The sequence below is a fragment of the Diadema antillarum genome, unplaced genomic scaffold (assembly GCF_040938485.1).
Source record: "Diadema antillarum isolate AM-2024a unplaced genomic scaffold, OU_Dant_1.0 seq00000569_RagTag, whole genome shotgun sequence".
Classification (NCBI taxonomy): Eukaryota; Metazoa; Echinodermata; class Echinoidea; order Diadematoida; family Diadematidae; genus Diadema; species Diadema antillarum.
Window position 1 is genome coordinate 1223928 of NW_027271507.1, and position 225923 is coordinate 1449850.

At 38.4% G+C, this 225923-nt stretch overlaps 5 protein-coding genes and 3 non-coding genes across 9 annotated transcripts; 5 read left to right on the forward strand and 3 right to left on the reverse strand.

The window, feature by feature from the left end:
- Window positions 1–479: 479 nt before the first annotated feature.
- On the forward strand, window positions 480–555 carry Trnaa-agc (transfer RNA alanine (anticodon AGC)). Its single transcript has one exon. It is a non-coding gene; the product is annotated as a tRNA-Ala (tRNA).
- An 8612-nt stretch (window positions 556–9167) lies between these two features.
- Window positions 9168–32957, forward strand: LOC139735268 (alpha-2,8-sialyltransferase 8B-like). Its single transcript, XM_071646023.1, has 4 exons — window positions 9168–9533; window positions 11101–11167; window positions 25398–25952; window positions 31932–32957. Exons 1-4 carry the CDS (start codon window positions 9365–9367, stop codon window positions 32218–32220), a joined length of 1080 nt encoding a protein of 359 aa, XP_071502124.1. The 5' UTR covers window positions 9168–9364; the 3' UTR covers window positions 32221–32957.
- Window positions 32958–53460: 20503 nt separating this feature from the next.
- Window positions 53461–67215, forward strand: LOC139735270 (alpha-2,8-sialyltransferase 8B-like). Its single transcript, XM_071646024.1, has 4 exons — window positions 53461–53567; window positions 54197–54263; window positions 60023–60577; window positions 66491–67215. Exons 1-4 carry the CDS (start codon window positions 53504–53506, stop codon window positions 66777–66779), a joined length of 975 nt encoding a protein of 324 aa, XP_071502125.1. The 5' UTR covers window positions 53461–53503; the 3' UTR covers window positions 66780–67215.
- Window positions 67216–74067: 6852 nt separating this feature from the next.
- Window positions 74068–184934, reverse strand: LOC139735288 (potassium channel subfamily K member 18-like). 2 transcript variants are annotated; one of them, XM_071646045.1, is made up of 3 exons: window positions 184470–184934; window positions 180484–180657; window positions 74068–79506 (listed from the first exon to the last, which is right to left on the reverse strand). In XM_071646045.1, the coding sequence occupies exons 1-3, from the start codon at window positions 184771–184773 to the stop codon at window positions 78782–78784; spliced, it is 1203 nt and encodes a 400-aa protein (XP_071502146.1). In that variant the 5' UTR covers window positions 184774–184934; the 3' UTR covers window positions 74068–78781. The 2 variants fall into 2 exon arrangements, with proteins under 2 accessions (XP_071502146.1, XP_071502145.1); XM_071646044.1 differs by lacking the exons at window positions 180484–180657; window positions 184470–184934 and adding an exon at window positions 115189–116355.
- Trnat-ggu (transfer RNA threonine (anticodon GGU)) lies at window positions 80904–80976 on the reverse strand. Its single transcript has one exon. It is a non-coding gene; the product is annotated as a tRNA-Thr (tRNA).
- On the forward strand, window positions 81018–81090 carry Trnat-ggu (transfer RNA threonine (anticodon GGU)). Its single transcript has one exon. It is a non-coding gene; the product is annotated as a tRNA-Thr (tRNA).
- On the forward strand, window positions 103654–104727 carry LOC139735293 (paraneoplastic antigen Ma3-like). Its single transcript, XM_071646049.1, has one exon. The coding sequence runs from the start codon at window positions 103654–103656 to the stop codon at window positions 104725–104727; it is 1074 nt and encodes a 357-aa protein (XP_071502150.1).
- LOC139735289 (uncharacterized) lies at window positions 142758–150810 on the reverse strand. Its single transcript, XM_071646046.1, has 5 exons — window positions 150356–150810; window positions 148412–148564; window positions 147261–147353; window positions 144454–144584; window positions 142758–143248 (listed from the first exon to the last, which is right to left on the reverse strand). Exons 1-5 carry the CDS (start codon window positions 150501–150503, stop codon window positions 142925–142927), a joined length of 849 nt encoding a protein of 282 aa, XP_071502147.1. The 5' UTR covers window positions 150504–150810; the 3' UTR covers window positions 142758–142924.
- Window positions 184935–225923: the final 40989 nt, after the last annotated feature.

Genomic DNA, 225923 nt, shown 5'->3' on the forward strand with positions numbered 1-225923 from the left:
ATGCTCTTTAACATTTCATAAAGTGGTTTCTTAGTAGAAACGCAGAAAGATAAGCAAAGTTGCGTAAAATGTGAAATTCAGAAATTTTTGCCTCCGGGTTGGGTATTTCATTATTTCCAGCTTTACCTTGCACAATGCATAATGCATGTTGCGTGTGACTGATAATGCCTTACCATGCAAACAGTTTATGGAGGTACGGAGGTCCCGGGTTCGAATCCCGATGGAATCCCATTTTCTTTGCTCACTTTTCCACTAATAATTTATATTCTTTCTGGTCAGTTTATTCTGTCTTTATTTGTTACAAACTCAAAAAGCTGCATCACTTCGGTGATCCCTCGCATCTATCCCCAAGTTGAATCATCCTTCGGGTTTATGCCAGGTTCAAGTGTGTGCGTGTGTGTCACACACAAAGACACTGCTATAGCTTCTGACCACCCGAGCATTGAGAATTAAGGGTTTCTGGGACGAACACTGCACTAGGGCTTTCTATAGCTCAGTCGGTAGAGCACCGGTCTAGCAATCCGGAGGTCTCGGGTTCGAATCCCGATGGATCCCATTTTCTTTGCTCACTTTTCCACAAAAAGAGTTTGTATGTATGGAATCATGGATGGCTGATAACAATTTAAAAATCAATTTTGATAAAACTGTTTGTATGTTACTTGGTACAAATAATATGTTAAAAAAGCAAGAGTATTTGCATGTTAAACTTAGGGGTAATCAATTACTTCAGGTGAATAGTTTTAAATATCTGGGAATTTTTGTAGATAACAAGTTATTATGGGATGTTCACATTGAACAACTATGCAACAAGTTAAGTAAAATGATTAGTTATATGGGTCGTTTGAGACAGTTTGTTAATATGACTGAATTGAAACTGATATATAATTCTATTGTGTTACCTCATTTTGATTATGGTGATGTAGTGTGGCAATCCGCCAACGGTAACTCTCTTTCCCAACTTCAGAAGATGCAAAATAGAGCCGGGAGATTAATTTTAAAAGTTAACCCTTATTCCCATATTATTATCAGTGATGTACATTATAGCTTAGGGTGGAATACAGTAATCAATAGACAAAAAATTCATCTGCTTTCATTTATGTATAAGATTATGAATAACATGGCCCCCGAATATATGAAAGATATTTTTAAGTACAAGACATCACCATACTCTCTCCGTAATCAAAACGATTCACAGCTACCTCGGCCAAAAACTAATTATTGTAAGAGATCTTTTTCATACAGAGGTGCATCAGCGTATAACAACTTACCCAATGATTTGCGTCAAATTTCCTTTTTACCCGTTTTTAAGTTCAATTTAGTTTAAACTATTTTCGCTCCTATTATTTCAATGATCGTGAACCTAAGTATTGATCAGTGTTACTTCCCCTCATGTTTGAAATGTGCATATATAACACCTCTTTTGAAAAAAACCTTCCTTAGACCCAGACTCACTCCAAAATTACCGCCCCGTGTGTAACCTTCCATTTTTGTTTAAAATTTTTGAAAGGATTGTTTTCTTCAGACTTACAGATTATCTCTTGGTTAATAATTTATTCGATCCTTTTCAATCCGCATATCGTCCTTACCATAGCGTAGAAACCCTTCTCCTCAATGTGTCTAACTTTATCCTACAGGAAATGGATCGTGGAAATGTTACTGCTTTGATTTTACTTGATTTGTCCTCCGCCTTCGATACTGTTAATCATGCAATTTTGTTAAACACCCTCCAATCTCTTGGTGTAAAAGGTCAGGCATACGAATGGTTTAAATCTTACCTTTCATGCCATTCACAGGCAGTGTGTGTCAACAGTTGTAAATCAAATGCTATGCCTCTCAAATGCGGTGTTCCACAGGGCTCTGCGGGCGGGCCCACCTTGTTTTCCATCTATCTTATTAGCCTGGGACACATATTGCGTCAGCACAAAATTAATTATCACATATACGCTGATGACATTCAATTGTATTTGTCTTTCAAACCTAACCAGGCCGATGCCTTACATGCATTGAGTCAGCTTGAGAATGCAATGAACGATGTTTATTCATGGCTGAACTCACATTCTTTGAAATTGAATACGGATAAATCTGAGTTTTTAATGTTTGGTTCGAAGACACAATTAGGTAAACTTGACATTAATTTCATCTCCTTTTCCGGCATGTCAATTAGTGTGTCCCAAACCTGTCGCAACCTGGGTGTAATGCTAGATTGTAATATGACTATGTCTCATCAAGTTTCTAGCATTTGTAGATCTGTAAGACACCACCTTCGCAATATCGGCTTCATTAGAAAATATTTGAACCGCTCTTCCACCGAAAAATTAGTCCATGCCTTGATATCCTCTAGGCTCGATTTTGGAAACTCTGTCTTATTTAACTTACCACAAACTCAGCTCTCCATGTTACAGAGGCTTCAAAATGCGGCAGCACGCATCATCACACTATCCAAGAAGCACACTCACATCACCCCTATTTTGAGATCACTTCATTGGTTACCAGTCAAAGATCGCATTATTTTTAAGATTTTACTTCTGACTTTTCATTGCATTCAGGGCGCTGCTCCTCAGTATAACATTGACTTACTCCATAATTACATCCCTGCTAGATCTCTACGCTCATCCAACTCCGGTTCTCTGATAATTCCAAGATTCACTACAATATGGGGCACACGTGCCTTTGGCCATGCTGCTCCCACCTTATGGAATAACTTACCTTCAGCCGTAAAAAATTGTTCTTCATCAGACTCCTTTAAAAGCAGTCTAAAAACTCACTTGTTTAAAGCCTCAATTTGACTATTCATTACATGTATTTGATATTTGTATGTCCTTTATCTCCTTCACTTTCTCTTCCTTCCGCGCCTAGAGCACTCTGCAGAGTGGATTTGGCGCTATATAAATCATATCAATTATTATTATCATAAGAGAGAGAGAGAGGGAGAGAGAGAGGAATACACAATCCCATCATGTCCATGCCATGTTGTAGACAGAGAGCACTGTCTACCCTACTGTTGCAAGAAAACAAAAACCCGCTACACAAAGTATTATACGCCATTACACAAATCGCGAGCACGCAACAGAGCCGATCTGAGCTGTGAGATCCTGAAAATCAAATCTTTTTGATATTGTATATTTACGTTTGTTGCTCTATCTACAATATGAAGACGGTTAAGACGATGTGTACATCATTAATCATTATCCTTACATCCTCATAATTATACGCGTATAGAACGAATCACAAAAAGGGAAAATCACCACCGATCCTTAAAACAAACTCATGTCAGATTTAGGTCAAATCTGCATAATTCAGAAAATATCATTGTTCCTCACCTGCATAATTCATAATTGTAAGAAGATTACATAATTTTGGCATTTCTAAATCTAAAGACTTCACGAAAACACTTCCGGTGTACTTATGTTCCATGGCGTTTCTTTGAAATTTAATGTTGACAACCGATATCTGATCAAAACTCACGATCATGCGAAGGGTTTTCGAATCTACAAAAACCCTTGGAAAACGAAAACAAAACAAGAAACAACCCAACTGATTGGTTTTCCATAATATATTATCTAGATATCATGACATTCGGAGTGAGGCCAAATATGCTTCCGGAAATGTCATGCTGAAATCTTGAGATCTTGATTTTCTCCATGAAACAAATTATCATGTTTTACCAATTTTTTTCTTAAAGTCTTCTTATACAGATATCGAAGAGACAGTTGCTTCTTAGTGCGGACAAAACAAAGCGCACAGTTTGCATTTCCTTTCACTTAAATTTCTGAAAATTTACCGGAACAGACTTTATGCTGAATATATTATTTTCCACGAGGTTAGTTAATACGTTTATGGCTTATCCACAAAACAACCAACAATATTTGCATTTACTCTGGGAAACATGTCAATGTCTCCTTTCACTTAATTTCCAACCATTAATCAGTACAAACTCAGTGTTACTTTTCACTAGGCTATCTAATAATGATAATTATGTTTTATTTGCCCACGTAAAGAAGAGAAAATAACAACTAGACTTAGAATTTGTCAACACTGACAAATTAGGTGATCCGATCTGTTTGGAAATCAATGATGTGAGTCCTGATCCAAATAGGCATGACCATACATGTTTTATCGGTGTTGAGGGGACATTGGCTGTGTGATGTTTGGATTCTCATTTAGAAAAGGGAGTCAGACCTGCCATCTTTGGTACCGAATTTCGTATACAGTAACGAAGATACAGAATGAAGTACAGTATACAATATGACCTTTGACCCCACTTTGCACACCCAAGATGACATCTGAGCAAAAAGTGGTTATTTTGTGAAATGATTCTTGTAACATGGTCTTTGCGTGTGCAAAATGTGGAAAAAGATAGGACATGTATTCACCAAGATACAGGATGAAACATTTTTTATCTTTGACCCTAATTTACATAACCAAGATGGTGTCCGATAAAGTAGCTGTTATTTTTTTGAAATAATGTATGTGACATGAACTAAACATGTGCAAAATATGGGGGTAATAGGGAATGTCTTTCTTGAGTTATTGCAAAGAAAGTTGCAAAAAGAAAGAAATATGAAAAAAATACATCGAAGCTAAGCTTTAATTTTAGCAAAGTGTTATGACGTGATTTCGATGTCGTATGAGTAAACGAAGGGCACATAACGATAGCGCAAAGTCTCAGCTACAACATATTAAAATCTAGGAGAAACTCACCGAAGGGTCAGTGAGCTAGTGCTCAATAAAGACAATCATGTCAATTTTCACATCTAGAAAAATTCCCTCCCATAGAGATAACACGTCATTACGAAGATACAGAAAGAAGTACATATGACCTTTGACCCCACTTTGCACAGACAAGATGGCATCTGAGCAATAAGTGGTTATTTTGTAAAATTCAATACATCAAAGATAAGCTTATTTCAACCACGTTTTTTGACATGATTTCGTCTTCGTATGAAGAACAAAAGGCACACTAGCAATAGCGCAAAGTCTCAGCTACAACATATTAAAATCTGGGAGGAATTCACAGAAGGGTAAGTGAGCTAGTGCTCGATAAAGACAATCATGTCAATTTTCGCATCTAGAAAAATTCCCTTCCATAGAGATAACACGTCATATAGAGAAAAAGGTACATATGACCTTTGACCCCAATTTACACAGACAAGATGACATCTGAACAAAAAGTGGTTATTTTGTGAACTGATCCTTGTAACATGGTCTTTGCGCGTGCAAAATATTGGAAAGATAGGATATGTATTCGCCAAGATACTGGATGAAACATTTATGACCTTTGACCCTAATTTACATACCCAAGATGGTGTCCGATCAAGTAGTTGTTATTTTATGAAATAATGTACGTGACATGAACTAAACATGTGCTAAGTATGGGGCTGATAGTCATTGTTGTTGTTCATCTATTGCACAGAAAGTAGTAGAAAGAAAGAAAAATAAAGAAAAAATTATATTATTTTATAGAAATTTAAAGGAGAAGCATAAAAAAATCAGAGAAAGATGAAGCTAGGAAAGGAGATTCAGACGAACTAAAGAAAAAGAAGAAAAAAGTGTTTAAAAAATATAAAAAAAAAATATTGGCAGGAGTGAGCTTCGAACCAGGGACCTTAGGATTACGAGTCGGATGCGCTATGCAATGACCTATTTCATGCTCCATAGGCCCTGTGTATTAAGCAAAATGACGCTGCATCGAAACTACGTGCCATTTTCAACCAAGTTTTTCGACGTGATGCCGACGTCATATGAAAAAATGAAGGGCACATTAACGATAGCCCAAAGTCTCAGCTATAACATACTAAAATCTGGGGAAAATTCACCGAAGCATAAGTGAGCTAGTGCTCGAAAAAGATAGTAATGTCAATTTTCACTGCCAGAAAAACTGCTCTCCCATAGAGATAACACGTAAACTGGTCAAATTTTACAAGGATACTTTCAATCCATTTTTACGAGGTGATGACGTTATCCAATCAAAATGTTTTTATTACATTAATGAAAGAACATTTCGTAAGCTACAACATACTGAAATCTGGGTGAAAATTGGCGAAATTTAAGTGAGATACGCTCGAGTGAATTTGAAATTTGATGACGTCATTTTGAAAATTTACTTTTTTTACTTTATTAAGAAATTTGATATCTTTTCATCATTTTTTCAGTATCGCCAACCCATGAAATGACATGTACAACTCACCAGCTTTTAAAATATGTAAAGAAAATGGGGGGTCACCGTTCATCCTGACGAGTAAAATCAGATTTAAATTTGGCGGTTTTTTGGCATAGTTGCACTGTATATCGCCATTGACGCGCGCGCGGAATTTCAACTTTGACGGGCCCGTATGACGTCATATTGAGTCGGATTGACTTGAAATTTGATAGAAATATACCTTGGCATTTCAGACATGCGATGCGTGTGAAAAAACGGGAAATTTCTGTTGCATTTGAGCTGTGCGTGCGTATATATGCGCGCGCGTACGCGTCCGTCCGATTTTTTCAATTTTTCAAAAAATGCTCCAAATGGTCTGAAACGTGTGCAAAAAAAATTTGAGCTCGATTTGAGCATACAAATATTTCAACGCGCGCGTACGCGCACGTTTTAAGGCATAGATGAATTTTGAGAATATGAGTAGAATGCGCTTGACTTGAAATATATGTGACGTAAATTTCATTGAAAAACTCCATTCCATTAATGAGATATGATTGAAAATGTGTTTTCATATAATGACGTCATAGTGACGTCACGGTTGACTGATCACTATGATTTTACTTGCGCTGCCGTCTTTGCGATATGATACATATATGGTATAAGTTTGACATTGATAGGCAATGCACTTTCTGAGCTAACCTCTGCACAACTTTTGTCCAGAAATAAAGAAAGAAAGAAAGAAAGAAAGAAAGAAAGAAAGAATCCGTACAGATACAATAGGTGATCCGAGAGGATACTCGGATCACCTAATTACGACACTTACTTGTGCTGTAAAAGTCTGCATCTCCATATAGAGGAAATTAGATAGCATAAATCATTATAGGGAACACCAGCGTGGTCGCCCGCGGGCTCCGTGAACATACAGACACTACAAAAGTAGGCCCTACTCATATTCAGTGGCACTTTCACCAAATATCAAACAAGTTTTCGACTGAACATTGCAGTCACTTTCATTTCCCTTGCAAATGTCAGGATTTGCTAGGATACAAAACACGATTCCATCTTAACTTTTGTTTACTTCACACTCTAGATGAGTCAGATGGTATCGAATCTTCTTTTATTTTCCCCTAAGATTCCTCTAACGGCAAAAATGCAAAAGTCATGAAAGCACTAAGCCGAATGAGCCCTTAAAAGTTTTCCTCAACATTCTGAATGAACACGATTGTTCAGGGTAAAAGCTACGCAGCAAAATACAAATAAATGTCTGTATCGATCAGTATCATCAGAATACTGGCTTTTTTGTGTGTGATACCAATGTCTTTTTTTTTCTAATTGGAACAAACTTTGATGATTATCTTGATCAGGTACTGACAAAACAGTTCACTTTCGTAACAGCAACAATCCAACAACAAGAGACCTTTTTTTCTTTTCCTCTCTGAGAAATACATCAAATCATTCTAATTTTAACTATAGCCAGGTATAAACGGGTAACTTCACTGACCATGAGAAAGTCTAATGATCAGAGCTTCACCTTATCTCACGAAAGAAAAAACAAAACAAAAAAAACCTCATATGTCTACAAAAACTTCATTATTCGGCTTTTAGCAGGACATTTTCATTTTCATTTCATTTCATTTCATTTATTGTCCATAAAATGGAAACTCTTCATGAATTAAATGGCATACATAATTACACATACATAGAGCACACATTTCAAAATGAAACACAGAAGATAATGTAACAACACACATGTCATTAATTCATATATAAATATCACAAAAATCTTAATACTCAATAACAAAAAATACATCCACAACATGAAATATTGCACCTGCTTTATTCTAAATAAAACCCACATGTATAAGCCCATTGAATATGGAACAATGTATCCAACAGTTTGCCGTATACTGATCTTGTATGTGTGTTTATGTTTACAACCTTTCCTTATTAAATCAACATGGTAAGCTAGAATGCGATATTTTAAAAATGGAACTTTCGTGTTTACATGACACGTAAATGAAGAGAAAGTCATTATTCACATGAGTAATGAAACTTGTGCTACCGTTATTTACAAATGATAGACCATGCGTAATTCATATGTAGCTAATGAACGTATTATAAAGTGTATTTATTATAGGTAATGGAACATGTTTTATTCATGATATGGATGATACAACTTGTGATATTATCTATAAATAATAGAACACACTTAATTCATAATAATTATGTCAATGAAATTTACAATGTCATCATCAATATTTACACTGGAACATATTTAGTTATTAATTATTGTAATGTACTGTATAAGCCATGTACGTGTATGTACGTGTATGTGCGTGAAATTCTTATCTGAGGAACTACTCCCACTAAGCATCTGCTTTTCTCTAAGTTCCCCTACAAATTTGATTTTCAAATGTAGATATCCTACACCCTAGACTGACAAGTGTATTCTGCAATTTTAATCAGCATGTAAAGTTCATTCTTATACAAGGAATGTTCATATCATTGTTACTATTGTTTGATACTGTACATGAATATTACAAACACGTAATTTGTGGAAAACTTAAATTACGTGGAAAATTTGCAATAAGTATGTAAAGTTCATTCTTATACAAGGAATGTTCATATCATTCTTACTATTGTTTGATATGTAGATGAATATTACAAACACGTAATTTGTGGAAAACATGAAAATAGATGAAGTTTTCACAGTATGATGTTAGATATTTCGGTCAAGTGGTACTTATACGAAACAAAGGTTTGTGAGAATGTCTCGAGAAGTACGAGAACAGTTCGCGGACTGGTCGAAAATGATCGGACGAACTTCTCTGCTTTCGCTAGACATATCCGAGGCATTTTCCAAATTGTCGGGATCTGTTTAGAGCTTCACGAAAATTTTGAGAACATCACGCACGTCTGGAGTAGATCGAACACATTGCAACGAATCTTTAGATACATTTTCTAGAACAAATCACGAGCAAAGTTAATCACTTCCCGGAATGCCTGTAACGTGCTCAAGAAATTTCGATTGAAAAAAAAATCGACAAAGATAAAAACGACGCCTGCAAACAATTGACGACGTCTCATGACCCGCCCACTGTAGTTTGGCGATCTCTTGCAGCCTAGAATACACAAATGTTGGGCTTTGCCATTTTTACATTCCTATCCTTCGCAAATCTATCGCGTACCCCGTGAAAACACCACCGAAGGTCGACAACGTGTCACATGCACCCGATCTCTACAAACAACTATAGTGTGAGATATAAAATGGCTGCACTGTTGCTGGACATCAGATATCTGAAATCTGTTTTCACCTTACTTGTATTCCTAGTGATCGTGTTCATGGCTGTCTTCACTGGAACTGACAATAATCTTACTCAGCTGCCGTTTAAACGTAAGTTCTCATGCTATGATAATACGTGAACTGTGTATGTGTGTACCCGAGTATAATACGTTTATTTACTTGGAGTGCAGCTACTATGAAAATGACACAACCCGTCCTTGCGAAGACCTGATAAATTCATCAAAAACCATTATCAATGCAATCGTGACATTTCTATCATGTATATCAATGCAATCGTGACATTTCTATCATGTAGTTTGCAAAACTAAAAGCTATCCAATGATAGGTTTTATGTAACAATTTTCTCTTTGTTTCCAATCTTCATGGGAAAATGTATAACAGCCCGCAACCAGAGGAGTGCAGTTTTTGAGAAATCGGCTGCGAAGTATACGCTGTGCATTCAAATGCACAGAGGATACGCAAAAAGTAAATTCGGGGGAAAATGAAGGTTTCCTTTTTTAAGAGATTGAAGAAAATACTTGTACAAAAAAGCACGTTATGTTACGTTGTAAAGACACTTTCTAGAATTTTGAGTTACATTAAATGCAGTACTCTAAATGTAACAATCATGTCACCTTTTTTCTTTTTGGACTTTCTGCAACGATATCTTTAAAAGTGACGAATTGATCAAAATGCAATTTAAGGGTATGAGACTATGACTCATTACGTACATCCTGTGAAAAATTTCGTTCGATTTGCTTCGGTGGTCACTTAGAAATGGAGATCTTTGTTAATCATATCAAAAGTCCCTTCCCTCCGCGTTGGAGACGCGTTGTCCATGAATTGTGTTCGAGCTTTACAAATACCAAGATGTTTATTGTGTTCTCTCACAAAAATCCTTTTTGAAAAAGAGACTGCTTGTTCCCTTTCATTTTCAACCAAAGAAATGAAAGAATGAATGACATAAAAGAGAATGCAGATTTTTTTTTTTTTTTTAGTTTTGAAAGCATTATTAAAGTGTGAAAACAAATGATTAAAGGAAGATATGAAATCATTAACTCATTGAAGATTGCATTGAAGTTTTCCACTTTTGCTTTCTGTTTTCTCCTTTCTTTTTCTTTTTTTCTATCAAGATGATTATTACAGCATTATTTGCATATTCACAAATGTGTATGCTCACATATTGGTTTAATGCTGTGCACAAAATTCGAATTTATTTGCTGGCTTTATGTCAGTTGTGAGCAAAATATTTTTATTCATATGGATGCCAAGAGCATCCAAGTGCTAAACTTGGGAGAATTGGACCCATGACATGCGATTACGAAAATCCAGATTTTTCCATGACTACTGAACCATATTGAATGGAGTTCTCTGCAATTTGTAGGTAACAATTTTATTTTCATACCCTGAAAAAGCAATTAGATTGCTTGTTTTGAAAGTTATCAATGTAAAAAGTCTTGTTGTCTTTTTTTTTTGGGGGGGGGGGGACACATCACTGTTTGCAAAGTTATGTAGGAGTAAAGAAATGTATTGATCGTCGCATTTCCGAATCTTGCAATAATGTTCATATACTGATATTCTCTACGTCAGAAGGTCATCTGGAATATTCAACGATGACAGAGAAAAACATTACTGCTTCACAACAGAAACGATACTCTCTTCATTTCATTTTTTTTAGAACCACTGAAAAACATCACATACGACATCTGGACTCGATTAAACGAGAACGCATCGCTTACAATGAGGTAAATATTGTCGGAAGACATTGTCTTAATTGTTTAAGTTTGTGGCATTATCATGCTACGATGGAGCCGCTGAGCAAGGAGGGTTGAGGCTGACGCTTTGTTAGACAGATAAAAGGACATAGAAAAAAGAAGAGAGAGAGAGGGAAAACTTAGTGTAATTTGCGGAGCATATGAATATAAGATGTTATCTACATCTTACTTTATACCTGTCAAACCAGATAGTTAGATGCGTTAAACTTGTCAGAATAAAGGATTTGAAATAAAAGCGACATATAAGCAAACACAGACAGATTGACGGAAGAGGTTGACTCTGTGAATTCAGTAAGACGCAAGTATTAACCTGAAAGGTGTGCCCGGGCGTATATATATATATATATATATATATATATATCATCTTGAATAACTCTGCCTTTATTCAGATTCCTTTGAAATGGTGACAACACAAAGAGGCAGTGGTGATTCTCTTTGAAACGTTTATACTTCCTCTTAGACTGAAATATAAGACTGAAATCTAAGAGAATATAATATGGTGTGGCTAACGCACTTATTCGGTTTTTGTCTATCTTTTTTATTAATGGTATCTTTATTCAACAAAGGCTGAAAAAGCGGAGGCTGAATTACAAGTGATTTTACAAAAGTGAAAAAATACACATACACAGTATACATAAATATACAAATGTAAAATTACAAAATTACAAAATCTACGTTTCTTTTTCATTTTTTAGAAATCAGCTCATAATAATCTCCTCCATGTTTTAGAGAATGAATAGCAGTCCTCAACCTTTTCTTTATTTTGAATGATCTATTCCTTCCAAACATGCATCATTTTCATCTGAATACAAGCTGTAATGAGAAGAGCATTAAGACTTCTCATTCCCGATTGGACTTCGTTCAGGTTGTACACAATAGCCCATTGAAAATGACAACAAGAATGTCTGAAAGGTCAAATTGACATAATAGTCCATGGGCCAAGACCCGAAAAATGGGTTGTTGGTACCATCTGAGGTGGCACAACCTTTTTGGTGTCATTTTGTTTGTCGGGCATAGATATGCTTATCAAGCTATGATAGCATTTCCAAATGAGTAGCTTAGTCATAATAAATGAATTTTTAACCAATTTGGTCTCGTATTTATATCCCTATACTTCTGAATCGAAACTAAACCGCTATACAAAGAAGAGCACTGCCTTCTGTATGTCCACAGGTGTTCTGTTGTAAACGCGGTGCGCTTAGTCTTTATTCAAGGCAGCGAAGGGAATATCCAAAGAGTTATGATGTCCACAGCTGTCACGCGGTGCGCTTAGTTCTTTATCTAGACCAATGTACCGTTATCATATCTAAAGTTCCTCATAAAAGGGATTATCTATACTGTTTTTATACTACCCTATCAACAAATACATCCGTTTTAAACAAAAATCACTCTGTTCATTTACGATATCATTCATTATAATGTATCGTAGTGTACTGGTACATTGTTTTTGCATTATCTTATATTGTTGGAGGGAAATAACGCGACATTGGCGTGGTATCAGCGTTTTCACCGTAGCGTTTTCACCGGAAAATGATAAATTATTTAAAAATACGGTAAAATTCACTAGGAATTGCTTTTGTTGTTGTTGTTGTTGTTGTTTTTAGATAAAAGGATATACACTGTATCATACGCTTTGGATATTCCCTTCGCTGTCTAGAATAAAGACTAAGCGCTGTGGACATCATAACCTTTGGATATTCCCTTCGCTGCCTTGAGTAAAGAATAAGCGCACCGCGTTTACAACAGAACACCTGTGAACATACCATAGAGCTGCATTTTACAGCTCTGTGGAACATACAGAAGGCAGTGCTCTTCTTTGTATGGCGGTTAGTTTCGATTCAGAAGTATAGGGATATAACAACGAGACCAAATTGGTTAAAAATTCATTTACTATGACTAAGCTACTCATTTGGGAATGCTATCATAGCTTGATAAGCATATCTATGCCCGACAAACAAACTGACACCAAAAAGGTTTTGCCACCTCAGATGGTACCAATATCTGGCCTGGCCCATGGACTATAAGAATTGTACACGCACATGACATAACGACGAACACGATATACATCGCGAGAGACGATTTGACTATTATTTGGACATATCTGGCGAGGAGATCAGATTAGACTGCTGCTCTTGGTCGTCGCGCTTATTATCAACCTTATCGAGCCTCTGTTGAAGTTTCCTCATCTCATGGAATGTGAGCGCACCGACAAGTGGCTTATTTCTCTTTCCTTGCTTTCTATATTGAGCCATATAGGGATTCGTAAACTTTTTGAGTGATGTCTTCAAGCTAGCCTCTTTGACAGCTTTCACGAGGATGGCCATGACAGTCCGTGAAAGATGATTTAGATGCAGCTCATGGTCGTCATTGTCTGACACTTCACTGTCGTATGCGACAATTGATTGCCCATGAACTCGGCAATGTACTCCACAACTCGATCTAGTCGATCTGGATGATTTTGATCAGGGATATCGGCGATTAATTACCGAAGGATATCACTTTTAACCTCAGTCTCGAAAATTTTGGAAAGGCTTGTTTTATAACCGGACTTTTAAATTTTAGATTTTTTGGTTAATTTCCAATTTGGATTCAGGAAACGGCATAGCACGACTCACGCTTTATTGACCAAGAGTGACAATCTAGATGCTTTTAATAAAAAAAAAGTTCTTCCCACACTATCGATGTTTTTCTCGATTTTTCGAAGGCGTTTGATACTTTTGACTATTATATTTGCTTTATAAGTTAAGCCATTATGGCATCCGTGGGAGGGCTTTATAGTGGTTTAAAGGCTACCTTGCAAACAGAAAACTTTTTTTTTTTTACATAAATGGCTGTGAGCCAAGTATGAAGTATATTTCTTGTTGTGTCCCCAGGGTTCTCTTCTTACCCACTTTTATTCATCTTGTACATCAACGATCTCCAAAATTCGTCACAGATTCTTTCCTTTATTTGTTTCGCTTATGATACAAATTTATTTCTGTCGCACCGCGCACAGCAATCCTACAACGCTTACTAGTATGTTGACTAACGAATTGAAATTTGTTCATCCTGGATTTATGCTAACAAGTCATCATTAAAATTCAGTGATGACTTATATCATCAAGTCAGGAATTACAAAGGAAAAACATGTTTTACTATGGGCGATTTCAATGTTAATCTTTTGCATTGTGAAGATAATTCTGTTCATGATTTTCCAGATTTGATGTCCTCTCCTTCTTTCCTCCCATTTATTACTAAACCGACTAGACATACCACTCATTCCTTCACTTTCATTGATGATATATTTTCTAACTGTTTATCACCTTGTGAAACTGGTATTATAATATCTGATATCAGTGATCATTTTCCCATTTATCTAGAATGTTCTGACTCTTTTGGTCGATTTTTCAAATAAGTGTTTGAATAAGAATCATTTTAAAAGTTTAGATATTTTTTTTGTTTAAAGCCAAACTAGCGTCTGCAGATTGGAGTGACGTTTCTAATGAAGATGCAGTGAATAATTCTTTTCATAATTTTTTAGATTTGTTCAATACTTTATATGATGATTCAGTTATTTTGAAGAAAAAGAATGATTATACAAAAGTCCCTAAGCAGCCACGGTTAAAATTTAAGTCCTTGTTGAAATGTGTGAATTTAAGAAAAAAAAAAAGGTTGTTTTATGAGTATAAAAAGAATCCTAGTGATTCTAATAAGAGTTCTTATGTTGAATATAAGAATATTTTGTTAAGTGTTTTACGTTTTAAAAAAAGAGAATGTTTCATCAAGCAATTTGATAAATGTTATAAGAATATTAAAGCAACATGGAGAGTGATTAATAATGTTTTTAATAAGGGGAATTCCCAGATTATTAAGGAAATGAAAATAGGTGATGAAATTGAAAAAAAATAATCAAATTCTAGCTGAGGAATTTAATAATTATTTTGTAAATATAGGTTCTGATTTGGCGAAAGAAATTGATCCCCCTCCAAAGCCATTTCATACTTTTCTCCATAATTCCATTTCTGATTCGTTATTCTTGACCCCCACAAATGACCAGGAAGTTTTGAATATAATAAACAATTAAAAAATAAAGGTAGTTTTGGTTTTGATATTTCGAATAATATATTAAAAGATGTTGCTTTGGAAATAATTCACCCTTTGGTATATATTTTTAATTTGTCAATTGACAGTGATTATATATATAAATATTTTTAAAAAGGGGATCCTTAGATTTTCTCAAATTATAGGCGAATATGTTTACTTAGATCTTTTTCCACAATACTTGAAAAAATCATTTATAAAAGAACAGTTAATTTCATCAAAAAACAAAATATATTTCTTAAAACTCAATTTGGTTTTCGTGAAAAACACTCAACTTCACATGCTATGTTATATTTCATTAAAAAAAAATGCTTCTGCAATGGATAATCATGAACATACTGTGGGTGTGCTTCTGGACCTCTCCAAGGCCTTAGACACGATTGACCACGAAATTCATCTCTTCAACTTGAATCATTATGGTATACGTGGGAAGGCCTTGGAGTGGTTCAAAAGTTATCTGTCTGGTAGGTAGCAATATGTTTATTTCAATAATAATGAGTCGTATTCAAAAAGTATCTCATGCGGTGTTCCTCAAGGATCTTTATTAGGGCCCCTTCTTTTCCTTTGTTATATCAATGACAAAACATATTCTTCTAAACTTTTGACTTTTATTTTATTTGCTAATGATTCGACTGTTTTGTTTTCTCATAAAGACCCCAAAATACTTTTTGAAACTGTTAATAAAGAATTGTGTTTTTTAAACAATTGGATTCAAGCGAACAAATTATCATTGAATATACAAAAAACTCATTACATGTTATTTATTAACTCTTCAGAAACTTTTTCTGGACAAATCGTTTTTAATAAAACACTTACACGTCGTGTACATTCAACAAAAGTTTGGGGGCTTTTTATTGTGGATCATTTGAATTGGAACACTCATCTTATTTATTTGAATTAATTGATTTCAAGAAATGAAGCTTTTATTTATAGATTAAAGCAATTAAGATATTATTGATGTTATATTCAACTATGATTTTGTCATATTTAAATTATGGAATATTAGCGAATATTGATAAGTTATTGTTTGCTCAAAAAAAAATTTAAGATGTATTTATGAATGTAATTTATACACACATACTGATCCGTTTTTCTTAGATGGTAAAATCTTAAAAATAGATGATCTGTGTTTAATGAACTTGGGAATTTTGATGTATAATTTGAATAATTGTGTTTTTCCTGAAGTTTTGGAGTTTCTATTTAAGAAAAATAAAGAAATACATAGATATCCAACACGACAGAGTGATATGTTTCACATACCGCAAACTAGATTACGAATATTACAGAATACTTTTAATTACAATGGCCCCAAATTCTGGAATTCTTCAGATAGTGAAATACGACGAACTCCCGGCTGGTATTCATTCAAACGTAAGCTTAAAGATAAACTTCTTTTGCAATACTCTGGTGATAATATGAATTAATATGATTTAGCAGATAATTTGGAATGATTGATACTGATATAGATTATTCGGCATGATCTTTTCTTCATTATTCTTTCCTCTTGCAGCTGCAGGTACCGTCATTTATACTGTCTCTATGACGATCTAGTTGCTGATTTCTCCTCTTGCTCTTTCTCATTCTCTTCTCCTTGTTACGTGTGTGCGAGTGAGTGCACGCACGCTTGTCCAGGTGTACTTGGGTGCGTGTAGAGTGTGTGTGTGAGTGTAACAGCCTGTGTTGATTATTTTTTTTTTTTCGGGGAACCTACTACTACAAGCATCTGCTTCTTTGTAGGTTCCCTAAACACACAGTTCTATTTATTCGTCATGAATGTACCCTTGAGAATAATTTCAATTGATTTTGGGCTATGTAAATGCTTTTTGTATATATACTGAACATATAACTTATAATTCATGTGTCACTGTACATTGTCATTGATTGATGTTGTAAACACAACACTGTATGATATATGTGGAAACCTAATAAATGAAATGATATGAAAGTATTGTTAAATTTACAAAATGTGGACAATAGTTATAATAACAATGTTTCTAGACTTAATTTGTCTACAGTTATGGTTTATCATAAGAAAAACTGTGATAATTATGTCCTAATATTTAAGGCTTTATTGCGAAATATTTACAGGGTAGGATGTTTTGTGATACAACTGACCTACACATATGCATCAAATGTGATACTTGAACATTCTTTAAATCACTGCTCCCAATGATAAACTGTACCTTTAAGCGGAGTGGTTTTTCAAATATCGTTGATATGACACGTCTAAGAAAGCTTGTTATTAACACAAACACCTAAAATCTTCATGGAAGAAACTTCCTCTAACCCATAGGCGCGCAAAGCAATGTTGCCTGGAAGTCTAAAAAATTGCTGAAAAGCATTGATTTTGGTCTCCAATGCCTTTTTTTTGCCAAATCCTTAATTCCTTATCTACTGTTCTTATCAAGATAGTAGGATCATAATAGAAAAATTTGGAGTTATCCGCAAATAATTATAAATGGGAGTTTGTCTGAGGACTGCAAAAATCATTGATATTGATCATGAATAGCAATGGGCCGAGCAAACGTCCTCTTGAAACACCGCAGTTATTGTCATTGGGAATCAAAGCCGCCGACGTGTTAATATTGGGATCTGATATAGATAGTAATGGTAAGTATTAAACTCGAGAACCCCTGCAAGGCTTTTCCACGTTTGCCGTAATGGGATGATTTGGAGAGATCAAAATGTATTGTGGTGAATCATGGCAAATCCTTGGAGTCCATGGATATGCCTATTATTTGTGAACATGTATCGAGTGCATGTGTATAACTTTCTCAACAAAGGTAGCGCGTGCGTTGTGTTGTGATTTTCTCTTAATCCAAATCGGAAATTTGAAAATATATCGCTAAAAAAATGAGAATCGCAGTTCGGGTATGTATTATTGATCAGAAACATTGCCAAAAATTTTATCCGTCAGAGTAGCTGATCGGTCGACAGCACGGGTAGGCTTGAAAATTAGCGGGAAAAAAATAAAGAGGCATTGTAGTGTTTCTACTAATTCTTGTAAGGTATGTTAAGAATCACATTTCAAATTAAACGTATCCATTTATAATACATCTTTAGATGATAGGGTTTTGCACTACTGAAATTATGTATACTCCTAAAACTAATTTGAATTCGATCGAGGGCGTCTGTAAATCAAATCCAATTATTTCATTTTGGATTTACCATTTCAACAAAAAAGAGTTTGAATACATCAGTCATGACATTCAGCTCATCGTGAAGACATTTCTGTTTCTGTACATTAACTCAAAGCTGGGTGCACACAGAAAAATAAGTGACTAATATAGGATTTTACCATGTTTCTACGGATTTCTCATGTCAAACGCAACATTGACTACGTACGTTCAGGTGGGCTAACAGAAAAGTTTCATCGATACTATTCATTCAAGTTGCCGCATGATGGGCTCGTCACATGATCATTTCGAGTCAAGATTGTATTCAAAACCTTTTGCCGCGATATCATATCTTTCAATGTAATGTTATATCATTCATAGGGACTTAAGATTTTGCTTGCCTCATCGGATTCAGAAGAGTGTCTGACTGTATTATCAAACAAGAGACCCGCGGGTCTAGCGCTCACCTGAGTATCGCAAGTTCGCCTTTCACGCAGTCACTAATCTAAATTATTCACAGCTCTACCGAAATTTGACGAGGCATTCTCAAGTGGAAGATGAAAATGTACAATAAGGGCCCAATTTTTTCAAGATTCCTTAATTTGGGGGAATTGGGGCCCCCTGGGGCCCTCTGGGTGGGGCATGGTGCCCAGTTTGATAAATTGAGATCCTGACCACCTAGGGATGCTACCTGCCAAGTTTGACAAAAATCCATCATGAGGTTTTCAGGAAGAAGATGAAAATGTACAATTCAGGCCCCCATTTGGACCCTTCCAACCACCCCCCCCCCCTACCCCCAAGAGGGGCACCCCTGGATCTCCTATGAACAAACTTGAAACTACAGTCATTAATGTACTCACTCATAGTATTATCTCAGCTCTATAACTTCTGATTCTAGAGAAGATTTTTAAAGATTCCTTCATTTGGGGGGTTTGGGCCCCCTGGGGGCCCCCTGGGCGGGGCATGGTGCCCATTTTAACAAATTGAGATCCTAACCCCCTAGGGATGCTACCTGCCAAGTTTGGTGAAAATGGGTCATGGGGTTCTCAAGAAGAAGATAAAAATGTACAATTTAGGCCCCATTAGGACCCCTCCTCACCCCCCCCCCCCCCCCTGGGTCCCAAAGGGGGCACCCCTGATTCTGCCATGAACAAACTTGAAACTACAGTCATCAATGTGCTAACTCATAGTATTAACCTCGCTCTATCACTTCTGGTTCTAGAGAAGAAGATTTTTGCGGATTCCTTAATTTTGGGGGGTTTGGGCCCCCTGGGGGCCCCCTGGGTGGGTCATGGTGCCCATTTTAACAAATGGAGTTCCTAACCCCCTAGGGATGCTACCTGCCAAGTTTGGTGAAAATGGGTCATGGAGTTCTCAAGAAGAAGATGAAAATGTACAATTTAGGCCCCATTAGAACCCTTCCCCACCCCCCTCCCCTGGGTCCCAAGGGGGGCACCCCTGATTCTGCCATGAACAAACTTGAAACTACAGTCATCAATGTACTAACTCATAGTATTAACTTAGCTCTATCACTTCTGGTTCTAGAGAAGAAGATTTTTACAGATTCCTTAATTTTGGGGGGTTTGGGCCCCCCTGGGGGCCCCCTGGGTGGGGCATGGTGCCCATTTTAACAAATTGAGTTCCTAACCCCCTAGGGATGCTACCTGCCAAGTTTGATGAAAATCGGTCATGGGGTTTTCAAGAAGAAGATGAAAATGTAAAAAGTTTACGCACGACGCACGACGGACGACGGACGACGGACGACGGACGACGGACGACGGACGACGGACGACGCACGACGCACGACGCACGACGGACGCCGGACGAAGGGCGATCGCAATAGCTCACTTGAGCCTTTGGCTCAGGTGAGCTAAAAATGCATCACTATTCAAAGAGTTAAAAGCAAATATCACATTAGCCGTGGCCGGATTGATATTAACAAACACGGGAGTAGGATGTACTTCCCGCGAACAGGGGACAGCAGGAATGTGGGAACGTGTCGACCTTGAAGAGGGGAAAACGAAATGCGCATTGCACGCAAACGTGAAATAGACACCAAACACGGGAGCTATAATTTTATGCACGCAGGTGAGTCGGAATCAAAGACGATACGGTTTGTGCACAGGGCCATGACCATCGTCTGCGCTGAAAGCAATGCAAAACATGATAATATACGTGTGGTAACAGCGTGAAAAATCAAACAGACTGCATTTGGGTGAGCTCCCTGATTTCCATCAACATTATAAAGTACCAAGATATAGCAATAGGCATGCAAGTTCAAATCAACCAAGTCATGGTATAAATAGGGTTACGGTCAGAAATGGGAGAGAAAAAATGCATTCAGACGGAGAAAAAAGAAGGTGAAGTTAAGTTGAAATCGAAGTTTTATTTTTCCCTCTCTCTTTCCCTCTCTTTAAGTGTATTCTATCGTACATAAAATTTCAAGTGGGAGCCCAGCCGTAGAGAGACAATTGGCCTCTGCTGGCTCTTCCAATTTCTCTCTAAGAAGTTTCTTTGCTAACTTTTTTTTTCTCACTCTAACACATCATTGTGTTGGTTTTTTTGTGCATGTATACTGTTATCTAATGTAATGTTATCATTGTCACTTTGTTCTTTGCTTTATAATGGTAATTTGGAAATAAACGACTTTTTAAAATGATTTTCATGAGCTAGTCAACATGCTACACACGATTGAATGGGATATAGATGCTTGCTTAATTCGATTTTAATATGCGTGTTGTACAATCTTACGGTGAAAAGATAAACAACTACTTACATCAGTTTGACACAAGTAAGCGTGTAGTGGAACATAATTATGTTGAGATATTGATATTGAGATATTGATATTGAGATATCATTAAATAAGCCTATGTTAGTATTATTCAGGATATATCGATGTATGGATGGTCCATCGGTTAGATATATCAATGCACTGAAAATATCAAACACTATCAGAGAAAGAAACAAGAAAAACGAAATCTCATGAAGTTTACATTCACAATGAGCGTTCTACTGGTTGATGACTATTATTATTGTCCCTTCCCAAATTTCAGAAAATGGATATAGAAGTTAATACTCCAACCCCATACTCACCATAACAACTCTTGATATTGAAATTAAAGTTTCGTATACTGTTTCAAGATTCAGAAGAAGTATGGACAAGGTAAATAGGAAACTTGTAAGTCCATCCAATTCGTTTGAAAAAAAGGATGTGGCGGAATATCCTCTATTTACATCAAGTTTGACAGCAGTGTAAGGATGAGGTTAGTTAATGAAGCAACAATTTCACCTTATTTTGTAGAATTAATAAACGAATGATTGATGCACATGCAAGATCTGCTGCTCATTCGAATGTATTGAGGAGTAACAAGGAGATTCAGATTCAGTGACTACTGATTGAGCACCTATGAAATAGAGCACACAATGAATGTCTGTCATACTGAGGTTCATAACTAAACTACTGAATGTCGAGGCGGTAGTAATGAAATAATTAGCCTCTCCCTTTTCCCTCCGAGCGCAATAGCGCTCGGTTGGCATGGTTCAGTTCATTTCTCTCGCTCTCATTTGCTCGCCCACAAACAGCAAGATGGCTTTAATTGTCAATGGCTTGGGGAAAGAATAGTACTGAAAATTTTAAGATTGACATTACAAAGTTGAACATGGCGCCCACAAGGGAATGGGCAAGACGCGGAGCGCAAAATCCATGATTCCTCATTCATTCGGCAACCTCTCCACTATGTTTTGATGATGAACAAAAGAATGCTATATTTTATCCGGGCCCACGGACGTGACGGACGAGGACAAAGCCGGAGAACGTGATGGAATTCAGCACGCATATACATGTATAATGTTGTTGTCACGTTGGGCGCACAAGGCACTAATTGCCATGAAAAACCTCTCCAATAGAGGTATGCATTTATATATAAATCAGAATAGTCGGTTTTTTGAAACAGGTCCTTTAAGCACCATATCTATTTGCGTGGGATTGACCCTGAAAAGGTAGCAGCCCGACATTTACTGTACGTTCATATGGCTCAGTAATGTCATCCCGTAGATGATATCGGGATATAAATACATCAAATTTAAATGATAAAGTATAGGTCAATAGGGCTATGTTTTGAACCTATGTATAGCGCGATACGCAGTTACTATCGATAAAATGCAATTCGAAATATCCCTTTACAAAAATTTACTCAGTCATTATAGAGAAAGCTTAGAAGTGTATACACATGAGGCTATTATTGACTTTTTACTAAAGAATTCAAGAATGCGCCGGACGTTTTCTTAGTGATAAGTACTACCGTTTGGAGAATTACACTTTTGCTGGAATGTAACAAAGAAGAAAGTCTGGCGATGCTATTACTTGTTACAATGTATGTGTGCTAAGAAAAATGTTACCGAGATAAACTCATCAATCCCATTAAACTACTCAAATGATGATAATCAATTGCTATTTATGGTGATAGAACAATGATAATGATAATAATACAAAGGGTAGCAAATTAAAAGTAATTACCCGTTCACCAAGTAGCAAAACTCGATCGTCGATTTATCCATATTATTTGCTCATAACAATGAATGTGTTGAACTATCGGACAATCAAGTACAATCTTTATGGCACATAAAGTTTAAAAGAAAGGCAATGGTGTATACATTACATGATTGGATGAAGGGTGGGCTGTTCCGTTCATTCTGTTAGTTATATGCCGTTTTTACTCCAATAATCACAATATTTCCTTTTTTTATATAAAACATGTGGGATGGATATGAAATGTCTCCGCTGACAAATGGCAAAACAAACCCTTCGGAAGTCAATAGCCGTTGGCGGCAGTTGTTGGCATTAATGATGGGCAGGGTCCAAGGGCGTTGGCTACTAGGACTAGTATCGGTTTCTCGCGATGAAGACCTGCAGATCAACTTTTGAAAGGAAATGTTTACAGCACTTATCTCATATATATATATATATATATATATATATATATATATATATATGTATAATATTCTTCAAAATTGGATGCTACAATGTACTATCTCTTAACTCTTTCTATGCCGCGTTCGCCCACCGGACTCCTGTCGACGGCTTTCCAAGTTCGCATATTCTACTCAAACGCACAAACTTGCCGAAACAGATCGATAAATCGCAAAATGGAATAGTAAAGTGAATGCATTTCTTGCGATTCCATTCCGATCATATTTTGCTGAATCTTTTAATGTGACTGACTATTAAGCACTGTTCCCTTGTACTAGATTTAAGAGTAAATAAAAAGTTTCTGCCAGTGTTTTGTATGTAAACGCCATGCCTCTATAGCTACTGGTCATTTGAATGAAAAACAACCATAGATTTGTCACACAACAATATTTACATCAAAACAAAGCTTGGCATTTTCTCTACAACTTTGCTCATTACGTGTCCAGTTTAACAAACATCTATAAAAAGATACAAAGATTTGAAAAAACAGAATGTTTTCCCAAATCATGACTATGTTGCTGTCTCAGAATAATGTGGCACAGCATACCTTGGTAAAATTAAGCACTTGAATAGACCCTAAACTTCAAAGCCTCGTTTCTTATCAAACACTTGATTAATCGAAACGTGGCAGACTCATATGGCATAATCCACCAATCACCTTATGATATCACTGGTAAAAATCCATTCATTCGGTTGTATTTCTTGCCTGCATGGCCGCTGAAAATGAAAATGAAATAAAATTAGCACAAGCCAGAGTAATAGAATGTGTAAAGCGATAGTCAGTGACATTAACTGCAACAATGGCGTGCAATGTCATGCCATGTCGCTTAGCTCTCAACAGAACAATTATAATCAAATTCAGTTGAAAACATCACCTAATAATTGTCAAAGTAATCAACACTGCAGCGAGGGGCTGATATCAACAATATTGCTCATTTCAAGAAAAACTGTGAGGCTGTTTGATTCCAATTAAAGATTTCGTGTTTAAACTTGCAAGAGGAGAGAAGGGTAAAATCTTTTATTTCCAGGTATTGAAGGTTTAACAAAAACATTCTAATAACTAGGTTTGAAAAGGATAATTCATTTTTACTTGTTTTTAAAAAGTAAAGATCCATTTCAACTTTTACTTGTTTCTCACCTTTTTCATATCAAGTAACTTTGTAATTCCTTCACTTCAAGATGCCAAAGACTATGTAAGATATAAAGGAGATGACTTCCACCTTGGAAGATACTCGTTTGATTTTCATTTGATTTGATTTGATTTGATTTGATATGATTTGACTATGTTTAAAAAGAGGTAACACATTTGTGACCCTGCACCTCAAAACAAACAAAAAGTCGCCAGACATGAATTTTTAGTTAAGACCATATTCTGAAAGAGCAGACTTTAAGCTTTAAAATGATGTATAACTCAAATCAAATGGACTCTCCTAACTTATCTAAATATTGGAAAGAAAGCACAAACCCAGGAAAAGTGTGAACTGAGAAAAGAGGCTCTGAAGTACAATGTCTATTCAAGCGCTTAATCTTTACAAAACCGTGCTGGATGTGCGATGAATGGGAGAAAAAATTAGGAAGTAAACCACCAGAGTAACAACAATGAAGGGATTATAAGATTAAATTGAAATTGAGCATGCCTCATTAACACATTCTGTCCATAATCAATGCCAACTTTCAAAGCAGTAGCATATCCTTTCAAAAGTTATTAGAGTTGAAAGTGAAGAGTGTGGACAAGGTTTTTCAGAAAAGAAAAAGGGATTCTAAAGACACACCTATAATCACACTATTCTAACAAAAATGTTCGAGATAAACTGCTAAAAAAAACACACTTTCCTGTCCGTTTTATGATACCAAATATTTTTTTTCATTTTTTTTCTTTCAGAAAATATGAAAAATTCAAGTTCGGCTAGGTTGACCCATTTCACTTATTTTCAGTCCTCACGCAAAATCAGTGTGTGCGACTTTATGTTCGTTTTGAGGTGCACGGTCACATTTAAATCATCACGTTGATTTATCTCTTGCTCATTGAATACAGACATCAAGTATCCCGAGCACGATTGTCTAGGCAGTCCGTTGTTCAAATTTTCCGACACGACATCCCGTTCGCAGAGATGCGACCGTCAGGTACTCAAGCGCGTATCCGGAAATATAACCAAACAGTAAGTGTGCCGGAAGTACAGTCCTGCTCTGTCGTCGGGAATGCTGGGGTGCTTCTGGGAAGCGCGTGTGGTGACGTCATTGACAGGGCGGATATCATTGTGCGTATGAATCTTGCCTACTTCGGTGGTGTCTACGCACGTGATGTGGGTTCAAAGGTTAACTTGATGACCTTTAACTCCGAACAATCCCGCGAACTTGCTGCATGTGTTAAAATGAATCATAACGTAACTGCCCAAAACTTCACTCCTGATTGTGAAAGACTCTTCCATAGAATTGCCCATCTAAATGGAAGCGTCCTGTGGTACATTAAACTGTTAACCAAGTCAAAAATCATGAATATCCGAGAGTCACTGTCGTTTCTTCGAGAATCCCTCAACATTCATCTGACATTTGCCTACAGCCCCAGAATAGCTGTGTTTCCCGCGAAAAGGTATGTATCTCATCTGTTTTCCATAAGAGGATTGGTTCAGTGACAACACCACGCATGCTAAACGGCGAACAAGAACTTGTGGGTCCATGTATTTTGCCCCAAAGGCCCAATGACACCTTTCCGGGTAAGCTACGCGGGCTTTATGCGAGGAGGGATTTTCCAGCACGCAGGAAAATTTTCTACGGGCGGACAAGGATATTGGCGTATTCCGTATTTGTGTCTTACCTGCTAGACGCACGCTACTTACCTGCTACTTGCGTGTATTCCGTGTGACCTGCGTGAGAGCTTCGAAACCAATCCGTTTTAAGTTATGAACGGCCTAGGGGCTGCGAAGTACCTGCGTTACAGCTGCGAAGTACCCTCGTATGGGTTGCCTGCGAGGTGCTGCCGCTAATTAAGGGCCTCCTACTGGCGTTCTTCGTGTACCTCTGCGGGCAAACCCCCGCAACTCACCTGGAACGAGTTTTGAGCATACTCAAGGCCTTGTCACACCGTGTCTGGGAAAGCATTAAAGGCCGTGTCACACCAGCCTTGCGTGCGACTTGCAAAGAACAATTTTGACTACCCGGAGGTCCCCGTAGATGATCCGCACATGACAGTACCTAGCATGTATCTCAAAAGTAGTCGCCAGGAGGTGCGCACGCATATTTCTTTACCCGCAACCGTGTTTAGGCCCTGTCACACCTTTCCGGGCAAGCTACTCGGGCTTGTTACGTGTAGGGATTTTCTAGCATACCGGACATTCCTGAGGGCGGAAAAGGATTTGTGCGAGTGAGCGCATGTGTCTTACTTGCTGGACGCGTTATACTTGCGAGTATACTGTGTGACCTTTGAACCAGTCGTGTGGGGGCTGACAACTCAGTGAAGGAATTCCTCTAATGGAATGGCTGAAATCTCACAGAATTTCATAATCTTGGCTGCATACGGGACTGCGAAGTACCTGCGTGGGAATTGCCTGGGAAGTACTGCCGCTAAGGGTCTCCTACTGGCGTTCTGCGTGGACCTCTACGGGTCATGCTCAAAAACTTGGTGCGGTTAAATCGGACTTACGTGAGCACCTCCGGGCAACTACGCGCTAGATACTGTCAGGTGCGGACCGACTGCGGAGAGCTCCGGGGAGTAAATTTGTTTCCCCGCAAGTCAACCCGCAGAAGTTCCCCCGTACGGTATGACAAGGCATGAATGAAAATTGCAAACATTCTTGTCCGGACCTCCCAGCAGTTGGCCCGCACCTGACAAAACATAGCGCGTATCTCGCACGCAGTTGCCCTGAGGTGCGCACGCAAGTCCGATTTACCCGCAGCTAAGTTTTGAGCAGAACACCTGTAGGAGGCCCGTACCTGCCGCAAGTCATAGGCAGTCGACGGCGCTTGAAGTACGGAAGTTGCCTGTAGATATATGTTTTGCGCCGGAAGCGCGTGTCTTCTGCATGACATTCTGTGGGACATCTACACTCATCATCGACACTAAGTGAACAAAGCCCACGAATTTGACATCAAGTGAAGTAGGCCCACGAGTTATACTGCCCATGAGTTCGATACTGGGCAAATAAAGCCCATGAGTTCGACACTACGCAAAAAATGCTCACGAGACCGGCACTGAGCAAACAAAGCCAAGCGTGGACTTGCTTTGCGTAGTGTCGGTCTCGTGGGTCTGGGTCTTATTTGACACAGTTCATAAGGACTCACCCCAAGTAAAATGCAAATATCACATCTGCCATATCAATTTCCTTCAGAGGAATTCCTTCACCGAGTTGTCAGCCCTCACTCGCCACTCATGCGCCTACAAGCAGGTCAAACGAAATGAACGTAAGTAGAATGTAAGTAGCAGCAGGTAAGATCGGCGCATGCGAAACTCGCCCAAATCATTGTCCGCCTGCAAAAATTGTCCTGTGTGTTCGAAAATCCCCACGTATCTTGCCCGGAAAGACGTGACAGGGCCAAAACTTGGTTGCGGGTAAAGAGGACTTGCGTGTCCAACTCAGGGTAACTACGGGTGAGATAAGTGCCAAGTACTGTCACGTGCGGAACATCTGCGGGGACCTCCGGGCAGCAAAAATTGTTCTTCTGAAAGGTGTCTGAAAGGCGTGACACGGAATTTAAAATATCACTAAAGGCTGTGTCACACCTTTCCGAGCAAGCCTTGCGAGCAACTTTCGAAGAACATTTTTTACTACCCGGAGGTCCCCGCACATGACACTACCTAGCACGTATCTCACCCGTAGTCGCCCGGAGGTGCGCACGCAAATCTTTTTACCCGCAACCATATTTAGGCCCTGTCACACCTTTCCGGGCAAGCTACGCGGGCTTGTTGCGTGTAGGGATTTTCCAGCATACCGGACTTTGGCGAGTCAGTGCATGTGCCAGGCGCGTGGGGGCGGACAACTCAGTGAAGGAAACCCTCTGAAGGAATGGCAGAAGTTCCACAGAATGTCATTTTCTTGGCTGCATACGGGGAATGCGAAGTACCTGCCTGGGAGTTGCCTGCGAGATGCTGCCGCTAAAATTGGGTGCTGTTAAATCGGACTTGCGTGCGCACTTCCGGGCGAGATATGCGCTAGGTACTGTCAGGTGCGGACCAACTACGGAGAGCTCCGGGTAGCAAATTTGTTTCCCGCAAGTCAAGTCGCAAAACTTCCCCAGATACGGTATGCCAAGACCTTGAGCATGTTCAAAACTTGTTCCGAGTGAGTCGTGGGGGTTCGCTCGCAGAGGTACACGCAGCACACCAGTAGGAGACCCGTACCGGCAGCACCTCGCAGGCAACTCCAACGCAGGTTCTTCTCGGTACCCGTAAGTTGCTCGTAACAGAAAACGGACCGGTTTCAAAGCTATCACGCAGGTCACACGGAAGACATGCAAGTAGAAGGTAAGTAGCACGCGTGTAGTAGGTAAGAAACAAGTGCGAAACTCGCAAAAACCAGCTGAAAATTCTTCTGCGTATGGGAAAATCCCTCCTCGTAACAAGACATCGGATTCATCGGAATAGTATTTTGTAGAATTATATACATCAATGAAACTTTCCTCAGCGGCCACCTGTGTTGCGACAAGGATTGTCGCCCCCGGCTCGGGGGCGACAATCTTTGACGGAGTTGGCATCAAAGATTGTCGCCCCGTCAAAGATTGTCGTCTGGCGACAATCTTTGATAAGGGCTGGCAGCAAAGATTGTCGCCCGCCCTCGAAGCACATTTTGCTGGGTAATATCGTTCTTGACATAGTCATTGAAATACCAACACATAACCTACATGGCTACATCCATGCAAACATGCCATGTAAAAAGTCATGGTGAGGTTTCAAGGAAGAATGTGTTTATTATGTCAGCGTATGTGTTTTGGCTGCGCGTGGAGAGGGATAAGTTGTTGCTGGCATAAACGTTATATTGATTTTATCATCAGCTTTGAGTTTGATGAGTTTGTTTGACGGATTTGTATATGCCATTCGGAGTGGTGCTTGCGTGCGGGCGGATGCTGCTTTTTTGCATACGGTCCATTATGTCTTATGTATCAACATTGGGAAGTCGTTTCATCAGGAAGGAAGGTGGTATCGGTTCGGGTGTGTGTGTGGGGGGGGGGGGGTTACATTTCGTTATTGCGAAGGTTCGTTATTCAAAAGGCTCTTTAGTTCGAAGGTTTGTTATTCCGAATTTCATTTTCGGATCAACGAATCTTCGGAATAACGCCACAAATCTTCGGATTAACGAACCCTTTTTCTTTTTCGGATTAACGAACCTCTAGGTATAGGGAACTGTGTGTTTGGGATAAATGAACCGTCGAAAAATGAACCTTCGGAATAACGAACCTTTGAAATATTGAACGAACAGCACCCGTGTGTGTGTATGTGTGTGGGTTTGTGTATGTATGTGGGTTGGTGAATGTGGGTGTGGGATGATTTAGGTTTTGGTTAATCGGGGGTTGGTGGGTTGGGGATTGGATTGAAGAAGGATAGTTATAATGGTATGACAGATTTTGCTAGGATTTAATATTTAGGATATATGTAGATTTGTTTCGGTTGGGGGGAGTTGATCGGGTTTTTTTAATGACTGATTTCATTCTAGATTTGTACAATGTATTTGTGTGTGTGTTTTTTGTATGTACTTGTATATGCCTCTGTAAGTAAGAAGGTGTTACATGATCCAAACCAATATATTCAAGGGATATAGGTTTGGTACATGTCAAAACTTTCTCGTGAAGAAATTGTTAGTAGGGTTGATTTATTATCGAGTTATCTATGTTGAAGTGAGATTATTTGTAGTATAAATTGACAAACGGATTTGTTTGTGTTTTGAATCGCATTTGTAAGGTTTTTGTTCATGTGACACACAGAATGGGTTGATTTATGAATGATTTGAATGAAATCAATTAATATCAAGGAAAAAACAAAAAAAAAGTGTTGAGGTGGTTTATTTGCATTATGAGGATTTGTTTGAGTGTTTGTTGGTGTTTGTTTACAATACGTATGTATTGGCGGTGTGCATTTAGGGAGGGTACCTCCCTCGTATGCCTTTTCTCTTGGTCTCTCTCTCCTAGCCCGCCTCACCGCTGAAATTGACACACCCATACTATTTTGAAATCAAAGCTGCTGTGAACGCTATAGATACAATGTGCGTGCTCATACACGTTGAAGGCATTTTCATTGCCACAGTAGTGCCTGCTGCTCAAAAAAGTTTGTTCGCACAAACATCAAAACACAAACACAAACAGACACATGTACGCATACAGGCACATGTATACACACAGACAAACAAACCACTACATATACAAGCACCACACATGAACAGTTTCTACATTATTGTATTATTATACTCAAAACACACACACACACACACACACAAACACACACACACACACGCACAGCTATACGCAAACGCATACACAAGTCACTTATTGTACGCACCTACAAATCATACACAGCACATACCATGCAGCCCCAACACACACACACACACACACACACACACACACACACACACACCCATACATACGCATAACTTACCAGTCATACCCATCCCACCAAAGCATAACACCGGAGCAACCACCCCTAGCCGGCCGGGGGCGACAATCTTTGACGGGCAATTTTTGTCGCAACATTTTTTTTGCTATCATAAATTGTCGCCATCGAGGCCAAAAATTGGGGACTGCACAAGCGTCAAAGATTGTCGCCAGACGACAATCTTTGACGCGGCGACAATCTTTGACGCCAACTTCGTCAAAGATTGTCGCCCCGAGCCGGGGGCGACAATCCTTGACGGGGGCGACAACCCTTGTCGCAACACACCTGTCTATAAAGGCTAACTGCTGTATACGGCCCATAGAACAATTTCCCTCGAAAGAAAAGCCATGATAAAGACCCTGTATATTGCGGCCGGCTGTCTATAACGGCCACCTTCTAGCCGTCTCCTTTGAGTGGCCGCATCAGATAGTTGTGACTGTATATACACATAGTAAATATACACATAGTGTATTAAACAATAATATTTGGACACCTTCAATAACGATGAATATTGAAAATGAATCACAGTGTATTGGGAAGTAAGTGCAAGACTCTCTCTGAATTGTATACTAAAAAACAATCGTTTTTTTTTCTTTTGGCAAAACAATACTGTGAAATATTGCAGCTGATTGACAAATTACACTTCATCGACGTATTAAAGTGCTCACCGTTCCATCGATATTTGGAGTAATATCTATCATAAAAATCATTGGCATACGTACTCGCTGGTGGGATTCGAAACCAAGACTTCCTGATCGGTAAGACGGGAGCCATATCCACACAATTACCAGGCTCATGGCCGATAGCCAGTGATGTTACTGATCCCTTCTAGCAGCGGGTACTTCATATTTATATAACCTAATTATTCTTGCGTCGAGTTCATCTTTTTTTTTTTCTGTCGTACCTGTATATCAACAGATTGGTTCTTGCCTATTGTTGAAAGTGGCAATCTGGTGACAAATCTACATGTTCTCCTTTTCTTATCACCAGGGCATTTGGTATTAAACGGCCATCTTCTGGTCTGGCTATGTACGCAGCAACGACACAGTTCTGTTCACGAATCACACTGTTCGGATTTTACCCTTTTAACGTCGATCCGACCAACCGAACATTGCAACACCACTATTACGATCCAGAGATAATGGATTATGTGAAAAATAGGCACGCAATGCCCGAAGAATACAAAAGACTGCTCCAACTTCAAGACGCAGGCGCTGTCCGCATTGTGAATGATTGCGCGGGGAGATGGGATCACCGCGTTTTAAGACCATGGACATGAAAGCCAGCATAATTGTTGTTTATAGTGTATACTATAGTCTTCTATTTGATGTTGATTTGGTGTTAAGGGTCAATAGTTCACCTCCCCGCTTTGACAGGAAGAATCTCCGGACGGACCCTTCCGGAAGTTATGGGTTTTGTTGCTCAGTTTTTTCAAGAGCCATAAGTGTAGGAGCCAGGGGGAAGGGGGCTCCAGATTCATCGTGAACTTCGTCAAAAACGTCACGAGAGTGTGAATGTACGATACCCGGTTCGATCATGGAAAGAAAGACTCAGGAGATGCACATATCTCCATCAACAAAGACCTCACGAAATCTAGAGCTCACTGCTTTGAAGGGCAAGGAAACGACATAGGTACATTTCGCACAAATCCGGGACATAAAACGGCAAAGTTTGTGTAAAAAGTGCGACTGGCGAGTAATTCACGATTGCCTAAGGGACTTCGATATCAAGAAGATCAACGGAAAAACTACCCGAACTTGCGTTAAGTTTTTGACGATTTTTACTTTTCTTCCTCAAAGAAATGTCATGGAAATAGAGATTTTGTCAGTATGGCAAAATCACTTGTATTTGTAGTCGGTCAAAATTCCAAACATTTAGGAATCAATTTCCAACAAAGTCTTACACGGACTCATCACATAAATTTACGTTGGATTCGCTCATTATACTGACGAAGAAAATGTCGAAACAATGAAGTTATGTACAACTTGATATCACCTGATATTGATTACATAATTATTGTATCATATAATACTTACACTGTGTTGCTGACTTAAAATATTTTCAAGCGGGAATTCGCGAACGCAATATTCAATGTATGCTTTTCTCTTTAAAGACGGTATTTACTTGTATTGTGTATTTTATCTTATTCTGTACCTCGCTTTACCAGAGAAAGTATACTGTTAGCTTTAGATAAGTAGTGTGCAGTATTAATGCTATAATTTTCGCGTTTGGTGTGCAGCTTTGTACCAGGTGTTACAAAAAAAAAATCCCACTTTTAGTCCTTAATAGTTCAAAAACTATATATCAGATAACACTGTCGTTGATATGAGTAATAGCTGAATAGTGTACAATTTAGTTGGAGGTGATTTGAATATGAGAGCATGAATCAGTTTCGTTAAATCCATAATTAATTCTGAAGTTAAGTTCCAAATTTTGGTCAAATTTGAACCCTCTGTATGAAATTGAACTTTACACAAGAACCAATGATGTGTGTGTGTGAGTATGTGCTTAAAATGACCCTGAACATTAGACATGAATACCACAAATACCACCTTTCCAGAGCTCTGCTGACCAGGGTTTTGGACTCTTGTTCCAAGGCACATGAATGTTTATTAATAATTCATGATGGATTGACCTGGGCACTCCTAGTCTGAATTCATGGTAATGGGTAAAATGCATGCACACAAAAAAGATATGCACATGTTGCCATGTGCTCGCATACACTACATTTCAGGATGAATAAAGACTAGCTATGATAGTGGAATTTCTCATGAATATGTTATAGATCACTCCAAACCTGGCCATTGTTCGGGGCCATTGTCAGGATGTTAATCACACACTCCCATACTCATCAATTGACCTCTGTGCAAAATCAAAATTTTGTACAGAGGGTTGAAAACAGAGCAAATTTTGAAACCTGACTTAGAAATAAATCTTGAATTTAATGAAACTGATTTATGCTATCATTTTTAAAATTACCTCCAACAAAATTGTACACTATTCAGCTATTGCTCTTATCAATGTCAGTTTTATCTGATATATAGTTTTTGAACTAATAAGGATCAAAAGTGGGAATTTTTTTAACACCTATACGTTTGTTTAAGCATGGCCCTTTGTATCTTTGTCTCACTTTGATCCCTATTCTGTTCATTACAGGCCTTCTCATTTTTATCTCAAAGGATATATAGTTTATGTTTGCAATACTTTTATCGCAATTCTTTATTCTTTTTGACTCAATGATTTTATGCCTATAAAACACTTTTACTAAGTTCTAAGTTCAATTATGTCTTATTTATGGTTGCTGCAATACTTGACATGATTCAATGTTTCCATTCGTGTTAGTGTTTGATGTGTTACTCATTGTCAATGATGCTAACACATTGTGTAATGTATTTGAATGTCCCAGGGCGCTGTTCTAGAGCAGGCCCCTTGCCTCTGAAGCAGAAAACATTATGCATTTTTTTAAAGAATACTGAATAAATATATGAATGCATAAATAGATAAATAAATCCTACACTGAAAAAAGCTGACATACATGTGCGATATTCGATTGTATTTTGAGTCATGTGGTCATCTAATACAACGTACTTAATATTAATCGCTTACTATTTGGGGAGTGGGCACATGTCACAACAGCGTTGACAACACTCCGCTACACCCACATTATTCATACAGATCTTACATTTAAGATTTTTTGCATCTCATGAAAGCCACATAATAGGGTGCACATCACGAGAACAACACCGCAGTCATACAGCTCACATACAGCCCACGAGTTATACAGCCCACAAGTCATACAGCCCACGAGTCATAGAGCCCACAAGTCATAGAGCACATTAGTTACACAGCCCATCAGTTCGACACTGAAGTGAACAAAGCTCACGAATTTGACATCAAGTGAAGTAGGCCCACGAGTTATACTGCCCATGAGTTCGATACTGGGCATTAATAAAGCCCATGAGTTCGACACGCGCAAAAAAAAAAAAAAAAATGCTCACGAGACCGACACTGCGCAAACAAAGCCAAACATGGACTTGCTTTGCGTAGTGTCGGTCCCGTGGGTCTGGGTCTTATTTGACCCAGTTCATAAGGGCTCACCCCAAGTAAAATACAAATAGCTCGCTTTTGCAATTTTTAAAGGAGTAACATACTTAGCAGCTGCCGTTGTGTTTGTCTCCATAATCAAGATTTGGGAGTATTATTGCGATATGTCATGCCTATACTATTTTCAAATGAGAAAATTTGAGTGAGTACCTTAAACGGGATAAAAGTCACACCAACTTACTAATTCGAGTAATTACATTTTCTATAATTATGTAAATCTACCTTAAGCTAGGATCCAAAATTATACCAAGGTATTTTGAGAATGATACTTGTCGAATATCTTTTCCATTAACATCGATGATAATCCATTACAATTTTTCAACTTCCCTTGAGAATTGAATAACACAAATATCACAATGTACATTGAGACTCACTTTTAGAAATACCCAACTATGCAAAAACACTTTGCAATTCTAGATTCAAAACAGACTCAATAGCATGTTTGTATCTGTGTGAAACATAGCTAACCGTATCGTAGGGATAAAAATGAACAGAACATTGATCCAAATGACTATGTCTTCAATGTAGAAAATGAATAAAAGAGGACCTAAATTTTACCATTGGGAACACCATAATCTTTTTGTGATTCGGTTGAGGTCGTTGAATTGAACGTTGATGCGACGTCCAGTTTAGTAACCTCTGAATCATGACAAACAATCAGCTGATACATCGATACCAGAAAGCTCGTCAAAGAGAACAATTGGATCTACGGTATCAAATGATTTTCGTATAGGTCCGCGAAAACAGGACCAATGACGGCGAAGGGAATATCCAAAGCTTATGATACAGTGTATACCCCTTTATTTAAAAAAAACCAACAACAACAAAAAAGCAATTCCTCGTGAATTTTACCGTATTTTTCAATTATTTATTATTTTCCGGTGAAAACTCTATGGTAAAAACGCCAATAAAACGACCGCGATCTATTGCTGTCCAACAATGAAAGATAATGCAAAAACAATGTACCGGTACACTACAATACATTATAATTAATAATATTGTAAATGAACAGAGTGATTTTTGTTTAAAACTGATGTATTTGTTGAGAGGGTAGTAAAAAAAACAAGATAGATAACCCCTTTTATTAGGAACTTTAGATATGATAACGGTACATTGTTCTAGATAAAGACTAAGCGCACCGCGTGACAGCTGTGGACATCATAACCTTTTCGATAATCCCTTCGTTGCCTTGAATAAAGACTTAGCGCACAGCGTTTACAACAGAACACCTGTGGACATACAGAAGACAGTTAACCAATCGTCAGTGACTTTATGGAAGACAGAAATTGTAGAGTGTTATTTTTTCTGAAGCCTGATTGAGCTTCAGACAGGATGTTGCTACATTTTAAATAATTTGACAGCTGAATTTGAACAAGCGTTTCTATAACCTTAGATACAGGTGGTATAGTATAGAAATGGGTCTATAATAATAGATGTTTTGTTACCCGATTTATAAATTGGAATTATCTTAGGTGTGTAATGATCATTGCAAAATATCAGACCAAAGGAATAATTATCCATCCCTCGTCAAGCAAATCGGGAAATATTATCAACACCTAAGTTATCTTCGAATTAACAATCCTCGTTTCATTTTCAGATGAACGAACCCTTGAAATATTGCCACACTGTCCGGTTTAACAGGCCCTTTTTCTCTTTCAGATTAACGAACATCTATGTACAGGAAAGCTTTGTGTCTGGGAATAAGGAGCCTTAAGTATTTCAGTTTCAGTTTCACGAACTTTCGGAATAACGAACATCACCCGCTGCCTGAGAAACTTCACCGGCGGTCATTCGATAGCCTAAGATTCCCTCACGAGTGATTCAATGTTTGCAGGATCAGAGCAGAATTGAACATTTCCTTTATCGTGTACCATCTTTGTTCAATGTAGGGACGTCGGAGTGTCGCCTGCATGAATGAACGCAACCAAGTATATCATGCTCATTCAAGTCAACACAAAAAGTTCAACATGAAGGAGAAATTCCTCACCGATACAGCAGCAGACACACATGCATGCACGGATCGTCTATGCTGCATTAACCTTTGCTTATATAGTTTATATAGCATGATATCGGCAACAACACGCATATTGATCAAAATCGTGGGTTAATGATTTTGTTAAGCCCTCGTCCCTCTTATTTCAATTATATTTCAGTATTGTACCTTCCACATGTCTGTTGAAAACACCTTGGTAATGTTTGTTTGTTTGTTTGTTTGTTTGTTTGTTTGTTTAAAGGGATGATCTGATAGCCAGTTTTTTTAGATGGTCTAGCTCTTATAGAATTTCACTTTAGAACCGGGCTGGTACGATTTCAGCAAACTTAAATCATACTGAAAGTTCTGTTAGCGACTTTCATTTTAAAATGCCTATGACATTCACATTTTGCAAAATTCCCGGTAGAGTTAATGTACACATAAACATTTGCACTTTTTGCCGGCCTTCCTTTGTTTTTTTAATCACATGGATCGTTCACGGCCTCCGCAGAAAGATTCTGGAGTTGCGATGATCAATGTGGAATTCAGATGTTCTGGCATCTGGGATAGAGATTTCATGATTCCCAACCTTAATGACACCTCGTAAGACATGTTTGGTGTGACAGATAACGCCTGACTGAGCAAATAATGTTCTTTTATCCGCCTTCTGTCAAAGATAATCAGTGGCGGATCCAGAGGGGGGGGGGGGGGGGGGGGCGAACCCCCGGGTGCGTGCCCCCTCTTTATTTTTTGTTAAAACAAAAGAAATAAAAAGAAAAATGGGGGGGGGGCATGTGCGCCTTCCTTTGATTTTGTAAAGGCTCTTTCCCTTTACGGAATTCCTGCATCCGCCCCTGATAATGCCTGACTGTGCAAATATCAATACATTTTGTACAGTGGCGTAACTGTAACAACAAAAAAAAAACTACAGGGGGGGGGGGGGGCAGGGACACGTATATCTTCCTCATATGCCCCCCCTCCATCCGCTGGTATAAAAAAAACTTACGAAAATGGTACAAATATGCAAGTGTGGTTAATAACTCCATTTAAGAATCGTGTATATTACATTTGAGACCATGTTGTTTACAATGTTTGGTTAAAGTCTTATCAAAACCCCTGCTCTCTCTCTCTCTCTCTCTCTCTCTCTCTCTTTCCTAATCCTATGTTATCTAAAGTAACGTTCATTCAGTTTTGATCAATCTTTTGGAAAAAAAAAAAAGCATAGTGAGGTAGGAGCATCACCAATATGATTATGTGCATGCGTTTAGACTAGTATGACAAGGAGGTTTGATGGGTCGTAAATGGTCACCTATTGATGTACAAAAGAATATGCATCTGTGCCTTTGGTGATTATGTTATAAGCCCAAGATGTGTTTTGAAACCTGTGCAGAAATATCGTTTTTTGTTCATTGTATAATAAAGCTTCTTTGCGAGCACTGTACTAAAAAATGGCGAAAAGTAATCTGCCTTCGTTTGAGACATGATTGTCCTATTCTCAATTTATACTTTCGAGTGTATATCAAAGGAAATAGTTTGACTCCATGAACCTCCTTGGTTTTGAAGATTTATAATGTATATCGTATTTTGGAAGATTATATGTTATCTTTGCCGTAACTTTAGACGTTTAATCACGCAGAAAACCATCATTTCGAGGATGGCTTCACTTTTTAAATGGAATTATTTTTATACAAAGATTTTTTGAATAAGTCACTGGTGTGGGAGGTCCATACCACAACATTTGATCACACACACACACACACACACACACACCAACAAACAATTAGGGGATGCTCTATACAAAGTGCAGATTTTGGACATCCTTCCCCCGCTTGGTCACTTGGTCACACCCCCTCGCTGGTCATACCTCCCCCAATCATGAACATGAACCGACACCCTTGACTACCAGTGGCGGATCGGGGATGGGGGCCCTTTAATTTCAAAAGCGAAAAAATATAGCTACAAAGGGCAGTTTTTGGACTGTAAAATGTCAAAATTTTCAAGCTCGCTCGTTCCGCTCGATCGCATTTAATTGTTAAGCAATTCTCCTGATGTTGCTGCCAGTAATTTGGCGTTTCACACCGTCATTCAATAATCAATGTATGGAAAACTGTTAACATGTAACAAGCATTGCGCCGACAAGAAAGATAAGAGTTTTTGCACCTGGAACTTATATTTTTCGAGGAGATATTTATTTTGAAAAAATGATAACACATGAATTCAATACACATGAAAAGAGCATGTTTTTTTTCAGGCGCTGGCTCGCTTTCGCTCGCTCGCACACACAAATTCGTATTTAAGATATGGCTGAAATTAATCTATGTACACATAAAAATGTCCAATGTCGGTATTATTTACCTGACTAGTTCAATTCAGAATTTTCTAGTAATGAACATTTTTTCAGCATATTACACGTTAATGCTCGCAGTCTTCAAAGAAATTATGAAAATATGTGATTATTGTTGTCTGCGATAAATATGAAGTTTTCAGTTATTGGTGTTACAGAAACATGGCTTAACAACAAATCTCCCCCTTTATATAACATTGATGGGTATTCTGTTGTCCGTTCTGATAGAAAATGCGGACGAGGGGGCGGAGTTGCCCTGTTCCTATCACACTCGTTATCGTTTAAAGTAAGACCTGATTTGATATATAATGGAAATGAAGTTGATTGTACGTGTGTTGAAATCAATATGTATAATAGAAGAAATATAATACTTTGTTTTGTATACAGGCCTCCTCATACAGATAGTAATTCATTTTTTGAAAATTTGTATGTTTTATTAGAGCTGATTAATCAAGAAAACAAAGATGTTTACTTGATGGGCGATTTCAATATTGATCTTTTGAATCATGAAAATAATGTTAAGAATAAGCTTTGCAATATTTTGCAAGCAATTTTTTGTAATATCACTATTGATAAGCCCTCGAGAATTACAGTTAACTCATCAACATTGATTGATAATATTTTTGCTAATATTGATACTGATTATTCGAAATCTGGTCTTTTGTATAGTGATATATCTGATCATTTACCTATATTTGTCATCTGTGACGACAAGCAATATTCCCATGTCAAGCAAACAGAAAGTAAGAAGAAGCGCAAATTAACATCAGAAAATATATCATTACTTAACGACGATTTAATCACGGAAACATGGGATGATGTATTACTTTGCGCAGACCCAAATATTACTTATGATGCGTTCTGGAATATATTTTTTTTCTTATTTTGACAAACATATCCCCACAATTAAAAGGAAAAGTAATAGAAAGATTAAAAATTCATGGATAACAAAAGGAATTTTCCGATCAATCAAGAAAAGAAATATGTTATATAAATAGAATCTACGGTATCTTAATAATGATAATGTTAATCGATATAAATTATATAGAAATGAATTAACATAAATTATAAGGCTTTTAGGATGTTTTATACAGAAGCCTTTCAAAATGCTACTGGAAAAATGTCAGTCACTTGGAAAGTTATTAACGATGTTATTGGTAAGCAAAAGAATGTGTCAACATTTCAAATTGTGTGTGACGGACAAACACCCTAGGGATGTAGCATGTTGTTTTAATGAATATTTTGTTAATATAGGTCCTAGTCAAGCTTCAAAAATAGATCCCACACAAACTGATTTCTCGCAGTATTTAGGTGCGTCAAATGATCATTCATTATTTTTTAAACCAACAGATTATAGTGAGATTCTTGACGTTGCGCACTCATTAAAATCAAATTATACAATTGGTCATGATGAAATGAGCACGTATCCTTTGAAACAGATTGTTGGTGGTATAATGACACCTTTAGTACATAATATTGTAACTTTTCACTCTCAACTGGTATATTTCCGCGTGCATGTAAAATTGCAAAAGTTATTCCAATACACAAAAAAGATGACTCCTCTCTTGTATCAAATTACCGTCCTATCTCTATCCTACCTAGTATTTCTAAGGTAATAAAAAGGCTTGTTAATACCAGACTGTGTGATTTTTTGACACAACATAGGCCTAATATACTTAACCAAGACCAGCATTGTTTCAGGAAATTTCATTCTACAGATATGGCACTAGCCCAATTATACGATAGAGTGTCGACTGCCTTAGCTGAACAAAAACATGTCATCGGTGTTTTCATGGACCTAAGCAAGGCATTCGACACTCTTGACCACACTATCCTCATACGTAAATTGCAGTGCTATGGAGTTCGTGGCATTCCACTTGAATGGTTCAAAGATTACTTGTCGAATGGAAAGCAATATGTATTATGAATCTGTTAACTCTGAAGTATTATACCTATACAATGTGGAGTCCCACAAGGATCCATATTGGGACCGCTATTATTTCTCGTATATGTAAATGATATTTCAAACTCATCTAAGTCACTGCAATATATTATGTTCGCCGATGACACCAATGTATTCTGTTCCAATCCTGATTTTCATTCGCTCCTAAGACCTCTCAATACTGAATTACCGAAATTATCTATACATGGTTTAAGAGTAATAGATTATCACTCAATTTGAAAAAGACAAATGTTATGTATTTTCATAATAAGAAGCATAAAAATGAAATGCAACATTTAAATATTATGGTGGATGGTATATTATTGAAACAAAAAGAAAGTATCAAATTCCTCGAAATTTATATAAATGAAAATATGAAATGGAACGTTCATGTGCAATATATCTTTGATTGTTGGTATACTTCATAAGTTAAGGTAGTATGTCCGTCAGAATACTTTATTTATGCTATATAATTCGTTAATATTATCGCACATTTCATATTGCAACATTGTAAGGGCAACTTCAAAAAGCCACATTGATAGTATATTACTTCTACAAAAGAAAGCTATACGTATATGCACCAACTCAGGTTATTCGCAGAATTAAAAACACTTAAGGTAAATGACATTAATTTTTTTTTTTGCAAAACTCACTCTTTATGTTTCACTTACATAATGGTCAGTTGCCATCTTCTTTTTTCTCACTATTTCAATTAAACAAGGACATACATTCTTATCCCACAAGACAATCTGATAAGTTTCATTTATATAATCCTAAAACAGTGATGGCTCTGAAATCTGTCAGACACATCGGACCCAATGTTTGGAATTCTCTACCTTCTGAAATCCGAAGTTTAAAGTCCATGTACTCTTTAAGGAAAGCTGTAAAAACAATGTTGTTTTCTGGAAAGCAGTAATTCCATTGTCATTGTTAATGTATTATACACGAAATTCTTTCGCAGAATTAATATCGACGCATTTAATTTATTACGTAATCATGTAACCAACCATGAACTGTATTAACTGTTCACCTGTACCTCGGTAAGAAAATATTTTGTCATGCCTTGCTAGTCAGTGATACAGGTGAACTTATATTACTTTTTATAAACCTTTAGTGAAAGCAGGCAGACCTCTCCTTTCCCTTTCTCCTTTCAACTATCCTATCTCTATGCAAGTCATCCCTCCCTCCTATTCTCCTTCCGATGTATATTATAATATTATGTTACGCTACGGGGGCTGCACGCAAATCAAGCCACGCTTATGCTGTAGCCCCACTGTATTATGCATTGTTGTATGTTTGTTGTACGTTTTGCTGTACATTGTTCAAAGGCAATGAAGAAAACAAATTCTGTGAATAACTTATATTTATGTATGTACATGAATGCGCACGTACAATGATGATACAGAAACCAATAAATCAAATCAAGTGAAGTAAATGATGATTCTGGATATATGGAATGACTTTAGAGGGTATTGTGACGGTAGCAATAAATTATCAGCAATGCCAGCAGTTATAGCCTGCAAGAAGAGATTAGAGCTATATTACACATCCTGGGTTATCAGAAAGATAACTTTCTCTTACATTATAAATATGTGTATTCTATAGAGCGCTTGATACGCTCTCTCGCGCATATAATCAAATTTCGTAGTAAAGAACATGATCATAATTAATAATTTATAATTAATGATATACTGGGAAATATATGTAGGTACATTTTAATGATAATAGTAATCATCATTATTATCAATCAATCAATCAGTCATTTATTTAATGAGCGCAGAAACTATGTTTATATAATTCTACTGCATTCCTATTCAACATTCCCTGAGTAAAACAATATTTCCATTCCATTTTCAAGAATTATTCAGAGTTACAAAATTATTTAAAAATCTACCAAAAGTATGCATGAAATCGCACGATGACCAACATAAATATAAAAAATCTCCCTACCGTGGGAGGGGGGAAACCCCCTCCCACACCCCCCCCCCCCCCCACCCGCTCGCTCCGTTCGCTCGGGCTCGGAATTCCTGGATACGCCCCTGACTATACGTACAGGAAAAGGAAGAATCCTATTCTTGGCAATGTTGCTCAATGACTGCGCTGTGGAATGGATCACATTCCGTTATGTATTGTGGTCCCCATTAAGTTTGCAGACTGACAGCGCACGCACAGTATACACACCCTCAAAATTACTTTCCACGAGGTGCCCCCCCCCCCCCAAATGTCTTGACCCACGGTACGCCACTGCACGCGGATCGTCTATATGTGGCATGCGTGGCAACCTATTGGCAACATTTTGAATAATCTTATTCATTATCGTTAGCTTATAATTTGCTAACCCCATGTCTGTAACCTCAATTTTCAAATTGTAGGGCATTATTATTGTAATTTTGGCGTGTCGGTTGAGAACACCTTGGAAGAGTTAGGGGAAAAGTGATGATCTGATACACCATTTTTTTTTTTAAATTCAAATCAGATGGTCTAAGTACTAGAATCATGTTATGGAATAGTATTTGTATGATTTTATCATATGGTTATGGTTGTTGTTGTTCATTTTCCATCTGTGAAGATGGCTGGATAGCCCATATTCAGCTACACTAAGCTGGTCTTCCATGGGGTCCAGTTAGATGTGGGGTGGGACCACTTCACCGGGTTAGACACCCTGCTCTTTGCGATGAATGAATGAAGCGGGATCTTTCACGTGCATGAGCTGTGACTCTCTCATACACGGGACCTCCATTTTATGTCCTATCCGAGGGACAGAGTGTTTTGCCTCTTGCTAGAGGGGACGGTATGTTTACACACAACATTGCTCAGTCCAGACTCGGGTTCGAACCCGGGCCGCGTGATCGTGAGGCAGACGCGCTACCGACTGAGCCAACTCACCGCCCGGTTGAACTGTACTGAAAGTTATTTTCAAACTTCTATTTTTAAAAACCCTTTTGCATTCACATTAAATGTTTTCCAAAATCCCTAAGTGGGCACGCGACTACCATGTACCACTATATACATTTGCCTATTTTTGCCAGTTTTCGTTTCCCTTCAACATCAATGATTCGCTAAATTCTTTCCGCAAAAAGGCAGGCAAAGATGAAAAATCAATGTAGAATTAAAAAATTATCCCCTGGATTATTGATTAGATTATTTCTAACGTCGCCACAAGGCATAATGTACATAAGAATGAAACCCAAATATGAATGTGGATTGAGTGAATGCTGTAATGTTAGTAAAACATATCAGTGAAAGTGTGAGGAAAGTCCGACAATCTGTCCAAACGTTATGAATTGTTACAGTTTTGATGCAGCTATCACTGGATGAGAAGACTACAACACTTTTTGACATCACGCATGGAAAACAATATAAAGAAAATATAAAGAAAATTAAACATATTTTACTATTCTAGCAAAATGAAAGCGCACTTGCGTAATCTCTCTAAGAAAGCAAGGAAAATATTGCCCTTTATATCAGTAACATGTCAAGGAAATGCGCGCCTTTAATGAAAACTTTTGTACACTTCTCCTAATATTTCGTCATATCATTTTCCATACGTGACATCACGGACTATAGTAGTCTTCTCATCCATCGTTGGATGGCTAGAAACTTTTAATGTTCGTAAATTTTACACGGATTGTCCGATTTCGTCATGCTCACTTCGGTCATGCAATGTTATGCATATTTACGTTTCATTCCCCTTTAACGATTATATAGGTATACAGAAATGTGTGTTTCGGAATAACGAACCTTAAGAAGAACGAACAACACCCTTTTGTCTTTTTTTCGTTTTTGCGATCCCATTAACTGTTAACATCCTCCGCGAAAATAGAAAGGCACAGTTTCTATGATCATAGTGAAATTTAGAAATGTCTACTTCGGGTTAGGTCTTTCATTATTTTCAACTTTACCACAATGCATAATGCTTGTTTCGTGTGACTGATAATGCCTGACTATGCAGACAATATAAATTGTTGTTCACAATAAAGCAAGCATAGTCATGATAGTCGTAATGACCAATATGAAATTCAGAAATTGCTGCCCTCGCGTCAGGGAGTTCATTATTTCCAACTTTACCACAATGCATAATGTATGTTGCGTGTGACTGATAATACCTGACTATGCAAATTACACCAAGAGAAAAACGATGGGAAATAAGGAGATGCGCAAAAAGAATGTTGAACAATCAAACCAAATCTAGCAAGCATGAAATAACTGAATGGATGCTATATGCCAACTTTACTTACTCATTCAAGTCAAGGCTGACGTTCTAAACCAACGGAGCAGCAAACACACACACACACACACACACACATGCACACACACACACACACACAGACGCACACACACAGACACACATGAACGAATCATACTATTCTTGTCAAGTTTGTGCAATTTTTTGCCATAATTAAGACAGATGTCATATTTTCAGAATGACACTACTTTTCATATAATTTATAAAACATACATTTTGAAATAGACAGTCACATATAAAATATTTCGATATGTCACTGTCAACAGAGTTTTGCAAAACTTATAAGCACAAAAGGTCTTAGAGTTTGCTCTAGAGCATTTAAGAATGATTATTATTTCCACATAACTTTGTTGAAATTTTTACAGCAAAATTTAGCTGAAAGGAAAGACTTGCAGCTGGTATATACACCTGATATATACAAGATACAGTATTGATGGTCTGGAAAAAAAAAATGATGACATTGCAGGAAAGCTTGGTCTGTCAAAGTCAAATTCATGATCAAAGAGGAATGAAAATGAGCAAACTAGATCCATGACCGCCAGTGCCTGTGATTTCGCTGAAATTGCAGCAAAATTTGATATAGAGCTGTATGGCGATGCTAGTGGAGATGTTGATTGTATGTGACAAAGTGAAATTTATCTCTTGTTTTGCTGTAATTACAACAATTTTCATCTCTGGGGCAAAGTCTGACTGACTAAAGGCTTGTTGCAACTTCTAAGAGGATGATTTATGTGCTTTAAGCCCTTTTGAAATCTTGAAATTGTATTTTTGCTAGAATGTAGGCTTTTTTTCTTTACTTGGGTGTGGTAATCTGTTGTAAGATCTTGAATGTTGAAAACAAAACATTGAAAATTGAAAACATTTATTTTTGAAATGTGCGGCGAGTATGCGACTCTAGAGGTTTTATCACTTGCATGCAGTACTATAACAAAAAAATAATAATTCTCGACTCTTACTCAACTGAAGAAAAATTCCCCTGTATAGTATCTTAATAACTACAAATTTGCTCTTACTGGCCTCCTTCAATGTCACTCTCTCACGAAAGTCTGAGCCCAACACGCTCAAACACTGGCTTCCCATATCATTGCATAACATTTTAAGTGTTTTAATGACTTACCAAATTATTCACAGATTAGCTCCTAGATTCTTCCATGATCTTATTTTTCTGTGTTCTATTGTTTGAAAAAGATACTCTTATCATCAATATCCTCGCGGTTTCATATAACGGGTCTCGAACTATACCACAAGAAATGGTGATCGAGCTCTTTCTTTAATTGTCCCGATTATATGGAATAAGTAGGTATATTATTGTAAAGTCCATGCATGGTTGGACAGTGGACTTACTACACATATGGACTATAAACACAGGTCTTTCTTTGATCCTGTCATCGCCGCCGCCATCTGATTGCATACACCCTAATGAGTACATTCAGATGTTTGGACAACGACGATTGTGTAATCATGCATCGTCACAGACAAAAGAACCGTTTCCCTCATCTTGGTCATAATGTAGGCTTGGGTGCCTTGTCTAGACTCAACTGCATTTGAATACACACCAGTGATCACTGGAAAGCTGCAAACCTCCGAACATGACAAATTCTGCGTAACAAAGTTGGTAGGCCTAATTGCTAAAATGGACACAAATGTATTGCTGCTTACTGGTGAGACAAACATGTCGTCTATATACCTTTACTGTCCATGTTTACTCTCATATAATGTGCGAAAACGAGGGAAAAAATCAGATTATAAATCACAACCAAAATGCCCTGCGTGTATTTCGCAAACGAAAGTGCAAGGAGCAATGATTTCCCAAGATACAGTACAACTGCACATGCCTTGTTTTTGATATAAGAGAGTTATTACCTTCTGTGCATGTAGTTTTTAGATTTCTCAAAGCGTCTTGTTTTTATCGAGGATTCAGGCTGGCTGTCGGTGGTGATGATGAGATCAAAGCACGAAATCATGTATAAAATGTTATTGTGACACTTTTGACAGAAATAGGTGCATGAATCAATGAACGAGCGATGAATGTCCATGCGTAGTTGATCCATCGTTGGACTTTGCCAACTTTACACTGGACATTCGTAAAGCCTTCGCGAATCGTTCGCGCGCTCAGTGAAGCGGCATCGACTATTATTATAAAATGGGTTCAAGAATGTAGCCAATAGGAAGCGCTGAAATGAGACACACCTCCTTCCTTTACTTCAGTACAATTGCACTGCCTGTAATCCTATGGTAGATTGCCGATCGTCTGTGCGTATGGCAAGCCATATTACTTTTTAAAAAGATTTTCTGATATCACGAATTCCCTTTCGTGATATCAAAAATTCGAATTTCTGATATCACAAATTCAATTTTTGATATCACAAATACCCATTGGTTTATCACGTAAAACCAATTTTTGATATCACGAAATCGAATTAGTGATATCACAAATTCAATTCGTGATATCACGAATTCAATTCGAGATATCACGAATTCACATTCTTGATATCAAGAAATACATTTTGTGATATCACTAATTCCAATTTGTGATATCATTAATTTACATGGAATTTCAGCATATATCTTTCGCAAAGAAATAATTTGATTTCGAGCATTAGTTTTGCGCTGAAATTCAACCGTAAATTCTAGCGTTTGTTGAGCGCAGAAATACACAGGGAATTCGAGCTTTAGTTCAGTGCAGAAAACCAACGGGAATTTGAGCGTTAGTTGAGCGCAGAAATACATACGGAATTCGAGCATTCATTTTGCGCTGAAATGCAGCTGTGAATTCGAGCATTAGTTTTGCGCTGAAATTCAACTGTCAATTCGAGCGTTAGTTGAGCGCAGAAATACACAGGGAATTCGAGCATTAGTTTTGCGCTGATATTCAGTTGTGAATTCGAGCGTTAGTTCAGCGCAGAAATACACAGGGAATTCGAGCATTAGTTTTGCGCTGAAATTCAACTGTGAATTCGAGCGTTAGTTGAGCGCAGAAATACACAGGGAATTCGAGCATTAGTTTTGCGCTGAAATCCAAATGTGAATTCGAGCGTTAGTTGAGCGCAGAAATACGCTGTGAATTCGAGCATTAGTTTAGCGCAGATATTCCTATGGAATTTCAGGTGTTATCTTTACATAGTATATAACGATAGTTACAAAAAAACCTAAATGAAGAGTTTTGGCAACTCGTCTTCATTTAAAGTGATTAGGAATTGGTTTTAAAAGAATCGATGAAAATAAATCGTTTAGCAACATATCTAAAATGCCATTATTTATATGTTGTCAATTACTTCAAAGTCATTATTATATTCTTTTTTCCTCCATTTCTCGCCACTGATTTGGCAGAGACTGGTTGACTTACAACTTTTGTTTGCGTTTCTCTTAATACTCTGTCATGTGAAAGATACTCTCTCCCGACCTCCCCCTGTTACTCCTCCGAGTTAATAAGAGAAGTTTCTCATTGCGCAGATTAACAAAATTGAAGTCCTTCGTACCACTGCTTTTTTCTTACTACAAATTCTAACTGTTTGTTTGCCATGCATACTGCTGCATAAACTCCTCATAAGATCTGGATATCTTCACTCTTCTTGATCTGGTCTGAAGACTTTTGGGCTTGTGCGTTCCAGTTTTGTTCTCCCCGGTTTTGGTTCTTGAAATAACTTGCCTAATGATTACACTTTAAATTATTTTACAAAATCATAAACATACTGGGGCAGGCAAACTGTACACCCAACACAATTGGTTTTAATGGATACACCCCTTTGTTCTGGGGGACTGATTTTGAGGAGTGAGAAAATGTCTTTAGGAGAAACACGTTGCTTTATGTGACCGCCAGCCGACACCAGTGGTGGACATTAAATTGGCAAGTTTACGACTCCCTCTCGCACCCCGCATGACTCACAATCTCTCTCTCTCTCTTATTCTCCGCTGCTGACATACACAGACCACAGGGTTGATTGCCCTCGGTCGATCCTCCGCAATACAAACACATGGTATATGCTTTTATAACACACATACACATACAACCACACATAATTATCATCGATTTGGTGGAAGAGTCTACTGTAAAGGGGATTACCACATGAAAAATGTATCATAATTAACAATAATGTAGTAATAGATGACAATTTGAGGACCAAAACGATGAATTAAATGTAAGCCCTAAGTGAACATAGTATCATTGAATTCATGATAACATGTTGCAAAACAATTGATTTGTATCAATAATTCATCGAATATACCTTGACGATCATTTAGGGAATGATGGATGTGTAAATCTCTCATATATAGTTATTGGTATTTTGAACATTGTTCTAAAAAAAAGTTAGCAGTAGTATACCTTCCATCTGAATATCAGCTCAAAAGTAATGTTCCATTTCCCTGTGTATTTCTGCGCTAAAAAAAACAACAACAAACAAAACCGCTCGAATTCACAGTTGAATTCAAGGGCAAAACTAACGCTCGAATTCCCTTTGTATTTCTGCGCTAAACTAATGCTCGAATTCACAGCGATTTTCTGCACTAAACTGACGCTCGAACTCCCTGTGTATTTCAGCGCTCAACTAACGCTCGAATTCACTTTGTATTTCTGCGCTAAACTAATGCTCGAATTCACAGCGATTTTCTGCACTGAACTAACGCTCGAAATCCCTGTGTATTTCTGCGCTCAACGAACGCTCGAATTCACAGTTGAATTTCAGCGCTAAACTAATGTTCGAATTCACTTTGTATTTCTGCGCTCAACTAACGCTCGAATTCACAGGGATTTACTGCACTGAACTAACGCTCGAAATCCCTGTGTATTTCTGCGCTCAACTAACGCTCGAATTCACTTCGTATTTCTGCGCTCAACTAACGCTCGAATTCACAGGGATTTACTGCACTGTACTGACGCTCGAATTCCCTGTGTATTTCTGCGCTCAACTAACGCTCGAATTCAGTTGATTTTCAGCGCAAAACTAACGCTCGAATTAACTTTGTATTTCTGCGCTCAACTAACGCTCGAATTCACAGGGATTTACTGCACTGAACTGATGCTCGAATTCCCCGTGTATTTCTGCGCTCAACTAACGCTCGAATTCACAGCTGAATTTCAGCGCAAAACTAACGCTCGAATTCCCTGTGAATTACTGATATCACAAATTCGATTTTGTGATATCAATAATTCAATTCGTGATAGTCCTATCACAAAATGGAATTTGTGATATCAGAAATTCGCATTTGTGATATCACAAATAAGAATTCTTGATATCACAAATTGAAATTAGTGATATCACAAATTTATTTCGTGATATCACAAATTCGAAATTGTGATATCAAAAAATCATTTTGTGATATCACGAATTACCATTGGTTTTTCACGTGAAACCTATTTTTGATATCAAAAATTCGAATTTCTGATATCACAAATTCATTTAGTGATATCTCAAATTGAATTTTAGATATCACAAATTCGAATTTCTGATATCACAAATTGAATTTGTGATATCAAAAAAGGATTTTGTGATATCACAAATTCGATATCTTGATATCACAAATTAAGTTCATGTGCTACACTTACGGGAATTTGTGATATCACAAATTTAATTCTTGGTATCACAAATTGAATTCTTGATATCAAAAATTTGATTTTTTGATATCACAAAATGGAATTTGTGATATCAGAAATTAACTTTAAATGTAAAAACGGCTTGCCATATGTGCGCGCGGCGGGCGGCTCCTTTGATGAATTGCATGCATACGCGCTGTCAATCCTGTAAACAACTTCTAGTTCGGGCTGCCGGCCGGCCGGCCTGTCTTCCCTTGTGCATAACATGTGTGGCGTACGTACGTATACTCTATACGTACACTTTGTACAGTACAGTAGACCAAGCGTTATGGGACCGGACGCGTACATGGAGTCACTTTGAAGAGCAAATCCAACGATTTAGCAGGTTAATTCTCACGCCGTTTTCAGAGTATGTTGTCTCGTAGGCCTATATGAGGAGTCTATATCAAGTCTTTAAGGAAAAGGGTGCATATTCTATGTAAAATAAGTAAGTTTTCATGCGGGAACTTAAGTGTCCGGAAACCCAACCCCCCATTATACTTATACTGTATGTGCGGGACTTCCGCGAGTGCGACGTGCGTAAATGTTTGGGACGAACATCTTCGGACGTCTTGACCCACAAAGGTACGTGAAAAACGCTGAAAAATGATGTTAGTTTTCGAATTTTCGACCCATTTTATAAAACAAATGATGCACAGGATTATTTCGTGGCGTGCATGTTTCACAATTGTAAATACCCTCGAGTGCACCACGCCTACACTAACACACTCTATCCTGTGCATCATTTGTATATTATAGAATGGGTAGCGAGAATCCTGCGATCTGATTGGTCGAGAGCTATGTGTTGATTTTTACTGGCCGCACGCTACGTACGCTGAGTCACAGTGGTAAACATGTTATCGCGCACTTGTAGCAAGAGTACGCGTACTTGTAACAAAGGTTTGCGCACTAAGCAAGCGTTCGCGCACTCAGGTTGGCCATGCGTCCAGTATACGAATAATTTATGAGTTGTGAGTGCATAGGGCACGAATATCGCACGAGGCGCGAGATAAGCCACTGGTCTATTCAACAAGGCGCGTAGCGCCGCGTTGAATAGACCAGTGGCGAATCTCGCGCCCGAGTGCGGTATTACGTGCCCCAATGCACGAACAAAATCATAAATTATTCGTTTTATACAACACCTTGTCCACAATCACAGTACTAAATTAGTGACCGCCAACTCAGGAAGGCCCAAAAATAAATGTAACAATCAGGCAGAGAATTGTAAACCACCCTGTGTACTGCTTTCAAACACTCGTCATGATTCGACCACACACAGGAATCACAAACTCCGCAGGGTCTATACCCATTATACGCTTACGTTAGATCGAGTTAGGCCTGACTGTTAGGCCGATCTGAGATGTCGGTAGATCTAGTAGTAGGTCTAGCAGTTAGACTTTGTCTATTTCCGAAAATGATTTTGTATAAAAACACAGAAAAATAATGAAATTACGGTTTCTCAACTTGAAATGAAGTCTTGATTTTGGGATCACTGTGGTCCACGTAGCAGATCAGAGTCAAAAGTAAAAACACAGCAGTAGGTGTATTAGGCCGCGATACATGCAACTAGCTAGGTAAAGTAGCTGCGCGTACACGTTAACGTTGCAGTACTCCGCCGCGCCTGGTATGTGAGACTTACGGTACCGGCAGCGCAGCGCAGCCGGCCAGCACGTACAATGTACATGTAGTTTGCTGGCGCTTTGCTACGGGTGGGTGTGAGCCACAGAACTCTGTGAGCGGCCATGCATTAGTAGCCCCCCGCGAAGCCATGCTATAGTACCTTCGAGCCATGCAATAGGCCCATGCCAGGGGCCTATTGAATGGCTGTCACTCTCAATGAGTTTGATAGGTATTTTCTATTGAATGTCATGTGACATGTTCTTGGCCAATCACAATTCGACATCATTCTGAGGTGTTGTATAATAAATACTGATGCATGGCTGGCCGTGCGTCCAGTAAAAACTGATGCATGCTCGTTTACGGCAAGCCAAAAGGAAATGCATCCAGTAATTTTGTCATCGGGTAACACGATAGAAAAATGGGTTTTTGACAAGAAAATTACCCATTCTATAAATCAGATGACGCACATGTCTTTTCGTGCGTCAGTCGGAATATAGTGTGCATGCGGTAACTATGGAATTTAGCCTAAACCCACTCGGCTTCGCCTCGTGGGTTAAGCATTCCATAGTTACCTTATGCACACAATTCCGACTGACGCACTCAGACCTGTGCGTCATTTGTATACTATTATACGTGCGCACACAATTCATGACTTGACTAACCTTCCATAAATCCTTACTGACAATAGTGTGCGATGTCAAAATGGCTGCATCGTTGGATATCAGTTATCTGAAATCTGTTTTCACCTTAGTTGTATTCTTAATGATCGTGTTCATGGCTGTCTTCACTGGAACTTACAAATATCCTACTCAGCTGTCATTTAAACGTGAGTCCTGGTAATATCATGGTGATGCCACGTGTATGTTTGTACCTGAGTATATCATGTTTATCGACTTTATAGGTTTGCAGGTATGTATGATAATTATGCGACCCATCAATACGACGACATGGTAGGTTCATTCGACACTGATATTGTGATATTTCTATCATGCAGTTTGCCAAATTCAAATCTTCCTCATGATACGTAAGTCATAATTCTCACTTTGTTTCCAATATTCATGGGAATATGTATGAAAGCTCGAAATCGTATGGATACAATGGATACGCAAACCTCGGTTAATTCGGGCAAAAAAAAAATCATATTTCGTTTCCCTTAAAAGTATAGAAGGAAGTACATGTTGTACATATTTTGTAGAACTTTCAGTTATGTTTCATGCAATACTGTAAATGTGGCATTCATTTCACATTTTTTTTCTTGTTATAACACTCTATGCAAAGTTCTGTTTGATTAAAGAAACATATTGATCATCACATTTCTGAATCTTGCAATGATCAGAATTATACTGATGTTCTCTACGTGAGAGGGTAACGTGAAATATTCAACGATGACAAAAAAAAAAAGCTTGACTGCTTCACAATGGAAATGATGATCTTCATTTCAACTGAATTCCTTAGAACCACTGAAAAACATCACGTACGTCAGCTGGACTCAACTAAACGAGAACGCATCGCTAACAATGAGGTAAGCATTGTCAGAAGACATCGTTTAACCTTTATGGCATTGTTATGCTACAATATGATTTTAGTTAATCGCGAATTCAGAATAGCAAACGAATGTGATTTATTTACATCTTCCCTTGTACCTGTCAAACCAGATAGGTAGGTGCAATGTTACATAGGATATGAAATCAAAGCGACCAATTCGATGTTACGTACGTGTTCGCTAACCATGTACTCTGTTACTCTGTACACTACTTTATGGATTCAGACATCTCATTTGGTTTACTAACTTCATTTACGTTAGAGAATTAATCAAGGTTTTCATTCGCAACACGTTTAACTACGAACACACAGACATAAAGTTATGTCTGCGTCTGCGTGTGTCTGCGAACTAGGTCTGAGAGGTAGCGGAGTTGCTGTTGTGATTCTATAATTACATCTTTTAATGGTGGTATTAGATACTGATATTTTATACACGTTAATATTCATATCATGTAGTTTTCCCCTTTTTTGATAAACATAAACATTAACACACGCACACACACACAAACACACACACACATAAGCATACAGGTATAGAGGCAGATAATATTCAGGTTGCATAGTTGTTCCACTCTTATTTTTGGCCTATATGCCTGTGGGGTTTAGAAAAAAACACGTGCAATTTTGTATGTCGTGGGAGTATATTTTTTTTTATTGGGTGTAAAGATGTTTGTGTTACTTATAGTTTATAATGAATTAAATGTGTGTTATTTCTTTATCTTTTCTGATTCATTTTGGAATGCATGCTCTATTATTTATGCGTAATTATTTATGCAACTTGATTCATGAAGATTTTCCATATTATGGACAATAAGTAAATAAAATGAAATGAAATGAAATATGGAGCTGAGAGGTTGATTAAATTCTGTAAGATGCAAGTAATGACCTGAAAATTATGCGTAGGTGTTTAAATTTTCCTTTTTCCTTTTGAATAATTCTGCCCTATTTCGAATTCATTGAAATGTATAGTCAGCCTAAACCACTTCTTCAGTTTAATATGTTGCTAAAGCATTTAGGCCTATTTATTTTTACATATTTATGTTTATTTCCAGAAATCAACTCAATCTTCCACGTCATAGATTGATGATTGATATGATTTCTTAGCCTATTCTCTACATTTTGAATTATCGTTTACTTCTGAACTTGGTATATCCTCATCATCTAAATAGAATCTGTAATGAGTAAAACATTAAAAATTAATTCTCTCATTCTTGATCATAATGAAGAATTTGTGTGTGAAAGGCCTATAGAAGAATGGCATGAGAAATGCACATGCAAAAGATTATAGGATCTGAATACTGAAATCCCACTTATGAAATGAATACGTATATAGAAGAAGGAAGTACACGTGAAAAATGCTTCACGTACTATTCTATGTGCCCAAAACAGTTATACTGTATCAGCCTCCATTCTCGCGCTATTTTATAGTCACATTAACTGCAGTGATATGGTAGATAAGACAGATAGATTCGATATCAGGCGACAAGTCACTTGGCATGCCGAACGACGTGCCTGCAATTTTAATGATCTAACAAACATAATTATTATAATGATGTACGCCGCTGCACTAGCGAGACTGAGAGTATCTGGCAGTCTGGTGAGGGGATCATAATAAAACGATCAACAGACTTTAAACTCAGCCGTCTATGAGTACATTTGAAGCTAATTTCCTAGACTCGTTTGTGTTAAAGGGAGATGAACATCACACACAGTCGGCCATTTTGTGTAAACATTATAACCTCTTGAAGGCTGTTTGGTCATTTTACATATGGGATTGGTATGGGCAGGTACATCAAGAGAGTCTCAGTCAACACATTTATACTGCGTCATTTTCACTTGTCCAAATGAATGATTAAAGCCCTTTATGAATGGGTTGAGAAGCTACCGAAATACAGCGACTACGAATGCATCGGCCGACGGGATTTACAAGCATGGAAAATACGACAGTTAGTAAGGGTGCCACTGTGCAACTAGGCTTTCGACTATGTAAAAACCAGCATATACGTCTTATGAAAACAAATTAAAACTTTAAAATTTAAAAGATTTAAATTGTGGCAGTTTTAGTACATGCAGGGCCTACTATAAGTTGATCCTTTTAATCTCTCTACGGTCTTCAGCAAATGATAAGGTACTAGTAACTTATAGTAACAATACATATGTACAGATACATACACTCAATTTTATTTTGATTTAATCAAATCATATTTTATTTCCATTCAATTAACAACAGATAATACATGATAGAGAGTATAGGCATACGTTTGAGAATTGTTGTTTAAGAACTTGTAAAAGCGCAAGTTATAGAATATGATACAAAATATCATGATTACTATCATAAAGAGAGAAGCAACGCTTTTTTGCTGTATGACAAAGAGTATAAGGAGATGGAAAAGGAATTTAGGCCCTACCGAAAAGCTGAACTTGCAAGACGTGGATCACTCGAAATACAATATACCAAGAACATATATACGTATCTAAACATTATGATGTGTACCTTAAAGCATTTGAAAACTGAACATATATTATGATACAAGAAATATACAAGCATTAAACAGTATACTAGTTAAAAGTACGGAGGAAATACACAATCAAAATGAGCTATCAGTGTTTCAACTCAGACATTATTTATTAAGCCCTGTATGGTGACAAAAACAGCAATAAAACAATACATACAAAATACTCACAGTTGGTCACGTAACAACAACAACAACAACAAATGCACATTGAACAAAGTACTCAATATGTTGCGAAAAAAGAAACATGATTGACATTACAGCACAACAAACAATGAGAAGAAAGAAAACGTAGCAGGAAAAAAAATGTTAAGAAAACAAGGCATCAACATGTGCTCGGGTTTGAAGAGTAAGAGACAATTCTGAGCAATACCTTTTACATTGAAAGAAGTTGTCTCGTAATGTCTGATATGCATTGCCCCAAGAAAGGAATTCGTTCTTTAGATATGCTAATATTAAACTTGAGTAAAGTATAATTATCAAGGCACATGAAGGAAAATAACTCTGTTAAATTATTTGTTGCACCTATATGACGCACAATAGTTTTGCACATACTTTTGATATAGCACTTCCATGTAGGCCTTAGCTTGTTATCAGCGCAAAAGCCTAAACATTTAATGGAAGAAACTTCCTCGGTAGGCATGGTAGGGGATTCTATTATAGCTGACTTTCCACCTGACCTACTTGGGCATAAAGCTAGTATACAGGGAAAGAACGCAAAATGCATGCACACAAACATGAAACACGAAACACGGGAGATATTGTAGTATGAACTCGGATGAGACACATTCAACGACGTTACTGTTAAGTGCGCATGGCCATGACCGGCGTCTGTACAGACAAAGCATTAGCAAGTGATAACTGCGCAAAATCTACACACATGCATGAGCAGATCAAACAAGTATCAATGGTGTTCTCGTCAGGAAAGAGAGGGAGCCCCCCCCCCCCCAAAAAAAAAAAAAAAAAATATATATATATATATGTATATATATATATATATATATATATATATTCAGAAGGAGAAAAAAAATGAGGCTGCAGTGACTAGTGAAACAACAATACGTTGTAGTGATGGTCATAAAGTCAATATGCTGAAAGACTGAATAGGGTAGACTCGTTTTACATTTGAATGTGCCTGTTGTAAAATCTCTAAGATAACTGCATCTACTTTTGTCAGCTTGACAAAAAGTAAGCGTGTAGTTGAGGATATAATTGTGATAAATGAGCATTCCTCTGATTGATGAAAATATATATGCCTCTCCCAACTTTTCAGACTGTTCAATAATTCTTCATTCACAGTCAGCCTCTCTGTAAGTTCTTGAAAGATTCCGTTCACTGTCATGTCTTTGTCTTTCCCAAATACTTTCGGGCGTTTTCGCACCTTCTGGAGAGATCAAAATTTCCGCATCCAAAATTTGAACTAAAATTAGTGGGCTAGATATAAAAATTAACTTTGGCAGTTATAAATGGTAGTGGTTGGCGTTAATGATAGGCAGGGCTCCTCGTCGTTTAGTTATCAAGGGCTATAGGCTTCTAACTAGCGATGAAAAACCTGTAGGTCATATTTTGAGGTAGTTGTTTACATTAGCAGCCATATTTTTATACATCTCTTGAAAATTGGATGCCCCGGACTTTGATGCAAGTACGAGCGCTTTAAGAGTTAATTTTGATGAAAAAAAGGACATTTTGAAGGTAACGTCTTAGCGAGGGACACTCAGGCTTAATAATCGTTGAGTATGAAACAAAAAGGGAGATGTGAAACTCCATTTGTGACCGTGCATCACAAAACTAACAAAAAGTTGCACAACCCGATTTTATGTGAGGATTGAATATTCTTGAATGGGATATAGTAAATCAGTATCTTTTTTTTTTTGGGGGGGGGGGTTACATTTTCTGGAAGAGTAACCTCTTCTACGTGATTACAAACTTTAGGATCACAACACCGATGGGAAGTGTCGTTTTTGCAGCTTTCTCTGGACTCTTTTGATTTTTTTGAAAACCCTTTACACTTTTTACTTTCCCGTCTGAAAACTTTTTGAAAGGACGATGCTACTTCTTTGAAAATTAAAAGTAGTCATGAATATAGTGTGGTAATATAGCATGTAAGATTTCACCTTAATCTCACGATTTGTAATTGCTATGGACTTTTACACACTTCCTATTTATCCCATTCGTTGCACAGAGCACAGCTTGAAAGATTAAGCACTTGAATATACCCTAAAATTCAAAGCCTTTTTTCTTAATAAACACTTGATTAATCGAAATTTCGCAGACTCGTTTGACATAATTTACAGAATGCCTAAAGTGGTAGTCAGTGACAATGACTGCAACAATTACGGCGTGCTATTTTCATATTATGTGTTGCCTTGGTATATTTGGTCTCAACAAAACGATATGATCAAAAAGACGTGAAAATATATCATCAAATCCACCGAACATTACCTAATTGATAAATTATCATCACTACAGCAAAGGGTTGATATCTGTATTCATGTTGTGTGGACGTTTGATTCCATAAAATGTCATACACCATGTATAAACTTAATTGGAAGAGGAGGAGGGAAGGGTAAAACCTTTCCTGCATTGAGTTCTAGGTATCGTAGGTCCAACAGCAATATTCTAATTACCAGGTGTCTGCAGAGTAGGGATTGATTTGTTTTTACTTGTTTTCTTTGATACTTTCTTACATTTTCAGTAAGTTTTACTTCCTTCATTTCAAATGCTAAAGACGATGTTAGAGAGATGAATGCGTTTATTTGGATATATTCGTCTATTTCAATATATACGCACGTATGCAGAGACTTTTTTTTTCTTTTTTACTTGGGGAGCTAGCTGATTGTACAAGCTTTGCTTCTTATGCAAGTTCCCTCCATTATTCGTTACTAAACTAGTGCTATTTCAACTCAAAGTGATTTCATGAAGATCTAATTATTTGTATATTACGTGGGTTCATATTATGTTCTTGAAGTTGCAGGTGTGTATGTATTATACTTTTGTTATACTATTGTTTGTATTTACTTTATAACACTCCCACCTTCTTGTACAAAATGTTAATCCTACGCAGCAATAATTTTGTATTATTTGGATATGGAAATAAATAATGAAAAATAAATGAAAATGCCGTATTGGAAGGTTATCATTAAATTTCTATTTGATTTGACTTTGATTTTTAAAAAATGACATAATTATTGAATTATCATCTGGATTGCTCTGTTCTGGAATACAGACATCAAGTATCCCGAGCACGATTGTCCAGGCAGTCCGTTGTTCAAATTTTCCGACACGACATCCCATTCGCAGAGATGCGACCATCAGGAACTCAATCGCGAATCCGGAAATATAACCAAACAGTAAGTGTGCCGGAAGTACAGTCCTGCTCCGTCGTCGGGAATGCTGGGGTGCTTCTGGGAAGCGCGTGTGGTGATGTCATCGACAGAGCGGATATGATTGTACGCATGAATCTTGCCTACTTCGGTGGTGTCTACGCACGTGATGTGGGTTCAAAGGTTAACTTGATGACCTTTAACTCCGAACAATCTCGCGAACTTGCTGCATGTGTTAAAATGAATCATAACGTAACTGCCCAAAACTTTACTCCTGATTGTGAAAGACTCTTCCAGAGAATTGCCCAACTAAATGGAAGCATCCTGTGGTACATTAAACTGTTAACCAAGTCAAAAATCATGAACATCCGAGAGTCACTGTCATTTCTTCGAGAATCCCTCAACATTCAACTGTCATTTGCATATAGCCCCAGAATAGCTGTGTTTCCCGCGAAAAGGTACGTATTTATCTGATATTTGGTTATATAAAAGGATTTGTTCAGTGACGATATGCTGAACCGTAGACAGGAATGTACTGGTTCATGTGCTGTTTTTTTCTTAGGATATCACAAAGCGGAATAGGTGTTTGACCAACTCTTTTGTGTATGCGTTATAATCATGATATATTAGTGCAGAGTGAATAGTGCCATCAATAGCAAGATTTTTGATTGGCCAGATTGATACCACGTGACGTGCATAAATTTTGTTATAGTGCACGATAAATATGACTAATTTGCATTACTGCGCAGTCACGGCGTAAACGTACAGTAGTATCATAGTCTAGCCCACTGGTCTAGCCCATCCGTAGTACTGAGATCGTGTTTTGTACACATCGACACCGATGTACTTCTTTCTCTGGTGAAAGGTAAAGGAATGCTGGGTGCCATCGTGGCTGTTATCAGAAGTTTTGTCATGTTTGGAAACTCCAAAGAGCAAAATAAAAAAAAGGGGAAATAGGAAGAGAGTGAAGATATGTAGCTTGAAACCGCTCACTGAAACTAAACGTTTTTTAAAATGATGAATGTGTAAATGTGGCTAGGTCTATGTACTATAGTATGTTACATGTTCAAGAATTAAAAAAAAAAGTGTTCTTGAATGTAACAATGTCAATGTGAAAGAAAGAGGAAATCACAAATATGCCAATTTCTGTTTTTTTTTATGCCTCTGCCCGAAGGGTGCCAGAGGCATTATTTCTGTTTGCAATATCAATGTTTATATTTTGGGGATGACCACTACGTATATGTCCAGTTAAGTATCTGATGACACTTTCCCATTTGACTTTGAAGACCTTGTGCACTGTTTTGCCTGTGTTGTGAAAGGCTTTGATGTTGATGTATATGTATGTATATATATATATATATATATATATACATATATATATATATATATATATATATATATTGAGAGAGAGAGAGAGAGAGAGAGAGAGAGGCAGACGGAGACTGTGTGCTTAATTAGTTGTTTCCATTTTTTTAATGATAAGAGGTCATTATCAGCTGGTGATATGACTATGATTCAGATTTGTAACCAAGATCTGAGTATACACTTTATTACAATGCAAACCCTTAATGGTGTGTGAATGTGGAAAAGCTTTAATTCAGCACTTAAAGGGATCATATAGTTTTGGTTGTGACCTAATTTCAGGTTTCTAACATTTTCGGTGAGATAATGAGAAACCTCTTATGAAATGTGAAAGAGAATGTAATTCTATGAGGAATTCAACGTTTAATGTGGGACGCACACTTTATTACGATCGCTTTGTTTTACTCTGTTTTTGGATGTTTCAGTCATTCCAAACCCCGATTTTCATCAAATAAACTTTGAATTCCTCTTGAAATGGTATGATCTATACTATATTATTCATAAGTGTTTTCTTGGTATCTCGCAAAAAAATGTTAAAAGCCCAATTCTCATCTCCACCGATACTTTACCATCCCTTTAATTTGCAAACCAACAGCACTGCAGTTTACACAAACGTGCTTGCATAAAGTAATTTCCTTTGTGTCATTAAGCACTGAAATGAAAACATGCAGCTTAATGATTTGGAAACATCACTGAACATCTTTTTAGTGATCCAAATATAGAGACCAACCAAGAAAGAAGAAATTACTTAATCTTGCATAAATTAATTAACTTTACATAATCAAGCATAAATATCGTACAATCATGAGGTTAACTGCTTTAGTAACATTTATTTTTGGAATCAGCACCCCTAATTACTCCACTGTACAAATTTTCATTTTTCCAAATGTGAAGATTTACTTTGAAAACACAAAAATACCATATTTTGCATAAATTAATCAAATTTGCTTAATCAAGCACTTATACCAAGTTCACATGCAGACTGATTGTTTTTCACCATTCATGAATGATCACAGCACCCTAAATAACCCCACTGTGCAAATTTTCATTGGTCGAAACACATACTACGATAAAATACAAATAATAGGATGTTTTGCATAGAATAATTGAAATCTGCATATAATTAAGCACTATCATCATAAAAGCGTGCACATTTCTGATTCTAATATTGTTCACATGTGGACTCAGCAGCCAGAACTTATCCTACTATGCAAATTTTCAGTGATCCAAATGCAGACCCACCAATAAAAAAGGAAAATGTAATATTTTGCTTAAATTAGTTAAATTTGCATAATTAAGCACTGATATCATTAGAACGTGCAAGTTACTGACTTGGCAACATTCGTATTTGGATTTAGCACCCCAAATTACCCTGAAACTCACATGTACAGGTGGTGCCTAAATGCGGACTACGAAACTCAAAAACTAAGCTGATTTTTCCATGTCATCCCATGGTCTAATAGATCGTCCTAGAGATAGAAAGAGAAAGACAATGTATTACAAATACACTTTATTTGATATACAAATAGTACATGTTCTTTCATGCACTATCCTAGCCAGTATACACCCCATATGCACAATTCGCCCTTGTGCAGTTTTTTTTTTTTTTTGGTTTTTTTGGTTTTTTTTTTCGCCTCAGCCTTCGGCCTCGGTGAAATAAAACTGCACTTGGGCTAGTTGTGCATTTGTCAGATCTGTAATCTGGTATAAAATAGTGCATTCAAAATCATGCACTATTGGTATAATAGCAAACAATGATTGGACAACTGAAAGAATGATGAAAATTGAAAATGAATCATTTGAATAGTGTTTCTCCTGCTGCAAAACAATGCCGTGAGATTATTGCAACTGACTGACAGAAACCCTACCCTTCATCGACGCAAATAAACATCAATTTTTCAGTGTGTAACAGCCACGAAAAAAAAAAATAATCATGGACATATACTCGCTGGTAGGGTTCTGCGTCATATCCACTAGACTACAAAGCTTCCACCCCATAGCCAGTGATTGTACTAATCCCTTTTATCGGCCGGTACTGCGTATTTATTCAAAGGAAGCCAAAACCCAAAGAGGATATATATATGGATTGAGTGAAAGCAGCAACATTAGTAGAACACATTGGTGTAAGTGTGAGGAAAATCGGACAATTGATGCAAAAGGTATTAATTCTTAAAGTTTTGGTGTTGTAATCACTGGATAAGAAGACTACTAGAGTCCATATATAGAGATGTAAAGAGAATTCCACCAAAATTATTTTTTTATGAAAATTACAAATTCCATCAACTTGATACTGACATAATTTTATGTCAAGGGTAGTAATCATCTCCCTGCTTTTTGAAAGTGGTTAGTCAAGTACTCTTTCATTACGCAAGAAAAGTGAGTAGTCTCCTTATCCAGTGGTTCCAACACCAAAACATAATAATTCAAAACTTTTGCATCGATTGTGCGACTTTCTTCAAACTTTTACTGATGTGTTCTACTAATGATGCTGCTTTCACTCAATCCACATCTCTCTTTGTGTTTTGGTTTCCAATAATTAATAATTTAGAGCTGGTTTTCTCTTTTCCTTTTCTTTTATTGAGGGGGAGGCAACTGTATTGTTTGAATTGAATTGAACTGAACTGAATCTAATTGTATATATATATATATATATATATATATATATATATATATATATATATACATACATACATACATATATGTGACCCTGCACCACAAAACAAACAAAAAGTCGCCAGATATGGATTTTTAGTTAAGGGCAGATTCTGAAAAAGTAGACTCTAAGCTTTAAAATGACGTATAACTCAATTCAAATGGATTCTCCTAACCTATATGAATATTTGAAAGAAAGCACAAAGTCAGGAAAAGTGTGAACTGAGAAAAGAGGCTCTGAAGTACAGTGTGTATTCAAGCGCTTAATCTTTACCAAGTCGGGTTGACTGTGCGATGAATGGAACAAAAAACAAGAAGCAAAACACAGGAGTAACAACAATGAAGGGATTATCAAATTGAATTGAAATTGAGCATGCCTTATAAACACACTATGTCCATAATTAATGCCAACTTTCAAAGCAGTAGCATTATCCTTTCAAAAGTTATTAGAGTTGAAAGTGAAGAGTGTGTACAAGGTTTCTCAGAAATGAAAATTGGACTCTAAAGACACATCTAATCACAGTATTCTACCGTAGATTTTTGAGATAAACTGCTATAAATCACACTTTCCTGCCCGTTTTATGATCCCAAAATTTAGCATAATGTGGAAGAAGACTTACTCTTTCAGAAAATGTGAAAAAGTCAAGATCGGCTAGGTTGACCATTTCACCTATTTTCAGTCCTCACGCAAAATCAATGTATGCGACTTCTTGATCGTTTTGTGGTGCACAGTCATATATATATATATATATATATATATATATATATATATATATATGGTGGCCCAAAAAGAACGGAAGGCCTAAGATTTTTAATTTCAGCAATATTGTTGTAAATATGTCATTATTTTGCATACTATTGGAAAGGCCATTCTTTTCCCAAAAGAATAACACAAAATTCTTTAACTTTGGTTCATGCATCATGGTTTTAGGACCCTTTTTGTCAACCCTTGCAATTTTCAAAATGTGATCATTTTGCACTCTCAGAGACACCGAAATCAGCGAGAATTCGGCTTGTCATAGAAGCAGTAACGTTCACAATGTGTGGAATGTGGCTATCATTGTCCGTTACCATTGTGAATGAGACGACCTAACGACAATACACTGTCCGCCCCACATTCTGCATATTGCGAACGCTACTGGTTCTACGGTAAGCCGAATTCTGACTGGTTTCTGTATCTATGAGAGTGCGAAATGATCACATTTTGAAAATTGCAAGGGGTGACAAAAAGGGTCCTAAAACCATGATGCATGAACCAAAATTAAAGAATCTGGTGTTATTCTTTTGGAAAAAGAATGGTCTTTCTAATAGTATGCAACATGATGACATATTTGCAACGATGTTGCTGAAATTAAAGATCTTAGGCGTTCCGTTCTTTTTGGGCCACCCTGTATATATATACATATATAAAGTATATTTATATATATAATATATTTATGATATCGATAGATTGCTTCTCTCCTCTTGTTAAAGGACAAGTTCACCTTTTTATGTGGATTGAAATAATTCAGCTATATAAGTAGGACACAATGTATGTGAAAGTTTGAGGAAAATCGGACAATCCGGTCAAAAGTTACGAATATTCGCAGTCACTACTGGATAGGAAGACTATACCACAGTAACACTGTTGACGATGTCACATACGAAGAACAATATCATAAGGAAAATATAAAGAGAATTCCACAAAATTTCTGAAAAAGTACATAATATTTCCTCAACTTGTAACTGACATAATACGTTAAGGGTAATAATACTCCCCTCTCTAGTTCTGAAAGAGGGAAGTCATGTGATCATTTATTTTGAAAGAAAGTGAAAATATGTCGAGTTTTTATTGTATTTTCTTCATATCATTCTACACATAAATGACATCACAAGCTGTCGTAATCTTCACATCCAGCGATCGTGGAACTGATACTTCAAGAATTTATTAACTCTCCGTTAATCTATTCCTGATTACTATATAGGTACCCATGCTTTTTATTGCATTTCGAGAAATGCCCTTGGTTCATTTCAGTGTAAGGACAAGAAAAATGTACCATGAAAGATTGTAATCGTTTTCTCCCTCTGCACAAAAGTATTTTTATGATCGCAACTGCTGATCTATACCTTATTAAGAAATGTGATTTTCTTTACATCGGGGTGAATTTAAAGAACAAAAGTAGCCATCATGCCGGGTCTAGGGCAATTACCCCCTGGGCAATTACCCCGCACCCTTCCCCTGGCCCTAATCCTAATCCTTATCCTGAACCTAACCCTAATCGTAACCCATACTCTCAACCCTAAACCTAACCATAACCCTAATCTTTGCTCTAATCTTACCGCTAACTAGTATTTTCACCCTTTCACATTCTGTGCAGGGCATTTAGCGTTCGACATCCATCTTCTGGTCTAGCTATGTACGCAGCAACGACTCAGTTCTGTTCACGAATCACACTGTTCGGATTTTACCCTTTTAACGTCGATCCGACCAACCGAACATTGCAACACCACTATTACGATCCAGAGATAATGGATTATGTGAAAAACAGGCACGCAATGCCCGAAGAATACAAAAGACTGCTCCAACTTCAAGACGAGGGCGCCCTCCGCATCGTGAATGATTGCGCGGGGAGATGGGATCATCGCGTCTTAAGACCATGGACCTGAAAGCCAGCATAATTGTGATTCATAATGTGTACTAGTAAGACTTCCATTTGATGAACCTTTGATTTTGCTTGGTTGAAATAGTTGGTTAAAACTATTTACCGCAGCATCATAGTACCCAAACTGCCCCTAGAGAAGAACGCCCCCATAGCGCTATAAACCACCCTCTTCTTGGTTACGCGGACATTGTGTACATGATTGTGTACATGACTGTCCTGTGTCGTGAATTTCGTGAATACGGCACGAGAAAACAAGTCTATACGGTGCCCGGCTCAACCTTTGACAGAATGACCCAGACGATGCACATATCTACATCAACGAAAACCTCACGATATCTCGCACTCAATTTACTGTTCTGGCAGGCAGGAAAACTATAGACATTTCGCACAAAACCCTGACACAAGATACAAAATTTGTGTAAAGGTGCGACTAGCGAGAGATTCACAATTCTTCAAGGGACTCCGATATCAAAAGGATCAACTGAAAAACTACCCTGAACTTATAGTAATGTTTTCGACAATTTTACTGACCTGTTTAACATTCCTTTGCGACAAGAAACGTTGAACTTGTTATTTTTTTTTCGGCGAGGCGGGGGGGGGGGGGGGGGGGCGACAAGAAAAACTGTTTACGGCGACAGTGAAAAGTGTTTGCGAACTTTAATTGCAACTATTTACGAATTTGATTGCAACCCTAATGAAACTCATTTGCTAACATTCGCTACGTTCGCAAACATTCGCCGCTCAATGAGATATCCCCTTTATCGGACAAAGTTCTTCTCTTTATACTTCGGTGATGCAAATTTTAAGATGCTCAACAGTAATACCCTTTCAATCACAAAGGGTCAATGATTCGTGTAATACCCAAGATCTTCCAACTTATCCAGCATTTAACGCATTTAACCCCCTCAAGTAACACACCAATTGATCTTATTTGTATTTCTGACGCCTGGTTATTTTGGAGTACTAGGCATCGGTGGGGTTACGCGACCAGTCCTTAATACGTTGTCACAAAGTTCTCATTTCCGTTCTTTTAAGCTGTTCGGGGTTTTTTTCCAAAATGAATTCTTGGACGACTTATATGATGTGTATAAGCACTCATTGTTGATTATTAAACGACGTTGTGGGACGAGTTTTCCTTACATATGCTGAAGCTTAAAGTAACAAAACATGTGTAACCGTGACGAAAACAACTAGAAGGCGCTCCTGGCCTCGGTGAGGAATGCTAAGGTAAAGAGAACGCAATTTCTACAAAAACAAATTCGATCAGGTTGAAATTCTCAAAAGTGAACATTTTTCGAACTGCAAATAGCGTGCCGATTCGCAAGCTGAAGATCTTTGGATAAATGCATGTTTTCGAAATATGACCATTAATTCGAACAAAAATAGGATAAGAGACTTTTCTGTTTTATCTTGGCTTACCTCTTATTTACATGAAAGAAAACAACGTGTTACTTTAATACCAGTATACCTTAGTAAAATCGGGTGTAACTTATAAGTCAATTCTTGGTCCCCTTTTATTTTCTCTAATGTTAAAACTTGAGAAAAGTTCAAATATGTTCGCTCGATTAGTGTTAAATGCTAATTTGGACACGTCAACAGATCTTTGGATGCTCATTTGATGGCAAACGATTGAACAAAGACTCTACTAGCAACTATATGTCCTGATTTATAAGATCAGGAATGGACCTGAACCAATATAGCTAAAGTACATTACGTTTAATCGCTGCATCTGAGATGTAACACCACTTCGAAACCAAAACTCGATTATCATTAAATAAACGATCCTTCTCAAATCTTATTCTCGCTTTTTAATAAAATACAATTCCATGTTGAACAATATTATTCACAGACGATGAACATGGTCGCCGGAACCGGGGGGGGGGGGGAGGCTCGGCCCCCCTTTTTTGCACCTTACAAAGGAATACATAAGGTGTCACCACTTTGCCCCCCCCCCCCCACACACACACACACACTTTTTATAGAGACCTTGAAGTGTGAGGTAAGGTCATGATTTTGCGCTGAAGATCTTTTTTTTTTTTTTTTTTTTTTTGCTTGTCAGCTGAAGAAACCCGTCACCAGGGGTTGTGCTAAAGGCCCTTTTTTCACTTTTTTCTTTTACTTGTTAGCTCATGAAACCCGGCGGCGCTGATGAACACTACCTTTCAAACGGGAATTCGCATTCGAGTTTTTCTCTTTAAAAATGGTGAAAATGTCTATCTCTGTCTTTCTATCATATCCTGTACGTCGGTTTGCCAAAGAAAGCATAGCCTGTACTGTAGGCTTTGAAATAGTAGTGTGCAGTGTTGCTTCTGTTTAGCGTTTGGTATGTATAGTTTTGTACACGGTATGTTTGTTTAAACGTGGCCCTTTGCATGTTTGATTTAAGTTCTTCCCTATATTTAATTCATCACACTCATTTTTATCTTAAAAACTGGTTTACGTTTGAAATATTTTCACTCGTAATTGTTGGCTCTATTTTCGTCAATGATTTATGCGCACAACACTTCTAAGTTTAATTTATATCACATTGATGACTGCTGCATTACTTTACATGTTTCAGTGTTTCCATCTGTTTTATTGTTTTATGTGTCATTCATTGTCAATGTTACTGAAACAAATAATTGCGTAATGTGCTGTTTTAAAGCAGGCCCCTCGGCTTTGAACAAGATTACCTTATGCATTGTTAATGAGGTCTAAATGAATAAATGAATAGATAAATAGATAAATAAAAAATGGAATGAATAGCAAAATGAATGAATATATAGATAAGTTTAAAATCAATCAAATCTTACCCGTGAAAATAAAAGGAACTAAATATGTGTGTGATGTGCGATGGTACTTCGGTTCATGTATAGTTACGTAATACTTACCCATTGCTTTTACACTGTTCAGTGAGTGGACACATGTCACAGTAACGTTGATAACACTCCGCTACATCCACATTACACATACATTATGCATTCAAAATACAACACATGAATGTCCAAAATATCTTCGAATACATGATGCGCAACCCGATAGAGTACCCACACTTTTTCTTTGCACTATTCCAATCATTTCATTTCCTTTTCACATACCCTTGTTTTTGTTTATGATGTATTCTAATACCTTGATGGTACTGTTTTTGTCTTTTGTGTTTAAAAATTACTTTACCATGTTATGGTATTTTTCGGCTTGTATTTATCTTTGTAACTGTGTGTATGTGTATGTACTGTATCTATGTTTGTATTTTTAGCCTGTGTAGACCCCTCTGAAAACCAGCACTTGGCTGACAAGAGGAAAACCAGCATTGTTTGGCTGAAGAGAGTGTTCCACCCCACGTAAAGAAAATAGAAATTGAATTGAACATGTTAAAATTGGATACATATCTGTGTTAGTTGACGCATCTCATCAAAATAATAAAACTAGTCTTGGTAACAATCGTAACGCAAAGCATTTGCGCCTCTTAACATGCTTAGAGGAATTGTAACAAGGGGCAAAACTGATCAAAGTCACCATGAAAATTGGCTGTCGTAGCAATGAGAAAAGTTCTTTTAAAGAGGTTAACGGTAATGTTGAATAATTGAAAATATTCACGCTATGGAGAAATCGTGAGTCAAAACTAAATGATTTTCTTCACGAATTTTCGCTCCGGAGCGAGCCGAGACTACTGTAACGACACTCTAGAGACCCAAATCTCTGCACAAGTGCAATGCAGTAGGTCATTATGCCTGTCTTTACCAGAGTTGTAATCTCTGCGCTGCGTTTCTTATCCATGGTTTTCTCTGGTAAACCATCAAACTGTCCAATTCTGATGTTGGTTGATGTACATTTCGACTTTGAGTTTGATGTCATGAATTCATTCGACGACGACAGTAACGACGGAGGCAAAGTCAGGAGATATTTTGGTGTGATCCCGAGAACCTGTTGGCCCGGACTGCCGGAGATACCGACAGGTTTTCGGGATCGCGCCATATCACTCGATTTGCGGGTACAGTGAGGTTTATCAGTCTTATAAAAAGTCATATAAAAGAGTTTAAAAAAATCTAGATTAAGAAAACGGTCGCTTATGCGCTGTCACGATTTCCCCTCTAACATGAAGCAGTAGTAGTAGTAGTAGTAGTAGTAGAAGAAGAAGAAGAGGAAGAAGAAGAAGAAGAAGAAGAAGAAGAAGAAGAAGAAGAAGAAGAAGTCACTCTGGTAAAAGATAACGCCCTGCACTACTATTCCCCCGTCGAATACGTCGTAGTGTATGTCCACTTATCAGTGACGGATGGGGGGAGGGGAACACCGGGCTCGCGCCCCCTTTAATTTTTGTTAAAACAAAAGAAATAAAAAGAAAAATAAGTGGGGGCGTGCGCCACATTTAATTTTGTAAAGGTGCCTCCCACATACGGAATTCCTGGATCCGCCCCTGCTTATATTGTCACTTTTTATGTTGTCGTATGATCAAAGAAGTGAAATTCAACGTATTACAATTCCTCTATTGCGAAACAGAGATCATACTACACATGACCCAAAGTTTGATTATGAACACGGGGGCACACACAACAGAACTACACACAAGGTAACATGCACTGAAAGGCATCCGCTTTATTGTTTGTTAATGAGACGAAACAGTTCACGTATTATTTTACATGCACTTTCCTATAAGTGTTGGGTACATAGGTTCAATTGCATCACAGACCAAGAACAGAACTTTTCTGTATGAAAAATTCAATGTGTTGATGACATATATAATTATTAAAAAAAAAAGAGAAATCAAATCCATATGTTTGATTCCCATTGCATTTACTTTATGGTCAGTGTATGGGAGCATAAATGAGACAAGTATAAGCAATTAACCAGCAGACTTCCACCAGAATAACACAAAATCAATCGCTTTCAATCACATTTTTACTAAAACGCATTAGCTGTCTTGCTACATTTTGGAATCATGTAAGCAATAAATGTGGACTTGAACCGTCAAGTCCACATTAATTCATCGAGCAGTTTTGAAATTTAAATAGGCCTCAAATTATGCAGTTTTGATCAATTTCGTAAATTTAGAGTTGCCGGTTTTCCGATGTTCATAACTTTCTCTTTTTTTCGGAGTTTAGAATCAACACTACCAGTACAGACATGGGACATTACGACCTTTTGTACGTTTGTGTTTCATAATTAGAAATGTTTAGTAAACGTTACACCCATTTGCATAATACACATAAGCTGTTTCGTCTGTTCGTGCTGAATTATCCCTTCTTAGTTTAACAATCAATATGGCTCCTGTTTACGAAGACTTCCTTCACCACTGAACACTTTGAACCCATTGGTGACGAACTTGCTGTAACACACATACATATATTTCCCATAGACAACGGTCCGAGTAATAGTCGGGACTCGTCTTCAAAGAATTAACGTGACGTAAAAATGTGGATGGATCGTGATTATGTTATCTAAGAGCAAGGAACACCTCACCCTGATCGACAGTACATCACCTTTTCCTGAACAAAGAACAAATAAAAAAGAAGGACGGCTGGTGTGGAAAACTGACAGCAACTGTACTGTTACTAGAAAATAGTTATAAAGATTTCTTTTAATTGAAGCTTTCCAGACATCTACATGTTCATCCTGTTGTCATGACAAGCACTCAGTCTCTCTGTACTCACGTGAACTATATCATTAAACACGCCACAGTAGTAAGAACTATATCATGAGACACGCCATAGTAGTAACAACTATGTAGTCGCTTATCATTTTCGAAACTTTATTCAGAATTATGGTAAGCACAGTGCTGATGTTTCTGAATCGTCGCAAGTTTTGGTGACAATAAGGATTGACAACATTATTCAAACCAACACCAGTGATCTTGATGTGGGTTTTTATCGAAGATTTTGCTTAGGTCAACACGTTCATTATTCATTTGTTTTTACAACATTTTTATACCCTAACGTTAATAGGCATTTTGCTGATGCAGAGCGTTCGGTCCACAGTACAACGAATTCGGTATTTCTTGCAGATCAAAAAGTTGATGATGATTCTGAACTTAATACCCTTTTTTCTTCGCTTCTCTATATCGAGTGTAAAACAGAAAGAGAAGGAGAGGACGGAGAAAAACTGACCTACTTAAGAAAAAAAAATAAGAAAAATGCCAGCGATGACACTGCAAAAGTTCAAGCTAAGGAGTTTTCAAAAAGATGTGTGGAGCAATGTTCTATTTATTCCTTTCTGGTATCAGCATGATGGGGGAAAACATGCGAAAATCGTTGTTCAGTTGTACATCTACACATCAAACGGTTTGTGCTAATCACCGATGAACGCAGCACATGAGATCCACTTAATGATGGGCCTAGATTGCGTAATTTTGTGCTAAAAGGGGGTATAAAGATTGCTCGATATCTAATCCCTAAATGTCGCCGTAGTATCTTTAGTGAGGCCGTTACTGACAGATGGATATACACTTGACCATAAAATAATGTTCATTTCCCTTAATGAAAGAGAGGTTATTTATGATCAATCACTACAAAGAGCTGGTCATAGAGATGTATGAAACAGAAATGTTCTGTGAGCCCTATAAGTGAATGTCGCGTCATCAACTACGAAGAACGAAAAATGATGAATATTGTTATATAAAACAAATAGAGTGCATACTGTTTGGATATACTATGGAACCAAAATCTGGAAAGATATTGTAGAGTATGATGGCAATTTATGTTATAGGCCTACAATGCCCTCTGTACCGGTAAACAGCTAGGTGGCAGAATACTGTGGCGGAATACAATGGTGGTTACTGGCCCTGATGTATTTAAATGCGAGTGCAAAAGGCTTCAACGCGGTTATCTGCCAATCAGTCATAATTTCACTAGCACGTTTGCGAACGTATTCCCCGATAGGTACAAAAAAACAATAACAACAAAAACAAACATGATGTCTTCGCAGCGTAGCAAGATGTCATGTATCATTGTTATTTCACTTTCTATTGTTATTACATATAAGGCTTGGCAGAAATATTCCTGCTTAAATCCATTACGATTTCTTCATTTTTTTTTCACATAGTTCAGGCAAAAATACTAAGAGGGAATAATATCAACAACCTTTTGAATCACAGCAAGCTAATGTGTGTATATAATTGTCATAAAATTGCACATGTTCGTCGAAGACAGTTACTTCCATTTGACTAGAACTGCCTCAGCAGTGCTAACTTTAGACCAGGGCTATAGATGGGAACAGTTTCATATTTTACCAAAACACGTTTACTTCTCCAGGAAACCAGCTCCCCCCCCCCCTTCCGTTTTTTTTTTTAACCTATAAGTTCGGGACGAAATATTCGTTTCATTACGAAATATTAACATTTCGGCGACGAAATGACTGATTTCGTAAGGAAATAGGCCATGCCACACCTGGCGCCCCATTCAAAACTACGGTCTTTGTCCATGGTTTAAACCATGGACAAAGATTTACAACCTTCGTGAATTCGGGCCCAAATGTCTTTTTTTCTATTAAGGTAATATAATATAGAGGTAACATGTCAACAGTTAAATCGAAGCAACGCAATCACGTGCGATTTGGAGTCTTGGATGCATTACGTTAAAAAAAAAGAAGCAATGAAACCGAACTCATGTTGGCCCGTATATAAGTGCGGTTGGGGCTCAGAGCTGCTTATCATTAGGAGTCACGGAGACAATGGAAAGGAATAGCAAAAGCACCACGGGACAAGGTACTCCAAACAAACACATGTTTGCTTACTTGCCTGTTTATTTGTTTGTTTGTTTGTTTGTTTTTATGCATGTTTGTTTGTTTTTGATTTGTTTTTTGTCGGACACCTATCAACGATAAGTGTTTTGGTATCCATTACTACAGCTATACTGCATGCAAACACATCATTTCATCGTATTGCATATTGCCGCTTCTCGGGGAGAGTTGATAAACCCGAAGAATAACAATTTAACACATTTCACGTGTGTACACAGCCTGAATAGACGGTGCATGAATTGCGTGTAAGTTTTGCAGCGTATTCTTTTTCCACTCAATCCGCAGCACACTATTATACAAGATAGTAATATAGATTATGAATATGCCGGGCCTGAGAGGTTCTGGTTGAAACTATGTGCATGAGGTGACTTCAATGGTACTACTTTCTGAGGGGCGCAGTACCGGGGAAACTAGTGCTTCTGACGTCACTGAAGGCGCGAAGTTGAACCAGAACCTCGAACAATGGCCTGGTATATTTTTTTTTTGTATGCCTCCCAATGAATTTTAAGAATGACAGCGTTGTAAAGTGGGTGGTTTACCGATCAAAAGTTTTTTTTTTTTTTTTCACTCACAAACTTACACTGTGAAAGTGTATGTATCGACCGCGCGATGGGCTTCATCTCTTGAAGAGAATACACCGTATAGTACCTTTGGTAGTAAACGCCATGGCAGCTTGATATTTTTTGTCAGTATTTCCCTAGAGAAATAGTTGGACTAGGATTGTCATTGGAAATATGTTTTCCCACTTTCAATGCCCTCAACCAGTGACAGGACACGAAATTATCTGTGAGGGTTATAATAGACATTACCACAGGGCGTTACCAGGCCAAGTTGAGAGGTTCTGGTCATGCATGAGATGACTTCAATAGCACAATTTTCTGAGGAGCGCAGCCCCGAGGAAACTAGTACTGTTGAAATCGCCGGAGGCACATGTTTTAACCGGTGCCTCAAACAATGGCCTGTTATTTTCGTTTTATATATCTCAAAATTGTTTAAAGAGTAACAGCAAAGTGAGTGGGCCTCTCACTGTGAACAGTTCGCGGTGGACCGATTACCCAAATGCAATTCTTCTACGCACAAAATTTCACGTACAATTACATTGTAATAATACATTTGTCGCCCACCGCAGATCAATAATTGGCCTGTGGTGGGCGATGCCCGTTTATTTGTACATGAAAACCTAGCAATCAGTCTCGTCGCGAAGCGACGACGCCGTGTTGGTAGAAAACCATAATTTGTGTCAATGCAATGAGAGGGATGAGACACACTAAAATACGAGTCCTGACGCATTAGTGGTACGTTTAGCAAATCACCAGCGTGATATAGTTTTTCACTCTTTCCCTTTAGAGAAATAGTTGGACTCTAAAGAGATTAGGATTTCATGCTTGAGATATGTTTTGTCACTTTCAACTCCCACGACCAATCAGAGAACAAGAAGTAATATGTGAGGGAGATAATAATGATTATCTAACCGATAGTAACTTTACAACAGACTGTTCTAAAGTTACGGAGGGTGGATAATTTTTACAAAAGCCCGACCAAGCAATGTGCCTTATTCGATTTTTGATATGATGACATGAGAATTATCATTTCTACTACACGGCAGCCATTTTCGTAAGATTCCCAGCCCAGCATCGACTCCAAGCTACTAAATCTGAACCGCGCACACACATCAATTGCGACCGTGCATCGCAAAACCAACAAAAAGTCACGTGCCAAGACTTTGCTTGCAATGAGGACTCAAAATGGACGAAAGGAGTGAACCTAGTCAATGTTTAATTTTTGGTATTTTCTGAAAGCACCATCCTTCTTCTACATAATTCTTAAGTGTGAGATCATAAAACCAACGGGAAGTTCTATTTTTTGTAGTTTTTTTTTAAGAATACCTTTTTTTTTCAGAAGTGTGAGTAGTTTGTCTCAGAGGCTCCGTGTCATTTCTATAATTATGGAAATCCTTTACACGCTCTTCATTTTCAGCTCTAATAACGTTAGAAAGGTAATGTTACTACTTTGAAAGTTGTTATTACTCGTGGACAGAATGTGCTAATAGTGCATGTTTAATTTCAGTTTAATTTGGTAATTCCTTCATTGTTCTTCCTATGTGGTTTACGTCCTTTTTTGTCCCATTCATTGCACAGCTTGCACGGCTTGGCTTCAGAGCCTCTTGTCTTAATTCACACTCTTTTCCAGAATGTGTGCTTTCTTTCCAATATTTAGATAGGCTAGGAGAGTGCATTTGAATTGAATTATACACCATTTCAAAGCTTAAATTTTGCTCTTTCAGAATCCGTCCTTAATTAAAAATTCATGTTTGGCGACTTTTTGTTGGTTTTGTGATAAAGGGTCATTATTGCAATGCATTTGGACTACACAGGCGATGCGGCTAAACGCGGACGAGCGGTGGTTAGTACAGGTCATAAGAAGCTAACACCTTCAGTCAATTTAATGAAAAACTGATCACGTGGTCAGCCAAGGATCCATATCACCATTAGATTTAAAAACAACGACAACAACTGCTCACTGAAACCATGTGCGGCAAATGGCTCATCATTTTAACCTATTTTCTAATTCTCTTCTTTTGATTACGTACTTCCACTGCCTTGAAGTGCGATAATGTAATATTTTTCTTCCGAGCCACATTTAAGCACGAAGATCCGCTACAAACATGCATGAGGTCTTCTTATGATTGCACGTTGAACTCTGTGTGTGTGTGTGAGTGTGTGTGTGTGTGTGTGTGTGTGTGTGTGTGTGTGTGTTTGTTTCTGTGCCTTTGAGTTTGCTTACAATATCTGAGCCCGTGCATGTCGATGATGTGGATGATTCATAGATTGGACGTTTGCATGTCCGGGTTAATGATTTTCACCAAAGTGCTATATTAGTGTTCACATGATGGGTGAGACCACTTACCATTCTGTCTCCCACATTCTATGACGTGCAATATGGAATATGAATGTATTTTTTACCATTCCTAAATGAAATACATGACAGACTATTTATAAAAAAGATCATCGTTGTAATCAACTTTTCATACAACTTTAATCATCAATTACTTGAGACGGCAATGTATACATCACACATGTATATTTTGCATTTCACGCGCACTGCGTCATAGTCCCGTCCAGTCGTTATTATGAAAGCGCCACTGCAGACATGTGATATCAAAACGTATAAATATCATCAATACAAATAAGATAAAATTAAGCACACACTGTCTTTGGAGGAAAACGACTTCGTTCCACAATCAGCCTTCCACAACGAAATACATTAAAGGACAATACTTCCGGCCAACATGAATGAAAAGATGAATAAATTGAGAACAGAATAATCAAGAAAAAAAAAGAAAGAAAGAGAGAATAAAAAATTTCAGAGCAGCTTAAACCTAACCGGCAAACGTGTTGAAGTCACGGCAAGTCATGCATTTGTGTTTTCAAAAAGAAAAGAGATCAAGTTTAATAGATTGATAGTCCAATAACGTTTGTAATGCAGTTTGGAGATTGTTCATCTGCGTAAACATAACCTCGTTTCATAAGCTTGCACAGTATAAGTGTAATTGTATGGATGGCGACTTTGGCGTCTTCTGCGAAGAGGAATAACCCCGTGTAAAAAAAGATCAAAGTTCAGCCTGACTCCAGCCTTTGAAGATGATACGACTTCCACACTTGCAATGCCTCTTATGTCAAAGCGAAACATCTAGACCAAGTAGATAATTATGTGGAGCAAATGGCTATTGCGGAGAATATTTTCCATGTCAATCTCACGCTTTGATACACCACCAATATTCAGCTGAACCTGACTAGAGCAGGTGACACTGTTACAGTCAGGCACTTAAAGTCATCATTTGTTTTTGTTTGTGTTTTATCATTTGCAGATGAACCAATGGTAAAGTTCTATTAAGTCACACTAAATGTGCATCCGAACACAACACATCCACTGCGTCAACATTTTCGTCTTCTGCTTTGCATCTCCAGGGCGTAAAACGTTCCCGCGCAATATGTTCTGTTGATGTTCTGCCCTGTCACCACGGGATTATTGTGGCTTGGTCACTGGGTATCTAGTTGCAGAGAATGCACACAGACTCGTTCGCAAACTCATTCTGACCACACGTCTTAGTCTGAATCCAATCAATAATCGTTGACGTAAACAAATGTGCAGCTGCGTTCAGTTTCGGAGGCCAGCGATTACATGGTTTACGCGAAACTTGACGTTCGCTGCGTGTCCTCTCAGCCCCGTGGATTCGAAGAGCGCGTAGAATGATCGGACGCGCACAACCGGAGCTTGCTCTGATCTCCGCGCGCGTTAGGAGCTCTCCTCGTCGGCGGAGCCTTTCCGCTTGTTTGCAAAGGCAACCCCGATCTTTTTGCTGAGCCACGAGACCTTTTGGATAATCAATTCCTGGGCTAGAGCTATGCACATGGACATGATAGCCATACCTAGCAGGATGAAGAACGTACACCCGAGGAGGTTCTTTTGATGAATGGGAACTAGGTCTCCGAAACCGATGGTGGTTAGCGTGATGAAAGAGAAGTAGAAGGCTTCGAAGTAGTCCCACTGGTCTTCCCATACTCGGAGGAGCAGGGCCAAGAAGCAGATGTACAGGAAGGCGAACACGAGGACGATAAAGAGCGGAATCTGTGGTTCTTCCGGTGCCGGGGGTTCTTCTTCCTCCTCCTTGGTCCGTCGTTTCCGCGCCGTGCCGCCACTCTCGCCGTTCTTCCCTTTGCCTTCAAGTTCGACCACGTGAATGGGCGCGTCTCCGTCGGCTTGCTTGTCCGCCGGCGGCTTCCAAATCTCGTCGATGATCTCTTGCGAGCGGCGATCTCGCTGGTAGGTCTTTTCCTCTGGACCTTCTCCCCGTGCCGCCTGGATCATAGTGTGCATTCGGCGGTAGGTCAGTGTCGCCCCTCGGGCTAGCAGCGTACCTATGCTGGCTAAGACGAGGAGCAACAGGGCTATTCCAAAGACGGCGTACACCATACAAAACACACGCCCTCCCGGGGTGACCGGAGCTATATTTCCGTATCCTGTACATGAGGAAAGAAAGAAAAGAAAACAAGAGAATGTATCGTTACCACTCTAATGGCAACAAATGTATACATGACTAGAAAAGACATGACCAAAATCACAATACATCACCGCTTTAAATGTATGCATGACTTGAAAAGACGTGAGCAAAATCATAATGCATCACTGCCTTGTTTTTTTTTTTTCATGCGTTTTGATACCGTGCCCCAGCTAACCAGTTAGATAATACTCATTCCAATATAGCATTCTGTGTTATCAATGACATAGCTCGAATGTAAATAAACACGGCACTACTCTGCAAGAATGAATTACCAAACTTAATTTCTGATGAAAAGGAAAGGACTTATGCATGTAACCTCAGTCTCGCTTAGAACATGTCATTTTTTTTTCTAATCATTATTATTGCAAAGGCACCAAGGAGAACGCGTAGTTTAAACATAATTTTGCCGACGTCACTTTTCTTCTACATATTGTCACATGACTTGTCAATGTTTTCAGAGCATTGCAAATGAATTCACATTTTTTACTTAGTCTGCTTCATTTTTGAATTCATTATATCGACACAAGAGGGCAGTATTTCGCAGGACCTTGTTGCCCTCGTTTATTGGTATACACTGCGACTGGTCGGGAGATCTCTTTATAAATACCCAAAATGCTCTTTGCGTTAATGAAGAATCATATTCCGACTATTTCATCAATTTATTCATTTGTTTATTTATCTTAAATAATTATGAACTTATGTAACTATGAAATTATGTATTTATTTATTTACTTTTCTGTTTGTTTATAATGTCATTCAGGGTCTAATATATCTATTTATTCATCAAGACCTTACGAGTCCCCGAGCGTTGCTTTTCTGATTCATTTAGGAAAAATTTCCAGCGAGATATGTTGTCCCCCTTTTTTTGAATCCATAACACGACGGTGAGCAATTCTGCCTCGAACAGTCAGAACCGACCCAGCAATTCAGACGCAGATAAGAGTACAAAGGTTCATCGCAAAACATAACATATTTCATTAAAAAAAAAAAACCTTTAAATAGTTTTTGAAATTCTCGGACTTTGATATTCGAACAGGAGAAAATCGGAAAACTTTTAGTCATTAAGAAAGTGTAATTTGTAACATTTTAACAAATGTAAGGTTATTTTGCACTTTTCTCCTATCAGTGGATCTGAAAATGGGTACAATATTTCATTATCTATGCAAATACCTATATGACACTAAAGAATGCATTTTCAAAAAGTATTGCTGTACAGTGTATTCAAATTCATGAAATTCTTCCGCCGAGATGTTTTCATTGCAACTGATTGACAAATTGCCCTACATCGACGTAAATAAGCATTGAATTGATCAGTGTTTTAGTAGTAGCCATGATAAAGAAAAGTCATGGGCGTACATACTCGAGTAGGATTCGAACCTACGACCTCCTGATCACCGGACAGGCGTCATCTCCACTAGACCACCGAGCTTCTGCAATTTGTCAATTTGTCAACACTTGCTGTCGGGCGAAAGCTCGGTGGTCTAGTGGAGATGACGCCTGTCCGGTAATCAGGAGGTCGTAGGTTCGAATCCTACTCGAGTATGTACGCCCATGATTTTTTATCATGGCTACTACTAAAATACTGATCTATTACAGTGTAATTGTATTATCGGGGGATGTACGATGTGAAATGATCATTGCAAAATATTGGACCGAAATCACCGAAATTATCCATTTGTGCTTAAGCAAAATAGCGAATAAATCACTATCAACATCCAAGTTGTCTGCATTTATAACGATGTGTCTCATTTTTTATGTATATCACTGGCTCGGTGACAGTCCTGATAAATGTCAAATGAATCTACTTTCGTTGCTCAACAATATTGTTCTTTCCAGAACGGTTGTGGTACATGCGATGTATTTCGGGGAGATAGATTTATATACACTGTACTAATTATATAAAATTCCCTTAAGTTTCAGATCATTAAATCTAGCGCTCAGTTAGCTTGGGTATTTGCTTGTATTTGTATTATGGTATTTTCCCTTTTTTAATCTGAAATAATGTGGCATCAATTATTTTTATGAGCTTTTATTCCCGATTCCTGTCACAACAATCATAACAAGTCTGTTTTGACTTTCTATTGTACGTAGGAACTATTTCCGATTGCTGTACGCAGAACTTTGATATCAAGCTTATGATCTCTTGTTTCCCTGTTGTTAGCTTATACTATTTGTTTTTCCCGTTCTTTTTTCCCCATAATTTCCCCATGTTTTCACTGTCTTATGTCTGTACTACGGTATATGATTGCTAATGTTAACATGTATTTTATACTCTAATGAGTTGAAAATGAAGATTGTATTATAAAATAAAGTGCACTGCCTTGCACTTTAACAATAATTTGCGAAAGATCAAGTAGGTCGTAGCATGCATAGGGGACGGGATAAATAAGATCGGTTTAAGTGCACGAAAATGAATTCTAAAGAGACGGGAATTTCAGAAAGTCAACATTTAATGATATTTTCTATGTCTAAAATTACTCGCACAAATTTATCATGATTATTGATAATAATCAGTAAAAGAGACACAGCTTCATAGTGCAAATTTATGTCATCGACCTATACTCGAACTTCTAATGTATACGTAACCACTTTGTACTTATATAAATATATCATATCATGTTTTCCCTATGCATCCATGGCATCATGATATGCGTAAAAAACTTCGTAAAATTGCACTAGATGTAAATTATGATCGTCTGAGATTAGCATTAAGTCTTTACTTTTCTTGTGTCTAATACTAAAGACGAGAAAAACACATAGAAAAGTGATTAAGAAAATGCTGGCATGAACATGAGAACGAGAGCTCAAAGATGTATTTTAAGGGTTGCATTTACCAAATATGGATAATGATAATGATGACATAGTAATGATAATATAAATTTTGTAATATGATCATCACTATTGCACTGTTAATACTGTTTCATACAAAAACCCATATTACCTAAACTATTTCAAACATTGTTAACATTCAAAAAATTGTTAATATACACCTTACACTAATTTTGTTATTGCATTGAATAATGATTCTTGTTAAATAAGACAAATTTGCTAATCGGTACGAAGATGAAATGCCTCTTCCATACGGACAAAAAATAAGCGAGAAAATAAGCGAAAAAAACAAAACGAGAGAGCTCAATCAGTATAAAAAGTACCGTATATACCATCTATAACGGGTAGATCTCGGGAAAGAAGAAGAAAAAAGTTTAAGACAGACTTATGACGACATTTTTTTAAATAAAAGATTTGATTCTTTTTGATGCAGAACAAAGGATGTGGTTAATTTCCTGGTAGAAGCGCGTGCGCAGACACACACACACACACACACACACACACACACACACACAAAGGTTTATGAGAATCAAGTCCTCACATCAGTGCAATTTTCTCAAAGATCTTTGTCTAGGAACTCAAATGAAATCAGCGAGGTTTAGTGCACGTGCACGTCGCAAAATGTCCATCATTTCTTAAATCATGGTGCGTAAACAAAATGATAGATGAATAATTGTATTGAAATTGAAGTGACGCAGGCATTCATTTCCCTTTTTGATAGTCTCGGACTGAATCCAGAAAAAAAATAATTCGTCGTGTAAATAATATACATACTTAAGTCTCCAAATCAAGGACTGAATCTATTTCTTTTATAAGTGAACCTGTTTAAGGGGAAACAGTATTAGCAGCATATTGCATGAAATTAATGTTTTTATCCTTGATTATTTATGAGCGTGAAATTCAGCTTAAATCAATTTTTGCTCTATTATATTGCGTTTGCGTTTGATATGAATTTCTTTTATGGACGAATTATCTCCATATGCAGTGATATGAGCCCACACGCAGCATCTCTGATAACATTATTGACTTTTTCAAACAAAAACTGCATGAGCTATGTGTATGATTACATGTGTATGATTACGAGATTAAGAGCAAGATTGGATATTAAGCAGTCATAAATGCTGCAAGAACACTGATTATTTGTATTTTAGGAATAAGCTTCAAGCTTCAAGCTTCAAATGAAATATATAAGGTTTTTTTTTTTTAATGTGCTGAAACCCTAAACAGCAAGTCGACAAAGACACTGATAGCAAAATATCATATCCACTTTCTTCGTACTTCCATTTATTTTGATGATCTGACCGGGGGAAATGAAATTAAGTTGAGAAAAAAAAATCTAAATTATCGTATCTTTTGAGTTTGTACCCTGATGGGACCTCAATATTGATCACGTAAACAAACAGTGACACATATAAAGCCCCATCTGCATTCGCAAAGTGCATACAATGTTATAATTTTGATAATCTTGATATTGGTCCTATATAGGACGATGTTCTGGTTTAATGAGGGTTTAGTCACAATTTACATAAGTAATGAGTATAACTTACACAATGTCAAAGTCGCGTGATCATTACCGTATAATGATAGTTAGTAATCTAAATTCAAAATATGTTGCTATTGCACTTATTAAGATGCCTTACTGACAAGTAGACATAGTTGTCCATATCTTCCTGCCTTGTCAAATTTGTTTTACTGCGCTCCTTCAACTCAAATTTCTACCTGGTGTAAATTTGCGGCTAATGACGCATGAGGGCGCCCGACTAGGAATGCTTTACGATGTTTTTCTAAGCACCGGGCCCTAATAAGACATCAGCTTCTGTGTGTCGTATCAGGCGACGGTTCTAGTCTATAGTTTTAAGTTATGCTGCCAAGAAGTCAGGCGGTTATCAATCATATGAGTTTATTTGCCGAGGGAGAGAGAGAAGCGAATCAAATTTACCCCGTCGACCTAATAACTATTTCAGCCGTATGCACTGAATTGTTATTTCTGCGGCTGTCTGGCACAATGCGCTGCATCACCATCAGAAATGACATTGGTAGTCTTTACCCATTAGAGGGAGAGTGTCATCATATCAGGTATTTTGATGTGCTTGTTGGATGTCATTTTGAAGTATTATTAAACCGATGAGATGCTATAACATGATGTCAGAGCTGTCGTTTGTGTTTTGCTGAGAAAGCTTGTTGTTGTGTTTGCTTAGCTCATATCACATCATGACAAAGACTAAAAAGCAAATAAAACAAAATAAAAGCAAACCACAATACAAAATATGACAATGTTGCCTGTGCGAAGTCTCGCTTCTGAATGTATCTTATTATGCTTTCTATCAATACCTTAGAGAGAAATTATTCCCAATATAATTTTGGTAAAATTTGGTTCACAAGATGGATGAAAAAGCTATTCTGTCTAAATTTGTCTGAATAGGAACGATGTTCGAAAGAGCTTCTGAAAATAAACTTTGATTATTCATGATATAAGGAAACTTAGATTGATATTATAGTAAGATATATTGCACAAAGACATACAGTGTCTGCTGGAAAGAAAACAAGATATTTTACCTCTTAGTTCCTCAGAGAGAGAAACTAATAAATCATAACCATAATCTCCCGATTTGCACACTTTTTTATTTTTAGTCTACTTGTCAATTTGTTGACTAATACACCTACCACATGCCAGCCTACACCGCTATTTTCAACTATAACAGCCTACATTACATCATATAGAAACTGCTGATATGAGGGATAATTCTGTGCACTTTATCTGTCCTTACTCGTGGAATTCATGGTTAATGGATTATTATATGCCTTTAAAACTATCAATCTTAAGTATGCAAGGAGGCAATAGTACTTTGTAGTTTGAAGGAGGAACCTCAGATCTAAACCTTTGTATTTGCTTCATGCACTCTTGTACGGCGCCCCGCTCGGTTTCCCCTCAAACAGGATACATTACTAAATATTACATGAATAAGGTCTTTTGACACAAGCGGAACACACCATCATCCCTCAGACTTATCGCCTGTCTTAATGCTATTAACGCTTCTCTACAGCAGCTGGTATGACACTTAAATACATCCCCTTCCCCCTCCCCTCTCCCCTCGCGCGCGAGCGCGCGTGCCAATTGTGCTTATTGACCGCCGCTGAGGAGGCGGAAGAAGCATACCCCGCAGGTGTGTCAGACGAGAGAGCATAGCGTACGGGGGGGGGGGGGGGGGAGGCTCGACCTATCCCCGGCTGGTGGGTCCATCTCTCGAAGATGGCATCTTCCGTCTAGCTTGTCAAGAGACGTTACGTCTGCCGTAAGATATGTGACATGATCATTTTTGCCTCCGGGGCCCTTTTCACTGACTTAATGCACTTGTCTTGAGGAGGTAATCAACTTTCACCGTCCTCGCTTATGTTTTTGTGGGGGGTTTTCTTCTCCAAGTCACGCTGGCTGCCTGATTATTCCAGCTCCGTCAGATTGGAACACTGTATTGCAGTGTATAATCGAGGGATGCAGTTCCTTAAGTAATGCAATCAGCTGCGAAATAGGATTTTGACGCCAGCCTCAAATGAATCAAATGAATTAGCAGCATGAGAAAGAGAAAATTAGTGTATAAAGGAAGATAGCGAAGACGGGACAGATCAACGAACTGGGAGTGAGGAATTAAGGCAGAGTGAGAGAGGGGAGAGCAGACTGGTAAAAACAGAAGATGAGAAAAATACGAATTGAATGGAAAAAGAATGATTATGACGAAACGATGTCACGAGGAGAAAGAACTACGGAGAGAAAAACAGATAAAGATATAATCACAGTAATAAAGAGGAGAGAGAGAGTGAGAATATTAGATATATCAAAATAGAGGAAGAGAAAGAATATGATAAATAGAATATAGAAGGAGAGAGAGACAGGGAGAAAGAAACGTCACAAACAGGAAGACATAAAGACATACAAACAGAGAAAGTCATGAGATCAGCAGAGGGTACAGGGGAATCTCGACCAAATCTCAAATAATTTTTCGGAAAAAAAAATTTTGACGTGGCTAGATATCCCATACATTGAAACTAAACTGAGTAATGTAATGAAAGGAAGCACAATGAAAAGTAATGTTGTTGTTGTTGTTTGAGTTTTTCAAAACAAAACATGATTACATCTACCATGCGCAGAATATATTAAGCCTCGATAACATATTCAAACTGTTCTAGAACAGAATATTAATCCCTGTATGTATACATGCATGGATATATTCATAATATCATTCACATGGACATACGGCTCTTCTATGATTACACAGGATTAAGTGCTGATGAGCTGGAAGCGCAGAGTCGGGAAAGATGCAAGAGAGTTTGGTGTGGATGGAAAGAGACCGACCATCCGAACAGTATCCTTCAAACATTGTCTTATGACATACATACAGTGTGACGTCATCGATAAAGAACTTCCCATTGTTCGATGTTGTGACGAACTCCTAATAAGAGTGATTTAAAAAACTTCTTTTGTTATTTTTCATTAATAAAGTGCTGTTGCTATTCTATGTAATTAAGAGTAATCGCACTCTGAACTAAATAAAGACAGAAAGATTGTAAAATATTGATCCGTTGGACTTTTCGTGCTCTAGACAGTTGTACTTGATTCTATGATTACCATTGCCCATCCTGGAGCACATAGCTTGATAAAAATAGTACAAGCAATGTCTATTCCAGCATGTATTATCTCTTGTGTGTGTGTGATTGATGTCGCAGCAATCTCCCTCGGGAGAATCAGAAACATTGAATACCAGACTTCATTACACGAATTTGCTGGTCTGCAATTGCAATTCGCGATTGTTCGCGTTGTATTGGGTTTCTTAATTTCGCCCTCTCATCACAACGATTCATCAGCGCTCCAGCATCGGGTGAAGCAACATGCAAGACGGTAAGGTCGTTACCGCCCTCACCGGGCGACAACGTTTCAGACGTTAAAAACGAATGTTCCCCTGAGCGGGATGCCATTTCCATGTTGGAATTTGATAAGGGCTATTATAAACGGCTAGATCGTTTCTGACCATACAGATGACATCTCTAATGACTAAATACCCAACGCATTGCACAAATCTATCGCACCGTCTGATCGAGAAGTATTTTATTTTGATGACGACGTTTTTGGTTCAACTCACTCAACACTATTCCACTTATTGATCACCTAACAAAGAGGGAGCGAACTCATTTTATCTCCTGATATACGTTGCGCGTTAAAGGTTCTCTTAAGTACAAATGCATGTTGATTTGTGTTGATTTATAATACCCTCAACATCACCTTTGCGGTGAAACGAATATCTAGAAACATTTCATATATTTTTAACTAAAATTTTCTTCTATTTTTCTTCAGATTACTTGGATATACGCCAACAAAAAATCCTTCTAAACCAATATTCCTCTTGTGACCTCATCTGTCAACCATTGCTAAAGTACTGATATGTTACTGATATGTTTAACAAAAGACATTGGAATGCATGCACCTTACCCTCGACTCAGCATAACTTGCATGTTTCTGCGATATTAATGTGATTAACAAAACAGATGGCGAGGGAACATGCAAGTTATGCTGAGTCGAGGGGATTTATGTAGGTCATACTGCATGATGTGAAATTATGAAAATCGTCTGGAATTCCTCTTTAATACAACGATGTCACTGAAAGGAGGAATGAGACGATAGAAAACAAAATCACAGTAAGACTAAAAGTCAAATAACGTAAAAAAAGTTAGCACCATCAATGTTTATGTCGGAAAATCATTTGACATAGTAAACCATTACGGAGAACTCATGAGAAATGCCTTGACCATGTGACTATGACGTCACTATACTAAGCAGTACACTACATGCCAACGCACTTTGTTTATTTCACCACTTTCTTGGAAAGATGATTGCTTTCTCTGCTCTAATGTTCTTTCGACTTGGAAATGATGTAGGAAGCGCCCTTCGAAATTGTGTTATTCATTTATGATTATAGTTGTCCTATTACCCTGATTTTTTTTTTTTTTTTTTTGGCGTAAAGCTGCAGAGAATCCCCAATGCTTCAGCTTTTCATTTGGAGCAGGTGTTGAATTGAGATATTCGTGGTTTGGGTCATTGGTATAGTGAAGGTAGCAAAACTTAGATGTGATATTTTCTCTTTAACATACTTCAGAGATGTATTGTCTCATTCATATTATCATAACTTAAGGCGACGTTTGATATTTCCCCGCCACACACAAGACAAATTACATCTGTTGTAATGAACGGGAACGAATGCGATGGGATGGTTAAGTAACTTATGTCTACCCGGCTAGAAAATCATTGACATAATTGCTGAGCTGGAAATAATTTCGGCTCCCTTCTCTCGGTCGGTTTGAGAAAGAAACATTATGCGGCAAGGTCATAGTTTATTGTCGTCGCTTTCACAGTTGATTACTCTTCAAAAATCGAGACTAAACATAGTAGACACACTAGACGCTTGTTTACGGAGGCTGCCACGAACTCTTTGATTATATACTGAGAATAAAGGCATAAGGCCCTGCGGACCTTGTGAAGAAAAGCAGTACAAACTAACATCCTTTTCGTATGCCGTCAAAATAATGCAGACATTGTCATTTTTCTTTATCTTTTTCTGTCGTTTTTATTTCTTTCCTCTACTTGGCTTTCTGTTCCTCCATTATTCATTCCGTTTTTATTTCTTTCCTCTACTTGGCTTACTACTCTATTCCTCCATTATTTAAGATAGAAGGGGATTTCTATTCTCACTTCACAAGTTCAAAACGGATGATATCTAATGCATCAGCATATCAAAATGACTTATACGAAGTGTACATGCCTAGCATGCGAGAGCACAAAACAAAAGATGTTTTTATCTCGATAATATTGACACTGTCTACTAAAACACAAGGATTACGACTACAATCGTTGTTTCTTAATCAGGTATGGCATTCCATCACGAATTTGACAAATTGATTTCTGCCTCGCCGCGGGTACTCAAATATAATGACAGTTCTCTAGGGCGACAATTAGTGTCCCAGCATTTCCAGAAGACATTTCTCGGCTTATGTCATCAGCTCCATTGGAGAGAAAAAAAAATCTCCTGCGTGTTGAGATACTTGTTCAGGGTTTTCTTATTATCAAATAAAATAACTTTGTAAGTATGAACAATTAAGTAAATCAGTAAAGAAAGGTAGCAGTCAATCAGTCAGACTGGATGATAAAATATATGGTTATTATGGCTATTCTCTCGAAATCTCATGAAGCGATGTTATCAGGATGGCATTTGCCAGATTAGATCCTAACTCTAAAACGAAAAATCAACAAAAATGTATATATTCTAATTTAGATCATATGACTCCAACTGCGAAATGTGAGAATGTTTTAAAATCACCTTTCATCAACAATTAGTGCGGCTACAATCGCCTTCATACCAACGTCGTGTGGCATTTCTTTAATAGCATAATCAAAATTTTATTACCCATATAAAACCTCCCATATGACTACAATAACTGCGATACAAGCTCAAGCACATGAACACAAACATACACACAGGTAAATATGTATTATGTATATATACACTTAATATACACGTATGTATCTACAACATATCACTATTTCAAGCAAAAAGTTGTCAATACATGTTTAACCCCCCATCCCCCCACCCCCACCCCCCACCACACACAAATTCGTTTCGACAAATTGGGGCTATATACTGCTGTAAAAGCATCAACAAATATTTCATAACCAATATTTATCTTCAGTGGCCATGAATTTTATCTCATTCATTTCGCAAAGTTCCATAAATTCTCGTTCTCGTTGACAGACAGGCAAAAATCAAAATGAATTCACAATAAAATGACGACAAATTGATACAATACGAAGGCCATGGGCACTCTTATATTAAAAACAACAACAACAATATAACATATAGGACCTGGTTGAAGATAACAGTTATGATAGTATGTAAGAATTTGACTAGGCTTTCAATGCATTTATACGTTTTCAACATTGACTCACTTTCTAAGCCCGAGATTGGTTTTGCCAGCTTTTTACAATACATTATCAATGTATGCTCTCTTTTGAAGATGACTTTGAATGAACAAATAACAAATGACCAAAGTATTTTCAAGGCTTCCTCACCTCATTCTTGCCGGTGACAAAACAGGAATTTAGAATCAATATTGTAAGACTGTAAGAGATCAAAGCTTACAATATTTGTTTTTCATGCTTCTATTTTATTTCGTAAGTACATATCACATCAAACAAGACATAGCAGATGAATAAACTGGGAGCCGTGAATCCCATCAATAAAAGAAAAGTATATATGCATATATATATATATATATATATATACATATATACATATATATATATATATATATATATATATATATATATATATATATATATATATATATAAGAAGAATGGGTCTCAAATACGCCATCTGTAGATCCAACAAGAAAGTTTTTAATCATAAGAAGATAAAAAACCTTGTTGGATCTACAGATGGCGTATTTGAGACTCATTCTTCTTATAATTATAACATTCGAAGTCCAACGTGGAAAATTCCAAGATATATATATATATATATGTGTGTGTGTGTGTGTGTGTGTGTGTGTGTATTTGAAACATTGTATTTGCTCCGCGTATTGGTAGTATTAGAAATAGTCATAATAATGTCACAATAGAAGAATGCATTAAGTGGCATTTAATGCATTCCTCTATTGTGACATTATTATTACTATATATTATACAGGGTGGCCCAAAAAGAACGGAACGCCTAAGATCTTTAATTTCAGCAACATCGTTGCAAATATGTCATCATGTTGCATACTATTAGAAAGACCATTCTTTTTCCAAAAGAATAACACCAGATTCTTTAATTTTGGTTCATGCATCATGGTTTTAGGACCCTTTTTGTCACCCCTTGCAATTTTCAAAATATGATCATTTCGCACTCTCATAGATACAGAAACCAGTCAGAATTCGGCTTACCGTAGAACCAGTAGCGTTCGCAATGTGCAGAATGTGGGGCGGACAGTGTATTGTCGTTAGGTCGTCTCATTCACAATGGTAACGGACAATGATAGCCACATTCCACACACTGTGAACGTTACTGCTTCTATGACAAGCCGAATTCTCGCTGATTTCGGTGTCTCTGAGAGTGCAAAATGATCACATTTTGAAAATTGCAAGGGTTGACAAAAAGGGTCCTAAAACCATGATGCATGAACCAAAATTAAAGAATTTTGTGTTATTCTTTTGGGAAAAGAATGGCCTTTCTAATAGTATGCAAAATAATGACATATTTACAACAATATTGCTGAAATTAAAAATCTTAGGCGTTCCGTTCTTTTTGGGGCCACCCTGTATATATATATATATATATATATATATATATATATATATACATGTATATTTATGTATATGAATATCATATATACACATACACATATACATATGTGTGTGAGTGTGTGTGTGTGTTTTCATGCATGTATGGCTATGTGTTTATATCTAGACTCTTTATCGTTGCGAATGAGAAGCAACTATAATGATTCACACAACATCAGAGTGCTTGCAAAGTTTCACGAACGTCTTTTTCTCCACTGAAACCAGAGGTGCTCGCCTAGCATCTCCTCGCTGAAACCAACCACCAGGGCCATATTTCCCTGTTTACGATGCACTGACTCTGTCGTCTGTATTTGCTCAGCTTCAGATAACCATAAAGTTATTGATCACCCTCGTAGCCCGTTCGAATTATTGGGCGCACTGTATGTCGTGTTCGCTTCCGTAGATATGAAAACACTGTTTGTACTACCAAGTGGGGTCAATACTAATACTATACAAACGCGCGGGAACATACATATAGACAACAGATCAACCAAGTAGAAGATTCAGGAAAACAACCCGACTCGAGTAGCCGTGATGATTGAAGCTTACTGGACTATGATGATGAATATGCATGTGAGTAAAAACAGAGGAAGGAGGTAGGGAGCAGAGTAGGTTGGGGGTATACAGTTATGGCTTGCGTCGTGCTTCGCTGCGAAGTGTTACACTGAAACAATTTACTGTGTGCTGAAAACGCCAAATCATTCATTTGTTCTTATTGACTTATTATCATATCCCCTGCTTCTTCCAAATTTACTGGGGGGGAAATTGCAATATTTCCTTCTTACCTAACAAAATGAAGACTCGCATCAATGATAAGACAGGGCGATTAATTTTGCAGCGTTTGTATTTGCATAATCTTTTTCGAAAATGCTAATATTGTAAAGTTTCTGTGTACCTAACGATCACCTTTCCAATTCGTGCAAATTATCAATAATTCTGTTCGTCAGCGGACTTAATGACCATTTTGTTATGTACATTTTGCTCCGGGGACCAAGCGATGAGTTATACCACCTCTTCGCACACACACACACACACACACACACACACCAACACACACATACCCGTACCCGAAATGCAGTACATTTGTTTCTTGTGTCTTTGACCATTTCGACTATTGACCAACTTTGACCAATCATCGACCGAGAGGACACCGGAGCCATAGCGAATTGGGAACGAACGCTGTCCGGAGCAATTCCCTGGCTAGTGATAACTGAGGGTGCGTTTATGCTCAATTAACGTGCGAAGGCAAACTCAATGTTTTGAAACGCTGATCCAAAACTCCGTGCACATGGGGTACTGTTTATGCTCTCTTTTTTTCCGAGCTTGAGAAAGAGCACGGGCGTTGCGGTGGCTACGTCGACCCAAATCAGGCAGGTCACATTGGGGCACGTGCTTTCTCGGAAGTTCTGAATTGAGACTGTGTGCATTGTTCACGTTTCGACTGGCTACGTGTTGATAGCATGTCTATTATTAATACGGTTATATATCATTTATATATTTTCACTAGAACACCCCTGTGGGCTCAGACAATTCTACGAAATACTGGTATTTATTTTGTCGACAATTGTTGACGAAATCGTGTTGTATTGTAGCGAGCTGTTCATGTATTCACCTGTTTGTATACCTAACATATACCAACAGGGTGCTGCTCGAGATGTGCGAATTTTCGAAAAAGTTCGAAAGCAAGTTCGAAAGGGCGGCTGGACGGGTGCGCGCATTTTTACGTGAACCGAAAAGGCGTTAAGATGACGTCATTATAAACGTCACATGTGTTTTGAGTTTATGTTCTCTGTTATATAAATATGATAAGAGAGAAAACCGATCGTAAACGCACAAATTTGTGCGTTTTTAATCGGCGCTTGCAATGATGTTTATATCGAGGTGAGTCGAGACGCATCCGCGTTTTGCACTAATCAGGTTTCAAAATGCTGATTGTGGTCCCGAAAAGTTGAGCATAAACGCACCCGTAGTCAGTTAGTTTATTATCTGTCTCTGACCGGGCCAGTAATGCAGTTACCTTATCTAAGTCAAAATAGTACAATACGTCCTGTCAGTCAAACCACGGAGACGTACCTCCCTTTAATATGGTCAAGCTGAAGTCTGAGCGCCGCGTTCCGTTTTCATGGGGGTGGAGGGAGCAACTGGGCCGTGTGCAAAGATAGTCTATCCGCGCGCGCATTCCAGAGACAAGCTTGCCAGTGGGTGACTGCTGTTAATACGCCTTGACCTGGTATCACCGCAAGCTCTGGGGTGCGGGAGGGGGAGGGCGTGCTCATGATCAAACGGTCAGATACCGGACAATTCATATCGTGTCTGGCAATACACTCACACTGGTTAATGAACCTAATCAAATCATTACGTTCAGATGCAATAGGCTGTTTTCACAATCAACGACAAGGAAAGAGCTGACACTCGCTAGCTAAACGCGGTTTCAAAGAGCAAATTCTTGAACATAACCTTTAATCATCATCAAACATTTACGCATACGCGAATGCATGACCACTGTGATATGTTACGGCACGCACAAAGGATTGAAGTCGTAGTATAAATGTGAAATACAACAAAATGTGAGACGTCAGAGTTGTTCTTAGAGAGATAATGAAACTATATAGTACGTCTACGAGAGAGAGCTCAACTCAACTTTTCAAGAGAGAGATGTACACAATATCTGTACAGTACTGTAATGCCAATATTTGGATATTGAGAAAATAAGCAAGAAATGCCAAAATGGGAGTACAATTCGCTCTGACGTGCGCCATGGATGAAGGCGACTCAATAATTTGACGGGTATTTGCATCACAAGAGCTGAAGATAATTATTGTTGATCTAATTTAAGGTTTGTCATATTAAGTGATCAGGGTGTAGATATGTCGTAATTTCAATCAAGCCATGCACCATAGGACCTTCTAAATTGTACTCTTGCATAATTTGCATGCTCATAATTATATCACTGATTGGTTCAAGTGTGTTTAAACTGGATATGACGCAAACTAAACTACAAAAAGGGGCGCAATGAATACGAGTATGATACGCCAAAGAGCCATGCAGGTGTAAAAGGATATTCCGCAATCCACTTCCATAGAGAGTGCTGGTAAATCACAGTTTTGCCACGTACTATATAGGGCCTACACAGAAAGAGAAGACAGTCTTGATATCTCCTGGTATTTCGACAGAACAATCAGTTTTGTAAAATGGGCTTTTGAATCTCTGCAATCTGATTGGTCAATTATCATGCACTGGTTTTTACTGATCCACACTGAGTCATGCGTCCCATAAAATCCAAATGCATGGCTCAAACCTCGTATAGTATTGTAGGTGTACCGGACGCATGGTGGAGAAAAGGGTTGAATTTCATGAATTTACGGGCCCATTTTATAAAACGAATAATGCACAGGCCTATTTCGTGGATCATTGAGAATTGGATGCTCTCGTTTAATTTTGGAAACAGTCTAAAACCCATAATTTGTGCTGACAAGTCCGAAAATGTGACATTTTCTTCTCTTATATCGTAAAAGCCTAACATCGAAGTCCAGCAGAATCTAAAAGAACGGATAATTTATGTCAAAATTGAGTTACACCACCCTCAAAATCCCGGCATGGTGTGGGTAGTTGTCAGATTTGAAGTAAGCACTTATCCTAAACTGAAATGATTTAGAGCTTCAAAACATTATTTGACTTACCAATATCAAGAACAAAAGTGTCACCGTGTTGGCGTGTTTGAAATGAAGCTCAAAGCAATACCTTTTGTGCTATCATAATTCTGGCAAAGAAACTCATTTTAGTCAGTCCCACACGTACCTGTGTACATGCATCGCTTTTGTGTTCTCATTCCAATTATGCCGGTTGTATATTTTTACCCACAATTACATAACTATACTACACAACATGTTTTCATGTGTGTGGATGTGAGGATTGTAAATGAATAATTCTTAGCGCAAAATAATTCGTACACATGCACCAGCGAATCGCAGGTTTTGGTGTCCATTTCCACACAGCAGAATCGGATAAATTGAGACAAAATAATGGATTGATCCTCGTGTTAAGAGATCAAAAGGAAAATAAACACAGAATTTAAAGAATTATCATAAGTCTTCATTCACCCAAACATTGAGTGTTTCAATGATCTTCCATCTCAGTCACGAATGTTGACGTCCCTTGTCATCGCGATAAAGATTGGCCGATATAGCTCGCTGTCGTCATTGTCGTATAATGTCTCGAAGTATTTATGTTATGTTATCACTTCTTTTTCAATAGCGGGGATCTCAAATGTCTTCTCTCGATAAAAGAAAAAAAGACATAAATAAGAAAAAAAAAACTTCGCGCTGCTCGCAGTCATGGAGATACGATCAATTCCTTACATTGTTTGGATCGTTTCAGTATCTTTCGTGGTCTTTGAACTTGTTTAAGGGATAAAGACTTTCGGCGTAAGAAGAGAGGGAAGGAAGCTTTCAACAGCACCTGCAAGTAAGAATTGCTCTGATGAGCGCGCGGAAATTTGTGGGTATAAAAGGGGCTGTTCCTACTGAGAGACTCTTCACAGTATTTTATGTGTATGAAAGGGTCAACGATTAAGGAAGGAGCTTGCACACAACGGATGTGGCATCTCAAGCAGAACAGTTTAGTGAGGGGAGTACATCATGGTTTCGTGTGCAGTAGAGTTTCGTGTGAAATGGGCAGCGATTGGCTACCATCACGCGGGCTGATGTATCGCTCGAATAATCAAATCAACTTTGCCGAGTTTGTAGAAAAATTGGAGCATCACTCATTTTCTTTTTCTTGTTTGTGTGTTTTCTCCTGCTGTCTCCCCATAAAACCTACCCATTGATTCATTAGATGTCTACCAAGTTTTCCGTTTCACAATTTGACGTAAAGTAACATTCTATGAACATGTGGCTATAAAGGAAACAACCCGGGCAAAACCTTCTCTTCTTTTCGAGGATACGTTTATCATAATTCAAGGATCAACCACAGTATTGCAACGAAGATCAAAGGAAAGAATAATTTGATGAGTTGAGTCGCTCTGGGTTCCACAGAGACATGAGGATTTCTCAAAAGCCATGGATAAGAAATCTTCAAGGCAATGTCGTTTGACGTATACGGTCCAATAGCACTGCGATCAATCTGTGCAGGGGGGCAGGCAGTATGTGTGTGGTACTCTGGTAGATAGTAATACTGAGAGGTATGGGCTACATGGGGTCAGCTTACAATATCTTAAAGTGCACGTCCACTCTGTGATCAAGTTGACTACAATACTCAGAGTACAATCATCCGAGCAAAACAGGAAAAAAAATCGTGGAAATCAGACAAAAGATCATAAGAAACAGGCGAAATAATTAAAGTTGAAGGTGATAATGTCATGGCATAAAACTGCCACTGCTTCTTTTGCTTGATTTTGCTCTACTTTCGTTGAGCTGGCTTAAGTTGGCTTACAGGGGATTGGAATATCTACCGTGCACTTAAACATTCATTTAGTCTATGGTCTACGGTGTAAGAGTAATGCACTGAGGTGTGTTTGTGAATTTGCATCTGTAATGTACTTGGTTGGCTTCATTGATTTAAGTTGACGATTTTACTTTCTGCATTTTCTGCATGAATTACCTGATATTTTTCTATTTGTGCTTCTATTATGGAAGAACATAAATATCGGTACATTTAAAACTGAAAATGCAGATAGCCGCCATCTTCAGCATAAATCTGTGATGCTATAGCATTCATTTTCACTGCCATGTAATCTAATATCAATGTACTAAAGTACATAAGATATTGTTGTCTCACAAAAGTTGAATACAATTTGCAATTTCTTAGTTGCTCTCTGCAGTTTCGGTAAGAAAAATGCATTAAGGAAAAATGACTTTGTAGTCTATATAATTTACAAAACAACCCCCCCCCCCACACACACACACACATATTATGGCCAGGAACCCCGTTTTCTCCTAGTTTACAGAGCTATACCCTCTCGTGCTACAAATCATTGCAGTCTAAAAACTACACTTATTACAGGTATCTATATGAGCTCGTCTGACAAAGTGGCGTGCGTGAATGGGATATGGGTCTTTGTCTTTATTGAATAACAGCTTTTGTAAAACATTCACCTTAACATTCAAGATAACATAATAAACTTTTTCGCAGACTACAATGAAAGAGAGAATTTGCAGCGATGCACTGATTAGTCCCAGACTATTATCATGCTAAGCAAACAAAAGAAAATGTCCCGCCTTCTGTTAGTCTCGGATTGTCTGTTTGAAATGGCAGGTAAAGGCCGCTGTGTAGACATTACAAAAACACATCGCATATCTTGAAGGCACGCAGACGACATGCCGTCATTAGTTTTTATCTTCGCCAGCTTTGCAAACAGGGACGATGTCGTAATATTGATCTCGATACACAAATACCACATGGATGTGATTGACAGTAAGAGGTGCTCTCCTTCTGATTAGTCACCTGGGCGAAAAGCATGCATGGGGTTAATGGAATTCAAATGATAGACCAGCAACCTCTTGCGGGGAACGCCAGCGAAATGTCAGCCGCCTTCCTCCCCGTTCAGGCCCCGTTGCATACCTTTCAGGGCAGGGCTTAACGACACGGGCGGGCCCTGTACGTGCTCGAAGAACAAGTTTCCTCATATACCCGGCATCACTATACCACCAACTAATCTCCAAATTCAATGACGCAATATACACAAACAGGAACATTTCTTTCAAAAGCAGATGCCCATCAATAGTGGCAAATGTATCTATAGCACGTCGATATTATAGCCAAATACGGTGCAGTTGGTCTTTTTTTTTATTTGAAGTGAATGTGGCAACACCTGAGGCCTTTATATATGTGTATGAATCATTATAATCATAATGTACGCATATATATATATATAAATATATATATATAATATTGTTAATAGAGTGCTGTATGTTGCGATGGCAGAGCATTCAATGTTTGCACATGAAGATGACTAAAGGTTCATCAGTGCTTTATTGCACTAAAAGCACTGATGAATCTCTAATCATGTCCCTGTACAAACGTAATAAATGTTTATGTACACATACTGTATATTTTACGATGCGTTTATGAGTATTTTTATTTTATATAGTGCCGCTGTGTGTACGTCAAATTGATGTGTGCATATTTTCTTGTATGATTGTAGCGTGTGTATCTTTACACGTCTGTGTTTGCATTAAAGCATGGCAGAGTGTCATTCATTTTTACTGCGAGTGAAGCTCGCTGGGAAAGACATAATGAGAAAATATTGCCTTATGAAAGTGGACAGTGAAAGAATGGAACAAGGAAGGGGGGTGGTGGAGGTAGCCCAACACATTTAAGGGAACAAATTTGACTCCATCGTCGGCAACTTTTCACCAAGCGGTATCCAACGATTTTACAATGTGCGGGCCAAAGCCCGGCTTGGTAATTCGAGCCAGCATTGATGGAGTGACTGTCGCATCCCTTCGCTCTTGTCGATTAATCAACATTCTCCTTTAAACCCTGTGCGTGCCCTCCCCCTGTCCGAAAAAAGTGCACCACTTTCCGACAATGGAGGGCTCGTTGGAAACGCGTTTCATGGCCAATTTGTCAAACTGTAAAGGTCCTGTAGCAAGAAACCGAAACCTTACCGGATCCCGTTGGATACACTGACAGCTCGAATGCCGCTGCGGCAATATTTCAGACGAGGTGAGGTGATCCGCCATCCCCGCACAGAAAACTACGAACAGTGACAACAAAATGACCACATGCCGCTAGACACAACTCGTTTCTAGTTGCTACTTAGTCGTTTAGAATAATTGGGCCACATGAACGCACTGATCCGTGAAAACAATATAAATAATCTCCATCACCTGCAGTCCCTATCAAGCAAGAAAATAATACAGAATACGGATACAAGAGGAACATAAAACAGTCCAGTTAGGCACGTTAGGTGTCAAATCATTGTCTTTCGAAAACAGCGCGTGTTATGTGATAACCTAGGGATGACACATAAAGTAAAGTAAACTATCTGGTCTCTCTGCAGTACTGTGAAGTTTACACCATTTTAATAGAGCGAAGAAATAATTGTTTTTCCCTTCAACCTCTTGTCATAAGCACTGCTTTACGTTACCCTTTCATGTTTTCATTCCACCAAGTCTTCTTTCTAGAATCAGTAGGATGGTCTCGTGTTCAACATTTGAACATGACAGTTCAATGAAAACGTGGGTCTACTTGGCTTGATATTACTTTTATATCAATATCCATCTTACAAGTAAGTTCGACGCATCAGATGCATTTTGAGTCTGATTGATTGGCAATCGTTCTCTCAATTTCTCTCTCGTCCTACTGTCTCCGAGTCATAAGATGCTCACTATATAAAGCAGTGTTGTTGTCAGTGAACACATACCCAGGTACCTAAATCCCGTGTATCATAGTGAAAAAGTTAGCCCAAAAGATTATCTCTTTGAGTTGGACCAGTCATCGCCCCCTCCGACCTGTGCTCCCTAGCTTCCCCACACGTTCCCTCACATTCTCTGGTTTGTTTACAGAAATAACTTCTTAAACATACACACAGTCGAGCGCAGCGTCCATAAAACACGCCGGTGTTCACACCATAAGTCTGGGTCTAACCCCATTCCGATCATCTTTCCGCTTCATCCGCGAACTTTAGAGCGCGAAATAATGGCCCTGACGACACTCCAGGGGTTTATCAGACTCGTGTGATGATCGCCGCAACTACACGTCGCAATATAAGTTATGACCAATGGTGTGTCTCACTAGCGTTTAAATCCTTTGTTTTACAACCTCGACATTCACATCGACGTTGGTGCTCTGCTCGGATGTATAAGACGTATTGCTCGTTTGACATCTTAGTGTCTGTTGCAGAGCGAGCACCAGCAGTTGCCGTAAACGAGAGAGAAAATAGTTTAGCGGGATTGCCTCCATGGCTATTTCCAGGAATTATGACTAACTGGAGGTCTCAAAGCCAAGCGATTAGATAAATTGTCGCTCTCCGCGGAGATGAGGATGTTTACATCCTCGGACTATTTTAAACATGCGACGAGCGGTTTCACAGTCGCACGAATCTATCTCTTCTACTAACTGAATATATGAGACGAAATTCGGAGGGAAGGCTTATCGATTTTGCAGACTGCCGTCTCGATGTAAATGTGGCTTCCAGCGGACATCCTGTGGGATTCATGTCGAATACGTGTTCCAATACCAATTCAACATCTAGGCTATGAGGACAGTGATGGCGCGGAAAGGTTCGACGTACTTTTCTCACAATCAATGACCAAGCACTGCCATGACGGCATCACATCCTACGGGCTTCATAATATCAACCCGACAGTTTAGTTTATTTACAGCTCCTCTACCATTCCTTTGCGAACATCACTGATCAATCATTTGTAAATCACCTCATTACGATAAAAACATTGACACATTCCATCTAGTGAGATGGTCCAGGCGCAGGACCTGTTTTATTACAACTTTAATTCCTCAATACATTTGTCAGGTCCTGTTCCCTCGCTGTTGACAAATATGGTTCAGGAATATGGATTGACTTAATTCATCTTGTTGATATTGAGTATATTGTAGGAATAGCATTAAACATTCTACCCCAACCTTTTTTTTAAAATGTTATACAAAATGCATTAATTGTGTATACATACTTTTTGATCGCATGTTTATGTGCAGTTTCCCCGCACATTATTATTGTAGATGGAAGGAGAACCCCCTCCCCCCTCTCCATCCATATGAGTATAAAGCTTTCAACTCTCGTCAAGTATGTTACATCATTACCAAGAATGACCCCCAACCCTAAACGTTGGAATGTAAGGGTGAGGCTCAGCCTAGCAGCTGTTTCTATAAACCAGTGGTTTTGCCCGTTTTAGGGAAGAGATTGCTCTCACTCACTGAGAGCACATTCTGACACCAGCGAGTGCAGACGCCTTTTCACATGCTGTCAAAGATCCCTAAATTTTGAACAGTGAATAGCTCTCATAGCTGGTGTATTATCTTCCCGAAACAGGTAAGCTTGAATTATCCTTGTTTCATTGGTAATGTTGCCCACTTTGTATCGGATTACCACCTTGTATAGGTTGTATACATTTCCAGATCACTACTGATCTTTCCAGTGATTAAGCAATGATTTCATGTGGGATATGTGTCTTACCACCTTTCAGAAGAATAATACTTACAAGTTAATCTGAAAGTAGGACTGTGACAAGTCATTTCAAGACGTGTAATTTGTCATTCTGACAAACCAACTTTAATGTATATAGCATTTGCAGATTTGCAAGTTTATAACATTGTATTTCATAATTAATGATCTACAGCAGTTATACAATTGCAGTTGTTTTAAATAGCCAGATACACATGTAACCCCGGTGATGGCTATTTAATTGTTGAGGTAGTTTATGGTGAACAGTGACACAAGGAATGATCACTTACTCTATAGTGTAAATTGTTACATTGTACTATTTGTAGGACAACAGAAGAGAAATTAAACATGGACTGTTAAATGATGCGGTAGTGCATGTTAATAAACCATATACCAGTTGATGTATGTCAAGTACGATGATATCATAAAGTTATGCATATCGGAGAATGTTGTAAAAGCCAAGCGCTGTAGATTGTGACAGTTTGAAGTGTGAATGCTCAGGCTGCCCTTTAATGACATCGAGCCTTTAATGTGCACCTCTGCCATGACTCCGGCTGGTGATGTTAACCAAAATCCCCCTTGCCTAGCTTTTCCATTCTCTCCCTCTCTCTCTCTCCTCCTCTCTCTTCCCCTCTTTACCCTGGTGGTGGTCAAGCTGTCCACCGTAAATAATGTGGAATGTTCGGCCTTGGGTCTCTCTCTCTCTCTTCTCGGCCGGAGAAAGTGGAAAAAACTGAGAAAAAGAGGAGATTGTGGAAAAAGAGGAGTTTGGTCATGTTAGTTGCGTAGAATGATTTTCAGCTGTATAACTTATTTTTTCAGAGTTACTTTTATCCTGCAAGTTTGTAAAGCATTAAATGTTGTCAACCAAGACATTATACAATAGGAGAGCACATTCTGACACCAGCGAGTGCAGACGCCTTTTCACATGCTGTCAAAGATCCCTAAATTTTGAACAGTGAATAGCTCTCATAGCTGGTGTATTATCTTCCCGAAACAGCCACCCCCCTGATTTCTGACTGGTTTCGAGTGTAGCACTGTGGGTCTCCACTATTCTGTCCCGTCGCCAAGGCAACGCTCTCCACCCTGGTCGACTGAGCTGACTTGTCCGAAGAGAAGTTTATATTGTCAACCACCCTCAGTTGTGAACGTCAATTGTTAATAACTGTGTTAAATTGAAGTAACAGTGGATAATATTGTGTAAACTCAGTTGTGTACATTGAGCCATACTTTCATTCACATACCAAGGTGTCATTATATTTTACTCAACTCGACACTGCGGTCGAGAGTGAGATAAAATAAATTAATATCTTTGCAGAAGAATCTGGCACCAAAGATGATTGTGTGAAGATTGTTTTATTTATGTAGTTTCTGTTATCAAATCTCCTGTGAGTAATCTAAAACCCGAACTGGGCCAGGTTATGAATTAACCTGTGACAAAAATGGAGGCACTGCCCGGATGTAATTGAGTTAAGTAAAGAAATTTAATTGGTTTGAATTAATTTAGGTACAATTTTTTTGTTCACCCCAATTATTGTTTGAACAAAGTTTTAAGAACTGCTTGTATTTTTGAACAATTGAGCATCCCTTTCGTTGTATGATTGTATAATTTTTGTGTATGCTTAAACGCTCAATCATTTTTTTTATATCCCCTGTTCATTGGATGTTATTTTGATTTTTTTATTGTTTCTTTCATGGAATGCGAGAACAATCACTGTTGATTGCCACTCAATAGTAATTTTCAATCACTTTTTCTATATTTTAAGTTCTTGGCAGTAATCACAGCGTTAGAATGGCCGAATTCAATGATGAATTGGAAAAGTTCTTAGCTTCCCAGGGTAAAACATTAGAGGACCTTACAAAATCCCTGGGGATAAAACCCACAACGAAAGAGCCCCCTAAAGATTCCAGTCCTGCCCCAACCACAGTTCCCGAATCTATCGTGAGGCATGTTGTGTCGTCGTCTTCAGTCAATAGGCGGCGCCTGCGGATATTCTCCGGGAAACTTCCTGTCCCCAATGGGGAATTAGATTTTGACACGTGGAGACGGCCGGCTCAGCAGCTGGTGGACGACACGGACTTGTCGGAGCCCGAAAAGCTGTCAAGGATCGTGGAGGCCCTCCTTCCCCCGGCAAGCAAGGTTGTCTGGGCTTTAGGGGCTGGGGCAACAGCAAGAGAGTGCGTAGAGGGGTTAGAGAAGGCGTACGGGACAACTGCTGATGCAGAGGAGCTGTACCTGCAGGTGTGTTCATGTTTCCAATACGATGGGGAGACTGCATCAGAGTTTTTGGTCCGCCTCCAAGACCGGATTACAAAGGCCGAAGATCGGGGAGCTATAGAAAAATCGAGAACCAGCAAATTCCGTACAAGTCAGTTCCTAAGGGGCTGCTTATATAATGATGCTCTGCTCGTGGCCTTGGACCTTCGGGGCCGAGACCTGCCTCTTAGCTTTGTTCAGCTTCTCCATGAGGTCCGGACAGAGGAGCAGAAACAAATGGAGAAAGAGGAACGAAGGAAGGCAGCTGCAAAGCCAGCCAAGAGAGCTGCCCACGTGCAAGCGCAGTCAGTGGAGCGTGAGGATAAGGATTCTGATAGCAACCCCATTGCCATCAAGATGAAGCAACTCGAGGATCTTGTAGTGACCCTCCAACAACAATTGCAGGTGAAGGATAAGCAAGATCCTCAATCCTCCAGAGCGCCCCCTACACGCCCACCCCGCGGACGTCGTTTCCCATTGATCTGTTACAACTGCGGGGAACCAGGACATCGCCTTGATCAATGCACCAATGAGACGAATCCTACGAGGGTACAAAAGAAAATGGCAGAGAGGTTTGCGGGTCAGGGAAACGATGGCGGCCACCAGTAGTGGGACAACAGGTGGCCAGAAGGAGAAGAAGACGTCCCACAGGGCGAGTCAAGACAGTCCAAGATCAATCTCATCAATCTCCCACTAAAGTGGGATCCCAAATTCTGCCTTCCTCACTTGTGGGTGATCAACCCATAGTCACGGTGGAGGTTGATGGGATTTCTTGTGAGTGTCTGATGGATACCGGCTCTCAGGTAACCTGTGTGTCTGAGATGTTTTACCATAAACATCTAAAACATCGCCCCCTGGAGCCTCTCGACAACTTGCTTGTGGTTGGTGCAGGTGGTACCAAAATACCCTACATAGGGTACATTGAAATCCACTTGCACTTCCCAGCAGACAAAGCCGGTGTTGAGGTGGAGACAACCACCTTAGCACTGGTAACCCCTACAAGAGACGGCAGTGAGAAAGCACCCCTCCTCATGGGCACCAATACCAATGTAGTGCGAAGGATGCTTGAAGGCTGCAAGCAGAAGATGGGAGCAAATTTCCTACAGACCATGAAGGTGAATAACGCCCTCACTTCAGCATTTCACCAGCTGGATGCAACATCCAATGGTGTTCCGGATATTCAGCCACCAGCAGTACGACTCCCCAACAAGGTGAGTGTTCACATGAAGGCAGGCGAGACCAAAGTGGTTACAGGTGTTGTCGAAACTCCTCTCCAATCCTCCCCAACCGTCATGATTGAAGAAGGAGAAGGATGTTTTCCACCAGCTGGATTGCTGATCAGAAGGAGCGTGATTACTTTGCCTCAAGATCCCAACAGTGACGTGGATGTAATCGTCACCAATACATCTCAGCATGACATTGAAATTCCAGGAGGATCGATTATCGCTACGGTTCATACTGCTGAAGTTCTAATAGACCAATTAGAAACTAGTGCTCCCCAAGAACCCCAGCCTTTTCCTCCTCCAGTAGGATGTGATGCTACTGAGATTGGCGAAGCTGACAAACAACGCTTAGCCAAGCTGCTCCAGTCCTATCAAGATGTGTTCTCTAGAGACGACCTGGATATTGGCCGCACATCAGCAGTCAAACATCAAATCCGCCTGACAGATGATGCTCCATTTCGTGAGAGTTCCAGGCGTATTCCTCCTGCGGATTATGCAGATACTCGTCGCCATTTACAAGAGCTCAAGGACAAAGGGATCATCCGTGATTCGCAAAGCTCATTTGCATCACCAATTGTCCTCGTTAGGAAAAAGAATGGCGACTTGAGGCTCTGTATAGATTACAGGAAGTTGAACAGCAGGACAGTACGGGATCAATACAACATACCAAAGATAGAAGATACCCTCCACACCCTATCTGGAGCAGTCTGGTTCTCAACACTGGACCTTAAATCTGGATATTACCAAGTGGAAATGGCGGAAGAGGACAAAGCAAAGACAGCCTTCTGGTGCCCTCTTGGCTTTTACGAGTTTAACAGGATGCCCCCAGGAATAACGAATGCCCCAGCCACATTCCAGCGTTTGATGGAAAAATGCATGGGAGACATGGCTATGACAGATGTGCTGGTGTATCTTGACGACTTGTTGGTCTTCTCCGCCACATTTGACGAGCACCTCACCCGCCTCGAAAAGGTCTTCACCAGGCTTAGAGAATTCGGCCTCAAACTCAACTTGGAGAAGTGCTGTTTTGCTCAAACCTCAGTTAAATGTCTAGGACACGTGATCTCCAAGGAGGGAGTGAGCACCAGCCCTGACAAGGTGTCTGCCGTCCAGCAGTGGCCAACTCCTGCAACAGCTAGAGAGTTGAAGTCCTTTTTGGGCTTCACTGGATACTATCGGCGTTTCATTCCCGAATATAGCCGAATTGCAAAACCACTCCACGACTTGATGAAAGACTACGACCCTATCAGAAGGAGGGGGAGGAAGCCAACAAAGGCACCACTAGCCATGAGGCCCAAACCAACAACGCCCTTTGGTGAGAACTGGAACTCACAATGCCAGAGTGCTTTCAGCAAACTGAAGGAAATGCTCACCTCAGCCCCCATCCTTGCTTTTGCAGATTATACTGCACCCTTTATCCTTCATACGGATGCAAGCACGAGTGGGCTAGGTGCTGCGCTCTATCAGCAAGTGGATGGGAAGGAGCGGCCCATAGCCTACGCTAGCAGGGGACTCTCCAAGAGTGAGGCCAACTACCCGGCTCACAAGCTAGAATTTCTGGCTGTGAAGTGGGCCGTCACTGAGAAGTTCATAGACTACCTCCATGGTGCCACATTCACCGTAGTGACAGATAACAACCCTCTCACCTACGTTCTTTCATCGGCAAAGCTTGATGCGACAAGCCATCGTTGGTTGGCAGCTCTGGCTAACTTTGACTTCACACTCAAGTATAGGCCTGGCAAGACAAACGCAGATGCAGATGCCTTGTCCAGAATACCGCAAGCTTCTCTCAGGGATGACGAGGAATTCACGAGCACACAAGAGAAGATATTCAGACTCCAAGAACGCCTCAGAGACCCTAGTGGTGGTATCTGTTCACAAAAGGCATTCCAAGCAGTCTGTCAGAGTCATGAATTCAGCATTTCTGGCCAGGACACTGAGGGTGAAGATGCAGAGAATGATGGTGGAGGGTGTGCCCTAGTGGATGTCATTACTGATTCAGAAGGGGCCATTCCTGATGAGTTTGCTTCAGGCGGCTTAGGAGAAACTGCATTACCAAGCTTAAGTCCTGCAGACTGGAGAAGGCTGCAGCTAGAAGATGACCCCATCCGCCAAGTCATCGAGTTCATAGAGAGTGGCACTCCTCTAACAACGAAGATGAAATCAGAGATGGCAGAGGAAGCCAGAGTGATCCTGCGGCATCGTGAAAACCTCCAAATGGACGACGGTGTATTATACAAGGTGAGCGCCGCCCCTCGAGGCAACCGCGTAAGACAACTCGTTCTACCACGTAGCCATCGAGCAGAAGCGTTTCGCCTTCTCCATGATGACGTTGGCCACCTGGGACAAGAGAGGACCTTCGACCTCCTTAGATCCAGATTCTACTGGCCGCGTATGGATGCGGAAGTAGAGCACAGATGTCGTACTTGCGAGAGGTGTGTGCAACGGAAGCAGAGAGCCCAGAGAGCAGCACCCCTAGTTAATATTACAACGACTGCCCCCATGGAACTAGTATGCATGGATTTCCTGTCCTTGGAGCCAGACAACAAGAATACTTCCAACATACTAGTCATAACTGATCATTTCACCCGTTATGCGCAAGCATATCCAACCAAAGATCAGACGGCCAAGACTGTTGCAAGAGTGCTGTGGGAACAATTTTTCATCCATTACGGATTTCCTGAGAGGCTGCACTCCGACCAGGGGAGAGATTTTGAAGCCAGCCTTATTTCGGAGCTGTGCCAACTGGCTGGCATCCGTAAATCCAGGACGACTCCCTACCATCCTCAGGGGAATGGCCAAGTAGAAAGGTTCAACCAGACCCTTATCAACATGCTTGGCACCCTTGAGGACGACAAGAAGCAGCAGTGGCGGCTCTATGTTAGACCCCTAGTGCACGCGTACAATTGCACGAGACACACTTCTACGGGTGCATCACCCTACATGCTCATGTTTGGGAGAGAGCCCCGTCTGCCCATTGATGTGCAGTTTGGCATCACCAAGCCGCAAGCCTCCGCCAAGTCCCACCACAAGTACATCCAAGACCTGCGCCGTCGCTTAAACCAAGCCCATAAGCTTGCTGCTACCCAAGCCCAGAAAAATGCGGCCTACCAGAAGAAGCGTCATGACGTGTCTGTTCGGGACCATGCCCTGGCTGTTGGAGACAGAGTATTGGTGAAGAACGTTGGCCTCAAGGGCAAACACAAACTGGCAGACCGGTGGAGGAGTAAACAATATCGCATCATTCGGCGAATCAGTGCTGACATGCCTGTTTATGTCGTTAAGCCGATGGACGATGATGGCCCTGAACGTACACTCCATAGAAACCTTCTCCTCCCATGTGGTTTCCTTCCATCTGAACGAGACATCCCTGTCACACCCCCAAGACCAGCACCGACGCCACGGCCCAGGACATCCAAGCGACTAGCTGCTAAGAACCCTCAGCCATCTCGTGTCCCTGATGATTCATCTACCCACTCGGACATTGTAATACAGGATATTTTGGACCCTGTTGTCATTGAAACTCGTCCAACCCCGGCTCCCCGCCGACGTCTATCCATTAGTAAACCAGACCAGCCCACTCCCATCTTGAATCCTCATGCCGGGGAATTCATACCTGAACAGAGGGAGCCTGAAGAAGAATTACCCGAAGTGACTGATGTAGGCGAGGCAGAGGAAACCATTGAACATGAAGCTACGGATGACACATCGGAAGATGAGTCATTGCCGTCAACCCAGTCCGATGTAGCGGAAGAACAACCCATACCTCCTAGACGGTCTTCAAGGCGTCGGGTTCCACCTGACCGACTTTGGTATGGCACTCTGGGGAGTAGGAAAGTCAAGCTCATTGAAGAGCAGTTGGCTTTGCAAAAGCAGAGTCTTGCCTTGCTTCATGCTTACTTACTTCCATAGCGTCATGTCGGGACGACATGATTCTAGGAGGGGAAAATGTCAGGTCCTGTTCCCTCGCTGTTGACAAATATGGTTCAGGAATATGGATTGACTTAATTCATCTTGTTGATATTGAGTATATTGTAGGAATAGCATTAAACATTCTACCCCAACCTTTTTTTTAAAATGTTATACAAAATGCATTAATTGTGTATACATACTTTTTGATCGCATGTTTATGTGCAGTTTCCCCGCACATTATTATTGTAGATGGAAGGAGAACCCCCTCCCCCCTCTCCATCCATATGAGTATAAAGCTTTCAACTCTCGTCAAGTATGTTACATCATTACCAAGAATGACCCCCAACCCTAAACGTTGGAATGTAAGGGTGAGGCTCAGCCTAGCAGCTGTTTCTATAAACCAGTGGTTTTGCCCGTTTTAGGGAAGAGATTGCTCTCACTCACTGAGAGCACATTCTGACACCAGCGAGTGCAGACGCCTTTTCACATGCTGTCAAAGATCCCTAAATTTTGAACAGTGAATAGCTCTCATAGCTGGTGTATTATCTTCCCGAAACAGGTAAGCTTGAATTATCCTTGTTTCATTGGTAATGTTGCCCACTTTGTATCGGATTACCACCTTGTATAGGTTGTATACATTTCCAGATCACTACTGATCTTTCCAGTGATTAAGCAATGATTTCATGTGGGATATGTGTCTTACCACCTTTCAGAAGAATAATACTTACAAGTTAATCTGAAAGTAGGACTGTGACAAGTCATTTCAAGACGTGTAATTTGTCATTCTGACAAACCAACTTTAATGTATATAGCATTTGCAGATTTGCAAGTTTATAACATTGTATTTCATAATTAATGATCTACAGCAGTTATACAATTGCAGTTGTTTTAAATAGCCAGATACACATGTAACCCCGGTGATGGCTATTTAATTGTTGAGGTAGTTTATGGTGAACAGTGACACAAGGAATGATCACTTACTCTATAGTGTAAATTGTTACATTGTACTATTTGTAGGACAACAGAAGAGAAATTAAACATGGACTGTTAAATGATGCGGTAGTGCATGTTAATAAACCATATACCAGTTGATGTATGTCAAGTACGATGATATCATAAAGTTATGCATATCGGAGAATGTTGTAAAAGCCAAGCGCTGTAGATTGTGACAGTTTGAAGTGTGAATGCTCAGGCTGCCCTTTAATGACATCGAGCCTTTAATGTGCACCTCTGCCATGACTCCGGCTGGTGATGTTAACCAAAATCCCCCTTGCCTAGCTTTTCCATTCTCTCCCTCTCTCTCTCTCCTCCTCTCTCTTCCCCTCTTTACCCTGGTGGTGGTCAAGCTGTCCACCGTAAATAATGTGGAATGTTCGGCCTTGGGTCTCTCTCTCTCTCTTCTCGGCCGGAGAAAGTGGAAAAAACTGAGAAAAAGAGGAGATTGTGGAAAAAGAGGAGTTTGGTCATGTTAGTTGCGTAGAATGATTTTCAGCTGTATAACTTATTTTTTCAGAGTTACTTTTATCCTGCAAGTTTGTAAAGCATTAAATGTTGTCAACCAAGACATTATACAATAGGAGAGCACATTCTGACACCAGCGAGTGCAGACGCCTTTTCACATGCTGTCAAAGATCCCTAAATTTTGAACAGTGAATAGCTCTCATAGCTGGTGTATTATCTTCCCGAAACAGCCACCCCCCTGATTTCTGACTGGTTTCGAGTGTAGCACTGTGGGTCTCCACTATTCTGTCCCGTCGCCAAGGCAACGCTCTCCACCCTGGTCGACTGAGCTGACTTGTCCGAAGAGAAGTTTATATTGTCAACCACCCTCAGTTGTGAACGTCAATTGTTAATAACTGTGTTAAATTGAAGTAACAGTGGATAATATTGTGTAAACTCAGTTGTGTACATTGAGCCATACTTTCATTCACATACCAAGGTGTCATTATATTTTACTCAACTCGACACTGCGGTCGAGAGTGAGATAAAATAAATTAATATCTTTGCAGAAGAATCTGGCACCAAAGATGATTGTGTGAAGATTGTTTTATTTATGTAGTTTCTGTTATCAAATCTCCTGTGAGTAATCTAAAACCCGAACTGGGCCAGGTTATGAATTAACCTGTGACACATTGACATTTAAATATCTGGTAATTTAACTCCTTTGCATCAGTTTTTAGTCATATGTCGGTATTTATTAGAAATACATCGATCTTAGGTCACTGTTTTATTTGATTGATACAAAATGATATTCCTTCGATTATCTCTGTTATTAATTTTTTCGGTAAAAGATTCAAGCTTTCTATTCTTTTCTCTTTTTTTTTAGGTTAGAAGTATAGAATATAATTATAGTATATAATACCGGGAGTATACAACATGTATATCTACAGATAGAAAAAGCAATCGTAAAGTGTTGATTTCTTTTCTGCAAAAAAAAAAAAGAAAAAAGAAAAAAAGAAGACGGTAAATTTTGATGGGTGAATTGCGTCGCTGCAACATTTTCATCTTTGAACACACAAAGAAACAAACTTTTGTAAGGTTTGTACAAAAGGAGCCCACTATAGCATTTGTTGAGGTATGATACATTGAAAAGGCTTCTGACATATTCATGCTGAGGAGTGTTTACAACATTATGCGATGATTCCCTTGATCCTGTCGAGTTAGGCAATTGGTAAAAGAAAACGAGCAAATAAATACAACAGCAAAAAAGCCAATGTTTACACGAATGACAACTTTCCATCGATTGATTTATCAAATTTCAGCAAAAGAAAAGGAAGAAGAAACGTATCCAGATCAAGTTTTGTTTTTTATAGTTCAATCAAGAAAGGTCATCAAATAAAACGTGTATAGTCATAAATAGTGGTATAAGTTTGCATTAAAAGCAAAATGACCGTTAATATTCTGGTCACTTGTTCCTATCTGTTCCGTTCCACAGTATATTTCGTACCTAGTTAATCGCATTTCAACATTAGCGACTGAAGAGGTGACCATCTGACAATGTTAAGCCGGAATCAAAAGATCAATTCTTCCTTAGCTCTATCGTGGGGCTAAAATGTTAATGACTTAAATATCTTTCCAGCTTTCACTGAAATACAGGTGAACTTTTAATGGATAAACTACTCGGATTAGTTTCAGCGAATGCCGAAATCCAAGCATGCCCTACAAAAAGGGGGAGGCAGGGCCGTTGAAACCAGGACTCAAAACTCACGTGACTACATTCTGATGACCGTCTTCAACTGCAGCATGCCGATACAAACGCAGCATGAAGGGAAATCATTAGACAGTAGTTTGGCCAATTACCCCGTAATTAAGATTCACCCGACGTCCAGTGTCATCCGACCACAAATATTTTACAAAATGAAAACTTCTATGAGGTATATCAATTGGAGAGTGCGACATCTTGGTAATAAACACAAGGCTCTTCGTGTTCTAGTAAACGAAGTCTATCATACAAAATTGAAAGAAAGTTATCAGCTGGTTATGATCCGTCAACTCTGCCATCGCCATTGTCAGCTAATGGTGTGGGATCTAAATGTTATTCTGAAGTCATAGTGCTTTAACCTAAGAGGGTAAAATACATCAAGAATATGTTGTTATACCTTGCTTCCTCTCTCATGCGTTTATGTTTGAACTGATGATAGCGAGATTTAGATCTGCGACGCGAACTCTAAATACGACATTTTTATGCTAAAATGGTGTTCTGCACATGCGCGAGGCAGATGTTTCCATTGTTCAACCCGTGAGGCTGCGTCGTCTTAGCGTTCGCGTCGCATATCTAAAGCTCACTAAATGTCGCTAGTATGCCAATGCGTCTCACCAGATGTCATTAGTATGTTTGTCTGCATGACTTTGTGATGCAATGATAAAACTACTTTCATATCTTCTATAGATGACATATATCAAAATTTCATATCTCTTTCCAATCATCTCTTCTTACGCATTCCTCCGTTTCTGTTCTCTTGACGTCATCTTGTCATTACGACCATTAATGCATTACCTTATCGACAGTGAAAAAAGAAAGGCTGCTTACGTAAGCATTTCAAATTGAAGCCAAATGACTGTGAGTAGACGAGGTATAGACACAGACTAGATCTTAAAATCTTTAATGCATCACTCGTGGCCCATTAACGTATTTACCTTGAGTACGATATATCTTTTGATAGAGAGGTTTTGTTGCCAACTCTGACAAGGGAGGTTGCATCTCAGTAGACATTCCATTGGGCACATATATTTTTGCTTTCTTCAGGGTGAAAACGAAAGGTTCACTATAGAAACGTATTCTTTATTCGCTAGACACTGGAACAAGGCGAGTGAGATGCATGACTCATGCTTCCATTAAGCGATCACTGATGATAAAATGGCTGAGAATGTTTACGAAGACGACTTTTATAAAACATAATATGGATCACATTTATTCATGAAATACTTGTTATGTTTAAGCTAATCATCTTAAGCCAAATAGGAAGGCACGCAAAATGTTCATTGCATAAGTTCATGTATCAATATGATATATACGTTTGCATAATTATGTATATGTTTACGCATGTTTGTGCGAATTTACATACGTATGTAACGTTCACAACTCTCATCTTTCTTTCTTTTTTCTGACAATGAGTCCCACGCTCTGCAGCGAAATGTTTTTTTTTTCTGGTTGGAGAATATCCCTTGTCAATATAACTTCGGCACCAGTTATGGCTCTGTATCAAGTAACATTGAGGCCACATTCTTCCCTGATCAACTGCTGATATTGAAATATAAAAATATATCAGCAGTCCTTATCTGATGTCCAATGTCATTTATATGTTGATACACTCTCCATACATCCTTTCTTCAATCACTTCATCGACCTCACTCCTTTCGTTCGGCATTCCTGCAAACTCATGTGTTCAATTTCCCTTCAACTAACATACTGCTAACATATTTGTTATGCATTTCCACCGTGACCTCAAAGATCTGATCTGAAATAGATAACTTGGCACACTTGTCATTTGCACACTTGCCATTTGAACAAAATGTGTATTGAAACTGACACGAGGGGTTTATTTACAGCGTCAACGTTACTCGAAGAAACTTCAATCTCGAATGATTTTTTCCACGGCTTACCTAAAAACTATAAATCCCACTCAAAATAGCCTAAGAAAGTACGTGCTAAGGAAAGATTATCTTAAACCACAGTCTGCCGCAGAATATGAAGTGTGACTGATCGGCGGCAATTCCAAAGCCTTACACCTCTGGATGAGCTCATAAAATTGTTCGCATTTAAAAACGTACAGCTAAGCCGCTCATCGTAAGGACACACTCAGTTACCCCCTTCCGCACCGCAGCCTTCAATCAGTACTACTCGTTATGTAAGAAATGTTTCACGCCCTTCTCTTGTTCGGCTGCTCTTCAAAGTGGACTCAAATGCCATTGCAGGGAGCACGGCTTGCATCTGACCTTCACCTAAAACCGAGCGCCAGGACCTTGTGCAAAAGACAGGTCGCGGATGGTGTGACTGACTGTTTCCGACACCGACTAATGGGATCTGTTTACCAAAGGGTCTGGAAAATGTCGGCAGAGATAGTGTGTTGTGCTCGAATGATACAATGCTGTAGAAGAAACTTGCTAGTTGTGTTTGTGTTTAGTGTCACACAACTAGTGACTGCCAACAAAGCCAAACAGAAAGACAAACATTATGAGGTTGGAAATCTCTCTGATTGGCCCACTAGAGCATAATTATGAATGAAATGAAGAGGAACCTTTTGGAATTGTAAATTCATGGTACATTTGGTTCTGTCGTGAAATGATGCGCAGTGCTGTCCGAGTAGGCACTATAGGTGTATGTCAATATGTTTAATGTGTGTCTTTTATATTGTTTGGTATACTCTTAACAGTGCTACCGGTAGCATTCGCACTTCTTGTTGATAATTGTTATGTAGAGTGTGATGAGCCTTACCTATCGTTGTGAGGATGGTGGTGGCAAAAAACATGGAGCCATAGAAGTTCCAGCTGGACTGGAACTTTTCCTTGTCCCTCAGCACGACCACGTCCAGCTCGTCCTCGTACCCCTTGAGGTGCCTGCTCGCCCTCCTCCACCACTGGCTCTCGTCCACATCGGCCCAGTGCGAGATGTTCTTCATCTTGCGGAGGAACAGGTTCCGGTGATCGAGGCGCTCCAGTCGCGTGGTCTCCACGGCGTTCTCCTCGGCGGGACCCTCGAGGCGCTGGAAGACGACGGCGCCCATACATGTATACGCGATGAGGAAGATTATCAGACCACCATTGGTCAGACAGTGATGTAGTACTATACGCAGCATCGATGGCTCGGGTGGAAAAGCAGGTGGTTGTTCCTCCTCTTCCTCCTCCTCCTCGTCTTCCTGATCGCTGTACTCACCATCCACCGGATAGTCCCCCGTCGCCTCGTCATACGGAGGGGCATGAGGGGTAAGATTGTAGTCCTCAACGTTTGGTGGGACGAATTCTATCCCTCTTGGAGTGTGGTTCACTCTCTCCAGACTGTACTCGCCGCTGGGGGGCTCGAAATAATCTCCCATGTTTGTTTGTATGTTGTTTTCTTTCCACGTGGTAATAGAATTTTAACTTATAGCTTTTCAAAACATTTACCACACTTGTGTCCGAAGCAGAGTAGAGAGTATGTTATGGACTCTCTCTGTCGATGAACATACTAGATATTTTTTTCATTCGTGTTCTGTAAAGGATTGTCTTTGAGACATTAATTTCCCGTTACTGGTTGAATCAATTTCGCGATGAAGAACAAGCGCAAATGAAAAGGGCATAAATCGAGTCTCCATCCAAAGTTGCGTAATCGATCAGTGAAAGTCTTCTCGTACCATACCCGGTTCCATTATTACAAACATAGTTGGTAGCGCAGGTAAACACAAGCCGATGAGGGACGAAACGCTCAAAAAAATCATCCGCGTCAATTTCTTGCTCCTTGGCATACCGAAGAGAAACAGTGTCTGTCTCCTCCTACCAGACGATCTTTTGAGACTGACGCAGGGAAACTTTCTGCGGGCGGGAGACGGACTAGGAGGTGATGCGCCGAAACTTCTCACAGCTCATTAAATCCCACACTAAAGTGATTGATGTCTTCATGAGTGGCGCGGAAAAGAGATACAGGGCTTGGCGCGCGCGCTCGTGAGGAAGAATCACAGATGCTGCATCGAGAGTCGAGGTGCTCAAAACGACTCTAAGCCAACCACACAGCTTGGAATAACACAAAACATCTCTGGAATTGTGATGGCGCAACGCGATGAGATGCGAATGCAAATATCCAATCGAGGACAGCGCATTACATAGTTATTCCCTCCTCGCTTGTTTGGAAGGGGGAAATTTGGGGAAGATGAGACGGTTGGGTATTGTGGCGCAGCCAGAAGGCAGTTGCCAGCCTTGGTGGTATTCAGGGCTCCAATTACCCAATGCATCGAATACTCGGCGAAGAAGGAGATACACCATCCCTCCCAACGAGCAAAATGTCACAGTTCGCGGGCCTGACGAATAGGACTGACACGCGCCGCGGAGAGCGCCGGAGAGACACTGCCACAAACGAGGCCCTTCCCACGCCGACTTTCATGTTGCGAGTGTCACTAGACTGGCATCAAGCTGGAAGCATTCCAATTATTCCTTCGGGCCGGGCAATGGTATAAGCTTTGTAACCTCCCTCCCGCCCCCCCCCCCCCCCCCCCCCCATGACCACAAACCCGTCACACACACACACACACACACACACACATACACACAAGCATGATACGCTTTTTGGAAATGGCGCACAAAGGGAGCCAGTTACTTTCATACTCATCAAGACATATTTGAAAATATACTGTGACATGATGACATATCCTCCATCTCTAATTCGTCGCGTATTTTGAGTACATCATATAAAGAAGCATGACGACTGTTTCATTTTTGTTGTTTTTGTTGTTCAATGTGAACGTAATGTGCGATGTAATGTGACCTGAATGTGATCAGTAAGAAGCTTCTTTTTTTTTCACGACCGGTCAGACAAATTGTCAGAAGCATGGTAATCTTGGTTATGCTTTCAAGTGATTACGAAAGATTCGTATTCCGATAATAGAATACTCCTACATATTCGATGGTAATATCAGGACCATGGCATGTGGTTTAGAATGCACCGCATGCTTCTGATTTTGGTTGCTTATTCCATGGGGAATTGAAACAGCTAGGATTATGATATTTGCATAATTGTAATTGCATAATTGCACAATTCTCTTGATTTGGAAAGAATTGCATAATTCTCTTGATTTGGAAATGGAAAACGGATAATGGAAAATATGAAATAATCCAATGAAAGATTAATGAATGATAGAAGATGGATATTTGTGATGCCTTTGTGTTTCTTATATATCAGCCATTAAACTATCCCAGTTGGAATAATTTCAACTACATCGACACAAAAAAAAAAATATCAATTTCGTAATCTTAGCTGTTCTATGTTTGTATTGCAAAATATTAATGGGAAACATGAACGTGATTACTTTCTTATCTATGAGGAATATCGGTTCTGTAAACATCATAGGAATTGAGTCGATCCAATAACGATTGCGGGCAATTGTCATTTCAATTCTGCCACCTATTGTCTTTATCTAGCATATCAACGAGCATAAGAATCTAAAGAAAGAAAAATTAGCACAGAACGGGGGTAACTGCGTGTCTGCTTCGTCTTCAGTGGCTATCTGTCAAAAGTATGTTTCCTTAATTACAGGTGGACGAGAGCAGTTCGGAGGATTGTATTGCCATTAAAGTTCCTTAATCGAGCATACCGTTACAGCGTGATCGAAAAGTAAGCTGCTGGCGTTCCATTAGCAGGACTCAACACTAATTATTATTGATTGTGTAAGGTCGCAAAAATGCTACTTGCCCTGTATTCGTCATTCTCTTTGCACATGTTGTTGGTGTTTTTGTTGTTGTTGTTGTTGTTGTTGTTGGTTTTTTAAAGTTATTATTAGCACTCTAGATCACTGCAAAACTTCATCTTTGGTTGCAGCCGACATCATACCTTTATGTGCGACTTCAAAATCGAACAAAAAAATCTTCCTTCAAAACGGAAACAATCTTACACAAACTGTGTTCAAATATTTTCTTTCGCCAAAGGGCGTCTACAAGCTTCTCCAAGAATCAAAATGAAAGTTTCTCACGCTCGTATTTAATCATGGAAATGAATCTGGAGTTGTTGAACTCACACCCTAAATGTTGCCGTAGGGGGAGGGGGAGGGAATCGAAGTTATCTGCGTGTGACTTCAAACTACGTTTTATCTTAAATCAGTGCAGCGGGCTTTAACGCCTCAAAGTGCCCTTTCCTGGGTCTATGTCGCTGGCCTCATGCTGGAACTTGCCAGACAGGGTTAGTGTGACGCTGGGTTCTCCTACAATAATATTACGACTGTTAAAGCAGATCAGTGATCCTATTTCCTTAAACATGGTAAACTTTCAGCGTGTATGTGACGAGGTTGTAAATGAACTCTCAAAATTGGCAGAGTAAAGCCCAAATAGGATTGGTCGTCAGGCAAGTTCAAAATTGCACTGCGTGCATCTCTTCATAAATATGCAGTAATTAAATTTCGTATTGATTTCTGGTATTCAAACGAAAGATCAGTGATAATTTCTAAAAGTCTGGTACATGTGACGCCTTTTTCTGGTCTTGTTATCAACATCTGAATGTTGGTCGTGCTTCGATGATCACATTGTATGATAATCTAAGCGTGTGCTAGAAAAATGTAAATATACTTGTGTGTGCAAATTACACATTGGTAAGATGTACTGATTTCTGGGTTAAAAGAGAACTAGAAAGTTTTTCTTGGTACGTGCTTGATGCACATGGTCTTTAATTTCTTGTGGGTGTTCGGTGACTAGGGGGAAAGCATCATCACCTCACAGACGACCTGGCTTTGATGTAGTCTGGATGTTGGACCGTTGGCAGCAACGGTAAAGGGTACTTGAGCCGTGTTTGTCTTCTGGACAGAAAAAAAAATGGCTGGCAGAGTACTGACGTTGATGTCGCTGCTTGTCAGCAATGCTTTTTTTAATATGTTTTGCTGTTTTTGCTGTTTTTGTTGTTGTTTGTTAGTTTGTTTGTTTGTTTGTTTTTGTTTTTGTTTTTGTTTTTGTTTTTGTTTTTGTTTTTGTTTTTGCTTTGCTCGTACGGAGTTATGATACATTTTCGTTTGGTTCTAGTCGTGCAAGCTCTATCTCCTTGTTAAAGAAATGCCAAGTCAGATAGTTTTGCCATCTTGTGAGCCTCGGCCACAAACGCGCCGCTGGACTATTTGATGGATATCATGTAATTTCCCAGTAATTCAGTTGAAAGCAATCACCTTCAGAAACGACGTCCATCGTGACTACGGCACTGTATCAACCAGCGGCCTGCAGTCTATAACATATTATTTCCCTTTGTTTATAGTCTGTAAGTATAATGATAGATTCGACCCATATCTGACCAAGGTAGCAATGTAGTCAGGCCTAAAGTTCACATTGATCTTTTCTAAGATAGTTCACATTTAAATTTGTCATACCAGGGAGGTGACGTCACCTCCCTGGTCATACCAAAAGACAGGGACAAGTGTACGTTGGCAATAGTAATGGAACTTTTTGATGCAGTGCATGATTCTTAGATGATGAAAAGTTATTTTTTTGGAATATGTGACACAAGGTACAGTCTAGGTTTTAGATTTTCAAAAAGGTAATATCTTTTGATTTGTGTAAATTTAATTGCAGGCCGTTGTTAACACACAGCGGGTATCATGGAAGTATAGTCATCCGTTATGATGGGGTCTTTTCACTGTTTAATTCTGAAGATGTTAAGGTTAGAAAAAGAGTTTTGATTTTTTTTTTGGGGGGGGGGGCAATATCAAAAATATCTTATATGTTCGATAGGGACATTAACCTATCTGTGCAATGCAATATAATTCTTAGTTCGTGAATGATAAGTAGAGCATTATGTTAGATTTTCTTTCCTCAAACCTTGAACTGAAAGGTTATACGCTAGACAATTATCTATACATTTCAGATAATCTGGGAAAGCCTCCCTTCAGACTTAAGACTCAGATTGTATTCGCAAATATTTCACACACTCTGCAAGTTCTCAAAAGTGCAATTTTGAATAATAGTTTCCAGTTCTGCTATTATCTTATGATTCAGTGAAGATGAACACAATGCCAGTTATAAACATCATAATTGCCCTCTCCTTCCCCCTTTTCTTCTATTTCTTCGCATTACCCTCAGTTGTTATTTCTTGTACAGATTTTGACATAGTTGGTGGGGTGTGGGGACGAAGATGTGCAGGTCATGGTAATCAAGTTCACTTTTTCTATAGCCCCCGATGGCAGTGCCTGGCAGTATTGTCTATTGTGTCACGATTTTACATGGTTGAAGAATAAAATCTGTAAACATCTTGCATGAAATCTTACTGTAATACACCCTGGACTTTTTTAAAGAATAAAAACCTAATCCCATGTCACTCGAGAATACGCTCGTCTTTTGTACCAAGAAGAAATGTCGGAACTTTCTGGGGTCTGAATGATTTTACTGAAAATCAATAGTATTCATTTTCCTTCAATCATAGAGAACATAAGCGGATCCAGAGGGGGGGGGGGGCGCCCCAGGCCCCCCTTTTCTTATACAAAAGAAATAAAAATAAAAAATGAAAATTGTTCATCTTTGTCAGCCGATTGTAGTGGCAGCAGAAAATTGCGCTGACGCTTTTTTTTTTTTTTTTTTTGCTTGTCAGTCGATGAATCCTGGAAGTGACACGAGGAACGGAAAAGCGTTTGTTTGTTTGTTTCTTTCTTTTTGGTTGTCAGCCAGTGAAACCAGGAAGTGGCACCATAAATATTTTTAGCGCCCCCCCCCCCCCCCCCACTTTTCGGAATTCCTGGATTCACTCCTGGAGAAGTTTCCAGTTGTACTATTCTGAGGAAATGTTTGAATTACCTACCTTTACAATGTATCAGCTTGTTAAAGGAATCTAATTTTCAGGGTTGCCAAAGGAACACACAAACTTTAAGCGGACATGATATAGAGGTTTTTTTTTTTTGCTACACAGACAATATGTCGAAATCAAAGGAAACACAATGTATGTCATGCATGATGAATTGCTTCCATCTTCTTTTATCTGTCTACGGATATAAAATGTATGCAGTCATAATTATTATCGTAATAAAGATGATGAGACACTAAACAACTACGATAACACAACGAATATCATCAAAACAAAAGAAAGAGAACGAAAAACAATACTAGTAGTATATCAATAATACATCCTCCTTTCAAATTTGTCCAAGAAGACATATGAGGCGTATACAAACGTACGTAATAAACAACAAGTTTTTAACATAATTATTGTTAAAGAGCAGATGGGAGTGCTACGTATCAACCAAAAAGGGAATTATGATATCTTGAAATCAACGGATTAACAGTGCATTAGTTGATACACTGAGCATGAGATGAGAGTTGATCCACTAGATGTGGATGAGAGTTGATACACTGAACATGGATAAGAAGGATAATGTTTTATATCTTGACAAAATGATTAACCTGCTAGTAGAACAGTTAGACGTGCTATGGGAAATGCAGGGATGTTCAATTAAGAGCGTTAGGTATGTATTGAGAGGGAAATTTTAATTGGATTAAAAGATGGGAGACATAGTCGGGGATGGAAGATTGTTTAATCAATATCACGTGCAATTATTCATAGTTTAGTAACGTATCAAGCAGGAATGTAGACACTGCGGTTAGTCTACCATGAACGACTTCTTTTCTTTTCTTTCTTTCTTTCTTTCTTTCTTTGTTGTTACCTGTACTGCCGAAAAAAAGGCGTGTTTTTCCATGGATATTTGTGACGTGTAGGCCCTATGTGTTCACCGGGTGGAAATTCTGTCTTAAGGACCTTTTGACATTATAGGCATTGAGCGTTGTTTCGGTTTGTTTGTGTGTTTATCTATTCACTTGGTTATGTTTGTGATTCGAATGAACACCATGCTTGTGTTTTGCATTCATTGCTCATTGATGGTAGTTTGTGGGGAAAGAGTATCTGCGAAAGAATGTCCATGTGGTACACCGTGTCAGTGGGGGCCCAAAGTATTCCGTTATTATCGATGGGGATTACGGACAGAGCAAAGATGGTCGGCATACTTCCCGAGTCAGATGCCATTTCCTTTGTGGCGGATGGGGCCTCCCCCGTACACCCAAGAGGGGGCAGCATTACTATCCTGATACGTCCGTCTCCACATGTTCTCGATTAGTTTGTGTTACCGCGCTCAACGCACGAGCGACGCGCAGACAGATGGGACATTGCCACGGCATTCGGTAATTAGGCGGCGGTAAAGTACACGGTGAGAATGATGTGAACCTCTTCATTGTACATCAAGTTCTCTTGGGCTCTTTATCTAACCGTCGCCAGAAGACATTGATACAATTGGCAAAATTAGAAACTTAATTCACCTGTCCCGCTTCTGAAAGTATCTTAGAATTCGCGTTGCAGTGCGCAGTTAGGGCTAGTTTTGTTACGGCTCATGCAGGAAACTGTTGGTATTGCCGCAGACGAAGTTTGTTGAAGACCACAAAAGTATTTTTTCACTTGCGGGGATTTCTTTCAGATTCACATCATTGAAAAAATACAGCCAGACCGAGACATCGGTTTCTTTTTTGGTGTGGCTGTTGTTTTTGTTGTTTTTTCGTCTCAAGTCCTGACGTAAGTGCGTAATTCTAATTTCTTATTTCCTTCTATTCGTAGGTCTAGGCAATAGGCGGCTTTTAAATCATTAGAGGTTAACGCTCATGGATGAGACCTGCACATAAACCTAATCAACAGCTATTAATTGCGCATACACAGCATCATCCATCAAACTTTATGTATTTCACTTTTCTCTGTGTATGTGTTCGTCATCACTCTGTCTAGTCAATGAGTACTAGATTATCATGTTTCTTCATTTATCACTTGATATTTATTCCAACATTTTCCATATTTCACATGAAGACGCTTCGCGGCTAAGTAAAGTAAATGTTTAATATATAACTAACAAGTAGATTATCACGCTGACTATCTTGCTCACTGTCAATATTATTGATTCTGCTATGTGGTACTGATCGTAGCAGAAGAAGGAAAAAATCGGAAAAAGTTAAGAATTTCATTTCCTTAAAACGGATGCTTCTATTGCATTCGTGCTTTAGAGGAAGTACAAAATCAACAAGACTTGAAAGTGAGGTTTAACCACCAATTTTCAGTTCTATTAAAACGAATAGCTCCATCTGAGTCTGATAAGCGTAGAAGTGACCAGTCGAAAAGGACAAATTGTATTCTTCTTTTTCATTCTACTCCTCTAAGGTCTATATTGACCGAGAGGCACGATATGAAACAAACTTATGGCTCAATATCCGTTTCAAAACTGTGTCGAGGATTTACCTGGTATTCCGACGGGAGAAAAAAAAAATTGTGGCTGAGATCGAGTCTAGCTCCAGGATTTATGCGCTCCTCAGTGTACGAGAGACCCAGATAAACACTGATATCAGGGGGCTTTGGGGAGAGTGGGTTCGAAGTATCACAACCCACATACCCACATGTGGAAAAGCAGCTTGATTTGATTCTTTTCGCATGGGAGAATGGTTTTAGCGTACTTGTTTCTATATCGTTTCTCTGATTCTAAAGATGTACTATTTTATCTAACAGCAATAAATTATCAATATTGAAACTTTACATTACAAAAAAAAATAGGCTTTTTCTGTGTGTGTGTGTGTGTGTGTGCGTGTGTGTGTGTGTGTGTCTCTCTCTCTTTCTCTCTCTTCCCCTCTCTTTCCCTCTTTCTGCTTATGTATTATGATGAATACATCAAAAACTTAAATATACGTATTTATATATGTATATATATATATACATATATAAACATACATGATGTTTGGTGCATATATTCAACACGCATTTATATATTTTGTCTCTTATATCCATGCTTTTTTATGTTCCTATATTTTGACTTTATTCGTCTCATTGGTTCACTAATACACCATTCATCAGGACTGACAAATAACGAACATTTATCTTGTGACGACTATTAGACTGCTCCTATCAAGTGGATTATTGCATGCATACATTATGGGATAGTGTCTCCAACAGCTCGTTTAAGTTCGTGAAGTTATGAGAAAGTACATACTTCTCTTAATGTCAGGCAGCCACATGAAGGCGGAGTGTCTGTCTTTCATGTGCAGCGTAAAGTAAGACTGACTTTACCGACCCTTTTCAATCCACGCAGAAAAACGAAACGTATGCGTGTGTAGATCACGTGCCTAAGAGATGCAAAGACAAATTGTAACACTTGGCAGCATAATCGGTGGGACCGTGGGCGGGATTTAGATGTAATCGCCGAAACTTCGAAGCGGCGAAGACGTCTCCTTTACGGCCCATCAATGCGCCTGTCCCATTCCAGCCATAGTTACGGGCTGAAGCATTTTGCAGCGCTAATCTCCGCCGCTGCCATACAAACCGGCAACACACCACGTGGTTGCCATAACTTGTCAACTCTATTTCAGGATCTCTCGAGGCATCTACGATCACATGGAACAATCTCGAACAAGTTTTTGACAGCCTTACTCGCCTTTCTTTTTGCGAGAGACAGACGCAAACGAGTATGACGTTTAAGCGTAATATTTGGGGCATAGAAAACTATATTTTTCTTTTAGCATAAACAACTCAAAATCATAAGAGTCCATCTATTACAGGCAGTTCCACATGGTGCGATAATTTACAAGAATGATTTGCTAGAATGCCAGAATATTATGAAGAATTAACAACCAAAGTTCTGGAAATCACATGTTTGTGATTTGACGCCCCATATTTTCTTTGAAATTTTAACATTCATTGCAGGTGATATGAGGTAAACTACACATTTCTTTTTCATTTTATTCCTAGTTTTGTCATGATGTCTCTGTTTATTTGCACAATACTCCAACGCCTCAAAATCATTACATTTATTTTTCAAATGCTCCTCAACTTGGCAACACATTTGAGCAGATTAAATTCGGTATTTCTATCTGTACCGAGCATCGGCATGCCATCTCTGTTGTTTTCTTTCTGATCTCTCACAGATTTCCTGAATTTTACCAGTTCCATACCTTGTAAATAAAGCGGGGACAAGATCGTATTCCTACAACAAAATGACCAAAGGACTTCATGAATGCTAATATGACTTTGAACAAGCCCCCTTTGAACGGTCAAAAGTGATGGATAAATCTCTGGACTCTGAATAAAAGGTCCAGGGTTCGAATCTCATTTTCGACCTGGCATGTGCATTCATGATGAGCAAGATGTTTTGTCCACTGTGAGACCCCTTGACCATTACAGAACTGACATCAACGTTATGTTGGTAGTACATAGCGTCCAAAAATTTCCGCTTGCACCTGGTGTTTAAAGTGTAGTCTAATGATTACGCTGGAGATAAATCATGTCCTTTAATCTTAAGGATAAGAACAATCTATGTTCTGGAAGATGGAGAAGTTAATGATCGAGACAAAGAATAACGAAATCAAGGGAACAAGAACGTATATATCAATAGAGGGCGCTAGTTCATCTCATACCCTTTACACTGATTGAGCTCACTCTAAGTTGTATAGTCATGGTAGTACATGTACACTATACTCAACAACTCCAAGCATGCTTTTTGGTATACTAAACTAGCGCCCTCTGCACAATGTTGCGTATTATGTGTTTGTCTATATGTGTGTTGGGGGGGGGGGGGGGAGTGTATGAGTGTATGGGGCGAGTGTGAGGCATGTGTCAGACACCTGAATATATTCTAGGTAAAGCTGCCGCAGTTCGCAACAAAACGGCCTAATTAATGTTATGATATAATGGCGGATTTCATGCCCTAGTAATATTGCCAATGGGCAGCTACGAGGCAGTTTGCTACATTGGATCGAAAGAAAAACGCAACAGGTTGTCATGGTGAACAACTTCAACAAAACAAAACAAAACAAAACACACACACACACACACACACACACACACACACACACATAAGCTGGAACGTAATTTATGCATACAATTCATGCCGCATATAGATATTACGATGGAGTTTCCCAGCTTATTGTTCCATACATCCAAAGAGAATGCGACGACATTCCGAAATCCAATAAGACCACCAAATGAGTTCAATGAAGAAATGATGAAACAAATTCGAAAAAAAATACTCGTAGAACCCTTATGAAAAAGCATTAAATAGACATCCGACAGATGCTGTTTCTACTTTGATAGTGAAAAAGCGTAGAAACATTGTGTTTCCATTGACAAGACAAGAGAAGCATGAGACCTCTTCTCAGCGTCTACCTAATTGTAAAAACGTTTAATCTTTTTCATCTCGTTGCGTTATTTGTTCTGTGCTTGTCTTCCAAGTTCTCTATACCTAGTGTCTCCAATTTGAGGGGAGAGCTAGAGACGATTCATGTAACATATTTCATTAATTGGACAAAGATGGGAAATATCAAGTGTATAACTCCTAGAATGAAAAATAGGGGGAAAAACATATGATCGATATACGTTCATGCATTGAATGTTTTCTCGGTCATTTATTTTCTAATAATTCCAATAACGTTGCATGTGATGATCAACATCTTGTATGTAGCACCTTTTAATCATTTACTACGACCAATGACGCCTGACCTTAAAGAAAAAAATATATATATTTGTTGAATGCAGCTCTGTTCATTATTCTGTGTCATTACATTATCAAATATTTATTACACATAATAATTTTCCTATCCTCTCCACAAATGGTTACGAATGATAATTAAAACGATGGTGTATATAGTTCTGGTTGGGATGGGGAATTTAGATTTTAACTTTTTGTGCGATAATTAGAAAACTCTTATGGAATGTTAAAGAGCATATACAATTCTAAGAGGATTTAAAAGTTTTTTTTAAATAAAGATGAAATTAAATGAAATGGCTGATATATCAAAATACTAAGTATACGTGATCCCAATAAAAGTTGGGCCCTATCTTTTATGAGGACCTCATTGTTTTGGATATCTCAGCCATTTTAAAACTAATATTCATCAAATAAACTTGGGTTCCTCTTGGAATCGTATGCTCTTTAATATGTCATAAGAGGTTTTTCATTGTTTCACAAAAACGTTGGAAACCTGAAGCCCCATCTTAACCAGAACTATGCCGTCCCTTTAAGTTCATGTAACAACAATGGAAATGATCCTAAACACTCCTTAAAATTCCAGCTTTGGGGTTCAAGAGGGTAAGATAGGTATAAGTTGCATTATCTCCCTATACCATGTATACTTTCTTCCTTATTTTACATAGGTCATTGAACACTTAGCTGTTTTCGTGCATGTGGGTGTGTATTATGCAGCCTATAGGATCAGTTAAAACTTTTTTAAAACCAATATTATGGAATGGAGGAGTATATACGAGTAATTATGCCTGCGTCATCCCGCTTGTACGACGTTGACCCTATTCTTTCACTTCGCATATGAAACATTTTCAATCGAAATACTCTTTTTCCTCTCGCTATCGCCCACTATTATCATATCTCTTTCTCTTTCTTTGCTTTCATTTCTCCATTTTCCTTCGAGTCATTTTTTTTTTCTAATCAGTATCCGCTCTCCTCATTTATCATCATTCTCTCAAAACATATCGAATGTCGGAATAGCAATGTGCTTCTACGATGCCAATACCGTATACCCCTCCAACAGTGATCTGAGTTCTTTTTTCAATGAACTGTTGGAAATAGTCAAAGGTTTAATCCATCAAAAAGAACATGAAAATGCGCCTCCGTAATCATGGTAATCTACCTTGCAACAGAATGCAAGAACTTTGAAAATACAAACGACAGGGAAAGTAGAGTAAGTGAGAGAAAAAATATGGAGAAGGGAAGGGGGAGAAAGAAAAATTGAGAATTTGATAAAGAGAGACAGTGAGATAGGGAGGAGGGGAGAGAAATTGAGTGAAAGAGAAAGGGTTGGGGCATGATCACACGCAAAAGATTTTTTTCAATGAAACGTGATCAAAGTAATGTGGATTATACATTTACTATGGAAATGTGATAGCAATTTAGATAAGCTGCTCCAACGGTTCGTCAGAAGGCTCAAAATATTAAATCAAATAGGATTCTACAGAAATAGGATTGTCGCCTCCCATGAATTAATATCAATTTCGTTCCGTAAAAAAAAGGCATTTGTTGTTGAACAAACTTTAAATCTGCGAACATGTTATAGGGTATCTCTTAATTAAGTTTATGCAATGATGTAAGCTCTCAGCAGCTGTTTACGGAAGAGTGAGCTTAAGACTAAGGTTTAGAATGAAAATGGAAATTGCGAGAGAGTGTGGGAGAGAGAGGGAGGGAGAGAGAGGGGGGGCGAGAGAACACGAACACTGGTTGCACGGTAAGTGCAGGTCCATCTATTTTGGATTAGCATTGTGCTATTGTCCTTATGTGTCCTTTCATGGTGCTCTGGTTACCATGGTAACGCACGACACAATGTGTACTATAGGGTGACACGACATTTGCTCCTGCGACAATTGCTACCGGTCTGATTATCTCCAAGGACTTAGGGTTAGGGTTATATAGGGTTGTGATAGGGTTTTAGGTTTTGTGTGATGTGAGGATTAGGATACTAGGGTTAGGGTTATATTTGTGGGTACAATATATCATGGGAGTAATTGTCGCAGGAGCAAAATTGTCATGGAACCGTCCTATAATAGGTTTTCTGTTGATGATCGCATCTTTAGATGATTTCGAACATGCGCAAATCCATGAAGGACACATATCATTGGTGCGTACATTTATCCATCTGTCAGCCTTACGCTACATTCTATTTTACATTCCATTATTCATTCGTTGATTTAAATTTTTGCGTTGGTTTCAATTCCCCATAAATTAGAAGAAAAAAATAAATGCAAATATATCCATATACATAAATGTGTGCATGTGTGTGTGTCTGTTATGTGTAATGGGCAATGCTGACCAATGTTTCCATCGCAAAGGTATTCGTCGATGCACCAGTAACAAATTATTGGTTAGATACTTGAAAGGAGGAAAGGAATACGTCCATATTACTGATATTGTTGTCGTTGATATCGCTATTCACAACGTGTTGCTTTATACTTATTATATCATAGTTGATATTGGTAACATTATCATCGTATTGCTTGTATCGTTATTCTTTTTTTTCTATCTGTATGCAGGTAAAACTATTGCTCCTGCTAAGCATCCTGCTACACCGAGATTTGCATCAATGTATTGATTTCAATTCATCATGCACGAATGGTTATCAAAGCGCCTCCTGTTGTCAAGGCAACCAAGGTCCTATGTCCCGATTCTCATTTGCATTAAGGTTGAACAATTCTTGAATGCAACGCGATTTGTCAGCAGCCAATTCGCAAAGCGCACATTACAGCCCCCTGGTTGAAATTTTCAATAATGTCGACAAACATCATGAAAAAAAGGGACAAAATTCAGTGTTGAAATTTCACGCTGGATATCAGAGAAATTTGCTGCTTTTTGTACCTTCCTTTTCTTGGTTAGAAAAGTGGAATTTGTTCACCATCATGTTTTTTTTTTTTCAGTTGAGACAAATTACATGATGAAATCCTGGACACACGCAGCTAACCAGTTCTTATCAAGATTGCATCCTGTTTTTTTTTTATTATCATAATTTTCTTTATGTATCTATTTTTTCTGCTTTGCCTTGTTCTGTTTCAAGCAGGCCTACATTCGTAACTAGTTGTAGGCCTACGTATTATGCCATCTATCGTTCGATAAAAACATTGTGAAAAACGCATCTTCTATATTTCCCGTGAATTCTTATTTCAAATCTTATTCACTGTCTTCGGTAGAAAGGACCCGTGGCCTTAAGGTTCAATCAGTCCCTCATCGCAATAGACCCTCATAACAGGGTCTGTGCTCATGCACCCGCGTCACTCCTGACCCCATACTCCAAAGAAGCATCCTCTTTAAAGTCAAATTCAATTTTGATATCTATAGTGAAATCAAACGAATTAGAGTGGCAGGCCTATCTATGTTTGACAAAATTAAACATGATATTACTGAAAACGTGGAAATTGCAAAGTTTCACACGTTATCACGAAACGAAACACATTGATGCAAATGAGATATGGTGACTAACGATGCTATCACTTCACAACTTTCCCACTAGATTATGATAAATACAAACCACTCTTCATATATGAGCAATCCTGAACATGAAATAGAATAGTAAGAAATTCCCTGACTAGTATCTGTCAGTCAATCAGCGACGGCATGTTTTTATTTTTTATCATTATTTGTCATTGTAATTTCATGATTTTTCAGTCTTTTCTGTCAAATCAGTTGTCAATGTGTGCTTGGTCCTCATTTTGACTGTCTCACGGTCCTCCTATCTGCCCGTACACAGAATTTGTGAGATGATCATCTTTGATATACATTCACGTCTCTAATGTCGTTTCGTTCTATGGCTTCTCACGTCCAGAATGTACAGTGGATTGTTCCATTCTCTATTCTACTCAAGTTAAGATGATACTATTTTGTGATACAGATTTTAATGATTATTCCCCAAGGTTCTAAAAAAAAATCAAACATTTTCTCATTAGTGTTAATAAAATGATTAAAAAATGACCAAGGAAAAGAAATATGTTAACACACATATGAAAACTTCCATTTATGACGTTCATTGCCCTTATATACCACAGCAAAAACAAATAATAATGATAAAAACTTTAATCAGTGTATTTCGATTTAGCAATACGTTTCTCATTTGAACCTTGTAACGAGCCCTCAAATTAATCCGGACCTAGATGAATTTCAATATTCACATTCCAATCTGTTATCAGTGATTGTTCATAATATCATGTTATAGACAAGCTTTCTGGTTATTATGGGAGCAACATTTTGTCTGAGGGTCTGCATGGCATTTGAATATAGTATATTGTTGTATGAACATAATATCTTGTCCCAAATTACGCATTCTATATACGACCAGCTCTTGATATAATACAGGACTACAGCCTCATATGAATCAGCTTAGTACATTAAATCGCTGAATCACAAGCGTTATACGGTGATATTCTAATTTTCAACTACAGAAGCAAATCAAACCCATAGAAGCATATGCACATAAAACATCTTGAGCAATCGAGGTTCTTGTCGAGTCTGCCCTCAGGTTCTTCAGACTATTCCAACAACTTACTCCGGTAAATGGCGCCAAGGGAGTGAAAGAAATTGCTCGTTGCTGAGCGCTACTTGTCTTTCTTTTTTTTGCCTTTATAAGCGTCCATACATTATGATTTGAATACCGAGAGGAAATTGGTCTATCAAGACTGACGCAGAAAATGATTTTCGTCGAGCCCCAGCGGCAATGAAGAGACCGAACAAAAGCACGTGGTGGATGGTAATTTTCGCTCTCGCGGCTTACAAAATATGCAAGCCATGCGGAATCAGTATTAAGATATCTAGCTCGGCATTCTATGGCTTGACTCCCCTACATGAAACAGACAAGAATGTAAACACCGTTTGAACATTCTCTAGATAGCTAGACAGTGACAGTCGTGTAGATAAGTGATATGACTCATTAATTGTTTTATCACTTATCTTAAGCATGTTAAGCATACGCTCTTCGTTCATGTTGGCTGAAAAGGAAGGACATTTACCCGTGAGTAGTAGTAGTAGTAGTAGTAGTAGTAGTAGTAGTAGTAGTAATAATGACAATAATAATGATAATAATAATAATAATAATAATAATAATAATAATAATAATGATAATAATAATAATAATAATAATAATGATAATAATAATAATGACAATAATCATCATTATTATTATTATCATTATTATTATTACAATGTATTATTATCATTGTTATTATTATTATCATTATCATCATCATCATCATCATCATTATTGTCATTATTATCATTATAATTGATTATATCATTATTTATACCACGCATTTATATCACGCCATCTGTTTAATACAACTATATTTCTAGTACAACTATATAAGAAGGATGGGAATGGGAAAAATACAATATCATACGGACAACTACGAACGTGTGTACTGTATGCTTTTTGTGAAAAGGACGAACAGATTATGATCTATTTGTGTACCGACATTGTGATATGCGTATTATGGTACTGCTTCCAGAGTACTAGTATCACTAAAATATGTACCGTGCAAATGCTTTATGAATGAGAATGACCTCCACCCAGAATCTAAACGCTCACGAAAATGACAAATAACACTATGAAAGGGTTCTTCTAATCTAGTTTTAAATGCTATTGATCACCTTCGTTTATCAGAAGCTCATGACACTCCGCTGCTTGGTGAGTATGAACACCAACGAGGGACCAGACAACACTGATATTAATTGGCGTGCAGGTATTCGGAATAATTACTGTATTGCGTGCTAGCCACGTGTATAACGGCAAGCGCATTTCAACAGAATGTAATTTCACGGGTCAGCATTCACAGACTAGACGGTCAGCGCACTAAGTCTAGCGTGACGTGTGTAACAGCTGCAATACGAGGGTACTGCCTCCTCCAACAAACATTTCGAACACGCTCGCTCTCACGTTAATGTATACTCTTTCTCTCAGTGTTTACCATAATAACATAAAAAATTAAGCAGAACGGAAGATAAAGCTGGATGGAATACGGATACACAAACCCACACGATTAAGATAACATGGTAAAATACAAGTTATACTCGGTGTGAGGGAATAGTTCTTGCCAACAGATGTCCTTTTTTAATTGTATTAAAGTAGGCTCTACTTTAGCAGAGATTGACAGATGATGTCATTGACATAATCTTGGTTTGGGAGTTGTTAGGGGTTGTGTGCGTGCGTGCGTGCGCGCGCGCACGCGTCCAGGTAACCTGAAGGAAAATGGTAGTAATAGTGAGGTTCACACCTAAGTCCCTTTACCTTAAGGTTTTCTAAACCTCGAGGTTTTGTAAACCACGAGGCACTAAACTACAAGTTAGCGTAGATGTAGACGCATGTAGTTTAGAAAACCACGACAAAACCTTAAGGCGAAGACACCACGACAACACCACAAGATTTCTTAGGGTGTTGTCGTGGTTTAAGCGCGTAGTTTAAGCGCGCTGTGGCAGCGCGCTTAAACTATGACAGATGTGAACGGAGTTTTGTTAACCACGACGCTCAGTTTTTTCCACAATAGTGCGCAACCCTATGGGCAAACTAGGCGCCCTTTATTTTCTATCGTAGTTATGTTTACCTCGAGGTTTTGCTAACTGCATGTAGGTGTGAACGGCATCGAAGTTTTGTCGTGGTTAGGGGAACGCATTTTTGCGCTCGTAGTTAGTATAACTACAAGTTTTTGGATAGGTGTAGACATGGCTTATAGCCATGTCTACACCTATCCAAAAACTTGTAGTTATAATAATAATAATATAAAACGCATGGCACCGATTCAGATTTCCATTTGGCCACGTATATAAGCGATGTTGATGACATCATGCATCAACACAAGTCAACATGTATATCAAATACAAAGGTCATTTAACTTCAACACCTAATAGGTTTGAGTGACTTAGCTGACTGAATCATCTTCTCAAAGGATTCGAACATGCGATCTATCATTTAAAAGACTTACATAGCCTACATTATCCATTCTATCACAGGGGCCCCTTACAGCTTTAAAACAGAAGACAGGAAGTAAATGAAGGACCACAGAAAGTATAGAAAGGGGTAAAATAAAGATGAAGACGAAAGAAGACATAGGCCTAATATTCAAAGACTAGAGATTCAGAAACCCAGAAGAACATTGCGCATAACATGCAGCATGGAAAAAAATTCAAGTTACCATAATTATGTGAATTAATACCACTCATCAATAGTTTGATTCGAATAATAGTTATATACCTATTTTCCATTGGTGTTTATTTCAAACAATGAAGTAAAGTTGACAGCTTGTTGGGAAGGTAATTGCTAGTCAATTACAATAACGCGTCCTCTTCTATTAGCATTGGAGATTGTGACAGATATTTCTCTACGTAAATACTTGTCCAAACTATAGAATCCTTTGCTTTATCATTCCTGGTCAAGCACGTATATTGGCTTTAAATATAATGTTCGTATGAATCAGCCATGTGGAGTGGGCATCCTCATTAAGACGTTTCTCCATGCAGGTTTAACACTAGTGAACTTTAGATTCGCGACGCTAAACGACGCTAATTACAGAATTAGGTCAAAAATGGTGTTCTCCACGTGCGAAAAAACAGCTGTTTTCCATTGTCTAACCAGCAGCAGATGTAAAGCTCGCTAATGTTACTAGTAAACTAAGGACTACAACAGACTTTAAATTTCTACTACGTTTCCGCATACTTCCGTGACTGAGTCATGCTGTACTTGCGCTCGCTGCTGACAACTATATAATATATTCAAACATTTTTATTGAACCCCTTAGGACCTCGCAGCTCGCAACGATCCATTTGATAGGCCGATAGGCAAACGTTATATGGACATGGATGACACCCCAAGCTGCCCCATTGCCAGGAGTAATATTTGTCGCATAAATGTATGGATAAAATTAGAATGTGCAGGATAATAGTCTGTTACACTGAGGCATTTCGTAGAAACATCAAGGATAATAAAAAATAATTGATATACTCGTACACTGCCAATCTTATACCTACCAACATGTTATCATGAGCACACATGTTGAGCACATAGGGCCTATGGAAAACAAGCCTTTTAAGGCAAAAGCAAAATGGCGTGTTTTCAAAGGACGTTGAACTCTAGGAAGGAGTAGTATCACCATGTGACCTCCAAATTCTTTCATCAGAAACTGGACTTGAAACTAATTACGGCGTGTGACGTTTAGCCGATTAACAATCAGCTTCTTCTGGCATCCTTCCAGTCGAAGAATTTGGAGATTACTCTTCGACTGCATGAATGATAATTTACATCAGTTTAGTATGACCATGGTTACGGATGATTACATGCGTACGATGAGTAGGACCTAATGGAGTAGAAAGTGGTTATCCGATAGAATGCAATAACTTATCATTAACCATCTCGGGATAATATGGTCATCACAAAATATCATTGCCACTTATATCAACAGACTGGATGGTAACGAGAGAGTTAATGCGAACGAGTGAGCCAAGATGTTTTCATAGACATTGTGTGCTCTCCAGCGAGTGGAATTACTGAGCTGTATATTGTGTGGCACGTCTATGGCATGGTATGCTGTGTCCGGTGACTAGACTCTACGGGCAAACAGAATGATGGATGACTTAGCTGCTGTCACATAAAAGTGTATATTACTTCTAAGTATAGTTGAAGTTATTGCGTAGAATAGCTATATATACACTTCTACATGTATGTTGTGGAGCTAATAGCTATACTGGTTTGTTATGGAGCTATTTTAAAGCACTGTGCGATTTGGAAGGAAGGGCACAATGAAACAGAAGACGTGTGTCAATTCTAACAAAAAAAAAATAGAAATAATTTAAGAAAAATGGGCACATAAAAAATAATAGAATATTGACAATTTTACTAATGACAGTGGAAATACATAGAGTAAGGAGAATGATAATAGTCATGAAAGTAGGAGTTGATATCAATGATAACAATAACGATAATATAATAATGGCAATAATAAAGATAATGATAATGGTGATTATTATCATCATTATTATCATTATAATAATAATAATAATTATATTATTACTATTATCATTACTATTATTATTATTGTTATCACCATTATTATTATTATTATTAATATTATTATTATTATTATTATGAATATAACTATTATCATTATTATCATCATCATCACCATCATCATTACCATTATTATTATGATGATGAAAGTAATGAAAGTGCCAGTACAAGCAGTGTAGGTTACAGAAGAGCTTTAGGCAATCGTTGATGTACATCAAATTCTGTAATGACATCCCCTCTGCTAAGAGCCGGGTAAATGAATTGGCCATTGGACAGTGGAAGAGAGCATATTTAAAGAGACATTTCATAATGTAATTAAAATGATAAAATACATCGAGAAAGATTGGATCTGCCAATATACAGAGTTACGAGTTCTGTAGGTTGGCTCTGCCAATCAGAGTTACGAGTTCTGCTCCAAACCAAACGCAGTTTCCCCGTGTCAAAGATTTGCAGAATATGGACGTTCATGTCTAAATATAATACTTGCATCTTTACCTTTTACCACGACCCAATTTCCATCCCATCTGCAAATCAGTCAGTCCCTTGAGTGTCGTTGGCCAAGCCAAGCCATATCTCAGTGATGGCTTTATCATTTGACACGAATATTGTGATCTATCGCTGAAATAGCCACACGTCCGTCCATTACAGGAAATAATCAAAACACATCTCCTTTAGCTGGCTACTATAGAAACGCCTCAAATTGCCTCATTTCCATCCCTTCTCTCCCCAGCATTATTTATAAAGATTATAAAGGCACTCTTTCGGCCATCGTTTTTGGGGAGTCTACCAACACACAATGCTCCTCTATGGCTGGTGTATACGTATTTTATGGTTGTCATGCTTTTATGTCGCGCTTTCAAGCTTTGCATTTTGTGCGTCAACCTCTGCAACCTCATCAAATATTCTGTAACAGAAAATACCATAATATGTATACCATATTGCACATTGATTAATAATCAGCATGTCTTAACCATTACACAAAACCAAAATGCACCCTATAATTTTGGTCATGTTCTTATGTTTTCTTTGAGAAATTTTGCTAGTTAAAAGATTCTGTGAAATGAAAAGAAAAGAAAAGAAATGGAATGAAATGAAATGAAATGAAAAGTAATGAACAAAAATCGATTCAGAACTAGTTAAATGGACTCTCGTTATTTTCTTTTTCCTGAATACGACTGGATGGAATCAAGAGTCAGTAAATCCAGCTTAGATTAGAGAACATTTCACGGTTCAATGACACATAAATATTTGACAAAGCGTTGCATCTCTTCTACATGTGTAAAAAGCAATCTGAACGATAATTCAACGTAAACAATGACAATGATTGCAAAATGCGGTAAACGTAATCATTAATAAATTCTACGAGGGAAAGCAAATGAAATCTCAATATGCTTTTCGAATAAATTTTAAATGAACTCATTGGTCCTCACAAATAGGGTCTGAACTCCGTTTAATCAGGTCGTGCTTCCATGCAGGCATCATACCAATTTTGGCCGTTGCCCCATTAATTTCTGCAAACCATTAAGTCGCTGGCAGCGATTTATTTTCAAATCAGCCTTTCGCTTCACACGACACGGTTTAGAGATTCCCGTCATCGGAACGAGAGGTCAAAAACGGTGAAAATCTGGTAAGCGACGATCAATCAGCGAGAGTAACTGGTAACACCCCCCCCCCCCCTTCTCTTCCAGCCCATATCCAATCTCCTCCGAGATATTATGGTATTCTAACGCTCGTACCGCCAAGGAATCCGACCAGCTATTCCAAAGACTGGAAGGCGAAGGATTAGATGGAGCCAATTGACAATTCTTGGCACGCCATATTTAGTTCTCGGACAAATATTACGTTGTATTAGGAACGGCAACGGTATGGATAGAAACGGAGCCGTCACGTTGAAAGAGAATAAAAAAGAGGCTATAGTTATGATAAAATTATGAAATGGTTTCCCTTTAATAACGAATAACGTGTAAACCTTTTTGCCCGTATGTCATCTTTTATACTTTCATTATTACTAAGTAGCCATCGTTCATCATCTCTATATCTTTCTATAGTACTTTGAAGTTTTCCGTAACTGGAGATAGATAATTTCTTGGAACAAAATGTCCCTACAGATTAAGGACTATGTAATCGACCTGTTGACTTATAGTTGCAAGTGTCATAAGAGTTTCTTCAATATTACATACATCACTATCTAAAGGGTGTGTAACAATGTTTTTATACTTATTTGCCGTTTTCTGCACATTTATGTATCCATTTCTTCTCTCTCCCCCTCACTCTGTTCCTGTCTCAGCCTCACACTACATGCAGCATCATCTATCTCTCAACATTCCTCATTCCACGCCTCATCCCTTATTCTTCTATACCCTTTTTATTAGCTTAAAGGGTTGTGATACGTCACTAATGGAGGATATAAGATACAGTGTACACTGCAAAAACAATGGTGTTAAATCCAACACCATGGGTGTTGATTTTAACACTTTCCCGGTATCTATATCGGAAAACACCGGTTGGTGTTATTTAACACCAAGTTCTGGAATTAAACAATTCAATCCTACTCTTGGTGTTGCAATTTAATTCTGTTTTTGGTGTTAAAAAAGTCCAACACCAATGTTTGGTGTTGCAATTTAATTCTGTTTTTGGTGTAAAAAACAAGATTCCAACACCAATTTTTGGTGTTGCAATTCAATTCTATTTGTGGTATTAAAAAGAAAAAGATTCCAACACCAATCTTTGGTGTTGCAATTCAATTCTATTTTTGGTGTTAAAAAGAAAAAAAAAGAAAGATTCCAACACCAATCTTTGGTGTTGCAATTCAATTCTATTTTCGGTGATAAAATTTAACACCATTATTTTAACAACAGTGATATGCAGAATTCAACCCCAAATTGTTGTTAAAACAAAAACCAACGATTTAGCACCAACAATTCAATCCAACTCACTCTATCAATGCATTAGAATCAAACACAGAAATTCATTACACATTACACATAGAGAAGGGAAAAGGAACAAACCAAATTATCTTGACAAACAAAACTTGGTTCTTGTTTATTCAAGAAACTGGAAAAAGGAATTATCATGATGAACAATACACAACTTACACCTAAAGAATACAACTTGTATTCTACATCTGGATCAAGAGAAGAAAATGTTAAAATGTACAAAGTTTTGCCCAATTTGGGAGCCACCCTGTATACTAAAGTAGTTAAAGGCAAAAAATATGCATGTGGGTATTTCTATTTATATGGGTACCAAAGTATGACCTCAAATTGGTTAATACGTAATGAAACTAAGCTGTTTTGTACTGTGTTATACCTAAGATAAAAGCCAATAATCATTACACTCACAAACACTCGCATATTTCTTTGGTAACATGTTCATTCACAATTAGCCCCTAAATGTTTCATGTGTAACATGAACATGACATCACATGATATCACACAATTACTCCTGGTACCCATATGAAAAGAAACACCCATGTAGGTACTTGGTTGTCTTGAGTCTCTTTCTCATTTTTTTTTCCTCAACCAAGTTAACAAAAAGCTATTTGTACATCAAAACATGCATTTTCCTTTCTCTTTTTCCTCCAGGAAATAAGCAACAACAAATCAAACTGTGCATTTCCAAATCCTTGGCTTTCATGCACATGCATCATAAATTTGCTTTTCCCGAAAGAAAAAAAGATGGAAAATATTACATATATTACATTACAAAAATATTATAAAATTTTTCAGTGCACACTTGGTCAGGATGTTCAAAAGGAAAAATGTACCAAAAATTAGTACTCTTTAAGATTAAATTAATGATCGGCGGCCAAGATCTGGAGGGGGGGGGGGGGGGGGGGGGGGGCTACAGATAAATATAGCCCGGGCTACATAGGGTTAACAAGAGTCCACAATATCTTATTGATTGAAGTTATTTTTGCACATTTTGTTACCATTTACCAAAACCATACATAACATCGGCTCTACAGGTCTAAATTACTTGAAAAGAACATGCCTTGGTGCCACGTACTTCCTCGAGTCTGTGTTTGACAAATTTGTCATTCAAGTTAACAAAAAGCTATTTGTACATCAAAACATGCATTTTCCTTTCTCTTTTTCCTCCAGGAAATAAGCAACAACAAATCAAACTGTGCATTTCCAAATCCTTGGCTTTCATGCACATGCATCATAAATTTGCTTTTCCCGAAAGAAAAAAAGATGGAAAATATTACATATATTACATTACAAAAATATTAAAAAATTTTTCAGTGCACACTTGGTCAGATGTTCAAAAGGAAAAATGTACCAAAAATTAGCATTCTTTAAGATTAAATTAATGATCGGCGGCCAAGATCTGGGGGGGGGGGGGGGGGCTACAGATAAATATAGCCCGGGCTACATAGGGTTAACAAGAGTCCACAATATCTTATTGATTGAAGTTATTTTTGAACATTTTGTTACCATTTACCAAAACCATACATAACATCGGCTCTACAGGTCTAAATTACTTGAAAAGAACATGCCTTGGTGCCACGTACTTCCTCGAGTCTGTGTTTGACAAATTTGTCATTAAATCTAGTGGTTTGTAGTCAACAAGTTCCTTTTGATTCTTGACAACATGACCACGTGGAAAACTTATTTCTACTGTAAAGGCATGATAGTGTGAATTATAATGCAATGTATCTAGCAAGAGAAGTACAAAAAAAATGTCATTGTTGTGTACAATGATATGCTCTATTTGACCAAACAGTGGAAGCTCATCGACGTCATGGCAGACCAAAAGAGACAACTGATAATGTGTACCATACACTTTAACCCAATTGGCATCAAAGACTTCAGAAGAGAGTTCCTCTACTTGGAGTTTCTCTTGCACAGTCTGTCTAATATTTTCATCTAAATCTGACAATAAAAGTGAAGTACCTGGCCCAACCTCGAGACACTCCAAAGGATGGTTTGACTGAAGATGGAACGTTAGTGCTGTCTGATGTTTCTTTGCAAGTGATTTACATATGTTTTTGTAATTACGTACAGATTCTGCAACACGGCCAAAATAGTGATGTTTCGCTTCGTACCGCATACACCATACATGTACGAGTGGCCCAACTTCTCTCAAACATGTAGCATAATGCACCATGAAATGATGCTTTGGCAACAACCTATTGGCAGGAAATGTTTTTTGAAAGTGTGTGTGATGTTCTTCAGTGAGAACAGACAACTGGGCTATCAAGCCTGCTGTTAATTGGGGAGCAAAAATAATATCCATACAATCTAGTAATCTTAGCAGCAGTTCCCAGTAGACGTTTCCTTCTTCAATGTCATGAGCTATGATGAATGGAAGATTTCTTATCAAGCACCAAGCCTGCATTGCCTTTTGACCCACATCATTGCCAGCTGTTCTCAGTTTAATGTAGGATGGTTTGTTCTTGTTATCTGTACGGTTTAAGCAATGGCTGGCAACTCTCTGATTCAGTTCATCATGGGTCAAGAGTGGTGGTTGCCTTTCATAGATGAAATATTCTAGTACAAGTTTCAGCTCATACTGAACTATGCCTTCCATCAGATCATGCATTATATCAAGTGAAAAATTTGTCAAGATATGAAAGTAAATACAATCATTCAATACAGTTTTTTGTTTAACTCCAAACACATGTGACAGTGTAGTTTGAGCTTCAGCTTCTTGTAAATGTTGCTCATAAGTCTGCCTGGTGCGCATTTCCATTAACACCTCTTTTAATGTGTTCTGCGCCTCTTTCTTGCTTGTCACACACAATCGACAGTAATAATTAGCAGAAAAGCTCTGTACAAAACCAAACAGGGCATTTGCACCTAGATTATCAGCACTAATTTGAGTAATGGTTCCCCTCTTCACAATGCCATTAGGAAGAGTAATGCCAACTGTTGACAGAATGTTAATGTCTTTCACAATATGCTTGAGAATAGCATTAAATCCATATTTTTTGGCATCTTCAGCATACCACAGAGCTACAGGATTGATATTGGAAAGAATAGAATTATACTTTGGTGGCAGATTTTTCAAAATGAAATAAAAGGCACCTAACTTGTGAATTTTTGTTTTTGAACCGATGGGGTTTACAGTTTCAAAGTCATCATAAAAACAGTGAATTTGTAGGGCATTTTCATCTTCATGGAAAAGAGGGATTTTCTCAAATTGTGCACCATCACAGTAATCTCTCATTACACCATCAGTGCTCCTATGGTCATGAGTAGCAAAATGCAATATATCTTCATTGCTCAAAAGTTGCTTTAAAGATTCTAAAATGGGTATATAAACAAAGGTATCTTCAATAGCAATCTGTTCATACTGCTTACTTCTTTTATTTAGACGACTTTCATACCGGATGCCTAACTTTATTTCTTGTGGTTCAACAAGTCCAAGTGTTGCACAATATTTCATCCGCTTATATTCTGAGTTCAAATTTTCAAATGGCTTTTCAAGCACAGCAAAATGCGTCTGTATTTCTCTATAAGCTTCGGACTCAATGGGCAGTTTATGTTTCAAGAAAGTAGCCTTAACTGCCGCTGATGCACTTTTTACTACATCACCTACAATCAAACTGGTTGATTCCACGATGTCATTTACAACTTTTCCAGAGTTTGCACTGTTTGCTGAAAATTTTGAAATTACTTTTGCACACTGCCTATTCAAATCTTCAGCGGATAAAATGTCATCTTCTGCATTTATATCCTGATCTTGATCACTGTCGTCATTATCATTACTGTTTCCTGCAAAGCTCTCTTCGAATGATTCATCAGCTTTCTCATTTTCAGTAAACTGTTCTTGATTATCTGGCAAACCAGATTTAAGGTGAGTCTGCAAATGCCCTCGAAATCCACGAAAAGAATAAAATGTTCTTGCACAAGCTCCCTGTCCACAGATTAACACCTCTTTTCCTCCTTCACTTAGTCCATGACTTAATCTTAAATGTTGCACCAACTTTGGTATTGCAAAATTTCTCTTGCATTTGAAGCAAATCATGGTGTGAATAATTTGGATCTTAGTTCACGCACTCTCGGTGATTCGCGGGAAACTCCAACATCAATCTCGAAAACAGCTGTCTGGATGAAGGTCCAGAACTGATGAAGAGACTGGCAGTAATGCAAGCCAAAGACAAAGTGCGTCTTGAAGAGGTCATCTACTGCTCCTTCCACCGTACGGGCACCACATGGAATGGCCTTGTGATCGACAATGAGCAAGTAACTGCTGATACAGGCCTTAGAATTTCCAATTCCAAGAAGGAACGGTTGGCTCTGGGTCTGTTTGGTGCCATCCAGAAAATCTTGAATGCTCCCTCCACTCTGTGTTTGAAACAAATTACATGTACTAGTAAACGATGAAACTAGCAGTTACCCTTTTCCCACTTGTTAATTCTATCAAAACTCTATCTTTATCATCACTGTTACCATCATCATACATACATACATATATAGTGGGGGGATCTGGATGTTTTGTGGAAAATGTCTGCAATGTGCAAAGTAGCACAACGTTTTCTGACTTTTTTCTCAATTTAAGAGGCCTGATTAGACTAAAGGCCACCGCATTCGATATGACTTTCTGTCACACAACTCAGCGACTTAAGATCTGAAATAAAACAGAATATACGCACTGTTTATATGATAGTCGGCAAGTTGTGCGACCAAAGATTTGTATGATATGCAGTGGCCTTCAGGCTGCATGTTGCAGACTATCAAGGCTTGGCTGCAAGTGATGCTCCATCATAACTCTTGAGCAAATAGGAAAAGTGCATAAATCACAGGGCTTGTGCATGATGGTGACATCCATGTGCAGCGTAGTCTCCCCTATAACTTGTATCTCGCTCAATTCACTTTATGGTTAATGAACTGAACAGAGATATACACTGTAGCTACATTCTTCAACCAGGACTTTGCACAGAAAATTTTATAAACGTATAGAGGTAGGCTGTAGAGGCCTGGTAAAAAATGCAAGTATTTTCAAAGCAGGTTTTAAGTATCTGATTGAGAAGAGTCTTTCTAATATGGTTGAGTCATTTCAACTCACACAAAAGGAGACACTGTGAAAATAAGGATTTTAAAATTTCCTTCACAATTATTTTCTTGCTGCAAATTTGTAATCAATTTCCAATATCGAGGTAAAAAGTACTGACCTTTTGTTTATTGATATAACTCTACATTTACGGCTGTGAAAATGTCACGCTGAAACATATTCCTAGTAGGATTGAAGTATGGCAACCCTGTTTGCAGTAGGTCCATCTCGTTCTAGCGCATTGTCACTCCTAATCATCTTAGGATAGGTTCAGTTTTTGAACAGGCCCAAAGTTCTTGAGCACCCTCTTAGTCCAAGCCAGTCTAAGCACATTCATGAAATTCTTAGATAGACCATTGCTACATCTACTCCCTGTGTACACACATTTAGTCAGTTTTGGCAACATTTTCTAGAATGCAGTGAGAACATGCAAGGTGTGACGAGGGTACTAATAACATTATTTATTTATAGTCCACTTTTATACTGAAAAGCTACATACCTTCTGAAACTGAATAATCCTTGAGATTGCTGAGGAAATGGATACTTTTGCTGAGGCAGCTTTAGACCTCCCTTGGCTTGCAGGAGGCAACAGGCACAAGAGGAGGATGGCAGATGTACCAGAATTCCATCCTGTATTTCAAAATGCAAAATAATAAAATCAAGCAGGCTTTCTAGTAGATCATGGTGAAAAAGTAGGAGAAAAAAAAATAGGAGCTAAATTTCAGTAAAAGTAGGAGAAAAGTAGGACATGCACTTTTTTGTGAGTTTTCGATCAATACTCACCTTGTAATGAAGAGTCAAACTCACTGTGAACACCTGAAATGATTACTCACTGAGTTACTACAGTTGCATGTAAAATCATTTACCCCCCCCCCCCCCCCCCCCCCCCATTTGGACACTCTGGCAAAACAATTAGTAACAATACACATGCAGATTATTCCTAAATCTTACAAGTGCATGGTGAGCAGATACTTTATTACAATCACATGTATCAGATTAGTAGTCATTGATTGTCTATAATTAAAAACCTTGATCATTCATGCATGAAGAGATGGTCCAGTGAGTAATTTGTGGTCATTTTTGGAACTTGCTGTGATCAATGAAATGTAACTTGTAATGCTCTGAATGATCACAGCTTAATTGTTCCCTTTTTGTAAAAGATTAAAATATTTTTTTTCCTTTAATAAATATACAATTCTTGTACTTCCATGGGCTCTGTTCATTTTGACATGAATTAAACTTTGAGTTATCGATCTCATTGGTAATTTCTGTACAAACTCATTGAAGGCAACTTTTACTCAACATTCATTTAAAGGGGAGTTTCAGTAGTTGTCTAGAGGGCGCTATAGCAATATAATTATTTTGAGATTTGAATGTGAAAACTCTTAGGAAAACTGACACAGAATAATCCAAGGAGGGGGCACAACAGGAGTTGTCATAAACAACTTTCATTCTTTACTTATAAAGGTATCTACACACAAAACAACTTGACTGATCTTCTTGTGGATCTGGAGAAGAAGATGTTTGAAATTTTGAGAATTTTGCACCCTGGGGGCCCTCCCCCTGGGCCCCCATGGGGCTACAGTTATCATTTGAACAACTCTACCCAACAGAATGATTCTCTGCAAGTTTGACTAAAAGCCGACCATTCGTTCTGCAGAAGAAGATGAAAATATAAAAGTTTACAGATGACGCACACCGCACAACGGACAAGGGACGGCAGACAAAAACGGATGGCAACAGCTCACTTGAACCTTCGGCTAAGGTGAGCTAAAAATGATGCACATGGCCTCGCATCATTTGATCTTTTGACCCCTAGATGACCTTTCACCTCATCATCCTCATCAACTCACATCTGGTAATACCCAAGGATTATTTGTTCCAAGTTTGAACAAAATTGATGCAGAAATAGAGAAATGAGAGCAAGTTCAACAAAAGCCTTTAACATTTTTCTAACACAGCAACAGGAAAAGTGATTACTATGTCAATCTCTGCCAGAACTTTGTTCAGGTGAGACAAAAAGGAGGGGGGGGGGGGCACTGAGTGAGGGAGTGAAGGGACAAAGCAGGGGGAGTGTGTGGGAAGGGGTTCTGCCATCAGAATAGCAGAAATCAAGCCAAGTGTATAATAATATGGACGACGTCCAAAGCAGTCGTCCAATGTCGAGTAATTGAAAACCGTGCCAATATGGACAGTATTCAAAATGTTGTCTACAAATAATCAAGGGCAAAGGTCAAAGGTCAAGGTCAAAGCTTGAGGTCACAGATCATTGCCACGTCCATAGGTATACATATACCAAGTTTGAAGTTGTTTCTCCAAACCTTTCTTGAGATATTACGAGAAAGAGCCATTTTCATGTTTAATCAAGGTCAAAGCTTGAGGTCACAGATCATTGCCACGTCCATAGGTATACATATACCAAGTTTGAAGTTGTTTCTCCAAACCTTTCTTGAGATATTACGAGAAAGAGCTATTTTCATGTTTAATCAAGGTCAAAGGTCAAGGTCAAAGGTTGAGGTCAAAGATCATTGTCACCTCCATAGGTATACATATACCAAGTTTGAAGTTGTTTGCCCAAACCGTTCTTGAGATATTGCGAGAAAGATCTATTTTCATTTGTTTTATATAACCCATGTGACATTGAATTACCTTTGATCTTTGCCTTTAAGCTCAACCTCAACACAAAAATGAGCTTAATATCAGGAAAGTCCTAAAGGATACCGATACCAAATATGAACTTGTTTGGTTAACTCGGAGCCAAGATATAGATCGATGAAAAAGTGGATACCAAATTGTTGACAGACAGACGGAGAGACAGACGGACAAATATGACGGCATAAGGTCTTTCCTTTGGACGACTTAAAAATGTTAAAAGTTAAAGTTAGATGGGTAAAATGCAGGGGAAGGTTTGGAAGGGACTGCCCCATCTAAGGGTAGGGAAAATTTAGCAATTGGCATCTTAGAAATAAACTTTTTCTGATGCACATTTAAGTGAGTACAATATACTTTCAGAGTATTGGAAATTGTTTTTTGTAAAAAAAATCCTATGGAGTGAAATAACTAGATGAGGGGATGATCCGGGAGGGAGTCCCCTCTCAGGGTGGGGAAAATTGTGTATGGCTACTCGAAAATAAGCTTCCTGGCCCACATTTGTGTTGTGTTTATGTGGGAGTGTGATTATGCTCCATGAAAAATTGACCATCACTAGAATGTTTAATGATAAGGTTGGTTTAATTTTAACATCTGATGACACTTCAGACTCTTTATGAAATTAGAGGGTGCATTCCAGGGAATGTGCAAAAATACCTTCTTTGTTCTGGTCAGAACTGTCAAAAGATGACAGGAGCTCCATGACTGTCAAGTTTCCATTCTGCTTCAGAAGTTGTCGAGCAAGTGCCACTGAATGATTGGAGTAAACATTTACAATAGAAGCAATTCCTTCCCAAGTGACTGCTACAATTTTCGAATTCTTGTACACAGCAAAAGTGGTATCAGATACATAGATCAGAAAACGTTGCGCAAAAATTTGTCCCAGCAATAAGAATGAATTCCTGCCATAAATTATTATTATTATTATTATTATTATTTTGGTTAATCATACTTCATGTACAATGATTTGTGTATTCCTTTATTAACAAAATTCATGAAATGACTTATTGATTATTCCCCTGTGTTTCCCATTCTCATCATAAATAGCGAGACGGTAATATCCGGCAAAGACCAGTATTTACCCCACAGTATTTATCAGCTGGGGCCAACCATGGGAAAAACAGCACTCGTGTCATATGCTACTGTTGTAAACTTTGACAGAGTTGTCCGCCCAGATTTGAAATACGTAATCATACATTTATAGCATAAGAATGCTAGGCACAACAAATAATTAAAAAGGCGTACTATACTAGAAACACTGCAATTACTAGATCTTCTTGAATTAGGAGTAAATTTACACCAGCCAGGGACTTGGTGATACCAGGGAGATGGCCACCTCCCTGGTAATACCCAACACCGATGAACAATGATAAGTTTCCAGGCTTTTGTAGATTCTTGTTTATGTAATCCTTTGGACAGTATCATTCAACTCAAACATCACACCAAAATGTTTTTTAAATCAAACATTCACAATATTGAGGTGTCTTCAAGACACATGTAGGTCCAGGAAACTGTGAGCCGTACATTCATGAATAAATACCATCCTTGAATGGGTAGGACATATAGATAGAAATTTCCAACAAATTTCAAGATGATCGCATTGAAAACATTTCTGCAAAAATGCAAGTTTGCAATGCTGAAGACTAGCTTCCTTTGTCTTTAATTTGCAATGAATTGTTCATTTTAACACAGTGGCTGTATCCAGTAGCACCTTTTGCAAATACAGAGAATGTTCAAAGGAACATTCCTATAATTGTTCGCATACTGCTTACTTCTCCAGAAATGTAATGCTCTTATTAAAAACTTACTGGACCATTCTTCATCTTCTTTCAGGACCATGAGGCTAACATCAGGCTGGCTGGTCACAATATCTCCCAATACATCATCGTCGATACTAAAGCCTTCATGTTCATCCACTAAAACAAGATCTTCGCCATCTCTGATGCTGAATTTTCTTCTGACTGTAAGGGGGGGGGGCGTGGGGAGAGAAAAACTATTACAATTTACAAATGTAATAAAAAATGACTTAAGTATACTTTGCACTTTGTATGGTTTCATGACAGGATAATAGCTACAGTTGTAGTAGCATTATAACTTTTATACCGCTAGTGTGTTTGAACATTCTGGCAATTTTCAGTGTTTTTGGGAAAGACATTGACAATTTTTTAAGTATATGATGTTAATACAATGACACATATCTCATTTATCACATACTTTATCCCCCCCCCCCCCGATTAATGCCAGTGGAATGACTGGTTTTGATAAATTTTTTTGACATCTTCTTCAGTAAAAATGTAGAAAAGCTTAGGCCTAAAGGAGTCGTTCGCTGGTGCTCTAACCCTATTGACCTAGAGACTAGCTCTTGGACTAGCCTATTCTGGTCTAGAGGTAGGCCTTACTGCCACCCCAGGTGAAAGAATTACATAGCCATGCAATTTTTTGAACCCGGCTGTGACAGTATTAAGGCCTACCTCGATAGACCAGGATAGGCTAGACCAAGTGAGCGGCCCCCTTAGGGCTTAAGCTGTCCCTACATTTTTACTGAAGATGTCCATAAAATTTATCAAATCCTATCATTCAAAACATTCAAACCAAGAACTTTTTTGTAATAACAAGGTGGTTCTCGAACCATGGCCGGCACAAGTCTCGCCTGATTTTGCAATCAATAAAACAAGTAACCTTTTGACCCCAAGATGACCATTGACAATATCCTTATCAACTCAAATCTGATATTAACCCAACTAGGATCAATCGTTCCAAGTTAGAACAAAATTGATGCAGAAATAAAAAAATGAGAGCAAGTTCAACAAAAACTTTAACATTTTTGTAACAGACTAACAGACCTATCATTTGACCTTTGACCCCCTAGATGACATTTGACCTCATTAACTCACACCTGGTATTACCAAGGCCGGCCAAGCCCAAGGATCACTTGTTCCAAGATAGAACAAAATTGATGTAGAAAGAAAGAATTAAATGAGAGCAAGTTCAACAAAAACGTTCACATTTTTGTAACAGACCAACACTACAGACTAATATTAAAGTAACAAACAGACCAACAGACTAACACTAGTAACAGACTAGCTGCACAGACTAGCTACAGACTACACTATACAGTAGCTACACACATACTATTGCAAAAGCGACAGCGTTGCACCCACTACAAGCGGAGCACATCGGGAGAGCACACCGATTATCCAAGAAGATAATGTAATTTCTGTAGACCTGGACTAGACTACAGAGTCTAGATCTAACGTAAAGTATAGACACCTACCACAAATAGAGAAATAGTTATCATCTAAAAACTACAGTAACACTAGACTCTATGGCTATAGATCTATATGCATTGTATCACATAACATACCAGTAGATAAGGTTTCAATTGTAGTTTTGTACATTTGCACATGATATGAACTCCTCTTGCCAAACAAAATTCGCTTATAAAGAAGTATTTTGCGTGGTCCCCAGGCTCAAGGCTTCAAGTTCAAGAAGGATTGGTCCAAGCCCAAGGCTCGTTGTAGCAGTTAGACTCTAAATTTAATGGGATGATTTAGTTTCTAACGTTAGGACCTACTAGATTCTAAGTCTAGAAAACTACCTGTAGTCTGTAGACTAGGATAGTAGGAGAAGTACTTTTGGGTGCAACGCTGTCGCACGCACTCTAGCTGCAGCTCCACATGCTCCACATGCATTAGCAGTATTGTACAGTCGACTCATGACAAACACCTGAAAAACAGGTACCGTACACTTACTCAGTTCAAAGAATCCTACGATGTCTTCTGGATTTAGTGGCAGCAACTTTCTGATTCGGCGATCTCCAGAACAAATCTTTACACTTATCGGCATGATTGTGCTGTTTAACTGCTGATTAATGAGGATATTATTGAGTCGAATTTTCATTACCCGCGGCCCGAAGGCGAAGAAAACCTCATCGATAAAAAATGGCCTTGATAATGCATACTATACACATAACATATGCATGCACCGCGCACACACAGCTAGCTAGCTAGCCATAAATGCCGGCCAGCAGCGCGATCCGAGAGCGCAGAGCGAGGTCACATGACAACTTTCGTCCAATGATTTTGCTCGAATTCTCTGACTTATGCGCATGTGCAATTTCAACACCAATTAATGACACCAAAACTCTAACATCAACCTGTAATTGAATATTTCGACACCAGTTGGTGTGATTCTTTCTGAACGGGACCTAAAATCAACACCAAGAGTGTTAATATTTTTCGATTCTGTGCTGGTGTTAGATATTTAACACCCTAGTTTTTGCAGTGTACATGTATATGTAAAACGGGTTTGTTTTTCTTTTCACTCAACTCTGTTTTTGTTGCAATATAATTTATATACTGAATATATTTCCACTACTGATGTACTGATGATTTGTTTTGTTGTTGTCGTAATGATTGTATTTTGTTCTTGTTTTGTATGGTTGTAAGTTATTTTGTCTAACTGTATTTTTATCGATGTAAATCAGACACAATTCAGCCGTTCGGCTGCGAAGTTAACTTCAAAAAGTCCGGTGTTAAATAGTGAACACCGAGCTGGTGTTAAATTTTCGGTGCTCATTTATGGTGTTAAATTAACACCTCCGGGTGTCATTTCCAAATTTCAAACTGTTTTTTGAAGAGTTTCTTAGTAACTGCACTTCTTGTTGATTTTTAATTTAAACAAGACGATCAAGAATTTTACATTAAAATACTAGATTTTTGAAAAAATGTGAAAATAAATTTACACCAAAGTAACACCAGCTGGTGTGGTCTCTTATTGAAGCTGGACGGGTGTTAAACCATTGATATTAACACCAACAAATATCAAATCAACACCATGTAGTGTCATTTTTGAATCAACACCAGTACAGTGTCAAAATAACACCAGGTATAGTGTCAAATTAACACCACGAAGTGTCAAGTGAACACGTTTCAACACCATCACAGTGCATTTTTAACACCTGTGGGTGTGGTCCTTTATTGAAGTTTGATCGGTGTTAGATTTAACACCCGTGGTGTTAAATCTAACACCGATGTTTTTACAGTGTTTGATCAATAAACCATTTCATACCATACCATACCATACCATTTATGTAGCCAATATATTGCCAAACTTTCTTGATATATCTTTATGGGAAAACAAAGAATATTCAAAATGTCAGGCAGATGAATGAACTGCACAGTCCTAATTGTAAACAAAAGATATCTATATTGGGAAATTGGACGATTTTCATGTAGCATCATGTGTATGGGTGGAAATTAGCTGCTTGGCGAAGATCTGCGCTCTATATTATTATCGTTTTTATTATCATTATTATTACAATAATAATAATAATAATCATTATTATCATTATTATTATTATTATCATTATTATCAATATTGTTATATTACTATTACTGTCATTATTATTATTAGCATTATTATTATCAGCAGCAGTAGGAGTAGTAGTGGTGGTAAAAGTAGTAGTAGTAGTACTAGTAGTTGTAATAGTTGTTGTTGTTGTTGTTGTATCACTAACATTTCCTCTAAAGATTGAATAAATAAAGCAAAATTGAAGAAAAAAATGGGTCTATAGAGATTATGTTAATTGCACGATTCATGACGAGCTAAAGTTGCCAAGAAGACGATATACCATACTCTTAGGTAGCCAAAGATGGCCAAGTTCCCCTTTAAACATTGCAGCATCTCCTACATCTACTGCAACCCTTGCTAGGCTGTTGTTCTCGTAGACTTGCATGCCAGTCATTCCGTTGGTATTTGATCCCCCTCGAGTAGTATTTCTTTTTCGGAGTCGCCTTTCGAAGGCACCAGGCGACGAGTTCTTCCACTGATGATAAAACCAGACACGTGCAGTAGGCAGCCTCTTGATCGAGACAAGCAGTTTTTTGATACTTCATGAAAGGGAGCATTTTTATCCTCTCATCGGCGATTTTCAGGATTTATATAGATCCATCAGGACATCAACATAGGAGCATTTGTAGTGTGGGAGAGTGAGAGCAAATCGGGAAGGTAGTGGCTAAAGATTACTTGGCGCACACGACAATCCTACGGCAACGCGGTATGTGACGACATACTTAACAGTGTTGCTCAGAAGAAGTCATGTATAAAATGGGAGGCCGTCTAAGAGATAACTGTGGGATATCATTACACCATCAGAGTATGGACAGACAATCAAAAGATCTTCATGATGGATGCCTGTCCATCATTTATTATGCATATATGCATAGTACAAACCATTATAAGGGCAAGTATTGTAATATGTAGATAAATAATCTGAATATAAATAGTATATGAATACCAGGGCTAAATTTCTTCATGTTATCATACCAGTCATACCTTCCCTCTCCATCTCTATTTATCTATCTATCTATCTATCTATCTATCTATCTATCTGTCTGTCTATCTATCTATCTATCTATCTGTCTATCTATCTATCTATCTATCTATCTACCCATCTTCCCATCGGGCTATTGCAATGGAATGATATTAATGTCGTCCATAAAGTTGATGTGGGGCCTAACCATGCTGTAAATTAGCTTGTCGGCCTCTTCGACCCTGTCTTAAGACTGAAAGTGCTGTACATCAGGGGCAGGAGTCCTGGAATTTCGTGCCCCCCCCCCCCCTTTTTTTTTCCAGGTGTGCTGTTGAATTCTGCGCCTCGCAAGAACTTTGTAGTGCGCCAAGTCAGCTTACCAGGTTTGGTAGGAGTTTATCAAATAAGGTATTGGTTAAAAGGTATCCCAACAGCAATGCAAGTTTATGCATTGGTGGTAACGTGCGTTTTGCTGCACAGCGGCAACATCAGAGACTGCACATAAAAGATAATTCGTTCTCTGTAGCGCCATTCCCTTCAACTTATTCTTATTAAAAAAACACATAACTATGTCTTGTGAAAGGAAATTAATTGTGTAGAAAATGCCCGGCTATCTATCCAATTTAGCATGGTTTCTCAAGGACTGAGTCAGAAATAAGTGATATGGTACCTGAAATGAGATCGAGAATAATCTTTTCTTCTGATTCTGGGAGGTGTCTCTAATAGGCCTTTGCAACGAAATAATGTGACATGTATATATAGACCTATCTCAACCTTGATGGAATGATAATTGTGACACACAACATCCTGGTACTATTGCATGCATTCTTTCATTAAGTTTCCATTTCCAACAAAGCATATAGGGCCTATGCATGTAAAAGTTTACTAAAAATTAGTGTATAACTTACCACTATACATTATATAATGAACGGAACTAAATTTTATTAGTTCGCAAATCATTTTGAGAATAATCGATTATGAAAATGCTGGAAATGGGGAGGAATGCAAGAGCTGTATACAGCAAAGAAACATGGGACGAGCCTATGTATTTGCAAAATGGGGTCACTGTTTTAGTGTGACATAGGATGTACACCAAAGAGATTTTACACCACTAAAGAATCTCTGACGTGCACACAGCATTGCGTCATACAGGTCCTGTTGTGCCATCTCGGACTCTCCATCAAGCAACTCGCCCTCTCACTAGCCACAGCTTGACAGCGGACCATGCACACTCGAAAGTGAGAGACAGTTCACGTCATGAGATGTTCAGACGTGCTTTCTTTCGAGCTCCTTTTCACCTGTCTGGCTGACAAGATAATATTTATCCAGCTGAACACAACTTGACGCCGTACAGACTCGATGAATTATCTCGAGGGAGGTGATGATTTTCCCTCGCTTTGTGGTGAATGTATAAAGACTGTCGAGGTTAGACATCTTGACACTGATGGGTTAATGGGGGAGGGGCAGTGTTGATGGGAAGGGTGGCAGGACGTAGTGAGAGGAAAGGATCTCACATGAATGTATAATATCGACTTGTGGATACATATCTTCGTGAGACCTTTTCTCTCCTTAAGTTTAAACCTTGCTCCCATCATCTTCCTTGTCACTCTTTCTATCTTTTCTTCCTCTTCTCATTCCGTCCATCTCTCTCTCCCTCTCCATCTCTTTATTCGCTCGCCTCTCTTTGTATGCACGCTATACATTTATCTAGTATATATACATACATGCATACAAGGAGATGTTGAAACATTCACTACCAATATCATGACCAGAATGAACATAATCTATCATGGTCCTTGTAACCATACGATGTACATATTTGTCCATATTTACATATCACATCTATAATTATGAATATATTCCTTGTATGAAAATAACCCTCTTAATCCTCCACTCATATTCCCATCCCCTACCCCATCCCTCTTCCTCGATATTCCCGATTGCATCCCCGTCCATTTTGTCATCTCCCACTTGCTTACCAAGTTTGATAGGGACTGTCATCGCTCACTTTGGGTTATGAGTCACTGGCTCAAGGATTTTATATCTATGGTCTCTCTTTTAACTTAATCAATCTTACTGGTATCTTTGCCCACTCGGGATTAGAATGTCAATTCTAATCTTTACATGAATTCACTAAAAAAAACTGTACCTAATTAAGAAATTCAGTAAAACAAGAAAAAACATGAGAGCGTATCAAAACTCTGTGTCTGTTTTATCTAAGGCAAATAGACACCCTCGCGCATTTTCTAACATGGAGTATAGGATCTGAGGTAATGTTTGAAACGAAGTCATCGCTTCCAAGAAATTGCATTAAATCATAGATGTATCTCTGTTACCAAGGATTCCCTCTTTATCATAGGCAACGTTCTCCCATGAGATGGCTTGTATAATTATCATTTCTCTAGAATTCCAGATACCTGTTCAGCTAAGTGGGGACTAGGGAGCGGCACAGATGGCAAGCGAACTACAGTTTACGATGGTTTATACCAAACCTTGGTCTTTTGTTGATTGATTCCAAACTCTTATCCACTAATTTGCACAATGCAGTACTTATCGCTTTCTCCATTTGGTCAGATCTTTTTTTTTTTTTGCCACGCCACAAAATTTTGTTGCCTAAAATCCTCTGCAGGTTCTGGATTCCATGTAAACAAAAACAGTACGAAGAATGGCCACGTTTTTAAATGAGACGAATTAAAAGTCAAGACAAGTTCAAAGGGAAAAATTCCTTTGAATTCTAAAGTACGTCGTGGTCGCGTGGATACTTTACTTTGTAATAATGCAAAGGTAAGAACAATATCATATCACCGCGAAGGTATACAAATATTACTGCCAACCGAGCAGTATAATAGGTTGCATAAAAGAAGACGAAGAAAAAAAGAAGTCATTGGAGTTCATATCGCGGCACTGTGTTCACGGCGAAGCCGCGTAAATGCCATGGATGCATCGTCTGCCCTTTTAGCACTTGACTTTCATCATGGCGGTAACATAAATAGTACGCGAGAGCAACGGACTTTTTTTCTGTTATGCATTATGATCGATTTGGAAGTGGTTATAAAGAAGAGGTCATTTCACTTTCATTTTCAGACTGCTTTACGTATTCATGGGAAGTGGGTCAAGGATATGGTTCCATTGTCCAAAGTGTCGGCTGGCATTGTTTCCAGTTAATAGTCTGGCATGACAGGAGTTCATATTAGAGGTCATTTTTCATTACGATACATTATGCCATGCATATTTTGTGATGGTGTGTATACATTGTGTGTTATATCAAGGTATACGTTGGCCTATGCATGTATAGAGCCTATATACTTGCTTCTATTAACATTGTCAATATAAACTCATATACTAGTAATTGTTTTCTGGATTATTTTTTCTTGGGGGCATTAACCTTCGAGCTTTTTAAAGCCTTTTTATCTATGTTTTGTCTAATATGTGATACCACGTAACTTCGCCGTTTTTAGGGGAAAGCAGTGGTACTGACCAAGGTAAAGACCATGTGATCAATTCAGTGGGAGTGAATTTCTCCTGGTAACGCTTCTACACGTCAGGATGATAAAGTATTCACTGATTTAATTACAGAGCAAATACATGTATGTCTACAACAAGCGCCTTGTTGTCAACATAGCAATATATACAGTGTAGTTGTTTGGGCACAGGTAGTAGTCAGTGGGATATAGTGCTGTCCATGTGACGTCACAATGCACATACATGAATACCAATTATACCACACCTTGTCGCAAGCCCTCAGCCCAGTCTCATCACACTCAGTGTCTTCTTCAATTGCTCCTAGGAAAGTTCACCCTTGCCATGACCTTTCGGGACCGGTCCTTTGCAAAGGAGGGCTGCGATTTAGATGCAGCGCATCTTTATACAGGGTGACAGCCAATCAAATTGATACGTCACAGCTGCATTGCGGTTCGTTACGGTGGTGATTAGGACATCCAAGAGGCAATCGGTACATTGATTTCAAAATAATGAATGACTAAGGTCTCCCTGCCCAGCGTCTATACATTTGGCAACAACCGATATCGCTACACGACTTAAACAATAATGCAGATGTAAAGAAAGTCCTATTATATGTCATCGTTGATTTAAAGTAAAGCAGGGCCTAATATAGGAAAATGCGAAACATCAAGCGTTAAATTATTGTAGTACACATTTTCTCATACTACAACTAGGTGAAGTGATGCTGAACCAATCTCAAAGAAAACAACTGAAAAGAACTGATTTTACTGATAACCTTCAGAGCCTTTTCCTTAAAAAAAGTAACCAATATCATCTTCACGAGACGATGTTGGCGACTGCCTGCCACTTATACCACCAAGACTCTGATACGACAGCATGGTGAACGACAGTCTCGCGCTTATAGCAATATGGGACGATCCATCATGGTCCTATTTAAAATCTAAGTGTGTCGTGGACAGATGGAATGGCTCATAAACACTCCTCACGCGCCTGGCGTTGAAGCCAACATCTTCAAATTTCCGGTGCGGAGAATCAGTCACTAGAAAAAACAACAAAAACAATAGCAAAAACAATAGCAATCACCCAGAGGGTTTCGGGATTTTCCATCGCATCCAATTTTCTCTTTATGGTGACAGCTAGAAGCTCACAATAAATTTTATGAAGGGAGTGAGGTACGCGAGATTTTGTTCTAACCGTATGGCCCCCGTCTCCTCTGCGTAATCCTTCAGAGATGCCTTTATGTTTGCTTGGGACTGTTTAATTGCAGACGACTCCACGTCAGCATGATGGTATTTTTATAACCGATTTGCTGAACGAGATAGTGTTGCAGCCTCAACCTGGCCTGACAACACTCAGACACGATCTAAACAGACACGATGTCACCGGAGAAGGTGTCCTCTGGTAGCTACGGTCCTAGCTGCCCTTCGATTCCTGGCATTCGAACAATTATTATCAAGAGTAGATATGAACTGTAAAGCCCCGTCTTAGGAACTGTAGTACCGTGATGACCAGATGCTGCCATTCAAAATTAATGACTTCAAGTCCTTCATAGATTCTTCTTTTTCTCTTTCTCTAACATCATCACCACCATTAAGTTAGTGGTTGGTGTTATGTGTATAATCCTCATATCAATAAAGGTAGGCCTAATTCGTCTTTTTCATATACAAGAGAAACGTGATGCTTCAACGCAATATGCAGTCAATGTTGCGATAATTTCTTATCGTTTGTTTTTATATATTTCATTTTTCCGTCTGAGAAGATGGCTGGAAAGCTCATAATAATCTAGCTGCACTAGCTGGTCTTCCATGGCGTCCAGTTGGATGTGAGGCGGGACCACTTCACCAGGATACATGCACCCTGCTCTTTTCGACGAATGAATGAAGCGGGATCTTTTACGTGCATGAGTTGTTACTCTCTCACACACGAGACCTCCATTTTATGTTCTATCCGAGGGACAGAGTGTTTTGCCTCTTACTGAAGGGACAGAATGATTATACACATCATTGCTCAGTTACTCGCAGGGAATCCCTACGCTTCATTTTAGATATGACGAATAAAACTGATTAGCTTTCACCTAAACACCTGCTATTATCGGTGCTAAGGTCTGCCAAAATGTCTGCGAAGTCTCATGTCTGATAATCTAGCATGTTCTTATTTATGGAATGAAGAAACAAGTTGCCACAACCTCTTCGTAAGGACAACAGGGGACTGAAAAATACCTAAAAGAGTGCATCTTTTGTAGCATATCGGCATATAGCTCTTGCAGACATGTGGGGGGGGGGGGAGAGGTATTTCCTTGCCATGAAACCATGTGCCTCCCTCGTCATTGCTCGTCCGAGAGTATTCTTTACAGGCTACGCTGAGAGAGTCTAATACCATTAAAGATATTACCTTGTTTTCGGTTAGCCCCTCTTAGTTAGTGTAATTCTGTTTTTTTTTTTTCAAGTGCAGTAATACCGCTTGTCGCAGCATCTTCCACGAAGAGGCGGTATGAAGGGGGACAACATTCCCCCTTACAGCGGCAGTCTTTGAATGCACGCGGCGTTGTCACTCATGATGTCTATACCACACCACGTGCCGACAAACAACGCTTGTCGAAGGGCGTAATCAAAACCGATGACGGACTCTGAGATCGACGTCTTCGCTAATCACCTAATCACAAGCACGCACCAAAGTTAATGTCTAAATGCGGTCGATACGAGACCTGTCGTGCGTGATAATTTCGCGCCATAAAATACACAGATGCCACCACTGGTATGCGATACCATGAAGTATGTTACTTCGGGAGTTCGCCAGGGGTTTGGGCTTCTTCCTTCATGGCTTCACTACGAGCAAGGTATGAGAGGTAATAAAAGGGGTCTAACTACACCCGTGATCGACTAAAGGCAGGTGCATAGTTTTCCCATCTCTCTTAGAAAAATATCTCAAGCTCTCAAGCAAAGATTACTTACACTTGAACTAACGTGACATTACTATCAAATCGAGCGCTTCGTCGTCTAAGTGGAATAAACCGGAGACCCGATACAAAGAGTTCAGAAGAGTTGAGATATACTTCGAAATCTATCATATCAAAATGCCAAAACGCCATTCCTAATGAATAAAACACAGAATTTCTTTGAAACTAAACCTAAACACATTTTCCAGGGGAAATTTTCAGTTTGACAATGTCTTAGCTTGACAGTGATGATACATATTGTGTCATCCTTTCTGCTTGTGTGCAGCTCATCACTGGCAACATATATATATCTCCTTTTCATCCGGGACCCTTGCGCCATCGGGAAGCAAGGTTTCCCTATCTCCATTAAAGACGATTGCGTTTAGCGTCATCGATTGTAAGTAAACAAAATACATCAATAACATAGAAAAATTCTACACTTGCGTAAAGCTCTGAATCATTTCTTCAGAGCACTTCTGTGAAAAAGCAATCGAGCACAGTCTTCTTCTCTCGAGTCACTATACGCTGAAAGGAATCTCAGATTCTTCCATTCCATTGTTGAATGCACTGCCTGGCACAGGACGTTAGAGCTGCCATGTCTTCTTGTGTGTAAGGCTCTGGTAAAAGTGGACAGACAGGGAAGGTGCTGCATATAGTCTGCTCCTCTCCACAAAGGCAGGTGATGTCATCATTCTCAGTACACCCCACTTTGCTATAAAGGTTGGATTTGCAGCCGCCGACAGTACTTCTTAGGCGATTGCAATCGAGTACAATGAGCAATTCCTTCCCTTTTCCACAAAAGATGACAATGAATATGAATGTGTCATGGTGAGGTAACTAACATTTGAGCTTAACGTGCAGTTGATGTCACTTGACAATAACTGTAATTAGGATGATACTTCAAATCATATAGAGATTTTTTTTTTGTTCTTACTTATATCTCATAGGTAGACTCTTCAGACACTTCACCCCCCTCCCCCTTCCCCCACCCCACCCCTCTCGCTGAGTTTGTCTCCTGGATAAAGAGAACCTACCTGCTGGGTCACATTTTGCACCTCATTTGAAATCATGGCAACAGCTGCTGTTTGACATACGTAAGAACATGATGCATCGCGCTTGCGATGTACCTCCATTCAAAATTATACATCTCGTCCATGTATCCAAGTCGTTCCCTCCTATTAGGTGCATACATTTACAGCTTTTTAGGCTTTGTTTGCACAATCTGGATCTATGTAGACTGATTAATCGATCAGCATAATAACAAACCTGTTTATAGCGTGGAGGAGCACTGGAGTATGTAAGAGATTGTTAGTCGCGATCGAAAGGGTAAATCTAAATTGAGTCGCAGACGAAAAGTGCTTCCGAGATTGAGTAAATAATATTTAAGAAATCAGCAAGAAAATAACTTGCTTTCAGAAAGAAACTACCTGTTCCCCGTATACAATACACATAGGGGGTCCCGCGTTTAGAGGTGCACATTTTACTGTGCCTTTTCGTATGGGCGCGATTTCTTCCAAACCAAACCCAAGCTCTGATGGGTCTTTAGATGAAGGCAATCACCGGTTTTGGTGCAAAGCTTTCAGTCACTCTCGAATACACGGTGGTCTCGGTAGTGGCTGATATCATCTTAATGTCAGTTGTCGATGTCGTTGTCGTCATCGTTCTGTGCCAAGTGCAACTTTGTACAAGTTGTGGGGCTCATCAGTGCGGATTAATATCCGACGGTAAGATAAGCATGCGGCTCAGCCATTCATCAGGCCTCCTCATTGACAATGATCACAATACATGTCGCCATGACAACAAAGAGTCAATGTCGTCTGCAGTATACTGAGATGAAAACGAGACGATAAATCCTGCACGTTCTGTAAACACACCGGGCAGATGATTTGAGAGTTATTCAGACATGTCAGAAGATAAAACATTACCCTGCTGAGTAATATCCTGGTTGAGGTTGAGGTTGGGCCCTACATCTTAGCGGAAACCACCGCCAAAATCTATCAAATTTTACACAGTCGCGAAATGTTTGTCATCGTGGTTGTGGTTCTTTGAATTACAAAGTTTAACTCCCTCTACAGATTACATCATTATCGTCTGTATATCTGTACATGCATGTACAGTAATGTCTATATTATTTTGTACTTAATATACTATTTTCATGAAAAGTCCTCTGTATGTGCGTTTGTATGTTTCCCTGTTCTACTTTCCCGCTTTCTCTCGTTTTCCTATTTCTCTATTTGCCATTGGATCTATTTCATACAAGCTTGTTAGCTCGTCAGTTCCTCCCACTAGAATCAGTAAGCTTTACCTTATCACATCTGGACTTTGTCTGTTTGTTTGTTTGTTATTTGTTCCCCCGCATTATCATTTCATATTGAATGTCATGTAACTAACGTTTGTGTACCACACGTAGTTATTGTAAAACTGGTGTCCTTTACTTGGAAATTCTCTTACCAATTTGCAATTGTACATTGTCATATGTATTCATTCACAGGTTGTGATTGTTGTCGTTGATCTTGTTGTTGTTGTTGTTGGCGTTGTCGTTGTATTTAGTTCCCTACTCAGTAAGAATATACCAAAAAAAAAAATGCAATACAATGCAGACATGACAGAGGATCGCCCATTCAACTGTTCTTCCCTGGGGTCCCATATGTTTCAAACTTCAATATGTTCCATTTGTGGCATAATTATTCATACACCAGGAAATAAGTGTAAATAAATTTGAACTGAATAGAACCTAATATGTATACCGTTCGTATGCAGGTGTACTTCTACGGAAACTAGGCCATCGAGGGAAAAAAAATCTTGGTTGGATTGGAGATGACGTTCAATCAAATTGAAAATCTTATTTTCTAATTTCATTTTTCTTCAATATGTGTTTTAAAAAAGAGAGAGAGAGAGAAAGCAAATGATACAGATTTACTTTTTTGAAGTGAGTTAACTCTCTTCCCGTTTACAGAATGTCCTGTTTTGGTTTACGTAAACATGAAAGTAGCTTGAAATGTTCCCAGGCAGTATCGGACTGTCTGAACAAACTTAGCGGCACCTCACGAGACAGCACTCCGAGCGGAAGCGGCACGTTCTACCGTTGAACAGCACGATTCGTCATGGGCGATGACATGCACAGTGAGGAGAAGGAGGAATCTACTCGAAAGGCCACTGAACCTGATACCATGGCGAGGGTTGCAGGGTATCAGGAGTGGGGGTAAAGCGGGGTATTAAGGAGGGGATAGACATCTTGGACTGCTTGAAAATGTATGTACACATTCAGTCAGGCCATAACACACACACACACACACACACACACACACACACACACACACACACACACATACAAAGACACACGTGTCCACGATGCTATCATACACACACACACACACACACACACACACACACACACACACACACACACACACCGGTAAATATATTGATGATATCAATGCCAAATCACGAGTGAATGTTATCTGGTTATCATTTTAATGATCATCCGGAACCAGCTTCACGAGTGAATGAATACTGGTTGTAAAAATTAAAGATCATCCGGAACCAACTTCACGTCACTGGTGTAAGGTCATTGTCATCGTGTCGTTTTACACTACAAACGTCACAGCCAAACTCAAGGAAAAAAAAGAAGATTTCTAATAAGTGACTTAAATTTAGACGACTTTTACTTGTCATCTTCAGTCACATAGAGAGCTTAGTATCCATTTTGAATGTCATATATTCCTATTCAGAAACAGGCCAATATAACATCACTGTGCCTTCTTCCGCTTTAAAAAGGCTCGTATTCTTAGAGGAAGAGAGAAAAAAATGTTCTGAACATGCGTAAATTGTGAGCTATTGAACGATTTAGAAAGAGAGAGACTTATACATTGAATTAGAAAAGCAAGGGAGTTGCAGTTACAAAGGCGGCTTTTTTTCACTCTTGACATTTTCTAATCTACAGTAATCATCTTGTTGCTATGGCGACATAAATGAAAACTAAATGAACTTACAGTGTTAAGACTTTCACCTACTGTTTCTAGGGCAACCCCGAAAACGGGATATGCCTTAAAGAGTCATATAGCTCGCCCACTCGTTGTCTCTAGAGGTTTATTTTCATTACTTCACAAGCGGGGCGGATCAGGAAGTTTGCGTCGGAAATTGTTTTAAAAATCACCTACTTTAGATTTAATCTCGGTTGCCCATAGTTAAAGACGCTACAACAATGAAGAGTATGGGTCAGCCCGAGTCCCATCACTTTAAAGAGATACTAAAACAAAGAATCCAAGTCATAAAAAAATAGGCGATATCAGTTTGATAAGCACGAATTAAGAGCGGCTAATGTGAGAAAAATTTATTACGTGAGACATTTCATCTTGAGCTAGCCAAGCATGCTTTCGTTCAAATTCAGAGAGACTTTTACTCTTTTCGGCGTAGATTTAGAAAAAAATGTACAATGTACAATTTACATGTACAATTTTGACTAGGGAAACCGTAGTCTGCCTTTAAAGAAAAGGAATTCTGAGTGGATTTTGAACAGAACCTCAATCCCCCCCCCCCCCGCAATGTCTATAGGACTGTAGTGAAACAAGTTAGATATGCATAAACAAGAGAGACATAGTATTGTTCGTGTATTACCCCGTATACATTTTTGTTTACTTGTATAAGATGAAATATGTACAGGAGTAAGATTTCAATAAAACTTTGTTTTCTTATGTTTGTCTTCTCCTGTTATAGGAGTGTATTCTACGTAACTTATATTAATTACGGTGTGCTTGCATGGGGCAAATCTCATAAAACTCAATTGGGCAAATTGTTTGGGGTTCAAAAAAGAGTCATAAGAATGATATGTAACAAAAGTTTCGGGCTCATACTTCAACTTATCTATCCCCCTCCCCCTTGTTGTTTTGTGAATTACATAACTCATTTACTGGCTTTTGTTCCTTCTTTCTTTTTTCTCTATCTTCGTGTTTGTTTTATGGTACGTCCCTTTTGTAAATATTTTTTTTCTATCTATACCCCCTTGCTAGTTATAGTTTTGTAGTGTGTTTTTTTTAAGAAACTGTTGTATTTAATTAGTTTTTCAATACTCTTTTTAATTATGAGGACCCCTAATTTCACAAGCTCTGCTTTTCTATAGGGTCTACTCGTCTTTCTTCTTTTGCTTGAACCAGTGTATTCTATTATATTTGTATGCTTGGTATTCTCTTGTTAATTGACTCCTTCAATGTGTATTATATTGTGAGGAAGGAAGGAAGAAAGATGAATAAACTTGAAACTTGAAACTATATTGCTATATCAGTTTCACGATCGACACTTTCCAGTTTATTCAGGATGTTATTTACGTCATCACCGATAACAATTCCAGCTCAGTGAAGATGGATGCGGAATTTCCTTGATAACTCGGGTTTGGGAATGTGTTTGCTGTTTCATAAGTATTTTGCAGTCCTACATCGCTAATTTTGTTTGTGACATGTATAAAGTGCATGTGTGTGGTTCTGTCTGTGTGTTTTATTGTGTGATGCGTGTGTGTGTGTACGTGTGCTCACATTTAGGCCCTAGGACAAAAAGATTCACCAAGAAATTAAATTTGGTTGGAACTTTAATTGGTTGATCACGTGAATGTAACATACCTTAAGATACCAGCCATACTTTCAGCAAAAGACAAGTAACCAGAATTTGACCACCCTACCAGGTAATTCCTTCACCGCAGATGTGATAATGGCTCGTAATTTCAGCGGATATAGTGCCAGCAAATTTAATGATTTAACACTCTTGTGTGGGTGTACGGGGGCACGTACGCAGTGATGAAGAACGATTTAATGTAACCGACCGGGCTTCCTGCTTCTTTCCTCTACCTTTGGTAGAATAATTCAGAATATCGACCTGCAAAAATTGCACGGACCTGGTGAAACCGCCTTTACTTGGCTCTGTATACCAATGCACTTCATGAACACGAGTTGGAGTGCCTGAAATAGCTTAAGCAATGACCCTACGGCCATTCTATGTGCAAGTTTATAAGTCAGTGTTAGTCAAGACAGTGATAGTGGGAGTGGCATTCAATTCAGTCAAATTCAAATTTCATTTTTATTCTTCCACAAGACATGATATGCAACACCCCCACCCTTTTCTGTTACAAAAAAAAAATAATAATAATGTAGACAATACAAAGTGGTAAAAATACTCCGACGGTATGCTCTTTCCAGAAGTAGGTTGGAAGCTACGCATAAACATTTGTGTTACCTTGATATAAACGCGCTTCATTTTTGATATATTCCTTTTATAACCCTGCATATACATTATTATTTGTCCTTCACATTTTTTCATGCTCTGTAATCGTCAATTATGTTTCAAAAAGTTATATTTGAAGTATGTCTACTCAAATAATTTTCATTTCAATATTCTATATATTCCTCAACTCATCTTTGTGTTCCACACTTCTTTCCCATACACGTCCACTATGCTTATTTCTTTATTATTCCACCTGTTTGTACAGGCAAAAGTGAAGAAGACATTATGCCGAAAGTTTATTAAAAAAAAACACAAACTGGCCTCTCGCCTGATCCTTTGTCGTCACCTTTCACACCTATTTACATATAGGTAGTTTAACCGGGGTCATCCTACGAGACCGACACCCACGAGTCATACAGCCCACGAGTTCGACATTGAAAACATATCCATGAGTCATACAGCTCACGAGTCATACAGCCCATGAGTTCGACACTAGGAAATTAAAGCCCACGAGTTTGACACTAAGTGAAAACAGTACACAAGTTTGACAGATACAACACGGGGCTTAATGTGTCGGTCTCGTGGGCCTTGTTCGCTTAGTGTCGAACTCATTGGCTGTACGAATCGTGAGCTGTATAAATCGTGGGCTGTGTAACTTGTGACCTGTATGACTCGTGGGCTGTATGGCTCGTGGGTGTCGGTCTCGTGACGTGCACCCGTTTAACCCTTTCTTTTATCCAAGATGAGCTTTTCGTGGACAAAGGATATACTTTGACTTTAATGCAAACACGGGTATGAGATGAAGCCCAGCTGATGTTCAATTTGCAGTACGTCACTGAAGGAAAAAAAATTAAAAAGATACAATAATCATTACAAATAGATTAAACACAAACCAAAGCACTGAGCCAAGGACAGGTGAGCATGGAACGTGTATAATGTCTTCCATACCGTCTGATTCGAAACATTTATGTGTCTATACTTTATATGGAGGGATGCTGTATGAAGGAGAACATGCATGACTGTGGCGCCGGATGTTACGTGACAAAATATCTCATCTGGAACGAGGTATGGTGAAAATGCCCTTGTATAATGTAGCATGAAGTAATAAGGGGCAGGTGTTGGGAAGATAATGAATTGCGGGTGTTGATGAGTCACATAGTCGCATGTACAGTTGCTATGAAAAAAACATTGCAATATACCGTATATAGTATGTATTATCACTGGAACAAAATTAATGTGCTAATTATAATCATATATAATTGCCTATGTATTGCATAGTTATAAATGCACACGCACGAATATAAAGAGAGGGACAGACAGACTGACATATAGATGGATAGATAGATAAATAGACAGCTATGAACATAATAGATAATGTAGATACACATGTAGATCACTGTAGATAGATGCCCTGAAGCGAAGTTAAACATGTTAAGTATATATGATGATTTTTTTTTTCAAACATTAATGTCAAAGCATAATGTTACCTGAGCATGTCTTAGGTGTTTTAGCCACTATGGACAATTTTTTCGAACTCATCTGACTCGACAATCTGACGATCAGGAAACTGTATTTTACCGAACTACCACTGCAAACAGTTATGTTCGTCTATCAACGCACGCTGTCGCGTTTGATGAGCGTCGTGTCATCTTGGACTTGTTCAGTTCAGCTCAGTTCAGTTCAGTTCTATTTTATTGTCCACTTAGGAAATTTGCCTTGTTTGCATGCATACACGCTACATTGTACTTAGAATGAATACATACATAGCAGTAAACATAGATACATGTACATAGACGTGGCAGACACAAATACAACAAAACATCAACATCCATATCAGAAGACACAAATACACAACATTCAAAGAAATGTATTCTATGCATAAATAAATCAACCTCTCACTGAGTGTAATGTACAAACATACAATCAAACAATTTTTTCACATTAATAACTCAAACATTTTTTTAACAATATCCAGATAACATACCTATCACACATGCGCGAAACACCGACCTTCTCTAAACCAAAACCCATTTAAATAAACATATAAATCATAAGAAACAGATAATTTAGGAAGGCGGATTCATCTTTTAGATAAAATTATGGCCACCAGGGCAACGCCCTGTCTGCAAAAACACAAAAATCAGATCTCCACATCTATACCTCACTACCATGATATCCACCAAATTTGATTTCAATTGCTTCACGTGGAAGTGGTTCATTTCCATCACACAAGATTGGCAAGTCATGTCAAGTCTTGTCCCTGGCCACCCCATCCCCTTCCCACTCACACATTACACACAAGCACAAAGGATTCAAATATCTCATCGACTGCACACAAGATAGCATCAACGTTAATTTGATTATGATTTTTTTTCTCCCATCTATACACACAGGGAGATCCGATGGTATAAATTCATGACTTATATGTACACATTCTGTGCGTAGTCGATGCCAACGAAATCCGGGCTAGTCTTATAGTGTACCTATCACTCACCTGTTGTGATGTCACACATTAACCACATGACTACTAAGTATCCAACACATTGAATTAATCAATCTCTCGGTCTATTTACCACCATATCTCGGATGGGTCGGACTAAATATTGCAAATGACATCGCTCAATTTGATTGCACGAGTGTCTCCATATTGAATAATGTCACATCACCTCGGGATTGTTAATCACTCTATGTGTGTAAATATGATACCTGTTCCCCCCACTTTAAAGTGCCACTTGTATTGCTCAGCAGTCAACCTTGTCATCAGTTTGATGTTCGGTTGATTATTGGTCACGGTTTCATAATGACGACTGCAAGCGAGACTACGGTGATACGTCATGAATATGACTCCGCCTTTTAATCTCATTTCTCTAATAGCAAATTAAAACAAGTTCCATTCAGACATATTTTGTGAGAGGCTTCCAAAACGTGCTGCAAACAGGAGCTAGTGATGTCTGAATATAAAAAGCACAACGACACTTTCATCAATGAAAATTGGCAGATACACTGAAGTGCTTGAGTGCTAATGATTTACTCAGTATCTGTCCAGTATTGTTCTAAACGGATGTCCTCCATCATAGTGTGTTGTGGATGCGTGGTAATTTGGGCTTGCACTGTGGATGTGGAAAACAGAAAATATCTTATATCTTTCCCCAAATGAAATATTTCTGTATCGTCGAAAAAAAAAGAGATGAGGTCCATTATTTCCTATCAAGTAAAATGAACAAAGGAGGAATAAAGAGAGAACTGAGGAGAGGAGAGAGAGAGAGGGGGAGAGGGAGAGGGAGGGGGAGAGAGAAGCAGACAGATGGAAGTGGATGCGCCTTTTTCCCAGGTCTCGATGTTGGTAGTTGCTCGCTGCCTCAGCTTACCCCGTTACACAGAGACCGACCGCCATTACCATGACTACAGCATGGCTTTCGTAAAGGAAATAAGGGTTATTATAGCAGCAGAAGGCGAAGTGCGGCAAAAGTGAAAAGCTTGGTATTGTCTGTAAGCATCGACTCGCCACTAAATACAGTATCTTCTTTCTCCGCATTCGCACGCACTGATGCATTTTCCTGATTGCTATGGCAACGTCGGGTTACAATGAATTCGACGCATCTTGTCGATATCAAAGCGCGATGTGTTCTATTAACGTAACAAAACTGTGTCTACAGATTTGTCATATGTATCAATAATCTCCATCCAACCCACCCCAAAATTCAAAGATTTGAAAGATGGGTAATATGATTGATTATACCATTCATTGCCAGCGCATGATTAGATGCAGCAAGGTAGTTCGAAAAGATTTTGTAAAATATCACAGCACAATGTCGCAGTTTACATCAGAGGGTGTCTGAGCGACTCGCATATACGGCGTTCAACACGATAGATTAAAACAAAATGCGGAACCAGCAAGTCACAAGATAATGATATTCAAAGGCAAAGGGAGTACGCGCGGCTATTTTTTTTTCATAATCTAACATTCATTTCACTCAACTCTCAGCATAGCGTCAACGTGGCTAATAAGGATAAATTATTAATCAGACAGCATATACCATGGACTGAGCTTTTGTATGAATAGTCTGCAATCTGGAAATTAGTGTCGGGAGAACAGAAACTATCGTAAACATGAGCAGAGCGACATTATACGAGAAGGACTCGTGTTTGTTCATGAGATGCGACACACATAGTGAGGTTTACACATTGCAATAGGGAACGAGGTGAAACTGTTATAAAAAGCACGCGTGCCCTTTGGGAGAGACCGAGTTAATGAAAAACAAATAAAGAGATTCGCCCTATAACAAGCCTGGAACAAACAGGCGCATATATACTAGACTCTTATATGTTCTCTTTTTGCCTCGTTGAACCAGGAAGATGGAACTCTCTTCCACCTCCCCGGTTGAACCAAGGAGCTACAATTATTGAACGAGTCCGCTTGTTGATATTATGCCTGATTACAACATCCTTTTTTTCTTTTCTTTTGTTATGGGTTGTGCATGTGTGTATGTGTGTGTGTGTGTGTGTGTGTGTGTGTGTGTGTGTGTGTGTGTGTGTGTGTGTGTGTGTGTGTTTTATATAATGAGACATAGGCACAGTCATCTGGTTATGCAAATATCTAAAATCTCGGTCATCGATTGCCCCTTCAGCTGAGTAAACTGAAGTGAAAAACCCTCATTAAATACATGTTAAAGTATGGAAATTTCTTAATCATGATAATCATCCCTTTGACCCATCGCAGGTGTGTGTGTGTGTGTGTGTGTGTGTGTGTAATTTTATTGTATTGCCCTCGCGAGCACGTGGCAACATTGATTCAGAGTTGTCTATACATCCAAATATATCAGATGCAAACGTCTGAACGAAAAAAAAAAAAAGAAGTCCTCGTTAAGTCCCAATCATCCAGAAATAATGGAGGTAAATGTGACCACGTCGGTTTCCATCGAGGCTTTTAATTACGCCCTCACCGTCACCCAAGGTCTTCCCAATTACCCCCTCATTACCGGGGACGAATGATTACCGAACCAATATTGACGTTCATGCTATCATTCCAAGCATTGTATATCTCGCGTCGCATTCCAGCGTTCTCCCACGCAAAAAGGCGAGAGTCCACGTGACAACATCGTTTTCTGTTTATATCAGATAAGAACACATTGTGCTTGTTTCTTAAATACAAATACGCGTATTCCTATTGTCTGGATAGATGATCTCTATTCTGCATTAACTGTGCCACTTTGATATCCTCATAAATTACTAGAATGTAACGAATCATTAACATCCCATTACAAATAGCCACACATAACATTAGACAGATTTCAATACCTCTATGCAGTGATGTAAAATTATACTACCGCGCTTTGATATTACAAAATTTCTAAGCGCCTTACATATTACATCATAATTCTAAGAAACATAAAATCTTATACATCATAAGATGTAATCTTTGAGGTGAGCATCGTTTAACTCAAATCGGATTTCATTCCACTACGTACATGATGTAAACTAAAATCGTGTGCATGAAGTTTTCATTTTTAAAGGAGTGTATAGTTTCGGTTGAGAAGGGGATTCAGGTTTATAGTAATTATTTTTTGTAAGACAATGAGAAATTACATGTGAAATATGAAAAAGCGTGTAATTCTGAGAGGAGATCAAGGTTTTATTTCATGGAACTTGGGTTTTGAAATGGTTGAGATACCCAAAGACGAAGTGGGAGTAATAAAATGTGGATCCCACCTTTTCCTCGGACCACCGTTTGTTTTGAATATATCAGCTATTTTGAAACCGATTTTCATCAAGTAATTGATAATTGTATGTTCTTTTATATTCTATAAGTGGTTTATTTGATGAAAATCAATTTTGAACTAAGCACAATCAAAATGAATTGCTAGGAATACATACATTTTTGCCGGATGTTGACGATAATTGTGAGCTTACAACAACTACCAAATGATAGATAAATATGCCAGAATTGAAGTAGGCTTGCAGAATAATATGAGATGAATTGAACAAATACCTTTTTTTCCTTGATATTTATTGATTTCATTCAAATCATTCATAAATCAACCCATTCTAGGTGTAACATGAAGAAAAATCAGTACAAATGCAATTCAAAACACAAACAAATCCATTTGTCAATTTATACTGCAAATAATCTCTCTTCAACATAAATAACTCGATTATAAGTCAACCCTACTAACAATTTCTTCACGAGAAAGTTTTGACATGTACCAAACCTATATCCCTTGAATATATTGAATCATGTAACTCCTTCTCACTTACAAGGGCATATACATAAAAAAACCCAAATACATTATAAAAATCTAGAATGAAATCATTCATGAGAAGAAAAAAAAAAACCCCGACCAACCCTTCCTCTCCCAACCGAAAACAAATCTACCTCTATCCTAAATATTAAATCCTACCAATATCTATCATATCCTTTATAACCCCACATACATACACATACATACACACACACACACACACACACACACACACACACACACACACACACACACACACACACACACACAACACACAGGTCAGACAGGCGAAAGAGTAATCACACCTAGCTATAAGATGGACACTGCTTTCATGCCTCCTAGTCACAGCCAAGTATACTGCTCTGGTCACGTGGATGACTAGCTGTCATTAAAAAAAAAAAAATGATTATCAAAGTATACGTGCAGGCAACAGATCGCTGAATCGGTGCACCTTTACGGATGATCATAAAGGTACGCTGTATACGTTGAACGTGATAACATTTTTATAATGAGGAACATTTAGCTCCACCATTAATGAGGGGTGCCATTTTTTCATCCAATCGAGGGCCGTGGTGTCGGATTCCCACTTAGTTTCATAGATGGGTGCAAAAAAAAAAAATGAAAGCCAGGAGTGTATGTGTGGTTGATGATGACATAATATCCATAATAGCTATGGCGCAATATATTTCTTGTCGATGTGCACCAATGGATCATTTGGCACCATGGTGAGAGATAGCAACCATAGTGGACTGCTTTAAGCTTTGAAAATTGCAATGTATCAATCGAGACCATGAATTTGACTCCACTTCTGTAAATGTGTATACGTAGTATATATAATTATACAGATGTCGAAACTTTCGTGAGTTCACAACTTGACTCACAAACATGCTTACGCCTCCACGTGTGAATTTGTTACGCCGTTAATGTTAGTTTGCTTGCTCGTGTGCTGTTTGTTTGTAGGTTCTTATTGTTGCATTTCCTTTTCGGGAACCACAATCTACAAGCAATGTTTTTCAAAGGGTAACCTTTCTTCCCCGTGGGATTTCATTTGCCTATTAGACTAACCCTAGCATCAATGAAAATTCAATACAAATTTATATATAAAGATGGGTCAACCGCCAACGTTGAATATTCATTGTAGTTTGATGCTGGGATAAAATGCTCAAATGAAGTTAGGCTGACTTGAAATAAAGTGCGCTGAAAATCTACATTTTGAGAGTGTTATTGGCATGCCTGCTTATTGCTTTTGACAGCAAAAACACATGAAACTACCCGTAATAATGTCAAACTAAAAGTGGACAAAAAGAAAATAAATGTCTTTATCTACGTCAAAATCATATTACATAACTTGTAGTGCATGGGTCTTTCCCGAGAATGCTGAAGGGACGTAGACAAATAGGGGTGGGGTGGGGAAGAGACTGAATGATTCTTTTCCCCTTAACTGATGTATCTCTCCTTCAATATGTAAACGTCAAAGTCACGTTCAGACGGGGATCCTTAACTTCGAGGATAAGCTATAACTTAGAAGAAGAGCTCGTAGTTAAGTATGGGGTGCCAAGTGTCGCATGGTCTCTTTCGTCACGAAATGACAATTTTGCGACGAAATTGCTTTTTACGTTGACGAAATTTATTGTTATTTCGTTGACAAAGTTGTCATTTCGTGATGAAAACTGCTATTTCGTCCACGAAATTGTAATTTCGTATTATTTCGTGACGAAATTGTCATGTCGTCGACGAAATTGACTTTCGCACTTGTCAACGAAAAAACAATTTCGTCACGAAAGAGACCATGTGACACTTGGCGCCCCATAATTAATTACGAGCTTATCCAGAAAATAAGCTGATCCTAAAAGTTAAGGATCGCCGTCTGGACGTAACTTATGTCATGAATAGTTGTTTTTTTAGGGAATAGCTAAAGTGTTTGTGCATTCTATCAAGGAATGCAAGGCATTCCATCCTCTACATCTACACAGGAGAAGTCATTCTTCTCCACTAGATAGGTGAGTGAAGTGTGGTACGTTACATGCCATACACTGTAATCATCTTCTTGCCCACCAGATGCCAGTATCTATGCCACTGTGCTCTGTACGCGAGAAGCGTAAGCGGCTTATCTCGCCTTTGGTAATGGAAAATAATCTTTCCTGGTCGCGTGTAAATACTTTTCATTACTGATATTTTATTGACATCCTGTTTATTTTCTTCCTTCAGGAATGACAGAATTTTTCGTTTTGTGATTTAATATGCATTGCATCGATTGCTTTTACTTCCATCTTTTCTTTCTCTCTTTTTTTACCCCTTCCAGAGTCAAAATCTACGACCCCCAGTGAAGACATGCATTTGCAAGAAGCTTCTTGTCTGGTTCGAGACAAAGCTAAGCGCCAACAATGTTACCATGGTTACAGTTTGATCAACCTCCTTGAAAATAGATGAGACGCCTTGTATTGACAATAAAACGTTGATGGATCCACAAGGCCCGCGAACTGAAAGACAGACATTCCGTTGTCCTCGGTGTGTTTGTGAATTTGTATGTGTGTGTGTGTGTGTGTGTTTTCTGTTTGTGTGTATTTCAGAGAGAGTGTCTAGACACGCGGATAATTATCATACCTACATTGAGCCTCCTCGGTGGACTAAATATCTCCCTCCATTTTTTCTTTGCTATTAATTACCACATATGCCCCCACACGCTCTCTTACCGAGAGTAATGCACCCGATAGCAACAAACAGCCATGGCCTGAAATGCATCCATAAATCTCTCACAGCTCATTTGAATTTAATAGCTCAAAAAATTTCGGTCGTTTTGTTGTGCTTTTTTCCAGCTCCTCTCGAATGCCCTTAGGAGCGTAGCTAATCCTCACTTTAATCTGATGAAGTATTACCAAACGGGTGAGCAAGATATATCGACAGAAAGATAAAAAAAAAAAGAAGACAAAACTCTCGTGAAAGGAACTAGTCACGATGAATATGAGATACCGTTCGTCAGGATTGCTCCAATTTCACTGGATGTCAGTTTGCATAAAAGCGGCGCGTTTTCAATTTCCGAATCTTCTTAAAGACTCTTCGATTCATGGGTTCCGTATTCCAACAGTCCTAGCTTTTCGCGCACCAATCCGTCGCATTAAGGCGATCTTTCAGTGGCAGAAAGCGTAAATAGGAAATCGTGCTTTACGGCCATACTGATATTATTCAGCTCGATTACGAATAAACTCGAAGTTGTTGCTGAAGTATCGATTTCTTTTGTTCGTGAAGAGTAGAATATTTTCTGGCCAGATGATGATCACTCACTGCATTAAATTTTCCATCGTCAAATCAAACGTGATCGCTAACAAATCAATATAGATTATGATATTCCATTTCCTCCCATTCCAGTGATTTTTATAAACCTTCTTTAGGGAATTTTGATGTAGTGATAATACGTTCATATTACTGCCAGAAGAATAGCATCTTTTTATCTAAAAGCAAATCATCTTCATCACATCAAAATAGCTACACAAGTTTTACAGATACAATATCTTTGTGTGGACAACAAACTACAGGAACAAGAATGAATTTCATATTGACTCTTCACAACAGTCTACTATTTTAATATCCCTGCTCTGAATAAAAATGATTGCCATTTTGTAAACAAAAGAGTTAGATTGCACTAAAGAGAGAGAGAGCGAGAGAGATAAGGACGAGAGAAAAGGTGAGGAAAGTGATATTAGAAGAGTGCAGGTGATTTTCAAACGGTCATCCCACAAGACCGACACCCAGTTATACAGCCCACGAGTTCGACATTGAAAAGAGGTTCATTAGTCATACAGGTCACGAGTCATACAGCCCATGAGTTCGATACTAGGCGAATAAAGCCCACGAGTTCGACACTAGGTAAAAACAGCCCATGAGTTCGACAGATCCACAGACAGATCGACAGATCGACAGATCCAACAGATCCCCTGCATTTCATTTTTTTATCATTTCCTATTGCTTCCTTTCATGTATGATATTCGTTCTTGAACAAAAAAAAAGAAAATGTATGTAAGATCCAAACGTTACGAATATTAGCTGTGTAAATGACTTTGTAAGTATTTTGTTGATTTGTTGATTTGTATTGATTTTGAAATGCAGAAATAAAAACTGAACTGAACTGAACTGAACACGGAGCTGAATGTATCGGTCTCATGGGCCTTGTTTTGGCTTAGTGTTGAACTCATGGGCTGTATGACTCGTGAGCTCTTTGACTCGTGAGCTCTATGACTCGTGGGCTGTATGACTCGTGGGTGTCGGTCTCGTGACCTGCACCCTTTTCGAGTCGGAATGATGATGAGCGGGTAATTTTGTTGTAAATGATAATTTTGATGTAAATGATAATTTTGTTGTAGATGATGATGATGTGGCTGTTGGTTGTGCGTGTGTTTGTTTTTGTTTGTTTATTTTGTGTCTGTTTGATTGTTTGTGTGTTTGTTTGCTTGTTTGTTTTTCTGTCTTTTTTGGGAAACAAAACCTTGAGAGGTACATTGCAGGTATGAGACGGTGCTTGGTGAAGAGATGGCAAACGTGGCCTTGCACAATTTTGCTCTACAGACACACATATCCACACACACCGTATGTCTTTTACACTCACTCAATCTCAATCTCTCAGTGCAACTAGACGTGCACGCTGCTTGTTTCGTTGTTTTTGTTTCCCCCTCGATGAGTGCTTGTGTCTGTTCTTACACATCTTGTCCTCATTACGGCAGACTTAATTACGTCTCGTCTAGCAAGACACAGGTTGGCTCCAAGGTCAACACACTCTCACGTTAACACAGCTCACAAGAATGTTTGGCATTTCTTTTTCCATGTTACGTACTCAATGTATTCCGCTCTACATACCATGAAATCAATATGTCAAACATTCTACTAATCTGCGCGTCACGCCTTGGTGGATAGAAGGGAAACCCTCATTTCAGTATGTGGTTGATGGCGGAGAGGTTTCATAAAATTTGATGGTCGTTTTTAGTGTGACTTACTTTCTCCAATATGCGTTTTATATTGCTGGTACAGAGCATATACAGTAAACAAGGTTAACTGAGATAATGAAGTAACGCTACGAACTAAAAGCCTAACACACACAAACGCGCGCACAAGCACACAGACAAACACACACACACATACAGTGAAGAGCTTTATGTAAATTGATAACTTGCAACAACAACAACAAAATACGAGAATATGATTAGTATATAGCGCGTGCTATATGTTTACGAGTGGACAATACCAAAATCAAAATGATCAACACCAATAAAGTCAGACTTGTGCATTAGGTTTCCTCATGCAGTATGGGGTGTAGTATGGTAGAGGCCGAGCTGATAGATTAATGCATGATATATCATCGTCAAATAATGAACATAATCGACCAGGTATACACAGTTAATGAGTACAAACAAACTTGTGATATGCCACGGTCTTAGCATATTTCACTACCCGTCATAACAACGCGTATCACAATCATGCGCGTTGCGTATATGGATGTGTAAAACGCTCGTCCCAACTTTTACTTTTTATGAATATGATAAATTATATATATACAACCACACACCATACATCGTGATCGTTGATATTATGATTGTGTGTGTGTACGTATCTCTCTGTAAAGGTTTGGGGGTTTTCTTCTGTACTATTCTTTTTTTGTTGTTGAAGTCATTGTATACCGTATATTGTAAAAATGTTCCTGCGTTGATAAGAAATCAGCGATACTTCATTGGCTACATCACAGTCAATAAAGAGAAAGAAAAGAAGAGCTTCTGAGGCAGAGAGTAAACGAGTAATGATGATGAGCAGTAGCAGCAGCATTGCATTTACGAGATTGTTGTCATTATCATAATATATATTTATGCTTTTCTCATTATAACTACGGTTATTACTAAAGTTATTATGAATATTATTACCACTGTTATTTTAATAATCATCATTGTTGTTATCATTGCTATCATTTCATATCCTTTCCTTTTTATGTTTCCGTTATCAATACCATTGTTCAGTATAATATATAACAGCAGTGTTAATTAAAATATTTTACTGTATACTAGTATATTATGTATGTATGTATGTATGTATGTATATAATATATTTAGTATAATAGCAGTATAAGTAGTAGTAGTCGTAGGGCCTAGTAGTAGTAGTAGTAGTAGTAGTAGTAGTAGCAGTAGGGCCTAGTAGTAGTAGTAAAGAAGTGATGGTGGTGGTGGTGGTGGTGGTAGCAGCAGTAGTAGTAGTAGTAGTAGTAGTAATAGCAGTAGTAGTATATAGTAATAGTATAGTAAGTCGTGTTTACACAGCGGAGCCTCTTCAGTGTTAACGCAGCTCTTCAAGAGGGCACTGCCATTATTATCACCTCAGCATTATCAAGTGACCATTCTCACACCTGAATCGAGTTAATAGACAGTATGTGTGATTAAAAACATCTTGTCCAAGGACCTACTGTCCAGTCCCGAAGTCAGGAGTTTTATTTACAATACTACCAACATGAATACTACAGTAAACCCCCACCACCCTCGAAACATTCAGAACGCTTTTCCTGTGTAAATGTTATGTTCTCTTAAAATTTAACGTTATTTAGATATGATTACAAAGTGTGTTGGTGTGTTATAGCTAATGCCATACAACGGGAGAAAAGCGCATTCTTAGACCATTACATCTGTATGATTTTGGGTCATCCTTTTTACTCACTTCTCCGCTAAAAAACAAAAAACAAATAAAAACCTGTCGATTGTGATTAAAAGGCTGTACGTTTTGCCTTATACGGGGCTAATTATCACACCTCGTTATGGCACAATGCAATGCAGTTACTGATCGTGGTACTGTCTGCTAAACGTTGCCTTCTACACTGTACACTATAGAGCCATTGGTACAGTCTACTGTATAATAATGCATCAGGGAGAGCTATCAATATAAAACATTTCGGGGCGCCATTTTATGACCTTGCGATCAGGTATAGATTGCTGGCTGTTAGTACCACTTTTCGCAAAATATGCCTTCATTGGAATATTGCATGGGGGTAAAATCAAATCACAAATTTCAGCATCCTCCAACTCAACAGGAATATCAACCTTTTTTTGGTTTATTTTCTTGTAGTAAGAATGTCCTGCATATTGTAAACAGTGGTTGTCAATAGAACTGTTTTATTCAGCTCTTCAAAATGTCCCTATATATGGTTATAATGCTAAGCTTTTGGACTTTATAGCCACAAAAGAAATCTGCCAATAGCTCTTTTCCTTCAGCATCTCATCCCATAGTAAAAGTGATCCCAGGAAACGTGAATAAACAACCTAGTAAAAGAATGACTACAGAAAATCCGTAATGTCGAAATACAGCACAAAACAGAAACAGAAAACAAGGACTGAGAACCGAAAACTGTTCTGTTGTACGGTAATATTTTTAATGCTGTTTTACCTTTCCTGTTTCCTGTTTCTTGAGGCATCGTGTTGATTATGCTTAGGAATCGCTGGATCGCTGGATCTGTTTTTCCTTTCTGTCCGCTGTATTGTCTTCCTATATGTCAACCTTGTCTCGTTCTGTCTTGTATTGAAGTCCCCTTTCATAAGTTTTGTCGTCTCAGTCTCGTTTAATGTTCATTCGCCTGTGTATGTGTGTCTGTCCGTTACTCTGTCTTCTTATTGGGCTTCCAGACCTTTTTTTTTTAATCTGACTTTATTCCCGATCTTTTTTCCCCTTTTTGCATCAGTTCGTTTTCTACTGACATTCTGTACCTGAGGGGCCCACATTCTACAAGCATTGCCTTTTTAGTGGGTCCCTCCATTTTTCGATATTTTGTGTAATGTTATATCGTCTATATCACTTCAGTCAATTTTCATTACAACATTATTTGTTACTTCAAGGTTCCACAATTATGTTCTCTTTTCAATTTTACTTTGTTTTGATTATGTAACCTTATTCTCTGTTACCAATGAAAGTGAAATGTTTATGTTTTTTTCGAAAAATGAAATAAAGTTTGAATTGAATTGAATTGAATTGAATTGAAAAAGAAAGATGTATAGGCCCTATATATTAATAGTGGAAAATTGAGCAAAGGAAATGGGATTCCATCGGGATTCGAACCCGAGACCTCCGGATTGCTAGCCCGGTGCTCTGAAAAGCCCCATGCAGTTCAGTGTTCGTTTATCATATATATATATATATATATATATATATATATATATATATATATATATAATACAAGTATGTATGTGTATAAAGATTATTATATGTGTATATATATATATATATTCATATATTTATAACAGCAATTAGTTTCTGCTCGGAGTCCTAAGAAAGTATAGATTCACAACAGTAGTTCAATATAAAAACTCCGTGAGAGACGGGTATAGTTTTGACGAATTTTCGCCCATAGGGCTTTGACTAGCCCTTTGGGCGAAAATTCGTCAAAACTACGTCTCTCACGGAGTTTTCATATTGAACTATTGTTGTGAATATATATTCATATATATATATATATAGTGTCTCAAATCATCTTTTTCACGAAGATTTTCTGTTTTCACATCTATTCTGTATCATGTCTACACTTTGAGACAATTGTGAACTTTGCGGGAGCGATATAGTTAAAGAAACATTGGTTATGAGACGACAACAGGCCAATACGCTTTTCATATCTTCATACCCCCCTCAAAAAAGACAACAACAAAAACAACAACAACAACAACAACACAATCCCCTCCTTCTTGGTTTTTTTTTTTTTTTTTTACTCACCTATTGTTGAAATGACCGTTGCGGAGAAGAACAAGGCGCCGTAGAAATTCCACTTGGGCTTGCCGTTGATGGCGATTCGTCGGTGGCATATCACTTCCTCCAGCACCTCCTCGTAGTTCTTCAGGAGTATGCTCATGTTCTCTCGCATTTCCATGACTTCGGAAGACATCATGTCTACGGGGAAGAAAGAAAGAAAAAACTCGTCATCATCCTCACTGAGGGACAAGAAAAAGACTTATTAAAAGAGTTTTTACTGCTTTACATCCCGAATAGCCTCTTCGGTGTTGCCTGCCGCTCCTCTACCAGAGGGCCCTGCCCTATGTTGTTATCAACCTACAGCGATTCAGGTATACCTATTCATACACCTCACAGGTCGAGCGAAAGAGACAAGGTGGGCGAAAACGCCTTGTCCAAGGACGCATATAAGCACTCGACGGGATTCGAATTCGGGACTTCGATTGAAAATCAAGAGTCTTATCCACTATGCCACAGTGCCGTAACAGAATGAATGTAAAAGAGTTAAAAAAGAGTTTGTGTTACTTGTCTTGTTATGTCGTATCTTGTTCTGTTATGAGCTTAGTATGATTATTTCTGTTTGTTTGTTTGTTTGTTTGTCTGTTTAGTTGTTATTGTGTTTGACTTGGTATATTTTGGTTTTGTCGTAATTACTTTTTGTTTACACTTATGCAAATATATGTTCCGATATGTAATTGTACATTTATGTTAACAGGGCTCTTTTTGAAAGCAGGTCTTTTGGCTCTGAAAAGACTACCCTGTTTTTAAAGAAAACTGAATGAATAAATAAATAAATGAATAAACAAAAGTAATGAATGGCGTAAAGCAGCGCAAAAGAGAACAACTTATCTATGAGAGTTGTGCAGATCTTTAATATCTATCTGAAGATCTAAATTTGATTTTGTTGTATATCGCACCTTGTATATGATCATTACTCATGATATCCAGTCATGTCAAGTTTACGGCTGAATAAAAATGACTAATAGATATCCTTTCTAGTACGAATGACCGTGCAAGAAATCTTCTTGTCTATAATCATATTTTCAACACGTTTACTCGGCTTGTATACAAACCCTTATTTTTACGGCTATGACGTAGGGGCTTGAGGTATAGGTCCTAGTGTGTATGATAGCATTCGCAGCATAAGACATACTAGTAAGTATTTCATACAACATTTCCATTTCAGCGGTTTATATCAGTTGAAACGAGAAAAAACAATTAACAGTGAATCAGTGCCAGTGATTCTACATTCGAAGTCGGCTCGTATCATGCACGATACGTAATGTGCAATCGCCAATGAGGAAAGTTTCACTCAAAGTATACTCAGTACACTTTCAGAAAATCAAATAAGCAGTTGCCTGGACCAGAGTACCACGCATAATATATAGCTTGCTATCCCACGTTTGAGAAGGAATGTAAGACCTATTGTGTGTTGGCTTGGCTAAATACGAGTCATCCACTAGCACTACAGGCCACTGAAATTCACTATATCAACAAGATCAGGTGTAAAACGAAATTTTCGCGCAAGGCGCCAAACATCGGATACACGTTCAGGTTGTCAGTAAGTTAGTCGGTGAAATAAAAGTAAATGATGTCTTTCCGTCTTGTATCGTTTATCTATGCAGCCCATTTTTCAACGAAAAAAAAAAACTATTTTGTTTAGTCCTTAAGAGGTCCTTAATGAATACTTGTAATGAATGCTTTTAAAGGGTTTTGGTTTTGTCATCAATGTTCAATGCTTTGTTGTAACTTATATTAATATACGTTTTTCTGCCCCTGCATTGTTACATATTTCTGTACCTTATTTATAATTTTGAGGAGAATAAATATTACAAGCTCTAGCTTACCCTTCATTTTTAATATTTCAGCATTATTTAACAAATACCATGCATCAAGCCTTCACATTTCATTGTGTTTAGATTATATTTCGATATAATTTATGCAGAATAATAATGTATATTGGGTTTTTTTCCTTGATATGTTTATACACTAATGTTCTTTGCTGAAAATGAAAATAAATGAAATGGAATGAATTACTTGGCACACACAGAGTGTAGTGAGTGATATTAGGTGTAGTTAGAAAGTTTTGTCCTTGACCTCCGAGCTGAGCCAGTCAGCTATTTTGGTCATGCAAACGGTCCTCTTAAAATATATGATTAATTGATTCAAGACGTCTGAACATTTTCAAGATGTCTAGATCACAGAATATTTTCTTAAAACGCCCTATATAGAGATGAGTAGTGCATGCCATTACCTTTTGAGTATTGGTGCATAGAGCGAAGTAGAGTGCAATGATACACAACTGTGCTGGTGTGTGTATCATGTTCATGTGAGAACACGTGTGTGTATGCGTGTATGTGTGTGTGCGTGTGTGTGTTAACGAGTCTCTCTGTCTGTGATTTCTTTGTTATCGAGGGGGTGGGGTATTTCATCGAGTGTTTTGTGAGTGATTTTCACAGAAAAATTTGCTCTCAACTAATCAGATGCAAGGATTTCAGTGGCTTATAGTGTTAGTTTCAGTAGCTTACAGTTGTCAGTGACTGACGAGCTGCAGGAAACACTGTGAAACAGCTGCCCTGAAGAATAAGCACGACGTAAACCAACATCTTTTAGAAGGTTTCGAAAAAGGAAAGAATACATGGATGATGTTGGTTGTTGTTTTTCAAACAGCAGAGGAACTGTCAATCTGTTTTTCTTAGCCATGTTAGCCCGCTTATTTCGCTCCATATTGTTTCCACTAGTTCACTGCCATATTACGTTTGTTTTACGACAGGTATACCTTCCACTACCATGATTATTATTCCTTTTTGAAACTATATTTCTTGTGTTGCTCATCACCTGCATAATATTCTTATGCTCGCATCTTGCAGGTACTTGGTTCTGCGTAATGTTTCACGTGAATCATGGAAATATATGGCACGACAAAGAAATAAGTATGATATCATGAAACGTTATGTGGTATACCTTCTCACGGCAATGAAATAGATGCTAATTACAAGTGACCTTTGTATGAATACCAATGATAACACTCTCCTTAATCAACGCTCATAATAATTATCTGACCTTCTCTACACTGTAATTCAGGGCTTAATAATTACAAGAGCCTCTGTATATAGGCTACCTAATTTAAATCATGGTGATATTTCATTTAAATCTATCAGAATTGTTCCTAAATAAAGGAGGCTGCGTAGCAGTCTTCCCAGGTTACGAATAATGCACCTCAGTAAAATTGGTCGAGAGCAATTTAATTTGCAAATGCTCACATGCACTGATCACCCATCAAGGCGCTACAACACACAGCCCAGTCATTAAGTATTGCTAATCAAAGCGATCGATCTCGATTCCTTGGTTCTCGCCTCTGATTGGCCAATGAGGATTAACGATTAATTCGTGGCTTTTAGAGGACAGGTGATTGCTAAATTCTTCGTTCCAGGCCCTGATTTGATTAAACAATCAGTCTGATAGGAAAAGTGCTGAGACAATACTAAATGTGAGTAATGACGGTAACCATTTGGGTGTTCTTATGGCAGTTTCTATCATGATTAGATATACTTCGGGATATGCTTATATATATATATATATATATATATATATATATGAAAATATGAAAAGGTAATTACAAATGCATCTGAAGGTCTTTATTTTGAATAAGTATTAGTGTCATGACTGTGTGCGAGTGTGCCTTGCAGTGTTCAGGAACTCGTCCAGCTTACTGAAACCAGGGAGGGGGAAGCTCTTCCACCTCCCTGCTGAAACGTTAATATCAGTGAGGATCTCAGTAGGACACAGATTGTTTTTGCTGAAATAACTCACTGCTACCATATATTACAAGCTCTCCGTATTATGATGGTCTTCTTGACAAAAAAAAAAGTGCTGTTTTAACAACGGGAAGAATACTGCCTATCAAGGGCAATGGGAACATAGAGTGACATTTTTCTTCAGAGAGTTTAGATCAAAAGGCATGCCCTCACCTTGCGACTCGTCTATGTACCCTAATGTAAGGTTCGTCAGGTTAGTCAGAAAATTGTGACGCTCCTGCAGGTAGATGTCCATATTTGCCTTCTCGTTGCCGCTCTCCAGGGCGACGAACGCGGCGGCACCGATGAACGAGTAGCCGAGGAGACTGGCGCCGAGCGACAACAGGATCAGCGCTCTCTGCAGCTTCCGGAGCCACGGATGCTGGTCGAACACACTCTCCCCTCGCTTCAGTTTCTTCGGGTCGGGGCGCGAAATGTTTCTCGATTGACGCCTCCTGCAACAGATGGAGTTACCCATGGCGAATACGAGTTTTGGCCAGTGAGATAAGAAGAAAATAAGTACAACCAAATGCAGAAGGGACGCGTGATGAGGTTGAATTGTTAACTGTCAGTCTATCTGTGTTTAAATTCTCCGTGATTCTTCCCGCAAACTATTGATTTAAAGTGCTGGCAACGCATTGAAATTATCCATGTTGACGATCTTTTAATGGGAAATCCGTCGCTGCAAACGCAAAACTTCCATTGATGACACAAAACATTTATTCCGAAAAAAAAAGCATGGAAGATAAAATGAAGCACAGTGACTCAGATTGCAGTATGATAAATCCATAAAATCCTTAGAATCTCGATGTAAAGTAAGAGCACTCAGCAAGTGCACACGAGAGTGCTCAAAATCCCCGCGAAGCCAATGCATCAACGGCGGTTTGAAGAGAAGGGGCGTTAATTGCTATCGGCAGTGTGGTTGACCCAATCCGAGTTCGCTGCCGTCTTGCCCGCGCCGTGCGCGCGCGTCCACTTCAACCCACTTTCCACGTTAACACCTCAACGATCTGAATGAGAGAAGAAGTCACACACGCCACGCAAACTCATTTGTACAATTTTTACAGCTACAATCCTGTATCCTCGGTCATCAGCGTGCTGCTGGTGGTATGCACTTGTACGACACTTCAGCGAGTATGCGCGTACGTACTCGATATTCCACCATGCAAGGTGTTGAGAGGGCGTGCGTGTGGTATAATTTCGTCGTAGTGTGATGCCTAACTCTATGACTATCACACCCTGTCATGAGGCGACGTATTTCCTCTTACTCACCATTTTATTCTGGAGGCTCGGGGAGAGTACAGTACAGTATATACCTTCAACAAAAATGCAATTACACTGTATGTTGTTACTCATGATCACATATATTTTGTTAATTTACGATTCTGAAATTATTACAAATATGTTCTGCTAGTGCATTGTTTATAATTTTCCTTGTTTATTAAAACTTGAACACTAAGAAAAGCTCTGGATGTGATGGAATCACCAATTTTCTCCTTAAAAACATCATTAATGAAATAGTTATACCATTAACACACATTTTTAATTTATCGTTATCTACTGGCATAGTTCCACAAAAAATGAAAATAGCTAAAGTAGTACCAATTTTTTAAAAAAGGACAAAAAGAATCTGTGACAAATTATCGCCCTATATCTTTGTTAACTTCATTTTCAAAACTTCTTGAAAGGTTGGTATATACGCGCACACACAAATTTCTCGAAAAGTGTGAAGTTTTTTGTAACTCCCAGTTTGGTTTTAGGAAAAACCACAGTACGACCCATGCCTTACTCACTTTTATCCATAAAGTTGCTCATGCTATAGATGATGTCTCCCACACTATTGGAGTTTTTCTTGATTTTTCGAAGGCCTTCGACACAACTGACCACGATATTTTGATTTACAAGCTACGACATTATGGTATACGTGGGAAGGCTTTGGACTGGTTTCGAGATTATTTATCAAACACAAAACAATTTGTGAGTATAAATGGCCGTGATTCTCAGTTAAAGTTAATTTCATGTGGTGTTCCACAGGGCTCCTTACTCGGCCCACTATTGTTCATTTTGTACATTAACGATCTTCCTAGTTCCTCGCCAATTCTTTCCTTTATATGTTTTGCTGACGACTCCAATCTGTGTTTTACACACAGAGATCCTTATACTCTTGTTAACACAGTGAATAAAGAACTGAAATCTGTGCAATCTTGGATATACGCCAACAAATTGTCACTTAATATTGATAAAACTCATTGTATGCTTTTTAGCAATAGTCTTAAAACCCTTCCTTTTCATATTAAGTTTAATGAAACTGAATTAAATCAAGTCAGTAGTATAAAATTTTTAGGGCTTTTTATTGATAGTGATTTATTTTGGAAATCCCACGTTAGTTATTTAAGTAATATTCTTTCTAAAAATACGGGTGTTCTTAATAAACTTAAGAGTGTTTTTCCAAGTCAAATTCTGCTTAATCTTTATTCTACTTTGATTACTCCGTACCTTAATTATGGTATTCTTGTGTGGGGGAATGCAACTAGAAATCTTCTTGATATACTGTTCCGTATTCAAAAACGTGCCATCAGAAATATCAATCATGTCGGATATTTGTCCCACACGAATGATTTATTTTTGAAAAATAAAATACTGAAAATATCAGATCTGTTCAGTTACAACGTCGGCATATTTAAGTACAAATTTTCTGCCAACGAGTTACCGGATGTTTTTACTAGCATGTTCAGAAAAAAACTATTTGATTCATAATTATCCTACCCGCCAAAGTGACGCATTTCACCTTCCACGTACTCGAACAATTTTCACTAAAAAAACGATAATGTATACGGGCCCTAGATACTGGAATGACCTCTCCCCCGAAATAACAAGCTGCTCGTCTTTATATTCCTTTAAACGTAAATTAAAAGAGTTTTTATTGAGTGCATATTTTGCAGACACTGAACAGTCGTAATGTCTTATGTAATACTGTGGTATGTTATTGTCCAATCAAACATTTTGTCAACACGTTGCAGATTCCATTTAGGGTCTTGCCATCGGGCTCTCTGAATTCATCATTAGCAATTCCACATTCTACTTTGTTTCCCTCTCTTCCTCTTTCCCTCTGCCCCTCTCTAACCTTCTATGCAGAGCTTGACGGCAGGCACCAAATGGCTTAATAGTTGTACATGTTACTTTTTGTGTCTTACTGATCATATCCTGGTGAAAGTTTTAATGCAACAATAGTTTATAGTATATATACCAAAGTAGGCTGTATAATAATGATGGCTCGGTCTCAGTAAGTTCATATTAATGTATAGTTTGTTTGTTTTTCTTCTTCTTCTTTTTCTTCTTCTTTTTTATTACATAAAATTTGGCAACCTTACATCATCATTCTGGTCTTATCTTCTATCCGTTCTCCGTTTCTTTTTCACAAACACTGATTACTCGGGGCTTACAGGCAAACAAGCTAGCTTTCATGTAGGTCCCGTCATACTTCTCTTTGATCAACCCCATTTCGATTTCGATTTTGACCAGTTATCATTACATGTAATTACTGTGTTATCACCATGTATATTGTTTGTTTTTTGCACATTGTTCACAAGGTAAAAGAACTTGTCTGGTTTCTGTTGTAATGTTCATAAATGAGAAGTATGAAAATAAAATGAATTGAATTGAATTGAATTGAATGGAAATGAAAATAAAGTTGAATTGAATTGAATTGAATACAAAAATATCTCCAATAGAGCTGTTCGGTTTGAGTGCTGTAAAGTCTATATATTTCAGTCATGACGGGGGGGGGGCTTCAGCGTGCCTAACAATCTGACAATAATAGTTGATTTAAGCACAGACATAGCAATGTACCTGACTCATTGCGTAACCCTTCGAATCACGAAGGTTTAGATGTCCACACTCTTGAAAAAGCACAGTTCTACGATTGGGTCGTATTGTGGCAACGCATAATGTGGACACGGGGAGAGTCCAAAATCTACCGAGTGGTGGGGTCCAAAATGTAAAAAATGAATGTGATACTTAATTAGGGACGAATTTGAACCTCTCTCCAACTGGCGCGAAAGTGAATAACAACTTCGCGTCGTTAGATCGAATGGATTTCTTTCTAAATTGAATGAAATAGAATTTGAAAGGAGTGATATGACGGAAAGAAATGGCTTGAATGCTCAAAGAATGAAAATGTTTTGAAAATTCGAATGCAAATCTGGTGACATTTGGAAGGCGGGAAATCCTGTATTATAAATAAATCACTTCATCATTCCATTCATCAATCAATCAATCAATCAATCAATCAGTCTATCAATTAATCAATCGATCAATCAGTCAATCAATCAAACAAGCAAGCCAGCAGGCAAACGAGCAATTAAAAAAAAAAAGAATACAGCGGAGGAAAGAATTCGGATGTGGGGTGCAGAACGAGAGCGAGATGTCCACGATAAGCAGCACCCGCCTCTCCTTTCAATGGCGCGCGGCCTGCATCCAACCAATGAATATTTGATAGCGCTATTTCTACAAACTACCGTTGCCATGGTAGGGCATCAGGCATGTCGGCAGCAGCTTGTGCACTCTATGGTTATGAATTACTATGCTTTCAATGCACTGCTTGGGTAAGATTAGATCTGATATGGGCGGGTGTACGAGTCTGTGTAGTGTCCTTGACATCGTGTTTTGACTTTTGGATATTGTTGATGATTATGATTAAAGGGGAAGGCTAGTAACTGATCAGTGGGAATCAGTGGAAATGCTGGGAGATGATTGTTCCAATCCGTATGGGATTCATTCAAGAGTTCATTGTATATCTATTGTTGTGTGAAATGATTTGCTTCAGAATGGTCTCATATTCAAGTAATGTGCAGTTTAATGCTTCCAGGTTAGGGTCCCTGGTCAGTGACGGAGCATGAATCTGCAAATTAGTTGAATATGAGACCGTTCTGAAGCAAATCATTTTCACACAACAATAGATATACAATGAACTCTTGAATGAATCCCATAAGGATTGGAACAATCATCTCCCAGCATTTCCACTGATTCCCACTGATCAGTTACTAGCCTTCCCCTTTAAATCAAACTGAAAGCGTGCGTTTATCATTGGGGAGGGGGAGCATAATGATATATATAGGCCTACAAAATGTGTGCGTGTATGTGTGTGTGTGTGTGTGTGTGTGTGTGTGTGTGTGTGTGTGTGTGTGTGTGTGTGTGTGTGTGTGTTTTAACACTGTTCAAAAGTTAGTGGCTCCTTTTCGGGAATTGTCGAACTTTTCATACTGAGCTGTTATCATGATATTTATCTATCGAAATGCTATAATGATATTGAAATGCATAAAAACATTCAAGCATACAGGAGTTTTTAAAACTATGCTTCCTCTATTAGAGTTAGTTCTATATTGAACACGTATCGCTATGCTGATAGACTATTACCGGAACTCTATATTGTAACACCACTCTCTAAATGGTAAACATTTACTCCGGTCACCCATACATCTTTTAGATTATTTTCACTCTTATGTAACCCCATGGTTTTCATAGGTTCATATTCACATCATACTACAGACTATGTTAGCGAGTAGGGCCCCTGCATCTCATATTTTTTGACTGGATTTTTTTTCAATCAATCGTGCCCGACTCCGATGGCCCCTGTGCAAAAGAAAAAAGAAAAAGAAAAAAGAATAGATTCAGTGCGAATTCAGTGCGAAGCACTAATTTGTATAATGCGGAGATTGATTTGTTAAGACAGAATGAAGTAAGGAAAAGAAGTGGATAGAAAGAGACTGAGACAGCATACGTTTCATCGCTATAAGAGATTCGCTTCAACATACTGAATTAGTGTTGGATGAATCGAATGACAAAATTACATATTTTTCAAGGGCATTGCGGATGACTCATTGTATATTTCCTGACACCGATGTATATAAAAATGGAAAGCAAGGTTCTTCATTACTTTATCGTGTTCTGTTCATTGTTGATGTGCATTTCATTGGTTTGGTTTACCGAAAGAGGATTAAAAGCGCTCGTCGAGCAGATTCTAATCAAATTACTGCGTTGCCATAACAACATGAATCAAAGCGTCCTCGAGTCCAATATGTAACATTTGCTCTCGGATCAATAAACAAGCATATAATTGCAACAAATGAATAAGGGTATGACCTATCATAGGCCGCGTATAAAGTCTATAAAAGAGAGAGAGGGACTATCAGCTGGAATAGCCTAAAGAATCAAAAAATGAAAACATAGAGCTCATGTGCCTGCAGAACTGTCGATTTTGGCTTTAAAATGCACACATACGCACTAGAAATGTATTAAATAACGCTGACGTAATATTACGATTTCACGTTGAAAACGACGAATAATTAGCACCAAAAAAAAGTACGACAGTCTCAGAGCCTACCCAGTCGTGGTTGCTACTTATTTTTGTATAATCGATAACCGATAATCGACAAATCGAGCCACATCAGTATCCATCGACCTTCCGCGCTTGAGTGAATCACATGGAGCTTGGTTGGAAATGCGATTGCAAGGGCACGATCAATCGTCACATAACGTTCTTACCTGCCTGCAATGATTAACGGGGAGGGCTCTTCTGGAATAAAAGTCACATGCATACGATCAAAACTGTTTCACACCTTGGATCTCAAAATACTCCAAAACAACTCATCATTCTGGCAAATGGCTTCAGCTAAATGAGTTTCTTGATAGATACTTTCGATATATTGCAAGCACATTCCAAATGGTTGGAGATGAATTTTGACTCATTTCAAGAACTATGTTAAGGCTTTAAATGATGCAACCAATCACTATCTCCCCTCAGGACCCGAAATTTACAGCTTATCACCTGTAAAACTTGTCCCTAAACTTATGACAGTGACCTGAAACATAAGCGGATATCGCTTCTCCATGTTGGCAGATTTAACCTAGGAAAAAGACTGGATGATTACAATGTGAAAACAGAGGGATTCAGACCAACATGTTCGTGAAATACAGAAATAATAAACAGAATATTCAAACCATCTCATTATTCACTATAATATATCAAAGCAATGACAAATGACAACCTTGATTAAATTGGTATGTTTGTACCCTACGTTCTTCCTCCGCTAAAAAAAAAAAAAAAAAAAAAAAAAAAAAAAAAAATCCGTACCGTCATAGTTACGCTGATTGAAGCTCATTCATTGTAACCATGACTACGGCTAATCAAGGTCGGAACCTCCACAGACAGACAGAGAAAACATCCGATATGGAGATCGGGAGCATTGTTGTGGGACATAGCAACGCAGGTGGTAGACAGATTACCAAATTAAATGTACGGCTGCAATTTGACCTACGTCCTATGCATTAGACAGATGTATCCAAAGTTGAACATGCCGAGTCTTAACGTAGAATTCCACATTTTTCTTCACTAAAGTCAGGAAATCTTCTTGAAAGTCAGACAAATCAAACAGACGAGGAAATTTGGGTGTTATAAAATAATTCATTAATATTGTCAACACTTTTTTGCACCATGGTGAATAAAAATATAATAATTTCATAGCTTTTTGGATGAAATTAGAAACGGCTTAGGAATTTTTTTTCATTCTCTTTTTGTTTCTTTTTTCTTTTTCTTTTTGTTTTGCTATGTTTTGTTTTGCCTACCGAACATATTTTCTTTGCATGTGCATGATAACAAAGTGCTAAGGCTATAGTCCAAACACTTATAGATTTTCCAAGAGTGGTGTGCAACCTTTAAGATTATTCCTCCTCAAGGGCGTCGGAAGTGGGGGGGGGGGGGTGGGGGCACTTGCCCCCCCTAAAATTTTGGGGGGCAAAACGAGTTTTTGCCCCCCCCCCCCCCCAGTGCCCCCGTAACAAATAATTAATCAATTCTTTAAAGACCAAAATGAACAATAAAGACACTTTTCTTGTCTAAAAGTTGTCAATTTCATAACTGAAAAATGCGAAATTTTCGCCCCGTTCATAATACACTATTAATATACATTATCTATACACTAATATTTACTTATGAGTAAGTGTACTCGCGTCCTCGAGTGTGCCCCCTAAAACACACCTTTAGTACACCTTATATTTTCCCTTTCTTCACTGCAAAAAATCCGGTGTTAAATAGTGAACACCGAGCTGGTGTTAAATTTTCGGTGCTCATTTATGGTGTTAAGTTAACACCTCCGGGTGTCATTTCCAAATTTTAAACTGTTTTTTGAAGAGTTTCTTAGTAACTGCACTTCTTGTTGATTTTTAATTTAAACAAGACGATCAAGAATTTTACATTAAAATACTAGATTTTTGAAAAAAATGTGAAAATAAATTTACACCAAAGTAACACCAGCTGGTGTGGTCTCTTATTGAAGCTGGACGGGTGTTAAACCATTGATATTAACACCAACAAATATCAAATCAACACCATGTGGTGTCATTTTTGAATTAACACCATTACAGTGTCAAAATAACACCAGGTACAGTGTCAAATCAACACCACGAAGTGTCAGGTGAACACTTTTCAACACCACCACAGTGCATTTTTAACACCTGTGGGTGTGGTCCTTTATTGAAGTTTGATCGGTGTTAGATTTAACACCCGTGGTGTTAAATCTAACACCGATGTTTTTACAGTGTTGCTTCTATGCTTTTTAGCAATTTAAGAATAATTCTTTATTGCTCGAACAATGCGATCACGTTTTAGCTTTTAATGCATACACTTCAGACGAATGGCAAAGTGAAAGTGTTTCCCTCGCTCTGCCCTACTTTGATATAGTAAAATGAACAGTTTTCATAAGTTATGATCATAGTCCTTCGCAGTGATTTTTTTTACTACGTTTAATTCCCTAGAAATTTGAATTAAAATGTTCTGTAAACGCGACTTTTATACTCTGTTTTTACGAAAGTCCCTACCGTGGGAGGGGGTATCCCCCCTCCCACACCCTACCCCGCTCGATCGCTTCGCTCCCTCGCCGAGGATCTCACACCGTCACATAATGTGCCCCCGTCGAGATATTTTCCCCCCCCCCCACAAAAAAACAACAACAAAAACAAAAAAACAGAGGTGTTCCGTTGTGCTTGTTCCTCCTGTGTTCAGTCGGTGATGTACCATCTTTCCCAGTCATCTTATGGTCTCATGAAATCCTGCTGCAACCAACGAGTAACTGGCGGAAATTTACACCACAACGGTGCATCAAAAATAAATAAATAAATAAATAAATAAAATAACGAGGAGTAAGACTTACTTGCCGTTTCTGGACTGCAAATAGTATGCAACAGAACTGTTCTTACAGCCAACACAAGATGGCGCTGTGACCCTACTAGCAGAGCGGTTAACCCGCTCTGCCTACTAGTCCCGATTTTCTCCCGTCAAGCTCTCTCAAATTTATGGAAGTTCAATACAGATGACTTTTATAATCTAATCCATCAGCGTCGCGACGCTGAAACAGATTCTAAAAGTTCTCTACATCATCAAGATGGGAAAACGTCACAAAGGTTAAACGGAGTAAAGTGAAGTGAAGGGCATTGTACTGACATGGAAGGGAAATGAAGTACTGTAAAACATGATATATTCGCGGCATGAAATTTTCGCGAATTGGAGCTAACAGCCCTTTTCGTGGCATGAAATTTTCGCGAATTGCCACTGGTTTTCAATGCATGTAGCGTAGACAAAAACTTTCGCGTGCATTTTAATTTCGCGAATTTTGGCGCTCGCAAAATTCGCGAAATTAAAATGCACGCGAAAATTTCTCGTTTTACAGTGAACGAAATGACATACAAGCTTTTCAGCAGCTGAGACTGATGATGCCTTTCGTCGCAGTAGAGGGACTTTTTGTCTTTTTTGTAATCAAAAACCTCTTGCGTCTGAGAGGAAAACGTAGTTAAACAAGTTGGCTTAATGAAAGCATAAATATAGAAAGCTCTCATTCATTTTAGAGATTTTATTTTGTTTTATACATTTTGTCATTGATATTTTTGATCGACCCTTTTCCAAGAAATAACATTTATACCTTCATCTCACTAGACGGCGATTCCGCTACGATCATCAAAAATCGACAAATCGCGGCGGATCGTGGTTTGATCGCTTTAAATCTTCTCCATCGCATCTTGAGCGGTTCAGAAGCGCGGAGGGTCGCCACTGTCGCCATGGTCGGCGACCTCGCTACGAAAGTTTTGAACATGTCCAAAACTTCCGTAGCGAGGTCGCCGTGGTTTTAGAACGTATCACGATCGCCTCATGAGCGCATTAAAAGCGCCACATTCGTAACTCTGACGGGGTAGCAACGCGTTAGGCATAACTCAAGCGCGTCGAAAGCGGCCCTCATCGCAAAGAAAATTATACCACTTTTACAGTATTACGTAACAAAAAGTGATGCACAGACCACGAAGGTGGGCGTGGAGAAAAGCGTATAAAATTCATTTTCCACGTACACTCAGTACGAATCTACTCTGTTTAATGAATAGTTTGTTTGCCATATATACCATTGCAAGTCAATGAAAGTAAATTGAGTTGTGATCTTTTCAAATATATCTTCATAAAATTGTTTCATTGTAAGATACGATTTGTAGTTTGCTCGTAAGCCGGTTCTTTAATATTGTATACACATTTTCCCCTTTTAATTGAATGGATGACTTAACGAATAATGCAATTTCACATCAGGTTCTAACTGTTGTGTTCTAGACTGCTAAGATGTAAGGGTAAAATCATATTCTGCATATCCATGTTGGTTTGGCACTGACATGTGCCTGAAAAAATTCAATCATGAAACCCATTTTATACCCCGGTCGCTTTCAAGAGATCGTAGCGTGGACCCGGCGTAAACGTATCACTCATACTGTCGCTCCGATCGTATCACTGCTGTAGCGACGTCTTGATAAGCGTACGAATATCGCAATACGATCGCTTTGATCGCAGAAGCAGTGCGTCTCGTCGGCTTGGAAAAGCGGCAAAAATGTGGCAACGTCGTAGCATTATCCACAAGTGTGTAAAAATAGCAGTTATTCATCCAAGTTTGAAAAAAGCAGGCTTAAATCAGGAGTGTCTAAAAAATTACCGCCCAATTTCAAATTTACCTCATTTAAGTAAATTGCTTGAGAAGGTTGTTTTCTTACAACTGACAATATATCTGCAAGATAATAATAATAATAAGAAGAAGAAGAAGAAGAAGAATGATAAGGTCTTATTTACCCAGAGTAGCCTCTTCAGTGTTGCCACTGCTCTACCAGAGGGCCCTGCTATTATAATTACCCTAGCGTTGCCAGGTACCCATTTATACACCTGGGTCGAGAGGGACACAGTGGGTAAAAACATCTTGTCCAAGGACGTAAGCACTGGGCGGGATTCGAACTCTGGTCCTCCGATCGGGAGTCGGGAGTCTTATCCACTATGCCACAGTGCCCCCACATAATAAATTGTTTGATTCATTTCAATCTGCGTACAGGCCTGGTCATAGTGTAGAAACACTGTTAGTCAACTTATCAGATATTGTGTTCAGAGAATTAGATCGTGGTAACATCACTGCTCTTATCATGCTTGATATGAGCTCAGCTTTTGACACAGTCGATCATGCTATTCTGATTCAAAGATTGAGATATTTGGGCATCAAAGGAACTGGTCTTGATTGGTTTATATCCTACTTATGTGATCGATCTCATCATGTCAGAATTGGTGATTCTACTTCTTGTAAAACTATGACAAAGTTTGGTGTACCTCAAGGATCTGTTGGAGACCCGCTGCTTTTTTCTCTGTATATGCAATCAATTAGTGAAGTATTTCCCAAGCATTGTATTAGTTATCATTGTTATGCGGATGATATACAACTTTATTTGTCTTTTAAACCCACTGTGTCTTCATTGTCATCCACCATCGCAAAACTCGAAGCATGTTTGCACGACCTGAAAATCTGGCGTACATCCAGTGGCCTTAAACTATATGAGGATAAATCTGAGTTTCTGTTATTGATGGGCTCAAAGCATGCTAAAGCAAAGTTGATTATCAATCATGTCATGTCAACATCGGTAGCACTTGCATTACTCCGTCGAAAATAGCCCGTAATTTAGGTGCCATATTTGATCAGGAAATGTCGTTTCGAAGTCATGTAACTCATATTCAGTGGAATATTCGATATCAGTTGCGTAATTTAAGTTTCATAAGAAAATATTTGTCTAAATCTGCAGCTGAGATACTTATTCATGCTTTGATTTCTTCTCGGTTGGATTTTTCGAATTCATTGTTGTGTAATCTTCCAAAAAAAGATGTCACAAAACTTCAACGGTTGCAAAATTCTGCTACCCGATTGTTAACTTTTACTAATAAGTTTGATTCCATATCACCAGTTCTCCGTTCCTTACATTGGTTACCTGTAGAAAAAAGGATTATTTTTCAAGATTCTGTTATTAGTATATCATTCAATTCATTCCCTTTCCCTCATACACATAAGTAATTCTGTTCAAAGATACAATCCGACGCGAAGGCTACGTTCATCATCAGATACATTCTTACTAGTAGAGCAGATAAGCCGAAAAATTGTGCAAAATTTGACTAAAGCATGAAACTTTCACCAGTGTTAGTACATGTTATAAGATTCATTTTAAGATCGGGAGGTAAGTCTGAATTGACCTCTGATGACCTCCAAAGGTCAATGACCTCAAAATTTGATAAAAATTGATATTTTGCGTCATTGATTAATGTTAAATATGGTAACGATGTACTAAAGACTCATTTTTCTTACAGTGGAATTGTCTTCATGTTTCATAGAACCCTGACAGGTTTACCTTTGACCTCTGATGACCTGCAGAGGTCAATGACCTCAAAATATCAGAATATTGATATTTTGTCATTGATTAATGATAAACACGGCAATGATGTACTAAAACCATTTTTTTTAAACAGTGGAATTGCCTCAATGTTCCGCAGATCCTTGACAGGTTTTTAGCTTTGACCTCTAATGACCTCCAGAGGTCAATGACCTCAAATTATCAGAATTTTGATATTTGGTGCAATTGGTTGATGATAAACATGATAACGATGTCCTAAACATTCATTTGTGTTACAACTGAATCGTTTTCCTATTCCTCAGATCAAGGGAAATTATTTGCACGTCTCTGCCTTTGACCGCTGAGGACTGTGACAGGTCAATGACCTCAAAATATCAAAATATTGATATTTGATGTATATTCAATGGTTAACTGTATACCTGGTGTCCAATTATGCATTATGCTATTAGCATTTATGCTACAAGAAGTGTCTTCTCATCCCACAGAACATTGGTCATTACGGTACCCTATGTATATCCAACTTTGACCTCCAAGGACAATGTGAGGTCAGACTTTTAGAATATCAAAATTTGTGTAGGATTGCAAATATTGATGTTTGGCTTCATTGGTTTAATCCTGAATGTTTAATCATGTACAAATCACGCCTTGACGTTATAATCAAAGTATATGTATGCATATTCCACAAAGCATTGGTTCATAGTAACAGGTCTCAGGAATGTGAGCGGTCAATTACTTCAGAAATGAAGCTTACGTGTCTTCATCAGTGATGGCAGTGACCTCAAATATAGTATTTTTTTAATGTTTGGGTTAGTTATGCAGACTAGCTTGCATGAAATTATGTGCAACATTATCCAATTTGCACTGGACAAAATTTGTACGCTTAAACATGGAAGGTGGGGAGAGGAGTACCATATTTTGGGTTGATGCTTAATAGTTTGTGAACAGGCATATGGCAAACTAAGTCCCTTGAACTGGATGAAAGGGTGACAGATGCTAACTAGAAAACAACAGGCCCACCTCATCAGGTGTACGTCACAAGTCAAACAACCCGAGTCGTACAGCACATGAGTTACGCAGCCCACGAGTCACATCCCGTGACCTAAACACTAGATGAACAAGGTCAATGAGCTCGACATCAAATATAATAGGCCCACAAGCTGTGCGGTCCGCGAGCCCGACACTCGAGGAAAACAAGGCCCACGAGATTAATATATGTATTACATCAGAAAGCTTAATCTATTCAATGTAGGTCTTGTGGACTTCCCCCTCCCCCCATGTGTCGGACCCTTATGGGCCTGGTTTGCCTATACTATAAGCAGGGCTCGACACTAACGGTGGCCCGGTGGCCCGGGGCCACCAAAAACGCACATCGGGCCACCAAAATTTCAGAAATGAAGACTTTGGTGGCCTGATCGGGCCACCAAAAAATGTCGGATGTTTGCCTTTGGGCCACCAAAAATAAAAGTTAGTGTGGAGCCCTGCTATAAGTGTCAAGCTCATGGGCAATGCTACCTAGTTTCGAGCTGGCGGGCCTGTGTCAGTCAGTGTCAAGCTCGTGGGCTGCATGGTTCCGATGAATAACTCATGGTCCTGGAGCATATAAGTGACGTCATGGACCATTTGGAAAGCGACATACTGTGAGGCATAACATGCATTCCACATGAAGCAACCCTGTGTCTTGCAACTTGCTATATTGTCATCCAATTAAGTTTGGGTCATTACGTCAGGCAATTTTGGGCATTTTTTTAATGACCTCTTTAGGTACCCTCAATTCAAAATAGGAGTGGAACTACTATTTACTCTGATTGTCTTCTTTATGCTCGATACTCCTTAACACTTGGTTTTTTCCAATATGCCGCCATCCGGTTTGCATCCAATGTGTGAATCAGGGTACGCTGACAGCGGGTAATATCACCTGCATGATCCGGTTAAGACTCTCTGCCAGCAAGTGATGATTCAGTGTAACCTGCTGAAATTGGTCTAGATCTATACCCTTGATCTCTTTCAAGACAGGGCAGCATCTGCGTCTTCGGTGAAGCACGCGATCGGCACACAGGATCTCCTCCACGACTAAACTGGATAGACATCCTGAGGTCAGCCCATTGAGTGCATTGCACATAGAGTACAGGTTGCACGAGATGATAAGAAAGCTTCTTTTTGATTCGCGGGATAGGCTACAATCTTTTCTCAGGCAGAGGTTCTGAATTATCGGGTCGTGCTCAGTCTGCACACAGTGAGCTGAACACCATATCAAGTATATGTGTATAATGATTGTGTGTAATGATATGGGAAAAAAATGCATGGAAAAATCAAAATACATGTTTATGTATTTTACGTGGAATCAGTTCCCGTTTGTTGTCTTGGCAGAAATGCACCAATCTTGCGATGTTGTTGTTTATTATTTTCCCTCTCCATCACGGGTACATATGGAAGGTGTTGATCAAAGTTTTTGTGATGTCGGAAAATGCGAGGCTGTATTGCAGGTGGCCTATTGCAGGTGGCCTTCAATTTGTTTTTCACATTATATTGGCATGTGTAACAGACTGTAACTCACCAAGATGCCTCTTGAAATGTTTTGAAAAACTTCTGCTTGATTTCACATGAGCGGATGATTACCAGTTGTCTTTCTGCTATCTCCTTGTGTGAAACAAAGTATTGTTTCTATTCAAAAGATAGCGTGCCAATTAATCTGCACTTACTGTTGGTGCTCTATAGGCCCTATAAGACAATCAAACCCACCTTCAGTCTAGACATTCGTCGTTGTGGTGTAGAGCGGGATCTGAACATCTCTCATGAAGCCAGACTTCTCTTTTCTTTTCTTTTCCCCACTAACAATGTGAAACAAAGATATCCGTAGGCGTTGTGGTATGTACACGTGGTAGAGCGAGACTTCTCTTTTCTTTTCTTTTCTTTTCCCCACTAACAAATAAGTTTAGCAGGAAACATAGAAGCATTCGCACATACTGTTTACATTTCCCATCACATGCTTCTAAATCGGAATTTTCATGTGATTTACACATTTTGCCAGGAAAAGAATTACCAAGAACTTTTCAACACAACACATGTTCAAAAGAAACCATTTGGTTCATATATAATTTACTCTACAGAGTGATTCATAGGGGCCTACTTATCACCGTCCACGTACTCGGACAGTTTTCGCTAAAGATACAAGTATGTTTACAAGATTGCAAACATGATTAGAATGATTTGCCCCTTAACAAATCAGACTACATCTCTTGAAATGTCTTCAAACGTAAATTAAAGTAATTCCTCTTAAATGATTACTCTCTTATCTATCTATCTATCTATCTATCTATTTATATATATATATATATATATATTTGTATACATATATACACGTACTGTCCTACTTTAGCGGGGGGGGGGGGAGGGTTCGACAAATTGCTCAAATCAGATTTATTGATATTTTCCTGGAAAAAAAAATATGGCTTAGAAATCAATCCTGTGAGATATGTCATTGGAATCGCCAGCGCAATATTATTTTGTTCATTTATAAGAAATAGATCACATTTGTCACTTGCTGCCTTTTGCCAGGGTGGGGCGGTACAGGTTTGACAGATCTGCGAGAGCATTATACAGTGTAATTAATATTTCTTCACCGGGGACATGGTGATGTGCACTTTACAATTTCATGTTCAGTTTTCCTAAAGAGTACACCTTAACTGGGGCGGCGGAATTGTGTGTGTGTGTGTGTGTGTGTGTGTGTGTGTGTGTTTCTAAGTGTGGGGGTGGGGTAGGGCTCCGGGGCAGCGTTTTTGGCAAGGGTCAATGGTCGATTTTTTAATTATGCTTTTTCCGTTTTCAGTATGCACCAGACCAGATTAATGAATAGGACCATCCAATGCTCTCTATAAAACATCATCATGTTTACCATTAATCATGATGTCAAACATCAATATTCTGATAATTTGAGGTCATTTAACTGTCGAGGTCATCAGAGGTCAAAGGTGGAAACCTGCCTGTGCTCTTTGGAATATATGAAGACAACGTCATTATTGTGTAAGTTCCCTAAAACTCCTTACTACTTTCTCCAAGCCGGCGACCAATTATTGTACAGAGGCGGATAGATATTGGATTGGTCTGTCAGCTTCTCTCTGTACTGGTCGGGGGTTAGGTACTCACATAGACACCAATCATCACCAAAATTCCAAAAGTAGAAGAAACTAAATATTGTTCCACAACACCAAATGCAAAATGCGTTAGAATGATAACATTTACATGGATAACACCAATGCTACTAACGGCATATTTATTCCAACGACCTGCCTTCCTGTAGGTCTGAAACAAAAAACTTCTTCACAATCAAGTTTCTTTCCTCACAACTTAGTTTAGCATTCCACTCATCACTTAGGAACGTCTTTACGGCTTTTGAGACCATTTCATATACCGTCTTATTCTATGGGAAATGGAGGGATTTAGTTAGTAGGGAGAAATGATGCTAGTGGGTGTGGTCACTTATCTCGACATCGGTACGGTCGACGAATGAGGTCCTCGTCTGCATGTCATTGTCGATCTCGTCAGTGTGGCTGGGCCGTCCGTTGAGTGGTATGCTGTCGCGCTCTCATTAGACTCTTCGTCACCATCACTGTCCACTTTGTATCAGTCTGACAGGGCGCTTCAACATCTCCGATGACACCAGTTGACTATTTGGAGTTTGTAATTGAACTCCAAATTGGCGTAAACCAAAGTTTTGTCTTATCGTGACGCAAAGTTTCTCCTCATGTGCTGCTGCTCGCTGATTCAGTTACGACAGTCAGATCCTCATCACATTCACAGCGTCGATAAAGATTAGTTGATTGACTTGGAGGGGGCATGATGTACCAAGGAAGGGGAACTCCTGTCTTTATCTCTGTGGTCTCCAACTATTCTCAAAGTTCCTCAAAGTTCCAAAATGCTCCGCAGCCTTTGCTTCACTATATAGTGTGAAGCCGCTCCCATTGTGCTTGCCACTCTAACTGATTTCTCGGCTCAGACATGTTTTTTATAACTAATTTACTAACAAACTTCCTTTCTCTAAAGCATTTCATTGGCTCAATCTTATATTGGGGTGTGGTGTTCACTAGAAATTAATTCCTTATTGGTCAAAATGTTCAATTTGCTCCTCCTATTCGTTTCTGTGAGAATTCAATTTTCTAATGATTCATCTCAATTTCTGATTAATTCGCCCACTGTCTTTTAGTTTCTTCATTCACTTCTTCTCTGTAACCACTGGTAAAGACTTTATTGTTTCTTGTATATAAAAATGATAAACCAAATGGATATTAGTGTCCTTATGACAACCAACGTCATCGCTGTTCTGGGTCGTTGTCCCTGAATTTGTCTTTGGAGTTCCTGTTTGACCCACTACACTAAACAATAAATGCTAGAATAGAGGGATACATTCTGGCAGGAGGGCCACCTTCCAGCTCAGAGGGTCATTTATGTTTGGGGATCGGAGGGCAAAAACACGTCATCACGTTATTCCCCGTAATTTGGCGCGGGGCTTTGGGGATGGAGAGTGCTGACCACTAGCGAGGAAAGTAGCCAATGTCAAACTCATAAATTCCTTTCACCATAGAATTTTCTTGGGAGAGGGGGGTTTGAAAAAAAAAAGGGAACAGCTGGAAGGAAGATACTAGTAAACGGTTTTAAAAACTCCAAGAAGAGGAAAATACTTAGCATATTGGCGTCACAGGGTGTCTAGGAAAACGACTGCAGTGATCTGTTTTCTTTTACTCTCTATCCTATTATATTCTATTCTATTCTATTCTATTCTATTTTATCCTTTATCATAAACATGTGCTAGTAGCCATCTGGGCTACAATTGTGTTTGTTTTGTACATCCTCTAAAGATCACCAGAGGTCAAAGGTAGAGCCCTGTCTGTGCTCTTTGGAATATGAAGACAATTTCTTGTAAAACAGATATGCTTGTTTTGTACATCTTAACCATGTTTATCATGAACTAATAGCATCACAGGTCAATATTATGGTATTTTGAGGTCATTGACCTCTAAAGGTCATCAGAGGTCAAAGGTAGAAACCTGTCAATGCCCTGTGGAATCAGAAGAATTGTAGTACAAATGCATATTTAGTGCAGCGTAACCAACGTCTAGGCCTATCTTTCACAAATGCCTTCAAACATCAATATTCTGATATTTGAAGTTCATTGACCTCTGGAGGTCATCAGAGGTCAAATCAGACTTACCTCCCGATCTTAAAATGAATCTCATGGTATGTACTAACACTGGTGAAAGTTTCATGCTTTAGTCAAATTTTGCACAATTCTCATGATTTTGAGGGCTTAACCGCTCTACTATACTCCAAACACCCAGAGTAAAACATGGGTATGGTGATCGTGCTTTTTCCGTTATGGGACCAAAATTGTGGAATCAGTTGCCTCTTCAGTTAACCCTATAAAGCCCAAGGGGGGGGGGGCACATTGTGCCCCCTACCATATTTTCGGCCACTCCTACACACTTTATCTGATTTCAACCAAATTTGGTGACATTACCAAAAATCTTATTGCAAACATTTTGATGTATAATTTAGCTATGTCCGATATTGCTGGTTGCCATGGCAACCGTAAACTGACAACCATGTTCGTCAGATTTTGCATGATTTTCTGTTCCAATTTCAGTTAACAATATAATCATTAATGAAATGGGAGTTATCTTTGCTGTAATTTGCTCAAGGACCAAATGGTGACGTAATTACGGTTGTGAATTACTCTGAAATGGTTTTCTTATTATTTCCTTTATTTTTATATGACATAGGCATCAAACAATAGATATAATAGAAATAATCGAAAATACAGCATTTTCCAAAGACTACCCTTTTATTTTGTGTTATCTTCACACAAGCTTTACCTGTAATATCATTTGTTTGTCATATTATCAATCTGCAAACTAAAAATTCCAATATTTTGGAAATATGAAATGTGATACCAAAATATGTATCCATTCCAAGCAATACATCATAGGTTTCATATATTGCTTTATATTGTAATGAATAGCGCCCCATATGTTGACCTTGAGAAATTTCAACCATAACAATTAGTGAAGGTTGACTTGCTTTTCCTTTGTGGTAAATATTAAAATGATTGATATGAAATAAAAACATATATGCTTGGGATAAAGAAATTAAAAAAAAATGATTTTAGCGTATTTCTTATGTATTTCTTTATATTTTGGTAAATAGTGCATGAGTTGCTCTATCCATGTGCCAAATATGACGGTCATATATCAAATAATAAAGAAGTTATATAGGGGGCACAATGTGCTCCCCCTCCCCCCCCCCCCCCCCCCCCCCCCCCCCCCTTGGGCTTGGCGAAGGGGTCAAAACAGCTTGGGCTTTATAGGGTTAAGGGAACTTTCATCTACAGAGTCATTCAAATCCAAACTTAAAACTTATCTGTTCCTTTCATACTGAGGACTGTAATTGCTGTGTGTCATTAATGTTGGATCAATATTGTATTTTTAATTGGTATATGTTGTATTCTTCATTTGGTATAATTGTTTTGTTTTTGTTTACCATTTTCTTCTTTGTTGAAATATTTGAATATGTATATACATGTGAATATATGATATCTTTTCATTTTTGAAGCGCCATGAGCACTGAAAAGTGGACCTGTGCGCTATACAAGTAGCCACTATTATTATTATTATTATTATCATTATTATTATTATTAATTATTATTATTATTATTATTATTATTATCATTATCATTATTATTAATATTATTATTATTATTATTATTATTATTATTATTATTATTATTATTATTATTATTATCGTGGCACTATCGCCTACAGTGCAGGTTGAGCGTAGAGAAACCGTAGTGTAATGGTCTCGGAGGCAAAAAATGGAGACGGACGGCGATCACGCCACGATTTTGTTAAATCGTCACAGATCGCCATGGTCGCCATGGTCGCCATGGTCGCCTTCCTAGTGAGATGGTAAAATGTGATTGTGAAGGGTGTCTATCAAATGTTAAGCTTATGCAATAATCTATTCCTATACATTTGTTAAATAAAACACAATTATGGACCATTATAGATTAGAGCCCCCTTACAACAATGCGACTTCTCTTTCGCTTTCTCCCTGGTCCAATGGTGCACTGAGCGTGCTCGAAAAGGGAAACTGGATACTGAATTCTGAAAACGCATTGGTACAGGAGTGATGCGCCCTGCCAGGAGTGAAAATAAATTAACAGCAGCGAATATAGCCGAACAGGTGTTCTTTTATAAAGTACAACCGGTATCTTCATTGATTGTCAACTAGCGAGGACTAATTTTGAAATTACCTCCTTTGTAGATCCTTTAGCTCAATGTTGAGAAAAAGTAAAAAACGGAAAGAGATAAAACGGTCTCGGCAGTATGAAAACTGCCAACACCAATTTGAATTAGATCAGACACAACTCTCCTATTCAACCAGGACTCATTTATTTTGCTTTATGTGACAGAAATAGAAAAAACAAATGTGTACTTTTTCAATGTACATTTGGCAATATTCATTTGACTAGACGCGATCGTCGTTAACGTTTGAATGGAATCAATCTGGAACTTCAGGCTATGACTTTTTAATAGCTGGGTTAGGGTGAGTTTGTAAAAAAAAAAGTGATTGGTCCTAAAGTTGCTCTGTTGAACACAGAGTGTCGTGTGATCAATCAGAACAACAAGTGTAGAATTCTGTGATATGAAAAATGTGATATTCCTGCTCATCACCAAAGATGAAATGTTAGGTCATTACGGTTGTTATGAGGTCATCTTGTGTTACTGTATTGTGTCTATGTCGATATACATTTTGCTATTCCCTCATGTTATATTCATCATGTTCATGTTAGTGGAATTCTGTTTTGTTACTTTAAAGATAGCGTAAGAAGTGTATTTTTACAATTTCTTTCACCCTAAATTAGTAATTACCCGAGTGCTGTTATATACCTCTGATTTCTGCAACTTGCCTGTAGAGTGCAAAGGGAATTGATTGATAATTATTATGAGGTATATAAATTAGATTTATTGTTATTACCATTGTCAACGAAATGGTTATTTTCGTCACTTCTTCAAACTGAATTACAGATCATTTCCAAGTCTCACTAATAGACAGCTGTCGATCTTATGTTGGTGGCTGCGTGTGTCCCATGCAAACATTTACCTGAAGATGAAGTTATATAATCATGTAGCTGGAGAGTATGACCTATATATTTTTTCCCTTCCACAGAGGTGTTTTTTATACACATATTCAGAAAGTGACATTTACAAATAATGTTTTAATACAAAACAGAATAAGAATTGAATAATAATTCAATCATCGACAAAAAGTGGCCTACTGCACTTATACATATAATAACAAAATTTTTTAACTTTTTTACAACATGTAATTTATATTATTCTCTTTGTCATTGGCAGAAACAACCCTAAAAACACTTTTGGTATCATATGATTTTGATTAAATGTTCAGAAACACTTGAATAAAGAATACAATGAATAAAGAACATTTTTTCACAAAATTCTTTTCTCTACAATTCATTTAACTTATACATATTTCCATCTCAAAATAACATTATCTCAGACAGTATAATTATGTTCAAATAACGGAACGGTTTTTTTTTTTTAATTTCGCTGAGAAAACTTCTCTTCTTATAACAATCATCATACAGTTTAGTGCACTGTTGTTGAAACCATAAAATCCGAATAACTTATATTGATTTGTAAATACAATTTGTTTATCTATCTTCAGGAGTAACCATCGCCCAAACTTATTCCATATATTGTTTGAATAAGGACATAAACAAAATATATGCATTATGGTTTCCTCACTATCATTACAAAACGTACACTTTTTATCTGTTACAAAACCGACCTATATTTTTTTTACCTATATATTTATGACGTAGGGGGAAGGACCGGTAATTTAAAGTAGTGTCAATGTGTTCATTTAGGATATGTTGCAATTACAATATTTAAATGTGCTTTCGAAATAGTGGATCTGTTCACAGAGGTTCGCGGAAAATACGAAGAATATGAAGACCAATATTATGGTTAATAAAAAATTATTAAATACACAAAATAGAGAAGAAACTAATTGTAGGAACAATGGTCATTTACCATTGATTTTTTTTTCCTTTTTTTTTTCGGAATTTTTTTGACTTTACCTGAATTTGAACTTCAAATAATTGAGGGAGGAGATCGCCGGAAAAGAGCCTAGACTCTAGCGCCACCATTGGACATATCCAGTACAGGTGTATGTGTTAAAATGACACAGAAACTTTGGCTCGGCAACTACCAAAGGAACATCCACTTGAAACTAACACATGCCACAGCTGAATGGATATTACTCCTGAAGAGCGTGACTGGGTAGCTCATCGTAACTGTCAGCCACTGACGTAAGTATCCAAGCTCCTTAATGTTCCTTTTAAATGTTTTTCTCCTCCTCCTCCAACTCCTCCTTCACCAAATTCTCTTTACTCTTGTTCTATTCGTCTTCTTACTTTTTCTTCTCATCTTCCTAGGTTTTCGTGGTCTTCCCTACATTCTACACTTTTTTTCTACTTCAATGTGTCTTGTATTTTCTTCCTTTCTTTCGAACGTAACTCTCTTTTCCTTTCTTCTTCGACTGCTGAAAAAAATAGAAATGCGTAAGTTTTATGAACATTTCGATATTGTATGTGCATGTCGTTGTGTGTGAACTATATACACTATATTTGCTTCTATGTAGATATGGATAAAATGTACGCATGACAGCCTGAGCTAATACGGGTGATTACGCTTTGAGAATTCTCGCGTGAGGGTGTATATTTTGGTGCGTTATCAGTCCCATACCCGGTCCCATTTCAATTAAGTATGTGTAAAGATGGTTACTTTTTGCAGATAATTATCGTCAGTATCATTTCGTTATATTTTGCATTGATTAATGCTATTAACATTGAGATTGTTCATCTCTGTCGTCAATGTCAGTTCTGTTAATATGATCATCATCATCTTCAGTATGAATTCATTATCATACAACTGATGTAGGGTCATCTTGAGTTTGGAAATGAAATTGTTGCAAATGGAATGGTTAGAAATCCTGCTCTGACCATCTTCGATGTGAAAAAAAAAAGCCCAAACACCAGCAAATGCATGGATCAGAAAGAAACCTTACCTAGTCTGTGATAATCATGGTAGAAACTTTGCCACTTGGGTATTGATGAAAATTACGACAATAATACATCAGTTATTCTGCCTGACAAACCAAAGTGAATGAAGCAGCTTATAAGCTTTGTCATTCACTGCACACGTTTCAATCGCAGTCTCTTCCTATATACTGTATCGTGTTTATGTACACCAACCGACACAGTCTATGTTCTATTTCAGTATAGTAACCCAAGACGGCAAAACCACGTGCCCACATTCTATTGTTGCCTGCACTCTGTTTAGACGGAAGTCCACTTGCTCTACATATCCCCGATGTCACCCTGTTCTAGTATTTTGATGAGGAAACCACAGAAAGTTACACCAAAAGAGGTGATACCTGCTTGATAACACTTTCACTTTGATAGAAAAAAAGCAGCGAGGCAGAAGCCACACCTGCTTAATAGGGATCACGGTGATATAATATAATTGGTCCATTACGCCCATAATAATGAAAACGGGCGTAGTGGACCAAGCCACTTTGCGCTTGAAATAAGCAAAAGGGATCATGGGTTCGACTCCTGCCCAGGCTCCTGCCCCCCCCCCCCCCCCCCGCCCCCTCCGCCCTTGCAGGCATAGAAGTCATGAACACCGTGCCCTAACCCACGATGCACTATAGCACATCGCTCGATCCAGGTGTACACATGCATGCCTAGTGGTGCTCTCATAACACGATGAATATACACCAACAACAAAAGCACCCCCTCCATCACAATGGCGTTACGCTTTAATGAAAAGATTTTGAGCAAAGTATTTTGGCAGGGGTATTTATCCTTATTGACTTTAACGATAAAATGATCACTTTTTAAAAGTCACATTGGTCACTTTGGGGAGTCTAAAAAACATTATGTCTCTGGTGTGGGGCCTATGTTTAGGTGTTGTTGTTTTATCATTCATCCTTTGACCCCCTTACACCTATTCTGATACTGTTCCTGTTTGTTTATGGTTAAATGAGTACAACTCTAGGGGGAAATGGCTTTGTCCAACTCTCCCATTACTTTTGAAAAGTGACCATTATGTCTTTAATGACGATTGTCTTTAGTGACCTTTATTTTATTATGTGCAAGTGTTAACTCGTACATGTCTCAACAAATCACTTCCATTTCAGAAATTATAGGCAATAAGGATAGAAATAATCCTGCCAAATCATTTTGCTCAGAGCCTTATCGTTCAACAGTTACGACATTCTGATTGATGGAAGTTATCATTATGTGTGTGTGTGTGTGTGTGTGTGTGTGCGGAGAGAGGTGCGTGGGCGTATGTAATAGAGAGGAAAAAAAAGAGGGAGAGTTCCGTAGTCACAGGTAAGAAGCTTGAAACCTTCATCAGCTCCAAATACCCGGGAGCCATTGCTTTACTGACGAGAAATCCCAGTCTGAAATACAATCCAAGATTGCCTCGACCATAGTTCTCACGAAACTCAAGATCGAATATTGGAATGACAAATGCATTGTAGCCTTTAGTCGGAGAGATCGGAGAGATAATTATGCTCCTTGGTCAGTATCTATATGTATTTACGTCATTAGTTACGTTCATACGGTGATCCTAAACGTCAAGGATAAGCTCTATGGGGCGCCTAGTGTTGTCCGGTCAATTTCGTCGACCAAATGACTGATTTCGTAACGAAATCGACCCTGCGACACTCGGCGCCCCATAGAGCTAAACGTTACTAGTGATTCATGTAAGATAATAGCAGAGAAAGAAAACAAAAGGATTAGAGGAAGGATTAAAGAGGAATTGCAGTTCTGTTACAAGTTAGTGTGAGAAGAAAAAACGTAAAATGTTTCATGCACAATAGTGACATTTGATAAAAATTTGATTGAAAGGAAGTTATGCAAGATAAAAAGTTGAAATAAGATATGATATCCTAAAGATTCGTTAATTTTTGTAAAGCAGTCCTCAAACAATAAAAAATGATGGAGAAAGCTGGTTGAGACGACCGTATTCTTTGATGCCCCAATGATCTATACAGTATGCCCCCCCCCCCCAAAAAAAAAAAGAAGATACAATCGGATTTTTGTATTGATAACTTCCAATATGATTAAACTGTCTGAATGTTATTTGGGAGTCTAAAACTGTAACATCTTATCTATATTTTGCAGAAAACCCCACTCAATTTGGTTCAATTATCACAGTGAAATGTGAATCGTGAAGCATGTCGTGGATGTGTTTCTTCCAAGTTTGGTACTTGGGTGCTTTTGGAACTGAATACAATGGACAGAACTTGGAGGGAAGGGATTTCTGACATGCTCTACAAAAATCCTTATTTCTCTTTGACCACTGATAGTCCATGGGCCAGGCCAGATATTGGTACCATCTGAGGTGGCAATACCTTTTTGGTGTCATTTTGTTTGTCGGGCATAGATATGCTTATCAAGCTATGATAGCATTTCCAAATGAGTAGCTTAGTCATAGTAAATGAATTTTAAACCAATTTGGTCTCGTTGTTACATCCCTGTACTTCTGAATCGAGACCAACCGCTATACAAAGAAGAGCACTGTCTTCTGTATGTTCACAGGTGTTCTGTTGTAAACGCGGTGCGCTTAGTCTTTATTCAAGGCAGCAAAGGGAATATCCAAGGGTTATGATGTCCACAGTGCTTAGTCTAATATTCAAGACTGCGAAGGGAATATCCAAAGCTTATAATACAGTGTATATCCCTTTATCTAAAAACAACAACAACAAAAAAGCAATTTCTAGTGAATTCTAGCGTATTTTTTTCAATTATTTATCATTTTCCGGTGAAAACGCTACGGTGAAAACGCTAATACCACGCCAATGTCGCTTTATTTCCATCCAACAATGAAAGATTATGCAAAAACAATGTACCGGTACACTACAATACATTATAATTAATAATGTTGTAAATGAACAGAGTGATTTTTGTTTAAAACTGATGTATTTGTTGAGAGGGTGGTATAAAAACAGTATAGATAATCCCTTTTATTATGAACTTTAGATATGATTAACGGTACATTGTTCTAGATAAAGACTAAGCGCACCGCGTGACAGCTGTGGACATCATAACCCTTTGGATATTCCCTTCGCTGCCTTGAATAAAGACTAAGCGCACCGCGTTTACAACAGAACACCTGTGGACATGCAGAAGGCAGTGCTCGTATTTGTATAGCGGTTAGTTTCGATTCAAAAGTATAGGGATATAAAAACGAGCCCAAATTGGTTAAAAATTCATTTATTATGACTAAGCTACTCATTTGGAAATGCTATCATAGCTTGATAAGCATATCTATGTCCGACAAACAAAATGACACCAAAAAGGTTTTGCCACCTCGGATGGTACCAACAACCCATTTTTCGGCTCTTGGCCCATGGACTATGAAGCAAATCGGGTGGGGTTCTCTGCAAGACGTGGGTAATGAGTTACATTTTCATAACCTGAAATTGTATTTGGATTGATCACTATTTTTACAGTTATTGCGGAGAGTCCCGTTGTAATTTTTGGGACATAACGGTATACCTCCCAAATTTTACTTTGTTTTCATTCCCACTCTACTCTCATCAGTGATCAAAGCATTGCATGATAGCTGGTGCTCCATTTTGACAAACGTCTTTCATCATTTTATGATCATGTATCTGGTTTTTGGCGTTTGAATTACTGTTGGTGATTTCTTTTTTTTTTCCTTTTTGTTTTTTACATGGCACCTCTATCATAAGATTATGCTCGAGAACACAATGTTCAGGAAAATGGAAGACACAGTTGAGGTGAACAGATGTTTATGTAATATCAATTGCCACTAAATTTGTAACTAGGCCTTGTTCCTTGCATTTTGCAAGGAAAAAGAAAACACTTACTGGAGTACTACAGTGATAGTGTTTTTCTGTCTGTTTTAAATAGTTAGTACGTTTGCCGAGTGGGCGAGTTTCAAGATTAATTGTTTGGATAGATATCAGTTAAGGGATGTTGGATTCACTTTTGGCTGTTTCTTGAGGAAATAGGAAGAGCTAACTATCAAAAGTGCTCAGGTGGGTTATGCCTGCTTCCGTCTTCGAGATGTATCTTCTGTTTTGCCTTGTTTCTTCTCATTTTTTTATTAAAAAAAAACTGTCGGAGCTCAATCATGCCGGTGTCTTTCTTACAGGTGTCATGGTCATTTTAACGAGTGTGATTTTGCATGAGCGAAGATGAACATCGTTTGGATCATGTCTAGAAAATGAAACGCAAATATCACGTGACCAATAATGAGAACGTCATTATTGTGATCACCCGGCAGGGCAGCAGCTGTCTGTCCTGTTGGGTGTCGCAGGCAATCAGCCGTCTGTCTTTCCTCTTGACAAGCTAGGGGGCGCTCTACGGGGCATTCGTTTGTTTATCCTTTTGTCACGTTTGAGGGTTCTATAGCGAGAGCTGAATGGTTTAAATTTCATAATGACGAACTAATCGCTGTCCCGAGGTGGTGGAATGACATTTTAGTGTGTTGTGCCATTTCGAATTACTATCTATCAAGTTGCCATTATTCGAGTTCAGACGGAAGTGTTGCAAGAATGTCCTCTACATTAAGCATTAAGTAATCAGTCCAAATGAGTGTCACAATTTTTTTTTTTTTTTTTATAGTAACTGATCCGGTCCCTGCTGTTTGAAAAATAGAATATTGAAATTGAATTATTTTTTCTCTGGGCAAAATTTAGGACGAGACAGTATTTTACTGGATGTTAAAGATGAATGCTTCAGAATGAACGAATGGGTTTATGGGACGATGTAAAATAGATATCCATCTAGGCACCATATACAAATGACTTCGATGATAACATAGCATTGTGTGAGAACATGTCTTTGATATTTTATGAATAGCGTCAAGATTAGCATGTCTTTTTTATGGGATTATGATCGTCACCGGATGATTTTGCCGTGCTTTTTAATCCGTCATATTCAATGACATGTCATTCTCAAATAGCTATATCTTGATTCAATTCAATTCAATTCGATTCAAACTTTATTTCATTTTTCGAAAAGAACATAAACATTTCACTTTCTTTGGTAACAGAGAATATGTAATCAAAACAAAGTAAATTGAGAAAACATAATTGTGGAGCCTTGGGGTAACAAATATGTTGTAATGAAAATTGATTGACTGAAGTGATATAAACGATATAACATTACACAAAATATCGAAAAATGGAGGGACCCACTAAAAAGACAATTTAATCTCCTTTTAAATGAATATTCCAATAAATTGGGCCAGTATAGATAAGTGTGTTCTTAGCAAGAATTGTTCGTAAAAGAGGTAAATGAAATTCAGTGGAACGTCGAGTGGGATAGTCATGGAATGATTGATTTCTTTGAAACATAGATTCGAAAATGGAGGGGAGTGAGTTGTTGCTGTACGTATACATACATTGCCCAAAGTTAAATAAATACAAATTTTTAATTTTTAGCAGCTTATTAGCAGCAAATAACAAATTTGAGTGGGAGGGTATGGAAGGATAACAGATGACACGGAGAGCTTTCTTTTGTAGAAGGAACACTCTATCCAGTAGGTTCTGGTGAGTGTTGCCCCAAACTAAAACACCATGATTAAGATAAGGCAATATCAATGACGAATATAACATAAGTAATGATTTTTGTGGGATATTCAATTTCATTCTATTTATAACACCTGTATTACGTGAGATTGTGTAAGATATATAGTCAATATGTAACTTTCCAGGAAAGTTTGACGTCCACAATAATTCCAAGGAATTTAACATGTAAAACTCTTTCTAAATGAAAACCATCCAATACTATAGCTGTACCCAAAGCGTCAACAGTATTACCAAAAATCATATATTTCGTTTTTGGGGCACTCAACGATTATTTGCTTTTGTCTGATAAGGTCAAACGAAATCATATCAAAGCGGGTTTCCGTAGTTTATGATCAATAATATCAGTATGTTTGATATATTTATCATTTAGATTAGCTATGTTAAAGGGATCATATAGTTTTGGATGAGACCTAATTTCAGGTTTCTAACATTGTTTGGCGATATAATGAGAAACCTTTTACGAAATGTGAAAAAGCATGTAATTCTATGAGGAATTCAACGTTTATTTGATGAAAATTGGTTTTGAAATGGCTGAGATATCCAAAAAAGAGCGATTCTAATAAAGTGTGGGACCCACACTTTATTACGATCGCTTTGTTTTACTTTGTTTTTGGATGTTTTAGTCATTCCAAACCCGATTTTCATCAAATAAACTTTGAATTCCTCTTAAAATAGTATGTTCTGTACTATGTCATAAGTGTTTTCTTGGTATCTTGCAAAAAAATTAAAGCCCAATTCTCATCTCTACCAATGCTGTACCATCCCTTTAATCAATCAATACATTTGGATTCTGAGTAATTGTGATTTCGTTTAATAAAACACGTACAGCCGCGATCAAATCCGATAAGGCTGCAAGCTTGGTAAAATCAAATGCATGAAAGCCACGTCTTTGGATGTATCAGCTCTCGTTCGCTCTCTTGTACTTCATACAGTCATATATATATATATATATATATATATGTGTATATATATATATATATATATATATATGTATGTATATGTATATATATATACATATATATATTTATATATTTATATATATATATATATATCACATAATATATAGGTTAGACACAGCAACAACAACAAAACAGGTCATTGTTTTCTCTTGTCTTATCTTTGATGTGAAATCATCCGCACGACACGATCCGTTTGTTCGGCGGAGTCATTTAGTCCGGACACAGTGACCTGTGATCTCATATACCGAACTAGGTCAGATGTGCCGGTTTCACGAGATTTTGTGATTTTCGCAGTCACTCACGACTATTCTTTTGTACGATCAAATCGTCAACCCCATTTATACCAATAATACCTTTCATACAAAGCTTTACAGAGTTGAAAGGGATGGCATTAAAATAATTAGTATTGGTTGAGGCGAGGATTGCGCTTTTAACTTTTTGCGAGATACTATAAGAAACCACTTATGAAATGTTACAGAGCATACAATTCTAAGTTTACTTGATGAAATTCGGTTTTGAAATGGTCGAGGTATCCAAAAACAAAGTAAAACAAAGCGACCCTAATAAAAGGTGGATCCCACCTTTTATTAAGATGTTTTGGATATCTGCAGCCATATTGAACACAATTTTCATCAAATAAGCTTTGAAACCCTCTTACAATGGTACATGCTCTTTCATATTTTTCATGATTCTCATGATCTCACGAAAGAAGTTGGAAACCTGAAGTTCCTCTCAACCAAAACTATACCACCCCTTTAAGTAGATCCCCGTTATTCAATTACTTTTGTTCAGTATAAAATGGAGCCTCTTTTGTACCAGAATTAGTCAAATTTCTTACGGGATCAACTTCCGTGCCAGAAGGAACTTTTTTTTTATTATTGTTTCTTTTTTTTTCTTTAAAACCACTTTGCTCATAAGCTCCTTTTCCATGTTTTCCATATAAGTGCTGAAGTTCTGTCATAATCTTTAAGCAATTTAACATTAAGTTGACTGTAGGTTGGTTGTAAAGTAATTATGCTTTGGCTTAAAGTATTTAGATTTAGTATAATCTCTCCTTGTATTTTCATCTACGTCAAAATACATCTTCCCAGTTATAGCAATGACAACGGGTTAAAAACAATACTTTGGTTGTTGTTTTTTTTACGTGTCGATGTCTTTTCACTCTCTCGCTATCTCTCCCATTCCCTCCTAAGCCATTTCGTCCTACCACCTAAAAGTTGTCTTGGATTTGTATAAAGGCCTATCAGGTTGATGCTGATTTCAATGTGAGAGATGACGGTTGTACGGAGATCAGGAGGTCGTAGGTTCGAATCCTGCTCGAGTATAAGCTTACGCCCGAGAATATTTTTTATCATGGCTACTTCTAAAACGCTGATCAATTCAGTGCTTATTTACGTCGATGTAGGGCAATTTGTCAATCAGTTGCAATGAGATGAAAGTTAGCTAAAAAAAAAAACGGTATCAATCTCTCAGACCATGGCTAGATATTGATACTTTCTGATACTTTATTGATACTATATATTTGAGAATGACATTATTGGTGATGGTGATAGTTGTAGTATACAGCTAATAGTAAGTTCCATAAGATTGTGTCGTTCTACATAAAGTAGCCTCCTAAGAACTGTAGCATTGTTCTCACACAGGATCCGTGCCATTGCTTGAGTTTATAGACTTGGAGCAAGAGCAATATATTGGCTGATATTCTTACAATACGTTATTGCAAAGGTTCATGATTTAAAAAAAAAAATGGAATAAAGTTCGCAATTCCGAAGGCACAAAGCTCCCTCCCCCCCCCCCTCTCTCTCTCTCTCTCTCTCTCTCTCTCTCCCTCTCTCTCTCTCTTCCGGATTAACGAATCTTCGGAATTATGAACCTTATTTCATTTTCAGGTTAATGAACCTTCGATATAACGAACCTTCTCTCATTTTTAGATTAACAAACCTTCGTAATAATGAGTCTCACTTCATTTTCGGAACTGCGAATCTTCGAAATGATTAACGCTACAATTACAAATATGTTCGGATCAACGAACATCCAGGTACATGCGTTCTCTGTCAAAGGTAAACTCCTTCTGGATGGCATTGAATTCGAGAAACCCTTATTGTTACGTCATCATCGCCAGGTATACTCATATTCTAACAAAAGGGAAGAGCCAATGTGGCTAACAGATGTCCATGGATCTGGATGCCAAGCAGGACTAGATCACAGTAGCTTGATTCTAATCCATCTAAGCACCTAAGGCCGTTTGCACTATACCAAAGAGCAAACCAATGAAAGAGAGAAAAATATACATTGGTCTCACAAGATTTTTTTTTTTTCATTTGTCATTTTGAGGAGTGGCTTTGACATTGTAATAGGAAACGCACCGGTTCGAGTTCGCTCGCCCGTGAGCGTGGGAAGCGACCCGCTTCGCCGGGGCGCCGGTACAGCAACAAATCGACGGAAGAAAAACAAATTAAGCCCGAGTGCAAGACTCACATTTTGAGAGGAACGTGCCATTTTTTGACAGTTCTCTTCAGTAGCATAACACGTGTCTCCTTCCAACTCAGTTCATGCATGGGGGCTTTTCTGGGTTTCCTCTGTATAATTATGGTTACTTCTGGCAGTTATCTTAAACTAAGAAGCAATAGGTTGTATGGAGACTGGATGCCCTTCTGCTTGTGATGACACCCCGTCAACTTATTCTGGTTCCTAGTTTTGTGTTTCAACCTGTCCTTATAATGATACTAGGACAAATTTAACAGGAGATTACGCAAATCTCCGAGAAATTCTCCGTTTCGTTGATACAGTAAAAGGGCATTAACATCCGGCAAGTTGGGTCACCCTTCGGGGTGAGATAGCAAAGTATAAAAAATGTAAATCTAGACTATGTGAATGCTATACTAGTATACACTATAATGATGCTTGATTTTGGTCGTAGATAATGTGGTTTGTGTATTTTTTTTAAGGAAAATGGGTCACTGGGGTGGGGGAGGAGAGGCAGACCCAAGGGGTCAAAAGGTCGGCTCAAAAGGTGTTATCTACACCTGAATAAGTTGATGCCTGGGGAACGGAGTTAAGACTGATTGTTTGTTGAGAATATCGTCGAGAAATGTGCAATGGGGATGGAATCCAAGAAAACCACATTCTAGAGTTGTTTTCCGTTAAGGAGAAGTCTACAACGACTGAAAAGTGAAAGAGAGTGCACGTAACACTGCATGTGGTAGGTAAGTATATGTAGTGATGGAGGATGTAAAGGGTACACGTCACGAGTTCGACACCCACGAATCATACAGCCCACGAGTCATACAGCCCGTGAGTTCGACACTAAGTAAACAAGGCCCACGAGACCTAACACATTAAAACCCGTGTTGGAATTAGTCGAACTCATGGGCTGTTCTTTACCTAATGTCGAAATCATGGTCCCTATTTTCCGTAGTGTCAAACTCATGGGCTGTATGACTTGTGGGTGTCGGTCTCATAGTCTCATTTAGAACCAGTGGTCATGATTATTTACTTTGCTTAACCGCGTAAATGTTGCAATTGAGAATAAATCAAATGAAATCAAATCAAATACTTTCCATCATGACCACAGCGTTACATCATATTTTCATCAAAATGGTTTATATTACTCGGAATTATTGACGGTTAAGTAACAGCGAAGGGACTGGTCCCTTATAGAACGTATCTAGGAAAGGAAGTTTTCAAATAAATATATATACACATACACGTACATGTACACAACATATAAACATACGAGTACATACATTCATCAAAAAAAAAAAAGAAAGTAAACATTTTTCCAGCACATATTTTTCATAGAAGATTTTGATCAAAATCATTGTGTCATATACCATATTAGAGATTATTTAATTGGCTATCAAACTGATAGGTTAATAGAAAGAGAAATTTATGCATGAATGAACACATTGATTTCTGTCCTTCAAGACACAAAAGTAAAAATTGCAAAAACTTTCATTTTGTCTGTCATTTCAAGATAACAATATAGACAACAACAGACCAATTCAATACAATGAGAGACATGAAGGAAATAACAAAAATAAGTTTTCGCCCTCTTTTATCTCTTTATATCCCCAAACACTAACAAAGTGGGAAACTTAAGGGGAAAAATAAGAGCTTTCTGTCTGATCTAATTTCACATGACACAAGGAGTAAGCCGCAAAGGTGGTAAAATGGACAAAATTCATTTATTTCACTTTTTGGGGGGAATTAGGAATTTAAGAATTCATGACCCCAATTCAAGAACCAAATATCATTTTCAAAGTTCTTAATTTGAAATAACATTTGAATTTTCTACCATTTATATTAATATTGCCTCTTTCATGCCATTTGAATTTGGATTTGACAGAAGATTCTTAATGTTCTCTTATTTTTTCGCCGTTCTTATCTTTGCGGGCTACAAAGTCCTTATAGAGATCATAGGATTATTTTTGAAATTCAATTTGTATTTTGTATTTTTTGAATTGTCTTTTTTGTCATTGTTACATGGAAGAGCACATAGGCATGAATGACAACTTGTCCCTTTTTGCAATTTTTACTTTTGTATTTTGGAGGAAAAAAAACCGAATGTGTTCACTCATGCGTAAAGTTTGCCTTTTTATTGAACTACCAGGTTGATAGCTAATTAGATCACCGTTCACATGCACTACATAAGACATTAATATTTATCCAAATTTTCTATGAAAAATATGAACTTAAAAAGTGTTTACTTTTATTGCTGAGTGTATATATATGTATATCATTTAAGATAAATAGAAAGATACATAATATATACACATGTATATATATATATATATATATAGAGAGAGAGAGAGAGAGAGAGAGAGAGAAAGAATAGTAGATAGATTTAGTGCACGCTGAAAGATAATCTGTTAAAAACTTAGGAGTTTTTATAATTTTGGTTTTTAGTTTGCTTTTATTTGATTGGAATTATACAACATTACTTGGATTATTTTGCAATACCACAGTCGTATGACAATGTAAGGAAAAATAAAATGGAAATAAAAAAAGTAATACTTGTTAAGGCTATCGAATGATTATGAACTAGTTCATTCATGCTGCTACAGAGAATAATAAATGTATGGCTGTATATTCTCAACAGCAGGTTATGGGAATGTGTATTATTCATTAAATATAAAGAGATGTACACAATCACTTATCATGCTATTTCTTTCTCATATCATAGAGAGAGGGCCGCACATTGAATTACCGAAAATATTTCATAAAAAAGATGAATAATCTTTGAACGAGATAGATTTGTCCGATTGTCATCAAACTTTCACAAAGTGCTTCACAAATCTCTTCGTACGTGCTGAAGCCACAATCCATAATAAATGTGAGAAAACGTGCTTCATAAGTAGGACTTGACTATCACCCTCATGTCAATCAAAAATGTCTGCACAATAAAAAAAAGAAATGCATTTTAAAGACATCTGGAAATTTCAAGTCTATCGCCTAAAGCGATATATCGATGAGTCACATCCGGCAAATGCTTTAGTGAGTAAATGAATTCTAGAACCGATATACTGCATTAAAAAAATATGAATTGGGTCGATAGCAATCATGTGACATCCTTGAATGGAATAATATCGGAAACATGAATTGTTTCCCTTCAAAGCCCTTTACAGAAGCAGTCATTATCCTATTGTTGGTTTCTTCCATCCTTCCGTTCTTTTGTTAGAAAGTCGCGTTGCAAAGTCACAGAGATATTATTGACTCAAGTAATGTGTGTTGTAATGACAAAGTGCGATGCAACATTGAACACCTATTCTTCATGTGACCTTGAATTTAGATTCGTACCGTTTTTCCTATTGTATTTCGCCCTGACATGTAGAAGGAATAAACACGTAGATAGAATGAACAAACTACACCTCGATCGCAGAAAATCCACCTAAGGGGTATGCAGGTTTCGACCACGTGCAATGTGATTATGATAACGTTATTACAGGAAAGTACACAAAGACAGAGTTCGTTCTTGAGCGAAACTTGACTTAAAGTGTGCATACAATTTGACATCATAAACCCGTGCGTTTTAATTTCATCGCGACTGAGAATAGACGACGTAATCAGCGGTTAGTCGCCGAAAAACTGTAAGTTTTGTGTTTCGGAGGATTGCTTCTACAATTACCTGTCACCTTTTTAAACATGTTTAAGCGCTCAAGAGCGTCGTTTCAAGATAAGCCACTCTGTTTGAATTAAATAATTCATCTATTCATTTATTAATCTATTTGTTTTTAGTTTTGGCTTATGTATAATTCTTGTTTCAGTATGAAAACAAAAAATACATGTTGATGTATCATGTACAGTTACACGTTTCTACGCTCAGACACAATGTTTAGCTCTCTCTGTCACAAACTTGCCTTTTATGGAATATCAATAAGGGAAGATGACCACCATCCTGGACGATCTGAGAAGACTATTGAATGCCATGGTCAACAATAACAATAGTTTTTATACTGTAACAGTTCATATAATACTTTACGGCAAAGTCAGGACAGTAATATTCAAATAAAAGAAAAACTCAGCCACAACCTTTATCATAATACATCAGTTGTGCATCCCCCATCTTTTTTGTTCTGATTCATCCATCTTCAATTCGTTCTGTGGCGAAATCTCTTGTTGTGATACTGCCACTCTGCTTTTGAAAGTTCCTCTTCCATCTTGGATTATGCATTGTTTTGTTTTTTCAGTTTGAGAAGTACTGCACGTGAGATATGTGCATGTGAGATACCTTCAAAGCGAGCTTTGAAGGAAAGTCTTCAAGACAAGATCTCAATGGAGGTTATTCCAGCGCCCCTTCCACGAATCCCCACCCGCCATCTCCCTCGCCCCCCCCCCCCCCTCAAGAGTGGATGTGCTTGAACAAACGATTGATATACATTCTGGTGTGATGGTTGTTATTGTTGTTGCTGTAGTAGTCTTCTGGGAAGCCTGACTTATACCAGGTCATTGTTGGAAAAAAAACAACAACAACAAAAACGAGGGCTGCCTTTCGAGTTCTATCATACTGTTACAGCCATCACAATTTGCACCGCATTTTCCCGTTGGCTGTCGCTTAAGACGGTTATATGATTGTTCCCTCCAACGCCTCTGATGTGCTTGCCAATAATGCAACATTCGGTATAATAGCTGTGTGGATGAGCGATGGCAGGATTCCGTGGAGAAAATGTTTGCACCATGTATCTTTTTCGAAATATTATTTATGACTTTGATCCTCTCACCTCTCGTTTCAAACAGAGTTGATCTTGCACCGTGCTTCTTTTGAGTTCGTTTGGGTTTTCATCTCGGTTCGTGCCCCAAACTATACTAGTCTTGGCTGTGTGAAAGAGCTTTGCAGAATCGGCATCCCATTCAGGTAAGATCATATCACTGAATCTTGTTTGTAGCAGTGCTACCAATTGACGTTATCCTGTATTCTAATCAATTTAATACACTAATATTGTGGTCTAGGGGTCACTGACACAGTTTTCCTTGGCTGAATTTGTAAATGCTCCACCCCCCCCCCCATAGCTAAATGATTGTAAACTTGCGAAAGTAAACGCATTTGTAGTTGGTTTGTCAGTGTTTTTTGTGCAGAGTAATAATGACGTAGACATATCGCAACTGGTCGGGAAACTCTGACTGATGTTGCGCGATTTGCTAGAACATCATCCAAATCAAAGGAAATCAGACCATTACTAAAATCCACTAAATTAGGGGGGAATATTAACCACTTAAACACAATCGCTTTACTTATTCTTCCGCCCATGTCAGTCCTTGACAATCAATGACTAATAACCTTGAATGAACTTCTCATGGTCATTATTTTTCTTGAGAGAATTCAGGGAATTAATTTTGTAGATGATAATTATGATTCAGATGAGATAGTGTTGTGTGAATCCCTAGAAGCGTTGTTTTAAGCAGTGCTTACGGCATGCTCTTCTTCGTTTGCAAGAGAGATAATCCCAGGCAGAGACTGACCATTTTGGTTCAAATCAGTCATTTTTTTTTTAAAATTCGAGTCACTTGTAGAAAGGTTGCCTCATTGCATCAAGGTGACACGTTAAAAGAGCTCTTTTATCTCTTGGCAGTGACCCCACTTGGTTCAAAATTTCCTACTGTTTCTCAGCGATGATGTAATTTATTTCTCCTTCTATGCAAAAAGCACTCCCGTATGAACATGGCCGAGAAATATTAGACGCATGGCTTGCTCAAACATCATCCGATTGAGAGGAAATAAAATCATGGCAAAGATTCAAGAAATTTAATTGTAAATAGTGTTGTGTTTAATACGGTGCTCCGTAATATCGTTCGCAAGTTGTGTGGACAAGACATCTATTTGACCTGATCAATAACTTTTTAGCTTTAATGTTGTTAGATAAACAAATTGGTCGTAGCGCTCACACAATTTCGGTCAACGTATTCAGCTAATGCTTCAGGGATCCCCCAGCTCCTCTACCGTATTCAAAAAGTCTTTAAATGACATGAAACTGAGGAAAGCTTCATTGGACAGGTCTTAAAAAGTTATATTCGTGTGCAATTCCGACAACCCACCTAGAGTGTTAACAATGGTAAAGCACACAAATCATCTTACCCTAGGAATAGGTTTCACAGGTTTTGATGTCAGTGAACTTTTACTTTTCAAGATAGCTGCGTTCAACATCCGGAAGAGGGGTCCTGTAAACAAAATTCTTTGCTCTTGTGTCAATTTTCGTTTTCTTTTTGGTTTGACTTTTTGTTTCAAGTTTGTTATGTTTTTGGGGTGGGTTTTTTTTTTTTTTTGGTCTCTAAACAAATCAATAGAGGTGGCAGAAATGATCTTTTCCCTTAACTCTTTGTTAAAGGGGAAATCCAGTCCAAAAATAAGTTAGTCTGATTAAAAAAAAAAGAAATAATCTTACGAATTCTATGGTAAAAAGTTGACTGAAATCGGATGAAAAATAAGGAAGTTATGAAATTTTGAAGTCTTGCTAATTTCTGCAAAACAGTTCTTGTACAGTGGATGTGAATATGCAAATGAGTGAGCTGACCATGTCATAACCTCACAATTTTCCATTGATCGTGTACAATAATGACAAAACAAAATATCAATGTTTCTGTCTTTAAGTCTAAAACATGATGTTCTTCCTGGTTGAATAACTTCGGAATAGTGATCAGTTAGATATATCAGGATTTGAGCCGCGGGCATAATTGCGTTTGAATGAAAAACTGGAAATTTCAACATTTTATGTACAAACTATATGGAAAGTTGTGAGGGGATGACATGCTCACTTTGCCATTTGCATATTCATATTGACTGTTCAAGAACTGTTTCCTGAGCCTAGCGAAACTTCAAAATTTTAATGTTGAACTCGTAATATTTTATTCTTTCTTAGCAGACTAACTTATGTTTTGACAGGATTTCCCCTTTAATAGATGTATTTCTTTTACTTTTACGCACACTGCAAAAAGTCCGGTGTTAAAAAGTGAACACCGAGCTGGTGTTAAATTTTCGGTGCTCATTTATGGTGTTAAGTTAACACCTCCGGGTTTCATTTCCAAATATAAAACTGTTTTTTGAAGAGTTTCTTAGTAACTGCACTTCTTGTTGATTTTTAATTCAAACAAGACGATCAAGAATTTTACATTAAAATACTAGATTTTTGAAAAAGTGTGAAAATAAATTTACAGCACAGTAACACCAGCTGGTGTGGTCTCTTATTGAAGCTGGACGGGTGTTAAACCATTCATATTAACACCAACAAATATCAAATCAACACCATGTGGTGTCATTTTTGAATTAACACCAGTACAGTGTCAAATTAACACCACGAAGTGTCAGGTGAACACTTTTCAACACCATCACAGTGCATTTTCTACACCTGTGGGTGTGGTCCTCTATTGAAGTTTGATCGGTGTTAAATTTAACACCCATGGTGTTAAATCTAACACGGATGTTTTTACAGTGCACTTATACTACAACACCGTAGTTATGGAAGCTGTTTGATCGTGGCTCGCCCTGCTGCATGATCAGTACTGTGCATGATACCAAGGTGGTAGACGGGGGTGAGACTGTCTATTAGGAGAACTCAATGTCACATTCAGAGTGGGGAAAAAAAAACGCCACATTATCAAAATATTGGTTCATGGTTCGGAGGTGATATTTTTCAACGGCAATGTAGCCAATCATCACAAGGAAACGGGGGGGGGGGGGGGGGGACAACTTCCTCCCTGTGTTGTATAGAAGGTGTAGGAGGGTGCTTCTAACATTCACCAAGGAGCCAAAGGTCAAAACTCTGTTTAACAAATTCATGCGGTCTCGTATTCTCTAATGTCATTGAAGCTTTCATGGTGTTTTTGTGTGTGTGTGTGTGTGTGTGGAAATTCAGGAAATCACGCATTCATTTCGAGCAGAAACATCATAGAAACCATTACTCGGTGCATGTGACTAACTAATAGTATTTTGCTGTCATTATACATGCATATTTCATATATCGTGCAGATACTACTTCAGATCACTTAGTGCACTAATTCGAAGTAAAGGAAAACAAATGATATATTTCTATGCCAAAATAGTATTCATAGGAAAGTGAACAAAGACTAAACAAAAAGAAGACCTGTTTGAATCCCGGGATTTTTCTACTCTCTTTTTTTTTTTCGTTTCGTCAATTCAAAACATGTCATATTGTTGGAGAAGGTGCAGGGTGTTTTTTTTTTTCTCTTGACACAAACTAATTTTCAATTCATATTGCCGAATCACTCGATCGCGTAGATTGATACGTTAGAAGTCGTTCCAATTAATATTACCGAAGCACTTTATTAACAGAGAACCTGTCGTTGTGTGCACAAAAGGGTTGAATTAAGGCAGTAAGGCACATGTCCCTGCTGGAAAGAACACAGTGTCCCACAGTGTGTTCACACCTTGTTCACATAGTCGACTATGTGAAAACCTCGAATTTAACACTGTGAAGATTATTTCACAATGTGGTGTGGTTTTTCACAGGGTATCCACATATTAATGATCTGTTTCACACTGTGAATTAATTATTCACAATGTGTTCACACTGTTAAAACGCTCGAATTTAACAGTGTGACGAGATTTCACACTGTGTTTCACGTTGAGTTTCACATTGTGGGACGCTAGTGTGTTCTTGCCAGCAGGGATGTTTTCTTGCGTGTGGTGAATATGATTATACGCTGTTCCCATTCGATGAGCCAGCAACTTGTGGGCGAACAACTTCAAGCCACATCTAAACCTAAA

Excerpts from the sequence above, each read along its gene's own strand:
- LOC139735268 (XM_071646023.1), top strand. The coding sequence starts at position 9,365 with ATGCACCCGATCTCTACAAACAACTATAGTGTGAGATATAAAATGGCT. Across the intron at positions 9,534-11,100 it reads TACTCAGCTGCCGTTTAAAC|AACCACTGAAAAACATCACA; the intron begins GTAAGTTCTCAT and ends CATTTTTTTTAG. Across the intron at positions 25,953-31,931 it reads GCTGTGTTTCCCGCGAAAAG|GGCATTTGGTATTAAACGGC; the intron begins GTATGTATCTCA and ends TCTTATCACCAG.
- LOC139735270 (XM_071646024.1), top strand. The coding sequence starts at position 53,504 with ATGATCGTGTTCATGGCTGTCTTCACTGGAACTTACAAATATCCTACT. Across the intron at positions 53,568-54,196 it reads TACTCAGCTGTCATTTAAAC|AACCACTGAAAAACATCACG; the intron begins GTGAGTCCTGGT and ends TGAATTCCTTAG. Across the intron at positions 54,264-60,022 it reads AACGCATCGCTAACAATGAG|ACATCAAGTATCCCGAGCAC; the intron begins GTAAGCATTGTC and ends TCTGGAATACAG.
- LOC139735293 (XM_071646049.1), top strand. The coding sequence starts at position 103,654 with ATGGCCGAATTCAATGATGAATTGGAAAAGTTCTTAGCTTCCCAGGGT.
- LOC139735288 (XM_071646044.1), bottom strand. The coding sequence starts at position 115,786 with ATGGGAGATTATTTCGAGCCCCCCAGCGGCGAGTACAGTCTGGAGAGA. Across the intron at positions 79,507-115,188 it reads CACCATCCTCACAACGATAG|GATACGGAAATATAGCTCCG; the intron begins GTAAGGCTCATC and ends CCTCATGTACAG.
- LOC139735289 (XM_071646046.1), bottom strand. The coding sequence starts at position 150,503 with ATGAAAATTCGACTCAATAATATCCTCATTAATCAGCAGTTAAACAGC. Across the intron at positions 148,565-150,355 it reads CGTAGGATTCTTTGAACTGA|TCAGAAGAAAATTCAGCATC; the intron begins GTAAGTGTACGG and ends CCCCCCTTACAG. Across the intron at positions 147,354-148,411 it reads AGAAGATGAAGAATGGTCCA|TGGCACTTGCTCGACAACTT; the intron begins GTAAGTTTTTAA and ends CCAATCATTCAG.